This window comes from Patagioenas fasciata, chromosome 1 (genome assembly GCF_037038585.1).
Source record: "Patagioenas fasciata isolate bPatFas1 chromosome 1, bPatFas1.hap1, whole genome shotgun sequence".
Lineage (NCBI taxonomy): Eukaryota > Metazoa > Chordata > Aves > Columbiformes > Columbidae > Patagioenas > Patagioenas fasciata.
The window spans coordinates 176,305,378-176,577,228 of record NC_092520.1 but is presented as its reverse complement, the minus strand read 5'-3'; the positions used below and the strand labels follow the sequence as shown (position 1 = coordinate 176,577,228).

General features: G+C 51.3%; 21 protein-coding genes across 33 annotated transcripts; 11 read left to right on the top strand and 10 right to left on the bottom strand.

Moving 5' to 3' along the window:
* The first annotated feature begins 9,611 nt into the window (after window positions 1–9,611).
* On the top strand, window positions 9,612–13,164 carry LGALS1 (galectin 1). The gene is made up of 4 exons (XM_065851982.2): window positions 9,612–9,765; window positions 11,024–11,103; window positions 12,424–12,595; window positions 12,956–13,164. The coding sequence occupies exons 1-4, from the start codon at window positions 9,757–9,759 to the stop codon at window positions 13,097–13,099; spliced, it is 405 nt and encodes a 134-aa protein (XP_065708054.1). The 5' UTR covers window positions 9,612–9,756; the 3' UTR covers window positions 13,100–13,164.
* Window positions 13,165–15,620: 2,456 nt separating this feature from the next.
* On the bottom strand, window positions 15,621–16,924 carry LOC136113083 (urotensin-2 receptor-like). Its single transcript, XM_065858009.2, is given in 2 exon segments — window positions 15,621–16,777; window positions 16,780–16,924. Coding segments are annotated over 2 exon segments (1,236 nt in total). The 5' UTR covers window positions 16,859–16,924.
* Window positions 16,925–18,951: 2,027 nt separating this feature from the next.
* LOC136104869 (arf-GAP with dual PH domain-containing protein 1-like) lies at window positions 18,952–28,086 on the bottom strand. The gene is made up of 11 exons (XM_065844124.2): window positions 27,335–28,086; window positions 26,221–26,351; window positions 25,286–25,377; window positions 25,114–25,196; window positions 24,276–24,388; window positions 22,544–22,690; window positions 22,077–22,160; window positions 21,671–21,733; window positions 21,088–21,159; window positions 20,351–20,582; window positions 18,952–20,264 (listed from the first exon to the last, which is right to left on the bottom strand). The coding sequence occupies exons 1-11, from the start codon at window positions 27,426–27,428 to the stop codon at window positions 20,236–20,238; spliced, it is 1,140 nt and encodes a 379-aa protein (XP_065700196.1). The 5' UTR covers window positions 27,429–28,086; the 3' UTR covers window positions 18,952–20,235.
* Window positions 28,087–28,826: 740 nt separating this feature from the next.
* On the top strand, window positions 28,827–32,384 carry NOL12 (nucleolar protein 12). The gene is made up of 6 exons (XM_065829237.2): window positions 28,827–28,946; window positions 29,044–29,149; window positions 29,342–29,390; window positions 29,805–29,947; window positions 30,902–31,002; window positions 31,619–32,384. Exons 1-6 carry the CDS (start codon window positions 28,867–28,869, stop codon window positions 31,788–31,790), a joined length of 651 nt encoding a protein of 216 aa, XP_065685309.2. The 5' UTR covers window positions 28,827–28,866; the 3' UTR covers window positions 31,791–32,384.
* Window positions 32,385–36,228: 3,844 nt separating this feature from the next.
* On the top strand, window positions 36,229–59,892 carry TRIOBP (TRIO and F-actin binding protein). Of its 4 annotated transcripts, XM_065854696.2 has the most exons (20): window positions 36,229–36,317; window positions 37,383–37,676; window positions 38,959–39,092; window positions 40,616–41,000; window positions 41,814–41,946; window positions 42,314–43,294; window positions 43,555–43,650; window positions 49,227–49,283; window positions 49,639–49,707; window positions 50,171–50,260; window positions 51,118–51,227; window positions 51,678–52,236; window positions 52,884–52,994; window positions 55,023–55,170; window positions 55,580–55,691; window positions 56,171–56,330; window positions 56,866–56,979; window positions 57,281–57,367; window positions 58,252–58,415; window positions 59,098–59,892. In XM_065854696.2, the coding sequence occupies exons 3-19, from the start codon at window positions 39,059–39,061 to the stop codon at window positions 58,411–58,413; spliced, it is 3,408 nt and encodes a 1,135-aa protein (XP_065710768.2). In that variant the 5' UTR covers window positions 36,229–36,317; window positions 37,383–37,676; window positions 38,959–39,058; the 3' UTR covers window positions 58,414–58,415; window positions 59,098–59,892. The 4 variants fall into 4 exon arrangements, with proteins under 4 accessions (XP_065710768.2, XP_071658108.1, XP_065710786.1 ...); XM_071802007.1 differs by lacking the exons at window positions 58,252–58,415; window positions 59,098–59,892 and adding an exon at window positions 57,608–58,245; XM_065854714.2 differs by lacking the exons at window positions 36,229–36,317; window positions 37,383–37,676; window positions 38,959–39,092; ... (2 more) ...; window positions 42,314–43,294; window positions 43,555–43,650 and adding an exon at window positions 45,004–45,211.
* Window positions 59,893–65,966: 6,074 nt separating this feature from the next.
* On the top strand, window positions 65,967–66,931 carry H1-0 (H1.0 linker histone). The gene has a single exon (XM_065846324.2). It carries the CDS (start codon window positions 66,162–66,164, stop codon window positions 66,744–66,746), a length of 585 nt encoding a protein of 194 aa, XP_065702396.1. The 5' UTR covers window positions 65,967–66,161; the 3' UTR covers window positions 66,747–66,931.
* Window positions 66,932–68,918: 1,987 nt separating this feature from the next.
* Window positions 68,919–74,841, top strand: GCAT (glycine C-acetyltransferase). Its single transcript, XM_065842416.2, has 9 exons — window positions 68,919–69,157; window positions 69,236–69,366; window positions 69,961–70,062; window positions 70,592–70,738; window positions 71,047–71,201; window positions 72,946–73,028; window positions 73,388–73,559; window positions 73,957–74,078; window positions 74,482–74,841. The coding sequence occupies exons 1-9, from the start codon at window positions 68,956–68,958 to the stop codon at window positions 74,631–74,633; spliced, it is 1,266 nt and encodes a 421-aa protein (XP_065698488.1). The 5' UTR covers window positions 68,919–68,955; the 3' UTR covers window positions 74,634–74,841.
* Window positions 74,842–77,654: 2,813 nt separating this feature from the next.
* LOC136114725 (noggin-like) lies at window positions 77,655–79,109 on the bottom strand. Its single transcript, XM_065860220.2, has one exon. It carries the CDS (start codon window positions 78,897–78,899, stop codon window positions 78,135–78,137), a length of 765 nt encoding a protein of 254 aa, XP_065716292.1. The 5' UTR covers window positions 78,900–79,109; the 3' UTR covers window positions 77,655–78,134.
* On the top strand, window positions 78,416–84,022 carry GALR3 (galanin receptor 3). Of its 2 annotated transcripts, XM_071801968.1 has the most exons (4): window positions 78,421–80,208; window positions 80,765–80,842; window positions 81,529–81,900; window positions 82,306–84,022. In XM_071801968.1, the coding sequence occupies exons 3-4, from the start codon at window positions 81,551–81,553 to the stop codon at window positions 83,189–83,191; spliced, it is 1,236 nt and encodes a 411-aa protein (XP_071658069.1). In that variant the 5' UTR covers window positions 78,421–80,208; window positions 80,765–80,842; window positions 81,529–81,550; the 3' UTR covers window positions 83,192–84,022. The 2 variants fall into 2 exon arrangements, with proteins under 2 accessions (XP_065705191.1, XP_071658069.1); XM_065849119.2 differs by lacking the exon at window positions 80,765–80,842 and having other exon boundaries at window positions 78,416–80,208.
* Window positions 84,023–91,215: 7,193 nt separating this feature from the next.
* ANKRD54 (ankyrin repeat domain 54) lies at window positions 91,216–99,196 on the bottom strand. Its single transcript, XM_065829185.2, has 8 exons — window positions 98,937–99,196; window positions 98,533–98,580; window positions 96,048–96,146; window positions 95,517–95,588; window positions 95,073–95,120; window positions 94,825–94,949; window positions 93,702–93,809; window positions 91,216–92,992 (listed from the first exon to the last, which is right to left on the bottom strand). Exons 1-8 carry the CDS (start codon window positions 99,163–99,165, stop codon window positions 92,918–92,920), a joined length of 804 nt encoding a protein of 267 aa, XP_065685257.1. The 5' UTR covers window positions 99,166–99,196; the 3' UTR covers window positions 91,216–92,917.
* Window positions 99,197–99,493: 297 nt separating this feature from the next.
* EIF3L (eukaryotic translation initiation factor 3 subunit L) lies at window positions 99,494–110,294 on the top strand. Its single transcript, XM_065853587.2, has 13 exons — window positions 99,494–99,640; window positions 99,724–99,772; window positions 99,867–100,077; window positions 100,638–100,717; window positions 100,990–101,051; window positions 102,441–102,510; window positions 103,203–103,276; window positions 104,003–104,174; window positions 105,566–105,720; window positions 106,535–106,705; window positions 107,709–108,206; window positions 109,215–109,295; window positions 110,046–110,294. The coding sequence occupies exons 1-13, from the start codon at window positions 99,608–99,610 to the stop codon at window positions 110,082–110,084; spliced, it is 1,695 nt and encodes a 564-aa protein (XP_065709659.1). The 5' UTR covers window positions 99,494–99,607; the 3' UTR covers window positions 110,085–110,294.
* Window positions 110,295–113,767: 3,473 nt separating this feature from the next.
* MICALL1 (MICAL like 1) lies at window positions 113,768–135,286 on the top strand. Of its 2 annotated transcripts, XM_065851244.2 has the most exons (16): window positions 113,768–113,962; window positions 120,193–120,241; window positions 122,081–122,222; window positions 123,304–123,407; window positions 124,139–124,275; window positions 126,614–127,194; window positions 127,682–127,745; window positions 128,783–129,168; window positions 129,473–129,954; window positions 130,430–130,564; window positions 130,879–131,005; window positions 131,353–131,443; window positions 131,818–131,891; window positions 132,612–132,726; window positions 133,061–133,107; window positions 133,410–135,286. In XM_065851244.2, exons 1-16 carry the CDS (start codon window positions 113,817–113,819, stop codon window positions 133,529–133,531), a joined length of 2,802 nt encoding a protein of 933 aa, XP_065707316.1. In that variant the 5' UTR covers window positions 113,768–113,816; the 3' UTR covers window positions 133,532–135,286. The 2 variants fall into 2 exon arrangements, with proteins under 2 accessions (XP_065707316.1, XP_071658053.1); XM_071801952.1 differs by lacking the exons at window positions 113,768–113,962; window positions 120,193–120,241 and having other exon boundaries at window positions 122,138–122,222; window positions 123,308–123,407.
* Window positions 135,281–139,839, bottom strand: C1H22orf23 (chromosome 1 C22orf23 homolog). Its single transcript, XM_065842740.2, has 6 exons — window positions 139,666–139,839; window positions 139,286–139,348; window positions 138,490–138,675; window positions 137,885–138,025; window positions 136,575–136,675; window positions 135,281–136,276 (listed from the first exon to the last, which is right to left on the bottom strand). The coding sequence occupies exons 1-6, from the start codon at window positions 139,763–139,765 to the stop codon at window positions 136,172–136,174; spliced, it is 696 nt and encodes a 231-aa protein (XP_065698812.1). The 5' UTR covers window positions 139,766–139,839; the 3' UTR covers window positions 135,281–136,171.
* Window positions 139,840–139,864: 25 nt separating this feature from the next.
* On the top strand, window positions 139,865–143,995 carry POLR2F (RNA polymerase II, I and III subunit F). The gene is made up of 5 exons (XM_065842750.2): window positions 139,865–139,952; window positions 140,104–140,173; window positions 140,341–140,471; window positions 142,050–142,121; window positions 143,802–143,995. The coding sequence occupies exons 1-5, from the start codon at window positions 139,933–139,935 to the stop codon at window positions 143,890–143,892; spliced, it is 384 nt and encodes a 127-aa protein (XP_065698822.1). The 5' UTR covers window positions 139,865–139,932; the 3' UTR covers window positions 143,893–143,995.
* Window positions 143,996–147,095: 3,100 nt separating this feature from the next.
* On the bottom strand, window positions 147,096–156,854 carry SOX10 (SRY-box transcription factor 10). Its single transcript, XM_065829499.2, has 4 exons — window positions 156,666–156,854; window positions 155,042–155,500; window positions 149,954–150,219; window positions 147,096–149,552 (listed from the first exon to the last, which is right to left on the bottom strand). The coding sequence occupies exons 2-4, from the start codon at window positions 155,449–155,451 to the stop codon at window positions 148,846–148,848; spliced, it is 1,383 nt and encodes a 460-aa protein (XP_065685571.1). The 5' UTR covers window positions 155,452–155,500; window positions 156,666–156,854; the 3' UTR covers window positions 147,096–148,845.
* A 25,155-nt stretch (window positions 156,855–182,009) lies between these two features.
* On the top strand, window positions 182,010–193,752 carry PICK1 (protein interacting with PRKCA 1). 3 transcript variants are annotated; one of them, XM_065856219.2, is made up of 13 exons: window positions 182,010–182,108; window positions 183,090–183,181; window positions 183,945–184,056; window positions 185,403–185,531; window positions 185,655–185,721; window positions 187,025–187,114; window positions 187,496–187,549; window positions 187,650–187,712; window positions 188,050–188,183; window positions 188,714–188,806; window positions 189,797–189,847; window positions 191,317–191,461; window positions 191,721–193,752. In XM_065856219.2, exons 2-13 carry the CDS (start codon window positions 183,141–183,143, stop codon window positions 191,960–191,962), a joined length of 1,221 nt encoding a protein of 406 aa, XP_065712291.1. In that variant the 5' UTR covers window positions 182,010–182,108; window positions 183,090–183,140; the 3' UTR covers window positions 191,963–193,752. The 3 variants fall into 3 exon arrangements, with proteins under 3 accessions (XP_065712291.1, XP_071658027.1, XP_071658022.1); XM_071801921.1 differs by lacking the exon at window positions 182,010–182,108 and adding an exon at window positions 182,496–182,515; XM_071801926.1 differs by lacking the exon at window positions 189,797–189,847.
* A 2,213-nt stretch (window positions 193,753–195,965) lies between these two features.
* SLC16A8 (solute carrier family 16 member 8) lies at window positions 195,966–205,386 on the bottom strand. The gene is made up of 5 exons (XM_065853870.2): window positions 204,832–205,386; window positions 201,089–201,325; window positions 200,435–200,578; window positions 199,016–199,879; window positions 195,966–196,742 (listed from the first exon to the last, which is right to left on the bottom strand). The coding sequence occupies exons 2-5, from the start codon at window positions 201,315–201,317 to the stop codon at window positions 196,348–196,350; spliced, it is 1,632 nt and encodes a 543-aa protein (XP_065709942.1). The 5' UTR covers window positions 201,318–201,325; window positions 204,832–205,386; the 3' UTR covers window positions 195,966–196,347.
* Window positions 205,387–206,443: 1,057 nt separating this feature from the next.
* Window positions 206,444–218,594, bottom strand: BAIAP2L2 (BAR/IMD domain containing adaptor protein 2 like 2). Its single transcript, XM_065851686.2, has 14 exons — window positions 218,175–218,594; window positions 217,136–217,211; window positions 216,733–216,819; window positions 215,607–215,668; window positions 214,933–215,004; window positions 214,216–214,332; window positions 213,663–213,809; window positions 213,063–213,215; window positions 212,464–212,602; window positions 211,446–211,674; window positions 210,422–210,493; window positions 209,901–210,081; window positions 208,008–208,048; window positions 206,444–207,198 (listed from the first exon to the last, which is right to left on the bottom strand). The coding sequence occupies exons 1-14, from the start codon at window positions 218,475–218,477 to the stop codon at window positions 207,123–207,125; spliced, it is 1,755 nt and encodes a 584-aa protein (XP_065707758.2). The 5' UTR covers window positions 218,478–218,594; the 3' UTR covers window positions 206,444–207,122.
* A 1,023-nt stretch (window positions 218,595–219,617) lies between these two features.
* PLA2G6 (phospholipase A2 group VI) lies at window positions 219,618–236,393 on the bottom strand. 4 transcript variants are annotated; one of them, XM_065848067.2, is made up of 17 exons: window positions 236,109–236,379; window positions 235,749–235,992; window positions 235,006–235,221; window positions 234,024–234,204; window positions 232,304–232,491; window positions 230,952–231,048; window positions 229,835–230,017; window positions 229,517–229,625; window positions 228,774–228,926; window positions 227,036–227,126; window positions 225,843–226,006; window positions 225,172–225,322; window positions 224,852–224,988; window positions 224,079–224,233; window positions 223,193–223,360; window positions 221,978–222,051; window positions 219,618–220,892 (listed from the first exon to the last, which is right to left on the bottom strand). In XM_065848067.2, exons 2-17 carry the CDS (start codon window positions 235,955–235,957, stop codon window positions 220,751–220,753), a joined length of 2,418 nt encoding a protein of 805 aa, XP_065704139.1. In that variant the 5' UTR covers window positions 235,958–235,992; window positions 236,109–236,379; the 3' UTR covers window positions 219,618–220,750. The 4 variants fall into 4 exon arrangements, with proteins under 4 accessions (XP_065704139.1, XP_065704130.1, XP_065704147.1 ...); XM_065848058.2 differs by having other exon boundaries at window positions 235,749–236,377; XM_065848075.2 differs by lacking the exon at window positions 228,774–228,926 and having other exon boundaries at window positions 235,749–236,374.
* Window positions 236,394–236,618: 225 nt separating this feature from the next.
* Window positions 236,619–240,249, top strand: MAFF (MAF bZIP transcription factor F). Of its 2 annotated transcripts, none has more exons than XM_071801903.1 (3): window positions 236,619–236,891; window positions 238,062–238,118; window positions 238,201–240,249. In XM_071801903.1, exons 1-3 carry the CDS (start codon window positions 236,871–236,873, stop codon window positions 238,612–238,614), a joined length of 492 nt encoding a protein of 163 aa, XP_071658004.1. In that variant the 5' UTR covers window positions 236,619–236,870; the 3' UTR covers window positions 238,615–240,249. The 2 variants fall into 2 exon arrangements, with proteins under 2 accessions (XP_071658004.1, XP_065718902.1); XM_065862830.2 differs by having other exon boundaries at window positions 236,619–236,975.
* Window positions 240,250–241,169: 920 nt separating this feature from the next.
* On the bottom strand, window positions 241,170–271,462 carry TMEM184B (transmembrane protein 184B). Of its 2 annotated transcripts, XM_065841218.2 has the most exons (10): window positions 271,292–271,462; window positions 258,053–258,313; window positions 255,443–255,608; window positions 252,138–252,228; window positions 251,506–251,581; window positions 248,395–248,486; window positions 247,805–247,974; window positions 246,444–246,638; window positions 245,526–245,549; window positions 241,170–244,470 (listed from the first exon to the last, which is right to left on the bottom strand). In XM_065841218.2, the coding sequence occupies exons 2-10, from the start codon at window positions 258,251–258,253 to the stop codon at window positions 244,229–244,231; spliced, it is 1,257 nt and encodes a 418-aa protein (XP_065697290.1). In that variant the 5' UTR covers window positions 258,254–258,313; window positions 271,292–271,462; the 3' UTR covers window positions 241,170–244,228. The 2 variants fall into 2 exon arrangements, with proteins under 2 accessions (XP_065697290.1, XP_065697298.1); XM_065841226.2 differs by lacking the exon at window positions 245,526–245,549 and having other exon boundaries at window positions 271,292–271,460.
* Between the last annotated feature and the right edge of the window lie 389 nt (window positions 271,463–271,851).

Here is a 271,851-nt window from a genome sequence, read left to right as displayed (position 1 = left end):
AGTGTCTCCTGCTCTGCTCAATTCCAATCATGGGCACAGGTTCTCCTCAACTTGCTCAGCAGGTAAAACCTTCCCTGCCCACAAAGCTGAGCTCACACCCTGAGGGCAGCCGAATAAAGCACCATGTGAGGGAAGGCCCTGTTCTGCTCTCTGCTGTTTTTCCTTCCCTTTGCCCCAAATAAATAGGCCACCACGAAAACAGACAAACATCTTTGTTTCCAAAGTGGGAAGGGCTGTCAGAATGGCATGTCTCCTTGTGTCTCATCAGGGGTTAGATAAGTCCTTGAGGGCCATGGGGAGCCCTGCCATGCAACACAAGTCCTTGCTGACAGTGCTATTGTTTAGAAGGGGTGCATTTTGGGGGTACTGGTGCTTTTGCCTCCTGCTTCTCTCTCTCTCTCTCTCTCCAGGAAAGTCACAGCTGATGCCTGCTTGCCCAGGGAGACTTCCCTCCCCGACGGCTCTTATCCTGAACAGACACCAGCTTGGCACTCAGCACGGGGTGTGCAAGGAGGCCCCCGTTTCTGGACTTCTCCATGTGTCCCTGGGCTGGCAGGCACCTCACATGGTGACAAAACTGAGCTCAAAAGAAGTGGCCTTCTCTTGGGGCTGCCCAGCACTGAGCTCACGTCACTCTAACACAACATCTGCATCCAGCAGTGCCCCTTGGGTTGATCCTTCCGAGATCTTGTGGGCAACAGAGCTGGTGAAACAAGCCCAGGATGTTCACCCTGCCCAGGCTGGGGGATACCTCACCCAGATCTTGGCTTAAACCTGGGCCTTTCAAAGGGCCTGTCCCCCTCAGGGTGAGTTTACATGACAGCAGACCCTGTAAGAACATTGCTTTCCCTCTGACGTTACCTCATCACAGGCTTGACCACTGGGCTTCTCTCATCTCCCCATCTTCCTTTTGAATGGGAGGAGGTGCATTACTTTACAACTTCATCCTGCCTGACTAAATTTAGCCAGTGAAGAGGCCAGGAGAATCTCCTTGGTTTTCCCTGTTTGGTTTGGTGGGAATGGGAATGACACATCCTGACTGTCGCCTGCTTCTGGAACAAACGCCTGAGGGCCTGGAGGCCGGTACCTCTCAAATGTCCAGGGTTTTTGAAGCTAATCCACCCTGCACAAGAAAACTCTTAAGACTGCAGGACCTAAAGCCATTGACCTTCAGGGCAAGGGTGAACAGGTGTGAACAAGCCCTCCAGAGCCAAGGGCATAAGGGACACCACATGAACCATGTCAGTGTAACCTTTGAAACACTGTTACCAGCCCAGGGTCTGGGGCAGGAGGGGAAGCCAGGCAGGTTTAGTAAAGCTGTTGAGTAACCATGATCGGTATCTACAGCCAAGGGGAAGTGATAAATTCCTTTCTGTACAGGAGGGAGCTTTGTAGGGGTCTCAGTTCTGCTCCTTGATGCTTCTGTCTTGTCATGACAATGAGGACGTGCACAGCACCTTCCTCCATCCTTCTGCCCTTCCCTTCTGGACTGCCCTCCCTTGCAGCCATTTACTTTGCTTTTGCTAAGAGAGAAGCTAAATGCATTAATGCCTTTCCCAGCTCTGGTGGAGTCTCAGGGATCAGCACCTTGGGGTGTAAATGCTGAGCATCCCACTGGTGCAACAGCCCTTGGCCTCATGGTGTACCTGGTGAACCTGCTGAACAGACAGCACTGACCTGAACTCCCCTCAGACCTTTGGGGTATATAGGGTACACCCAAAAACTCTTGACTGGCTGATAGACTTTCCCTTAGCTTCAGTGCTGGGAGAAAAATGCAAGCTTCATGCTCATGAGAGTAGCACTTGCCACCAAACCACCAGCGCACAGATGCTGTAAGTGACTGTCCATCCCTCTTCCCCCAGGCTCCTACTGTGAAGAGGCAAGCAGCAGCACATGGGCCAGCAGTGCTTCATAAAACCCTCAAAGCTGTCCCACAGGAAAGTCCCCCACCCGTGTACCCGGCCAGGCAGTCAGTTGGCATGTCAAGATCTGTGCCCCCAGCGAAAGTCAGGAGTTTGTCAGTGCTTGGCCTCAGTGTCCATCATAATGAGAGCAAGTCTACAATCCCATAGGATAATGCCATGTTGTTTACTTGGGTGCTAAGTGCATCAGTACATTTTGCTCCTTTTTCCAAGCCACCCAGTTCCACTGAGATGAGATCTGGCTTTCTTCCAGAAAAATAAGAAGGTCCTTTCTTTGAGAAAGGATGAGGAGCACAACCCTGGAGCACAAGGCAGAAGAGAGGGAGAGAACATCTCTGCTGCTACTGCTGGGGGAGTAAGCTTGTGCTCCTGTATTACCACCCTGCCAGCAGCTGTTGTGAACCTGCCCCAGCTCCACATCTGAAGGAAGGAACCAAGGAGATCCCAAGTGTGGACCCTATCTTCTGCCATAAGGTATGGACAGTTGACACCTGGACTGCACTGAGCACCTGAGGCCGGCTCTTCCTGAGCACTGCAGGAGGGCAAAGACCAGCTTTGGCATTGGTGGGGTGCTTCAGTGACTGCTCTCTGCCCAGGGAGCAGAGCAAGCCAGAAAGAGGTGAGGAAGAGTGAGCTCTTGTGTAGGACATGATTATGGATGGGTGTGCTTGCTGGCAGGGGTAGAGATGGCTCTGCAAAGGGCTTCCTTGGGGAGATCTGCTTGCAAAAACTCCTGAAAGAGTGGCACAGCCTCACCAGAGCAGTGATGTGCATGTACTCACCAGCCCTGGAGTGTGCCTGGTTCCCCTTGCAAGGCAGTGGGAACCAACAGCGTTGCAAGGGATGACACATCCCAGTGCTTTCCACTGTCTCCAAACCACGATAGCATCAGAGAGGAGTGCCCTGCGCTTTCTATCCCCAAATAGTACGAGCCTCAGGGAAGGGAGGGTGCCAAGCCCGGCCAAAACACCCTCCCATTTCAGCAGCTGATCCTGGCAGATAACAGACAGCTTACTAGCGAGAGAGTAATTGTTCCAGCTGGCTGTAGGGTGGCAGACAGCAGCTATCTAACAGGGCTTGGTACTGCCTAACTGTTTGGGGCATCAACTGAGGGATGGCATGTGCAGCTGAAACCCACAAGAGAGTTTTAGGTGGTCCCCCATGCAGAAGTGCAGGGGAGACCCAGGCTGCAGTGGCTTTAGGGCCAGCAGGATGTGTCCCCATTGGGGAATGATGAGTTGTACTACCTGCAGGACCCCAAGTGAGGGCAGGACCCTGTCTGCCCAATGCAATCCTCTTTCCCCCAGCCTCTGCTGCTTGGTGAGGCCCCATTGCCCCTTGGAAAGGCTAAGTTGGCCATTTTCCTGCCTTGGCTTCAGCTCGGCTGTGCCGATGCCTTGTGATCCCATGTGCTTTGGAGGCTCTCCAAGCACGAGATGTGCCCCTAACACTGGCTTGTGAGCTGGCTGTAGATGAATGCATTTGGCAAAGCAGATGCAATGGTCTATGCATGGTACATCTCAGTGAGAAAAATCTTACGTGCTCCAGGCTCCCTGCCGGCCTCACCTCCCAAGCTGCTCTGATGCCGCTTCTGCTGTATGTGGAGACTAATATCACATCCCGCACCCTAAGTATCACTTTGTATGTACAAAAAAAAAGGGTCCTTTTCAAGCTTCTTCGTCATTCTTGCCAGCAAAGCCTATTCAAGGCAACCCTTTTCTTCAGGATGGTTATTCCAGACTGGTTTTTACATACATCACTCACTGAAAAAATGGCATGTGGCTTAGTTTCGGTCTCAAGGGTGTTGCAGGAGAACGTGCCTGTATTCCACGAACATACTTCTCCTAAGCACTGTTTCTTGGAACAGTTGAAAACAGCATCTGGGCTGCTGTAACATGTTCAAACACGGCATCCACTTACTGTCTGCATATTAAGTACAGCAAACAATCCTCTGCACAGCACATCTCAAAAGTCGCTTTAACAGACAACAACCCAAGACAGGGAATATGCCTCAGCAGCTCATTTCTAGGTTTGAAATAGGCTCAATAAATGGCAGGTTTCTAAGGTACTGCAAGGACACTAATGTGGGTATTACAGCAGAACAGAGCCGGTGGCCACAATCAGTCAATAGCCTGCAGCTCTCCTACTCCAGTATGTCAGTGTCGAAACATCTGACCCTCCCATGTGTAGCTGAATTTCCTTGCCCTTGAACTCCCCACACTAACCAGCAGCCCAGTAATATTTCTTAGCATCATATTTTAGCACAATATTCCCTTTCTCTCCTGCAGTGGTGGCACTGGGCTTATGTTGCAGGCCCTCTGGAAGTCATTAGCCAACGTCCAGACAAGTGGTGGCAATATATTCCCTTCTATTAGTCAGCATTTGCTGAGCTTGTAGCTCTGCTTTCAAAACATGTCATTTCTTAAAGGTTAGGTCTGAAGCCTTGCCTACAGTCCCTAAACAGCCTGAACAATGCATGCTGCACCCCAACTCATTTTCACTTCTACCCTTTCCTTTCTTTCTATTCCTTTAACTTCATTTATTGAAAGAAAATCAGAAATTCATGCCACTGGTCAGAAGTTGATTTCCTATTTTCTTTAAATAAGAAAAATGTTATCAGTTTCAAAATGCATGGCAGAGTTGTACAAGGTCCCTAATGGTACTTTTCTTACAGGAGAACTTAAGCCTTACCCCATTTACTTTCCAGCTCTCCTGGGTCTGCTGTCCTCCTCTGGATCAGCAGCCATTGCCAGACCTACCACAAGGCTTTTCCCAACCTGCATTTGCAGTTCTTGGAAATCCCCTGCATGCAGCAATCACCCAGTCTGGGCTGCATCATTGCGAGTGACCTCTCTGTGTCAAAACTCAGAATGTGCTTTCTTAAAGCGTCAAGTCACCCCTCCTTGATTTGTCTTTGCTGTGCTGTCTTGGGCCAAGTGCCCTTAAACTGAAATGCAAATTGCCTGAAGCCTTGCCAGCCAGTCTGGGATTAAATATCTGCTAAGTCTACCACTCCAGCCTCACAGTCAGGATCCTTCATGTCCAAGTTAATGGAAGGCTTGGAGCTCTTTTGCTGTGCTCTCAGTATTCCTAGCACTGCCCGGCAGAGTCCTCCTGCCTATCTCACACGCAGAGGAGTTCACCCAGATCAGTGGGTGTCTTCTTGCCGCTCTTGCATGTTAAAAGGACACTTGAATGGCTTGGGTCAACAATCTCCATGGGCCTACAGAGGCTGATCCACACTGCCTATGACCGTGACCCAGCACCCTGGTTTTGTGCCTGTCCCACAGCGACAGGGATGCCACCCCGGCTGGCAGACCAGGAGCAGTCCCTTTCCCGCTGTGCCCGCAGAGGCTTTGCACCCCAGAGGTGAGAGACAGCCCAACGTGAGCAGCTGGAGGTGCAAGGGAGGAGATGGGGAGCTCCCGGGATGCACTTCAAGGTGCGTCTAACACATCTCCATGTCATTCGCGTGAGCAAGACTCATTCCCACCTCCCCAAGCTGTAATTTTAGGCTTGCCCAACTAAATCACCTTGTCCAGGTACCCTTTGATAACATTTATAACATTATCTTCACCACTGGGGAACATATTTCCATACTGATTTAATGAAAGCACAGATTCTGGAGTCAGCAGGAGCTGGAGCCTCAGAGACGGCTCCTAACCCAGGAAATTGGATGTGGTTGGAAAAATTTCAGCAGGCAAAGCTTGGGAGATCCTGCTATGGCTCATTCCTGATGTGAGGCTCTGTGTCCACAAGATAATAAAACTGAGTTTAGCACACCTAATCCTGAATTTAAAATACCACAACCCACATAACACAAAGTGGCTGAACAGGTACAAAGACACTCTCCCAGTGGAAAGATGTTGCAAATCACTGAAGGAGTAATTGCAGCCAAAACAGGCTTTTGCCAGCTGGAGAGCAATGTATACAGGTGGATTTGGTCACGTAGTCCACGGGCTTTTCAGCCAGGTCCTTTCCCAATTCTCCAAGGTCACGACTCACGATGCCCTATCTATCCCTGCATCCCTGCATCCCTCACAAGCAGATTTGGAGGTAGATCTTCCCTCTTCTGCTTCAAACACTTGCCTGAATGGGCTATTTCTCTGGTGGCTGCCAAACCACCATGGTTAGAGCCACCCAACAGCTCAGCCCAGCAGTTCATCTCAGCCCCACAGCATGAAGGAGCTAGACTGCAGCCCTCAGCACACAGGACCAGCCCACGTACGCTGAGGCATACCAGTTCTTATCAGCTAGACGAGAAGGCAGGCTTTATATCAAAGCTATTCGCAATGATGAAACTCACGCTTAGCAATCATGTTTCCCTCTTCAACCTAAGCTGAATTACAGCTTGGAGGTTGGGAATGGTGGGGATGTCCACAAGGAAAGCTGGGAGCTCAAGAAACTGTGTCATCTCATCATGGAGAGATCAGCACGGGCTCTGGATGTCAAGGTGACTGCAGGAAGAAGGCTGAGGCCCTGGGAGAAGAGCTACAATGAAAATCATGGGCAGCCCTAGCAACAGATGGGGGTATCTGGTCCCTTCTACAGGAATGACAGTTTGCAGCCAGCATTGAGGGACGAGCTCAGGCCCCAAAGGCAACAGGAGTTCTTTGTGGACTGTCTGGGATTGCTCACTGAACAAAGGCAATTTGCACTTTCCAAGGAGGAGTGAGCAGACAAGGACACTGTGCAAGCAAAGGCTAGTGAGGGGGCAGTGAGTTGCTACCAGGAGCCAGGCTGTCTACAGTAGAGGTGCCCAGTGTAAGGACCTGAGCAGGACACCTCACCCCTAGCATGGGACATGCTTGGTGGAGACTTTGCTATGATTTCTGGCCTTGGACACAAGTGCCGGCTGTGAATTTGTTCTGCCCCTGTCATGGCAACTGGCTCTGCTGGCCCCATCCTGTCCAGGACACAGAATCCTAGTTTGGAGAATGCAGGTGTGGGTGCAAACACCGTCTGCCTCACCCTCACAACCAGGCATGAAGCACTGCTGAACTAATATCCCACAGACATTATTCCTTTCTCCACACTTTCAGCTCCCTCTGGCCAAGAGCTTGGTATAGCCAAGGACACTGTAGCAATGGTATCATGTCCACTCACTCTCTTTGGATTCGACAAAGATCTTTTGCTTCCAAAGGTATAGTTCAGATGAGTGTCTCTCTCTGAAATACAAAGTGAGGATTTGGAATGCGATGCAGGAGAGTTCCCCTGGTGAGGAAGAGTCTGGCTGGAAAGGTGGAAAAGTCCTATCCCACTGCTGAGTTCCCACACAGCAGGATAAGCTCATGCCCCCAAGCCCTGCTATGATCTGTCCTCATCTTCCTCATCTCTATCCTTTGCAAATTGGACAACCTGCAGGGCTGACAACCTGCTGGCGCATCCCCTAGCTGATAACAAATGAGGTGACAGGAGGTGAGGATTGCCAGCTTTAACCAGCCTGGCTCTGCCATCCTCAACCCACAGTGGGTTGCCCTTCCTACACCACATTGCCGCTGAAAATAACGGGCAAGCACCTCTGCACCTTCAGTGTGGTGGAGCAGGTGTCAGTGCGGCTGGAGGCACCATCCCCGTCTGGTGTGCCATCATGGTGAGCAGGGACCTTCCCTCCCCGGAATTCAGCCGTACCTTATGAGGATGCTGATCCTGGAGCTTTAGATTTTATCACATCATCATAGTGGCTCCAATCCAGAGGTAGGAAGGGAAACATAGCATTGTACTGATGGAGGCAGCCCATGGTCTGCAGACAATGTGAAACCCCATGGGCCCCTTGCCTGCAGTATTAGCCTGTTGTGCTAATGCCTGTTAATTCAAGGGTCCTTTAAACTAACAGAGACATCTGGACTTCCAACAGACAAGCGTGGGCTGCCTGAGTTAGACTCAAGTCTGAAAGCCAGATTTCCTTGATGTGAATAGCCCTTCCAGTGTCTCCTCTTGGATAGTATCCTCTCCCTCATTATCACCGGTTATCCATGAGCTGGTCTCTACTCTTCTCAGCAGTATTTGGAGGAAGGTCCCTGGACAGGTGTGACTCAAGGAGCTGGTGGCTGCTAAGACTGGGTTAAAGTGCCCAGCTGCCAGAAATGCTACAGGAAACACAGAACCTACCCCTGACTTTTTAAATGGCCGCCCCCACCTCCAGCTCTAAGCAAGCAAATACCTACACATTTCCTCTCCCCATTCACCATTTCTTGCAAGGGAACGGTCCCTCCTAGTCCGACCCCTGCAACCTACTAAACTATGGCTCCAGCAGCAGCTTATCTCCTTGGAGAGATGTCCAGAGTCCTTTGCAGGGGGTATCTTAAAATATCTTACAGTTGAAAGGAATTTATTTAATTGCACACACATCCCAAACAGAGGGAAGCTGGCACTAGTTACTTTTTCTCCTGCTGGTATGGAGTACTTCTCCTCGTCCCACACCATGTGGAAAGGATCAGGCTCAAGGGCAGGTCACCAGAAGGGAGAAGAGGGACCAGGCTTGTCAGAGCAGAGAAGCCCACTTTGGCCTTTGCTCCAGGTCTCTTGTGTCTTGGGGTGACTGGTGACCTGGCCAAAGGCTGGAGCCTTTCCAGGGGCCTCCCTGCTGCCTCTTCTGGCATGGATGGCACCAACCGAAAATAGCCACTGGGATTGTGCTTTATGGGGTTAAGAGGTATGGGGACTATCACATCCTCAGGAGTTGGGGAACTGATGTGCCTCATAGAAAGAGAAGAAGAAAGTGTTTCAGCAAGTTCCAGTTCTGGGCCTCTTAAGGAAATCACAGAGCGCCTTGTGATTTAGAGACAAATATGCAAGACAAGGAGAGCCTTAAGCCACAAGCTTGGCCCACTGCCTGCATTTTTTCCCTCCTCTTTCAATGTAATTACAGTTGAGCCATGTAATTGGGTAACTTTTTCCAAAGGACTCCTTTCACCCAGAGTGAATCATACGTGACACAAAAAGAACATGGAAGCGGGTAAAAGACATATAGATCCTATGGCTATTTGTGATAGACTGTTTTGCCCCTGTCCCCTTGTTCCTCAGCCCCCCAGGTGTGCCCAGGGTAGGTGCAAGAGCCAGGCACTGATCTTTTCTGTATAATTCCTTCCCACCCCTCCAAGACAGCTTCCTCCTGGCTTGTTGTGCCCTATAGCCAAAACTAACTGCATGGTTTTGAGAGTGTCTGGGGGTTCTGCAGAATAAGGACTATTTCCCCACTCCATTTCCTGTACCTACAAGAGAGGGTGGTAAGGTCTGGGGCAGCATTTGGAGTCAGCACATCTTGATAGTGCGACTGAGCGACTCTGGATCCAGCTTCAGTCCTCTGTTCCTGGAGTTTCACCTGGACCACATAATGTTTCTGAGGTACTGTGTGCACTCAGTGACATTTCTGCTGCTTCTGATTTAGCCAGAGCCGAAGAGCCCAGCCCTTCTCCTAGACCCTTCCCACCAAGTCTCAATCCATCTGACCATTTTCCATTTTCCGTGTGGGATAAAAGCCTTGGATAGTAAAACACTCATTGTAAAACTATTTTCCACTGGCTTCGTGGCCACACACAGCTGGATCTCCTCCTGGAGCGGGCAGCAGCCCGCTTGGAAGTGTTGGGCTTCACATCGTGGAGTGGAGCCTGGGTGAGGGTGGGAGGAGGCAGCTCTGCCTGACAGGCCCTCCCTCCTCCCAAAAACCGACCCCTCCCACCTTTTCCTGGGTCTGATTGGTGTGTGGGGTGCAGCAGGGCTGGGACAACTCAGCTCTCCATCTATTTAACAGCAAGGGTGGGGTCCCTGCAGCTACTTGCCTGAGTCTCTTGCACTTTGGTGGAGAGCAGCATCAGCACTGCACAGCAGCACCATGTCTTGCGTGAGTAGAGAAAGGGCTGGGGCAGCTGGTGCATGGTTGCAGGGATGGCTTTGCTGGTACTTCATGGAGTGGGACTGTGGGGAGTGTGTCAGCTTGGTGTGAGGGTGTTTGCACTGTTCTCCTCCATCTGCTCATCAGCCCCTGTGTCAGAAGGTCTGCTAGAGCTGGGTGCTTGCTGCTGGGGAGGAAGGATCCCTGCTGCAGACATTACACAGGGGTAGCTGCTGTTTCGTGTTCTGGCAGGAATGTTTTGTTTTCCCTGCAAAATCCCTTTGGGGAAGTACGTGGGGGGGTCGTTGTGGGGTTGGCTCCTGAGCTGGGGTAACCTGTTCTACAGCAGCTCTGCTCTGGGGAAGCATCTGCAGTGATAGTTTTTGCTCTGTGAGCATCTCTTCTGGGCAGCCTTGCTGCTTGCTTTCTGGCTGAAGTTTTCATGAGTCACTGAGTTGTTATCGCTCTCCTTTTTGTAAGGAAATATGCTATACAGAAGTGGCCTTCTGTGTCAAAGACGGCTGGGCAAAGGCTTGTGTCAGAAGTGATTGCATTTCTTTGATTAACTTATCTTTAATTAGATTGAGTGTGGTTAAACAGGGAGTGTTTCAAACGCGTGCTTATTTCTTAAGGTGGGATGGGAGAAAGATTTTCAGTATTATTTCTGTCTTGCCTCTGGTGTGATAGAAAATGGGTACATGTGGGTTTACTGGGGTATTTTAGGTCTCCTAGAGAGAAGGTGGAAGAAGGTGTGTGCATAGACAGGAGAATGTTCTTGCAAATGCTGAAGATACAAAAAAAAACCAAACCACCAAGCATCTGGGAGCTAGGAAGCAAAGTGTCTGAGCCCCTGGTCCTAGGCAAGGCTTGAAGTTCAAATCCAAGCCAGAAGAAAGCAATGGAGGCTCCATCCCTGCACAGCCACACTTGTGTGGGATGGTGTTGAGACCCACAAGGCACATGGGTGTGTTTGGGACAGGGTGGGTGTGATGGGAGCTTGCAGGTGCTTATGCTTCACTGCTGTGAAATACAGATATGTTGATGAGAGCAGCAGGAGAAAGGTTGGGAAATTGGGCACATGTCCCATGTGACTGGAATAATTTCTCTGGGATGTCCCTGGTACAGTGCCCTAGGGGAAGGGAGCTTCCCTGTCTCTCTAGAGGTCCAAAGCAATGCACTGCCTTGCAAGAAAGCCCAGAGAGCTGCCAAATTGGAGCAAGTGAGACAGCAGGTATTGAGCTAATGTCTCTACCTCTGTGTTCCCCAGGGACCAGTATGCACCAACTTGGGTCTCAAGCCTGGCCAGCGCCTCACTGTCAAGGGGAAAATTTCACCAAGTGCCAAGAGGTAAGTGATGCTGTGCTGCCCAAGTGTGTTAAAGGCACCACACTGAGTTGTCTTCTGCTGGTGGGAGACAGAAGGAATCCCTCCCTTGGGTGGGAGAGGAGCAGCTTTGGAAAGGGTTAACACCAGCAGTTCTTCCTAGTGAGTCATTTCCTAATGCACACTGCAGACACACACTACTGCCAAGGGGCTAAGTCGAAGCAGATGTGAAGCTCCAGCTGCATGCACTGGCAGTGACCACATCCCCTCTAGTGCAGGGTAAAGGAAATGGAAGCCATGTCTATACTGAGATTTGGGTTGAGACCATCCCCTGCCACATCCTCTCCTCTGCATGAAGATGGCCCAGGAGCAGGGACACAGTTACAGTGCCTTGCTTCACTGGGTGGGAGAAGAGCATAGTCCAAGCAGCTGGGAGGTCTTGGATGCTCTGAGCCACAGCTCCAGCTAATGGTGCAAATGGAAAGACTGCATATTGCAGGAGAGGGTCTCAGGCAGCTGAAGTTTGCTTTCACCCAGTGGAGATGCTAGTGGGGAAGGTGGTAAGTAGGCAGGTGGAAGTAAGTAGGAATGTGCTCCTAACTGCAGGGATCAGGGTGACTGGGGCAGTGGTCTCCAGCCCTTGTGCACATCAGTGGATGGTGGGGCCTCTCAGTGGGTAAGGTGGAGCCCATAGCTGCTGTACCAGCAATAGCTGTGTTCCAGGAAACATGTCCCAGCTCTTCCCAGTGCCTTTGAAGTTCCATAGCGTCAGAGTGAAGCCTCCTGGGCTTTCTCTTGCCAAATACTATGCCTCCTCTCTTCTCATCTGGGTAAGAGGCCTAGAGGCAAGGTGGACACTGGGCTAGGAAGCTGCTCGCTCCCACTGCCACTGTAGATGCTTTGGGATAGCTAATGACATGGTAATTATTTTGGCTGCCTGCAGGGCAGGGAGAAGGCAGTGGCCAGCAGGCGAAGTGCAACACCAGCCAACTGTTTGGGGCCGAAATGGAATTCGTGAAAAGCAGCTGATGCCTTGGGAGCTGGTTTGAGTGCAGGAGAACTCCTTGCTCAGGGCAAAGTGCTGAACCTTGCTCCTGTTAAACTCTGTGGAAACTTAAGTGGTGTCTCTCCTGGGGACGGTACTGTGGGGCCTACCACCCCAGATGAGGAGGGTACCTGTTGCTGACACAGCACTATCATTTTAGAGAAACTGTGCACTTTGGCAAAGGGTTTCTCTTTGGTTACCCTCATTTGAGCTTCATGCAACAGACTCAGATGTTCATGATAATGTGCAATGTGCTACTTTATTATTGGTTAAAACAGCATTGATGTCTTTCTCTGCAGCTTTGTGTTTAATCTTGGGAAGGATGCTTCCAGCATTGGGCTTCACTTCAACCCCCGTTTTGATGCTCATGGTGATGTGAACACCATTGTGTGTAACTCGAAGAAGGTGGAAGAGTGGGGTGCAGAGCACAGGGAGACTGTCTTCCCTTTCCAGAAGGGGGGCACAGCAGAGGTGAGGGGAAGGTGTCTGGCACATGGTGCCCAACTCCATGGGCTGTCTCAAGCTTGTCTGTACAGGAGGTGGCTGGTTTCTCCTGCCTGGTCGGTGCCACCATCCAGGGCTCTGAGCAGGGACAGGGGGTGGGGATCAAACATGCAAGCTCTGTCTAGCTCAAAGGGATGTTACTATTGAACTGAGCAGGGAATGCTCATCTCATGGGAGACCAGAATAACACTCCTGCTGTTGAAGAGCAGGTTATGCTGCTGAGTGTGTTCATCTTGCAAAGTGGAGGGTGGCACAGCAATGCTGTGGAGGGGAAAGGCTTGAGGGCACCTTGGCAGAAACTTTCTGACTTTTGCATTTGTCTTGCAGATCACTTTCAATGTCAACCAAAATGATCTGACAGTTCACATCCCAGGCCACCAGTTCACGTTCCCTAACCGGCTTGGGCTCTCTGTCTTTGACTACTTTGATACACAAGGGGACTTCACAGTCCAGTCTATCAGCTGGGAATAACTTCCTCTGACACCTCCATCTCAAAGATACAGAAAAAGCATTCAATAAATAAGAGTTTTGGTCTACTCAGTCTCAAACTAATCTGTTTCATACTGCGAGTTCACATGGGTTGGTCACCTTGCTGGTGGGGTAGGGGAGAGGAGGGTAGCCAACTTTGCTCTGGTACCATATGTGTGTGGGATTGTGCCAGCCTTGCCCCTTAAAGTCATGGATGGAGAGCAGGGTGAGTGTCAAAAGCCAGGGAAGGCAGAAGGCAAAAAGCCTGAGGAAGGTTTTAGGTGGAAATATCAGGGCTAGATGTGACTAAGGGGAAGAGTGGAAGGGTCCCTGAAGCAAAGTCACCCACCCTTGAGGTCTGGACTGACACCTTACCCTGCCTGAGTAAAATAGGTTGATGAAATCCATCTCTTCTTAAACTAAGCAGCCCTGGCTGGAGCCAGACTGCCTTAAGTTGTGGACCCAGGTAAACCTAGTGGGACATGGAGGGAGGAGAAAGTCCTCAATTGTGCTAATTTTGGCCTGCAACCCTCTGTAGAGTTTGGTCCTATTCTTGACACAGTTCTTCTATGTCTTCTTGAGACATCTTGCTGATGCATGTGACAGCAGTGGAAAAGGATGCTGTGCTGGGTGTGGCAGAGCATGCAGTGGGCTTCTCATCCAAATCATTTTTTCTAATAAGTGCAGAAGTACAAATACTGTTGGGCCATATCTCATGTGGCCAGTAACCTAGAGGGCTCTGTTCTTATTCTGACCTATGTGCTGTGCCTGCTCCATCCAGAGCTGGGAGAGGTAGCAATGCCCAGCTGGAGTGTGTCTGTTAGGCTTCTGTTGCCCCTTCACTCATGTGAGCCCAAAGGAGCCTTGTCCCTTTGCAGTCTGAACTGAGGCTGGCCTCTTAGGAGTCTGGAGATAATGAGGTGTGTTTGGTGTTGCAGCATGGTTCTCACTGGGCTATGGGTTGTTACCCGAAGCATTAGCCAGCAGCTGCCTCGAGAGCTGTCGCAGTCTGATGGTACTTGAGCAGCAATGACTACTGCTGTTGGGCAGGCTGTGCCTGGTGGACATGGGAAAGATGGAAGCTGCCCTTTCCACAGTGCACAACAGTTATCAGGTAGGCCTGGGATGGAAGGACACAATCTTCTGGTCCTTTCTCCCAGGCTTGGCCATGAGCAATTTGAAGGATAAGCAATTTGAAGGGCAAACAATTTGGTGTCCTACAAGGGCTCCCTCCAGGTCTGGCTGGGCCAATTCCTCCCACTAAGTGGTTGCAGAGCTCCTACGGCAGCAATACCACCTGTTCTTGCTCTATAATTCATGAGGTTCTGCCAGGTCCTGTGTCTCAGGTACCTAAGCAAAGGGAGGTTTGGCTGCCAGGAATTGGGGACTGAGGAGGAAGAGAAATGAGTTGGAGACAAGGGCTGTTGAGCCGGGAGGCAGGAACACTCAGGGTGTACAAGCAACCTGAAGCTCTGCAGCTGGATCTCTCTTGAAGCTCAGTGTTGCCCAAAGCCAGTCCACTCTGGATAATCACATCCCACTCTTTAAGGCTACATATTTAACAGTAAACACAACATCTAATGTTGCCACTCTGTGCATAGGCATGGCTGGGGAACAGCAAATCTTGGGGCCTCTTCACATGGGGTGATATGGATGAGGCCGTCCTTTCTGGGGATAAGAACAGAGTCTAGCTGTATTTAAGCCAGCCACACTAGGCTAGATGGTGTTGAGGCAGCAACCTGGCCCAGTTTATGCAGTAGCATTGACACAGTATGGCAGACTGGGGTGCATTTGGTAGGCCAGAGAGCTGTGAATTTCCTCAACCACAGCAGGGATGTGGTGCTGATGAGGATCCCCTTCCATGAGCTGTGACAGTGGACATGTAGTGGAGCTTTCTCCTTGCAGCTTCTTCTGCTGAGCTGATCTTGAAAGCTGAATAAATGTGCTGAACCCCCTGAGCTGTACTTCAGGGGAACCTCTCCTAACTGCACTTGGGAGACTTTTTTAGAAAGGCTCTTCAAAGATTTTTCTGTGGAGAGGGGGGGAAGAAAGCTGACTGTGAGCTTTACCACAACAGGATGGACCTTATTCTGGTCTCCTGCTAGTGTGGCTGCTTCTTAATGTGACTCACTGGTCCTGTGAAATCTGTGACTCACTGTTGTCCTGACTTTGTTACAGCTCAGCCCGTTGCTAGAGAGGAGATGAGGGGTGGTGAGGGTTCCCCAGCTGTATAATTTAGATTTATCAAGGCTAACTGCTCCCTTCCGCCCACTCTCCAGCCTTGCGCAAGGTAGAGACTGGCTTGCGAGGGCTGAAGGACCTGAGGATGGGGTCAAGATCACTGAGACATGTGTCCTCCCCCAGCCAAGGAGGGTTAGCGGCCTTGCAAAGGCGAAGTCATGAAGGGGGAGGCACCGTAACGACGATGGAAGACATTACACACTGGCATGGAAGGTGATGCACTTTTATTTCCCAACATGACCCCAGCCAAAGGCTGGAAGATGTCCCCAACCTGGGGTGCTGCTCACCCCAGGCTTTCCCCCAGAGACCCAGACAATCCCTTGAAAGCCAGGGGGATGCTGTGGCCTCCCACCAGAGCCCCCATGGCCTCCCGGGAGGGTGCTGCGGGCTGTGCTGTGCCCGTCCTGCTGCAGCCACGGCATCGGCTGTGGCTGCCAGCAAGGAGGGTGTAGAGGAAAGGGTTGATGCAGCTGTTGCTGTAGGCCAGGCAGGTGACACCGTAGTTGAGGTAGGCACGGGCAGTGGGGCCAATGCCCAGCCCCTCACCCTGGTACAGCCCAGCCAGCTGCCAGGCCCAGAAGGGGAGGAAGCAGACCCAGTAGGCAACCACGATGGCAGAGATCCTGGAGAAGAGCCGCCAGGCAGGGGCCCGTCCCACCACCGACATCCCTGGGCCCAAGACGGAGGACCGGTACACCCGGGCCAGGCGGGTGTAGACAATGCCCAGCACCACGCCGGGTGCCAGGATGCTGGTGGCAAAAAGCACCGTCAGGTAGAGCCGGAAGGCTGCTGGCGTCCAGGTGGGGATGCAGATGCGCTTGTGGGGGCCACCTGCCTCCTGCAGCTGGGTCATCACCATCATGGGGGCCGTAAGCAGGAGCGAGAGGAGCCAGAGGATGGCACTGGCCAGCTTGCGGTAAGTGTTGCCAGCCCGCCTGGCCCACAGTGGCCTGGCCACTGCCCAGTACCTCTCCAGGCTCATGGTGGTCAGGAGGAAGATGCTGGCGTGCATGGTGAGGAGGTCCAGGCTGAGCAAAAGCCTGCAGCCCACATCTCCGAAGAACCAGTCGTGGGCGAAGTAGGTGCAGACCACAAAAGGGATGGTGGAGAGGTACAGGAGGTCAGCCAGGGCCAGGTTGATCACATAGACACCCAAGGAGCCCGCTGAGCGGCCCGCCACCCTGCCAGAGGCCACCGCCACCGTGTAGATATTTCCTGCCATCCCAGTGAGGCAGATGACGAGCAGCACTGCACCCAGTGGCCCTGTGACCAGGCTGTCCCCTCCCAGGACACTACTGCCATCACCCCCACCACTGCTTTCCTCCAAGAAGCTGCCGTCCTCAGGATCCCCTCCAGGCCTTGTGCTGATGGGGGAAGGATTACAGGACATCTTTGGGTCAGGCAAGCGCGAGCAAGTCAGGCTGTCAGAGACCTGTTCCTTCCACTGCCTTTCCCCCTCACTGTATGGGACACGTCTATCCTTAACACGTGAGGGAAGAATGGCGAGAGTTCAGCAGACATATGGTACTCCAGAGAAATCTATTCCTCACCTCCAGCCACCCACTCCATCGTGCTGATCTCGTCCATCACAAGCTTCATCCAGTAGTTTTCCTTAACCACCAAAGAGATGAGAATGGGACACATCCCCCTCCTTCAAGACTGATCGGTGCAAAATAACCTCTGCCAGCCAGGAAGAAACGCCTCTGGTCTTCACCAGCTCCTCACTAATGCTTTTCCAGCATTAGCTGGGCCCATGCAAACCAGCAGACTGGTGGATTCTTCCTTCTCCCAGGTCTGTGTCCTCTCTGCTCAGATAGACTCTGAGGGGTGGGCTCTGGCCCCCTGAACCAGCCCCTGAAGAGTCACCTTGCCCACTGCAGAGAGGAATGTGTCTGACTCACAGCTTCACACACTGGTGCAAAGGCAGTTCCAGTTTAAACTCGGTTCTGAGGAGTATGCTGGCTCCCTCCTCTTTCTTACAGACGTGCTCCTTCCCTAGTGCCTTCCTCCACCTTCCTCCAGCTCCCTCTTCAATCTTGTTCTTCTTTCCCTCTCTTTTTCCCATTTCCCCTTGCACAGTATTCCTCATTTTAAAGGGGAGACAACTGCAAGACAAGACTCCCTACTGTGGCAGGGGAGGAAAGCATCACACTGTGGCTTTAGAAGCGAAACAAGGGCTGGCCCTGAAAATGCAATAGGCAGGGAGCTGCCACACCACTCTCCTTCGCACTTTGACAAGCTGGGAGGAAAGGGTCTGTCCCCCACTCCCTTGCGAGGATATCAGGAGCTCTTGAGGTGTAGAAAATGGATGCAGCCCCTAGTTTTGCAAGCAAACCCACCAGATGTTAGGACATCTCATATTTACTATGACGAGGCCATGTTCCACCCTTGTCCCTCAGTCAGCAGCAAGCTCCTAGAGACCCGAAGGGCTGGATATTTTAGACCCACTCTTTCCTCCCTCTCCCCAGAGGCCACCCTCCTTCTCTAAGCCTTTCCTTCTCTCTCTTCGCCAGGACCTCAGAGGAGGGAGCAAAGTGTGTTAGGTAGGCACCATTGCCTTCTAGCGGGGCATCACTGCATGACAACTATATGCCCTAAAACTTCTACACCCAGTGCTACCTGCCTCTTTGTTCATCCATATCTGAGCCTCATTTGTCTCAGGGAACAGACACCATGAGACAGAATTTGCAGAGCAAAGACAGCTGTACCATTATCAAGTGCACTTTGCTTTAGTTCTCAGGGGTTTTCAGGCCACAGGAGCCACGCTTTTTTGCATCTTTTGTGCATTAGCTTCATTATGGCTGAGTTAGACACCCCCATTCATCTCCAGCAGCAATAACTCAGCATCAAACAGGAGAAGGAAGCCTCTCACCGGTACTGCCCTCACTGCAGTAGGACCCAAGCACCTTCCTGAGCAATGTACTGCCTGCAACAGCTTCAGCATGACCATGCCACAGGAGTGGGTGTATGGCACGTAAGTCATCGATGTAGGGAACTTCAGAGGCCTCCCTCTTGGTTGCCTGTATCAGCACTTGGCATAGCTGGGTCATGCTCTCTTCTTCCCAGAGAACTCATTGTTTACATTGTTTAGATAGGGCTTGATTTTTTTTTCTAATGGACTGCCGCATTTTCACACTATCAGAACCGAAAGGCACTTTGTTTTGCAACACAAGCTTTGCAATGGCCTTCAGTTTTTAGGACAGTCATGCTCCAAACTGGGAGAGATCAGCAAACTGCAGTGAAAATATGCTTTTGAATGGAAAGCTCCATTGTGCCATGGCAGCAGGATGAAGGATGCTGCTTCTCATCCCAGAAGTTGATGCTCCAAACAGGTTGTGGTGGTCTCAGCACAGAGAGGGACCCCCAGACAAGCAGTGGGGGATGATGACTTTGCCCATCTGGCTCTGATGGGAAGATTCAAAGCCCACATGCCCTGGCAACCACAATGAATAGCTATGGCTCCTTGCTCTGTTTGTCTGTGCTTTTTTCCAAGAAACGACCTCATGCCTTAGCAGTTAGCAGCTTAGCTTACATAGGAAGTTAAAATAAATTACAAAGGGATTTTTTTAAATTCATTTCTTTAGGAGCTAATTAAAATACTAGTTACCTCATTAATTCCAGTTATCTCCCCCTTAACACACTAGGTGCCCACTCTCACATTGCCTGTGTAAAACTGCAGACACATCAGATTTTACAGTGTCACCAGCAGAAGTCAGCTGGTCCTTCCAGCATGTGAAATACAGCTCTCCCAGGAGACCTTTAAGACATGATCTTTAAGATATGAATCATGAGTTGATTCAGCAGTTAACTGTTACTAGAAGGACATGAACATACAGACTTCCTACTACTGCATAAAATCATATGTTTATGTAATATACAAGATATACATATGTAATGTGTAGGGCAGAATGACAGTGCCAGGCCTTTGACATAAAGAGAATAAAGGAGCAGAGCAAAGTTAGTGTTACTAACTTCAGACATCAACCCCTGCGCTCTAGTGAAGTCAACAGAGAGTCCAAAGTCTGCATCAGACATGCCACAGGCTGCTCTCTGCCAGACCCAACCTCTCTCTACTTGGTGTGATTAGAGACTCCAATTTGACAGCTGAACTTCAATGTCATGAATATCCCCTACAGTATCTTCCCTAGGGTAGTATCCCACTTCCCACCACTTTTTGTTACGTACACACACACATACATTACCCCCCCCCCACATTACCCACATACACACAAGTATACACACACATTGTTTTTGAGCAGATCTGTTAACATTCTCTGTAGCAATTGGAGTAAGGTCTCCACACAAACGTGGTCCAAAGAAGCTTTCAAGCCCACACACGGCAGGAGGAAATAGGCCTCACATTTGGCTGTTAGATTATATCTTTTAAGAGACCTTTCTCAACTACAGCTCTAACTGATCAAATATCTAAATGTTTCACATCTCTGTTGCCAGCAGAGAAGCTGTTTCTTGTCTCTCCTAGCCCAGCAGGCCCTGCAATGTGCTGCGGTGTAGCTCCAGGCAGGCAGCTGTTTTCTTCCATAAGGCAGGTGGCTGTCTGCAGCTTCATGCAGGAGCGATACTAGGTCCCATGTCCAACATAGCAAGTGCCAAGTTTTCAAGGTCCGATTGACAGGCAAGGCCTGCCAGCATCCAGTCAGATCACAGCAATTTAACAGTGACAGGTTGCACCGAGGTTTAAGACTCACAAAATCTTGCACTTGAAAGGAAGCAGCTTAATTTGGCCCCCAGAACAAAGTGGACCATCTATGGGGAAGGAAAGTGCTTTGAAGGGTGCTTCAAGAGCCTTGTGTTTCTTGGATGTCGATCTCTCCTCTCCTGACAGCCCATCCAATAAGGCCAAGTAGAGTCAAGTCATAGCAAGGTTCCCGCCTGGCTTCCTAGGATTTAAACTTGAAGTAGGCTTCAACTGTAGTGAAGGAAAAAGATGGTGCATTAGGACAATACCCTGATTGGAATGGCAGGAGGGGAAGGAAATTACATCCACCCACTCACTTGCATATTCCTGTGGTGTCATGGCCTGGTTGATGACACTAGTGAAGGCTGCAATCCAGTCTAGCTGGTCAGTCTCTGTCTCGCAGGTGAAGAGGTATTCCCGGTCAGGGGTGACAATGGTGAGGCCATAATGCCAAGAGAAGTTTCCCTGTGCCCCGGAAGGCAATCCCTTCTGGACGCTATAGCCATTCTCTTTGCTGCCCACAAACACTTCACCCTTAGCAAATGCATCCTGCATGTCAGGAGGGAAAGAAGGATTTACAGTATCCCAAGAGAACCAGGGAATAATAGTAGTACACCTAAGGGCAGGAGGAGAGTGGGTGAGGACCAGGGATGTAGCAGCAAAAAGATTTGAAGGTGGTCAGGGAATTCAGAAGAGCAGGGAAGCTATACTTCAAGGCAGTGTTGGAAAGGAAAATTTAAGAGTATGGACCTCAAGATGTCTGAGAGAGGAACTGCTGCTCCTGTCCCTCCATGTCACCCCCGATGTCACTCTCCTCTCCATCACCACCTTTACACCACTGCCCTCCCTGTTCCCATTGTCTGCAGGCAGTGAAACAAACACAGAAAGCATGGAATGAACTAAGTGGGATGGAAATGGGAACACCTAGAGTCCATCCAGAGCAGCTGGGGAACCTGCAAGCTGCCCTTAGTGCAGAGCAAAGACTCTGGTTGGACTTTGGCCCTGCCCTCAGCATTGCTGCCTGCCGCTACCAGAGGTCAGATCTTTCCCTTACCAAAGGATCCTTGAAGTACATGAGCCTGCGGTGATCCAGGGTGAACCAGCGCTTCTTAAAAGCCTCTCTCTGCTGTGAAGGGAAGAGGTGACATGTGTAAGGGGACAGTGCCCTCTGCTGCGAGCAGCGCAAATGGATACCCAAAATTCATCCCAACCACTTCGATCAAGCCCCTGCCTTAACAGCAACCTCCTCCTCACCCTTTCTGAGCTGAGAGTGGGGATCATTATCGGGTCTTTCAGTCCCAACTGCTGTCCACAACTCTTGGACTTCTGTGAAGGACCCCAGAGTTGAGACAGGAGAAATCTAGACACTAAATACCTGTAAGGTCACGCACACACAGACACATGCAGAGAGATCTGTTGTTCTGGGAGAAAGCAGGGACTCTGGCTTCATCTACTTTGACATGTGTCCTTCCCCTTCCTTTCATTCTCCCCTCCCTTGGTGCACACACACTGTTCCCATGGGTGTCTAAAGAGTCAGGGGGGAACAGGGAAACAGCAGGAAAAAAACATTGTAGTAGGGAAGGTCAGTGGCTCTCTGGTGGGTCCCCGTTAGATTTTCTTTTCCCACAGCAGCTCACCTTGGGGCCAGTTTTCTCCATGTATCCCTCCTTCAAGAAGTTTCTTGTCAGCCGATTTTTAATCTGACAAAAAGGCAAGAGTAACATCCACTTAGCCATGTTTCTTTGCTATTCACTTTTGCCCCCACCATTCCTTCTATTCCCCCCAGTTCAGTCACCCTTTAGATTCATGTTTGCAGAAGTGCCTAGCCAGGAGTCACTTCTGTCTCCAAAGTGCTCAGAAACAGCAGAAAGCTGTTGTTTTCTGGCCACCACAAGCTCTTTTAAATGCCCTTTCTCAACCCTCTATCTAAACACTGCAATTTCCACTTCTGTACCTGGGGTTCTAATAATAACTAATGGGCTCTTTTATCACATAACCAAGCACCAGTGGGAGACTCAGCAGTGTGCTCTAGTGCTGCCTTACCTCATTATCGCTGGCAATAGGAAATGCTACCTTCAGGTAATGGAACTGCACAGAGCGAATGGCATTGAACCAGTCTACCACCTCCTGAGAAAGGAAAAGACAGGACCGAAAGCTTAGCCAGAGCAACAATGAGCCATCTGAATTCACCCAGCTGCACCCAACCCTACATTAACTACAAACACAGACAGCTCTCCCTCCCCAGCACCTACAGCCTCTCCCTCACACACACAGGCAACACATCTGCACATCTCCTCCCACACAAACCGACTCAGCCAGTGCTCCTGCCCTGCTCCCTGCAGCAAAACTCTCTCACAGACACACAAACACAAAGCCAGAATCCCCACCCTGTCACCTACAGTAACTCCCACATGCACACCCCCTCCTACCCATGCTTCAGACTATTTAATACCAGAAGCTCCTCAAACCACCACAATGGCTTTGCAGTGTTTGATGCTAAAACCAGATACCTTTCCGCTTTCATGGTAGACAAATATATTCCGGGTCTTGTTGTCTTTGAGATAGGTGATCTGCAGGCCATTGGGGTTTCCAATCTTCACTGGCTGGAACGTAGCATTGATGACATCTATTTTAACATTGAGTTTGGGTTCTTTGGCCTGAAAACAGAATGCCATTGGTCATGCATGACCAGTCCTTGTGAGAAAGAGACCTGAGCTACCAACTTAGTGGGGTAAGGCAGGGTCAGAGTGTTTCAAAATGTAAAAACTGCCCCTTCCCAACAAAACTGTTGTAGCACACACTCCCTTCACTGTGTGGTGAGCTCAAGCCCAAACAGTGGCCAAGCCCTTCCAATTCAGATTTGAGCTATGGCTACTCTGGAACTGCCAGTGAAACACTGAGAGTGCATCTGACCTTACAGCTGAGCCAGTCTAAAGGCTATCTGACCTCAAAAGGAGAGAGCCCACCCCAAGAATCAGAGAATAGTCTGGGTTGGAAGGGATCTTCAACAGTCATCTAGTCCAACCCCCTTGCAATGAGCAGGGACATCTTCAACTAGATCAGGTTGCTCAGAGCCCCATCCAGCCTGGCCTTGAATGTCTCCTGGGATGGGGCATCTACCACCCCTCTGGGCAACGTGGAACAGTGTTTTACCACCTTCATTGGAAAAAATTCCTTCCTCATGTCCAGCCTGAATCTGCCCTCATTCAGTTTAAAATCATTATCCACTCTCCCGTCCCAACAGGTCCCGCTAAAAATTCTGTCCCTTTTTTCTCATAGGTCCCTTTTAAGTACTGAAAGGCCACAATAACGTCTCCTTGGAGACTTTTCTTCTCAGGCTGAACAACTCCAGTTCTCTCAGCCTGTCCTCACAGGAGAGATGTTCCAGCCCTCTGATAATTTTTGTGGCCTCCTCTGGACCCTCTCCAACAGGTCCATGTCTTTCCTGTACTGAGGGCTTCAGAGCTGGAGATAGTACTCCAGGTGGGGTCTCACCAGAGCAGAGCAGAGGGGCAGAATCACCTCCCTCAACCTGCTGGCCACACTCCTTTTGACACAGCCCAGGATATGGTTGGCTTTCTGGGATGCAAGCACACATTGCTGTCTCATACCCAATCTTTCATCCACCAGTATCCCCAAGTCCTTTTCCACATGGCTGCTCTCAATCCCTTCAGCCCCCAGCCTGTATCGATACCAGGGTTTGCACCAACCCAGGTGCAGGACCTTGCACCTGGCCTTGTTGAATCTCATCGAGGTTTGCACGGCCCACTTCTTGAGCTTGTCCAGGTCCCTCTGGATTGCATCTCCTGCTCCTTCCTACCCCAAGCCATTCCCTCTCTTGCGACAGTACATTAGCACTTGCCATATTCATTTCAGGGAGACGAATGAGCAGGAAAGCAGGCCTCCTCAAAACAAACCAAACTACAGGTTTTTGCCAACTTGGCTCACAGTGGGGTGAGGCTGATTCTAGGAATGGTGCAGATGGATGCAAATGGAAGGGGGTGAAGTGGAAGGTCAGCCCTTTCACCAGTGGTGTAAGGAAGTACAAAGAGAAGACGTGGAGAAATGTCACCCTGATAGTAGGAAGGGGAGCCCTCTCCTCAGGGACATGTTTCTTTTATCATCCCTGGCCTGCGATGCGCAAGGCAACCTCAGAAACATACGTAGGAGATAGGAATGTCTCCATGACCCACTGCCCTGGGTGGAGTATGCACTGAGGTGGGAGCTGACCACCATACTCACATCCTGCTTGGTGAAATACTTCAGACACCCCTCTCTCTCAGACAAGACGAACTTGCGGGGGAGGAACTGCCCATTGTCTCGACCTCGCTTCCAGAGGATGCCTTCCTTCACCCCTAGGAGCACAAACACCACTGTTAAGAGCATCCCACCACAGGCACAGTAGGCATCAGAGAGCTACATGTAGGCTGGGGTCCCAGCCACACTTCTGAAATAAAGCACATGATGGACTGTGCTGAGAACAAACACTTGAGAAGGAGAGGTCTCACCTCTGACAGCTGAAGACGGTGGTGTTCCTGGGTTTGCAGCCCAGATAAATGGTCACCACAAGACATTCCCAGATGTTTCCCAATTCCTAGTCTGACTCCCACTACTGCCTCTGCCAGTGTGAGACCCGTCTCTCCAGCAAACACCAGACTCCTGGCCCACATAAACCCTGGCATGGGACCAGAACTCTTTCCACTTGACACTGCAGACCCGTGGGCTACAGCACCTTGTGTCACAGGACTGACAGTGACATTTCAAACACAAGTGCCATCGTTAGAGGGGGTGGCATGCAGCAGGACAGAAATTCCTTACCACAGAGGTCTAGCTGCACCAAGACAGCAAATACCTTCAAAAAAATGCCAGCTGGTAATATCAAGCTTGGAAGCAACTGTGGCAGTGCCAGACTATGCTGCCCACAATTTTACCCCACCCAAAACAAAGCCCTGTAAGTAACAGCTGTGTTCTCAGGAGCACTTGTTGCAACACTGACACAATGAGCTTTCTCCTTGTGGTGCTCAAAAGCTTCCAGAAAAGGCAACAGGCGGGATATGTTGATGCTGTGCTCTGCTCTTACCATCAGAATATGGCAGCTGCTTTCCCGGCTCGGTGAACTCTTTGCGTTCATATTTGGCCCGTATCCACTGTTCTCTCAGCACTCTGGGGAGAGAGGTGACAGGCAGCTCAGAAATTAACTAGAGGAACCCAGAAGTGCCCTTCCCCCTTTTCTTCTGCATGCAGCAACTTACTGGCAGTCATTGTAGGTTGGCTGGTAATAGTAAATAGGGATGTGAGCTTCGTATGTGGCTTTAGTCACAGCATTCCCATGCTTGGCCAGAAACTGCAGAGTTAGAAAGAGAGTTAGTGCCTTCCGTTTGATGCAGACTCATGTTGGACATTTTCCTTCCCTGACCCACCATAGGGCTACATGCACTTTGAGATTCAATGGAGCATTCTCTTTCCCCTCCATTGCACCATCCCAGCAAAGTTTGGCTACAGAAAGGTGGGTCTCAACGGTCTTGTCTACTCTCAGAAGTTACAGTGATTGCAACTGAATCAACAGAATGTCACAAAAGTCACTTCTGTGGGGCTGGGTGCACACACATTCAGTGGATTTGCTGCCATGCCCCACGTGTTCAGGGAGACAAAGTTCAATAACAGCTCTGTAGTGCCATCTGGGAGGACATTCCAAACCTCTTGCTTGTGAGCAGAGAGATACAGATTATTTTCTTTGTATCGCCAGAAAATGTTTTCAGTCCCCTGAAGATTAATGGGCTGAGGGTAGTGTAACGGGGAGAAGTCAAGTTCCCATAAATGCCATTGTTCCCAAGAGATCGCATTTTATCTGGAAAATCTTCTCGGAGCATGGAATTGCCCAAGACTTTCCCCTCAGACAGTTGAAACCAAGAGAAGACATTGAGGCTGGATGCTGTGGGCAAGTGAAAAATTAATAATCTGGAGTGACAAAGACCCTGAGCCTTGGCAAGGTACATTGCAAGAACTCTACATTTGCCGTAAAGTAACAGGAGATGGAGAGACGCATAAGGCAAGCATGTCATCCTTCTCCCAGTGGGTTATGGGGAGTATCCCCACTTGAGAATCCAGAGCATGAGTAGCAAAGGGACAGTTAGTCTACGGTCTAGACCCAACCCACCTGACATACCATTGGGGACAAAGGTCTCACCTGCACCTGGGCATCATCCCAGTGGTCCATCTTCAGGGATTTGACTTTGCTGATGCTCGGGATGTTGCGGTGAATTCCTGAGCAGCTGAGGCATATAAAGACACCCAAAGTAGAGGATGCCCAGTCAGGATCTGAGGGTATAATAAAAGAGTATGACTAGAAGTGGTAAATTGCCCTGCGAGATATGCCTCAACTGAGAAAGTAGTCCTGAGAAACAGAGAGCTGGGTGACCACAGTTTCATGAGAGCTGATTAATTAACACCCAAAATACAGATGCCAGTCAGGAAAAAGCATAGCTATTAGTCCCTCATTCCCCCTGCTTCAACCACTTCATCTGAATTTCTATTGACCTGAACCTCAAAACACTCTAAAGTGCCCTGTAAACTTCCTTTGTGTAAAGGGTCACCCACGATAAAAATGAAACCATCCCTGGGAAAAGACTAAAGGAGCTGTTGAGTGCAAATTCCCAGCAGCATTTCACTCAGAAAGGGGAAAGCAGCCTTGAATCCAAAATTTTCTTCAGAGAATTTAAGAAGCTAAAATGGTACTAATTAGCCCAGTCTTAATTTAGCTTGGGTGGTACACTCTACGTGCCCATTTTGGGAGGATGACAATGAGCCTTTTGAGCAGCACTTGTAGGACCTCGAGCTGGGTACCCTTTCAAGAAGGCAAGCCCTTCAGTAAAAGAAACCTCTGAGGCGCCTGTGGCAGGTTGTCGGTTCTGAGCTGAGTCACGGTGGAGACAATGCCCTCCTGAATCATGCCTTCCTTCTGCAGCAGTTAGGATTTCACCAGGAGCTTTCCTGTCAGGTCCTGACTGGGCTTGACCTTGATTTGTATTAGAGATCTGACATGACCACCACCTACAGTGCTGCAGCTACACAGCTCTGTGCTCATCTGGCACTACCACGTCCCCGTCCTTCTTCCCACGAACGCTGTGGCAGCATGCCCTTCCTCCTCCCTCACCAACTCACCTCCATGGAGAGGAAGCAAATATCCAGACAGAGCAACTTCTCTCCTCCCTCTCTCCCCAAGGTTCGTGTGCAGTCAGATAACCAGATCGGTCCCAGCTCCCTGCTTCTGACTCTTCCTCCAGCAGCCTTTGGGGACTCACCTGGCTTCCCACAGTCTGCGCATGAAGAGTTTTCCGCTCTTCTCCACACCTCCCTCAGGGCCTTCATACTTCTCTCATGTCCTCCAGCCATCATGTCCAACGCTACTCCCCAGGGCAGGGCAGGGCCGGGAAGGTGGCTGCCTGCACCTTCCGCACCTGTGGGCCAACCCAACCCACTGGGTTGCCCAAGGAAGAAGGAACCACCAGAGAGCCAGCAGCTCTTGCAGACAGAGGAGAAAGGGGAAGGCAGGAGAAGCTGTGAGGTTAATGGAAGGAGCGTGGTGGCCTGACAGTGCACCTGAGCCGGCTGAGCGCAGGCAAGGACGAAGAGGCTGGAGGCTGAAGTGCAGCCAGGCTGTGAGTGAGGAGGAGGAGGAGGAGAAGACCTGCCCCATGGGCGTGGAGGGAAGTGCAGCAATTAACCACAGAACTGGTTTTTCCGCATTTCTGCTGGAGAAAGGACAGGCCAGGAAGAGTGCAAGCAGCAAGAGAGCTGATAAAGGCAAGGTGGCCCTGCACAGGCGGCCAACAGGCCATGTCAGGACTCGTCATGCTCTGTGCACTGGGGGGATGGCTTTGGCTGCCCCTGCAGCACTTTGGGAGCTTCCACCAAAGTCAGCTGGCCACCACACAAGCATTACACCTGTTTTTAGGGCAAGGACTGGAGGGTAAGAAAGGTTCAAGAGTTCAGCCAAAGTCACTCAAGCCAGCAGCTAAGAACATGGCAGCCCTGATGCCCCCACCAACTCATGCTGATACCTTTCTCCAACATCGCCTACAGAAACCACAGCTGTTGTTAGCCAGGTCCTGCATCTTGGTGGCTCAGTGTCAGAGCCAAGACCCATACCTGCACTTGCCTCCCCCAGCTGAGAGCGCCACAGGTGCCACTGACACCAAGCAATAACAGCTTGAAATAAACCCTTAGACCTTTACTGAAGAGATGCATATGCTAAATATTTGGAGGAACAACATTTATTGCAGAAATGCAGATGTAAAATACTCAGAGGTGTGGCAGAGTGGGTCTGTGTTGTGAGGGATTGGGTGCTGTGCTGGCTGCACAAGGCAGCGCCATAACAACGTTTTGACAGGAGGGAGCAGGAGCTCCCACCCGCGGCTGGATGACATGGCTGGCAGCAGACGCCTGCAAGGTCAAAACGGCAGCTTCTCTCTCCTGGCCCCAGCTTGGGGGAAAAAATGCACCTGGAGTGGGCGAGGGGGCACACGCAGGTCCCACACACCCATAGGACAGGAGGACCCATGCGGCTCCTTCAAACCGCAGCCAAGGCAGCAGCCCTGAGGTGCCCGACCTCCCGCTCACCTTACCGCCCACCCGGGGTCCTCCCGCACCCCGGGGCCGCCCAGCCCAACAGGGGCTCGGCAGACAAAGGCCGCCCGCCTGGGATATCATGAGGAACCCGGCGGCCCTGCACCCCACCAGGCGCGGCGGCATGAAATGGCGGGCGGGGCAAGGGCCGCCCCTCAGGCCGGGCGGCGGCGGAAGGGGCGGGCGGCAGCGGCAACGTGGGATCGCCATGGGCCGTAAGAAGAACAAGAAGGGTCCGGGCGGCCGTGAGGGGCGGGTGGTGGTGACTTTCGATGAGGAGAGGCGGAGGTGAGGCTGGCTGGGCCCCAGAGGCGGGGTAGGGGGGTCGCACCCCACGGTGAGGGGGTCGCTAAAAGGCAGGGGGGTTCTGTGTTGCTGGCGGCAGGGAGTACCTGACCGGCTTCCACAAGCGGAAGGTGGAGCGGAGGAAGGCGGCGCTGGAGGAGATCAAGCGGAAGCTGAAGGAGGAGCAGAGGAAGATGAAGGAGGAGGTAGTCCCACACACATCTCACCTCCAGCCCTCCTGGGAGAAGGGTTCCCCGCTCCCCGCCATGGCGGCTCGGGAGCGGGGCAGCCCGGGGGCAGGGGGGCTCTTCGGGCTCCTCCTGCCCCGCTTGCGGGGACACGGGTCTGTCCCGGCCAGAGCGACAGAGGCTCCCCAGTGACCCTTTTCCGTCCCTCAGCGGCACCAAGAGTACCTGAAGATGTTGAGCGAGAGGGAGGAGGCGCTCGGTACGTGCTGGCCGGGAGGCGGGTGTCCGTGTCTGATATCCTTGGCTGGGTGAGAGGAGCTGGAGCAAGGGTGCCCACACACGGTCCCATGTCAGCTCCTTGCTCCTCACATGTCCCTCTGGGAAGCTGGGCAGTGATCTGAGCAGTGACTCCCTCTGGCTTTGGTGGGATAAGGGTCAGGTGGCTTGTACTAAAAGGAGCAAGCACGAGGACATTTCCAAGGTGTCACCAGGTCCTCTCCCTGGGAGAAGGAGCTTGCCCTTCATGGTTGTAGTGGTGGTGTTCAAGCCCCTCCATCACCTAACCCTGCTTGCAGAGCCTGGGTCCACCCCTCAGTGTGGCACTGCAGGAACAAGCAAGCGTATCTTATGAAAAGAGGGGCACTTTGCAGTGCAGGATGTCTTGTGTCCCCAGATGAGGCTGACGAACTGGAGCACTTGGTGACATCGCGGACAGAGTCTGTGAACATCGACCACCCAAACCACGTTGTAACAGTGACCACCATCAGCGACCTGGACCTCTCAGGGGCACGCCAGCTGGGACTGACCACCCCTGTGGTAAAGCCTTTTGCTGCCTTTCTGCTGGGGCTGGATAGGTAGGGCTGGTGCTCCAAAATATGCCGAATGGCTTGCAGCTGACTGGAAGCAAGGACAAAGAGGGGAAACTCATAACTTTCACATTCTTCCACAAGTTATGTTGGGCCATACATGTCCTATGTAAACAGCTCACTCCAAACCGCCTTGAAATCCTTTGCCTAGTCCCAACTGACCTTGTGTAAGTGAAAGGTGCCACCAGGTTGGATGGCGAGAGTGTAGTATTTTAAAAGCTGATACAAAATAAGCGGCAAGATTTCAGACTTCACTGTTTGGGCTATCCTCAACTTCTTTCCTGTGTCCTGTCCAGGAAGAATTACTATCAGCATGAGGAGGGATTTCATTCTCCATGATGCTGTACTTGGACTGCAAATAAGGAAACCACTCAGCTCTGGTTGTAGTTGCTTTTATTCTCAAAATATATTGTAACTGAGCTCTCATGTTAGTTTCATAGGGGCTTTCAGGTACTATTCGACTTGATCCTTTTGGTCTTCATGACTTGTGGCTGGATTTGAGCTCTTCGGGGAATTGTCTGTGTTAACCTTTTAAATTCATAATGTTGTCTTCTAATCTGAAAATCATCTTAAAGAGATTTTGTAAGTAATTTAGGAAAGAAGCTGAAACCTTCAGCCCATACTTTCGACTTCAGCTGCATATCCATGATAATGCTGAAGTTTTTGGATCTTAGGGTGGATTACTATAGGATTTCTCACTGGTTTTCCCTTTCTGAGGGGTTGCAATAAGAAACCTTGAGATTTGGACAGCAAAGGATGTGGAGAATTAAAAAAATTCATCCATGACTAGATGGTTTACAAAACAGGATGAAATCAAGAAGGCAGCAGAAACAACAGAATTGCGAGTGTTCCTGTTTTAATGTGTCTATAGGGATTTTTTTCTCTTTTTTGCTTCTTTTTTAAGGGAAAAAGTGATGGATCAGAAGGCGAGCAAGAGGAAGAGGTGACAAACAAGCCCGTGAGAACGATGCCCAAAAAGGCCAGAAACCCCTTCCTGTCTGAAAAGTATGTGTAAATTCATTCAAGTCCTTGCTGCTGGGCTCTGCAAGCTGATCAGGAGGACCTTGCTTGTCATGGTCCCAGATGAGTGGTGTGGTTGCAGGGAAAGAACGTGGTGGCAGAAGCCAGCAGAGGGCACTGGCAGAGCACGCGCCTGGCATGGGCACTCGGTTCCCATCTGATTGATCCCTGGTGACAGCGGCAGGAGGAGGATGCAGTTGCAGGGCAGGCTTTGCCCTGAACTGTTTACCTAATCCTTCTCCAGATGCTGCTGGGAAGGGTGTGTTGCAGGGTGCAGAGTTTATCTCTGGGACTGAAGGTCTAAAGACCCTAAAGCTTTGGCATTCTCCACATTTTTTGGTATCCAGGATTTACAGCTGCTTTGGGGATTTGGAGAATGGCTTAACTCTCTGGTGGCTGAACATTTTGGTTACTGCGCATGTAGACTTGCAGGTTTCCTGCCCTCTCAGGATGATGCCCAGCACAGTGGGGTTCTCCTGGGGCTTTCCCTGGCTGGTGTCCACTACTGCTGGGCCATGCAACTCTCCTGTTATTGCTGTGGTGTTGCCTTGCTCCTGTACATTTTGTTCTCCAAACGTTTCTTTCTTCCTGCCCTGCACAGGATTTCTTCTCTTACTGCCACACTGCACATGCACAGCCGGAAAAAGACGAAAGGAAAGCGACCTCAACGTGGGCAAGGCCCACGCAAGAAAATGCAGAAATCCAGCACGGGGCGGACCACTAAGACTCAGCGACGGAGACTGACAGGCAAAATGGGCCGTGACCAAGATTAGCAGAGAAGGTAGAGCTCAGACTGGCGTCTGGGACAGCACTCCACATCTGGCCTGCTGCTCTTTGGAGCCCCTTCATTGTGGGCAAGGGCCTGGTTTACTTGGGTCTCTGACCAGCAGTGAACCCACTTCAGCCTTTTCTTGTGTCCTGAGCACTGGCCTGGGTGACTAGATGCTGTACCCATTTATTTCTGCAGTGATCTCCAGCTAAATGTCTCAGTGCCACAGAGTCTCTTAAAAACTCATGCTGGAAGTCAGCTTCTCTACTTGGTGTAACCCTTTTGTCCTTGGACCTTCCCTTGCAGAGCCAATACTTGGCTTTATCAAAGGAAGTGATCTGGCGCTTAGTACAACAGGCACATGGTCAGGACGATTTATGCAACTAGGAAGAACTCTGCTGCTCGTGCATCAGTGCTCTGGCATGTCTGCTGTGCAGTAAATCCTTTTTCCATTGAGATACGGTGTCATCTTGTCTCATGTGTTACCCTGCAGTCAGGCATGGCACCAGAGGGGAATTTTTTGTTTGGTACCAGTGCCAGGTGAAATTTGTTAACTTTGTGAATAAATCTTTATGAAGTAATTTTGCAAAGAGAGAAATATTTGTGACTTATTTGAAGCAAAACAGCAACTGTGCTAATGCTGGTACTCACTGGAAAGAGGGGACATGATTCCAGTTTTGTAAAGGATCTTGAAATCCATTGGTGCTCAGGAAAGGGAACAGCTAGGAGCTATTTCTGTGGTAATACCAGCCAGAGCAGGAACGAACAGTTCATTCCATTGTCTGCTGAATGTGCTGATCTTAATTGAGATAGCTTGGAGGAGCATGAAGTGCCCTAATGCCCTTGCTGCATGTGTGTGGCCCTCTCTGGAATGGGAGTGGCAGACGCTGCCCTTTACCTCAGGGCTGCTGCATTTGTCAGCAGTTAATTGCCTTTCTTCTCGAGTCCTTAGTTATGTGGTTTTTAGTAGCCATGCCTTCATCAGGAGGCAAAAAAAGAAAAAGGTTTGCATGGTTGAGAAATATTGGTGTCAAAACTGGGAGTGGATCCTCTTGAAGAGAGTGAGCTTAGGCAGCATGCTGGCCTCTGTCTCTGTAGGAGATGGTGGCCTCTGGCAGCCAGTCCCCCTCCCTTGGCATGTGTGTACTGGTGAGGAAATGACAAAGGAAGAAAAGGCCTGTGTGGCCAAAACCCACACCAGAAAATGGGCAGTGCAGCAGTGGATGAGTACATAGATTCCTCATGCCAGAAATGGAAGAGAGAAGAGTAAACCAGTGCCTGAGGCTTCATGGAGGAACATCAGAGCAGTGTGGATGGTCACCAGCTGCTAAAGCTAACGGCACCGGCCTGATGTATCCTGGAGTATGCACATGCAAACATACAAAAATTATTCAGTGAGTTGGGAATGGGGGGTCTGCTCTCAATACTGACAGCAGCTACATAGTTTCTGCTAGAGCGTGTTCCTTTGGAGGGAGCTGTGTGACACACATGGTGAGGGATGGGGTCTTACTGCACCTCCCTTTCTCTTCTGAAGAAGGTAAATGGAGGGCAGTGGATACTGTTACCCCATGTGCCACTGGCACCTTGTGTGCTTGGGCTCCAAGACCTGTCCTGGGCTGAGGCTCAGCACTCTCAGGCACTAATTCTGAATAACCCTTGTCACATGAAAGTGCAGCCTGTGTGTTTTCCTTGCCTCCAAAATGGCTGTGGTGATCTTCTCTTGTTCTACCTTAAAGGCCACTCCAGAAAGCTCATGGGCTTTACTGTGTGACCTTACCCACCTTCCTGTCTCACCTTTGGGTGTTTCAGAGCTGCCAAAACACAATCTGGGGGCAAGGCCAAAAGTCTGATGCATCTAAAGTGTCAGAGTGGTGCTACACGTGGAGCACAATGTCGCGGTTGAGATGGACAAACAACATAGACCAAGTTCTTCCGGGGTTAAAGTATTAGATGCCATTTATTGCCACAAATGCATTTTTATACAGTTTCATGTGTCCCTTCATTATTGGTTACAAGTTACAGCAGTAACATCTCATTGGCTATTTTTGCTGTCATCACTGTTACTCTTTTACTCCCTTCTCTCTCACGGGTACACCCTTAACATCTCCGGATACTCCTTTACTCACATCTTTCTCATGGGTAGGACTTAATATCTTCTAGGCTAATTTCTGTTCCCATGCCCCCCTGTCAGGGAATCCAAGGACCCACCATAGTCCCCCACAGCACAAAGAGTTTCTTGTCCTGGTTTGGGAGTTACATGCTCTAGAGCTGTCATGGGGTGGTTGGGTTTAAGAGGCTGTAGGATAAAAGAGAGGGCAGTTCTGTTTGGAGTGGTGCACCATACCAAGGGAACTGTGGCTCAGAGCTGGAGGCCAGCATGCAACACCCTCAGTCTGGGTTCTATAGCAGCTTTTCCTTCTCCCCGAGAGATAGTGCTTTGCAAAGTGACTGTGGGCAGAAGGTGACTTGCCCTTGCACCCACCCCAGGAGTTTGCAGCTGGAATAGCTGCTGTTAAGGAAATGTACGGTTCATGTGTTTGCGCACTCCACACTTCAGCAGATTTCACACTGTGGGGTAAATTGTCTTCTGCAGCCTGTAGACAGCTTGGTGTGGTAGTTGGGACAGTGCTGGATTACCTCTTTATAATCCTGCTGGGATATTCAGAGTCACTTCAGTAGCACTTCAACATCTGATATTTTGCTGCCAGGTGATTTAGAAGAATGTCTCTTTTGGTTTGTTTCCCTGGCCTTAATAACTTCTGAGTCTTTCTCAAGTGTCAGCTGAAATCTCCAATGGCCTCTTCCATGTTCTGAAGACTTCAGTTCCTGCTGGAAGTTGTGCCTTCACATTAAAAATAAAAAAAGACCATATGGAAAAACTGAGAACAGAACTGTTAAATCCTGTACAGTATTAACCATCAGGATTGTTCATTGTGCTATTGATTTCTCCACTTAATTGATTAAAGCTTTATTTGATAATGTAAATTACTGATTGTACCCCAGTCTGCTGCCTTTGTTACTCACAGGGTGTGTAGTCAGGTTACCCAAGGATATTTTGGATCAAGGATATGAGCTCCTGCACCCAAGTTAGTGCATTAAGCATTTGCTGGACACATCACAGTTCATACCAGACTCTGGCTTAAAATTCTTCTTGTTTGCTGCTTCCCCTTGTTTTCAAGATGGATTTGAGCATTTTTATTGTTTCCCCCGCTCCAGCTGCTCACAAACAAATTCCAACTGCTCAGGAGGAAGCCACTTCTGAATATAAGGTACCTGCAAAAATCAACATGCTAGGTTAGCTACCGTTCTGAAAAGGAAAAGCAGAGAGCAGCAGCCCCCCACGTGCTCCCCTTTCCATGGCCTACACACATACTTTTCACGCTTGGCTCTGCAGCTGGGGCACCTGTGTGTTGCTCATGCTTGCACCTGAGGGCTCATGCAGAGAGATGCAAGGCTTTGACGTGAGCTGCCACGCCGGGGTTTCCATGCATGATGGCTTCCGCTGGCTAGACTGTCATTCTGCACACATGCACGCACGAAAATATAATTGGGATTAGAGAGGATCAAAACCAGACCGGGAGCCAAAAAGGTCAGATGCTCGGGGGAAAACAGGAGCGCAGTGCAAAAGAGGCATAGCTGCATGAGTCAGGTGATAGTCAGGGCACTGTATTTATTGCTCTTAAGTAGCATATCAAGCTCAAGGCTGTACCCACTACAGTCACACTGCTGCTTCCAGCATTTTATTCTGGAAATGAACTGAGGAAAAACATTACTGGTAGAGCGACAAAAACTTTTGGGGAGTAATAGAGCTGAATAACTGGTTTTGTCTGGGAATGACAGGTTTGAAGAGTGATTGCAAAATGCCTTCAATGGATAAATAAAAAGTGAAAAGAAAAAGGAAGTTGAATTGAAGCAGGAGCAATGGAGGATGGATGTTTAGGATGCTTCTTTAGGAAAAACAAGGCTCAGTCAGGGCTTCTGCTTGGCAGGAAAAGCCCAGGTTAGACAAACCTCTCCAGTGAGTGCTGTAGGCAGGGATGACCTCCCGTTGGAGGTGTGCTGGGGACAGGATGATCTTTGGCTGTATCGGTGTTTGGCACGTGTTCGGGGTTCAGGTTAACTAACTCCTGGGGAGCACTGGGGCAGACCCTCGGCAAGCGGGTAGCTTGGTCCCGGGGGAGACGCAGCGAGGGGGAAGGGCAGGGGAGAAGCCGAGGTACGAGGGCGCAAGGCGGGGGGACGAGCCACAGCCCACTGTCCCCTCCCCAGGCCCATCCTCCCCCAGCCCCAGGGGCTGCCGAGCCCAGGTCGATCGTCCGCCCGCCGCCACCGACACGTGGGTACCCGCGCCCGTGGGCGCCATGGCCGCGCGCCTCCGCCAGCCACTCAGAGGACGATATGCAAATCACTTCTCGGTGGCAGCCAATGAGAGGAGGAGGGGCGGGGGCCCGCTCCCCGCGGTTCCCACGGCGATCTTCATTGAGGGGGGAGCTCGGCGGGCGGCACGATGCCGGGAACCATAGGGAGACAGGTACTGGGGGTACTGGGAGGCAATGGGAGCACTGGGCATGGCTGCCTGTCTGCTTGAATGCATGCCAGAAGCCCTGGGGATCACAGCATTATCCTGGCAGTGGGCCCTATGGGGTGCAATGATTTGCCCATCAGGTAGTGGGGTGCCATGGGCTCCATCTATGGGTGGCACTCAGTGGGCAGGGGTGGGCAGCAATATTGGTGTGTTCCATGCTGCATCCCCAGCAGGTGAGTGCTTAGGCTCTTGTCTGGCTTTTAGTGTGAATGAGTCAAGAAAACCTGCCCCAGTGGAAGGATGGAGGCTGCGAGGTTGGCACTGGTGCAACTTGCTGTATTGCACATGAGTGCACTGGAAACTTATAGCTTGATTTTGGCCCTGGTTGTTCTGGGGAGTAGCCATAGCCTTGATCAGCTGCCCTGACTCAAATATCCGTGTTTAGAGAAGCCACCGCACGATCACATCAGGGATGCTGCAGTCATCCCACACTGATTTCCTGTCCTCCTGTTGGTACCTCCTCCAGACAAACGAAGCAGAGCCCTCCCAGCACAGATCACATCCTCAAATCCAAGGAGTCTCTCCCAAACTCCACTGTACAGAGGTGGTGGTGGTGGACAGGATGCTTGTGAAAAGCCAGGCCAGAAGTGTAGAGCCCAGCTGCTGTGCTAGCAGTGCTTATTGCCCTTCACAGTTTTGCAATCAACTGTCCTACAGGTCTCAGAAATTTTAGTGAGATCAACAAGTTTAGGAAAATTCTCAGTGAGTTTCCAAAGTTACTAAGCTGCTCATTCCTTTATAAGCAACATAGTCAAGAAGAAAGGTTTCTTGATTCGTGCCTTTTAAGGGAGATTGAAGGAAGAAAACTTCCGTCAAACAAAATAGCAGGACATGAGCATCATTCACTCTGTTCACAGGGACTCCCAAGTTGGGGGGGGTGTCAGTAGTCATTTGAGCGTGCAGCGCGGTGCCCCCTTATAAAAGACATCCCTGACAGAGCATATCCTTTTATTATCTATAATTATATGGATCATACTGATGGCCTTGCACCTGGATGCTCTTTGATTCCAGTATTGCCAGCTGAGAGCAGCAAACTTCCATCTGGGAATAACATTCATGATGCCGTAGGAGCCTGAGGCTGTGGAACCTAAAGCTCTGATCTTCTGCTGCTGTTCCTTCCTCCTTTTTTTCCTGGCTGCCCCCTGCCAGCAGCCCATCTGCCAAAGATCTTCGTCTCTGCTATGGACAATGTCTGGTTCCGTAGATAATGTGCCCTGCATGAACTTTGAAGCCAACATATTTGCAAAGAGCCTGTGCCAGCACTGCTTTCGAGCTGCAGGGGCTCACCAGCAGCATGCTCTCCAGGTGAGCTTATCCATCCCGCCTGGAGGCTATGAATACTTCATTAAGGGCCCCTTTGTTCCAGGTGGGGACTCCATGTGCCTTTGTAGAGATGGAAATCACTAACACAAAGGCTCAGCCAGGTTTTCTAGATGTTTTTGGGGAAGATGTGGGGAGTGGTTCTTCCCAGGCAAGGGAATCCATCATTTAGCTGTGCCGAGACCCAAGCTGGGAGCCACCTTTGTGGGGAAGGGCTGGACACTGACTACAAGGGGCTCAATAGATCCTGGAAGAGAAAGGAGGGAAGGGGGCACTGACAGAGAAGGAATCCACACTGGATTAATATCTGCTTGATGCCTCCTGCCATTTACAGCCTGCCTCACCTAATATATGGTCCTGATGGATATCCCTGTGGACCCCAGCTGTCGGCTTAGAGCTGGGGCTGAGTCCTGTCCTAAATGCAGCAGGTTGTTTCCAGAGGGTAAGGCAGGAGGAGGATAAATCTCACAGGACTTTTGGCTCTGGATACCTCGATCTGACCCGTTCTTCAGTGCAGGGCTGGATGCACAAGGTGCTCGGCTGCCTCTGACCGGGCAACAGCCGGTTTCATGTTCACAGAGGGTTTCGTGTTGTTTGCCGTCCTCCAGGAGTGACTGGCCTTGGATGATGAAATAGTAATAAGCCTCCCTCTCTCTTTCTTGCCCTCTCCCTCTCTCCCCCTGGCCCTGGCCTACTAAGGTTACCTCAGCCCTTCACCCACGATCTGCTCAGAGCTGTCACCTCTGAGTGAATCCCGGTGTGCGCGAGATGCTGGAGGGAAGGCGGTGTGGACAGCCGGCTCCCCCGAGCCTCCCCCACCGCTGCTCTTAAGCGCCGCAGGTAACAGGGCTGTGGATAATGCTGAGACGCCTGCAAGCCTTGACAGAGAGAGGCAGGGGCTGTGGCTACAGCCTTCTCTGGAAAAATCTCCCTCCTTGTCTCCGTTTCCTCTCCCTGGGCTATCTGGGTCGTGAGGGAGAGCGGCTGCCAGCAGCATCAATGCCGACTTGGGGGGGCAGTTTCCCTGAGCCTTCATCCACACACACTGTCTCTGGGATGCCTGCAGCATTCAGCATCAAATAGGAGCATGCTGGGCCTCTCTGGTCTCCTGAAGTAGAACAAAAATCTCAGTGGTGGGTTGTGAGAGGCATCAAGAGCCCCAGAACCCAGGCTGCTCTCAGAGGAGGTAGAAGAAGCAGGTGTTTCCAAAGGGAGTCCTCATCCTCGATACGCTGATGGCACTATTGCATCCCCTTCTTCCTCGCAGGAGCATGCTGTGGAGGTCACAGGACGTGATGCTGGCAGCGATGCAGACCCAGATGGGCCCTGGGATGCCCTCCGTATTTTAGCCCCCCAGTGCGAGGTATATGTGTGCGTGGGCCCGGCGGAGGGGACAGAGCGGTGAGTACCAGCCGGGAGCCGTGCTGCTCCAACAGCCCCCTCGGTGGGAACAATGGAGGAGGGGGAGCGGGAAGCCAAGTGAGGGGAAATCAGATGTCTTCTCCCTGATGCTCACAGGCACACAAGTGCCTGGAAAAAAGGGCTGAGCAACCCTCACGCCATGCCCTCTGAGTTCCTCTTGGCTGTCCCAGGAGAGGTTGAGGGGCACCAAAAGAGTCTCTGTCCTCCACACTGCTTCTAGAGGAAGGCTGGTGGCCCCAGGATGGGCTCTGCCAGCCCCTGTGCCCATTCAGTGGAGAGAAAGCGAGCATGCATCGGGCTGCTGGCGTTGCTGCCTACCCCTGAGCTGTGGGGGCTGTGTTGACCACCAGCTGTCCTCTCTCACTGCCCCACAGCTGGCACGAGAGCAGGGGATATCCCCCGCTCAGCCCTGGAGCTGAGAGTGAGCACAGAGAAACTGGCACCGACCCCAGCACCCGTGCTGAAGCCAACTCCACACTCACCAGGGTGAGATGAGGATCTCTTGTGGTTTGAGTTATTTTGATCTCCTCAGCCCCCTTGGCCTTTCAATGCTGCTTCTGCTGGGCACATTCAGAAGGTCCTAAAGGCAACGGGGGATCAGCTGAGACCTGTAGTCCTCACAAAGGAGGCGCTCTCACTGAAGAGCACATGAGATTCACCCTTGGATTCCCCTGCGGGCTTTCCTATGTTGTTTCTTGCCATGCCCATTGATGTTGGGCTGGGGTCACCTTATGCCCACGCAGCTCCTCTCCCGGTCCCTTTTTACTTGCAGCTTTGGGCTGAAGGGGCTGTAACTCCTCATATATGCTCTTACCTCCTTCCAGCCCACAAAACCTACTGATCGCTGTTGCAGAGACTTGCCTTATCTTGTCTCCCAGGAGGGGGAAATGACACGATTGTGGGACAACACTTTGGAATCAGGCAAAAGGGACATGATGAGCTATGTGGGTTACAAGGAGCAGGTGCGGCCACGAGCCCCACAAGCAGACAGACTTGGGTGGGTTCAGCCTGTTCCCTCTGGATCCTGGGTGAGAACCAAGGCTCATGGCTTTGGGACAGAAATCTGCCCACTGAAAGCAGGTACATTTGGTTTGCTCCCGCGTGAGATCCTCGTTCTGGTTTGCTTTCCATCCAGGGGGCTCTGAAGTTCATGATGGATCTCTGTTTAGGTTTAGTATCTCTTTACTCAGTTCTGGTCCCAGGAGGCATTCAACACCTCCGTGGGCATGATGCTGAGACCCAGATTCTGTGAGATGGCATCTCTGTGTGTGCTGACCAGGAACTGTGGGTCTCCCGAGTGCTCTCTGTCTGCATGATTTGGTGTGCCCTCAGCTTGCAGTGTTGCGTCCCAGTGCTCCCACTCTGCTTGGAGGGAGTCTGGGTTTTATCTCTGCCCTCCTGGACCATTTCTAGCTCTCCTCCGAAGACCTGCTTTGCCGTGGACGTGGTGGCATCCCGCATTGCTCATGCCTCCCCCAGTAACGGCCTTCTCCCCGTCCCAGAGCGCCGTCCTGCCAGCCAGAAGCCCGAGGAGCGCTGGCCGAAGCACCGCATAGAAAGTGGCTATTTCTCCCTGGAGCGCCGGAAAACTGACCCTCTGTGGGCATCCACCCCGCCACGTGCTGCCACCGGCTCCTCGCCGGCCCGCAGTGACTCAGCGGGCAGTGGCAGGCACCTGGCTGGCTCCCGCGTTCGGGAGCCCCGTGGGCAGACCAGCAGTACGGGCACGGAGGGGCGGCTCGGGCTGGAGAAGCAGAAGTACACGGTGCTGGCAGACCTGCCCAAGCCCAAGTGCATTGGCCAGCAGGATGCTGTGGACCGCTGTGGCTCCCGCACACTCAGCCCCGGCCGGGTGGAGGTGGAGAGGATATTTGGCTGCGAGCGCAGGTGAGAAGCAATGGGTCTCTGCAGTGGTCAGAGGTGGGGGATCATCCCCCTGTGCTGTTAGGGGGCCTCCACCTCCAAATTGTTGTGCGTCAGGGAGAGAGCAGGGCTAGATGGCAAAGCTCAGCTTTCAGCTGTGCTTAAATTTCCCTTAAAGCAAGGGTTGGGTTTAGGCTCAGTGCTTCCCAGCCTGGAGAGCTCCCCCACCACAGCACACAGGTGGTGGAGGCCATTGTAAAGTTGGAGCAAAGATGCATGGCTAGAAGTGGAGGTAGTAGCCCACCCTAACTCATCTTTCCAGCCACTTCCTGGAAGTCACAGGATGTGCTGTGGAGTGGGGCAAGCCATGGAAAGGGGGAAGGACAGAGGTGGTCCCTGCTGCCAGAGTCAGTGCTCCCCAGGGATCCAGGATCTGCTGTACGAGCTGCTAAGGAAAAGATCAGGGATGCCAAGAAGCCCACAGTGCTGCTTGGGTCTTGGCTGGAGAAGCATGAGTGGCTCCAGTGTTGGTGGCACAGGGCAGAAGGGGACCTTAATGGGGACCAGGGAAGAATCCTGGTGCAGGTGGGTGGGATGTGAAGGAGCAGATGGAAGGAAGCTTAAGGAATAGTGTGAAGAAGACATGAGTGAAGCAGCAGAACACGAAAGCTGGGGAGGTTGAAGTGATAGGAACAGGGTAAGGGAGAGGCTATGGTGTGCATGGTGTCCAGAGCTGGTTGAGATCTGCAGGGCCAGGCTCAGAGGGAGCAGGGTCCATGGGGGCTCTGCCTGCGAGCTGAGCCAGGCAGCAGTTGGACAGACTGTGTGTGCCCACAGGAAATCGGAGACCCTGGAGGCCTTCCAAGCCCTGGAGGAAGGCCGCGTGGAGCGGCTCGATGGAAAGACCCCAGTGCCACCCAGCAAAGGCCGCCTAGCTCGGAGGCAGTCCAGCCCCAGCCTGCCCAGAGAGGTGAGCCTGCCTGCATGGCGGGACCACATCCCAACTCCCCAAGCTGGCTTGCTTTTCCCTACCACATTTTCCTCTATTTCTGCCATGTGCTTCTCTCTTCCCCTGCTCCCCCTTCCCGACATTCCCAGCCCTCCCTCTGTGATGCACCAGGACGCTCTGCTCTTAAATGGCAGCAGCCCCTTCATCCTTTGGGTGCAAGAGGCTTCTCTTCAGTACAGTTTCTGTGCACGGGGGTGCAATTGCTGTCTGGCAGATTATTTAGCCAAGCTGTCTCCCAGCCCTAATCCCATCTTGTTCCTGCTCGCTGGCAATTTTTTTTTTTTATTTTTTAAGAGGACTCCCTGCTCTCTTTCGCCCATATCCCTAGGGCCAGCGGGTCTCCTGGCACCTTGAGCAGCGCAGCAGAGGCCTCAAGGAGCCCCTGCGCTCCTCCAGCCCAACTCGGCACCCTGAGAGAGTCAGCAGGAACCAGAGGGACCCCCCGCGCCCCACCAGCTCCGGCTGGCTGCTGGAGAGAGGCAGCCGGAGCTCGCGCTCTCCAAGTCCAGCCCGCCAGTCAGAGAGGAGGGCAGGGGAGGCTGTGAGCCCTCCCTGGCGCTCAGAGAAAAGCTGGAGGAGCCAAGGGGAGCCCAGCCGCCCCCCAAACTTGGAGAAGAGCCGAGCTGTCTGGCAGGCCAGAGGTACGGAGCAAGCTCCGGAGAGGAAGAGCCGAGGGGACATCCTGCACTCCCCGGGTCTTGGGAAGGGCTCAGAGAACACCAGACTAAGCCAGGCAAGGTCACCGCCACGGTCCCTCAGTCCTGGGAGACATGCGGAGAGCACACAGAGAAGTCAAAAGATGTCCCCTTCCAGCCCAGTGCGGGGGACAGAGAGGCAACAGGTGAAGCCAGGGGAGCTGCTGCACCTCAGGGGGCCAAAGAAGCCATCCGAATGCAGCTGGCAGAGCCTCCGGGAGAAACTGCCGCCCTCCCACCCTGGGAAGGGTGGCGGCAGTGACTGGAAAGGCCGAGGCAAGCCCCTGAGCCCCACAAGCCCAACACGACCACTGGAGCAGGACTGGAGGTGCCGGGGGAATGCCCGCCAAGCACAGGTGTGGGACAAGGACTGCAAGCGCCAAGAGAAGCCTGTGTGCCATGTGGACTTGATGCGCCAGCTGGAAAGGGAGTGGAAAAGCCCCACTAAATGTCTGGATGTAGGACTATGGCCAGATGATAGCTGGAAAAGGCCTGAGAGTCCAGCACAGCAGCTGGAGGATGACTGGAAGGGTCCCGAGCACACTCGAGACACAAACAACCCAGAAAAGCCATTGGAAAGTGACTGGGGGAACAAGAGGCTTCTCATTTACCATGTGAGTAGGATAGGATATGGAATCGATGGGGATCCTACCATGCGTAAATGTGGCAAGCACAGAGCCGGGGGGTCCCCTGGGTTGCAATTCTGTTCACCCTGGCTCCGCCGGATGCCCTGCTTTTCCAGAGGATCCATGCTGCCTGCCTGGCACTGGGAGGAGGGAGAGATGCTTCCCTCCCCTGCCCTACGGTCAAATCTGGAAAACCATGGCAAGGACTAAATCCCTGTGGCTTCAGCTCCTGCTTTCTGTCTTTGCAGCCTCAGCTGGGTGGAAGTGCCTTCCCACCACAAAGCAGCACCAACTCCTCAGGAAGCCCAAAGCCACACTTCAATGCCAGTGAAAAGCACAACAAGGTAGGGGCTGGGCCCTGGGAATGGTGATGAAGGGCAGCTGCCCCTCTCTGGAGGTCACTACAGGCAGCACCTGCAGCTCCAGTGCCTCATCTGAGCAGGCTCAGGGTGATGCTGCCTTACCATGAATGACCTCCTGGGTACCACAGTCACTAACACCTCCCTTCCCTTTGTCCTTTGCCCATTTCTCAAGTGAAGAAACTGAGGCACAGAGCTTTTTTTTTTTTTTAAGCAAGAGAGGAATGAGCAGTAGACATGGGATTAAAATCTCAGTGTAGCTGCTTTCTTCCCTTTATTATTGCCTAGTGCTACAACGGCACCAAGGCCTTACAGGGATGAAGTGGGATTTAGTGGCATGAAAGAAGATAGGGCCAATTGTGTTGGCATTTCTGGGATACCAAAAATGGTGTGAGAGTAGCTTTGGAGGGCTGCAGAAAGTGTCCCAGGAGCCCGTGTAGCTGGCAGCAGTGCTCGAGTCCCTGCCTCTGTCCCCTGTCCATGCATCAGTCACCTTGGCTAGGTTGTCCCCTGCTAGGGCGTGCCTTTGAGCTTTACATAGAGACAAACTGCAGCTGGGCAAGAGGCTCTCAAAGGCCTCTGAAACTTGAAATAGGTGACAGATGTCCCTTCCCTCACTTCCCTGCCCCAGGCCAGCACGGAGCCCAAAGCCCTGAGCTCCCCCTGCACAACTGGGGCTGGTTCACCCCACCTTTTCTAGGTTTCTTGTAGCAAGAAGCATCACTTTGGTGTAATTGTGCAGCAGAGCCTGGCATTTTGTGATGTGCAACCCCCTGCCCCCTTTTCCTTTAGGGCCCTCTTTAGCAATTCTCCTTCCCAATGCTGGCTGGCTTTCTGGGGGCACCAGAGGCCCGCCCAAATCTGCTGCCACCTCTGCCAAGATTGCAAATCTTTGCTTTGGAGAGGGAGGATAAAACTGAGGCTCTTCAGGAATGAAAATGAGGACCCTGCAGTGTGCACCTACATGGTGGGACTGCTTAAAATCCCTGCTTGACCGAAAAAAAAATATTTTAAAAAAATCACTACCTGCAAGAAAACCCTGCCTAGATAAGGGCTGAGCTCCCAGCAGTCCCTTCCCGGGGCAGGAGGGGCTCAGCCCGTTCTTGCCCGGGCCAGCGGGCAGGCAGAGGGTCTCGGCTCAGCCGCAGCATCGTCCCCGGCCGGCCCCCCTTTCCGTGCGGCCCGGCGGCCTCGCCCGCCCCGGCGGCTCCATTGGCTGCGGGCGGCGGGGCGGCCGGGGCGGTGGCGGCTGGCTGCCATTGGCTTGCCCGGGCCCTCCCAGGAAGTTCGGGAGGAGGAAAGAAAAGTTTTTTGGGTTGGTTTTAGTTCTTTTTTTTTCTTTTTTTTTTTTTTTTTAATTTAAAAAAGAAAAGAGGAAAAAGGCGAGCGGGGAGCGCGGGGCGGGAGGCGGAGCGGGCATGGTGGGGCCGCGGAAGCCGCCCGGCCGCTGAAGCCGCCCCGCCGCCCTGGCTGCCAGCGCCCGGCCCCGCCCCGCCGCGACCCCGGCCCCGGCCCCGCCGCCGGCCGCGGTGTCCCCGCCATGACGGTGAGTCGGGACCGGACCGCGGGGTGCAGGGTTTGGGGTGGAGGCTCCTCTACCCGGCCGCTCTCCTCCCCCTCGGCCGGGCCTTGGGGGTGCCCGGCGGGACCCCGAGGGGCTGGGAAGGGGTGGAGGGTCCCCAGCTGTCAGCGGCCGCCTCCCCGGGGTCTCTCTGCTCCCTGCCCGCCCCGGGCACCGCTGCTCTCCAGGGGACTCTCGCCCCGCTTGGAACTCAGGGCTGTGGCTGAAGCTCGGTGCCTCCCTTCCCCATCACCACCGGGCTCCCCTCCTGGGCTCTTGGTGGTTGCTCGGTAGAGTTGCTTCGTTAGGGTCACTTTGTTAGTGGCAGGCACCACCCCACCTAGATAAATATCGGTAACGTAGCACGTAAGCCTGGACTGGGCTGAGGCCTGCCAAGCTCACCGCACTGATGGTCGCAGCTGGATCTGAAAACTGCACCCCCTGGGTGAAAGGAGCTCCTGCTCCCCATGGGAACCAGATGCGGTTTTGAGGCAGGGAGTGGTAGCACGTAAGCCTGGACTGGGCTGAGGCCTGCCAAGCTCACCGCACTGATGGTCGCAGCTGGATCTGAAAACTGCACCCCCTGGGTGAAAGGAGCTCCTGCTCCCCATGGGAACCAGATGCGGTTTTGAGGCAGGGAGTGTCCCACCCCTCAGGCGAGCCATCCTGGGTGCAGATGTCTTCCAGCCCTGAGAGGACACTTGTTGAGCAGAGCAGGGTAATGATGGTGACAGGCTGGGTTGTGCCCACCAGTGTTTCGCATGGGGGTGGTGGGAAAAGGAGAGCCTGTTGCCTTCTTGCTTTTGCAGCACGTGTAGATTTGGGAGCCGCTTGTGTGCTTCAGGCTGGGGGTGGTTTTGCTTCCACCAAAGTGAGCTGAGGCAGTTTTGCTTTGTGTTTTGGCCTGGGGCCTGTGCCTGTAGAGTGAGTTCCCCTTTTTGGAGGAGACAAGACATTGTGCTTTCCGGGAGGCTGAAATCCCCTTGCACCATCTCACAGAGGTGAAAGGAAGCAGCACTCTGGGATCTGCGCTTCTGAAGAGCGGGAGGCATGGGAATGGTGGAGGCTGGTGATGGAAGGAGCACACCTGACCATCCCATCCCGTCCCTCCCCTCAGACACTGAGCATTCTCAGCCTGCTGCAGCCTCTTCTCCACTCCTCCATCCCAGCGGCGCCTCTGTACCACCCAGGAGTCATTCCTTTGCTCCCACCCCATCTCCTTTCCTTCTTTGGTATTTACATTCTTCAGATATTTGCAGGCTCTTATCACCTCCCCTGTAGCCCTTCTTCTGCCAGAGCAGGCAGCTGCCTCTCCTTGACCTGCTGTTGTAAGCCAGTCCTTCCAGATGTCACCTATGTCCCTGGTTGCTTGGGACCCCCTCCAGTGCCTCTACCTGGCCAGCTGCAGGCTTGAGCATAATAACCCTGGGGGGTATGGATGCAGCCAGGCAAAATTGCTGCTGCCACCTCCTGAGCCAAAGCATCCGCATCCGCAGCCCCGTGAATTTTGCCGAGGGTGAATCCTGCCACATCCTTGCATCTCTGGCACCCGGATCTCTCCCCGCAGTTTGGGTTTCCTGGACATTTCCTCCTCCCACCACTGAGCCTTTTCCTCTGGATGGGGGAGTTTGATTTGAACTCCACTCACCTCTGCCAGTATCTCGAGCTTTTTGTGCTGAATGAGGAAGCTGGACTTCGTTCTGGGCAGGGGGAGAAAGATCACTTTAAGCACTTCATGCATCAGCTTCGTCCTATGGTACCAGCCCCGCTATGAGAAGAATGGTTCAAAGCCAATTCCAGAGCTGCAGCTCTGTGTTCTGGGGTGACAGGGAAAATGGGGCCAGCAGGGAAAACAGGAGTCCTGTGCAATTCACCTGTTTGGGAGAAGGCCTTTGGGGGGATTTTTTTGGCCCCAGTGCTACATTAGGGGCAGTGGTTCTGGCAGGACTTTGCACCGGTTTTCCCAAGAGCATACATCCTGGTAATGTTCATTATTTTGGCACCTAATGCTTTGGGCTTGTAAATCCTCAATAAGATGAGACCCAGCTGATCAGTACAACAGCCCCAGCCAGAAGTCCTGTCGCTCCCTCTCTCCCCATGTTGTTTTTCCACCTCTGTGGATTGTGCCCAGCTCTTTTCTGCGGCGCACACGTGTGTGTCCTGGGAGGGGGGGAGGCTGCGCCTTGACGTTTCGCCTCCTTTCCTTCCCTCCCGCCGCTCCCAGTTTGGAGCCGGAGCTGAAGTCACTGGATTGGAAGGGATAACGGGAAAAAGGGTGGAGCTGCTGCCAGGGAGAAGGAATTAACTTTCAGGGTGCTTTTTCAGGGCGGCAGCGAGGCCAGTGGGATGTCTGTGTCCATAGGGATGAGGATGCGTGTGTCCCCTTCCTCTCTTAGCCACTGGCAGTACCCATCATGTTGGCGAGAGGTGAGGTGTGGGAGCCCCCCGTGCCTTTTCACTCTGTTTACCCTGCCTGCCTCCTTTCCCGGGTGGCTTGTGGCCATGGTCCGGTGTTTCTGGCCAAGCCTGAAGCTGTAGCAGCTGGTGATCCTCCCCTTGGCGGGCTTCCCCGTGCCTGCTCAAACCAATAGCCGGAGCCCTGGGGTGGGCCGGCATGTACTCAGTGCTTGCCACCCCATAACCTCGGGTGTAACCCAAGAGCAGCAGCTTGGGGAGATGAAAGCAGGGGAAGACTTGGCCTGGCTGGGCTGCCAGAGAGCTGGGCTTGGGAGACAGCCACGGCCAGCTGCTGGGCTCAGTTAGGGGACGCAGAGTGGCTGTCGGCTTGCTGGGCCACCCCTTCTCTCCAGCTTGGTCTCTGGTGGTGGTTGTGGCACCTGGGGACTGCTGATGGCTTCCCCACAGCTGTCAGATTTGGTGCAGACTGGTAGAAGGTCCAGCTCTGTCACCATCACCTCTCCAGCACTGTCCCTACCTGGTTGAGCTGCAGGAGAAGGGGCAAATCAGCACACTCTGGTTTCCCAGTGAAAAGAGGCATTGGGCTGAATTATTTGGTGGTGCAACTTCTCCGGAGCCAGCAGGGTTGGGAGGCGGGACCAGCTCGAGCCTGTTTGGCTGAGGGCAAAGCCAGGGAGAGTGGTTCCCCTGAGTCAGCTCTCTGATGCTCCACCTTGGGAAGGAGATAAACTGGTTGGGATGCCGCACCAGTGGTGTGAGGTTAGGAGGAGGTGGGGGGCAGGAGGAAACTTGTTTCTAGCGCAGGGTGATCTGGGTGAAACTGTTCATCCTCATCTTTGGTTGTTGTGGCTGAGGCTGGGCAGAGGGCAGGCTCTGCAGTGTGGGGGAGCAGAAAGATCTGGGTAAGAGAGGAGCCCCCAGCATCTCAGTGACAACTGAGTCTTGGAGAGGGTCAAATCTCTGAGAGAATCAAGTGCTGGTTGTGACTCTGATTTCATTACCCTGGGGCGCATGGTTTAAAGGCAGTGTGTTTTCACAGCTGTTGAATTGCCTCCTGTAAGTTTGTAGTGAGGGCTGTTTCGCAGAAAGCTGCTCATGTCTTTAATAAATGATCTGTGGTGAAGTTACTGGAAGGACGTAGCTCTGGGCCATAGGTGGCCAGGATTTGGATGAGGCATCTCTGGTTCTTTGCAACTTTGCCTGTGTCTCTGAGGCAAGCCCCTTTGGCGGTGGTGGAGCACTCCCTTCTGCCTGCTCTCCTTGTCCCTGCCTCCCTCTCTCTGAATAAATACCTCCGAGGCACCTCGTGGAAACTTCCCTGCTGCATATTTTCCTTTAATTTTTTAAACCTCTTTCCTTATCTCCTACTTCCTCTTACAGGAACGACTGCCTGCTGCTGAGAGCTAAATCCAGTCCTCCTTCGCCCCAGGTCCTACATTCCCATGAGTTTCCCAAAAGCGATGCCAGGCTATTTCCACTGTCATTCTGCCACTGAGAACTTGCCATCCACCCGCTGGCATGAAAAGCCCTTTTGTGGGTCACTCCAAGACAGTAACCCTCTGTTTTGTCCTTTCCTCTCCAGCCAGATCTCCTCAATTTCAAGAAGGGATGGATGTCTATCCTGGACGAGCCAGGAGAGGTAAGCCTGAGCGGGGGGGTCTGCCTCTCCCCTAGCCCCTGCTGCTAGAGATCCCTGGGTGAGCAGCCATTTTCCTTCGCCTTTGCTCATTGCAGCCGCTCCCGCTGGGAAGGGCAGTGGGAAGCCTTTGGTGGAGATACCTCGTTCCGTGTCCTAGCACGGAGGTTCACCCAGCACCCCTCTCTCAACCCAGGGGCGCAAGGGGGAGTTGGAAGGGATGTGGAGGAGGGGAAAGAGAAGAACAAGAGGTCGCAGTGCAGAGCATCCCTCCCTGTTCCTACGCTTCCCCCGGTAACTGCCTCTCCATTTCCCTCCTGTCTTTTCCCTCCCCTCCCCCTGCCTGATCTGCCTACAGTGGAAGAAACATTGGTTTGTGCTGACTGACTCGAGCCTCAGGTATTACCGGGACTCCAATGCGGAGGAGGTAAGTATGGCTGACCTTTCTCCAGCCCTCCTTTCCTTCCTGGCCAGGGGGGAGAGGAGCGTAGCCCTGGCATGACAAGTATACTCCGGAGAGAAGCGGCAGCATCGTCTCCTCCTGAAGGGTGCTAGAAGTGGCGGGCTGCTCTTTGCTAAGGGGTGATGAGAAGGATGGGTGTCGGAAGGCAGGCTGGTGGGGTGGGGAATGCTGGAGGGCTGTCAGTGGCGGGAGGTGAGGAGAAGGGCTGGTCCTGTGTCTGGGTGTCTCTGACTCTCTTCATCCATGCTGCTGGCTGCCTCTTGGGTTAAAAGAGGCCCCGCTGTGCCAGGGAGCTGAGACTGGCTCCTGGAGAGCTGTGGGATGAAGGCAGAGGGGGCTTGGGTTTTGGTTAGGGTGCCAGCAGGTGACAGACCCTTTTTCAAAGCTGGGTTTGCACCTGTGTCCTAGTGGGTGGCTGTCCTTGCAGGCTGATGACCTTGATGGAGAAATCGACCTCCGCTCCTGCACAGACGTGACAGAGTTTGCGGTTCAGCGCAACTATGGCTTCCAGATACACGTGAGTGTCCAGCACTGTGTGGACACAGAGCAGTGGCACCAAGGGACACTGGGTGGGCATGTGTGCTCCCTCCCCATGCCAAGATGCCAAGAGGCAAGCCATACAAACCTTTGCCAGGATGGTGGCCCGGCAAGGCTGGTGGGTGACACGTGGGTGATAGTGCTCAGGGACACGAGTGCTGCTTGCCTGCAAAAGAAAGAGGAGGAGGAGGCGGCTTTGCAGGGCTGGCTGAAGGCCATACTGGAGGTGGCCCAGGAGCCAAGCTGAACGCCAGGAGTGTTTACTTGACCTGCTAGCCAAGGCAGCTTCTCCAGAGCTGCAGGGAGTGAGTGGTGAGTACTGCAGATCTTGGTGTAACCTGGCTGACCATGCTCTGAGTAACAACCTGTACCCTGGATCCGGACACAGTACAAGCCTGTGCTTGGCTACTTGGTGTAGCAGCAGGAGGTGACTGCTAAGGCAGCACAAAACCCGGGATATCTGTGGGTGCGCAGTGTTGGGCACTTCATGGTCTGGGTTTCCCTGTGTCTGTACCCCAGTGCTGGTGCCCAGCTCCCAGCACCTGAATGGCTGGATTGCACTGGCTCAACTTTGGCCAAATGTGCTGCCAAAGTTATTCTACTTTTGCCTTTGCTTTGGAGATGGTCTCATGGAGGATGTGTAATGGGCTTCCCCACACAGAGCATGTCTCCACTCCCACCTCTCCACCTGGCCCCTGAGTCTCTGAGCAGTGAGTGGCTCCTCTGACACCATCCACCACCCATGGGAGTGGATGCCCGGAGGTCTTGGGGAGTGAGTGGGAGCTGCCTGCACCTCCACTGGGCACTGACAGGGCCTCCGTCTCCTCTCTGTTGCAGACCAAGGATGCTGTCTTCACCCTGTCGGCAATGACCTCAGGCATCCGCCGCAACTGGATCGAGGCCCTGAGGAAGAATGTGCGCCCAGTCAGTGCTCCGGACGTCACCAAGTAAGAGCTGCCCCACACCGCTTCTCCTCTTCCCGCTCTTGCTGCCCCTCTCCCCTGGCAGGCAAAGGCTGGGAAGGCCCCTCTGGAAATGTTGCTGCTCCCAGATCAGCCCTTTCTTCCACTCCTCCTGAATGTGACCTGGAGACACCAGCTGGTGGTGTGGATTGAGAGTCTGATGATTACACTCTTGTATTTGCTTTTTGCCTCGCCACATCAGTTTAGCCCAGTTTCTCCACCAGCACGGCTGGAACTGGGAGCGAATCCTCCCTGCTCCATGGAGGAACCTATTTCTCTAAGGGGTGGGATGCTACAGGCCCAGCTCCGTGCTCAGGGTGGGGTTTTGTAAAGCTGGGCTGAACAAGAGCTAAGCCTTGAGCGGTTAGCAGTGCCTCCATCAGCATCCCTTCCCACATGGTGCCTCTCCTTTACCAGCCACCGCTCTGCTTTCAGGCTCTCTGACTGTGATAAGGAGAACTCCTTCCGTAACTGCGTCCCCCAGAAGAGCTCACTCCGGACGGAGGAGCAGCAGCGGCCAGGCTCGGACTCCGAGGGTAACTCGAAGAGTGGTCACTGGAAGGCGGATGGGCAGCGCCATGCCTTTGACTATGTGGAGCTGTCTCCCTTGCCACAAGACCCTGGGAATCAGGGGTCCCCACAGAGGACGAGAGGGAGCTTGAGGGTCTCTGACCGAGCTCCCAAGCATGAGGAGCTAGAGCGGGATCTGGCCATCCGTTCGGAGGAGAGGCGGAAATGGTTCGAGACCCCCGATGGCAAGGTCCCAAATAGCGATGGCCTGGCAGGGGACTCTTCCCGCAAGGCGTGGGAGCAGGACCTCCCCTCTCCCCCGCTTTCGGAGGAGCAGCAAATTCGGCTGAATGAGGAGATAGAGAAGAAGTGGCTGGAGCTGGAACGCCTGCCCTTGAAGGACTCGCGGCGGGTGCCCTTGACAACACTGCTGAACCAGAGCAAGGGGGGCCATGGAGACGCCAATGAGGCGCTGAAAAAGGAGGTAAGAGTGTCCGTCCTCTCTGAAACTTGGTTTCTGGTGGCCCCTTAGCATGGTCCCTGGCAGTAGGAGGCTCTGCAGAAGAGCCAGGCAGAGATGCAGGGAGATGCTCATTCTTTCTGGCTTCATTTGCTACCCCTTGAGTGCATGGGAGCTTTTGCAACTGAGAAATGTGAGGCCAGGGACCTGTTCATGCATGCCTGAAGATGTTCCCTGGGCCACATTTCAACATGGGATAAGTTAGTTGATGGCACTGCTTGTGCAGAGTCTGTGTTTCTCAGGAGTACTTCTGCAGCCTCTCTTCTCTGGCTGTTCCCAAGCCTGCAAATGCTTCCCTGCCAGCCTTTGAAAGGAGCCATGCGCTTGTCTGTCATCCCAGCTACACATGCAGCGGTGGTTTCCTCCAGCACAGATTCACTTCTGGAAGGTGGAATGTCTTCTCCTCTCCTTGCTAGCGCTTACCAGGCTGGGGCTGGCTTTGCCAGTTTGCTCCCCTGGCAGGGTGCCATTCCTGTGGGAAGCGGACGTCTCCGTTGCCTGTGCATCGTTCTCCCCATCCCTAAGCCCTGAGGGTTCAGATGCAGCATGTTGGTCGAGTCCTGGCACTTTTCCAGCCCTGCCTGAGTATCAATCTCCCCTCCCTGGTGCAGATCCAGTCACTGCGGGCGCAGCTGGAATCCTGCCGGGCCCGAAATGAGAGCCTGCGGGAGGCGGCAAAGTCCCAGGGAGACAGACCTGTGCCCCGGGGATACATCTCACAGGTGAGCGGGGCGCTGGACACGGGACCCTGGGGTTGCTCCCAGTTCCAAACTGAGAAATGCTGGGACTCAGCTCATTGCTGAGCAGGTATCGCTAATCATTGGGTTGCCATGGTGACCCTAACTGGTCTCACTTGTAATCAATGTTAATTACATAAAGGCTGGTGTGTGTTGCCTAGCCTTAAAGGGGGCAGAGTATAAACAGGGAGGAATAGGAGAGTTGGGGGGGAGGTGCAGCATCTGTGCCCCACTTTGTGTGTGGGCATGATGCTCGGCTGGGGTGGGGTGGGGTGGGGAGGTGAGTCATCCCTCTACTTGGGAGTGGGTCAGCAGCTTTCTGCCGAGCTATCTGCATGTTCCCTGGTGGTTTGCAGCTTCCTGCATACTGTTCTTGTTAACAGGGGCTCCTGAACCCCTCGTTAAAAGCAGTCTGTCAGGCCCTGAGGAACTCCTGTCCCTGACAGAGCTGGCCCAGCCCTGAAGGTCACTCTGACAGCACAGCCCTTTCGTTTGCCAGGACAGCATGTGAGAAAGTTCGCAAAGCAGAGTGTGCTCAGACTTCGGCTTCTCGCTTCTCTTTATTTTTTTCCACCCCCATGGACTCATCCAAAGCAAGTGGAGTTACGTCCCACAGGGATTTCCTGGGGGGAGGCTATTGTTCCACCATGCTGTGGGGATTTTGGGATGTGCCATATGTGTGGAAATATACTGTGGGTGGAAGGAAGGAAATTAGGGCTGGCAAAACCCACTGCAGCAGGCTGGCTTTACCTACCCCAGAGAAAGGAACCCCCAAGTCCTGTGGCACCCAGTCCATTGCTAGTCGCTCTGTCATCTTAATTTGACATTTACAGCTCAGAAGCCTCTTTATGGTCAAAAAAAGCAAAAGAGGTGGGAAAGAATGGCACCTTATCTTCCTAATAACTTGACTCAAAAGGCTAGAGTTTCACATCTGAGGACAAACTTGGCCTTTCCCCAAAGGGCTTGTTCTCTCAGTCTGGTCAGGTTCGCATCCAGCCTGTGGGCAGATCACCAAATGAATCCCTCACCTTTTCCTCTCCTTTGGTCAATCTGTGAAGCTTCCTGGCTTTCCCATGTCAGCAGGGAGGAGTAGCCAGCAAAGACTTGCATTCCTGCAGCGTGTTGCAGCATCTTTTGTATCAGCCCTTGTCTTAGTACTAGGGGAAGGAATGGGACAGCGAGGGGCTTTTGGGGGACGCAATGGCTTCTTGGCTCTTTGCTGACATCTTAGAGGCCTTGGCTTTTTAAAATAATACCCTGGCATGGTTTGGTAGTAACAAGTCCTTCTGGGGGGCTTGGGGTGGTGCTGCTAGGATCTGCAAGGAGGGCAGAGGCGTAGCTCCAAGGTGGGAAGCGCTTTCTTTGCTCTAACACCAGTTAACCACAGGGTTTGGTGTTGGAAGAACCATCCGCTTGGTCTCAGAGCTGTCAGAGAGGAGGGCAAGCTGTGTGAGCATGATCCCTAAGCGTTAGGCTTTGGGGAGGGCTCTTTAACTGCCTCTGTCAGGCCACAGTGCAGTGCAGGGTGTCACTTTTCAGGAGAAGAGGCTCAGTTTTCATTGATGCTGGGGGATGCTGCTTCATTTAAAAGGCAGATGCTGAGATGTGGCTCCTGATGTTGATCTCCTCAAGCCAGGCAGCCTGGTTGTGGAGGGTTCTGGGCTGCGGTGCTGTGCATGTTATTCTCAGCTCTCAGCCCCAGAGAAATGTTCCTGTCTTGCTGCTTCAGTTTTAAGAAGAGCAAGAGGAACATTTCTTGCTCCACAAAGCATGTGGGGCTTGCAAAGATGTGTGGCCTTGTCAAATGGTTGTGTTCTGTGATAAAAGTGCCACCTCACTTTCGCAGAATGGTCTGTTCCTTCTGAATTGGTCTTACTTCTCTCAAAACGGCCCTGGACTTGAGTGAGGTTTGTAAAATCAAACATCAGCCCAGTCAGGTGCCTGTCATGGCCTGAGCCCCTGCGTGCCTGTGAGCTTTAGAGTTCCTTACGCCTTGTTTCCCTGGCATGGCAGGAGGCCTGCGAGCGCAGCCTGGCCGAGATGGAGTCGTCCCACCAGCAGGTGATGGAGGAGCTCCAGAGGCACCACCAGCGGGAGCTGGAGCGACTGCGGCAGGAGAAGGAGCGGCTCCTGGCAGAGGAGGCTGCGGCGACGGCAGCAGGTAGGAGTGGACACCAAACCATGTCCGAGGGTCCCTCCCACTTCTCCCAAATGTCTTTGGCAAGAAACCAGTCATCCCAGTCATCTGGAGCCACACTGCTTGACCCTACTAGTGTAAGGCTGATGCTCAGCACCATCTTGTAGACAGGCAGGACTGGCAGAGGTGCTGGGAAGCTCCCACACTGCCCTGTATTAGTCCCTTTGGCAGTGCTTGGTGCATCGGGATGATCCTGGAGCGTGGAAAAGGTGGGAGATGCCCTGAGGGGAGAAGGGATGGAAGGGGAAACTGAAAAGATAGGTCTGGGAGCCTGCAGTGGCAAGAGCTTCGCTGGTTCCCTGGCTTGGTTTCCCTTAGATGTGCTGGAGTTGGCACAGCCTGATCCCCCATCTTTCGTTGTCCCCGTCCGCAGCCATCGAGGCACTGAAGAAGGCCCACCGGGAGGAGATGAATAAGGAGCTGGGCAGGACACGAAGCTTCCAGCAGTGTGGCTCAGTCTCAGATGCCCTCCAGAAGCAGCACCAGTAAGAAACCACCTCTCCCACTGTCCTTGCCCAATACTGCCATTCTGTGCCAGTGTCACCACACCCCATCAGTGGCAGTAGCCCCCAGCTGTCCCCTCTGCCATCTCCTCAGCTCCCTCCCCACTGGCAATGGATGCTCAGTGGTGGCTGCCAGGGATGCTGGAGCTGTAGAGCAAGGAGGTTTATTGCCTGCTTGGCTATTTTCCATGTAGCACCTCCATTTTCCCTATAGCTTCTTCGCTCTGTTTTCTTTATGGAAAGCTCCTCCATTTCTCCTGCATGACTTGAAGCTCCTAGAAGCACCATGCTCATGTGTGGGAGAGTGGGAATGGAAGCCTTGGTCTATAGGGGCTGTCATAATATTTTGTGGCAATGTCTGATGTGGGCAGAGGTTGCTGGTGGCAGGGGGGAGTGTGATGCTGGTGACCAGGGGCTGGCGAGGATTGCAGGGCAGCAATGAGCTGGTGCCTCTTTGACAGGTTGGATGTGGATTCCCTGAAGCGGGAGCTGCAGGTGCTTTCTGAACAGTACTCCCAAAAGTGCTTGGAAATTGGGGAGCTCACCAGGAAGGCAGAGGAGCGGGAGCAGACACTGCTGCGCTGTCAGCAGGAGGGGAAGGAGCTCCTCCGGAAAAACCAGGTAAGAGAGGGGCTTTGCCTGCCAGCAGAGACCGCGGAGCATGTTCTTCCTTTGCACAGCACAGCCGTTCTGTTAAAACTCACGTATTTGTTCATATTTCTTCCATTCTAAGATTTTATATAATCATTTTGGTTGGACGAACCCCTCTAGATCATCAAGTCCAACCGTTAACCTAACTCTAGCACTAAACTATGTCCCTGAGAACCTCATCTAGACATCTTTTAAACACCTCCAGGGATGGTGACTCAACCACTTCCCTGGGCAGCCTGTTCCAATGCCTGACAATGCCTTTCGTATCATCATCAAGAAAAACAAAATCAGAGTTAGAGACTGTAGATAGACTTGTCTTAACTATGGTGTTAAATACATCAGGTGTATTCTTCACTGTTGATTATAGATGCCGTCATCACATATGGGTAGGGGGTTACAAGGAGGTTTCTAAGCTGGGGCAGAGCTGGCATGAAGATGGAGAGGTCAGGACAGTGGAGGGGCCAGTACCCTGGCTACCCTGACATCTTTGTGTTTTTTCCCACAGGAGCTGCAGACCCGCCTCTCAGATGAGATTGAGAAGCTGCGAAGCTTTATTTCATCACGGAGCTCTGGGGACCACTCTCTGCACAGCAACGAGCGGAGCTCCTGTGAGCTGGAGGTACGGGGGTGCCCCCAGGCTGCCCCGCTGCCTCCATCCTCACCTTGTGCTAGGGGTCTCCTCCTCCTCACGGTGGTTTTGTCTTGGAGCGGGAGGGCGGGGGTGCCGGATGGAGCGGCAGGGCTGGCGCAGGAAGGAGGTACGCAAGCTTCCCCTCGGCCACTCTCTCAGGGCCCTGGTGACGCTTCCTGCCCTGGCCCTCCTGGCCCTTCCTTCCTTTTCCACCCCCGGAGCCCGCCAGCCTTTTTGAGGCAGTGGCTCTTGAGTCACCTCTGGTTCCTCTCCCCACTCCCTGGCCCAGGTGCTGCTGCGGGTGAAGGAGAATGAGCTCCAGTACCTAAAAAAAGAGGTGCAGTGCCTCCGGGAGGAGCTACAGATGATGCAAAAGGTGGGTGTTTTGGGAGCTACTAGGAAAGTGGCAGGAGAGGGGAGGGAGGGGAGCAGCAGAGCTGCATATCAGCAGTGTTAAGCTGGGTTTGATGGGATGCTCAGGCCAAACGCTCTTGTCACCTGTGCTCCTCATCCCTGTTCACTCCCGAGTGCATAGCAGCCACATGCTCCAAACAGCACAGGCTGGCAGCCTTGCACAAGGGAGATGTTATGGGGACTCTGCTGCTGTTTTCCCCAGATGTATGTACGTAAAAGTGTGGACAAGCCAGGAGACTTTCTTTCCCAGGTGGGAAGCCTGGGTGAAGTCTGACAGGCACTTTGCTGCCCCAACCACCTTCTCTGTCCCCTCCCTTGTGCCTTCGCTGGGTGGTAGGTGTCTCCTTGAGCACTGTTGCTGGGTGTGCTGCTCCCTCCACTGGCAGCAGCTCCTCGATTTGCAAAGATATCTGTCAAAAGGGAACCTGAAAGAGGCTTTGAGACTCCGTGATGCTGCATTTTTCTCATTTAAGCTTTTTGCCATGTACATGGCCAGGACCAGCCCTTTCAGCAGCCTGCATCTCTGTTGAGGTTACTTTTCCCGTATGGCTGACCCAAATGCGGACAAGCCATGGTTAAGCCTATATCACTTCCTTGATTTGATGCTGCAAGTTCCTTCAGCTGCGGGACCAGTGACTCTTCTTTCCTTCCCGCCCCGGAGTTTGGGAAATGCTATCTCTGGACTTTTCTTCTGGATGTGTTTCTGCATGTCCCGGATTGGGATGGCCTTCAGACCCAGGGTTGGCTCTCCCCTCCTCATGTGCTCAGCTCCTGCTGAGCTCTCCTTGCCACCCCCCTGCCTCACGTCAGGTTTAAAGCTTTCTGACCTCTCTCCCACCCCGGCAGGATAAGAGATTTGCCTCAGGGAAATACCAGGATGTCTACGCAGAGCTGAATCACATCAAGGTGCGCTCAGAGCGGGAGATCGAGCAGCTGAAGGAACACCTGCGCCTGGCCATGGCAGCTCTGCAGGAGAAGGAGTCGCTGTGCAACAGCGTTGGCAAGTAATGGTGAGCACCAGGAGGACTGTGACGGGGGGCTGAGACCAGCTGCCCTGCTTTCAAAGGGGGATGGAGGCTGCCGGTTCCTCCTGCTCCACTCAGCACTGAAACTTTATACATAAACTCTTTCTTCTCTGCTTCTTGCACCCTCTTGTCCTGCACCCCTGTTCTCCCTGATGTTCTCCCAAGGTCTCCAGCCCCCTTCTCATTGTGCTGCTCTTGATGCTTCTGCAACCAGCACCAGGTGTTGCTCAACCAGGCTGGATGCCACATGCTGACCTTCACCCCACATAGGTGGCAGTGTGGGGGCAGTTATTCACTACCTGTGTAGGTGATGTTTTTGCTGCCTTCACCTTTGAAGCGGGTTCCCTATCACAGCACAGAAATGTTAAGTCTGCGTCAAAGCAGCCCTGACGAGATCCAGCCTGCCTCCCATGCTTGTCTGCGGGTATCCCTGCCGTGGCTGGGGAGGGAAGCAGAGTGACAGGAACAAGGGTGTCCTGTTGGCCAGAGCACTTCTGCTTCTTGCTCAGATGCCATGGCCATCAGGGTTGGCGTCACCCTGCTCTGCCAGCACTTGCTGGTGGTTGCTGAGATGATGATGGTGGCCATCTCCACAGGAGCAGAAGAGATGGCATTTCTGCACTCGATGGATTCTTTCTAAACCATTTCTGGTCTTCTCTCTTTCTAGGTCTGCTCTCCGTTTGTTTATCTGTTCTTGTTTTATATCTGCTCCATTCCTCACTTGTGGGGAGGAGGAGGTTGAATCCCATCCGTTATCACCCTGGCGAGGAATCTTACACACCCCCAACCTCCTCACTCCCCTCCCAACGCTTATTTGATGAAGCCCTTTTACCTGTGTACCTGAGCACATTGTTTGGACTGGCTCCTTACATGCACCTTCTTCAGGATTTTATATGTGAAAAATATATTTTATAGAGGAATTTTCCCCCCCTGGGAAGAGGAGGAGGAAAACTTTTACTACATCACCAGCATTTTCTAACCTGAAAAAGAGAATCTGGTTTCCCCCCCCTCCCCAGTCCCCTTGCTCCTGGCCACACAGCCACCTTTGGCACATATTCCCTCTCTTCCAAATGTCGCTGTGGCCCCCCTGAGATGCACGGTGAGGATGATGCTCCCCTCGCCGTGCTGCCCCCAGGGACTCGTGGAGAAGACAAGCAAGCCATAGGAGGGAGACGCTGGGGCAGTCTGCCATGGATGTGGTTGCTGGGGACTTTTGAAAGAGGAGACCTTGTCAAAAGTCTGCATGAATGAGCTCTCCCCGTGACTGTCCTTTGGCTCCTTCAAGAACCCGAATTGGCAGGAGCCCAGAGCCACAAGCTCTCTCCTTTCTGAGGAAGAGGAGCTGTGAGGCTGCTAACTGCACCCACCAGAGCCAACCCCCCCTTGAGGTGGCAGCTGCTGTTGCTCTATTGCAACCTTCAACTTTTAACTTAATAAAATCTTCCCCTTTCGCTGAGAAAAACGTGTTTGTTCAGGGGAATGTGTCCCTAACCCAGGGTGGCGGTGGTGGGTGGTCATTTTTCCAGGCTTCTGGGTGATTTGGGGACATCCTGACCCATCACTTCTCTCCTGTTGGATTTGGGGAGCGAAAGCAGCAGGAACACCTCCAGCAAGAGGAACACTACAGTGCCATCATGCAGCTATCTCCTCCACCTTTGGGTTTGGGGGCAAAAATAATCTGCTTCACCCTACAGCTCCAAAAATCCCATGTGGATGCCCCATGGAGGAAGGGCTGAGCGTGGGCTGCACTGGTGAATGCACTAGGGAGGGGAGGCATGCAGATGGCAGTGCAACTTGCTGGCAGAGCAAACAGTATGTATAGAGCCTGGGGATCAGAGGGATTTAAAATGTTTTCTTCCTGTTTTGGGGTGAAGCACATTGTTTTTTTGGCAGGATGGAGGACCTCAGGGGTGACCACTCCTCATTCAGCCCCATCCCAATTTAAACATTAGCTATTGCTCTGCAAAGAGGCTGCTGGCAATTATGGAAGAGCCCTAATTTTGGGCTTGTGCTGAGGCTGGAGGCACCATCTGAAGAGGGGAGGGCGGAGGGTTCAAGGTGGACTTCAGATGGAGGTGATGGATGCATCAGCTGGGAGGCTGGAGCACTGCAAGACATGGGGATGGGAGCAGGGTGTAACAAAGCTAACGACACGGTGGCAGCCACGATGAGGAGAGTTAAGGCAGCACATCTTTGCTCAACGAGTGATAACCTCAGCGTGTGATAACCTCAGTGTGGTATCAACGGCCCCTGGGGCATGAGGGTGCAGGCAAATGCAGACCCGATCGTCATAAGGCACAGCTGTAGCGACTGCTTTTCCTAGGTAAAGCAAATTGCTTTGTAAGTCACAAATGCCAGTAAAACTGGCTTTCAGGCTTTCGTCATATGCCTGAGGCCCTTGGGCAACCTGACAGATGGTGCAAGAGGCTGGATGCTGAGCTCAGCACTGGCTCCCCATCACAGCTGTGCGGAGCTGGGGCTCAGCCTCCTGCCCCAGCCCAAAAACCTTCCCATACCTGCAGGGCACAAGGTCCAGGCTTTTCCCTCCCCCTCCCTGCAGGACGTGGCTGTGGTCATTGAGTTTAGGACGAGGCAAGTGTTTGGCATGTTGGGGACTGAGATGGGAAGGAAAGAGGGGACAGAGTAGCTCAGGGTGACTGTTTCCAGGCTGCAGGGCTTGGTCATAGAATCAGGGAATAGTTTGGGTTGGAAGGGACCTTCAAAGCTCATCTAGTCCAACCCCCTGCAATGAGCAGGGACATCTTCAACTAGATCAGGTTGCTCAAAGCCCTGTCCAGCCCAGCTGTGAATGTTTCCAAAGATGGGGCATCTACCACCTCTCTGGGCAACCTGGGCCAGTGCTTCACCACCCCCATTGTAAAAGATTTCTTCCTCATGTCTGCCCTGAATCTCCCCTCCTTTAGTTTAAAACCATGACCCCTTGTCCATACTGCAACAGGCCCTGCTAAAATGTCTGTCCCCATCTTTCTTATAGGCTCCTTTTAAGTACTGAAAGGCTGCAATAGGGTTTCTCTGGAGCCTTCTGATCTCCAGGCTGAACAACCCCAACCCCCTCAGCCTGGGTTCTGTATCTTGTGTTTGTTTGGGTTGGTTTGTTGGCATGGTGTGTTTTTGTTTTTTTTATTTTCCCCTTCCTGACTGGGGGCTGCCGACACCGATAAACACGTCACACGAGCACAGGCAAAATGTGTGGGTGCCTGACATATGGCCACGCCAACGCATCCACGGGGCTCTGTGGCTACAGATCAGCCACTGGCCGGGTAGGAGTGTCCCATCATCCCAGGGTGACAGGGGACTGCTGCCTCCCAAACCGGCGCAGTGCTAATCAGGCAGCCCCTGTCTTGCCTGTGGTGGGGTGATACGGCCACCCCATCGTCTCTGCATCACTATCTCCTGGGTGCAGGAGAGCTGGGTGGGGGGTGAGGCTGGGAGACAAGGTGACTGAAATGTCCATGGGTGACAGGAGTGATGGCCGGAGGGAGGCCAGGTCTCTGCTGCACCTTGCACCGAAAAGCATCCCAAAGTGACGCCTGTACCACGTCTCCTCACTCGCAGATGAGTTGTGGATGTGAGAAACAGCCTTGAGCATGGGGAGAAACTACAGCCATGCAGCATCCTGGGTGCATGCAAGCCAGCATCCCAGCTCACTGAAGGAGCCTGCCCTTAAAAAACAGCTTGTAAATTTTTTAAAACAGTGGTAATCAGTCCAGCAGCAGGAGGCAGTACTCCTTCGCCATTTATTGGCATCATTAAAGCCCACTCTGCCATTAGCAGTGGCCGGGCTTAGTGGCTTCATGTTGGGCTGACCCTACTGCATGGGGGTTCAGGGCTGACTCTGATGAGCGTGGCTGGAAAATCAGCTAATTTCTCTGTTTTGCCACTGACAAAGTACTGAAGCACTTGGATCTGAGTGCCGGCAAGGCCAAGTCTCACTTCTGCAGATTTTGAGACTCTTTGAAAATGAAACCCAGATAAAATAAAATATTGTCACTGGAATTAGTTGCCAGAAGTGCCCTGGTGTACTCGGGTGCCAATGACCAGCCATCCTGTCCCTAAGAGGCGGGGGCTGTTACCTGGCAGGTCCATAGCACATCCACAATGGACATGGTTTAACCTTTAAGATGAAATCCGCAGCTAGAAGTGCATAATTCTTCTCAAGGTCTGGTTGAACACAGCACAGAGAGGAATGGGAAGGTAAATGGGATTACCGAAAGGATTCCTCTGCCAGGCTCTGTCCTCTGGGGTTCACAGGAGAAGCAGTATTTCCCAATCTCTGCCACCTAATGCCAGAAATGGGAGGCACAGGAGGCTTGGAGCATTTGGGTAGCTCTCCTCGAGGAGAACAGGAGGTGTATGGGCTAACCCTCCCCACCCTGGTCATGGTGAAAGGTTCCTGTGGCCAAAAACACAGAAGAAAGCCCAAGCCCGGCACGGAGGACTGGGTGGCCCACGGAAATAATTCTTCCTTCTGGATGAGCCCACCCGTGCTGTCTGCAGTGGGGTGCTGGCAGTGCTGGACCCCACTGCCCACAGGCAGCGGGGCTTGCATTGCTCCGCAGCATCTGTATCCTGCCTCCAGCTCCAAAATCCTGACAGGGACTGGAAAACCCATCTTGATCCTGGCCAGTGCATGGTAAGGGTGCAATGATATAACAGTACAGGGTTCACAGGGTGCTTTTCTATATCAAGGCATTAGCTTGACTGGGATCCCCCGCATGTCCTAGGCCAGCAGCATCCTGATAAGCTGTGTTCACCTGTACACCTCCCCTCCACCAAGTCACTTGGGGCCACAGGGTCTTCCTCCCATTTTGACTGGCTAAAAATTAAGAAGCTAGTCCGGATGAAAATGTTGGAACCCCTATGTATTTGGGAGAGGGTGTTTGCCTGTTAGCAGCAGCACCCACCAGAGGAGGCTGAGCAGCCCTGGTCGGCTGCAGGAGCTGATATTAGACTCCTAATTTTCAGCTGACTAAAGTCAGGTAAGGCTCCTGCTCTCTCTCTCCCTCCCTGCCACCCTGGCCATTGTGCTGCTCTGATAATGGTTTTTAAGGCTGGAGGCTCTGTGCTCAGCCCGTGGCGCTGTGCCAGCCCCAGCGGCTTGGGGATGCTGCTTACACCCCGCTCCACATCCACCCTCATAGCCGGTGTACTGGTGAGCCACTTCTGACAGTTACAAACTTGGACACAAATAAAAGCAGATGGTGCCTTATCTGCCTTGCTCAGCTTGTCTACGTGCACGCAGCCAGCGACAGCGGTTTATTCCTGGCTAGGAAAAATGAGAGGTCCTTTGGCCTGCCAAAGCGTTGTACAGAGGCCACCAGCGGTCGCCACCTGCGGGCTCTGTATGGGATGGAAAGTGATGCATTCATTATGTCTTAAGCAAAAATACAACCTCTGGAGAGGTGTGAAGGTGGTTATTCCTCTCCGTAGTTAGGATCTCTTAGCTCTTAATGAACTCAAGTGATTTGCAGGTGCTGTGATCCCTTCCTGCTCCTCAAATGAAGCCGGACACATGAAAGAGTGGCACTGGGGAGGGAGGCACAAAGGGATGCCCACGGTGGGATGCACTTCTGCTGCCCTGGGGGGAAAGCACAAGGGGGGCCGAATGCCTCCCCACAGGGCAGAAAACTGCTGCACCCTTGTGTAGTGTGTATGTCTGTTGGGGAGGAGACAGCAAATGCTTCTATTTCTGCTTCTATTTCTATTTCTATATTTCTATTTCTATTATTTTCCCATTTCTTCTATTATTTCTATATTTATTTTTATTTATATCTCTACATCTATTTTTATATATACTTCTGTGTGTCCCTGCCTGGTGGTTTTCATGTCCCTGCACACCTCAAGCGCATGGAGGTTACAGGAAGGTGCCATCTGTGTATTTTAATGTGCTGCTGAAGCACCAGCGGGTTTGGAGGTGCCGGGGTTCACCTCCGAGCACCACACTGCATGTTGGCAGGCACCAGGTGGCTGAGCCCGCGTGTTTTTAAGAAATAAGCGGGAAAACATAATTTAAATCCTACGAGCAAGATGGTGATAGTGACTACGTTTAATCTCCCAGGAACAGCCAACCACTCATCCAGCTGGCAAAGGAGGGCTGGTTGTCACTGTTAGGTGTCCCTGCTCCATCCCCTCACAAAGAGTTGTATGTGTCCCCAAAAAGGGGACAGGCTGTTACTTGTGACCCCCTGCCACACACACGCAAGGACTGAACCCAGTGTCCCCAAAGACCCTGGTGTGGAGCAAAGGGCAGAGGGGGCAGAGGCATTCAGCTGTGGGGTGCTGCTGCTGAGCCTATTTTGATCCCAATGCTCCCACTTTCCTCTGTTGTTTTCCCCCCTGGTGTCTCCTCCAGTGTCCCTCCTTTTCCCCCAAAGTCCTCCTCAGTGTCCTTTCTTGTCCTCTGTTGTTTCTCCCTGTGTTGGTCCTTGTGTCCCCCAAAAATACCCTTCCCTGGCCCCTAATGTCTCTGCTAAGTGTCTGTCCACATGTCTTGATGTTGCTGAGTGTCCTGGCCATGTCCCTCCCTGTCCTTCCGGTGTTCCCAAGCACTCCCCAGTGTCCTCCCATGTACCCCTTCCAGCGCTCATCCTTGTCCTGACCCAGGTGCCCCTCTTTGTCTCCACTACGCCCACCAGTGCCTCTCCTACTCACCCAGTGTCCCCCCAAGTGCTCCTCCTTGTCTTGCTGTTGTCCCCCCAATGTCCTTCTTTGTCCCTATCCAGTGTCCCCCCAGATTCTCTTCCTTGTCCCCTGGTGTCCCCATACAGTGTGCTCCCAAGTGCTTGACCTTGTCCCTCAGTGTCCCTCCTTGTCCCCACTCAGTGTCCCCTGTGTCCCTCCTTGTCCCTCAGTGTCCCTTCTTGTCCCCATGCAGTGTCCCCCAAGTGCTCCTCCTTGTCCTGATGTTGTCACCCCAGTGTTCTTTGTCCCTACCCAGTGTCCCCCCAAATGCATTTCCTTGTCCCCTGGTGTCCCCATACAGTGTGCTCCCAAGTGCTTGACCTTGTCCCTCAGTGTCCCTCCTTGTCCCCACCCAGTGTCCCTTGTGTCCCTCCTTGTCTCTCAGTGTCCCTTCTTGTCCCCACACACAGTTTCCCCAAATCCTCTTCCTTGTCCTGCTGTTGTCACCCCAGTGTTCTTCCTTGTCCCTACCTAATGTCCTTCAAATGCTCTTGCTTGTACCCTAGTGTCCCCATGTAGTATCCCCCCAAGTGCTCGACCTTGTCCCTCAGTGTCCCTCCTCGTCCCCACCCAGTGTCCCCCTGTGTCCCTTTTTGTCCCTGAGTGCCCCTCCTCATTCCCACCCAGTGTTCCCCCACTGTCCCTCCAGTGTCCAGCTGTTGTTCCCCGCAGTGTCCCTCCTCGTCCCCTGACGTTCCTCCCTGTCCCAGCCCGGCGGGTCGGGCCGGGGCGTGGCGGGGGACACACGGGGACACCGGCGGCGGGCGGGCGAGTGGCGCGCGCGGGGCAGTCCTCCCCGCGGTCCGCGCCGTGCCTTTAAATGGTGTGTGCGGCGGGCGCGGCCGCAGAGGCGGCGGCAGCGGCAGCGGAGAAGCGGGACCGCAGCACCGGGACCGCAACACCGGGACCGCAGCGGTTGCACCCACCGCTCTTTTCCCCAGCCTCTCCCCGCCCAGAGGGGGTGGTCCCGGGCCAGGCTTCCCGCCGTGCGAGGATAACGGGGCATCGTAGGGTGAAGAAGTGCTGACCATGACGGAGAGCCCAATACCAGCCCCAGCTCCGGCTCCGGCCGCCAAACCCAAGCGGGCCAGGGTGGCACGGCGGCCGGTGGCTCACCCCACCTATTCGGACATGATTGCGGCAGCTATCCGGGCCGACAAGAGCCGCGGCGGCTCCTCCCGCCAGTCCATCCAGAAGTACGTGAAGAGCCACTACAAGGTGGGCCAGCATGCCGATGTCCAGATCAGGCTCGCCATCCGACGCCTGCTCGCTGCCGGCATCCTCAAGCAGACCAAAGGGGTTGGCGCTTCTGGCTCTTTCCGTCTGGCCAAGGCCATCAAGGCAAAGAAGTCCCCGGCCAGGAAGAAGAAGAAGGCAGCCAGGAGATCCACATCACCCCGAAGGGCAGCCAGGCCGAAGAAAGCCAAGTCACCGGCAAAGAAGCGCAGATCTACCACCAAGAAAGCCAGGAAGAAGTCGAGGACCAGTCCGAAGAAACCCAAGAAGCCAAAGACTGTTAAGGCCAAGTCGCTGAAGGCGTCCAAGCCCAAGAAGGCAAAGCGATCGAAACCCAAAGCCAAGTCCAGCGCCCGGAAATCACCCAAGAAGAAGTGACCAGTCTAGAGGCGTTTCGGTACTCTCCCCATTGGTTTCTGTATATAGCTTTTGCCTTTACTTTTACCCCTTTATATTACATTTTATAAAGAATTGATCTATTCCTGTCTGAAAATAGTTAAAACAAGGCAGTTAATGAAAGAAAAAAGGAACATCTTTGGTTTGGAGAGTTCCAGTTTTTAAGAGTTACTCGTCTGGGTTTTTTATTTCTTTGTCTCAGAAATTTCTTGTGTGTGTTGTTTTTATTAACGCTGGGCTGGTCGTTGTGTGTTGGGAGTGATGGTGTCTCTGTGTGCTTGTCAAGGCTGTACAAGATCTCAGTTCCTGACCCTGCCCCAGCTCCTGGGGGGTGTGTGTGCTCCCTGGCGCCGGGCAAAGCCTCTGCCTGTGTCGGAGGGGAAGCGGGAACATACAGCTGCGAGAACCACAGTCTTCTCGGGAGGAAAAGGGGCTCCCTCCTCCTCGCTCCCCACCACAGGGCTGAGACGAGGTGTGCTGGGCTGCTGGGTGTGAGGTCTGGTGCCCGAGATAACCACCCAGCCGGCTGGGCGATGGGGCTGCCTGCCTGGGTGGTGGCAGGGACTCCTGGGGCAGGGATGGGATAGAGGAGGTGGAGCAGGTTCAGGCTTTGACCACCTTTGCTGTCAAAGAGCTGGAGGTGTCCAGCAAATGGGAAGGGCTTGATCCCTGGGGGGATGAGCAGCATTGCTCCTTGGGGAGGAAGGGACCCAAGTGTGGCAGCGGGCTGCTCTGCAGGCAGGCCGAGGCGGGCAGGCAGGGCAGGAGAGGCAGGACTGCTGGGGACAGCCCTGTTGTCACCCCAGGGCTCTGGCTTTGTGCCCATCAGGGGCTGGCACAGCTCCAGGGCCTGCCTGGCCTCTGCGAGCACCGCTCCGGGCAGAGCTGGGCGGTACAGAGAGCTGGGGCTGGCAGGGAGCCTGCGGGCTGGCCCTACTGCTCAGCGGGGTCTGAGCCTTGGGCAGGAGGTATCTAATCCCCCCTAGCTGGACACATCTAAACTCCTGGGATGTCAGGATTCCCAACCACAGAATTCCCCAGTCATTTCTACTGGAAGATGGAGATGTCTGGTCCAACTGAGCTGTTTGTGTCTAAAACCAATGGGCTTGTGGGTCCTGAATTCCTTCAGTCAAAGGTGCTCAGATTATTTGGGCTCAGGTACCTGATCTCCTTCAGCTGATAAAGTCCTAAACCTCTCACACCAAAGGATTCTTGGTCACTTCAGCTAGATGCACCCAAATTCTGCAGACGCTTGTTTCATTACCCCCTGTGGTGCGCACCCATAAACCACCTAGATGTAAGGATCTAAGTCACCTGTGCTGAGGATCACAAATCTCTTAGGCGCCTAATGCTCCTGGGCTTGTTGATCCTTAAGGTCCATGATAGTCCATTGCTCAAAAATCCTTCAGGCCCTCACACATACAATCACAGAATAGTTTGGGTTGGAAGCGACCTTCAAAGACCATCTAGTCCAACCCCCTGCAATGAGCAGGGACATCTTCAACTAGATCAGGTTGCTCAGAGCCCCATCCAGCCCGGCTGTGAATGTTTCCAAAGATGGGGCATCTACCACCTCTCTGGGCAACCTGGGCCAGTGTTTCACCACCCCTATTGTAAAAGATTTCTTCCTCATGTCTGCCCTGAACCTCCCCTCCTTTAGTTTAAAACCATGACCCCTTGTCCTTATTGCAACAGGCCCTGCTAAAAACTCTGTCCCCATCTTTCTTATAGGCTCCTTTTAAGTACTGAAAGGCTGCAATAGGGTTTCTCTGGAGCCTTCTCATCTCCAGGCTGAACAACCCCCAACTCTCTCAGTCTGTTCCAGCCATCTGATCATCTTTGTGGCCTCCTCTGGACCCTCCCCAACAGGTCCATGTCTTGGTATGGGGTTCCTCCGAATCCCTCAGACTTCAGGGATCCCAAATCACCTGGTTTTGGGGTGCCTAAGCTCCTCGGGATAGAGATTCCCCCCGCCAAAACCCTGAGCACCTCCCGGAGAAGGTGCCTGTGACACTTCGGGCTGCGTGAACCCCGTGGGTCGCCGGAGCCATAGCAGCGCCCCGCCCCCTTTAGCCCCGCCGCGCTCCGCCGGCCTGGGGGCGGGGTCGCGGCGGCCAATGGCCATTGGCCGCCGCGACCCCGCCCCCAGGCCGGCGGAGCGCGGCGGGGCAGGGTGGTGGGATGTGACGGGATGTGGCGCGGTGCGGCTGTGCGGCTGCTGCGGGGCGGCGGGGCCGGGAGGTCCCGGGCCGCTTCAGGAGCGGCAGTGGCTGAATTCCGCCGGCGGCTGGAGAATGAGCTGGAGAACATCCGAGGCGCCGGTACTTGGAAGAGCGAGCGCATCATCGCCTCCCGCCAAGGCCCACATGTTCGCTTGACGAGCGGCGGGACGGGTACGTATGAGACGGCGGGGAGGGCTCTCGGTCTCTTTCCCTGGTGCGACAGCCGAGTATCCATCTCTTTTCCCGCAGGGATCCTCAACTTCTGTGCCAATAACTACCTGGGGCTCTCCAGCCACCCCGAGGTGATCCGTGCTGCCGTGGAGGCCCTGGAGAAGTTCGGTGCTGGGCTAAGCTCCGTCCGCTTCATCTGCGGTACCCAGGTACCAGGCACCGTGGCAGCATCCCCTGTTCCAGGATAGCCTTTCTCAGGGGTTCTGCTCAGACTTGCACGTGTGCACAATGCTAAGGTACATATGGCCAGGCAGGACGAAAGCCTGCTGGGTGCCTCCTGGCGAAACATCTGGAAAGATGCCAAATTAAACCATTACAACCCCTCAGAAAGCAAAGAAACAAAATGCCCCTCCTAATCAAGAAAATAAATGTCTTTTTCTCCCCCTTAAGGGTCAAAATTACAGCGAATCTGACTTGAAATGGCTCTGTCAAACCCGCCCTGATTTATCCCCGCTGGAGCCCTTTCAGAGCGCTGGCAGGTTAAGTGCAGAGACAACTCAGAGCTGCTCCCTGTGGGTGGGGAGCTTGGAGTCTCCCTGCTGGCTTTTGGTGTCCAAACCCATAACCACTATTGTAAGGCCAACACTTTCTGAATGCAACAAGCTTCTCACACACACACACACACCCCTCTTTTCTGGATAAACCTGGCTGTTTCCTCACCCTGCAGTCAGCGTCTAACAGCAGCAGGCAAGCAAGAACTTGTGCTGCCTCATCGGTGACCCTCGCTTCTCTCTTCTCTTCAGAGCATACACAAGGACCTGGAGGAGAAGATCGCACGTTTCCACCAGCGAGAAGATGCCATTCTCTATGCCTGCTGCTTTGATGCCAACGCTGGTATCTTTGAGGTTCGTAGGGCTTTTCCTATTTTGTGCATGGAGGAGGGAGGTGACAGCAATGTGCCTGCTATGTCTTCCAGTGGCTCTGATGTGAGCTCTGTGCCATAGGGAAGATGGCAGTGACTGGTGGTGGAGAACCCTGGCTTGGTGCCCTTGAACTAGGGGAGCTACACGAAGCTGTTAAATCAGCCCTGACCTCCTCCTTCCTGAGTCAGCTCCAGCTTTTAGAGAGGGCTTCCGTTTCCTGGGAAGTCTGTTCTCCCCCTGGAATTGTAGGTAGGGGAAAGGGGTGATCCCCCTGGCTTGCTAGGGAAGGGGATGGAGGTTTTATGCTCAGAAGCCACAAGGCAAGAGCCTGGCCTAAGGAAACTGGGGGATAAGGTGGCTGGGAAGGAAAGTGGAAAGTTTATTAGTGCTAGGAGAGGTGTGGCAGTGGCAATTGAGCACAGCCTTGTTCCCCTCATTAAGGAAGGCTGGAAGATTTTTGTGAGGCGGTGCCCCAGAGCAAAGGATGATCCTTTCTGTTTGGTGTGGACAGGCCCTACTGACCCCAGAGGATGCAGTGCTGTCAGATGAGCTGAACCATGCCTCCATCATCGACGGGATCCGCCTGTGCAAGGCTAACAAGTACCGCTACAAGCACATGGACATGGAGGACCTGGAGGCCAAGCTGCAGGATGCACAGGTATGGAGATCTGCCCCCACCCCAATTCAAGGCTGCTTGCTTGGCTGTGCTGCCAGCACAGTGACCAGCCCCGAAGGGCGGGCTCTGCTTTTTCCCGTATAATCAGCATCGCTTGTGCCAATTGGTACAGGTAGACCTGGATGGGCAAGCAGCTGATGGGGAAGCAGCTTCTTGCAATGTAAACCCCCCCACCTTAATTGGATATATCCACTCCATATAGGAGTTGGACTATGTCCCAGTCTCTTTCACCAGCTCTTCTCCTCAGAGTGACATCTTCACCCCTGGGGATGCCACTTTCCCTCCCACAGAAACATCGTCTGCGGCTGGTGGCCACCGACGGTGCCTTCTCCATGGATGGTGACATCGCACCCCTGAGGGAGATCTGTGAGCTGGCCCAGAAGTATGATGCCCTGGTCTTCATTGATGAATGCCATGCCACTGGCTTCCTGGGACCTAATGGCCGGTAAGGAGCTGTTTCTCCTGCTGTAACCGCAGCAAAGCCAAAGGTGGTGATGACTGATGTGTTTTTGTGTGGGGACTCCTGGAGCCACCATTTCTTGAAGGCTTTGCACCCCACCTTTGCCTCAGCCCTCCCCACCTGGTGATAGATCCCTTTCAGGTATCTGAGGGGATTGAAGTGCGATACTTTTGCAATGACCCTTCCCAACATGACAGCCGCTTCTCTGTGTGTAAGGGATGGTGCGACCATCTCATCTGCCTCTCCTGGCAAGCAGTTGGACTTCCTGATTTCCAAATTCTTCTCCTCTCTGGTATCATTTTCAAATGCCTGGGTCTTGGGGGTTTTGCGGAGTTAGTTTGCAGTTTGATTAATTGCTTCAGGACAGCTTCTTCTTCCATCCCTGAAGATCCTCCAGGTGACAAGCAGTGTGCTTGCTGCAGTTGTTTGCTGAAAGCAGATGCTTCATATGCTTGTGTTGTTCAGGCACGTGGGCACCAGGTGCTCCATTGTGTTGTCCTTCCTGCTCTCTATTGGAAGGTAGAGACCTGTGTCAGATAACACCTGTCAGAATGAGCAATGGGTCCCTTCTCAGATGGAAGGGTATTGCAGGAGATGACACGAGGAGAAAGCCATGTCTGAAAAAGCCAAAAGTTGCTCCCTCCCAGCTCTCTCCTCCCTAGGCAGATCTCATGTGGGAAGCTGGCAAGTCCACATCAAGCTGTGAAATGAGTGAGAAGTGGAAACTAAGCAAGAAAACGTGCCTTGTTTTCTCACCATGGCAAATGTTTCATCCTGGATCAAAATGATGGCACAAGCGACATCTTTTAAGAGAGGAGATGCCACTCCTGGTCGCACTTCATCACTAACAAGAGAGGTGGTCATGCTGGGCTTTAATGCATTCCAGACCCTGTAGTTGTACTTCCTCAAATTTAAGTCTTCCTAAGACAGAATTCATAGGATGGTCTGTTTGTCTTGTAATCTTCCTTCCTTGGGGCATGGTAGCCATCCTGTGGGTTGAGGTAGACCTTGTCGCTCTGTTCCCAGTGGGCTCTCTGGTCCCACCAGTTGCAAAAACAACAATTTGACTGCACTGAGCTGTCTAAGTGCACAACAGCTTGAGGAAGAGAAAACAGTTACCATGCGCTTCACGAGCTGTGCTTGTTTCAGTATGAAGCTGGTGCCATTGTCAACGACATTGTGTTCCAACAGAGCAAACTGCTGGGTGGCTGTGCCCCCTCTTGCCTTTTTGGGCTGGAGGACATGAAGCTGCAGAGCACATTTGCCACAGCTGGTTGATTCCACTAGTGTAAACCTTGAGACGGGTGCTTTAGGCCTGTGTGCATTTAGGGCAGCACGTCAGCGATGTGCACAGCCCACCTCAAGGTACACCAGCTACTCCAGCCAGGCAACCATTTTTCCCTGGTGTATGCTAATGGTGTGACATGTCAGAGGCATGTGCAAGACCCACAGTGACCGCTCATGCTCTGTTTGGTCGCTTTCCCATCTGGAAGTGATGAAGAACCCATGATCTTTCCTCAGGAGATCCCAACTTAGCCTTTCTGTAGCAGAAGGCAAGGCCAACAGTTGGGTTGAACTGGCACAGGGGAGGTTGTTCTTTCTTTACTAGAAGGTGGGACACTAGAGACATGGCTGGTAGCGCTTTGTTTCCCTTGAGGCATAGGGTGTAGAGCAGCTTCCCTGGTGTGTGCTGACACGGCCATTAATGTGATACTCCTTTTCCTAACAGGGGTACTGATGAGCTCTTGGGAGTGATGGACAAAGTCACCATCATCAACTCCACCCTGGGAAAAGCTCTTGGAGGAGCTGCAGGTGAAGGCATTTCCCTATTGAAGGACCTCCATACTCTAAAGAGCTCCACAGCATTGCTTTGATGTTTCCTTCCTCTGTCTAATGACAGAGCAAAAAATGCATGTTGTCCTTTTCTGCTGGTGGCATGAGACTCAGTTTGGGACCCTGCTGGAGGGCCAAGGGAGGTCCTGCCATATACTCCTTCTGCTGTCATCTTCCCTAAGCATTTGCCTTTGGGGTCAAGGTGGAAACTCTTGGTAAAAGGCATCAGCCGTGATTTTTAGGCCTGGTTTGTGCTGAAATTCCTGCTGTAGGTGACAGGTTGGGTTTATCAAGGGGCCTGGTGGTGCCTTGTCCATTTCTATGTCCTCCATCTGCAGGTGGGTACACAACTGGCCCCAAACCCCTCATCGAATTCCTCCGCCAGCGCTCCCGGCCATACCTCTTCTCCAACAGCCTGCCCCCTGCTGTGGTGGGCTGTGCATCCAAGGCCCTGGACCTCCTCATGGACAGCAATGCCATTGCACAGTCCATGGCTGCCAAGACCCAACGGTGAGGGGGCCAGATTGGGGTGGGAGCAGGGGCAGAGGTTTGTTAGGAGTGAGTTGTCCAGGTGTGTTTGTTTATTCACGCCCATGGTGACAGCCATGAAGGTGATTTGCAAGTCACGGCCAGGGGTTTGCTCAGGGAGAATCAGAGGATGTGCCTGCATGGGTCAGACAGATATGTGGGCGGATGTGTCACAGCTGGATGTTCTGTGCACTGGGATGCAGCATCTGCCCCTCAAGCAGCTGCAGTCACCCTGGCATTGCTTGGGAAATGGCAAAAGGTCGCTGCAAAAATAGAGATCCCTTCCCTGCACAGGAGATGCACAGGTTCCCAGGGGAGAGCAAGGCACCCAAGCACAGGGGTGAAGAGTTTTTATTCATCCTCTCCTTCTACTCGCCAGGTTCAGAAGCAAGATGATGGCAGCCGGCTTCACCATCTCAGGGAAAGACCACCCCATCTGCCCTGTCATGCTGGGGGACGCTCGGCTGGCCACAGTGATGGCTGAGGACATGCTGGACAGAGGTGAACCAGGGAGGGAGCTCTGAATGCAGACACATGACCTGAGGGAAGGGTCAGCCGGTGGTGGTGTCACCACCAGCCCTCCTCCAGAGGATGTTCCTGCATGAAGTCTGATATTCCTGAACCCTCCAGCTGCAGATATCCCCCCTGCCCCAGATGTTGCTGGCTTCGCCTCCTTTCTCTTTCTTGGGGGGAAAGGTTACATTAGCCTTGTTGTCCTGCAATGCTGGACTCCATCCCTATCACTGACCCTAACCCTCATTTCCATACTTGAGAGCAGATGCCACTTGAAAACCTTGAAGCCTGGAAATGTTTACTGAGAGGGGAAGGGGGATCCAAAAGCTCTTCTGTCACCCAGTACCATGTCAGCCTCCCTCCCAGCGAGCTCCCTGCATTTCCTTTCCAGGTATTTATGTCATTGGCTTCAGCTACCCCGTGGTCCCCAAGGGAAAGGCCCGCATCCGCGTCCAGATCTCGGCTGTGCACAGCGATGAGGACATCGACCGCTGCGTGGAAGCCTTCATTGAGGTGGGACGGAAACACGGAGCACTGCCTTGAGAGGCCAGCAAACACCTCTGTCGCCCTCCCTGCACATGACCAAGACAAGGGCCTGTGCCAGGGGAAAGGCTTGAAAGGCATGCTGCTGAAAACAGGAACGGTTCTCAGAGCATCACAGCCTGCAGGAGGCTGTGCCTGTTGCAGTGTGCTGGCAGCGGCACTGGCAACCAGCTCTTGTGTTATTAAAAGTGTTCTGCAGTGCAGCGAATATTTGTCTGGCTCTTGTTTTCTCATCCAGGGGCTGCAGCTCATCCACATCTTCCCTCACTGTGGCCAAACACTTTGCTGTGTCTTCCCTGAGGCCTCAGTCTGGGCATGAAGTGCTGCAGCTCCTGCTGTCTCCTGCCAATGGAAATTGGAGCATCTGTCTGAAGCATCTTTTTTATGAGGAGAAACTGAGAGAGGTGGGTCTGTTCAGCCTGTAGAAGGCTGAGAGGGGATCTTACCAATGCTTATAAATATCTCCAGGGTGGGTGTCAAGAGGATGGGACCAGACTCTTTTCAGTGGTGCCCAGCAACAGGATGAGGGGCAGTGGGCACAGAGAGAAGCATAGGATGTTTCATCTGAATATGAAGAAAAACTTCTTTACTTTGAGGGTGCCAGAGCACTGAAACAGGCTGCCCAGAGAGGTTGTGGAGTCTCCTTCTCTGGAGACATTCAAAACCCACCTGTACACATTCCTGTGTGATCTGATCTGGGTGAACCTGTTTTAGCAGGTGGGTTGGACTAGATGATCTCCAGAGGTCCCTTTCAACTCCAACCATTCTGTGATTCTGTGAAATGTAGCATTGCTGGTATGCCTGAGGTCACTTGCTTCCTCCATGCTCTCCTGTGGGTCCAGCAGCATCACCCCAGCAGATCTGCCCTATAGTTCCACACTGAGGTGGGGGGGGCGGTTTCCCAAGCCCTTGGCAACCCTGTGCCACCAGCAGCTGGTTTTGGAAAAAGGTCATGGGCCAGGTGAAGCTCTGGTGCTCCTTTTTCCACTTCTCACTCTCGGGTGTTGGGTGTGAGGCTTGCTTGATCCCCAGGGCTGGATCTAAGGCTTTGCCCATCGCTGTGGCCTGGGAGCTACATCTTGCCCCAGAGATGGAGCAGTGGGCAAGCCAAGGTGGCAGATGCCAGCACCTTGGCAAGAGGGTCTGCGTGTTTCTGGGGCTGCGGCTTGGGGCAGAGCAGTTGGCAGAAACCTGTAATTTTCCTCCATCGGCTGCAACTTTTGCACAGCAGAGAATGCGCAGCAGGCTGGGATATTTGGATTTGTTTTTCCAAGCTGTGCTGAGGCAGCAATTTAGCACTCACACAGGAACAAGCACGTCGTGGGCATCTCTCAGGATTGCTTTGTTTGCACTGGTTTTGTTCCAGATGAGAAATCATGTTTGTCTTGCTGTCTGCCTATGTGCCAAGCTGAGTACCAGCTGCCTGCAGCCCAGGACAGACTCCAGCCAAAATGAGGCTGTGATGTGCTTGGGTGCCAGAGCGGGATCACGTCAGTAAAAATCTGCTCTGAAAATGCTACCTGCCATTAGGCAGTCAGGGAGTGAGCTGTGGGGTGGTAACACATCTGACCTGAAACAGAGCAACTGCAGAAGAATACAGAAGTTAATTCAGGGTTGCAGGGCTTTACAGGATACAAAAGGCAGGGGAGAAATGCCTTTTCTATGGGGCTGCCACTGGACCTTGTCAGGGCATCTGTTAGTGTAATTGTGAGCTGATTATATTTAATTTTCTGTCTCCACAGGGCCCTGAGCTCAGCCTGCTGATAAAGTATGATATGGAGTTCCCTCTGTGTGGCACCAGGCCCTCAAGGTGCTGCAAGATCTCCCCCCTTATCAAAGGGCAATATTTTGGGCATGGGACATGTAATGGAGAAACAGTAAAGGGTTGTGCTTAGACCTCTTTTACAACCTGGAAGAGATGAAGCTTCAGCCAGATGGGCTCTGGTACAGGGGGGATGAGTCCTAGACTGAATCACTGCTGTTTTGAGTCCAATTCACATGCACCATTTCCTTGCACAACTCCATTGCACATCTGTACTGTGTTCCCCCGCTCCTCCCTCCTGCTGGTCCCCAGCCCAAGCCTCCCACTGTCCCCTGGGTTTCTGCAGGCAGCCCTGACAATGCCTCTGCTCCGCTCAGGGCAAGCAACACGAGCTGTTTAACGCTCTCCACTTTTCAGGTCCTCCCTCAAAGGGAGAGCAGTCATGCAGACGTCTTGCTGCTCAGCCGCAAGCAAGAGCAGCAGCCACCTCCCTCCCCTGCAACGCACAGGGTTGCAAGCACATGTGTGTTCCCTTCTTCTGCTCCTCTCCTCACCAGGCACCCTGACCACCCTGTCACCTCCATCTCACCCAGACGTCTCAGCAGCCAACCCTCTGCCCTCCTGCTGCCTCTCCGTCAACTTCAAGGCCAAGCTCTGAAGCAGACTGCAGTTTGCAGGGCAGCGTAGGGAGCACCAGAGCTTGGAGAACGCAGGTGGGTCAGGCAGTGTCACAGTGGAAATGAATAATGCAGTGCCCATTGACTGCAAGTGCTGTGTTAATATTGTGTTCCCACGCAAAGCCTCCAGCTCTTTATTTCTTCAAGACCTCCCACCCTAGGTCTGATATGCAGCTCTTTGCAGCTTTCAGGCCAGAAAACAGAAGGCTTTTTGCGAGGTGAGATGTAGAGACAGATGCTACTTTTCAAGGATGCAGTTCCCACCTTGGGCTCGCCAACCCATCCCAGACCCCATAAGCTGCTCTGCAAGGCCCCCTAGTCCTGACCCACCACCCTCTACCTCGTGTGGTGGATCAGGAGTCTCCCCATGTCTCTGCCATTGTACCTCGAAGTAGGGGACTGTCCTGTCCCAGCACATTTCCATACTTATCTCCCCAACAAGGGTGTTTTCAGCCGTGAGTCCCTGCTGCTCCCCCATTTCCCCCAGCAGGTTCTTTCACCTGCCTGGCCTAATAACCCTTACCAGGCTGCCCCCTCATAGCCCCAAACCTGTCCCCCTCCCAGTGACACCCTCCAGCCTCTCTCAACTCCATAGTTTCCATCCCGAGGTGCCACCCACCTCTCCATGCCCCTTCCACACCAGCGTCCCTCTTCCCTCACTCCCTACCCAGACAGGCAGGGATGCCCTGGCTGCGACCGAGCCCACCGGGGCTGATCCAAACATGGTCTGAACTTGCTGTAGAGTGATGTCATTTTCCCATTTGGTGTTTTTTGCTGGAGATAAACACAGTGCAAGGGTCCCTGCCGGCGCTAATGCCTCCCCTTGCTGGCAGGCGAAAAGCGAAGCAGTCGTGTCCCTCCCCAGGGACTTTGGCGAGAAACAGCAATGCCTGGGGCTGCTCCCTGCTTCCTTCTGGTGGTTTATTTCTCCAGCTTGGGGTCCTCCCAATCTCACCGGCCACAGGGGTGAGTCCAGGCAGCCGCTTGCCTCTTCAGGCCATTCAGCTGCAGGAACAATCACGGGGGGCGGGGGTCCCTCCGCAGTCCCCCCCCCCAGCCCCCTCAGCGGCAGGAGCACCTGCAGGCGGACACGACGGGGTAGGGGATCTGCCTCCAGGCGCAGTGTGGGGGCCCGGGGGTCTGGGGCGCCCAGCAGTGCCAGGCCAGCAGCTTGATGTGGGTGAGCTGCGCGGGGCGGCAGGTCATGCCGGGGAGCCAGGAGCAGCCGGGGGGACCCGTCTCGCAGGCGGTGTGCCGGACCCAGCGGGGCCAGAAGACGGGACCCAGGTCGACCCAGGCCGAGGTGAGGCGGCAGGCAGCGAGCTCCACCAGCCACTGCCGCAGCCGGCGGGCCAGGCTCTCCGGCAGTTCGGGGGGCAGACCCGGGGCGGGGGGCAGGAAGGCGGGCAGCTCCAGCCCCTCCGCCTCCCGCCACAGCTTGCGGCGGTAGCGCCCGGCGCTCTCCGCCAGGTCCCGGCTCAGGGACTCCAGGTTCTCCCCGGGGACGCTGCTGTTGCGGCTTCGGGGCTCTTCGGTTGCCATCCAGAAGGGGTCGAAGGCCGAGCCCAGCAGCCGGCGCAGCCGCCCGGGTCGCAGGTGCCGGGGCTTGGGCGAGTAGCGGTAGTCCTCGGGGGAGAGCGAGAGGCTGTATGGACGCACCGGGGCCGAGGGGCGGCCGCGCAGCAGGTGGGCGGCGGGGTCAGCGGTGCCGGGCGGCGGCGGCGGCTCCCGGAGTTCCTCCGGCGGCGGTGGCTGGCCCAGGGCGACCGGCGGCGGGAGCAGGCAGAAGATGAAGAGGAGGAGGCAAGCACGGCGGGGTCCCTCCATGGCGAGCGGCGCTGCGGTGGGCTGTGCTGGGCTCCGGGCTTATGCTCCACCGCATCCCCCGGGTGATCGCCTCGTCCCCAGGCACGGCCTTCCCCTTTTCCCTGGTTCCAGCGGCTGATAGCGAGCCGGTGGGGACACCCCGCTCCCTCCGACCGGAGTGGCAGGCGAGGGGGGAGGACGCACCGTCCCTCCCACCAGGCCAAGGGGTGACAGGGGCATCGGGGCTGCCATGGAGGGGAAGAGGCTGGCAGCTCCTCCTCTACATCCAGCCCCGTCGTTGGAAGAAGCATCCAGGACCTCCTCAGTGAAGCTGGTGAACTTTGGGTCTTGCCAGGAAAAGACCACCAAGCCATGCTCAGCCTCAGCGTTTCTGGAAGTCTGGAGGGCATGATGTCCCGTCACTGTGGTGGACATGGCAGCGGGACAGGAGGGCTGTGTGGGTCACTGTCACCTCTTGGTACATCAGCCAGCACACACATGTTGTCCTGGGCAGCTGTGACAGAGCTGAAGCTCTGCAGATGGCCTCCCTGGGTAGCTTGTCCTCCAGCCTCACTCTGCAGGACCCTGGCAATGCTAGTGGAGGGCAAACCTGGGCTGGATGGAAACTAAAGCCTGCTTTCCCCTCCTTCCCTGGGTTAGACACTGTAAGAGAGACTTGATCTGCTCTGTGCTGTGCTACTAGCAATTAATTAATAACAGCAAACAATAGCAATTAATTGCTTGTGCTCCAGAGGGCTGAGACCCGTATCCCAAGGATGGGGCAGTGGCCAGACTCACTGAGGTGGGATATTCATGTTCCCTGGAGGTGTTGGGCAACATGTCCTGAACACCCAGCTTCAAGGGGTGCCTGCAAGGCCTACTGGGATCCATGGGTCCCTGCCCTCCTCTGTCCTCCCTCTCCCACTGAGAAGACACAGGCTTTTCCTCCATCACTCCCTGTTTGCTGGAGCAGGGAGCAGCTGAGCCTGCAGGAAGGCTGGGCAGAGAGGAGTTAACTCCAAACCCAACCTCAGGGAGAGGGGAAAAAAACTAACAGAGATCAATGGATCAGCAGCAAGAGCAGAGGGAGGGAAAAGGGGGAGACAGAGAGAGAGGAGAGGAGCTCCAGAAGCAGAGAGACCAGTGTGGGAGCCAGGAGAAGACAGAGCAGAGCTGGTGACAGGCAGAGGGAGGCAGTGGAGCACCAGGCAGTGATGACGGCGCTGCCCAAACTCTTTGGTGGCCTGCATCCTCCTCTCCGCCGCTGCCTAGGCTGGACCAGAGGTCTCCCGCAAGCAACCGCTGAAGCTGCAGACCCTTCCCCACAGAGGTGAGTGCTGGGTTCCCAAAATGAGAGGTGACCTTGGACTCCCTGAGTAGGGACATGCTGGTGCCCAGAGATGCCCCACAGTCTATTGTGTGCATGTCCAAAGGGAGAACGGGGTCCTCTGCTCAATCAAGGAGATTCCATGGGGGGCTGGATGGAGGACCCAGATAGTTACCAGTAGGACAGAGGGGACCGCAGAGCCAGAGAGGCAGCGACAACGTTTTGGTGTGATACAGAGAAGCTACTGGGAAGGAGAAGTGGCATGAGCTGACAGATGGGGGAGCACGGGGAAAGAACCTTGCAGACCCATAAAAGAGTTAATTGCATGTCAACAGTTGCTAGATAACTGTGTCTTTCCCTCTTGGTTGCTGCTTAGTGAAGGACAATTTGTTCTAATGATAGCACAACACAGGGAACGCTTGTTAGGAGATAGACTGTTGGCACTCCCCAACTGAGCACGGTGTTACTTAGGGCTCAAAGAAGTTTTGCAGCAAATCACAACACCTTGAGCTGCAGTAATAATATGCTCCTTTGCAATGATCATTGTGTTGTGTTTCAGGTGGCTCTGAGGTTTTCCCCCCATCCTTGCCTCGCTACCACCATCCATCCTGTGACCACCTCTCAGCATCAGCAAAAGGTGCCCTTAGTTGCTTCTTCTCTGTGGGACGTTACTATACAGGCAGCAAGGAGCAGGCAGCTCCAGGGTGGAGGTGGTCCCAGCTGAAGGAGCTCCCTTGGGGTGGGAGTGTGGTGGGGTGCTGCCACTGCAAGGTATCATCCAGGCATCAGGTCTCTGCTGCCACAGGTGGCACAGCCCTGGGGTGAGGGTGCCAGGGCCACTCACAACCCATGGGATCCCCCTTCCCCATGGCCTCACATCTGAGCCCTGTTGAACACCAGCCAGGATTTAGACTTGCCAAAGCAAAGCAATCCCGAGAGGTTTAGCAGCTTTGGGATTGTAGGAGGAATGCAGGGGAGGCCAGGCTGCAGGCCAGGGGGCTCTTCAAGGGGCTGGAAGCACAGGAGGTGCCATGGTGGGGATGTGAATGAGGGCACGAGACAGGGGCTTTGGCTCCACTCGAGCCAGGCAGATGTGGGCTGACTGATCTCAACAGCATTCTTGCCAGTGACATCACGAGGATCTTGATGTCATCAATTAACCAGATGGCTGGGATTGGCATCTCTGGGAGAAATGTGGGCATCAGAGACCAGGATCAGGCACCTTAGGGCCAGAGCTCTGGTGGCCACTGTAGTCAACACCGACCAGCACGTGCTTGCCCACGGCCATGCATGGGTGTTGTGTCCTCCTTTCTCCCTGCGCAGGTGCCTGCATTCAGATAGTGAGATGCCAGGAGGCTGGAACACCTCCTCTGACAGCCTGGAGCTGCGAGCTGCAGGGATTATAGTGCCCATCATCTTCTCCCTCATCTTCCTCCTGGGCACTGTGGGGAACGGGCTGGTGCTGGCAGTGCTGCTGCGGAATGGCCAAGTCAAGTACACCACCACCAACCTCTTCATCCTTAACCTGGCCATGGCTGACCTGTGCTTCATCATCTGCTGTGTCCCCTTCCAGGCCACCATTTACACCCTGGATGGGTGGCTCTTCGGGGCCTTTGCCTGCAAGGCTGTGCATTTCCTGATCTACCTCACCATGTATGCCAGCAGCTTTACTCTGGCCGCCGTCTCTGTTGACAGGCAAGTGTCCCCTCCCCTTTGAGTCCCTCAGCTCAGGGACAATGCGTTTGCCACCCTTCAGCTAAAGGGTGGGAGAAAGTCCAGTCCTTACCCTGTTGAGCGGCCTGCGAGAAGCAGGTAGGGTCTCCCCAGAGGCAGGGCCAGCAAAGCCAGCCTCCCCATCTTGCTGTGCCTTCTCCCAGCACCAAGCCAAGCTTGGAGTGCAGGCATATACTGAGGCTTGGTGTCCACCGTGAAAAACCAAGAATGGCAAAGCCCCAGGACAGCAACGCACCAGAGGAGAAACACGGAGCCTTCCAAGAGGTGGAGAGATGGGTGGCTGCATGGGATGACAGCTCCACAGGGCAGAAGAGATGTCTCATCTCACCCACATTGTGTTCAGCCTCTCCTTCCCCTTCCCACCAGGTACCTGGCCATTCGCTATCCGCTGAAGTCCCGGGATCTCCGCACCTCCCGAAATGCAGGAGTGGCCATTGCAGCCATCTGGTTGCTGTCACTGCTCTTCGCAGGGCCTTACCTCAGTTACTACCAGATTGTCCATTACCACGGGGTGCCCATCTGCATCCCCATCTGGGAGGACCAACGCCGAAAGATTCTGGACATCCTCACATTTGTCTTTGGATACCTTCTGCCCGTGACCGTGGTGAGCCTGGCATACGCCAGGACCATCAAGTTCCTGTGGACCTCTGTAGACCCCATAGAAAGGATTTCAGAGTCCCGGAAGGCCAAGCGTAAGGTCACCAAGATGATTGTGGCTGTGGCCATCCTGTTCTGCCTCTGCTGGCTGCCTCACCACCTGGTCATCTTGTGCTTCTGGTTTGGCCACTTTCCTTTCAACCGAGCCACTTATGCCTGTCGCCTGGCTTCCCACTGCCTTTCGTACGCAAACTCGTGCCTCAATCCCATCGTCTACGCCCTCATCTCCAAGCATTTCCGCAAGCGTTTCAAGCAGGTCTTCACTTGCCTCTTCTTCCAGAACAAGACCAGGAAGAAGAAGAGAGTTGGAAAGAAAGTCCACATGGTCGACATGGGCAAAGGTTTCACCAACAGCACCAAAGGTTTCTATGGAGGCAACACCGAGGTGACCCAGGTCCCAGAGGAGAACACCAGGAAGAGGGACCCTGAAGGTGTCAGTCATATTACCAGAGCGTCAACTCATGTGCTGCAAGATGCCATGGTCTCTGTTCCAAAGGAGCTGCTGGAGGAGGAAGGTTTGGCAACAACTGGCCATCCTCTAGCTGTGACCTATCCAAGAGGAACTCAGGAGTCTCTGACTGTCCATTACAGATAAGCAAAGAAGCCTGTTTTCCAGCCTGTGAGTAACTACTCTGTTCCCAAGCGGGCAGAATAACATGGGGAAAAGGGGAATGGTTGCAGCAGAGCCACTGAAAGCTCCTGTGGCAACAGCTAACCCATTGTCCCCACTCACCTCTCCTCACTGGCCCACAGCATTCATCTAGGAAAGCCACAGTCCACCCATACAGTTGCAGAGCAGAGGGACATATTAATGTGACATCAAGTGACCTGGGTGACATTACTGCAACAGGTTTTGGGGCCTCCATTTCCCACCTTCCTACTTGCTAATTTTGTGAAGCACCTTGAAACTCCAAGAGGGAGGCAATCAAAATGAAGGCATCCTGGTAGGAAATCCAGGTTATTAAAGGCACATCAGAACACCTCCTCTTTGATCTTTGCTTGCTACTCAGAATTTTATCCCTTCCATGTGGGGCTGAAGGACCTGTTGCTCTCTGAGCAGTGACATTATTCATTGATATTAACCTCATGTGTGTGGTTTACTGACTTGGCCAGGTTTTTCCATGTGATGATGAGGATTGTGAGTGAATTAATGGCTGTCACCAAAGCAGAAGAAAGTGGTTAAGCTGCAAAATGAACTGTGGAGACAGGTGACAGTTGTGGTGAGGCAGAGAAAGAAACGGACCCGTATGCACGTAGTTCAATCCTATCTCCTCAGTGCCTATTTCTACCTGATGAAGAGGGTTTCTAAGGAGAATGTGAGGCTACCACTGCTCAGCAGGTTGGGACATCTTCCAAGATGGTCACTGCTATGGCATTGCTGTGGGACTCATGTCTGTCTGGGACCAAAACTTTCCCCTGCTCTGTCCCCTGAGCATCCATGGAGGAGCCCTTTTGCTGTAGTAGCAGCTCAATGACACTTCGCAGCACGGCCAAGCATCCCCCTGGCCTGACCATGGGAAGGATGTGAAGTGCCGTGGGGATAGCATGGTGGGACAAAAATCACATTCACCAGCATGTCCTTGGATTTTTCCCCTGCTTAACTTGAATAAAGCCCAGTGATTTCCTTTGCTTGCTGTGTTTGCTGTGTGCTGGATACAATCTCTCCTGAGTGCAGGGTTCTGCAGTGTGGGCGGTGGAGGCTTTTACAAGGCATCTGACCACAGTTTGGTGCTCCCAAGTCACTAGCAGAGTGTCATTTTTTTATTTTACTTTGCAGATGCTCCAGAAGTGTACAAAAGAAGCAAAGCTGAGGGTTTTAAGGTAGACCAGAACTGCTGGTGTTCAAGAGAAAGTCGTAGGAGAGGGAGAGATAGAAGCAGAGAGAGGGAAAAGGAGGGATGGGGTGGATGGGGGGGGCAATATAAATGATTAATGTATGGCGGGAGCCATCTGCGGAGGCAGAAAATGACAGTGAGAAGGCAGGGTGAAGTGAGGGGCTAGAAGCAGAGGGCAGAAGGGAGGATAAGGGGGCACAATGGAGGTGGGAAGCAGTGTGCTGGCAGACGATCCAAATTTTGGCAGGAGCCTTCTACCTGCCCCAGCAGTGTCAAGCTGCTGCGGGGCTGGGGTGAGCATCACTGGGCTGTGTTGGACCTCAGCCACAGGGCAGCTTTCTCCAGCATTTTTTATGCATCATCAGGGTGCCAGAGAATCTCCAAAAAACACCGTCCAAGCAAGGCCTTTGATCAATCTAGCACATACGCGAGGGAGGGAGCCGGTGGGATTTGCGCTGCTGCAATGCTGTGATTTGCCGCGGTGCCTGGCACAGCACGCGGCTGACTTCACACAGCTCTGCTTTTGTCACGTAGTCACAACATGAGGGGAGAGGGGAGCAGGACTGAGCGGGGTACTCGGCTTCTCCAGTGTGCCAAGTCCATGTGCCACAGGTAATCACAGCCACTGATCCTCTGATGGTGAGCCAGCTTTGCCTGGGGACACAAACTGATGCCACCTGGCATGTGAGTGCAAGCAGGACAGATTCTGCTTCCTTTGACAGCACAGGCGTAGCCTCTGAGCATCAGTCCTGTGGCTTGGGAGCTTTTGGTGATGCTGTACGACAAGCTCAGCAAGGAGCCCTAGGAAGGGGAAAAGTCAAGTCCCCTGTGAGACTAGGAGTAAGGAAAGGGACTGCTTTTGCTGGCCAGGTGAGCCCTGAGGAACAGAAAGGAATCAGCCCATGGAAGGACCTCCGTGCTGAGAGGTAAGGGAGAAATCTCCATTAACATCACACTTCCTAACCACATCCCAGGGGCTTCGCTTTCCTCTGGGAAAGGCCAGGAGCACCTTATCCCCACGGAGACAGTTTTCTGTTGACAGCAAAAGAGGTGAGCTTGCTCATTCAGACCCATTAAACTCAGCTCAAGCCCCACAGAGTTCCTCAACAGCTTTCTCCACAATCCTGCAGCCGGGACTGGGATGCCTTGGCTGCAAATCATCACACCTGACACCATCCCAGCTCAACACTTACAGTAAACTTTACATTATTGCAACAGCCCTCCTTTTCCTTAATTACATATGGCGTTTAATTAGTGCTGTGTGGCTCCTGAGAGTGTAACCCTTAATGTGAAGCTTATCTTCACCCATCATGCCCTAAGTGCAGGTGAAAGAGGAAAAGCTTGGCAGAAAGTGTTCAGCGAAGGCAGTGGCATTGTGGGACACTCCAGACTTCAATTATGAAGCCGGGAAAACAGTTACATATCATCATGGCAGCAGTAGGTTTTAGAGTGAACATGTTTGCCCGAAACAAAGCAAATCGTCATCTTTCCATAGCAGTTCACTTTCCACAGCCCCTCTGCCCACAGACAGCATGGAGATATCCCTCCTGGCAAAGCCCTACAGACTGACTTTGCAGGCAGAGAACAAGGACTGGGTGCTGTAACGATCCCAGTAACCTGGAAATCTGCAAGGACTGCACTGCTTACTTTCAGGCTAATGGAAACAGTGAGAGAGCTGGTGCTGGGGAGCTCCAGCTGGCTGAGAGGAGCCATTTACTGCCAACCTGCTGATTGTCCAGAGCCAATTACTGGTATGAGCCTGCAGCAAATGTGGCATTGTTGGAGGCTGTGCAGCCCCATCGGTGCTGTCCTGAGCCCCCCAGGGGCTGCAGAGGCCGCCAGTGTCGTCACTTGTCCCCATGCACAGTGGGACCTCAGCAAGGCAGCTGGAGGCTGTGTCCAAGGCAGAGGAGTTTTGGCCCCATTGTTGCCCTTCGACACTCAGTGCTGTAGGCATTGTACAGTGGGGATGGGGGACATCAGGCAGCAAGGGGCATGCAGAGCTGTGGTGTGCATGAGCAGAGCTATGAGTCCCCCCCCTTATTTCTCTTCTCTTTCCATCCCCTGCTTCTGCTTGTGTAAATCTTCTCTTATTGCTTTGTCCTGCCTGCTCTTAAAATTCCCAGGCAACATGGTATTTCTAACCCTCACTGAAGCTGTTGCACGCCTTGTGAGAGCTCAGCTCCAAGGACACCCCTTTCCCTGTGAGGTGGCCAGCCAAAGCACACTGCTGGGAACTATTTTTCTTTTTCTATTCAAGTGTTTGATGTTGCTCTCTGCACCTTGAGCCTCCCTCATCTCCTATTCGTTTTTCTGATTTCTCTGGTTCCCTTCTCTAGTGGCTGCTGCTCCTCCGCAGCCGATGCCTTTTGGCAACGTGTCCAGCGTCCTTTGCCTGCCTTCCCAGGGATGGCTAATCCTGAAGCCGCCCTTTGCATGTGATGCTGTGGCTCCTATGGCCACAAGCAGCCTCCATGTGATGATACAAATATTTGCATCGTTTCTGGGGGTGAGGCCCCACTTTGCAGCCCAAAGCGTCAGAGGGAGAAGGGAACGGCAATCGGGAGCACTGATGTGGCACAGCCAGACGCTGTCTGTTCTCGCCTGTGCGTGGCCAGGCTGTTGCTCATCCTGATCTTGCTCTTCTTAGTCCCAGCTTGCAGAGGGGGTGGATCAGGTCAGGACTGGGTGCTGCACTTTGAGGTGAAGACTAAATAAAACAGGACAGAGAAGACAGGCAGAAAACCTTGGGCAGAAGGTACATTTAGCACAGCAAGCACATTGCAAGCCCCAGCTCCCATCGCTGAGCTCTGCCTGTTGTTAAGCCCTGATTTTGGGGAGTATGTGAGCAGGAAGGGCAGATGCTGAGCCTGGTTTGGGAAGGATCTGAAGCCAAGATGGAATTAATATCTGCCCAGTAACAGCGTACACACTCCAACTGGTTTCACAGCTCAAAGGCGGGGTGAAGAAAAGGTGTCATGTCCTTGCTACAGAGCTGGGTTTAATTAAAGCTGAAGGAGCTTGATTGCTGCTTTCCACGCAGCCTCCCGTCCAGACTGATTAGCATTCTGCAGTCTCCGCTCCCAGCTTCTTGCCTTAATGACGCCTTGCTTATATTTTCTTTCCAACTTGTCATCACTCGAGCTGATGAGCTTGGCTTTCACCCTGCAGAGGCCGATTTGCCACAGCAGCTGAGTGCAGCCATGCTGGGACCTGGCATGGGGCAGAGGGAACAGGAGAGGCAAGGGCAGGTTGAGGCTTTGTGGCTGGTGGCCGGCACCAGCTCCCCTGCAAGCCAGGCATGGCTACTCTCTGCAGAGCGACTTAGTCCTGTCAGATATGTGCTGGTTCTGGTGGTCAAACATCTCCCCAGCATGTGTGCCACGAGCTTGATGCTGCTGGGAGGTGTCAAACCCAGGTACCAAGAAGCTCATTTGCAAATCTTCCCCCTCTACTCTGCCCTGGTGAGGCTGCATCTGGAGTACTGTGTCTAGTTCTGGGCTTCCTGGTTTAAGAAGGATAAGGAATTACTGGAAGGAGTCCAGCAAAGGGCTGCAAAGATAGTGAGGAGTATGGAGCATCTTATGAGGAAAGACTGAGAAAGTTGGGTCTGTTCAGCCTGGAGAAGGCTGAGCGGGGATTTTATCAATGCTTATAAATATCTCAAGAGTGGGTGTCAAGAAGATGGGATCAGACTCCTTTCAGTGGTGCCCAACGATAGGATGAGGGGCAACGGGCACAGACTGAAGCACAGGAGGTTCCATCTGAATAAAAGAGAAACTTCTTTACTTTGAGGGTGCCAGAGCACTGGAATGGGCTCCCCAGAGAGGTTGTGGAGTCTCCTTCTCTGGAGACATTCAAAACCCACCTGGACACATTCCTGTGCAATCTGCTCCGGGTGAACCTGCTTTAGCAGGTGGGTTGGACTAGATGATCTCCAGAGGTCCCTTCCAACCCAAATCATTCTGTGATTCTATGAAATTCGGCAGCCCTGGTGGGAGTTTCCCTGTCTGCAGACACGTGAGGCTGGGGGAGGCAGCAGGCCAGGTGAAGCTGATACAAGGACGGCCCCTAATTCTCCAACAGAGCAATGGGCTGAAGCACTGCCCTTGCACCTATGGGAACGGGACCTTGTACAGATATTCTGCAAACAGCCAGGACACCACTGCAAATGCATCTCTCAGCAAGAGAACCTTGCCAGTGAGAGGGGGAACGGTGTGATGTGGTGGTCAGGGCACATAGCACTATTAGCTATAAGGAGTTCTGCTTATTTACTTTTGGGTTTACCTGCTAGTTCCTGATCCACAGCCAGCCTTAGCAGATTGCCAGCTGATTATTTTAATTCTTCCAACAACCATGTGCTCTCTTCCCCCCTCAGAGCTTTCAAAAAAGCCCAGGGGGATACTATTTGCTGTATTACCTTTATAAGCTTCCTAACCAGAAATGCTGGCTCTTCCACTTAGTAATCCCAGAGGCCTGAGCTGCCCAGGGTGCTCTCCCACACTGGCCAGGCACAGTACATGAAGAAGGCATCTTTCTGCAAGTACCTTTCTGTGATGGAGTAGAAGAGATCTGTCTTGCTCATGGAATGAGCGGAGGAAGCAGATGAAAGGGTGGGAGGTTTGCCAGAGATGTTTCATGGGGCTTCTTGAGCAGCACAGATAATTACAATGATGGATTTGGAGTCTGCTAGAAAGGCAAAGGTGGAAGAAGTAATGGAGTTCAGATGTTAGCTTGATACCCTGGAGTTTAATTATTTCAGGTGCTGAAGAGTGGAACAGATTCTTGATGTTTGCACATACTGCAGTGTGCGCCTTGTGTTTGCTTGTGTGGCTGAGTGGCCACTTCAGAAAACAGCCTTTTGCTTAATAACATCCATGAGCTTTGCTGGGAGACTTTGTGCAGAGCTGTTGCTTCTGTTGGGGTCCTTGGTGAGACACAGACAGGTTTTCAGCCTTTGCTTGCTTGTATGAGCCAGATCCTCAATCCAGCTGGTTTTGGTTGCATCTTACAGCACAGCAGTGGCTGCAGAGCTGTAGAGTTTGCTGCTGGGTTTGGTGGCTGCAGATTTAGCAGCACTGTGCTCTAAATGAGGAGGAGAAATGGAGTGTGTCTGGAGGCCAGGCAGCAGGGAGGGGGAAGCAGCACCCTGGGGCAAGTCCTGGTTTCCAGAGCTCGCTGGCAGCCTGACATCACATCCCCAAGGAGTGGGAGGGATGCACCACCGCTCTGGAAGGAACCTAGAAGCTGTGTTTGATGGTGTAGCACAAGAAAAACAGGGAGGTTGGACTGAGTTTAATGGCAAAATAAATAGCAGAGGGAAATCTCTATTGTTGTTTTCATTCTTTGCCACTGCAGCAGACACCTCTGGGATACGCGGAAAGCTGCCACCAGCCTCACATCTACAGGTTGTGCAGGGAAGTCTGTGGCTCGGGATGCAAGGGCAGGGGGGAAAGCTGCTGGGAGACTCTAGGCCAAGAGCAGCAGAAAAAGCAAACAGTGCTAGTGAACAACTCTCAGCACAGTGTGAAGCCACAATCTACATCTCCCCTGGAACCTTTTCTTTGCTTCTTTCCCTCCTCAGCACCTAACTCTTTTTTGAGATAGAGCTGCTAAGCATAGCAGGGTAGACAAGGCTTTGGCATGACCAGCTGATGCAAAGAAACCTAAAACTTTTCTCAGTCCAGCGCCAAACACGACATGGCTTTCAGCAGTCCAGTGCTTCAGCCCCAAGGCAGGAAAGCAGACCTGACCATGGTGATTCCTTCCTCTCCGCTGAAAACCAGATCCCTTTTTCCCTTTATCTAGTGTTATTGCTAAAGCAGTTGTAAAAGTTCTTACAAGCCTGCTCGTTTTATTGGCCTCAGCTCATTGTACCAGAGTCCAGGGACTGCCAGTGCTGCCTCACCTCCCACTGAGGGAGCAGTGCTGCAGAAGAAGTGAGGCAAACACTGAGCTGCTGCAGCACCTCCACCTTTCCCCTCTGAGCGTGCAGTCAGGAGCAGTCATGAGAAACTCCAGCACCAGGCAAGACAAAGGCCTGAAGAGCTGTGGTTTTGAGGTAAGATTCCAAGCTGCCCCTGGTTTGTGGACAATGTCAGCAACTAAGGTAATTGCAGCAATAAAGAGCATTTCAGCCGCCTGCTCTTTGGGCACCTTAATGGTCTCCTCAGCTACAAAGTTGTTGAGTGGAGAAGCGCTGACAGCTGCGTGTATGTGGACTACAAGACTGGGCTGTGAGGACTGGAAGAAAAAAGACACGTGAAGACTGGACAGGAAGGATCACCTGCTTATCACACAGGCACCACCCTGGAAATTCTCTGCCCTGACTGAATGTCCCTTCCCAGCTCCTCATCCCCTTGCTGTCTCCCTGCAGCACAGACATTTTATCTGGCTCAGCAGCCAGCTCCATACTTCTGCAGGAGTGCAGACTGTGCAAGGCTGCTTTTCCTCTTTGCAAACATCCCACCTTCCAGCTTGAAGCAATCCCGCTGAGATTCTCTTTTCTTTATTTTTACAGTTTCACAGCAGCTAACTAGATTTGAAGTTTGGATTTCTTGGCTGTGGGAGTCAAGATCAGAAGATGAGTCAGCAACCATGTACTTCGACCTGCAAACAGACTGGTGTTTGAGTTCAAAAAACTTTGTGTTGTCAGTTTTAATTTCAGTACCAGGTATGAGAGTAGCAGTTACCAAGTCCAGTGTTGTGCCTGAGGCCTGGAACAGATGTAAAGAAAGGGAAGTGAGCCACTCTGGGAAAAAGAAAAAGAGAGAGAGAACTTGGCTGAGGAGTCTGAAAAGGCCAACATAATTTTATTGAAGTTCAAAATACAAAAAGGTCAGATTGTCTCCCACCCCCTCAGCATCCTTCCCATCCAGCATATCATAAAGAAGTATCAGAGTTCACAGTGACAGCCCCAGCCAAACCACAAGACTGTTAGTCCCAGTCATGGCCTCCAGCAGCCCATGGGTGAACCCCATCTAAAAGCCACATGTATTTCTGGTATCTCAGCTTTGAACACGGAGATCCATTTAGCCTCTTCCTGGGCAAGAGGCCAGATATTAGAGAACATGCTGACCTGAAGGGCTCTGAAGATTGCTCCAGACTGTGGTCATTGCATGGTTAAGCTGAATCCTAAAAACAAGCTCTTCCAAACCAGTGATTCCCAAATTGTGGGATGGGTCTTGCTGCCAGCCCACCATGTCATTTAGGTGGGAACTCGGATTGCTATTGGGCACGTTCTTGTCACTTTGCTGCTGTTGGTGCCCTACTGACAAGATTTCATGGATCCCTGCTCCAAAACAAAGCTGTCTAAATCTTCATTACTAACCACTGTGGGGCAGAAGCAAGAGAGCAGCAAGAGCAGTTAGTTCCCTGCATCCTTCACAGCTGCATCACTTCAGGCTCCCAGCAGAGGTCATAACTTGTTCCTCACACTGCACTTAAGGTCCTGGAGCAGCACCTCTGCATAACAAGGAAGAAAAACAGCATGGGTCAGCTCTGGGTTTGGCGCTGCTGAGGGAGCTGTAAATCCACCTCCATCCCAGCCCCAAAAAATATGTCTGAATATACACCTCCTGTCACAACTGGACCTCTTGCCCGAGATCGACAGAAATAGGAAACACAGAAGTCAGTTATGGTGGGGGATTTTGCAAGATGTAGATGTCTGTCTAAAACTGCGCCATCCCCCCAAACCCTAGCATTGCATCAGGGCAGCTCCGACCTGCTAGCTGTCTGCCTGGGTGTTTTTGCAAGTGTTTCACTCTAGTATTTAAGCGCTAACTCACAGCAGTGATTTAAAAAAAAAAAAAAAAAAAAAGAGGCCAGCGAAAGCTCTTAGTCCAGTGATTAAAAGCTTTGTATCCCGTTTGTAACCAGACAGATTCTCTGCCCTCTGACTGCAGGCTCTGGGGAAGGTGAGGATTAAGCCTTGGTGTGTGCTTCTCAAGGCAGGCTGTTTGCTCAGCTGCTAGCATGCAGAATTAAGTGCGTGTTCTTCTCACAGCACAAAGCCATCTGTTGTCCAAGGCATCCACTTTGTTCCCCACACGATTAAGTACTGCAGAGATGGCAAAAGGCGCCTGTTCCAAGCATCTGTGTGATGTTGGCCAGCTGCTGAGCACACCAGTCAGGGCTGATGACTGCACATGGCATCAGCCATCACTTACGTCAAACTGAAGCGCTTAGGAGAAGGCAGAATACCTCTGGATGGGGCAACCTAGTCAGCGTCAGCCCATCTGAGAATAGATTTTTTTTTTTTATAAAAGTCTCAGCTGCAGCACTCTGCCTGTTACACAAAGCCTTCTGCCTCTCCATGAGGCAGCTGTGGCAGCATCTGCGGGGGCAGTCTGAGCACCACTGGAGAGTGGATCTGGCAGGAACAGCCGCTGGCAGCGATGTCTATTCAGCGATCGGGGAAGCTTCAGCTTCCTCTTTTTCTCTCTAAGGCTTCTGCTGTTGCATCAGGAAGATGATTTGGAAGTCCATTATCTTTTCTCCATCTTCTGCATCTGCAGGCTGAGTGACGTGAAGCTGGCCAGGAGGTCTGTAACCTCGTCCACCTGACAGAATACAGTTGGCTGTTAGGCAGAGGAATGCAGTTGTGCAGCTGACCACCAACACAGAAGACAACCCCATGCAGCAGGAGCCACCCTTGCACCAGGACCACCAGTAACATCCACAATGAGCTTATACTGGAAAAGGATCCCTTTGGTCCCACAACTGCATAGGAGAGCTCCTGTCCTCATGATCAAACAAATCTGTGTCTAAGGCATCGGGAGCTTCTCTCCATTCCTCAGGAGGTCACTGCTTGACCACCTCATGCTATTTATCCAGTCCTTAACATAGAAGTATGTTACTACATTACCCAGAACTCAACAATGGTATCAGGGCTGTTTCCTTTAAACCTGTTTCTAAGGGCCAATCTTCTGTAGAAAAACGAACAAACAAATAAACAGCAACAAAAACCCAAACAGGCCCTGCGACCCTGTGTGGTTGAGCTGATCCTAGCCTTAAAATGCCTGTGCCCTCGGCCCAGCTGATCTTCAGCTACTCTGCTGAGCTGCTAGGCACAGTGATGCCTTCTCCTTTTTTAATTCCACCCCAAAGGAGTACTACGAGTCATCATGTAACTTGCCCATGTTACCCAATGTGAGCAAGAACACTTCCATAACCACATCTTCAATGTCACCTTGTTCATGCAGTTGCATTCTCCTAAACACAGAAATCACAACACAAGCAGGTGAGTCACATTAGCTCAACATTGCCTACCTGCTCCTTTGTGCTGGTCATCTGTAACCTGGAGCAGAGGTCATCCAGCTGTTCCTTTTGCTCGTGTCTCCCCAGACGCTCCAGGTATTCCCGCAACATCTGGATAATCTGAAAACAACAGGCATAAGACATAAACATCAGAGAACTGCACCAGGCTCAGATGTTTTTACAGTAAAAGTTTAATTACAGTTAAATTGCCAAGCACAGCTTTGACGCTGTGGTACACGGCAGAGTACATGAGCCATAAAGACGAACACATGCAAAGCAACCGGAGAGCACTGATGACAGCATCAAAGCCCAGCGAGTCACCAGAGGTGCTCATCAGCCGCAGATGGACTAGTTGCGATCCCTGTACCTGGTTTAAGAACAGAGAAGAGAGACAGGCCCAGCTGAAAAAGCAAAAACTCCCAGGTTTTGCCACACTAACAGTGGCTATTGCCTGGGAGGCACGCAGGTGAGTGCACCAACCTGCTGGCAGCACAGTGCAAATATACCCTTAGGAGATGATGTACTGAAGTGAGCTAGCTAACAGCTCAAGTAGCCACACTGTCATCTGAAAGCACCAAGCTTTTCTTTATGGCCAGCTAGTTTCCCTCACTGTGAGGAACAGGGACTTCACACACCAGCAGGATCTCCTTGTGCACCAAGGATGAAAATCCTCATGGCTCCTATACGGCTCCTGAAGTGAGGCCAACACCTCATGCACTTGTGATGCAGCCCCACAGATTGGAGCAGGGGAGACTGCACTAGTAATGCCAAGTCCCTGCTGGAACGCGTATGCCATGGCTACAGCCCCATGCCGTGGTCCCTCTCTTGCCACAAGACATTGGTCTTACGTGGTGGTAGAAGAAAAGAGAATGCTCTATACAGCCTGAGAATTAAGATATTCAATGCACCCTTGGCCTACCAGAGCCAAGAGAGGTCCTGCAAAAATTCAGAGTAGCAGTTGAGAAAAAGGAAGGTCTCTGAAAGTGGAAGAAAAAAGTCAAATGCTTCCCAGAGCAGCTAAGAGCCTACAGACAGGTATTTAAACCAGCTGCTAAATGATATTTGACCCTTAATGGGTGCAGGAGACTGCCAGGGGCTGCACCACTTCACCAGAACACGAGATAGTTTCTTCTACCTGCTTCACTTCAAGGCGTACAGCCTCCAGGCTGTGGGAAAGTCCTTCCTGCAGGATGTTTAGCTTTGATTTAGCGAGGTGCAGTGGGGTTCTGCCTGCTCGATCCAAGGCATCAACTCTGGCCCCTGCAAGATGCACGAGCAAGGACAGAAAGTGAAGTCTGTCTTCAAGACTTAGTGTCCCTTGGGAGTATCAACAGGGCAGGGCAGGAAAGGGATGGGCTGTAAATGTTATAGAGGAAATGTTACCTCCGCGCAGCAGCGTGGTGATGACAGGAACGTGGTTCGTGCAGGCAGCTGGGGAGGGAAAACACAGGACATACAACTCAGAGGTACTAGCAAACAACAAAGGAGTTTCTGCTCAAGCGTGGAGCTTGCTGTTTCCCAAAGGGCTCTTTGCCATCGGAAGGAACAGCCCAGCTGCTGAGGGTAATCTCATGCTCAAGCCTGAGTATTCCCTCTGGAACAGACCTTGCACTCCCTGGGGTTGGCAGAGGGAAGGAAATGGATTTTCTCAAATTCTGATCCTTAAGCCTTCAGCAGAAGTGAAGCTAATAAAACGCAAAGAGTCGCTCCAAGATACTTAGAGGTGGGGATGCACAGTGTGATGCACGGGAAAGAGGAAGGAAAAAACCAGCAAGGCAGCGTTCACCTCACGTCTCTGCATGCAAAGCTCATCTGTGTGGCACTTACCTAAGTGTAAAGGGGTGTTTCCCAGCCCATCTCTCTGGTTTGGGTCAGCCCCATGGTCCAGAAGCAGTTGCACTGGAAAAAAGAAATCGGAGCCATATCAGGCCTTTCCCTTTGTCCCACAGGTCAGGACCACACAGGCCACAGGTCCACATGAAGGCCACCAGGCTGCCTTAGGAATTCTTCTGTTCAGCTCATCAGCTTCTTCCCAGAAGCTGGGGACAGAGGTTTGCACAGTAATGCAAAAGGATATGGCACAAAGCCAGGCAGTGCCACGGTCCCTGGGCTCCCTGAGGGGCAGAACTGGGACTAAGAACATCCTTCTCCACCAGTACAGCCCACAAGCTGGGAGCTCCTGTTCCTCCTTCAGCAGGGGGACACAGCAGGCTCTGGAGGCAGAGTTAAGCTGGCAACTTTGCCACAAAGCACACAGAAAACAGCAATCTCTGTCACATGCTGAAGCAAAATAAAGCGCACCCTTCAAAATCTCTGCCACAGAGAAGTAGGATGACAGAACTCCCCCTCCCCACTCACCGATGTGATCGTTGCCATTGCAGGAGGCAAAGTGCAGGGCTGTCCGGCCTTTGTCATCCGCAGCACAGGGGTCAGTTCCATCCTCCAAGAGTTGCTGCACTGACAGAGACAAGGAGGAGAAGAAAACAGGTAAGCTGAAGGGCCACCTGGTCAGAAAGGGGTAATGCTACTCAGGCTTCTGCAGGTAGATACATGTTCTGCCAGCTGTCAAGTCAACTGGACTTGAACCAGCTCCAGTGAGCATCCTGGCTCAGCAGAACCAGCACAGGCAGTGTACCCTTCACCCTCTTACAGTCTTCACCAGCTTCCACGTACTGCCATAAAAGATAAGGCAACAGCTGTAATGACCATGGCTAAGGATCCATCTAGCCAAATATTCAAGCTCCTAGGACAATCGGCAGCAAATGCCTACAGAATCATAGAATACCAGGTTGGCAGGTACCACAAGGATCATCTGGTCCAATCTTTCTTGGCAAAAGCACGGTCTAGACAAGATGCCCCAGCACCATGACACCAATGCTGCAGGACTAACTGTCACAGACTTTGGTCAGCTGCATTTCAGGCACTTTCCAAGCCAGAATTAGCATCCTCTGCTTACTGGCCCTCCATGGGCTTTCTCCATGGATCTGCAGTGTCATTTTCTGCACCTGTGTATACTTTTCACATCAACATGGACCTGCAGTGAGAAGTTTCACAGTGTAACTCCACGGAGTGAGAAAAAACGCCTCTCCACACCCGTTTCAAATACGTCACTTCCTAGATTCACCCAAAACTCCCAGGTTTTGCCACGCTAACAGGGGCTACTGACTGGGAGGCACGCAGGTGAGTGCACCAACCTACTGGCAACACAGTGCAAATACACCCTTAGGAGATGATGTACTGAAGTAAGGTAGCAAACAGCCCAAGTAGCCACACTGTCATCTACTCACACTTGTTCTCCCTGCTTTTCAACCCAGCTACTTCTATGCCACTGCGGGTACTTCTTGTAACCTGAACTACTGCTTTTTCTCAGATAAGAAGGAAAAACCTGTTCACATAGAAAGACAGATAAACAAATATGACTCTCTAGTATTGGGTATACCAAAAGGAAATAGACCAGTAAGGGCTGAAAATATTAGGGACATAAAAGTAGCATCTACAGCAACATGTGTAAGGGCACCTGTAAGGGCTATTCGTCCTGTCATTTTGCGATTATCCTGATATAGTAATCAGCGTGTAAAATAAAGCTCATTCCGTAGCTGTTAAAAATACTGATGGATTCACTATATTTTGAGATCTTTGACAGCATATCCTGCAACAGTCAGGACTGACCAGTATTGCAGACAAGAAAGTAGATAGCTCAAAACGCTGAAAGTTATGGTTTGTCTCAGCTTCCAGAAATCGAATTACAGTCACATTTGAATTTCTTCCTGTACACCTACTGCTTTAAATGTGGTACAGTAATGAAAGGAACATCTGAAAAGACAGAAGTGGCATTAAGAGGAGATGTCTGGTACTCCAGAAGAAAGACAAGGAGACTGACAGTGCCACCAGTGAGAAGCATTAATGGGGAACGGTTTACCTTGTCCTTCCCTTAAACCTGTAGGAAATGACGTAACCTTTCCCACCCAGTGCCACCACAGGAAACAGCAAAGATTTTTTACTTGTTGATGAAAAATAAATACATCATCAGACACTTCCTCAAGTTGCAGAGTACACAAAACACAGCAGGATTGCAAACAGGGGAACCTGTGTATCAAACACAGATGGAAAACTGAGATCGATTGAAACCAAGACTTTCATAAAGCTTGATTCTTTCATTCTTCCTCTTGACTTGGTGACTGAGGCCAAGCTTTCTGTACTGACAGCTCACAGGTGAACTTTATCCATCAGTTCATGAAACAAGGTGTATTGTGGAGCTGAAGAGTGAAACATGACAGACAAACCCCTGTCATGATATCCTGGGAGTTTCTACAAGACAAACCAGTTTCCGATTCTGCTCACAGAATGGCCAGGTGAACAATTAGGTCAGCGCAGCTGCGGGGACAGTATAGTCTAAGGAGGAACAATGATAATATTTGCCAATATTGCTGCTGGACACTTCATATAAAACTCCACCTAATCAGTACAGAAAGCTAAAGGAAGTCATATGCCATGAGCCTTCTCTAAAGTCACTGTGAGAGGCAGAGTCCAGCAACAGCCCTGGTTCTGATCTGCTACATCACACTGTCTTATCACACAGGGCATGGCTGAGATAATAATAATTTTTCCACCTTACCAAGACACTGCTCTCTTGCTGCTTACAATTGGGCAAAAGAATATTAGAACCAGGCTCACTTTGCTCAGAAAATGAAACAAGGCTCCAGAAAAGCAGTTTCTAGATTTGCAGCATCTAAAGAACCACGTCCACAAACTGTCTGCACCTTCCTCCCCTCCTAATGTAAAGGTCCGCAACAAAACTGCCCTTCCGGGAAGAGGTCCCAAGTAGGTTTGGCAGAAATCCTACCTGTGTCCAAGTCGTTGCTATTAGCAGCTTCACGCAGCCTTTTCAGCGCTACGGAGAAAAGAAACAAATCACTGGAAAGCACAGAGGAGAAAGGAACCTTTCCCTACCAAAATATCCCATCCCAGCACTCACGCTGTGAGCTCAGGCCAAAGAACGGGAAGCAGGAGACCAAGGTGCAAGGTAAGAATCGCACTCCTTGTCTCCTCCTGAGGCCAGCCAGGGGCCCTCCCAGGCCGGCGGGCATCCTCTCCCGGCAGGAGCACGGGCGTCTTCCCCCGCCGCCCGCCGAGCACACCCGAACCCCTCCCAGAGGCTGCGCACACGGCGAACCCGAAGAATTAAGGCCCCCCAGACTCTGCACCCCGAAGAAAGAGCCGTCCCGGGCAGGGCCACCCCCTGCTCACCGTGGGTCTCCTTGCCCGTCGGTCCCAGCCGGCGGTGGAGGCGGGCGGCCCTGCGGAGGCGGCGGGCCGGGATCTTGCCTGCGGGCTCCTCCCGCTGCCACAGGACGTGCAGGTAGCCGAGGGGGGCGCCCGCCGCTGCCGCGCCTAGCGCCAGCCCAGCCCCCAGAGCCGGCTCTGGCTCCCGTTCCGGCGCCGCGTCGGGCGCTGCTGCGGCGCCGCCGCCCTCCATCCCCTCACGGGCCGGGCCGCCGTGCGGGAGAGAGGGGAGGGACAGGTCATCGCTATAGCAACGGGGCGGGACGTGTCCACCTGACTAATCGCAGGCCGCAGCCCGGTGGGTGCAGCCAATGGGGAGGCAGTGGGCGAGGTAGAAGGAAGGCGAGGAGAGGCGGGAGGCGGAGCCCGTGCCCAAAGAAGGGCTGACGGGCAGGCATATTCTCAAATCAGCGCGAGGGGCGGGCGATAGGGCGCAACAGGCCCATCGCAGCGCAGCAGGCTGAAGACAGACAGTTATTTTAGCCAGTGGAAGGGAGCGGTTCCACTCTGCCGCCGCAAACCTTTCTAGCCGGCCGGCCCCAGCTCCGCCCCTGGTCCTACCCCCTCTTCCTGCCCGCTGCACGCTGGGCCCGCGTTGCCGCCCGGGGCCCTTTCCCTGCCCCGCCGCCGCCGCCATGGCCTACCCGGGGGAGGATTACGACAACGAGGTGCGGGGCGGGGGTCCAGGGGCGGCGGGAGGGGACCCTGGGGGTAGTGTCCGGGCTGACCGGCTGCCGCTCTCTCTCCACAGGCCGCCTACGACCCCTATGCCTACTCCAACGACTATGACATGCACACGGGTGAGTGCGGCCTCTCGGGCGCCTGGCCGGCTCTGCAGGCCCGAGCCGGGCCGGGCCGTGCGGCAGGCTCCTCACTGCTTCTCTTTTCCCTCAGGAGACCCGAAGCAAGACCTGGCCTACGAGCGGCAGTACGAGCAGCAAACCTACCAGGTGATCCCCGAGGTCATCAAAAACTTCATTCAGTATTTCCACAAGACAGTGTCGGATCTCATTGACCAGAAGGTGTACGAGCTCCAGGCCAGCCGTGTTTCCAGTGATGTTATTGACCAAAAGGTGTACGAGATCCAGGACATATATGAGAACAGGTACAGAGCTGTCGTTCCCGCAAGGGGAAAGCATTGTTTAAGCTGTGATGAAAGAGCACCCTGCTCTTGAAAGGCTGGCTGCCTGTCTTGTTACAAACCTGGGCTTACTCTGAAATACAGCATGACATTTGATCACTGTGGGAAAAACAAACGTTTCCACACCATTACCCTGAGACAAGGCTAGGTGAGTTGTGACTGGCTTGAAAACGAATACCAGTCCTGTGCCTAGCAGGTATGAAGGTAGCAAAAAGTCACCTCAGTAGTGCTAGTTAACCAGTTTGCAGAAAGCTGTGAGGTGTAATTGTTGTGTCTGTTCCCTGCAGATGCTCCCACACCTGCATGTAGCTGCGTCTTGTTACCAGCATAAAAGTGATGTGCACAACTGTTCCATACTTCAGGGTTAAATTGAAGAGTTTAATTGCTTAGTTTGCTCTTGTCATTCTTTATTTCAACACTGGATTTCTTAAAAGGGCATGATGCAAAGCTTCTATATTGTGATCTCTAACTCCAGCTCTCATACTGAGAAACAGTTTGTAATACCACATGTGTCTATCTTTCAGCTGGACAAAGCTGACGGAAAGGTTTTTTAAGAATACCCCGTGGCCAGAGGCTGAGGCCATTGCCCCTCAGGTGGGAAACGGTAAGTCTTTTCCTTTCTTTTTGCTTGCTGGAGAAAGAAAGAACTAAATTACTTTTGGTACATGAATGCACAGGTGCACAGTGTTGCTGCTACTTGAGTTGTGTATTGTGGCAACACTTCAGTAGATGCCTGGCAAAAAGTCAGAACTGAAGAAAGTATCCTTTTGTGTCTACCTTTATTAATGTGGCAGGAGAAGCACCACCCATGTATCTGATAAATCTAGTTGCCTGGAGCTTATGGCTTGCTAACGTCCAGTTCTGTCCTCTTTGCAGATGCTGTTTTCCTCATCCTTTACAAGGAGCTCTATTACAGGCACATCTACGCCAAAGTCAGCGTGAGTGGTTGTCCTCTGTTTTCCTGTTGGTTGCATGCTGACTTCTCCCTGCTGTACAACTTGCCAAATTCTGTTGCTACCCCAATATCAATGGTTCTATAATTTTTGCAAGACAGGATTGGATAGGTTTATGAACTGTAAGTCAGGTTGCTTTTGGGAAGCATAAAATTCTTGCCTTTTGTTAGTTTAGTAAGGATTCGTTGATTGCTGAAAAGGAAGACTTGGTTGTCTTTCTGAGACTTGTTAGTTTGGTTGTAATGAGTGTGCATGTTTCCTTGGCAGGTATATCAATAAGACCTGGTCTGAGTTTTGAGGAGGTTGTTTTGTAAGAGTTTGTTACTGACACCAAATATTGTGGCTAGTCAGTTAGGAAAGAAGGGAGGATTTTTTTGGGAGGGAACTGAGTTTTCTTGGTAGAGCTATAATTGCAAGACCCATAGATCACTTGGGTTTTTTTTGTGGTCCTTTGTGGTTCTTTATTTGTTCTTCAGATTAGCAGGCGGGTGACAGGCGGTGTCACAAGAGGAGGGCACATTATTTGTGATTAAAAAAACACGTGGGCTTAGAGTGCCTTGAGAAGAGAGAGACATGGGCACTATAAGGGATACAGGAGAAGGAAGCAGAAGGAATAATGGTCAATAAAACTAAACAAACAAGCAAACAAAAATCCATAAAGCTCACTTTATTTTTTTCCTTAAACTAATTTGAAGTAAATGAAAAAATCATGGTAGTACTTGGCTGTTTAAGGAAAGAAGCTGAACAGACATGTGACGTGGGGTACATGTGTAACAACTGCAGTTTTGGTGTGGACCAGAGGGTGGAGAAATTGAGCCTTTAAGAAGGCTGCTCTATTAACCTGAATCAAGCTTTAACAGGAGAGACCGGTTTCTTGAGTGACGCTGTTAGTGGTTCTCAGGCTGCCCTCAGGTGCCTCCAGGTGAAACAAGGAAGATTATAGGAAGAGTGATTCCCTACTATATTTACTGGTCTTTAGAAGGCTTTAGAAATACTGTCTAGAAGCAGAATTGTCGATTTATTAAGGCCTCTCATGAAGGGAGAAGGAAGGAAAGATGTTGAAAGTAATAGGAAACTCTTAAATCTGGACAGAGGACAAGGAAGGTTAATGCATCCTATTCACAGAAGGTTTGAAAACTCAGTCATCCTGGGAGAAACTACCTGTATGTGAAAAGTCAGCCCTATTCTATGGGACAATAGTGTTCAGCTTTTCTGGGTGGTACTGGTAGGTGTCCTAGTTGACTATTGGCTCTAATGTTGCTGACATAGACCCTCTACTGCTGTGACTACTGACTGTCCTTTACACCCTGTTGCCCGTGAGCTCACTCCTGCTGTGCTTGAAACAAAATGGATTGTGCTGATGTCTCATTGCAGGGGGGGCCCACGCTGGAGCAGAGGTTCGAATCCTACTACAACTACTGCAATCTCTTCAACTACATTCTCAGTGAGTTGCTGCAATTCATTTCTGGTTTGTGTATTTTGTAGAGGGCAGTGCTGGAGAAAGAGTCAGAAGAACTGGAACGTGTTTGTTTATGGACTATATAGAGAGAAGTAGTCTGTGAGCTTTTTGTGTGTTTAAGTTTGTTGAATGAAGAGCACTTGGCATGCCTGCATTTAAAACCACAAAAAACCCAAGTACTTTTTGGTGCTTTCTGAAATACTCTAAAGAATAAACTTATATAGCTTTCTATCTTGCTGAGAATTGCTTCACTTATCTTTATTAAAAAGCGAAATGAAGCTGTAAGCTAGAGAAGACTTGCTACAGTGTTTTACAACTGCTTACTGTTGTTGACTCCCTTTGGAACAAACATTAGAGGTTGTGCCTCCCTGCCAGACTTCTTGCGGAGAATAGAGTGGTTGAGATAAAACCCTAGAATTTGTGCACGGCTCCTGAGAATTACTGCTGCTGAGCAGTCATGCTCCAGAGATTAACCTGATACAAGCTTATATGCTCTAAAAGTGGAGGCAGCTGAAGAGCTACATATCACCACCTTACTGGAAGCTTCACTCATCTGCTGCTGCATCTCCCATTTCCGCGAAATTCTTGTGTTCTTTAATTTGTCTGTTCCTCCAATTCTGTCACTGTTCTTGCTCAAGGTATTAAGCCTCTCATCTATTACTTATGTTCTTCTGCAGATGCTGATGGCCCTGCTCCTCTGGAATTGCCCAACCAGTGGCTCTGGGATATCATTGATGAATTCATATACCAGGTATATGACTATAAAACTGGGCCATTTGGAGACAGCCTTGTCTCTTTTAGCACCATCTTCCATCTCCTTCCTCTCTGTCATTCTCATAGATAGGATATCATTGCAGGTCAAAAAACTTTGGTGAGCACTTATTCCTGGGTCACCAGGCAGATGAAGTAGTTGTGAAGGTACAGGTTTTTAAGTTACAGGGAGCTCTTTGGGGAGTCCTTGGCTGCTATTGAAATTTCTCATTCAGTTGCTCTTCAGAGTTTGTTTTTTTTTAACTTGCCTGTGTTTCTGGGTCATTTGTGCAAAGCAGACTGACTGAAATTTGCTATCATCACAAAGACCTTATGAAGATACTTGTCCAAACTGTTTTTATTGTGTTCTATGGTTTTACTTCAGTTTTGTATTTCTTAGTCAATGGGGCCTTTATGCCTTCACGGAGACATTGCTGACCTGATGTGAAATCATCTATGGTCTAAGATCTTGAAGTTAGGAAGTATTCCCCCCTTATTGTTCTGAGTTCAGTAATACAGATTTCAAATGCTACTATTTTTTCTCTATAGATTCCTTTTTTTGCAACTTAAACGTGGTATAATTTGCAGTTTTGATTGTCAGGTGATCTTGAAGCTTTTCTTCGTGCAACTTGTAGCTTATTGTAATGCATTTGCGTGATCAACTTGTGAGCATAGTGCACTTAGCTGAACTGGCTTCTCATCACTGAATCGCTGCTTTTTCCTTTAGTTCCAGTCTTTCAGCCAGTACCGCTGCAAGACAGCCAAGAAGTCTGAAGAGGAAATTGATTTCCTTCGTTCCAACCCCAAGATCTGGAATGTCCACAGTGTCCTTAATGTGCTGCACTCTCTGGTGGACAAATCTAACATCAACCGACAGCTGGAGGTCTATACAAGTGGAGGTGAGCTGGCTGGGCGATGTCAAGCAAGAATGGTGTCTGTGCTGCCTTGCTCTGATTTGATGGGACTTGGTTGGCTTTGTGTGGGAGCTGGAGCAATCCTTTAATCAATGGATGGATTGACTGGGAAGAGGTTTTGTTTGCCTTACGTGAGAAATGCTGGTGATTACGCTTGAGGACTTTCTCCTTTTGCTTGTAAACATAGAGGTCACAGAATCACAGAATGTAAGGGATTGGAAGGGACCTCAAAAGATCATCTAGTCCAGTCCCCCTGCCAGAGCAGGAACACCTAGATGAGGCTACACAGGAATGTGTCCAGGCAGATCTTGAATGTCTTCAGAGTAGGAGACTCCACAACCTCCCTGGGCAGCCTGTTCCAGTGCTCTGTTACCCTCACCGAGAAGAAGTTTCTTCTCAAATTTAAGTGGAACCTGTTGTGTTCCAATTTGAGCCCATTACCCGTTGTCCTACCATTGGTTGTCACCAAGAAGAGCCTGGCTCCATCCTCGTGACACTCACCCTTTATATGTTTATAAACATTAATAAGGTCACCCCTCAGTCTCCTCTTCTCCAAGCTAAAGAGCCCCAGCTCCCTCAACCTTTCCTCAGAAGGGAGATAGATGCTCCACTCCCTTAATCATCTTTGTTGCCCTGCGCTGGACTCTCTCTAGCAGTTCCCTGTCCTTCTTGAACTAAGGGGCCCAGAACTGGACACAATATTCCAGGTGTGGTCTCACCAGGGCAGAGTAGAGGGGAAGGAGAACCTTGGCCTACAGACCACCCCCCTTCTAACACACCCAAGGATGCCATTGGCCTTCTTGGCCACAAGGGCCCAGTGGTGGCTCATGGTCATCCTGTTGTCCACCAGGACCCCCAGGTCCCTTTCCACTACACTGCTCTCTAACAGATCATTCCCCAGCTTATACTGGAACCTGGGGTTGTTCCTACCCAGATGCAAGACTTTACACTTTGCCTTGTTATATTTCATTAAATTTTTCGCTCCCCAACTCTCCAGCCTGCCCAGGTCTCGCTGGATGGCGGCACAGCCTTCTGGCGTGTCAGTCACTCCTCCCAGCTTGGTGTCATCAGCAAACTTGCTGATAGTACACTCTATTCCCTCGTCCAAGTTGTTGATGAATATATTGAAAAGTATAGGCCCCAGTACTGACCCCTGAGGCACTCCACTAGATAGAGGCCTCCAACTGGACTCTGCCCCATTGACCACGACTCTCTGGCTTCTTCCCTTCAGCCAGTTCACAGTCCACCTCACTACTTGATTGTCCAGACCACGCTCCCTCAGTTTAGCTGTAAGGATGCTGTGGGAGACTGTGTCTTGAAAGAAGAGCCTGCTCCCTTGGAAGAAAGCATCACAGTTCCTTTTTTTTTTTTCCTAGGTGACCCAGAAAGTGTGGCTGGTGAATACGGTCGCCACTCCCTCTACAAGATGCTGGGCTATTTTAGCCTGGTTGGGCTGCTGCGGCTGCACTCTCTGCTGGGGGATTACTACCAAGCGATCAAGGTTCTGGAGAACATCGAGCTCAACAAGAAGGTAATACTGCATGTTTAACCCTCCATTGCAGTTTTTCGAATGATTCTGTTCAGATATGCTGGTGAAAGATTGAGATCATGAATCTTCCAGCTGAGAAGCTGTTTGTAGCTGTTGTCAGGAGTTTATTTATAGGATTAGCTGGCAGAAGTGTCAAGTTCCACACTTGTGTGCGCTGAGCACAGCTGGAGCTTTGGCATTAAATCAAGCCATATGATAGTGACTGCTGTTGTAACACATATGCCTAGTTTTTTAAGGAGGTTTGTTTGCTGTGTTGTGCAAAGCAGTGTTATAGGGAATATTATTTGAACTTTAAGTGGTAGCACAGTGGTAGCTGGACACATTGTTCCCACCTTGGTCAATGGCTCATTCTTTTATTTTTGACTCTTGTTCTCACTGTGCTTATTCCCGCCTTGCATGTGTTTGCTCTAGAATTGGGTGCTACTCATGATAACAGTGGCTAACAAAAGTCCAGCCGCGACACAGGCTTGGCCCAGATCTGTCTGTGTGCTGTCTGGTACTGGGCATGGAGTGGAAAGGGGAAAGAGAACTGAGCAGAGCAACATTCGGCACAGCGCAAGGGTGTTCTGCTTGCAGGAAGCTGAAACTGGAAAACATAGGAAATGGGACGACCTAATAGACAGGGAGGAAGCTGCTGCAGGCATGGGTGGGAGGTGAGGTATCCTGAATTAACCCTCTCCTTTCTGTATCTGGAATGGAAGTGAAGGCAGAGGTGGCTGGATTCTGGGTAATGAGCTGTTTGGATGAAAGGTGGTTGTCTCCCCTCTAACATAGTGTGTTGATCCTTCCTTCAAAGAGCATGTACTCTCGAGTGCCTGAGTGCCAGGTGACCACGTATTACTATGTGGGCTTCGCATACCTTATGATGCGGCGTTACCAGGATGCCATCCGTGTCTTTGCCAACATCCTGCTCTACATTCAGAGGACCAAGAGCATGTTTCAGAGGACGACATACAAGTACGAGATGGTAAGATATAGCATAGGTCTAGGCTTCCCAAAAGAAAAGGCTACTGTGTTCTTCCCTGCCCCTTCTCTGTCACTTGATGACCTACATCTAACAGTCCAGCCTTATTTTCCGAGGTTATGCTGCTGGTGGTGACTGGGGGTCCTTTCACCTCCTTTGCCATGTGTGGCAATATTTTTTCTTAGGTGCATTAGTAGTTCCTTTGATTGTTCACCATGCAGTTGCCCTAACTCAGTCTGCACTCTCCCTACAGGCAGTGTTCTAAATGAATATCAGCTACTAATGATATTTTTGTTGATGCTTCTTTAAACTCAGTCCTGTTCCTAGTCCAGTCCTGCATTTCAGGCTGTTTACATTATTGGATATATTTCCATTATCAGATAATCATTCACAGACTGTTTTAATTCAGCATGGCCGAAACAAAGTTCCTATCTTTTTCCACCTAAGCTGTCTCTGATGCCTCTTTTGTCCCCTGCTGCTGCTGTCTCCTCTCCATCCTTATGATTCATTTCTGACTCTTTGCATAGCCAAATCCTGCCGTTCTTAATTCCATGACACTTCAGAAATTTGGTATGTCTGTTCTAGCCACGCAGCTGTCTCATCCCACACTTGGATAAACCTTCCTTCTCAGTCTTTTCTTCACTGGCCTCTGGTAACTGTCCCTTGTCAGGAGATGACTGTTGAACTCTCTGCCTTCCCTTCTCCTCTGCACTTTCTTGCACCAAAGCAGTCAAACCTGCTTCTGGCCATCCAGGTTCTCTATGGTTCTGGATACATTTACTCTGTACTTCCCTGTTGTCCATACCTCTTTTTCATTGTTGAGACCTTTGATATAGCGTTTATCTGCTGTGCCCAGAGGTGCTACTGCTTTATGCTTTCCCCCTTGATCAGCAGGACCATCAGTGCTCTGGGTAAAGAGTCTGTGAAAAACACAGCTCCTAGCTCCCTCCTGCAGCACAAAGCCCAAGCACATTGACAAGCTAACAGGTTCTCCTCTCTGTCTCAGATTAACAAGCAGAACGAGCAGATGCACGCACTCCTGGCCATCGCCCTCACCATGTACCCCATGCGCATAGATGAGAGCATCCACCTGCAGCTGCGAGAGAAATATGGGGATAAAATGCTGCGCATGCAGAAGGGTGATGCACAAGTCTATGAGGAGCTCTTCAGCTACGCTTGCCCCAAGTTCCTTTCCCCTGTGGTGCCCAATTACGACAACGTGCACCCCAACTACCATAAGGAGCCCTTCCTGCAGCAGCTCAAGGTCTTTGCCGATGAAGTTCAGCAGCAGGCCCAGCTCTCCACCATCCGTAGCTTCCTCAAGCTCTACACCACCATGCCTGTGGCTAAGCTGGCTGGCTTCTTAGACCTCACAGAGCAGGAGTTTCGTATCCAGCTGCTCGTCTTCAAGCACAAGATGAAGAACCTGGTGTGGACCAGTGGCATTTCTGCCCTGGATGGAGAGTTCCAGTCTGCCTCTGAGGTCGACTTCTATATTGACAAGGTTGGTATCTACCCCTAGCTGGCTAGGAAACTCCTTCACCCAGGAAATACTTCAAGTGGCAGCACCAGGTTTTGCTCCAGTCTGTGGGAAACATCCCTTCCTTCTTTGCTGTGTGAAGAGCTTGGCTGCTCACAGTGAAGTCATAGCCCCACGTAATAGACATGTCAGTGGATAAGCAGCAACAGGGTATTGCAGGCAGCTTTGGCAGTCGTTGCACCCAGAAGACAAAGGTCCTAAATGTCTTCCCTGGGACAATGGGAACTGTTTGTCAGTGTTCTTGGGAGGTGACAGTTGGGTGACAAATAGTGCTGTCAGTGTGTCAGGTGGGATTGTCAGCTTTGTAGATCTCCCCCACATCTCTCCTTCGCTTGATAAAGCAGGGATCTTGCTTGATCATGTTACAGGTCCATTTTTCACTGGAGCAGCATTTAGCTTGGTCTCCTCTAGAAGGAATCTAAACACAAGGTGTGATGCTGTCACCATCCTGCCCTTGAAGCTGCAGGCAGCAGGAAGCATAAAAAAGGCTTGTAGGACTTCATTTTCAAGTGTGATAGCAGTAACCGTTAGGTTTCTTGCTAGGAAGGAGAACAGATTTCCCCTCGTTCTTGGTCCTTAGAGCAGGCGTCTTCCTGCACGGTCTCATGCTGTGTCTCAGTCTCACTCTCCTGGCAGATGGCATGACTATTAGCTGCAGGTAGAGGGAACCAGAGCATGAGTTGGGCTTGAGACTGTCAGACTGCTACAAAAGAGAGACAAAAGCAGGCAGAGTGTGCAAGAATGGGGGAAGTGAATCACAGTGTGAATTTGGGACACATCCCACGCAAGGGTATTGGGAAGGGAACCCACAGAGAACTGGATGATTGCTTTAGGACTAGCACAGATCTGATATGTGTGATGCTGAACCAGGGCTGCAGGGGAGCCCCTTTGGTTGCTCCTCCTGTTTGGAGGTGCTTGCTGTCTCCATGCTAGCACAGTCTTTTTCCTGACTTCATGCTGTTCCCTCCCCAGGACATGATCCACATCGCAGACACAAAGGTTGCTCGACGCTATGGGGACTTCTTCATCCGCCAGATCCACAAGTTTGAGGAGGTGAGGCCTGGGAGGGAGAACTGTGTAGCTCTGTAGAGAAAGCGGGGCAAGCACTGGGCTGTGCAGGCCCTGGAGGGGGCAAGCTTGGTGACACAGCTGTGCAATGCCTTCTGGGGTGAGTCCCAGCTCTGTGAGGCACTGGGCAAAGGCAGATGGTTTAAGCAGCAGCGGCTGGTCTTTGAGGAATGATACGTTTTTGTGTGAGAAGTGCTCATTCAGTTGAGCCACAGTGGAAGAGGAGGGGTTTACGCTTTAAGGGTCCTGACGCCATTGTCCTTGGACAATTGTGGTGTTCCCTTCACTAACAAGCAAAATCCTATTTCTGCCCTCGTAACAATGGCCCTAAAAAGTGGCCACAAAGATTCCTGGAGCACAGATGACTTCACGGTTGTGCTCAGCCAAGGGGTGACATTCTGTCACTGCTCCACTCTCCTGACAGAGGCTATTGCACGCTGGAAACTTGGGCAGCAAAATCCCGAGATGTGGGGACTTGAGCAATACAGGATTGCGATAGCACTGCTAGAAGTTTGCACTCTCCTCCCCACATCTTCCTCTGCTGTCTTGGAGAGGAGGAGGGAGTTTCACTGGTTCCCCTTCTACTTCATGCACTGCCCACACTTGTGTGAGAGCTTTTTGTGTCTGTGAGTTGGAGAGGAAGAAGGAAAGGCATTGGATGAATGCTGTTGAGGGGAACAGTAGTGTATGTCAATCACCATGTATTTTTCTGATCTTTGCTTTCTCTAATTCCAGCTGAATCGGACCCTGAAGAAGATGGGCCAGAGACCTTAGAACTTCCATGGATGCAGTGATTGGCCTGAGCAGAGAAGTGGGTGGGAGAGATTGTTCTCTGTGGTGAGGGAGGGGAGTACAGGGTTCTGGCATTTCTGGAATCTCCTGTGGCTCCAAAGGTTTTTTGTACTTAAATAAGCACACTCATTTGGCTCGAACCATCCTATGAAGGACAAAACATCTAATAAATTAGTGGAATTTTCTTGCTGAGCGTTCAGTATCTGATGTACTCTTTTGTTTTTCCTCCATGGAAGAATATAATTGCATCTGGAGACATGGGCAGCTGCTTTTGGTTTGTGCTCTTTTTGATCTGTACTGTTGCAGGTAGCAGTGAGGAGCAGATCTCTTTCCATGCTCTGTAAAGGCACTGCACACAGTGAACAAGGAAGGCTGTGGAGCTGATTAACAGGGAGAAAATTAGCTGTTCCACAGTGTTTCCACAGGATATGGAAAGAGATGCAAGTGAATATTATTCCTTTTAGTTCTTGCCCCACGCATGGAATAAATCTGAGTTGTAGTTGCTTTCCTAGAAGGTTGCATTTTTGCCTTCTGAACCCCCTTTTTAAAAAAAAAAATAAATTAGTTGCTGTGAAGTGAAATGCTCAAAAGTGGATTGACAAGTTTTTAAAGGAAGGGGGAGGATTTTTTGTAAGCATTCAACCAATACATTAACTTTAGTCACCTGATGAGATGTCCTTGCTGCAGGTTGTGTTTTATTTCAGCACAAGTGATACGCAAGTCCTGACCCTTAATGTAATGGAGCTCAGTTTCTCTGGAAACTTCCCTGAGGGCATTTATTTAAACTCTTTAAATGCGATTTTTCCCAGCTCTCTAGCCACTTCAGATTCTTCAAGGCAAACTTACAGTGCCTTGAAAGAGCAAAATGAGTAGAAAACTAGCCCTATAAAGGGGAATCAAGAGCCTGAAAATATTGGGAAAGAGAATGCAAAGAATGAATCACATCTCATCTGCCCTCCACACCCTCTCTCCCCGCTCCTTTTGGTGCCTTTAAATAGTTTGAGTGATAGAAACAGATGCAAGAGAAAAACCTGTGTGTAACATGAAAGCTACACAAAGGGTGCTTCGTATATACCATCTGCCTTTCTGTACCCCTCCCTCCCGTTCCTTTCCACTGAGAGAGGGGTCCTGGCAGTCCAGCTTGGCTTCGGATGTGAATCTGTTTAGAAGTTGGGAATAATTAGCCTTTGTTGGATTAAACGCCGTGTTTGAATGAGAATCAAGTTTCTAGTGTCCTAGATGCTGTTCAGAAGTAAACTCTGTTTCCCATCCCCAAATCCTGTAACTTGGGCATGCCGGGTACAGGCAGAACGGAGTGAGGTTGAATGGGCAACTCCTGTTGGCCTTTCAGCCTCTGCTGTTCATGTTACGCATGCTAAGGACTTGCTGCCTCCAGTTCTGAAGGGTTTGATGCAGCTATATCATTAAGAAATCAAAGGACTGAGATGCCACTGCATTGCAGCAGCCCAGAGGAGCTGGGTATGATGCAGAGAGAATCTGTTCCCTTTTATTTTTAGGGCTGACACTTTTGCTGGTGTATATTTACCAACAGCAGCACAGTGAGTAGAGCTATCAGCAGCAACTCCTCCCATGTTCTTGTTATACAAAGCCTAAATCTTGCGCTAAGGTAGAAGTACACAACAGAGCCTCTGGCAGGGTAGTATCTCCATGAGCAGTTATAGTTCATAGCAAAAGAATCCAATGTGTTACTGGGATTTGGTCCATTTTTAATCAGTGATTGGCATGTTGGAATTACAGACTTTTCATGCGTATATGTATCATCTTAAACACTCCAGCAGTTACAGGCACTTCTTAGGTACGTGAATATGCTGCTGCTTGTGTTTGTGTCTGCCAGAGCAGCTTCCAAAGGATGCACAGAGACCATCCGCTGGTCTGCCTGGCTCCACGCCTGGTGTGAGGGACCACTGAAGGTTAACTCAGTGGGACTGGCACTTGGTGGAACAAAGCCAGGAAGTGCTTGCAGCTCTCTCATGGGGCAGAAAGATGGGCTCAGCGAGCTGTGGTGCCTGGCACTGCTTGAATCGAGGAGGAATTCAGGGCATTCAGCAGCATCAACAGAGCCCTGCTGCTGCTAGCAAGGCGTCTGCAGGGAGGTGGGGTGGATTTGCCAGAGCTCGAGCCTTGCCTGCTGCAGCAGGGTTTGGTTAGTGGAAGTGTTCTCAGGCAGTTCTGGTCAGAATGGTTTTATCACGGAGCCACAGCAGGAGGTTATGTCTCTGACCTGCAGTTGTGAAGGGGCTGAGTGTGATTACCGACCCTGGAACAGACAGTCAAGAAAACACCCCTGATCCCTTAGCATCATCCTTTATCATCCCTTAGGAGATACCTCAGGAAGATGCTGTCAGGAAGGTCTAGGGGATGCTGAGGAGCCAGCTGGGTCGTTACCAAACTGAGACAATACTTAATTTCCTTTTTCTCTACACAGTAGCTTTTCCAGTGATTTAGACCACAGCCTATTGCAGGCACTGGGGGGGCAGGCTGCACGAGCCATTAAAGGAGAATTTATTTTTTAGTCCTTACAGTTCTGGGGCCATGGAGTGATAGAATGAAACAGTTGAATAGAGGAAGGAGGGTGCTAAGCATGAGATCTGATGGGAGAAAAGAATATAAAAAAAAATGAGAGAGGGAATTCTTAACTGCTGCCAGTGCCAGTCCCAAATCAGTAAGTGTGATGGATCAGTCTTACAGAGAGGTAGCTATTGCCTCCCCTTCACCTACTTGGAAATGAAAAAAAAGTTTATTAAAAAAAAGTTATTTTTAATATTGTTCCCCCCCCGCCCCCCCGTCATGGTCAGACCATCACACTAAACATGAAAGCCAGTTCTCCTGACAATCCATCTCCTCCATGTCATAGGTTCCTGAGATTGTATCATGCTCTTCCTCCACTTCTTCCAGGGCTTCCTGTGAAGTGCTGCCTGTGACTCCAAGTGTCCTTATCTTCAAAGCCCTCCCTCGCCCCGCGCCTACCTCCTGAGCCACCTAGGTCCCGCACGAGCCTCAGTGCCTGGTGTTTCCATGTCCTCCGCTGCTGTGACCTGTGCCCCTCGGGCCTGCAGAGAGCTGCTGCTGCTGCCGAGAGCAGCCGCCACCTAAGCCTGAAGAGGATCCAGAGATGAGGTTGCCTGGGTTTTTGTCTTTCCTTTAGCTGAAGTTAAATGAGTTCAGCCCCAACTGTTTTCAGTTCCTGCTTGCTGTTGCCCCTCTTCTTCAAGGATGGAGTGGAAATACAGGCTGAAACTCCTGTTCATAGGTTTTCTCTGAGAATTCAGCCTTCCCTGAACTGCGGAGAACCATGGAGCTGGTGCGTCTCCCCAGCCTGCTGCCTTACCTGCAAGCAGACAGCCCCGGGGTCTGGCCCTGCTCCCTGGAGCATCCAGGTTCCCTTTTGAGGGGACTGCGGCATCCCATTCCCTCCCGTGTTTCCCACCTGTCCCTCCAGCTGCTCGGGGTCTGACCCTGCCAGCCCGGGGAGCGGCTGCGGCGCCCTCCCCTTGCAAGGGAGCGGGCAGGCGCCGGAGTAGAGGACGGGTCCCCGGCCTGTCCCCACGGGCCCCGGGGACCGCGCCCTTGGAGACCCCGCCCCCTGGAGACCCCGCCCCTCGCAGCCCCGCGGCCCCACCCCCAGAGGCCCCGCCCCTGGGCTCGCGGCGCCGGCGGGTGGCGGCGGCGGCAGCAGCTGGAGCGGCCGCCCCCATGTCGGGCCCGCGGGGCGCCCTGCAAGCCTGGTGCCGCCAGCAGTGCGAGGGGTACCGCGGCGTGGAGATCCGCGACCTCAGCGCCTCCTTCCGCGACGGCCTGGCCTTCTGCGCCATCCTCCACCGGCACCGGCCCGACCTCCTGTGAGTGCAGCGGCCGCGCAGGCCGCGCGGCACCGGCCTCGCCTCGCCCGCCGCGCCGGGCCGGGCGGGACTGCCGCGGGACCTGGCTCCGGCCCGCGGTCGCTGGGGGCAGGAAGAGGAGAAGGGAGGACCTGGAGGTTTGGGGCGCGAGGAGCACCGGGAGCCCCGTTTCTGGAGGGGCTGAGCTACCCGTCCCCCTTTGCCGCTGTCTGGGACGATACGGGGTGGGTGGGGGCTCGCAGAGAGATGGAGGAGATGGAGGCACCGTAGGAAATGGCTCTGGGCCGGCCAGCGGAGAGGTACAGGGTCTCCTTGTGTGTCGGTGTCGAGGTTTCGAGGGCAGAGAGCAGGGCAGTGGCTCCATCACCTCCCAAAGTAATTGGGTACCGGGATGAAGGATGCAGTGTTTCACTGAGTGACCTTCTTACCGGGGCTGGGAAACCCGTCAGGGTCAGCAAGTGTCATGGGAGTGAAGGCTGAAGAGAATGTGGAGGTGGGACAGGTCTGGCCTCAAGCCAATGTGCTGCTGTACACCTCCTGGGAGCAGTGGCGGCCAGGGAGGCGGCATGGTGCTGGCAGCTTCGCGTAGGGGTGTTCCGCCTCTGCCAGAGGTGGGCATTCCCCCTTCCCAAGGACCAGAGCTCTGCCCAGCGCAGGGATGTTCTCCTCCAAAACATGCAGAGCCGTGGACCAGGTTGCTTCTTGCATTTGCTTCCAGCTTGTTTTCTGTGGGTGCTGCAGTGAAAGCAGGAGGTAGAAAATAACAGCAGGGATCTGAGCCCTGCTGGCCTCCCCCATCGAGTGGCTTGGAGTTGAGTTTCCTCTGTTTCACCTCCCTTTCACAAGGTGGCTCTGGAGGGGAATATGGGTTTGAACAGGCAGTGAGTTTGGGATTGCTTGGGGGCACGGTGTCAAGCTGGAGAAACTGGCCGAGCTGCTGGAAGGAATCTGCCCCAACCTGCCACTGTAACCCTGCGTGCCCCAGCACTGCTGGGAATCCGCCTCCTGGCTGCTCTAATCTTTGGTGGCCCTTGCAATGCAGGTAGGCTTTGCCCCACCTTGCCATGCCTTCCTCACCTGTCAGCAAAGCCCAGCAGTGCATCTCCTGTCACATTCTGCTCCGGGCCTTGTGGTTCTTCCTCTGAGGTTGCCTGAATTGACCAAATCCTCTTTTAGGAACTGGTCTTGGGACAGCCTTTTGTCACAACAGGACAAAAAAAGCCATCTCTGGCAAACAGAGGGTTGATAGTGACATTGCTTTGGAGCTGCAGTGCCTGTGAAGAGAGCAAAACAGGTTCATGTTCTTAGAAGCAGAACAGGTAGGTTAGAAACCAAATTGCTGCCTGACGTGTATCAGATGGCTGCCACAAAACCCTCTAGTGTGGTGTATGGGAACCACTAAGAGCAAAGATGTATGGTGGCTTTACATTGCCCTGGATCTTGAGGGAGCTCAGTGGTCTTGTGCCCCAGCAGCTCCTGGGTGGTATGGCTCACTCTGACCAGCTAGGACAGAACCTCAGAAAATGCTCTGAGTTGCAAGGCTGCTGGAGAGGAAGAAACAAATTAAGGACAGGAACACTTCCAATTACTGTGTTTCTGATTTTTTTTTTTTTTTTCATGTGAGTGGCACAGTAACTGGGAACTGAAAAGCAGAGGTTCAGCAAAAGCTTACAATAAACACACTAAAACCATCTGATGCTTTCCCATTAACCATATTTACCATCCCATTAAGCAGCAGCCACTGCTCCTAAGTTGTCAGTGAGCTTAAATCTGTTCCTGGCAGATGTCCTAACTAAATGCTTCACAGGTCCTCTGCACGAGCTGTGTTGGAGAGACAAAGCTCAGGGCCTTACAAGGACATGGCATGTTGTAGAAGGATTTTCAGAAAGTGGTCAGGAGAGTAGCATAATTTCATCTGATTCCAGCTTCTTCAGCCTGTCCCGATTTGGAAGTGAGAAGATTGGATCAGACGCAGTAAATCTCCTGATGGTGGAGGAAAAGTAGTTGCCCTTCTTTTCTTCTAAAGTGCTTTTAGTCAGCCTAGTAATGGGACTTGGCAGGGATTTGCAAGTATGTTTGTGACCTCTCATGGTCCTCCTTTGTGCTGGGCTCTCCTGGCCTGTGTGAGACAGCCAGGCTGCTCCCCGAAGGCTGACGTTCCTCTGTATGCAGCTGCTTCCACGCGTCTGCTGGCTTCGCCTTGGGCTGCAGAGGGGAGGAATGAGCACATCCATACAAGAGCTGAGCTGGAACTCTCTCGTTTACCTGTGCCACACAGCTCTGCTGGCACGCTGATCCTGCGGGCCTTCTTCTCCAGCTGTGGAGGCTGTTGATCTGTCCCGCTTGTCTGACCCTACCTCGACACCCCCTGTTGCCCTGCTGTCCTGGTAGGCGACACACTGAGGAACAGGCTATTGTGAAAGGTAGGAGAGGCCATACGCATAAGTGAGGCTGAGGGCAGTTTGCCGCGTGACTTCTGTTTTGAACACAGTCCCCTTGGGATGAGGCAGGTGACATCAGAAGGGTGCTCCCCTGGAGAGCTTCACAGCAGCTTCTGCAGGGCTCTTGTAAACCCCAGAGGATTTTTTTTGAAAGAAACAGACAAAGCTGAAAGTGCTCAGTGTTTGCTGCAGGGCTGTCAGACTCATCTTCACCAGGGGCCACATCAGCCTCGCGGTTGCCTTCAAAGGGCAAAATGTAATTTTAGGACTGTATACTTATACAACCTATACCACCCGGTGAAAATGTTTGACACCCCTGGTTTAGTGAATCCACCCAAAGGTGTTTTCACAGATGGGTTGCACAGCTGTGGGACTTTTGTGTTTAACTGTGAACTTCAAAGTCCCTGGCTCTGACTCCACTGCTGCACACACCTCGCTTGGTTTCGCTGCCTCACTCTCCCGATCGGAGAAGTGGGAGGCCTGGATTTAGCCTCTGACTGCACTGCTGGCTGTGTGATCTTGGGGTGAGACATTTAATCTCTTCTTTTCCCTTGTCAGTTAATCTAGAAACATCCAGGCCAACTTGACAGTGGACTGTGGGAATTAATCAGTTTGTTTGCTCAGTTCTCTAGAAATCTAAAGCATGAAATTAGCATTTACAAGACATTTGCCACAGCTTAGTGAAGCAAAAAGCATTTTTCAGCGTCCCAAGCTGTGTAGCCTCCCTGGAGCTCAGGGGAGGTTCTTGGCATATGGGGATGAGAATAATAAGAGAGCATGGCACACGCCTTTCAAATGCCAAGAGAGAGACGAAGGCTTGAAGAAAACAGGAGATGAGAGCCGTGTGTTTGAATCTCTGTTTTGTGTCCCTGGAGCCATGGGTTCGGTTACAAGGCAGGATCACAAATCTCATTTGTTCCTTCTCATGTACTGCCTGCGCTTCCCTGACGAGACCTGAAAAGCTGAAGGGCTTATTATGCAGCACTGCCATTAAAGGGCTCATGATTTATATTTGAGGAATCCAGGAATTTGCTCTGGTTTTAGCTGTACAGCACACCCTTCCCCCTTCCCTGGGTCTGCTGTGCACCCTGGCAGCTGCCCTAAACCCTGGAGTGCTTAGTGGCTCTGTATGTATCTAATTAGGTAAGCTCTTGGGATGTTATTTGTGTGGAAATATTACTCCAGGATCTGCTACAATGCTGGGGTTTGCTGAGTCAAGACGGTTGTTCAGCTGGGATAGCCAGAATCTCGCCCATTCTTACATCCAATCCCTTAGCCTGGTGTGTTGTGAGTAGGGGAGCCTGAGCGTGGCTGGATGAAAGGCTGCTGAGATCAGGGCAAGGAAATAATGTGACATGTAGCTACATGTCACAGAACTGTGGGATGGCAAGTTCTGGTCTTTCAGCAGAGAAGACAGTTTGTGAAGAGGAAAGGGGTATTGTCTGGGGTGACTGTACCCCGTGCCTAAGAGGCCATGCTTCTTGCACATTGGTACAGGGAACGTTCCCGGAGCTGTGGGGATGCTGTGTGACAGGGTGGCATATGGGAGTGCTCATGTTGGGGGTGATGGAGACCATCGAGGTCCTGCTTGGCTTGTTTGGAGAGGGAGCTGAAAAATGCAATGAAAGGAACTGAGTAAACTGTGGTCCCTGAGGCCTCATACTGATGGATTCAGCATCTCCGGTAAAAGCTGAGATTCTGCAATCATGTCTTAGTGGAAAAAATTTTTTATTCCCTTGCTGCTTGGTAGCTCCCTGTGTACTTCTTGAGCTTCACGTCCTCTCTGCTGGCGTCTGCTTTCCCAGGCAGATTTGCCTTGGTTTACTAAAATGGCTTTGGTTTGCTGGGACAGAGTGGACTGGACATGATGTTTTGTCTGTCAAAAAAAACTATCCCAGCCCAGGCCACCAAGGAGTATTTGAGCTTCCAGCTGCACCACTCCCATATCCTGAAAGTGAGGGCATTCAAAATGAAGGTCATAAATGTTTAGAAGGCAGTTGATATATAACTTTGCTGTCATCGCTTCTCCTGTGTTCCCAAGCTGGTATTTTCTTTAAAAGGAAAAAAAAAAAAATACAGCAAGGTTAAAGGAGTTCTCTAAGAAAAAGAAAAAAAAAAAAAAAGACTTGGGGTAAAAACATCTCTCAGTGGAAACTAGTCATAAATACAAAAAAAGCACTGGTTTTCACATCAAAGTAAAGGCTGTGGCTGAAGCCTTTTCTCACCAGCATGTAGAGAGAGAAAAGTTGCTTTATTTTGAATAGGCTGAGTTCTGTGCGTGTATTTGCTTTCAGGAAGATGCTTAATACAGAGCTGGATGTCCGGCCCATCTTCTGCATCTCTGCCGCGTTCACTCCCACAGCAGTGAGTGGCTGCAGCTTCGTATGTCGGGAAGGAAACTGCCCCGGCAGCCTCTTGCTTTTGAACGGAGGAAGTGTAATTTTATGGTGATGCAGGCAGCTGGGAAAACCTTCCTGAGCCCATCGCAGACTTCCTCTGCCGCATCGGGAAACGTGAACAACAGGCTTGGAGAAGGGGCTGGTTGCCCCGCCGTGCGGCACTGGGGCGGGTTGTGTCAGTGTTACAGGAAAAGGCAATAAAACCCAAGAGGGGATGGAGGAAGGGAGGCTCCCACAATCCCTCTCTGCAGCTGAGCATTCACCATCTCACCCCGATTCCTGCACATCACCTTTGGGGTGAGGGGGACATGCCCCCTCCTGATCTAAATTGTCTCTCTGGGTCACTCTCCAAAGCTTTGGCACCTCTCTCTGGGCCATTGGGGTGGCTTCGCCTGACCCTAAACCTCTGGGCTGTGTCCTCCTCCATGAATCCAGCTCACAGGCACACCGAGCTGCTGCGTGAGGGTTTTTTTTGTGACACAGCTGAGATGCTTGGCAGGAAGGGGCTGTAATCAGTTTAGCGTGGTGCTGTTTTTACACATTATACCCACACACACATGCAAAAAGGCGTAACTAGCTGCTTCCTGTATTTCCCCCCCTCTATTGAAAACTTGAGGACCACTTTAACCCTCTGCTCCACTGATGAAGGCAGCGATCAGTCCCTGTGGCTGGGCTGGTTAGATCCCCAAAGGGATCCTGGGGGACAAGTGAAATGACACAATATGTTTGGGTTGGGAACTGCTGGGTTTCCTCTCTCTGCCCTGCCCACCTTGCATTCAGCAACCTACCTCACCATAAAGGATGTTTTGCTGTGCAGTGTGAGTGTTGGGGGTAAGCAAGGACAGAAGTGCAGTTTGAGACCTTCTCTGTCACTCCAAATCCTGGGGTGACCTCATATCCCTTGAGGTGGTGCAAGGGAGTTTGTCTAAGGACTCTCGTTGGAGAGAGAGATTTAACGCAAGCAGCTCTTTCTCTTGAGGTGGACGATCTGCTCTTGTGCTGGTGGCCTTGGAGGGGCAAGTTTGGGGTGATGTGAGCCCTTTGGTGCAGTGGTGTGTGGTGTTAGTCAGAATGTGGTTCTGGTATTTCTGCAGCCTTTAACTTTGAGGGCAGAACAAGCAGGTAATGTGAGACAAGAATGTAACTTTAATTTCCTGGCCACCACCCATTTGGGACTTGCTTTCTTTTTTTAATTACAATTTCCCTTGGTATTTTTTGTCCCTTTACAATGTGAATTCTGGTTTACCAAGGTTCTGTTTCTCTAGGGTCTCCTATGTTGAGTTATTGTAATGTCCCAGGAAGGTTGGCTGTCCTGAGAACTTGCATGTGGTGGCGTTCAGGCGCTCTTCCTCTGCATCTCATCTTGCTCTTTTGTCCTTTCTCATTTCAGAGACTTTGATTCCCTCTCCAAGGATGATGTCTATGAGAATAACCGCTTGGTAAGTCCCCATTATGCTGTACACAAAAGGAAAAAGGGTCATTAGAGTGACTCAATGGAGATCATGTAGTGTGGGAGGACTTTGTGATGGTGGTGAGGGGGTAAGAAAAATCTGCATTTGTAAGTAGCAGGCAGGAGCTTATCTGGAAACATAAGGGAATCTGAAACATCAGCTTTCAGCCTGGACTGAAGAGAAGATTAGATGGTTATTGTGATAGTTGCCAAGACAATGTCTCAGGTGAAAATTAAAATGGTGCAACATCTTATTGACCTCAGGTGTTCTAGACTGGCAGGCAATGGAAGCAGGAAGCTAGTTTTACTCCAGGTATAAGCAGAGAGGAAGGTCATGTTGAACCTTAGCTGGTCCACAACGTTCCCCTCCTGCTTGGGACAGCTGGAGCCAACAGCAGAAGCAGGCAGTGAAGAACGGGAAGATGGCCAACACCAGCAGTAGGACAGAGCAGAAATAACCTTGTTATATTCCTGAGAGAAAGACCAATTGCTGCAGGCTCCTATTAGTACATGAAGAGACATGGGCCATCACCTTCCCAAGACGAGTTGGGCTAGGTCATTTAGGTTTTCGGGGTTAGGACACTGCAGTGGGATCCTGCCCACATCCTTTCCTAGACCAGCTGGCTTCCTTCAACCATTAGCAGCTATCTTTTCCCATTTGGGATCCATGCAGCATGTTTCTTTCCTGTACTGGGGTCTCTTATTGCTCCCTGCTGCTTGTAGTCTTGTGATGAGCAGAGCTCAGTCCAGAGAACTGGCTTAAAGCCAGGCTGAGCAAAGCTGGGTATTCACAGTGGGCATTTTACACTGTCAGTTAGTGCCAATATCCATTTTAATTTATTTCTCCACTCCTTTTCTTTAGATCCCACACCCTGCACAGCATCTTGTGCCTCAGAGACCAGTCAGTCACCTTCAGTCTTTACACACATGCTGCACATGGCACCTCACCTTTTCGTGCCCACACCTCTCCCATCCCTCCTGACTCACTGTCTTTCCCTGCCGTGGTTTTGCATCCGTTCTCCCTCAGAGATCACTGCGGGTGTGCTGCCCTTGGCACAAGAGCGGCATGGCCTGTGTGTAGCCAGTAATCCACACACACCACTGAGCAGGAACCTCTCAAACAGCCATTTTCTTCCTTCATTCTTTCTTTACAAGTAGTCATGTATGCAGTTGTAGGAACTACGTGCTTCTTGTCACAATGTCCTTGTCATTTCTGCTTGCTAAGACACAGAAAAGTGGCTTGTGCATGGCAGGCTCATTGCTGTTGAGCAGGGATGGCTCTGTTAACAGTGGGAGGGGACAAGGTGGCATCTCAGAGCACAAAGGGATGGGTAGAGTCAGTGTTTCTGTGGGATGAGCATTTGGGGTGGCCAGGACCACTGCTCAGTAAAGCTGGTGTTTGGCTGCGTCACTGGAATTATTTGCTAACCCTTGGCTCTCCCTGGTGCCAGCTCTCTGCCAGGCTCTTGCGTGAAGGCCCTGGTGTTGTGCCCTGTTTCACAGGTTGAAAAAACATTGTTTTTTTTCCAGTGAAAACTGGGCCTTCCTGAGAGTTACCCTTCCTGTCCCAGTGCAGCAGCCAAATGCCAAGACCCCTGGGTGGGAGTTGCAGGGGCACAAGCAGCTGAAATGACTTTAAGGAGGTGGCAGCTGCAGCTTCTGATGCCACCTTTCTCATCAAGTAGCATGTCTGGGAGCCTCTGTCCGTCAGGGCTACCACAGGCTTAATACTTAATCTTACCCAGGGCTATTCCAACTTTATTTCTCTGCTATTTTTCAGAGAGCATCAGTTTTGTCTCATTAATGCCTCTCTCTACTGTTCTTGCAGGCCTTCGAATTGGCAGAGAGGGAGCTGGGCATCCCAGCTCTGCTAGATCCCAATGACATGGTCTCCATGAAAGTCCCTGACTGCCTCAGCATCATGACTTATGTGTCTCAGTATTACAACCATTTCAACAACCCCGGCCAAGGTAAGTGTCCTCCCATCCGTCTGGCTTCCAGTTTGCCCCCACTTGAGTACAGGAAACCCAGAGGTACCTCATCCTGTGGCAAATGGGAGCCGTGTGTGTTAGTGGGGAAGGGGAGAGGCGTAGTTAGTACCTGCCTCTCCTGGATCTTATTGGTGCCAGTGAGGAAGGCCTGGGGCAGGTTGTGGAGCAGGGTGAGATTTCACAAGAGGTGGGAAGTGATTTAACAGCTCGGGTTTTGGAAAGAGGAACGCCTTGTTTCTCCTCCCTCCATGCTGCATTCCTGCAGTGTGGGTTGGGCCACCCTGGTGCTCATCAAACCCCTTGTGATCTGCTTTAACCCACTAACAAGGGAGAGAGCTAGATAGGCAGCCCGCCTGCCGCATCTAATTTTTATCACATTGGTAAGTGTAAAGTGACTGGAGGAGGGAGGAAGGGCGGTCAGGGTGGAGTCTCTCAAATCAGCTCATCTGTCCTTGCAACTGCAACCTGAGCTGAGTGCTGTTCTGAGACAGCTCTTCCAGGGCATCCCTCCTGGGTGGAGACTATTCCCTTCTCTAGCCACAACATCAGATAAATCTCTTCTGTGTGCATATACTTCTTTAGGGATGGTGGCCTCCCAGCCAAGGACTTCTGGTGATCAGAGAGTGAGTGCCAGCCCTGATGGGCAGGAGATGCTTCGCAGACCTGCTGGCAGCCCAGAAGCCCTGGTGCCCAGCGGGTCACAACAATAGGTCAGCAGCTGCCTGGGGTGCTCTGGGCTCTAAGCATTGCTGAGGGAGTTGGTTACGAGGAAGTCGAGCAGGATTTGATGACTAAATCAAATCAGAGTGAGAGCTGGTGTCCCTGGGCCCCCAAAGGGGATCCACAGCAGGGCTAAGCTCTCTGGCAGCCTCTCTGACCCATTAGTAGATTGTGTTTGTCTCTTCCCCCAGAAATAGTCACTGAAGTGTCAGGAGCAGCAAGTCCCATTCTGTGTCACAAGGCTGGATGATTTTATTTTTTTCCCTTCCCCTCCCCCAACATGGGGGACGTGAGTCACCACTCCTCTCTGTGCCTGATCCTCCTTGCCTTCTGCCTCCAGTCAGAGTCCCTCCGCCTATGAAGCGCCCAGCTGCTGCCTCCTCTCCTCCTCTGCTGTCCCACAAGAAACCCGTGGCTGAGGTTGAGAGTCCCCCGGCACCGCAGGTATCTAATTTCGTGATTCAAAGCTAGCCAGAGGCAGTGGTCCTCCCTGTGCTGCAGACAAGGAGATGGGAGAGAGCCCATCACAGTGGCATGGATCCGTGCAGAGAGCTAGCTGTGTGTTTTGGCGTAGGAGCAGTGTTTGGGATTTTGGTGCCTTGGAGGACCCAGCTGTGAGAGTGTTTTCTCTCCAAGAGTCTGCAGACTGAACTTTGTCCATGGTGGGCAAGAGGCTTGGGGGGAAATGGTACCAGATGGTTCCTTGAGCCATCCAGGGCACAAACACCCTCCCTCCTATGGTAGGATAACCCTGTAGGAGCAGGAATGTAGGGTTAGAAGAGCAGAAAATATGCCTTTTTCTTTCTTGGCCCTTTATTTCAGGATTTAGCAGATGTCTGGGATGGCGCATGACCCAAAGAGAAGAGGTTCCCCTTGCAGGTCCCTGTTGCTGTGGGGTTTAGAGGAGTCCCTTCCACAGAACTTCAGCCCTGCCCCTAGATAGGGGAAAGGCACCTTTTGTAATGGCCCCTTCTAATTTGGAAAGAGGCAGCCTGCCTGTGCCTGGATTTGGGGACAGCTGTTCTTTGCATTGTTAGACCCTGAGGTCAGCCCCTGAGCTGTGCCGTAAGTGCTCAGCGATGGATCTTGCATGGAGAGCAGCTGCTTTAGAGGAGCTGTGGGCTGGGGAGCAGCTCATGGCCCTCACCCCAAGGTCCCCGTGCTTTGTATCTCAGGACGATGCCCCCCAAGACCCGGTGGAGCGGTCCCAGCGCACCACGCTCAGCAGTACCTGTGTGGCCTGCCAGCAGCACGTCCATCTGGTCCAGCGCTACCTGGCTGAGGGCAAGCTCTACCACCGCCAGTGCTTCAGGTATGTGCTGTCCAGGCCTGGTGGCATTGCTGCTCTCCCCCAGCAAGCTGGAGGTCTGCAGCCAGCTGCATCCATCTGTCCGTGTCCTTGGGCAATGTGGAGCATCAACAACAGTGCCCAAAATGATACTGAATAGAGTGTGTTTGCCTGTCAGGCTCCTGTCCCAGGGTCTGACTAGCCCCTTGTGTCCAGCTCCGTGCTACTTGCCTCCCCCACTCCCTGCCTCCCCTGCTCTCTTCTGCTTTTCCAGTTCACTGACTTGGGATCCCACCCCCTTGTTCTTCTCCCAGCCCCATAAACCAGGATGCTCTGCCTTTTTACCATCTGCCTACTCAGAACCCCCAACGCCACTTTCCAATGAAGTCTAAGCTAGGACATCATCCCACAGACCTCCTTCCACCCACACTCCACATCCTCAACTGGATATACAGGCTCCCATGCTGCTTGGGGTGGTGCTGAGCTCCCAGGGGAGCATGTGCAGAGCTGCAGGCTGTTACCAAACAGAGGAATGAGGGATTAGACATCAGCAGCTCTGTGGTTACTCCCTGGGTACAAGTCCTTACCTGCAGCACCTGTGAAGTCATTTCACTTTGCTTTCTCTGCTCTGATGATGAAGAGATGAGATCTCTCCTGCAGGCCACAGGACAGGAGCTGGCAATTGGGCAGCTGGCATCTGAGGACGGAAATGTTGAGCCACTGGGAAGATATGGGAGGCCTCGCTCACCTGTGTAAACAATTCCTGCCTAAGCCACCTGAGGATGTGTCATAGAAACAGCGTTGCAGGAAGGGAGTCGTGCTGGGAGCTGAGCTGGGGCCCATCAAGCTTCCCATCTGCAGCTGCGGCAAAAGCAGGAGCTTTGTGGGGTACAGGTGCAGCATTGCTCATGGGATAGGAATGTTTGCCTGGCACAGCTCATGGCCCTTCAGGCTGGGCTGCAAAATCCCTGTAATTTTGTCCTGAGTGTTTTGCCCCCTTATGCTTTTCTTGTATTTTCCCGCTGCCCCCTGCTAATTTGTTAGTGCAGTTTGTTCTGTGGCAGCATTTTCTGTGAGCTGACAGAGGTGAAACCGAAAGTCTTTCTCCCCTAGTCTGAACTTGCCACCTCTTCATTTCATCATAATTTCATCATACCCCTTGTCTCTAGAGCCCCTGTGTCCTCATGCTTCTGCTCTACATTTCTGAGGAAATCCCTGCCAACTGAACACCTAGAGCAGAATTCCTCACCAAAATCATCTGCTCGCAGTGTAGGGCAGCCAGCTGCTGTGAGTGCCAGGTATTCAGACAAGAAGAAACAAGCTTGGGTTTCATGGGAGTGCTTGATCAGCCCCTTGCCCTTGGCTCTCTCTCACATATGCTGTCCTCCTCCCTTCCCAGGTGGAAAAGGGCTGACTTGTTGCCAGAGCCGTGTGTTGTACTTACACCTGGAGGGCTTCATTAGGGAGGATTCCAAGGTTCAGTTCAGAAAGAGTGGATGATCCAAGGAGGTGTGGCAGACAGTGAAGGAAGGGGAAGCTTTTAGCCCAGTTTCAACAGGCGAGGCAGAGTGAGTTAAAGAACGTCCCTACTGTGTCATACTGTGCCAAATGCCCCAGCCCTGGTGGGGGCCATGGCCAGCACTAGCGAGGGGAGCGTGAGACTGGGCTGGGCATGTTTGTTGCTGCTCCTGAGGATTCTACAAGCCCCCAGCATAGAGGTTTCCTGAGTCAGAAGTGGCATAATTTCAATTAATACTCAGTGAGTGGGGGTTTTTTGTTTTATTTTCTTTTTCTCATACAAATGTGTCTGACGGTTCTTTAACCCACCTGGACCCTTGGCCCCTGCAAGGCAGCCCATAGCCACTCTGTGCCCATTCTGAACCAGTTGCTTCCTGATTCCAGTTGCTATTGATACTCCCTGTTTTGTGTCTCTGGTCAATCCTACTCCCACTCCCATGGCCACCTGTGATCTTGTGGCTATCTCCTGTCCCTTACAAGCTGCATCTTTTCCAGGAAAACTGTAGTTTTCTACTTTTCCAGGTCTGGAAACCATGCTGTATCCTAATACCAACTGTTGCCCTTCCACATCTATTAAATCCTTTCTGAGTTGAAGGAGGAACCCAAACATGAGCAATATTTGCCTTGTTAACTCCCCATGGCTTCACACAGTGGTGTGGTGGCATTTTGACATTTCTCTGTTCCTCTCCTTTCCTGAATGACTTCCCCACAACAGCACTACGATTTAGTAGTGGGATGGGAACTAACTCCATGGCCCTGCAATGATCTCCCAGGTGTGCTGTCTTTCTTGAGGATGGCAGGATGGCATCCCTCATCTCACAGGGCTCTCTTTTCTTGTTGGCAGGTGTAAGGAGTGCTCCAGCACGCTGCTCCCGGGGTCATACAAGCCTGGGTCGGAGGCAGGGACTTTTGTCTGCATGCAGCATCGTGGTAAATTGGCCGTGAGTGGAAAAGCAGAGAGGAGGCCCAGTCCAGACCGATGGTCACCAGAGCTCAGACCTGAAGCTGGGGCTGTCAGCGTGGGTGAGGATGCCCTCCCTGCAGGAGCGGAGGTGGGGAAGGATGATGGTGACTCCCTGGAGAGCATGGCAGAGACCCATATGCCTGCAAAGGGGCCAGCCAGCCCAGCGGAGAAGGACAGCGTGCCTAGCAAAGCAGAGACAGCAATGCCCCTTGCCCATGCAGACAGTGGGGCACCTGTCTCCCAAACTCCCCCAAGACCTCCCCTTCCCAGCAAGCCCACGGTGCTCACCCAGGACAAAGCCAGCTCACTGGACGGACGGCTCAGAGACACGCGGCCCACCCCTGCCCCAAGAAGGGCCACCGATGCGTCAGCCCTGTCCCCTCCAACCTCTCACCCTGTCCCCCGGCCCAGGTCCACTCTCCAGGGCGAGGGCAGCGAGTGTGTCCCTGGCATGATGAACGGTAAGAGAGTGCAGTGGTGGCAAGTTTAGCCTCTGCCTCTGCAATAGCCGAAGTGATCAACTGCGGGTCAGATTAGTTTTGCTCTTTCTCTGCAGCCTGATGCCTTTTTGCCTCTGAATAAATCTCAGGCTTGGACACCAACCCTTTGATTGGCAGCCATCCCCTTAGCGGGGAGAGCAGCGCCAGCTCCCTTGTATGTCTCTGGAGCTCTTGGGGGTGCTGCCAGCATGGAGGGAAGGTGGCAGTGCTAGAGCAGTTCACGGGAGTGGGGACAGCGGGGCAGGTCGGTCTTCCAGGTGCAGATCCAGGGGTGAGGAGGGGAGAAAAAGGCAAGGGGGATGTTTGGGGTTGACCAACTGTGGGAAAAACACCATGAGGTCTTAAGGAGCCTCTTACTGGGAGATGTCTAAAAGGTGTTTTGTTTTGATTTAACCTCTTTCTTCATGTCCTTTTGGTATTGTGACAGTCTGACCCTGTGTCTTTCTAGGTAGGGTACCTGAAGCCAGCCCCCCTGTCCCAAAACCCCGAGGGAGACCCTGCTCCTCTGATCGGTATGTCCTTCTGTTTGCAGGTCACCTGCAAACCCCATAGTGAGGTGGGGCTGTGGGGATGGCTCAGCTGCGGTCTCCTATCCCATCTCTATCAGCCCCTCCTCTTGGGAAGATGTAGGCTGTGATCAGGTCCCTCCCCTTAGAGTTGACAGTCCAGTGCAGTCAGGCTCACAGTGTTTGTTCGTATTTCCCAGGGTCTTTGTCTCTTAGGGTTTGTGAAGAGTTTGGGGGCTTCAGAAAGGTGTTTCTGTGGCACATGCAGGCTGCCAAGTGACTTCTGAAATGACCCTAGTTGTGGGTGCTGAGAAAGGGACACTTTTCTGCCTTGTGGAGGGTTTGTTGCAGGAAAGGTCCGGTGCAGTGACACTGGGAGCTCCTGGCTGCAACCTTTACATATCCTGAGCTCTCACCCAGGAACCCGCTGGCTCTGCTTCGTTCTTGCTCTTGGGACAGAGATTGCACAACAGCATTTGCAACAGCCAGGGAGCGGGTTCGTGCAGCAAGTGATGGCCGCTGTCCTGACGAGCAGTGATTCCCTGGGCCATGGTGCAGGCTTGCCATGGGACACTCGGACAATAAGGTGACAGGCAGCCTTCTGAAGGATAGGAAAGGAGCGTGACCACAGAAGAGGACAGGCATCTGGTCTCCACTGCCCCTTTGCACACAGCCTGCGGAGCAGAGCTGGGGGTAGGAACGGTGGTGAGGAGGGCAGAACAGCTGTGCCCATAAAGCTCAGCCTTTACCACTGCTTAGTAGGTGAGGGCTGTAATATTCAGAAACCAAAATGCTGGACGCAGCTGGGGAGTCAGGCAGGTCGTGCTTCGCTCAGGCTGAAGGTTTGCCTGTAGAGAATGAGAGATATTTTGTTTCTGGGGAAGACTAGAGCCACCCTTGGATGAGAAAGCTGCTTCTGCATGGAAGACATCCTGCTCCATCCATCCTTTCCCTTGAGGGCTAGGTTCCCATCCTGTGCCTCACCCTCCAGGCTTGTCTCTGCTCCCTGCCACCTCTCTCTCTCTCTTTCTCTCTTCTCCCAGTGCTGGAGCTGCTGCAAGAGCCAAGGACCCACCATGGATTGCCCTAGTTCAAACAGAGCCCAAGAAGAAGCCAGCTCCCCCTCCTCCCCCAGGCAGCGGCCATGAGCCTCTGAGCAGAACTTCAGAGGAGGAGAATGGGGAGGAGGCGGGGAAAGCCAGGAGCGAGGAAAATAAGTCTGATGCCACAGAGCCCAAGTCGTACAACCCCTTTGAGGAGGAGGACGATGAGGAAGAGGAGAGCGCTGCTGCCCAAAAAAGCACACCTGAGCAGGAGCAGAGCGAGACTGCTGTCAAGCCTCTCCATCCCTGGTATGGCATCACTCCCAACAGCAGCCCAAAGGCGAAGAAGCGGCCAGCTCCACGAGCCCCTAGTGCTTCCCCACTAGGTGAGCTTTCCCCCTGCCCCCCATTATGCCTCCCTTGCAACCCCTGTGCAGCGCCCTGGAGGCTCCCCCTTCCCTGGCAGGCCAGGCCTTTACATGGGGACTTGTGTTAGCCATGTCCTCTCTGCCCACTAGAGAACAGCATTTGCAGGCAAGACCTTTTCTCTGGAGGGCCCCATCTGTCCTCTCTGAAGAGAGACAGACACTGGTTCCCTTTGCACTCGTGACCACCCCCAGTATGTACCACTCTCCCCTTCCCTCCTGGGTCCCTGTCACTTCCTCCCTGAGCTCTCCCTTTGCTTTGCAGCCCACCACCCCATCTCCAGGCTGTCACACTCTGAGCCATCATCCTCCACCCCATCGCCAGCCCTCAGCCTTGAGAGCATCAACTCTGAGAGTTCAGCCAAGGTTCTTGGTGACGCCGATGAGGCCTCAGTGCCCAAAAGCTCCTCTGAGCCCACTGTCCACACGCCGACAGCCACCAAGACCTCTAGCACTGACACACCACTGACCAGCACCTCCTCCAGCGAAAGCCCTGCTGCTCCAGCCAGCCTCTCCACCACCTCCTCCTTCTCCTCCTCCTCCAGTGAGCTGGCCAGCGTCAGTGGGGAGGTGCAGCACAGCACCCCACAGGCCAGTAGGAGCGTCTCCACTGGCAGCTTAAAGACCAGCCCAAACCGGCTGCCCCCCAAGCCTCCTGCTGGGGCTAGCCCTACACCCATCCTCTTGGCTTCAGATGGGGGTGCTGGGAGACCTAAGACCCCCTCCTCGCCTAAACCACAGCTGAAGGTGAGATGGTGACCTTCCTGCCATCTGGATCAGGGAGCTTTTCTTTCCTGTCCATCCCTTGGTCACTGTGGGGATCACAAGTCCAGGCTTTCCCCTTAGGTTGGTTTGGTGTGTGACCCCCGAAAGCAAACCTCAGGCATGTGCTCATTACGTGGTGGTTCTGCTCATACCCTGCATGCCCCAGGTGCTAGCAGAGAGGCAGGGTGTTGTGTGCTCGAAGCAAACAGGAAGGGAACTGTGAAGGAAAGTAGTTCAGCATGCTTGTTAGAGGCTGGGGAACTGGTGCCAAAGAGGAGCATGGCTACTTTTTGCCCCATGGCTGCTGGTGGAGATGGATGCTGTGTTCCTCCTCTGGGAGGGTGTGAGGCAAGACAAACCCTAGGGCTGCCCTGTCTGCTCAGTCCCAGCTGTCGGGATGCTACATCCCTTCCCTTTCCCAGACTCTCACATGTCTCCTCTTGTCCCCCAACTCCAGTCTTCCTGCAAAGAGAACCCCTTCAACCGGAAGCCATCGCCTGCTGCCTCCCCATCTGCAAAGAAACCTCCCAAGGGTTCCAAGCCAGTGCGTCCTCCTGCACCGGGTCATGGCTTCCCGCTGATCAAACGCAAGGTAAAAGGGCCCCTGGGATCATTTTGGGCAGAAGTCAGCTCTGTCCTCTCCCCCAGGGCCATAGGTGTACACATATGCCCTGCTGATGCATGTTTGGGCAGGCATTGCAGCAATTGGCTGTGGTTGGGGAGGATGGTGTCCAGGCTAGACCCCACGGATGGCAGCACCATGGTCTCCCTTTGCTCCAGAGTGGGGATTTCAAATCCACCCTTAGGTGTTGTTCCCCTGCCCCCATTAGTGTTGACCACCCTTAGGGTTATCCCTGGAAACTGGAGGTCGGTGGCAATGGAAGTATCTGTCATGTGGTTTGGCAGGTGCAGACAGATCAGTACATCCCTGAGGAAGACATCTATGGGGAGATGGATGCCATTGAGCACCAACTGGACGAGCTGGAGCACCGTGGGGTGGCCTTGGAGGAAAAACTTCGCAGTGCTGAGAATGGTATGTGGGCTGGGCTCTCTGTTGGTGTGGGGCAGGATGGACCCGAGAGCTGCCTTGTGTCCAGCCAGGGAGATTGCAGTGGCGACTTCCTCCCTGCTGATGCTGGGCTTGGAAGAGCACAAGGGGCTGTGCTGGGCTCCAAGAATGGTTGCAGCCATATCCTGGACATGGAGATGTGGAAAGAGGTGGGAGAAGAGAGAAAGTCTCTTTGGGGCTGAGGAACAGGCTGAGGTCAGGTTGGCTCTAGCCCAGCATCCCTCTCCTGGCTTGGCAGGGCCCATCCTGCCACAGGCTGTTGGGATCCTACAGGGCTGGGGATGGCTCAGAATTGTCCCTTTTCTTGGCAGACAGCCCTGAGGACAGCCTGCTGGTGGACTGGTTCAAACTGATCCATGAAAAGCACATGCTGGTGCGCCATGAATCAGAGCTCATCTACATGTAAGTGTGTGCTGGTGTGTGGGGAGACACTAACGTTCTTGTGGGGAGCCCTGGCTCAACCCTCCCAAAGTTGTGCTTCCAGGGGAGAGCCTGACACAACCTCCTTGCCTGGAAAAGGGAGGGAAGCAGGGCAAGCAGACAAATGTATCCAAACACACTCAGAACTGACCCGCTGCAAGTCACCAGAGCCCCTTCAGGACAGCCTTGAACAGCCAGGCTGGTCCCTGCTGGTGCTTGGCTCCCTGACCCTTTGGCTATACAGGATAAGACCAACATCTCAGTGGTTCTTTCCAAGCTCACCCTTTGCTTTGAGGTGATATTCTGCCTCTCTGGAGCTTTGCAGTGGTTCCTGGCAGTATCCCTTTCCCTTGCAGCTTCAAGCAGCAGAACCTGGAGCAGCGGCAGTCAGATGTGGAGTATGAACTGCGTTGCCTCCTCAACAAGCCAGGTAAAGCATTGCTCTGAGTGCCGTTACCTCAATTTTTTAACCTGGGCATCATCTCTCCTCTGTCTAGGTGGGTCTCAAGTGAAGAGACAGATTTCTCCAGATCTGGAGAAGGCTCCAGGGGGACCTGATTGTGGCCTTTCAGTACTTAAAAGGGGCCTATAAGAAAGATGGGGACAGACTTTTTAGCAGGGCCTATTATGACAGGACAAGGCATCATGGTTTTAAACTAAAGGAGGGGAGGTTCAGGCTAGACGTGAGGAAGACATTTTTTCTAATGAGGGTGGTGAAACACTGGCACAAGTTGCCCAGAGAGGTGGTAGATGCCCCATCCCTGGAGACATTCAAGGCTGGGCTGGACAGGGCTCTGAGCAACGTGATCTAGTTGAAGATGTCCCTGCTCATTGCAGGGAGTTGGACTAGATGACCCTTCAGAGTTCCTTCCAACCCAAACTGTTCTTTGATTCTGTGATCTTTAGGGATGCCAGCACAATCAGCTGGCTTTAGAGCCATCACATTGCACGCCCCAGCCTTGTGCAGGGACGTGCTCCTTTTGTCCCCATGGGATGTCACCTACAGGACTCTCCCTCCAGAGCACCACTAGCCCACCTGGTCCAGCAGCATGGGGATCATGCTAGAGGGCATCTCTGCCCCAAAGCTTTGAATTTCAGAGCTCTTTCAGCCATTTAATTGCCTGTCCTTCCTTGGGGTCTGGCTGGGTAGAAAAGGACTGGACTGACGAGGACCGAGGGAGGGAGAAGGTGTTGATGCAGGAACTGGTGACCATCATTGAGCAGAGAAATGCCATTGTGAACTGCCTGGACGAGGACCGGCAGAGGTGAGTGAGGAGTGAGGTGGGCTGGGGGAAAGGGGAGAAGTGTATCCTGTCTGACTCAGCCCCATATGAGCAGTTTGTGGGGGTGTCCCAAGGTGTCCCTGTTGCTGACGTCTTTCCCAGGCTTCCTGATCCTTGTCTCTTTGAATGCCTTGTGTGGGAAAGACAAGGCAGTACATGCAGCATGTGGGATTTATCCTGCTGGTAGCAAATGCTCACAAGACAGTGATGGATCTGTCTCTCCACGGCTTATAAGTAGGAGGTTCTCTAGCCTTAAACAATACAACAACTGTTTTCAGGGCTGAATTGCTGAGCTCTTTCCCATTCTTTCTTTCAGAGAAGAGGAGGAGGACAAAATGTTGGAAGCAATGATTAAAAGGAAAGGTAAGAAACAGTCAGGAAGATTTTTGGAGTGATTTTTTCACTGCTAACTCCAGCAAGGGGCAGTATGAGCCATTCATGAAATTGTGTGCAGAAGGAGAGAGTGGATCTATTCTATGTAGATTCTGGAATCTTTCCTGTAAGGCTGTTAAAGTTTGGGGCACAGTTGTGCTGTGCATCTCTACTACCACAGAAAGAATTGTGCATACACTAGAGGGCTTTGATTCATGGCTCTCACCATTGTCAGGCTTGCATGTGTACAACCATCAGCGTCCCGCAGTAACCACCCCGCTTTGCACCCCCAGAATTTCACAGGGAGATGGAGACTGAGAACAAGAAGAAAGGCAAATTCAAGCCCATGAAGGTGCTTAAGTTGCTGGGCAACAAGCATGACTCCAAGAGCAAGTCACCCAAGGAGAAAAGCTAGAGCAGCAGAACATCAGCAGTGGAAGGGATGTGCTACCTGACTGCCCTGGCCTCTCCACAGCTGGCTGGGACACCTGCCAGGAATGGGGGCTTGTCTCCCTCTGCTCCCGTCGCCTCTCCCCCTCTCTGCTCCCTCCCCAGGCACAGGAGCTGCCACCCTGGGGAGACACCAGCCGTCTACCCGGCATGGGCGAGTCTGACCAAAGCGCTCCCCTGCCGGAGGCTGCGGAGGAGCCTGCAGTCCCCTCTGGGCAGCCTTGCTAACGGGGCAGGGAGAAGATGGATTCGCTTTTTGGATACATTACCCCATTGAGTGTTCTTGCTGTTAACTGAGAAGCAAGCCAAGGAGTTTGGTGTTTGTGGGAAAATTTGCACTAACTGCTCCCCCGTCCCTTCTCCTGATCTAACTGTGACAGTTCCATGTGCCTCTGACCTCTGCCAGGAGGGGACTGGGCCTGCCTGTCCCTCCCTGCCCACCCCGCTCTTGTCCCCTTCCTGTCGCCTTTTTAACTTCAGGAGAAAACTCTGGCATTAGAATCAGGATTCTTTGGGTTTTGCTGGCCTAACCTAAAAATGTTAAGAAAATACTCCGCATCATGAGGCTCTAGAGCCATAGCCAAAAAAATAACTGGTGCCCTATTTATTTTGAGCTGTCGTCTCCCTCAAGGGCCAGTGCTGGCTGGACTCTGTTACAGGGCTGAGGGGACCCAAGTGGACAGCACACAGCTGCTAGGACGCAGCTCACACACCCCACTCAGGACATCTTACCCCCCACTGCTGCTAAACACCCCTGACTCTGCTGCCTTCGGAGGGAGGAACATTCCTTTTCCAGGCAAGGGCAGAAAAGCTCAAGACTGACTCGGTGCCAGAGAGAGGCACAAGGCTTGTGCCCCTGCTCACCAGTGCCACCTGTGAGCAGCTGGGGAGAGAGGCACGGTCACAACTGACTCATACCCAGCTTCATCTGTGTATACTTTTAAGTGTGCAGGGTTTGGCTGGTTATTTTTTACACCTCCTTTACTAGATGAATTCAAACCCACCCTAAAACTTTTTAAAACCTTTATTTTATTTGTCATGTCTGTGTGTGTGTGTGTGTGCATTTGAGGAGGGAGTGGGGGGACTGTGTTAGTCCAACCATCCCTTCTTCCTTCCATTTTTGTTTCCTGCCTTCTCCTCTGAGGCGAGGAGTTATTTATTGAATTGTTGGATCAGTCTGAATTAGAGTTTCATGGGTGTTTGGTTGGTCAGCTGTTCATCATGCCTTCTCATTAGCAAATTAGACATAACCAGCCTGAAGCAATCTGCTGCATTTCCCTTCTCAAAACCCAACAGGCTTTAGCCAAAATGCTCTCAGAGCAGTGCCTTGCAAGGTGGCTGGTGTAGCCTTCTGGAAAGGGATCCTCATTTCCCAAAACCTGAGGGACCCGAACCACTCCTCAATCCCAGTGTGGCCCCTGGGAGATGGCAAGCACAGCCCCATGCTGGTGACACCATCGCACTCTTGCCATACCCCAGCAGGTTGAGGAAGAGCAGTGGGAGGGGAGATCCCAAAGCACAACTCTTCTCCAAGGAGAAGCAAACCCGCTTTAGAGCCTGCTGTCACATCACTGTTGCCAAAGGCCATTGGGATCGCTGTAGCCTGACACCCTTTGGCCCGTGCCCAGTGAGAACTCTGATTTGTAAATTATACTGTACTAACTCCGTGACTTCCATTCACCAAAAAAGAAATAAAAGAAACATTGGATCTAAAAACTGACTGCAGCTCAGGTTTCTAATTCTTTTCTGTATCTACACTGTCCCAGGGAAAGGGCACGCTGCCTGGCTTTGGGGAGTAGCTGACGGAGTGGCTGAGTATTGTTAAGTAGATAATGGAATCTTGAGGAAACTGGGAGGTGGACTTTATGCAGGAGCAGCGGGGCAGGCTTCAGCCTGCTGGAGGACAGAGGGTATGTATGAGGTGAGCAAACAGCCATTTCCAGGCTCTGTGGGAGACCAATGGCTGTTCTGCAGACCATGTTTTCAGGAACCAAAAAAAACACAGCTAGCCTGCAGCAAAGAGCAGCGTGCACTGGGCTGAAATCCCCTCTGCCGCCTCAGCGCAGCTGCTGCTGAGAAGTTTGCTGATGAAGACAATCACGCTGACCTGCAGCAATGCTGGAGACTTGTGTTTGCGCAAGGCTGCACGTCTCTGCCATCTGCCAGCACAGCCATTCCCAGAGCCCTGGGGACAGAAGTGGGTCATAGATGGGGGCAGCAATACGTGTCGTCATTATACTGTCATGAGAAACTTCCACCACTGGGTGGATGGACAGGAGTGACGTTTTTATTGGTAGGTTGCTGTAATCTGAGGCCTTTCATTGGCAAAAGGAGGCTCTGCTTTGTTGTGTTTTGGTAGCTGCTGCTGTGTGTTTTCATCTTTTTAATACCAGTGAGCAAGAAGGGATCCAGTGTGTGGATAGGATTTTACAACAGCTTGCTTCTGTTACCAGTTACGCACAAACTGCTCCTGCCTTCTGGCTTTAGGCAACAGGTGGTGCTGCCCCCTCTTCAGGCACTGGCACACACCAGCTCTTGAAAATCTGATGCCAAGAGTCTGGAAAGAAGAGGTGAAAACAAATTGTGCTTGTGTTCTTCCCTTGGCCTAGTCATGGGGATCAGATTTGTTCCCACCAGGGAAGTCTTTTGTCATGATCTCTCTCATTTCCTCACTTCTCGTCTTGTCAATGATCTCCATCTCACGCATTTTCTGCAAAGTACAAAGGCAAAGGACTGAGCAGGGAGAATGTTGGCAGCTTTTTTTTCCCCTTTCTTTTGCCAACCCCAAGAGCAAATGTTCTATTTCCCTGATTAAGTTACGTGCAGACACGGAAAAAAAGGCTGAAAACCTCTATCCCCCATCCCGCAAATTCATGTCTGTCCTATGCCATGAAGTTCTCTTCCCCTTCCCTGCTCATGTAGTGGAGGGAGACTCTGCTTTAAGGTTTCTGATGCTAGGGATTCCCTCCATGTGCTGCATGGCTGATATCACCAGGAACCTCACATACCTGTGAGATTTCAGTGAGGATAATACTTTGATACTTCTTGCCCTGTCCTAGAGCTTCCATCTCTGCCAGGAACTCCTTCCTCTCTTGAACTTCATTCAACACTGATGGATGAGAGAAAACACTGTGGAAACAGGATTCAGCAAAAAGGCAAGAAAACGTATTTCTATCTAGATCTGAACCCCCAATTTCCTCTGTGTGAACAAGGGTCCTGCCAGGGGAAGAGTGATGTCTGCTCTAACACTCACCTTGCCCATGTCACCAAAATACCTCTGTAGTCCCTTACACAATGCAAAATGTCCCCACTGCTCATCTTTTTACTGCTCCCTATCTTGCAGGAACAATAACTTTCTAGTTTTATTTGTACAGACAATTCTCTGTTGCTTGTGGGCAATTCAACTGGTCTGTGGATGGAGACAGAACCTGCTTAAAGCTGTTGACATGCAGCACCCAGTGACCACAACTGTCTGTGCTCCCAGGGCCAGCACAGGCACAGAGCGTTAGCTGCTGCTTTGCAGCACAGACCCACAGGCAGCTCCAATGGCTGCACAATCCTGGATCAAATCTTGCCACACCACGAAGTACACGAGTATTTCAGATGTGTCAAGGACAACACTCAGCTTGCAACAAGTTTTACTGGAAACAAAGCATGCATGAAGCCAGCCCTCTGGCTTCCCTGCAGCAGGGACCAAAGCTCCCCTTCTGTACACGTTACTCGAGCCTTGTCCCATCTTTGTGCTGCCCTGGTTAGTGAAGAGCTGCCTGGAGTTTACATACACGTTGAAGATTCAAGCACAGAGAGACATCAGGCAGCGTTTTGCCATGCCAGAATACTCTGCAGGCCAAAGTCCATCACCGCTTAAAATTCTGCTTGACGTTTAAGCTTTGCTACTGTTTAACTGTTCTGATCTTGGAGCGAAAGAAAACAGAGCCCAAAGCATGGTCAGGCTGGCAAGTGTCCTGGTCTATGTTGAGTTATGCAGGCTGGGAAAAGGACCCGCAGTACCTGGGCTTCCTGCCTGCATCACCCTGCACGTCTCCCGGGTGTTCCCCTGCCAGCAGAGCTCATTTTGTGTGGGCAGCCCAGGGAGCTTCAATCTGCCAGCAAACCTCTGCAGTAAAAGCTCTGTGAGGACAGCTGGATCACACACAGCACCACAGCAGCAAGTCCTTTATCTTGGAAACTGGGCTTGGTGCCTCTTTCTGCTATGGGTTTCATGTTACTGGCAGCACAGGCTGTCACCCCAGCCCTGGGAGGGCACCGGCTTCCCAGGCTGCCCACCCCGCTTCCTCCAGGGTACATAAACACCTACGTTCTTCAAACCGGTCAGGCTCAGGTATCTCCTCCTCCTTCATCTGAACCGGTGTCTGCTTCACCTTGTGCTTCACAACATCCTTATCCTTCCCTGTCGCTAAGATGTTTTGGAGCCTCTGCTTCTCTTTTTCCAAGTCTCCTGTGAATGCCAAGGGGAAAAAAAATATGTTATCAGGCTGTCTCCTCAGCGAGGAGCCTGGCCACGCAGCTTCCATGCTAGTGATGCCAGAAGTAGCATTATGTTAACAACAGCCCATCCCTGGACTGAACTGCGCAAGCACCGCAAAGGTGTACCTGTGGTGAAGAGCCAACCAAACTGGCATTGGAGGTTTGAGTCACATTTATAAGCCAAAAAAATACACAGTGCTCCCTTTCTACTCAAGGACTGTCACCCTCCTAGCCAGTAGGCAGAAGTCAGTGGGCACTTATAGTAGATGTTCCCTCAGTGATCTATTTTTAAAGCATTTTTGAAGACAAAGCTTAAGGACAAAGAGCAATTAACATACCCCTGCCACTGCTGAGATTGCAGGCAGGGGATGGACATAAGGGGAAGAGAAGGACCAGGTGGTATCATCTATTTACTGGCAATGTTTGTTGACTTACGGGTTGCCTGTGGCCTGAATTTCTCTCGGATGTAGGCATCTCCTGCCTGGCAGACCTTGGCAGGTCGGAGATGCGGTTTAACGGAAAGCCTGCTCAGCTGAGAAACTGCTGGGGAGAAAGCAGGCGCTGGAGGTGCTGGCTCTTTGCTGGATGTGGGGTGGCACTGGAGGGGCAGGGCGTCTCCTCCTGGAGAACAAACAAAAAATATTGGTAAGTCAGACAGGAAGGAGCAGAAGATCTGCCTATTGATCCACTGTAGCACCACAAGTGACAACGGGCACAGACTAAAATATGGGAGGTTCCATCTGAATATGAGGAGAAAGTTATTTACCTTGAGGGAACCAGAGCACTGGAACAGGCTGCCCAGAGAGGTTGTGAAGTCTCCTTCTCTGGAGACATTTAAGACCTGCCTGGACACATTCCTGTGTGATCTGGTCCAGGTGAACCTGCTTTAGAGGGTGGGTTGGACTAGATGATCTCCAGAGGTCCATTTCAACTCCAACCATTCTGTGATTCTATGAAGGGAAGGGTGCCACAGGTGTCTCACCCTGGTTGTCAGTACGTGCTGACATGAGACAGGCTGTTGTTCAAGTCACACCATTATGTCATGTTTGGGATGACACCTGTGGACACCTCACCCAATATGTCCCAGTGTGTCAGCAGCAGCTGTGCTGCTGTTTCACAGCACTGGCCCACCCCAGCAGGCTGTGGGCCAATGCCCCCTCTCACGGTGAGCGGCAAAGCTCTTGAGCACAGCCCAGCAGCCGGGCAGGAGAGCGGCAGCGCCGTCACTCACGTTTCACACAGTCCATCAGGTATCGCCTCTGGAAGCCCGTCAGCTTCGACTCCTCCATCACCGCTGAAAAAAACACGACGTGTGGGTGAAGCCGGCGGCCCGAGGGGGCTCCACACGCCACCCCTCCGGCAGCGGGACGGGCTGGGGAACCCGCCCGAGACCGATCCCTCCTCACACCCCAGATCAAAGGGGAAGATGCAGCTTCACAAGACTCAAGCCGAGGCGCGGGCAACAGCGCCGGTCCCTGCGGGGGGAGCCGCGGCTGAACGCTTCGCTTCACGGGAGGGGCAGGACGGGCCAGATCCCGGCGCTCCAGCAGTGCGGGGGCTACGGGAAGGCCGAGGAGCCGGGCCCGATCCCCGGGTCCACTCCGCCGTTACCTCTCAGCAGCTCCCGGGTCCCCGGGCTGAACCGGGCTCCCCCTGCCATGGCTGCTGGGTTGCCGCCAGGCCCGGCCGCCGCGGGTGCTGACGCCTCCATAGCGACGGGCGGCGCCGCGGGAGCGAACGGAGGCGGCGGGGGTGGCAGGGAGTGAGGCGGCCCGTCGCCACGGCAACGACGCCGCACGGGCACTTCCGCTAGCGTCACGTCGAGCACTCGGAAGTGGCTCTTACTTCCGCCGGGCAGGAAGGCGGTGAGGGAGCAACATGTCTGACAACGAGGACAAGTGAGAGCGGGGTCGGCCGGGGGTGGGAGGGGAACGGAACTCAGGCGAGGCGGCGGCGTCGCTGCACCGCGCTCCGCGTCGGGTCGTGGCGGGGGAGCCCGTGATGGAGGCGGCGGGGCCTGCTTGCTCAACGTGCGTGTCTCTCCCGCAGCTTTGACGGGGACGATTTCGACGATGTGGAGGAGGATGAGGGGCTGGAGGATCTGGAGAACGCGGAGGAGGTGCGTACTCTGCGCGCCGCCCTGCCAGCCGGCCCGGGCAGGCTCTGCCGGTACCGCGGGCCTGAGTCGCGGCCTGGCTCGGTGGTCGCTGGGGCTGAGGAGGCCTCGGGGGGGCCTGGGTGGTGGGCTCGGCTGAGCTGCAGCGCTTGGCTGGTTGGTTTCCCCAGGAGGGACAGGAGAACGTGGAAATCCTCCCCTCGGGAGAGCGGCAGCAGGCGAACCAGAAGCGAATCACCACCCCCTACATGACCAAGTATGAGCGAGCCAGAGTCCTGGGCACTCGTGCCCTCCAGATCGCGTGAGTATTTCACTCTGTATCTCAAGTCTTGCCACAGCTTCTCCCTTCTCAATGAAAGCTTATTTCCTTCTCGCTTAAAAACTCCTGAATCTCATATGATCCCTTATGTGACTGCCAAGCTTGCGGGTCACCATCTTGGTCAACACTGAAGCACAAGACTGGGAAGCCTTTAGTTGCATGTGAAGTCTGTGTATTTCTCCTTGGCTGAAACTGGTACTTGTGCCTAGAGAGGACGCCATTCAGTAGCTGCAATGAACTTTCCAAGTCACAGACAAAATGAATAGGGAAGGTGACAAGCTGATCCTGGTTTCTGTATTTCATAAGGCAGACCATGTGGGCAGGAGAGCTCAGAACTGGCTTGCAAAAGCCAATGTTGAAGGGAAGAATGCTCCAAAACGTCTTCAGTTGATACTGTAGGAGTTGGGAGTGGAGTAAACAGCCTGAAATCTGTTCTAAGTGCAGTTGCTGTAAGGTTTTTAAAAAGTATTTGAAATAGTAAGGCCTCATTTATAATAAGTAATAACATTTAAGTTCTTTTTTTGAGTGCTGTTAAGGCTGACTGCTCTCAACTTCATTTACTTGTCTAGCCTTGTTTTAATAACACGTATCAAAAAGTTTTGCGCTTTTTGAAAAAACTACCTTATGAGTGAGATTGTTAGGCCATGGCAAGGTTTGTCTGAAAGCCTGTCTCTGAGTTTCTTATTTGTTATATCCACCTTGAAAATTATGCTTTTCACCTACATTGTTAGAAACTCATAGGTGGTGATCAGATCCTTCCTTAATCATCACTTTTCCCAGCTGTTCTTTGCAGAGTCTTCACTCTGTGAAACTCTTTTGTGCATGTTCTTTCAACTGGTGGAAGGCCAAAAGTAATGGAGGAGATGAGATGGGTCCATGCTGGGCCTTTAATCCAGAACTCTGGCGCCTGGTTCTGCTTCACCTACATGTTCTGCCTTCAGTGCTGAGCCTTGGCCAGCAGCAGCCCCCAGTGGCCTTATCCACACATAACGTGAACTGTCTTTGCTGCTGCTGTCTGATGGATGGATGTTGTCACCCATGTTTGCTCTGCTGTTATAACACCCTGCAAAATGCTTAGATTTCTCGTCCTACAGGCGGAGTGCGTGGTAAATCCAGCCCCTCGCTTCCCTCCAAACAAAGCCTGGAAAGTGTGAGCAAACCAGAATGTGAGAGGTGTGCTGGAGTTGTAGGAGGCATGCTCCTTGTACAGTGTTTCCACCCTCTTAGGTGGATTAATTTTAGAACCACTCTTATCCTCACATTTAAGTACAGCAGAGGGTGACTAGAAAGGTGTGGATCTGACCAGCCCTTGAGCACCAGCTGCTCAGCAGAGGCTGAGGGTTGGGACAAGAAGAGCATTCAAGTAAAAGCTCAGTCCATAATCATGTGGGGGAATTTCCTTCCTGAAGCGCATAAGAGAGCAAATCAGACTTGCCAAGGTCGTGTCCCACCTTCCCTCTTTGCTGACCACTGTCCAGGTGATAGACATAAGCATGTGCTCAGGTGTCCCTCTTCCCTCTCGGTGCCTTTGCTCAAGTGGTTGTTGATGTTCTGTCCCAGGATGTGTGCCCCTGTGATGGTGGAGCTGGAAGGAGAGACAGACCCCTTGCTGATTGCCATGAAAGAGCTCAAGTAAGTCCCAGATTTTGGCATCTTGATTTCCATATAGCCAGCAGTCTTCTCCTTGTCCCAGCACTTGGCAACTTATTCCAAGAGAACCTCGTCTTCACCTGTTAACAGTGAGCACTACAATTACCTTCCCCTTTTTCATCTCTGGACTTCTCCACAGCTGCTCTCGTCCATCCTAGTTGCTTGTGCAAAGTACTGATGATTAGGGGTGCTCTGACTTCTTTTACTTCAGGGTCCAAGTGTTCTTTATATTGAGAACCCAAGGTCCTCATCTTTCTGTAACTGATTTAATTCCCTGAATGGAACTGATTTGAAGCAGCTGTCTGAACAGACCTGTGTTCAAGTGAAGTGTGGGCAAAACATAAAATAAGGGTCAGGCTGGTGGTGTGGAGACCCTGTTAAGGATGTTCTTATCCCACACGTGTCTTATTTTGCTTGCAGGGGGGTACATTCCCTGTATACAGAAAGATAAATAAATCCTTTCAACTGTAGCAGAGGCAGCTTTCAGATGACCACTTACAGTCCCACCTTCCCACAGCCGAGCTCCCTGCTGGCCCACAGTTTGCTAGTGTGGTTGGTGACCTGGATCACAGGCAGGTATTTCTCCAAATGGAGAAGTTGGACTCCATTACTGATTAAGTCCCATTTCCTGAATGGAGTTGTCTCTCTGCTCCCTCAGTTTCTCTGTGCACTGCGGTTGCTCTTGTAGATTTTGTATCTATTACAACTCACTTTATCAAAAGCTCCCCAGGTCATGTTCTTGTCATATCTCCAAGCTCAGACCGAGTTGCTTCTGGTTACTGAGCATAAGCTCTAGAAAGTAAGTCAGGGTGTGACAAAGTAAAGTGGCATCCTGTTCTGTGCCAAAACTCAGTTATAATTCTTGGCACGAGGGAGCTACTTTGGTACTGGAAAAACAACAGCCCTGCACGTGATCATTAAAGTTGTATTGCTTTTCAAGTCTGATACAGTGGAAACCTGATGCCCTGGGTAGATGCCAGGCTGTCTGCTTACATTCTGCTGACTTAAATCTACTTCCATTAAGTTAAATTGTGTTCAGCATTTTCTTGCTTTCTCATTGGAAGCAGTGTTAGCAGATGCTGTGCTGCACCCCAGCCGTACCAGGTTCTGGTCCCTGAATAGTCCCTATTTCATGTGTTCTTCTTAAAATGCAACTGATGCTTTCAAGGTGCAAAATACTCTGTAAATATTGGTTTGTTGTGAAGGTTCTCAGAATTCTGCTACTTTTGAGGCATCTTGTGGAGAAAAATTTCCCACAAATAGAAAGTGGATTTGTTTCTGAAGTCCCTTGATTTTTTTTTTAAATTTAATTTTATTTTTTGTTGTTGTTTTTTTTTTTTTTCTCCCCATGTATCTGTGTTAGATGCTTGGTGGTGTCTCATAGTGGGTTGAGATCACAGGGCTTGATTCTGCAGTGGCACCATAGGGCTGACCTGTGGGTCTTCAGTTGTTTCAAGTCTAAGGGTGCTCAGTGCTTTGCACCTACGAAAGAGAGAAGGTTGTTGGGGCTTCCGTCTACTGTGGAACACCAAATCACTGGTGCCACACAGATCTCTCAGTTAAACGTGATGAGCTTACTGAAGCCACTAAGCACCTCAATTCTGCTGAAATGGTAGAGTGAAGGCTCTGGCATTTCTGTTCACCTCTCTGTCCTCCCTTCAGAGCACGCAAGATCCCCATAATCATCCGTCGTTACCTACCAGATGGAAGCTATGAAGACTGGGGTGTGGATGAGTTAATTATCACAGACTGATCAGCCTTCAGCCATTGGTTTGGTTCTTTCCTTCTCCAGAGATGTTTCTATTTTTGTTTATATCTGTGTAAATAAATTATAAACCTCCCCATTTTAAGTTAAATGTGTTTGTTGTTTTTTTTTTTTCTCTCACCTTCTCTTTCATCTCAGTCCTACATGCCCAAGAGAAGACTTTCTTACTTCTCTTTACCAGCTTGGTCATTATTCTTTCTGTGTCATTGGTTGTATTAGTAAGGCTAGGGAGCCAAGTGCTGTGCTTTTTTTGCAACTTATTTTTTCACCGGTGAAGGCCCTACCTTTTAGCTTTGCTAAAACCTGAAGTAACTACTTCCTTCTCCAGCACTGCTCCTCCCTGGTTATAGGGCTGATAGCCAATTAACTCCTGCTGTATGAAAGTGCTCCTGCAGGTATTTTGGCTTCAGACTCCAGCCCTCCACCTGTGTTCCTTTTTAAAACGGGAGTGCTGAGACACCCTCCCTTGCTTCCCCCCAGACAGTTGGACCTTTGTGCCCTGAGCAGGTTGCTGTGGAAACCCCCAATTTCCTCTCTGGCTGGGGCTGGCTCTGAGGCTTCTCAGGAGTATCGTAGAGCAGCTCTCATCAAATCACCTATTGTTTCTCTGCTCCTGCTGCTTATCAGAAGTGGGGATCCCCTTTCAGTGGTGCTGCCCCAGCTGGAAGCGCAGTTGCCACTCGCGGTCCCACCAGCTCAGCGGTTGTAGGTTGTTGCTGTGTGTCCTCCTTGTATGGCTGTTCTCTGACATGTGGTGGAACTGGTGGTCCTGGGGGTGTGGGTGCTCTCCAGCCATCTCAGTTTTACATATACTGCTGGTTCTTTTGGTGGCATGACAGTAGTTAAATCCTGGAGTTCTTTTAAGCTGTAGAGTGATGAGAGATCAGGCATTTGTCCCTTTCAGGTACCTGCACTCTCACCTCTGATGTGCATAGAGGTTAAATGCTCAAGTCAAGAGCTGGGTGGATGCATTGCAATCTGCAAGGGCTTCCAGCTGGACACTGCCTACTATTCGTTTCTGATCTGTGTGCTCCAAGGTTCTGGCTCTGGATGAGGAAGATCTGAGCTCTTGGGCAGAACACACTGAGTCTTTCTCAATTATCTTATTAAAAAGTGCTCTTGGAATTTTTGTTCTCTTTTTTTTTAAAGAGAAGGGGGAAGGCACACCTCACCTGCAGTTTCTACTTTACATTATTTTTTCTCTTTACACTGGTCCAGGAAGAATATTTCCAACTAGTTTGTGTTGAAGCCCATGCCTATGCACTGTGCATTCTCTATGCTGTATGTGTGGTCAGTGCCTGCACGAGAGCATCCATGTCCCAAAGGGAGTTTATATGCACCTGTCTGGGAACTCAGCTCATATAACCAGCTGCGTATGTCATTCTCTCTCCCTGTAAAAGCATCAGTCCAAAATTTCTTTTCTGGTGTGCACAGGAGGGACTGGTTTTGCAGGTGAGAATGCAAGAGCCAAATAGGTGCCTGGGCAGAATGACAGGTCAAAGGGAATGTAGAGATGCTTGCAGGTGTGGGAAGGGAGTCGACTGTGAGGAACACAAATACTTCCTGGTCCGGACCATCCTTACCCAGAAAAGGTTAATTTCTGGTACTGTGGCCTTCAGCCTTCTCCCCCCACCCTCCATGGAATCCTTTAATCACGTTGGTGTGGTGAAATTTCAGCCCTGAAATGATGCCTTTGTGCAATCGTTTTGGCGTCCGCCATGGAGCGTGGGGGTCGTTTTCTTGTCCTTTTTTTTTTTTTTTTTAAATGACTTCTTTGTTCCCTACCCGCCTCCCCTCCCCGGCCTTGCATCTGTATCAGATACGATTAAAGGGATAGGGAAGGATGTCGGGCCAGCTCCTGCTAGGCTGCAGGAGGAGTGGTTAACCCCTCTGTTACCAGCAACATTCTCAGTCCTGTCTTAGTTGTGAGGACCCTCCTAGATAAGAGGAGTCAACCCTTCAACTAGGGAATGGTTGGGGCAGAGCCCATTCGCTTTCTTAGTTTGCTTTTTGGAGAGCTGGAGAAGGGTACTCATGTGTGGTTAAGAACTTTCTTTTCCCCCTCTTCTGTTTGTCCACATGGTGTCCCTTCTTGCTTCCGCTCCTGTGATTAGCTCTCCTACCCCTAACTCCACCATGGCTTCCCTTCTTCCCCACACATGCTCAGCAGTGCAGTCCTTCCCTTCTGGACTCTTCCCACAGCCTGTAGCTTTCTCCTCCTCTCTGGTGAGTGTCCACAGTCCTGTTTTGCGTGGAGCTCTTCAGCTGGCATCACTACTTTTAAATCCATTAAGCCACTCTCCTGCTAATGCTTATGGCCCTATACAGGACTTCATCCAAACAGTGCTGTGAGCTTTAAAAAGCTTTGAACGTGTTCCACAGTTCCTAGACATCCTGCTTACTCACCCATAGATCATTTAGGGAACAACAGTTCACTGGATCGATCACGTTGTCTGCACTGAAACCTTTAGAATCGATTTGTAATTGTGGAGTCTCTGTGTTAATTGGGATCCTACCTTGCTACTGTTGGCCTTGAGAGGTGTTTTTAAGCAAATTTTATATCTGCTGCACATTTCCTTTCCAAACAGCTTCAGGTAGTCTCCCAGGTCCTGACTACACTCAGGATGTTCTCTTTAACAAGTAAGAAGGTGCGTACACCTATTCTTGAGTATACTCCCTGTGTGTGTTTGTATTTAGTCTATTGTTTGTGGAAGGCAAGAGAGGGAGTGAGTTTCCACAGGGAAACTAATGGTTGCTTCCAAAAATACACAAGTTTGTGTATGTGGGGAAGTTTTATTTTTGAAGGAACATCATCTGCTACCTGGTGATGAGAAACCCTGTGCTTCTATTCGAGAGAGCATTAACAATCACACTAAGAAATTATTGGGTGAAACACATGCAAACCAGCACTGCTTTTAATTGTATGTACTGAATCTGAAGAACAGAAATCCATGTTACCACATTTCTCACTGAAGAAATGACTGGAGTTGGGGTGTGAACAGAAGATGAGTTTCATCTCTGTGAAGGAGGACTGGTAAGCCAGAGTTCTGCCTGTGTCCTCTTCATGACCGGCAGAAAAAGGCCATGCACGAGGTCCGTGTGGTGGTGGTGGTGTGACCCATTATACACTTACTGAGGGAAAAAATGGAGACTTTCAGGAAATAAGTCAAAAAGCCCTGGGCACAGGAAAATGAAACTTTTAAGTTTATTGTTCCATATGTTTAATGCAGAGTTAATGGCGCTAGGACAGCATAAAGACTGGGGAAAGGGAGGTGGGGGAGGAAGGTGCTACTTGCATAAATAAGGGGACAGGGCTGGAAGAGGTTACATGTGTACAGGGAGCAAACATTCTACGTGATCTTTTCAGACACAACAAGGAGAAGTCATCCATAGCTAAGGAAGGTAGGAAGGGCATCTGACAGTCATATCAGCAGAGGGAAACAGTGGCACCGATCACAGTCCACATTTGGTCAAAGTATTTTATCTTTCTAGACTGGAATATCCATTGAAAGGTCCCACAATATGTCCCTGTGATCAAGTGCCAGGAATCATCTTTTCCTGCAGCAACTTCCGTGCCAGTTCACTCCCTGGCATGACAAACCACCTGGAGGTGACAAAGGAGAAGTAAGCAGACTGTCCTCAGGTGTTGAGCTGAAAAAAGGAAGTTGATCTGACTGTGAGGGCTGGTTGTTTCCAGTTTGAAACCCAAAGGAGAAAAATTATTTTGCATTTAAATAGGCTTATTTTCTTTACCCTCATCCAAGTCTGGGGTGCATATCTACCTTGCTTAGAGCCACAGGAGCATCTTTCTATCTTCAGCATAGGTAGGAGGGGGTTGTTGACTGACTGGAAGACATAATGAAAAAATGAGTGGGGATGCACACCCCATCAGCCTGAGTTTGGAACGGAGGTTCAAAGAGAGTGTTGGAATCAACTTGGGGTGTTGGCAAGTGCACAATACCTTTCTTGGTGCCTCTTCATTTCAGGCAGGTGCAGTCAGATGTGGAAGAGCAAGGACCAAGTTTGCTCAGAATTTGTTTGGGATACTGAAGAGATTAGGAAGGACTGAGATGCCAGACATAAATGAAATACATAGAGTAATTGTAAGAAAGGAGGATTCACCCACAGCACCTTAGTCATTCACTGGTCCTTCCCCACTTCTCCTGCACCTCCATACATGAACACACATGCACACATAGGCTGTGATGTGAGTAACACTAAGCCCGACAACGCAGTTCCTGAGTCCTGCACGTTGTTCAGACAAGCCTTAAAAATCTCCATGCAGGAAAGGGTGTTGGATTAAGCAGAGGCAGGATGGAGGGACAAAAGCTAGGATATAGCTGTGGAAATCAGCAGGGAAGCAAGCGTAGGTTGGTCTTCCAACAGAGTTCAAGATTCGTGCATGTGTGAATCTTAGGCAGGACTGCTGCATGACGCCAATCGCAAGGGAGCCGGCCCTGCCGTCCTCCCTACTGCTCCTCCCATAACATGTTCACCAAGGCTGAGCAACCACCCCTCACTCACTGCAGGTGACAGAGTGTCGGCCATTGTGGCCTGTTGGAAAGACGTGCTGACTCCCTGGAGCAGTTTGGGGAGGGGAAGGAAAGGACAGTCGCTCTCATCATACAGTCCGGGGTGCACACAGCAAAACCCACCGTGGACCAGTCACTCCATGTCTAGAATCCTCCTCATCTGGAAGGCCAATAAAGTGTTGCAAGCCAGTCACGTGGCCTGCATGAAATTGGTAAAGGGCGAAAGGACGAAAAACCTTCCCTAGGCGGGTGAGCCAGCAATAGCCAGGGTCAAGAAAGGCACTTCCATATACTCAGTGAGTTCTGGTGACCGGATGGCACTGAGTGACCTCGGAGTTTGGAGGCTCTTCTGCCTGTGCTGATTCTTCGGAGCCTTTCCGTCGCTGCTTCGGTCACTGTTCCCGGTTCCCTAGGGTCTGGAGAGCGTTGTATACACAGGCTGTTCCCAGTGTGTGGGGCTGTGAGACTGTGGCACGGAGGGTGCAGGGTCAGAGATGGCAGTGTAAAGGGGACGTTGGGAAGGTCCCATGTAGGAGAAGGCAGAGTAGAGGCCAGAGGCTTGGCTGGAATGGCTGTAGTAGGGCCCTGAGGGCTGGTGGTCCGGGTAGTCAAACTGGGGCCTGGAGATGGAGGGGAAGGCTGACCCATAGTGGGGCAGGCTCAGGGATGTGTAAGCGATCTGGGAGGTGGAGGGCTGGTCGGTGTAATGACCTCCAGGGGCAGACCCCTCCGTTTTCACCTGGGCCTTGGAGTCCACCACCGATGAGGTGGCAGTGGACAAGGAGACTCCATGCTGCTTGGAGATCCAGGCAGAGTGTCCACTGGCTGCAGCCAGGGCGCTCCCAAGGCCATAGCCAGCGGCCGCGTAGCCCCCAACATGGCCCGGGTGGCCGGCGTGTCCATTGGGTGGCAGGTATTGGTCGAATTCATTGACATCAAAGGTCTCCATGTTGGACATCACTTCATGGCTGATCTCCCCGATGTCTACATTGCCGAAGTCAATGTGTGGCTTTCCCCCTTCCCCCAGGGAGCGCCCTTCTCGTTTGGAGTCAGCTTTGCCTGCCTGCAGCTCAGTCTTAGGAGTGGTGGGAGGTGTGGGGGGCCCATGGCTCTGACCTGCAGCATGAAAGACAATTTGAGGAGGAAAGAGAGAGAAGAGGTGAGTTACCACTTTATGCCTGGGCTTTATACACAGCCTAGCTCTGCTTCTCCCAGTATGCAAGCAACTGGCTGGCTGGAGACTTCATTGCTGGGGGAAGAAGTAGCCACCCAAACCTAGACCTTTTTATATTGTCTTGTGGAAACAGAGGGAGGGTGCAACAATACCTTGCCTGATCAGAGGGATGTGAGTGCCCATGAGTGGGCACATCGCTGTACTGCTGACCCCAGCAGAGTTTGTTGGGTCTCAAGCAAGGTGTGAGCCACATCACTAAGGCTTTCACTGTGATGACTTGTCTTTTTTGAGCCTCTGAGTTGGCTGTAACCTGTCAGTAGATTCACAGAGACATGTGACTCACCTGAGGAGTGTTCTGGGTGCCCATCGGACATGGGTGACCCTTCGCCGGGATGCCTGTGATCCAGGTGGGCGTTCTTGTAGTGGGCCTGGATGGCAGCAGCCCCACCAGCCTCCCCTTCCACCTGGCCTTCGCCCTCGCCCTGTGTGGCCTTGCCATTTTTCCGCCGGCGTGGCTGGTACTTGTAATCAGGATGGTCCTTCTTGTGCTGCATCCTCAGCCGCTCTGCCTCTTCAATAAAGGGCCGCTTGTCACTTTCATTCAGCAGCCTGCAGAGGCCAAGGCGGTAGACAAGAGAAGAGGGGAAGGAGAGAGGCAGGTACATCAGAAAAAAACCCACTTATACACAGCATTGTGGGATGTGGTATGTAAATACAGATGTCAGGGTACTGCCCCATTGAGGGTATTTCCAGAACAGGGAGAGCTTGAAAGTGTTTCAGTGGAGACAGCAATGTTTTCCTCTTCCTCATTAAGCCCTGACACCGGTTGTTGCCAGTGCTGGGTCTCCCTTCCCCACCTGTGTGATGTGTTGGACCTCAATAAGTTCATTACCCTCTCTTACATTTTAGTTTCAGCCCTAACAGCAAAGCACAGCCTTTCATAGCTGTGTAAAATAAGGCTGGGCAAGCTGCGTTCAAAGAGTTTGAGCAAATTAAGGGCACTGAGCACAAATGGCAATGTGTTCGCTCCACAATACCCATGTTGCTGCATGGAGCTTGCTGGGCCTTTAAGCATCTTGCAATGTCCTAGAAGGGAATTAAAGACAATTTTTAAGGTGGGGAAACTGTATTCAGCTGTTCCTGGAGCTCCTGCTCACTTTAGACATGGATAATGCAAAAGGCTGAAGCACAAAGGACCAGCCCTTCTTGAACTTAACTGAGCAGTTGTAAAAAATTTAGCTTCTATGTTGCTAGCCTTGTAGAAATAGATGAGCTTTGGTCTCTGGATGAAAGGCACTGCAGAAATATAAGCTCCTTCTCTGTATTCTTGCCAGATCACGGGCTGCTCTAGTTAAGATAGTCTCTCCAAGGAAGTGGTGAAATGTGCAGGCAGGATGGCTCAGAGCACTTGAAGATGAGGTCAACCTCATCTCGGTTATTTTATGATTTTCCCCCTCAAATATTCTTGTGACTCAAGGTCATCCCGCTTCCAACCAGAAACCGCTGCTCTCAGAAGGCACCAGTCTTCCCATGACTTGCAGCTCTAGCAGCCATTAGAAATGGCAGGGCTCCCAAACAGCAAAAAATATTCCATTTATGAGCTGTCTGTGCCTTTTTTCCCTACCAACAAAAGAATTACCCAGGGATGGGGCTGTGCCAGCACCTTGGTACCCCTGAAGCCTGTAGCACTAAAATGTGCCCAGTTCTGTTAAACCGTAGGCACTGAGGAAGATAGGCCTGAAAAACTGAAGAGAAGGAGGAGGAGCTCAAGGAGCACACAGATTAATCTGGTAGGTGATCCAAGGGGTTGCCAGCAAGAAATGGGTAGGTTTCTAAGCACCCCATTTCTCCCTGCCCCTTGTGCGTCCCCACAGCCGACAGCCAGAAATTGTGTGGCATAGTCTGGAGCCCCTTACGATGCTGACCAGGGTTCACTCCAGGCAGCCTGAGCAGGTCATGGCTGCACACCACATTCCTCCGCTGCCTTAATCCTGGAGATTAAAGCAACTGAGCCACCATGAATCCAACACCAGCTTTCCTGTCTCCCTCCCGCCACCGCACACCACACTCACACGTCCCAGAGGGCTCTAATCCCTCAGCCTGCGCTGCTCCAGGCGGCCCTCCAAGGTGTCTAAAGGGACAACCTGGCCAACCCCCATAGGCATCATGGACTGGGAGGCAAACTTGGCCTTGGTAAAAACTTCATCCTTGCAGAATGCCCCATCTCCACAGGAGATGGAGGACAGAGGCAAACCCTGCAGCCTTGCAACACTTCACTACAAGGCAACCAGGCTCCAGCATCCCAGTGTTCCTAGCCCAGAATGGTGCCAAAGCTAATAAGATACTGTGGTTGGGAATGAAAAGTCACTTTCTACGTGGGCATCTTGTGGAGCGAGAGGGCTGTAGGCTGCACAGGCAGCTTTGATCTGCAGGGCACACTGCAGGTTGAGCTCAGAGCAGAGCCTGCCATGAATACTGAAGCCTAACCGCCCAGATGTGTCCCATGGATGGCATGAAGCAGAGATGCTGGAGGCTATGCAGGAGTGAGATCCCTGCCCTCTGAGCTATGCCCTGGTGCCTCACCTCCTCTTCCCTTGAGAGCAGCCCATGGGCAGTGCCACCAGCAGGACAGTGGCAAGTCCGCTGCCCACGTCTTTGCCTTCTCCTTTCCAAGGCTCCCTGCTCCCTCCTCCCTCCCGCTGGGATCAGAGCTCAAATCGGCTTTAACAAAGTGAAACTGGTGCGAGCAGGCAAAGGCCAGGAGATTTGGGGGGATTTGGATTTCACTTGCTTCCTGCCCTCCCCCTTCTGCCCCCCACACGCCCCAGTCCATAATGCAAAGGAATCTTGCACGAGCAGAGAAGTTATGGATCACGGAGCAAAGCCCTTCATGGGGTTTAACCAAGCCCTCGCCACCCACCCTGTCACCAAATGCTCACCCCTGAGCTGAGGGGAGAGGGGCAAGTGTCCAGCACCCCGCTCTGGGAGGACAAAGAAGGGCTAAGATCTTTCCACTTGCTTCTTGCAGCCTCCCAGGATTGCCCCGTGCTGCGTGCCGGGCCACCAGCTCACCGGCCAGAGGTGACTAGCAATGTAGGTGACTAGCAATGTAGGCTGTGGGCTTTGGGTGACCACCTTGTAAGGGTGAGGATACGTGAACAGCAGGGGCCCTTTGCAGGGACCCTCATCAGATGTTTGAGACTAAGCCATCCAAAGCTCAACCCAGCTGCTTGCAGTCATACCAACATGTAGGAGCTATACCTTGGGAACAGCGTAGATGAGGGCAGCGGGAACCTCCATGGAGGAAGACCCAACCATACTGTGGCTGCAAGGTGAGGCTTGGGTCTACTATCCTGGTAACCTCTCGGCCAGCTCCCCTGATATTGCCCCCCAGCCTCACAGGAAGGCACATGCACGTGATCCTACCCAGGCCAGACACCGACTTCATCTGTAACCCAGCGTGCTCTGCTGTACAGTCCCTGTAGGGGCTGACACAACACGGAGAGCTGCAGCCTGCGCTGGGGATACTCAGAGAGGAGACATGTTCAAACAAAGCAAACCCAGCAGCATGCAACAACCCCAAGGCCTGATCCCACAAGTGTCTCTGCCTGACCCCTGCGCCCTGGCTACATGGTGCCCTAAGAAACACTCAGAGACCCTGATCATCATCCAGTGGCAGCGTCCCCCTGCGCTGAGTCCCATGTGGCCAGCAGTGGGATTGGTGCCCTGGGAGCAGGGAGGCATTTGGGTGCATGAGCATGGCCATGGGCTGAGGGTTGCATCTCCCTGAACGCAATACCTATGGAGACTTTCACTGCTCTGCTATATTTTCAAGGGAAATGCTGTGTCTGGAGAAAGGCTGTTGCTTTAAAATCTGGCAATATTTTGCAATAAAGGAATAATACATTTTGGGAACAAAAAAGGTGGGTTCCCCACACACACAGCCCCCTTCTAGCACAGCTTCACAGTAGAGAGGCTGGCGGCAGAGCCTCAGGCGGGAGCAAGTGCCGTGATAAAGGGAGGGGAAGGCAGTGGGGAACAAAGCGGGAAAGAGCATCAGATGAGACATCTGCAATCACGCCCTGTGTTCGACTTCCCAAAGAAACCCCTTTGCTGGGGTTACACTAGACACTGACGGGTTGGGGTAAACAGGCTGATGTAGCAGAAGGAGAAGTTAATGCCCAAGGGAATTCCTTCTGAGCAAGGAGCTTTGAAGCCAGGAAGAGACCTGGTGGACAGGGTGTGTTTTGCTTCTGCTTGGAAAAATATCTCTTGGCCCACTCAAGGCTGAGGGCTTCCTCCACGGAATACCATCAGGGCAGGAGAGGGAATGAGAGGGCCTGTTTGCATGAGTCTTAGTTTGCGTTGGCTGGTGTAATTGCAGGGGGAAAACGGTGCTGGGGACTTGTGGCAGAAAGCGTTTATAACAGGTTGATGGGGTTATCAGCAGGGACCGTCAGATGGGAAAGAAGTGGCATGGCCAGCCTCACACACTTGGCTTGGGCAGGGCAGCTCCATGCACAACCACAGGCCAGCTGCGACTGATCAGAGCAGCCTCTCGATCTGCCGGAGGAAAGAGGAGCAAGGTCGGGAGTGCACATAAAGGACCCAGGGATCTGCACAAAGCTGAAATGAAAACAGGCACAACAAACTGCTGGTGCCAGAGGGACAAGCGTATGTGTGCCGGCGAGAAGGGAGGGTGTCTCTCTGGGTACAAAGGGAGATGGGGGCGGTTTGAGCCAGCATGTTGCAAGAGAGCCTGCTAAGGTGGGGACTGTTGCAGGTCTCTTCCCTTCTGCTAAGCCTCAGTCCCCCTTTCTAGCAGGGTCTCTCCTTGTCCATCTCACTGCACCTGCTTGGCCTGCCAAAACCAGCCCTGTTCTGGGAAGGATGGTGTGGGTCTCCAGCCAACTGGCTCCCTTCCTCTGATCTTCCTCCTCGGCTGTAACTTGTTTTCCCGCTTGCTCTACAGCGCTGCACGGAAAGTAACCCGTGCTGGCGCTGGGACCTGAGTTCAAACAGGCTTGGGGCAACCACCAGTGAGTTTAGTGAATTAAGTTGGATGGGGCTCAGGCCAGTTCCTGCTAGTGCACAACTTGGCCCGACAGAGAGGGTGAGCCAAGAAAACAAAATGTCCCCTGGCAATCAGGCAGGAGAGGACAAGGATGAGAGCACCTTGGTCAGGAACGACAGGGAAGCTAGTGAGAAACACTAACTGCTGCCCAGGACAGAGGTGAGCTCTGCCTTCACTACATCCAGCCAGCATTCTTGCCCCAGTCACCCCTTCTGCAAGGGGGCTCCCCATGGGGAACAAAGTCCCCCTCAAGGTCCATCCCGCTAGGTCTTCATCTTTCTGCGTGACCACACAGTCCTCTCCAGGACACCTCCAGAACCGAGCCCTCGCGCTCCCCCTCCTCCCGCGTGCTCTTACCTCCAGAGCTTCCCCAAGGTCTTACTGAGCTCGGCGTTATGAAGGTGTGGGTACTGGTCAGCCAGTTTCCTCCGGGCAGCCTGTGCCCAGACCATGAAGGCGTTCATGGGCCGCTTGACGTGGGGTTTGCTCTTGTTACTTCCATTGACCCGAACGGGCATGGGTACCAGGGTCCAGTCATACCCGCTCAGCACCTGGCTGACCGCCTCGCGGATGCACACCGGGAACTTGTCGTCATCTGCCTCCGAGTCTTGCTGTTCCTTCTTGACCTTCCCCATCTCCCCGTTCCCGGAGCCACTAAGGTGTGGGGAGTTGTCCGATGCCATGGAGGGTCCTGGTGAGAGGCAGTGGTGGTCTTCAGAGCCCACTGGGCTCATCTCCACTTCTGAAAGGTCTTGGTCATCGGCCATCGTTGCTTGCGAGCCCTTTCTCTCTTCCTTCTTGGTGTCCTTCTTCTCACTGGAGAAGTAAGGGAGGAAGACAAAAACAAAGGAAAGAAAGGAACGGGGGGAAAAAGAGAAAAGGAGAAGCAACCACCAAATCTGGAAGGGACTCCAAGCTCTCCAAAGATCTGACCATGAGAAAGGTCATGCTCAATAAAAGCACAAGGAAAGCAATTGCTGTGCACACCGCAAAACCCATGATCGAGGGGGGTGGGGATGGGTCGAGGCCCCTGATTAATTGGGATATCACTCCCTATATTTGCAATTGTCTGGAGATGATATGTACAGAGGGGCCTGCAGATAGGGGGGTGAGGAGCGTTGGGGACCTGAAAGGAGAGAGACGCGGACTATCCTGCCCAGGCGCAGCTTCCCATGGGGAGCAGGATCTGCGTGATGGCCACAAAACTTGTGTGGGGAAGTGCCTTTCTCTTTTGAAGATGTGGTAAAATGCCAGCACGGCACCCAGGGAAAGGCAAGGAAGGGGGACTGCTGGCGCTGTAATGATAAACCAGAAGGGACTCATCTCCCAGCTGCCGGGGAAGCTGAGCGGGCAGCACTGCCAGACAGGGAACCAGCCCAGACCCCAAATCTGCACTTGGAGACCCTGATCCCCACTGCAGGAAAGTGCTTCTGTGGGGACACCCCATCTATCACCCTCCTCTTGCAGCTCATAAGCCGAATACTTAAAATACATCTACATTGCATCCCTCCTGTCTGCGTATGTACGCATACACATATACATATTCACACTCACATATATATATATACAGATATATATACAGATACGAACACACACCAAGTTTAACTTTGAGACAAGCCAAGGCTTTCATTTGCCTGCCCCACACACTCCTCCTCTCTCCTGTCTGCAGTCACCTCTAAAAGTCCCTGCCACCGTGCAGCGGTTCCCCCTTGGAGAAAGAAACACTTGAAAAATAAAGGCCTTTCTATCATCCCCATCCAGAAATTTAAAAAAGAAAGACAGAAATTAGAAAAAAAAAAAGAAGAGATAGAAAAGCATGCCTCTGGCTTAGCTGAAAAAGAGGCAACACAAAGCAAGGGCTGCTATCCCTCCAGTTTCAGAGGGTGATATGGACCCTTGCTGGGGAAATCGAAAAAAGTAAGAGAAATAGGGAGGAAAAAAGCACGAGAGAATGTGAGCAAGCTCAGGTAGGAAAACTTACGTTACTGGCCAGCGTACCGGGCAGGTCCTGCAAGGGTTGTGATTTGTATCCCAATAGTTCCCCTCTTCTCACTCCCGGCCCCAGTGGCGTCGGGGCGTGTGGTGCAGGGAGGCGCTCAGGCGAGTGCCATTCCTAGAGGGAGACTTGGTTTTTACTAATACCCCGGCTGGATGCCTCTAGCTGGCTTTGCTGCTTAGCACCGGGGGAGGGAAGAGTGGAAGGTGGAGCCAAGCGATCCTCAGAGCCAGAACACGGTCGGTTGGGGATGGCAGGGAGGGGTCGCCAGCAGCCCCCCACCCCACCTCGGCCACCAGCACGTTCCCCACTTTCCCCTGATGCCAGCTTCTCGGCGTTGGGCTGCCCTCAACAGTGTGGCCACCCAAAAGGTGGTGCTGGAGGATTCAGCCCCAGGGGGAGTTTGGGGTGGCTGGGTGCTGGAAGGGGTCTGAGGTGGTTTGGGGTGATGAGTGTGCACTCCAGGGCTGGGATCCCCTTACTCTTCCCCAGCCAGCACAATGCGCACTGAGTCCCTTGTCTTCATCACAGAGTGTGATAGGAACCCTAAGCTGGCCTGGGACCCCGTGGTCAGGGTCCTGCCAAAAGGGTACCCTCATTCAGACCTGAGTATGTGGGGTGGGTAAGGGGATGCAGGAGGTCAGAGGTGCCCTGAGGATGGAGAACGCCAGGTCCAGGGATATACCATGCTGGTGGAGAGTGGATACCAGTTTGAACCTTCTTAGGACTTTTGCACCCAAGGGACAGGCTTGTCACAACACGTTCGTCTCTGAGGGATCTTGCCAAAGCAAGCAGGCTCTGCTTCCTCCAACGTGTTGAATTGCTCCTGAAGACGAATGTGGGGTCTTTCAAGAGGGAAGGGAGGTCTCCTGATGAGAATGGCTCTCTCACACACACTCATTCTTGCTGCTCATGTACTGGGACACATAGAGGATTTCAGCACTTAATGGGTTAGGATGTTCTCCATCACATCTTACATTTTCTAGCTTGCTTGCCTTCCCAGATGCCTCTGGTGGTTGGCTTCTTCAGTTTCCTTTGTCACCGGGATTGGTGACAAAGGAAACACCAACACCAACCCTGTAACCGTGAGAGCAAACCTGTGGGGCTGGCCACTGCCCTTGCAGACCTGACTGACAGCACAGGGTCATTTCCCTGCATGTCTGCCATTGTCTGGAGTAAATTAAGCTCTGAAACCAGAGGGAGGCTGCAGGGAAGACCTCACTAAAGCCCAGTGAGAAATCTTTACTGAACAGAGCTGAGAGAAGAGTGTTTGACCCACCACTCCCAACTGGGGCAAGAAAGGGATCAAACCCAGAAGGGATTTCAGTAGCCCATGGGGTTCTGGACCAGTGTTTGTCCCACCACTCACCATCTTCATCAGGGGCTGCTGCCACCTGCCAGACAGGAGACAGGTCCCATTTGCACCTCATTGGAAGAGCTGTGGGCACCTCAGCTGTAGGCAGGGACACATCTTCAAAGGACCATGTACCTGCCACACAGCTTTTGCAATCTGCAGTCTCAGTGTCTCCTCATATTTAAATGAAAGGGAAGATTTTTTTTCCCTTCATTCTGCCTTTATCTAGTTCTTGCTTTTGGTCCTGCCTCCTCTTTCTGAAATCTCTCTATAGCACCTTTTGCCCTCTTTCCAGCTCCCCCTCGCAGCACTGACTGCAGATGCAAGCTCGTATATTTTTTTCCAACTCTCTTCTGTCCATGTGTCATTTCTTCTCTTGTCCTACAAAGAAGTTAGAGGCAGGAGAGTGAGCTGTGGAAAATACACCTCCACTGCAGCAGGGCTGAGGGTGATGCCTTCTCTTCAGTTGTGGTTAGAAGACAGGCTGAGGGGAGGGAGAAGACACTGTCCCTGTTTCAGGAATCACTGGGGTGGCATGTCTCTTCCTTCAGTGCCTCCTGGAAGCTCTTTTTAGAAACAAGGACCCTTCAAGAGCTACCACTGGCCACAACAGCTAACTTTGCAGAAGTGGTTTTTTTAACTGCACGTCTTTCTAATGACTGGTTCCTGGGGAAATGCTCATATAACAGGTTTTGACGCCTTCTTTGCAGCGTATATTTCTATGACTGAGGTGCTCCAGGTCCATAAAAAGGGACCTTTTCCGGATGAAGGATCTACCAGTGAAGTTGGTTCATGAGCTGGAGACCTCACTAAGCCACAAATTTCTTGCGACATGTCAGTGAAATGCTTTCTTTGGGCCTCTGTCCCCAATATGCAAAGGTGGAAGGATGCCACTCCTCCACCATTAAGGCATGTTAGGAGGGCAATGGGTAAAACTGGGTGGGAAGCAGAGATGTGTCACAACACTGGGTGCATCTGCACCGCTCCCAAGGGCAATGGGAAACAGCTGGGCGCTTGGCAAGCAAGGTGCATCGTCGCAAGTGCTCAGTAGCATTTCAACAAGGGGACCACGTTGGTGAGACACCTCCACCACCAAGGTGGGACCACTGAGGTTGCTGGGGAGGAATTTTGCTAGATGACACCCATCCCCTGCACCCATGGCAATGGAGGAGTAAGAGGGGAGAGCACGTCTGCAGCCAAGGAGCAGCAGGATCCCCAGTGTGAAAGCCAGGGCCAGCTTTTGTCCCCTGCCCAGCTCGGGGGCACAGCACTGGTATTGTCCCAGGACTGCCTGGGAAAATGGGAGGGGTTCCCTGTGAAATCTTTCCATACAGTGAAACAGCGTCAGAGCTGGGGAGCGAGGGGGGGGATGACACAGACATTCAAAAAAATACACACACACACCCCTCCCAGCCAAACAATACCCGCAGTGTGCTGAGGGAAAGGGAGACCCATGAATTGGGAGTTTGATAAGGATTTTCTCCGCGCGCACCCGCTCTCTCAACGGCCCCTTCAGTTTTCCCAACACACCCCCCCACCTCCTTCCCTTGCCGGCTTTCTTGTTTGGGCCTTAAACAGTGCTCTGTCTTTGTTCGGGATACAGGTGAACGACAATCATGTGATTAACACACACTCACACACACACGCGCACGCACATAAAAAGCTTTTTAAGAGCGTCCAGCTTGCTCCAGACCCGAAGACGGGAGAGGAGACCCAGGCTAGGACGAGTTGAGACGGCGGCAGTGGCTAGGATGGGGACAGCCACTGGAACGGACGAGCGGGCACCAGCAGCTCTCTGCAAAATCCCCTTCCTGTGGAGGTGGGCACATGGAGCTATGAGGGGCAGGAGGGGTGGCGGGGGGCAAGGTTTGGGATTTGGGGGTGGGAGGGTGTCTTGCCCCTGCTGCCTTCTTGCCTGCGCTGGGTGTGACCATCCCAACATTGTGCCAAGGAGAGGGATGCAGAAGTCTCCCCTTCTCTCCCTGCTTTTTTCCTGTGCCAAAGCCAAGCCCTCGACCCTCCCCAGCTCCCACATGGGATTTGCATCTCTGTCGGCATGAGGCTTGCTGGTCCCACCATGCCCAGAAGGGAGGGGAGAGAGAAAGAGAAAGGGATAGGAGCAGGCATCCCGGATGATCTTGGGAAGGTTGCAGTTGGCAAGGATACTTGACCCATGCTAGAAGTCCTGCCCAGAAATAGTATATTAAACATCCTCAGTGAGGACTGCATGTCCCCTTTGGTGTGGAGATGCCACAGGGCCCTATCACACCTCATCACCATAACTATAAAATAGCTGGGAAGATGGTTACTCAGTCCAGGGAGGAAGTGGATGATAGTGAGGGGATGGCCAGGTGACCATCTGAACTATTCACAGAGGAAGTCATGAAAGAATTGGGAAAAATAGCGAGGTTTCAAATGGTCACTCTTTCTATTTGAAGATCATATGAGTGCAATTCTCCAAGGAAAAGTGGGGAGGAGCAAATGGGGAGACCACCATAATGTTTGGAAAATCTATGTGTGTGCATCTGGTCTCGCTTGAGAGACATCATGGGACATGATTGATCGCAGCTGAGAGAGATCAGGACCAGGCCATAACCTTTGCCGGAGCACCCAAATCCAGCCCTGTCCCACACTTCCTTGTGCTGTTCTCTCCAAATTCCGCCCCAGTCCAATGATACAACCACCCTCCCAGGCTCCCAGCATGCAGGTCATTTTCAAGGCCTTTCTAGGAACAGGAGAAGCAGAGAGGGTCCAAAGACCATGTTTGTGTCGCCGTCCACGATTCTGTGGTGGCCACGATCTCCAAAGAGCCTTACAATTTGCCTCGTGCCATAGGCATCCTACCACCAGGGAGCTGGGCACAGGAGTCACTGCTGGGCTCTGGTGTTCAACACGCCTTGCCATTTTTGGCTGAAGCTCCCAGTATTGGTCCTAAACCTTCCCAGATGCCTCTTTGCTTTCAGGCATGGGCCAAACATTAGGAGTCTGGGTGGACTGGCTGCCTGTAAGACAGCCCGAGGAGGAAGAAAGTGATGTGGGTCCCTCAAGAAAAGCAAATTGCTGCCTGCAACCCCGTGTGGGTTGTGGCAGCACCTCACCGTGTCCGTGTGGTTACAGGACAGTTGGCTGCAGGGGGTGTGCAGTAATTTTGTCATGGGGTATGCGGGGAAGCAAAAGGCACGCCATGCCTGGAGTTGTTTACTGCGTGACTGGGCTGTTTGTCTCTCTGTCAGACACAGTGTCCTGCGAAAGAAGTGTCGTGGTGCTTTCTCTCCTCTGGGGTTATCATTCCCCATGGGTGACACAGGCTGGGTGATGCCAATCGGTGTGTGGCCCTGCCCTCCAATCACCCTGAGATGGGAGGCCTGAGGAAGCTCTTTGGGGACCCCGGCTGGGGCTGGGATGTGGTTCCAAAGTCCCACCTGGCCCCAGAGCAGGAGAAACCCCATTCCCCCTCCAAGGCACAGTGAGGGCTGCCGCAGGTGCAGGAATCTGTGCTGCTGGTGTGCTGTCTTGATGTGGCTGAGCAGGAGACTGCTCAGCGTTTTTTTTTTTTTTTGCTCTAAAGCAGTGGATTACAGTGCCAGCTGCTTCAGGTGGGAAGTGTAGGGAAAAATCTTGTGGAAAGGAGAGGAGAGAATCACCTCTGAGCATCACAAAGACTCTCGACATCTCCCGTCCTCTCATCTCAGCCAACTCAATGTTTCCTGGACATGAGAAGGACTTGCAGGGACACTTTTCCTGAATTAACTTGGGTCTGAGAAGATCAAAGAGGAATGGGGCAGGCATGTCTGTCTGCTACCTGCTTTGATGGGTGGCATGGAGCCTCCCTTGCTGTTAACCCCCTCGTCTCCTGCCAGAGAAGCCAGGTGCATTTCCAAAAAGCGAACCCCAAAAAGAAAGCACTTAAGGGGTAGGGAGCTGGGAGAGAAGGGTTTTACCTTTACTCAGATGGAGTCGGGCATATTCAGTGCAATGTAATGGAGGGAGCTGGGTGCTCTCAGTCTGCTTGACATTGGAGAGATGCCCGGAGAGGAGAGCAAGGGAATTGTACAAGATTGGGCAGAACAACCAGAGAAGGGGACCCTCCCAAGGGGACCTGTGGTTATAGCAGTGCTGGGTGACCCCGGTGGGCTCATTCAGTGGTGGCTGGGTTGGCTTGGGGGTGATCTTCACCTCTGCCAGTCCTTTGGCAGCAGGGAGGCTCCTGGGGAGCCGGGGGAAGGGTTAAGTCAGGAAGGCTTCAGCCTGCTGCCTTGGCCCCTGTAATTCCTCCAGAGAGTAGGACTGGGAGAACAAGGAGCCCTTTCTGTTCACAGGAATTAATAGCAAAGAGTCATCTGGGGTGTCATTCAAGCCCTGATCAGCTCCCAGAGGAATGTGAAGGAGAGCAAGCGAGGGAGCACGGCCTGAGGCCGAGGCACCAAAGCCAGGGCAGGAGCAGTTCAGCTGGTAACCAGCGTTACTGGCTGGCATTCAGGCAGCGGCACCATCTTCCCCTTCAGCCCAGCCCCCATGTCCTCTCTGCCTGGTGCAGGGGCTCACCCTGACACCCATACTCAAAGGGCTCCCATGAGCTCCTAAACTCATTCCTGGTTACTGATCATTTTGTCCTGGGGTGAAGATGTCCCAGCCTGTCAACACCACAGCCACTGAGCTGAACCTGGGAGGGATGGGCCAGGCAACCAGGCGCCAGCACAGCCCCACTGCCCTCACGGTGGACATGACCTCCAGCAGACACCCCTTCCTTCTCCAGGGCTCTAACATCACCCCCAGCCTGTGATGGCAGTGGAGTTTGTCCTCCCAAGCAAGCTTGCCCATGGAAAGGTTCTCCAGGGAGCTCTCAAGCACAACTGGGGACATGGGATGGTAGCTCAGGTGACAAAAAAGTCTTTGCCACTGCATCTTCTTGCCCAGACTGACTTTGGTCACTGCAATTTCGAGAGAAAAAAGTCAGGCCAGCGAGTTAGCCTGCTAGCATTCCATGGCCTTGCTTCATGGTCACACAGGGAGGTCTGAAAGTGCTGCCCCGTGACACTACAGCATTGCCTGTAATGGCAACCAGGTCTGGTGGACAAAGAGAGATTTTGACCACATCTCCACTAGCCTGAGAAGGGGACTTCGGAGTGGCCTGTCCTGCTCTGTGACTGAAGCACCTTCTATCTGTCTGGCTTCATTGTTCGTGGCTCAACATGACCACAGCTTGTAGCAAAAGGTGACCCAAAGCACTGTTGTCAGCCCTGCCATATGGACTATGAGGTCTTCAGAACAACTCTCTGGATCAGCCCTAGGTGCGTACATGGCTGCAGCACTGACTATGAGCTGAGCTCACCAGCCTGGCAGTGAGTGCATGTTGGGCAGACAGTGACCTGCCTGAAATGTGAACAGAGCTGGTCTGGAGCATACAAATTGCTTCTGTTGGCAAAAACACATCTCACCAAAGCATTCCCTCCTCCCCATGGACACCAGGTTGGTGCAAAACCAGGCTTGAGCACTATCTCTGTACCTCAGCATCCTCTGAGAGATGCACGGTGCCACCAGCATGGACTCCTCCGCCCCCTCCCCACTCCCTGTACCACCACAATGAGCGCGCCTTGTCGTAGAGGGTTAATAAATGATGCAAGAAAGGAGCCTTTTAATGCATGGTGACCTTTGACCTTTCATAAATCACAGTGTAGGGCTGTGAGTGTGCGGGGGGCGCAAGGCAGTGGGGGGAGAGGAATGGGAGGGGGTCCATGCAGCTGCGCCACCGAGTTGACATTGTTCCCACCATCACTAAAGTGCAACAAATCCCTCTATTGTGTTCCTGGTTTATCTGGTTCCTCTTGTTTATTAGCAGAGGTTGTTTGGCGCTGGCTCCAGCCCTGGGCGGGTGGAAAGAGTGTTGGCACGCACCAGAGGAGGAGAGGGAGGGAGTGGGGGGGACCGGGACGGGAGGACGAGAGCAGTTCATCAATGGCTGTATTGTCCCATCTTTTTTGTTGCTCCTGTAATGATATGTTCGAAAAAAGGGGATTAAAAAAAAAAAAAAAAGGCAGGGGGAGACAAGAGAGGGAGAGAAAGACAAACGGCACAGAAGGACTTGGTAAGAATGGCCGGTCTGGGCCCGCAGCGGATGCTGTCGCAGCTGGGGAGGATGGGTCGGGACGGAGCCGCGACGGGGCTGCTCTGTGCCTTTATGCTGCTTATTCAGGTCCGGAGTCGTGAGCCCCAGTGGCTCGGTCAGGCTGGGCCCACCTGTGCCAACTCTATTAATGACCAGTGGGGACCATGCGCCGATGGTGGAGAGGATGGGATGGCAGGAGTGAAGGGCTTGGGCTGGTGGGGAAGGGAGAGGAGGGCAATTCTTCACATCCGTCAAGTCTGAACCTGCCTTTGTACAGAAGAGGCAGTTGGGGGGCACAGCATCTTCTCAAAGCACTGGTGGTGGACCAGATGATCCTTGTGGTCCCTTCCGACCCGGTATGCTATGCTTCTATGATTCATCCCTCTTGGTCATTTTTCCCCAACCTACTCCCTCATTATGAGAAGCAACAGGGTCCTTTCCTAAATTAGCAGAGATTTTCTTGTGCCCAGACCTTGATTACACCAGCATTTTTCCCCGTGGAGCTGCTGACTGCCCATGGAGATCTCCTCTGGTTTTCATAGGGATCAGCAGGACAGTGCTGGGAGATGATGGCACTTTGGTTGCCGCTTTGCCCAAAGCTAGGTGATGATGTGAATAAAATGCCAGGGCCACAGAGACTTTGTTCATCATTTCTCTGCCTTAGCTACCCATGGAGCTAGGCTGAAGCAAGCATCCTAAGAGGTGCACGTGCCACCATAAATAGCCTTGTTGAGATCAAAGTGAGATTTATTGAGAGAAGAGTGAAATTCTGTATGGGATGTTCAAGGGCATTTTCTAGTTCATCTCAGCCCACCACATAGCTGTTCTTTTCCCAACCACACCAGCTGTTTCTGCCGTAGCATCTCCATTACCTCAGAGGTGTCGCATAGGGGTACGTTGATCTGGACATGCACAGGTGCTCTGCTGTGATTTTTTTTTTCCAAATGGTATAATTCAGAGATTAAAACATTCTGCTGAACTTGAAATAGCAGGCTTTATTTTGTGGTTATTAGGCTCTTGTGCCTGACCTCTCATCTTTCAACCTGGGTCAAGTTTTAAATGCAAAATGCTGGTTTGAAATGAAATGTCAGAAATTCCCTTTGAAAATGTCCATTCACAACATTTTGGCATTTAGAAAACAGAATAATTCAGGAAGATTGTCTTGAAATGAAATGTTTTTGATATTTGAAAAATCCCCCTCCCACACTCACTTTCCAGACAGAAGTTCTTGTTGAATTAGGTCTGGATCTGCAACTGGTTTCCTTCCCATTTCTTGGCAAATTATTTACCAATAAATGCTTCTCTAGTACCAGTCTTTCGAACTCCCAGATGATGCCACATCCTTGCCATCCCTGAGAGGTCTCAGGGTCTCTGCAAAGCACCGGAGTGTGTAGGAGAAGTGGAGAGGAGGGGATGGGACACACTCTCCGCTATTGCAGGCATGCACGGCGATGCACGCGGCGGGACCCTTTTTCACCTGAGTGGAAAATTTAGTGTGTCAAAGCTGAGAAATATTGCTGACTTGATTAAAGCTAACAATTTTCGATACCCTCTTGTCCCACGTAAACATAAAATGAGTCAACCATCCCAGTGGCCACAAAGAGGTGAGCCAGGTAGTGACAACAGGATTATACAGATGTCAGCAGCTTCCCAACCCCACTTTCAAGAGTGGTTCAGCTCCCCAGCTCCTCCTCTGCCCATCACACTCCTTCTCCAATACAAGCCAGATCAGCGTCTCCACGACGGAAAATTCTCAAACCTAATTCTGGCTTTCCCCAGTCAGATAATGCTACATATCTAGCAGGTACCTCCATACCCAGTGTCATCCTAAGCATATTCACGTAAGCTCTGAAACGAAGGAATGAATAATTCCTGTCAGCAGTTGGTATAACTACTCATTCAGATAAATCATCCGTGTCCACCTGTTCTTCTCTTCCTCCAGTCCAGTGACTTCATAGGACTTCTGGATTACAAACCTGAAGAGTTATAGGGTTTTCCTTGGAAAAATCTGGTCGCAAAATGAGTTTAACAGCAACCTGGAAACAGAGTAGAGCTTGCCTGTGCCAAGTGGAACCACTAGCAACATCAACCCTACACCTGAGCTGGACAGTCACAGGAATATATCAAAGCCAAATCCCCTTCTGAGACTATCATGTCTCTCTTCTTTCTTGTGGGCAGTCTAAGCTTTGCCTAACCTAAGTCTGCCTACCAGTCTCATCAGCCCTCGCAGCAGGTGGCACTGGTGGCTTTGAAGGAGATGCTCTTCTCTGCCCAGAGTAGGTCATGTCACATCACAGAAAGGACAGAGTGCTGGGACCTGGATTTATAACACACAAGTGCACCCCTGCGTGTCCTCAAAGCAAAGAGTAGCCTGAGCTGCTGTCCCTGAGAGCAGCATCTGGATCTCACCACAGATGTTGCCAAGAGCATGCGGTGGGTTGTAATGAGGACCAGCCAGGTTGCCTCAAAGCTGTGCATGCACAGCACTGTATTTTGCAGCAGGGAGCACCTCTCCTTCCACATCAGCAGCTAATGGAAGAGAAAATAAATTATCATCATGCACATGAAGAGGACATCTCATCCCAGACAGCATGGGAGACGCTCCTTGGACATTGAGGTCTCAGCTGTGCTCTTGGGGGCCTGACTTTGCTGCTTTCAGTGGCATCCCCTGGGACAGGGACAGGACTCTGGTACTCACCATGAACTTGACAATCTGAGCAGTTGTCAAGAATCTTACCATTTGGTTTTGCTTTCCAGATCCCAGGGAAGCTCAAGGAATCACTTGTCTGCCAGCAGTGGACTGGGAGTTCTTAAATGAGTACTAGCATTAAGCTGGAGATTCATAACAAGCCTGGATCAAGTTCCTAATCAAGAGGTGCATTTGGGACATTTTAAACCCAAATGCCACCTCTTGGGAACAGCACAGGCCCTGCATCTCTGCAGAGAGTCACACACTTTGCTCGGGAGCAGGAGAGGAAGCACAGCCCTTCGCCCCCCGGGACACGCGACACGGTGACTGGAGGAGCATGGCACTGCTGGCAGAGCGTCCCAACCCAGATGGCCCAGCTGAACCTGCCGGGCAGCAGAACTCCCTGGCACCGCCGGCTGCACCAGCACCTGCTCCTGTGCTGCCCGAAGCACAGCTGTCTCCTGTCCCCTCTTCTCCTTACTCCCCCAGGAGATTGCACAGCATCCGTGGTCCCCTGGCCACCAATATGGCCCTTCCGTCAGGGGTCCCCTCACCCACTGGTCAGGTCTGTTTGAATCGAGGCATGAGAATTTCTCCCTCATTCGCATGATCATCTTGCCTCTCCCCCTTGCCCCCCCAGCCATCAAAATCCTCCTTCCTTGCCTGCCTCTTTCTCCTTCCCGCCGCCTCCCCCTTCTCTCCCTGGAACTTCCCTGCAGCTGCAGAGCTGGCCAGACAATCGGGTGTTTTAGAGAAATACATTTTTGGGCTAATTTGCCATGCATAAGTGTTTCTCTTACCCTTTAAAGGCAGGGAACAAAGAGCACATTCTCTGGGAGCTCTGCCCTGTTGTGAGCAGCCCTGCAGCTGTACAGCGCTGTGCTACCCTCCGCGCTCCTGCTCCACTCTCTGCTAGCTGCACAAGGAGACAGGGCTCTGCTTCTCCCTGAGACAACGCCATCTCCTACCCATCACTACACATTTCTTCCTGTTTTGTTTTGTTTTGTTTTTAAAGTAGAGCCAGAACAGTGGTGATGTAAGGGATTTGGCGGCACTGTCACCCAGACTGACTTGCCAGATCATCCAGGTACAGTCTTTTGTATTGAGACATCATTTGTTTGGAAAGTCTGAATTTTCCTTAATTTGGGGCTTAATCCTGTGTCCAGGTTAAGTATTCTATTCCCTCAATAAGTAACGCTGTGGCAATGCATTACACACACCCACATTAGACTGCATGAAATTTTGTGACACGAAGGAACCCTAGTCATTAAAAAAGAAGTTGCCTGTGGGGTTTTCAGGTCCCATTTCCTCACTTCAAGCACTGGTAGTCATCCCTGGTTGGGGAATTTCTCAAACAGGAGGATTTTCCTTTGTAAGGATAGGATGTTGAGTGATGAACAGATTTGACCTGGTGGACCAGATCAGGAATGAGATACAGATACTCTGGCATGAACAACTCATGAATGTGCAAGGTGTGGGAGAAGATGGCCTGGAGCAGCTGGACGCTGAGGACTTAAAGTTTTTTGTCAGCTTTTTGGGGAACTCATTTCAGCACTTGCTGAATAATCTTTTTCCTACTCATGGAAAGCTGGTCCAGCAAATGGGGGCAACAGGTTCTGGTGTAAGCGAAACAAGGCTTTTAAATAAGCCACAATGAAGTCATTCACCCCATTTCAGCAGGCACGTCCCGCCAAACTTCCCATCAGCCCAATCCCATCCACTGTAAATATTCTTAACTCAGTCCAAATCAGCCAAATTTTCAGCTCTGAATTCAACACAGTCTAAAGAAGCTAGCCCAATCAAGTCTAGCCTATCCAGAGCATGCCGATCACAACCTACCATCTCAAACGTGCATTCAGATTGCACTCAGTCCATGTAAGTGTAGCTCAGTTGGACTGAGGCTAGTGTAACTCAGCCCAACCCAGCCATATGAGGACATTCTGAGCCATTTCAAGCCACGCTCCAGATGGGGACTAGTATAGTCTAGCCTGTCAACTTACACTCTAACCCAGTAACATGGTGAACCAGGATGTGCCAGCTGCAAGGCAACAGAAGCTCAGTTTTTACACACTTGAAATGCGTTTTCAGGTTTGAAAATGTCTTACCCAGAGTACAGAGATCAGCATGGCTTTCAGAGTTTCAGCTTGTGGGACCTTGTCTCAGATAGGTTAACAGCATCGGTCCATCTGAAACGCCCTTCACATCATACTGATACAAATACACTTGTTCTTCAGTTCCCTCCAACACATTGCACCCTATCATTTTGCACCCAGAAGATCCTCTTGGCCCAAATCCAGATGGATCTCTTGCAAATACAGAGAAAGATAGGGACTTTGTTTTAAAATTTTTATATCTAAGAAGAGATGGGAAAATGGAGAAGGAGAAGAAGGAGGAGAGGAGAGGAGAGGAGAGGAGAGGAGAGGAGAGGAGAGGAGAGGAGAGGAGAGGAGAGGAGAGGAGAGGAGAGGAGAGGAGAGGAGAGGAGAGGAGAGGAGAGGAGAGGAGAGGAGAGGAGAGGAGAGGAGAGGAGAGGAGAGGAGAGGAGAGAGAAGAGAAGAGAAGAGAAGAGAAGAGAAGAGAAGAGAAGAGAAGAGAAGAGAAGAGAAGAGAAGAGAAGAGAAGAGAAGAGAAGAGAAGAGAAGAGAAGAGAAGAGAAGAGAAGAGAAGAGAAGAGAAGAGAAGAGAAGAGAAGAGAAGAGGAAGAACTGCAGTCAGCAGAAATGTATTTGGAGGAGCAGATAAAGCAGGAAAAGTAGAAGGTCTCACAGACTGGAGAGCAAAATCCTAAGCCTCTCAGCTAGGAAAGGCCAGCTTGGAAGAAACAATAGTTGGAGGAATGTACAGCAGAAGATGGTGTAATTGGCAGCAGCACCCAAGTGCTAGGACTGTGGGGCAGGTTGATCCTCACCTGGCACAGCCCACGAAACCCCTCAGTTCCTTCCTGACTTTTTGAGTTCTTTGCACTTAGCAAGGTTGGTAGCCATATGTATGTAATAACTTGGCTACAGTAGGAGGTCATTAGTGGAGATGAGGCTTAAAGATGTGTATTTATTGACAATGTGGTGGCACTTGTCCACACAGAGCACCACCTGCTCTTAGCTCAGCTGTGGTCTTACTGCTCTGAGACTCATGCTTTGCTATGCTACTGTGAATGAGTTGTATGAGGGAGCAGTGGAGAAATTCAAGATTCTTAGTTTCCAAACTGCGTTTTAAACCCCAGAATTCACTCTTCTGACCTTACAAGTGACTCCAGTAAGCGCCAGTCAAGTATTAAAACCATAATGCCAAGAAAAAGTCAATTTCTCCTGGACTCAGAGCTGCAATAGTGAAAATCTCATTGAGCAATGGATTTAATAATATTTAGCATCCCCTCTGGGTAAATGTTCTTCGATTGCTCTAGGAGACTGGACTGAAACATTTCCCTGGCAGGGCTGTAGGGGACATCATACAGCACAGGTGGTCTGAGTGGCACAGGTAGGTTGGACGCCAAGACCAAGTGCCAACACAAACACTCTGAAGCCCAGGATGAGGTTAGCAGGAGCAAAAATCAGCTCCAGCTTTTGTGGTTACCGTCTCGGTAAGATAGAAAGAGAGATAGAAAGGAGACAAAAGGGAGTGAGAAGGTTACGGAGTGGGGGAGGGCTGGGAGCCTGCAGACTTCTGTTGCCACATGATTTTCCTGATGTTTTCAAAGCGCTCCTCTAACACACGCGCATGAGCCCCATGTGATAGCTTATTTACGAAAGCACAGGCGTAATGTTGGGTACATCTCGCATCCGCTCGGCAGCCCACCTGACTGCCAGCTCTGCGTGCACCCACTGTGTCCTCCCCATCTGCGCCATCGAGCCAAGGGGGATGGGTGACCCATGATGGGTGGACATTGCTCCAGTCCCGGCAGGGTGGGGAAGCAAAGAGAAGGACTGTCTTTCCATTTCCAAACTGCTCTTTACTTTTCTTTGCCTGGCACTACATGAGGAGACTCCAGAGGCAGGGTGCTGTCCCTTCTGTAAGAGAAAAAGCTTTTATTTCCAATCTGGCTTTCTCACTTCTTTTAATTTGCAGAGCACCTGGAAGCAAGCTCAGATACAACTGATTTGGCGTATGCCAATATCCCATATTTGATCTTCAAATAGAGGCAGATTCTCTTTCCTTGGATAGAAATTTTCATCACAGAAGTTCCATTTCACCCAAAGATCCACTCAACAAAAGAGGAAGCCTCCTTAGAAAGGGCAGGCAGGAGGCTAAGGGAGAGAGTTCACAATGAAATAAAGCTGATTGTTTCTTTGGGGACGGAGGATTTGGCCTACCTTCAATTCATTTGCATACAGAACCCCTAGCTCCACTAAAATTGTCCATCTCAGCCAAAAGCAGGTCTAACACATGAGCAAGAGAGATGCAGTCTGTGAAAATGGAGTTTCTGAAGGCCAGCAGTAGGAACTGAGTTCACAGAGGCTGTTATGGGACAAGATTATGCTGCAATAAAGCATATATTTCAGGAATGGCAGCTTGCTTTCCTTTCTCTCCCCGTAGTCCTAGGTGCTAGAAAAAATGTCAGTGGAAAAGAGTCATCACCTCATATGCTGCAAAAAAAAAACCAACAGTGACCTTTGCCAAAACAGAAGCTCCTATGAAGAAAGGATATCTGACATTTTAAATCTTTGATATGGTCAAACCACACAATGTCATCCCTACCTCCTCTTCCAGACAATCAGTCCTTGCTTTTAATGACCCAAGAGCCAAGGGCGCTACCTCACCACACAGATCACGCCTCCCATGGCCATGCCTCTTTCCTGCACCTCAGTAAGTTGCTTCTAGGAAGGGTTAATTCAGCCAGGGCCTTTTACTCCAAGTTGTTTTCCAAGTAGCTGAGAGAATAGGTCTCTTGTTACAAACATGGCTTCTGGGCATTTGGTGATGCTTTCCCTTTTCTCTCTCTCTGTACCACAAAAGAATCTTTTGTTCTTGTTCCTCTGTCTCATTTACTCTCCCCCAGCCTGCTCTCTCCTCTTCCCTCAGTTGGCTGCCAAGTGACTAAGGAATGGCAAAAAATGACCATAACGCGGTCATGGCAAACATTTCTTCAGCTATTATCTGATAGAGACCTTGAGCATCTATGTGAAAGGTCCTCTGCCTTCCCTCAGGCTTCTCCTAGAGATGGGGAAAAATGAGTCAGACACAACATGGCAGGATATAAGTTGAATCAGCCCAACATGCTAATGGAAATGTCTTGCGAATGGAGTCATGGTGCCTGTCTCGGGAAAATCAAATGATAGGGACCCAGAACTGGCAGGAGTCCAGTGGCAGATTCAACGGGTCTAGATTTTTATAGGAACTCTGCATTTATTAAAAAGCACACAGTAGGCACAAAAAGTCATTTTCTTGCCTCCACATTTACTGGTTCAGCTGTTTGTAAGCTGGAGCTGACACTCTTTGTCAGATGGGTTGTAATGTTGTATAGTTTCTCCACACCATTCATGTAGATCATCTTGTGCATGATCACCCACCACAGCAAAGCTGTGGCAAATCCCCATGGACATCACGTCTTCCCACACCCCACTGAAATTACACCTCAGGCATTCCCACATACATTCTTCTAGCACGTACGGCTTCACTGAGTCATTTTACACGTACATACATAGATACCTAAAAGTTCACATGACGGTAAAGTCACCGCAACTTCCTTGATGACCTTTCTGCAACAGAAAAAATTCCCCAGACAAATTCCCACCTCCCTACCTTTTAGAGCATATGGGTATATCCTTCACTGATACTGCCTTCTGAAAAAAAAAAACAAACTAAAATTCTTCAGTCTCACCTGAAGCAAATCTTGTTGTTTCTGCCTTCTCAGCTTCTTCTTCACTGACCCTCTTCACTCCTCTGACTACCCTTTGTCCCGAGTCCATCTCCGTCCATGTTGTGCTTTAGGTGAACACAGCATTTGATGCCTGGGTCCATCTGCCAAGCTTTTTGCACTCTTCTCCCATTCCGTGCCTTAGCTATTTTGGAAGGCCCTTCTAAAAAATCATTAAATTTCAGCTTTAGTGACTTCCCGCACACACGCATGCAAAGCTGTGGATATAAGGCGTTATCTTGAGAATTTTTATTCCTGTAGAGAAGGGGAATGGACTATACAGATAAAAGGGCCATTATATTCCCACATTAGAAGGACTTCTTGTCTGGTGGATTTTAACCAAGCTGGTTAAAACGTCATGAAAACAGTGCACTGACAAACTCCTTATATTCGTGTGACTGTGCCCACAATAAAGATTTGTGCTAAGTCAACCATACCTGTTACAAAACTGCATGCAGAGCAGCTTTCATTGTAAAGCATCGAACCCACCTAATATGTAATAATTAATGAATATATAATAATCCACATCCTTCCTCCTGGCTTGATAACATCTAAATGAATCCCAGCACAGACACAGAGATCCTTATTGCAATCCCAGCTGTGCCCCACTGCTCTCACAGCAGCTGTGTTGTACAGGGAGAGTACAGTCAGCCTCAGTAGATAAACATGGATAATGCCCACCACAAGGGACAACCAAAGCACCTTGAGATGAAGAAGTTTAACCTGGTTCACTCAGAAGCACATTAATTCAAATGTTGTGCATCTAATGCTACAAACATAAACCTGCACACCAAGAAGTGCCCCTGATGAAGCAACACATTGCTGGATCCCTCAGTCAGCAATGGTTCCAGTTCCCCTTCACAGGGTGGGATCCCACAGTCATGCAGTGGAGACTACTGTAGTCAAAGACATTACAGTGCCCAGACAGCCCCGTCAGGGTCATCTTTGCACCCTGTGGAGACCAAGAGGTCAGCTGTTGAAGTCCCTTTGGGAAAAAGAACCTACCACCATCACTCTCACAGATGAGAAGCCCAAGGATGGATTATGCATTCTTACTTAGATAATTTTGGATGAATCAAGAAAAGGGAGGAGGGATAGCTGGATGGCTAAATAAAGCCAATGAGATCACATGTTCTGCCTTTTTATCTGCTTTTCTCTTTCTGCTTTTGGACAACAAAGCTTCCTTTGATACAGAAGAAGAGGGGGGTAGAGAGGATGGGGAGAGGGGGTGACAGAATCACCCCAGTGGCCCCTGGTCACTTATCCATGCTCCTTAATGTGATGTTCCCACTGACAGAGACAGAAAAAAAACAGTGATCTCATGATTCCAGAGACGATGCATGCAAACAACCCTGGGAGTTAAGGGGTGAAGGGGACAGGAAAGAGAGGTAAAGGGTGAGTGAGCAAAGGGGAGAAAGGGAGAGGAAAAGGTAGGAGTGATGGGGAGAGGAGACATGGGAAGCAGAAGCATGGAGAACAACTGTGTATGGAGTTAGAAACTGAAGGTCAGAATCCAAAAAAGGATGTGTAAAGTGATTGTAGGGAAAAGGAGAAGAAATAGCAGTCTTGAGACCATGGGTAACAGGACTGGCGGAAGAGAGTTAGGTGTGACATTGTATGGTAGGACTGAGGGCAGAGTCAGGGATAAGAGTGGACTGAGTTCTCAACGATGTGAGAGAGGGAGATTGGGCTCTGAGGCAGTGTGTGGGGATTTGATAGGAGCAGGGTTTGATATATGTGGGAAGGAGGGTGAAGTACCTGTGGGGTTGGGAACAGAAGGGGTAAGACTTATTGAAACTTGTTACTTCTGCATTCTGCTTACACAAAATCAGGTCACCAAATCTGCCAAGAGGATAATCCTGGTCTCCCACAGCCCCAGAGCCAACAGATGCCAGGAATGTGATGGGGGAGAGAGATTTATTACCTGAGGCATTCAGCCATGTCCAAGGGAGACAGTGGTGAGGCATTGGGGTTGGAGACAAGCAGCCTGGTTTCTGCTTTGTTTGGGTTGCTCTCTCTGTAGGAGACCTTCGCACCTGCCCAGAGGAGCACTGCATGGTGCCAGCAGCCACTTCCTTCAGCCTTCTTCCTTTCCTTCCCTCCTGCCCTTTCTTTTCACCTTCCTTTCTTCCCTCCTTCCTTTCTTCTCTCTCTCCATCTTTCCTTGCTGCCTCCCACAGGGAGACTCAGTGCAGTTGGCAGGAGATGTCCTACCTTCTCCATCCCCTTGTGGGACCTGCCACCCCAGCAGCCCTTGTTCCTAACCAGTGAAGCAGACAGGGGCAGTTGGAGGCTTTTGAGCCCACAGGAGTCCTGATGGAGCTGGGATGAAGAGGAAGATGAAGGACTGGGGAAACAATGAAAAGAAAAAGTGTCTCCCATCATGAGCTCACATCTCAATGTCCCATAGCTCTCCCCAACACTGGTCTGTCCCGGGGGCTCATCATGTTTCCCCCTCCTCTGTCTGCTCCGTGGCAGCTAATCCGTGACCCACTGACAGTCTCTGTCCATCACTCGTCTCTGCACACAATGGGGTAATTAAACCCTGACCCTCCACTTCTTTTATCCATTTCCTCTGCGCAGTCACTCCCTGAAATGGCAGAGGGGAGGGTCTGCTGTGGAGGCTCCTGCCCCAGCCTCCAGCTGTAATGAAGATGTAAAGCACAGGAAGGACTCACTGAGAAAAGAAAGATGCTGAGGGGGCAGCCAAAGAGGTATTGAGTGGTACAAGGCTTCCCACATGCTTGTGCTGCACTTTGCTGACCTACATCCTTCACGGACATTTGTAAAACTTCAACTCTTCATCATCACACCACAGATTGTTCAGCATCATCCCCTGTCCATGCATATGTACAGTAAACCCACTGCTCCCTAGGGCAGTGCCAGGTGTGGGTGCCCAGCTCAGGGTCTTCAATACCTCCAGCCCTGGGCTTGCTGCCCCACAATACCACCCAGCTTTGTTGATGTGCCCCAAGCCAAAGCTTTTGCACTCCCTGGTGCAAACCCATCGCCTCCACTCGGGCTAAGCCCAGTTCCTCAGGCCTGACCCATCAAAATTTCCTCATTAAACACCTGCAGAAGGGCAGAGGGAGCTCTGGATGTCAGGGCGCATCCCACGGAGTTCGGCTGGCCAGGACGAGGTGACGTTACTCTTGCCTGCATGGCAGGACAAGGCAGGATGCACTCAGTGGTAGACAGGAGTCACAAAATGCCAGGAAGTAATTATTTTAATTTTCCTTTTTCTTTTTTTTTTTTTTCTGGCATTCCACAAAATTTATTGCACAGATTGATAAACAGCCAGAAATGATGCTGAGCAACACAGACTCTGCTTCCTCCTCCCTACCCCGAGTGGGGAAGCTGCCTCCCTCCCACGCATGAGCAAGAAGGGCTGGGGCCGGCTGAGGAAGGGCATGACGGGTAAAGCAGTGCCCCCGAACAATTAAGCACTGTCCCAGGCACTGCACACCCCTGTCCGGGAACAAAAGAGTCACACACAAGAGACCTGACTGCTAAGCCTCCATCCGCTTTCATCACTGACCCCCAGGGCAGCCAGGGCACAAGGTCAGCCCACTTAAACTCCAAACTCGGCCAGAAATAGAGCTGGGAAGTGGGCAAGGGTGGCCAAGTGCAGGGGTCCCCAACCATTTGAGGGGTTCTTTGACTGAGCCATTTCATTTCATCAAAGACACATTTTTTTCTGAGAGGAAAATGGAGAGCAGCGGGTGTGAAGAGAGTAAGGGGGAGGTGGGATGTTCACCATGAATTATGACCACTCTCAACAAGAGTCTTTTACATCGCAGAGGTGAAGAGAGGATGGGGTAATTGGGCATGTTAGACCCATGCATAATGAGGGCAAGTCTCTGTCTGTCTCCCACCTTCCACTCCGCCAGCGCTCATGAGACATGGTCCCCCATATACCCCACTGCTATCCCACTGTGGGGCTCCACACCCTAAGGGCTCAACTCAAGGTTCCCAAGCTTTGACTGACAGTGCCTCACAAGACTGGCAGTCCTGGGCCGTGCAGTAGCGTGTGGTCACGCCTCTGGTGTGGAAAGGCCGGAAGGCCTTATAAATTAAAAACCATCACCCAAGTCAGGGTCCGTGCTTTCCACCTGCAGGTGGTCTCAGAAAACCCACCAGGTTTTAAGTCACTGTTTTTTCAAGTTGTAAATATACTGCCTTTGCATGTAAACAGGTAACAGCTGGACGCATAGGGGGGTCAGCACTGAGGATGTATAATAGTGATAGGCAGGGACAGATGCTCCTGAGACCTATCTCCTTGACTAGGAGAAAATCTGTGGGGACAAATTCAAGGGAGAATGAAACCTGTTTGGTGCACGTGGAAATACAATGCATCTACCACAGAGCGTTGTCCATTTCATCAGGCTTCTTCCCTCTGTGTAAGCTTCTGATAATCTTAAATGCAGGAAATTTCAGAAGAAGGACAATTAAAACACCGAGTGGGGGGAGAGGGCGAACACGGATGGACAGAATCAATGCACAAAAATACTGCTTTTCATCCCAAAAATGTGACATTTCACCATCCAAACTAAGTCAGCCTGAACTCCAAAGGACAGCAATGTTGTGTTCCGCTGAAACTCCATGGAACAAGCACTCAGAGCTTGGCGCCCCCATGGGAGAGGACCTCCAGCTTGGCAGAATGAACTGAAGGTAAATCTCATTCTGGGAGGAGTTTTAATACAGCAGCAGTAAGATGTACAGTTTGGGAAATAAGCAGTCAGGTTATTTGTAGCTAAGTTTACAACGTTTCTCACCCTTTCCTCTCTGAGTTGGTAGCCCCAGGACACATGTGCTAACAGCAGACACCCACCCCAGCATGTGATAAACCACCCCTGAGTATGACTGTCCCCTAAGCCACCTGAGTGGGGCCACCACCTCCACCTCTGTCTTCCACATGCCCCACGGAGAGGCCCCTGCAGGGATCTGGAGCACCCAGCAGAAGTGGAGCAGGGGCAGGGCAGGCAGGCTGTGGAGCAGTGGGCAGGGAATACAATTCCCACACTTTACCCACCAGAAGTTCTCCCCAAAAAACAGACAACAAGGCTTGAGGGACAGCAACTGAGGAGGGTGTTAGCTCAGCATTAGTTGTGTTGATGCTGAAAACGGTAGCAGAAAAGCAGCCAGAAACATGAGATTCAGTACAGAGAAATGCATCTGAGTGCCAAGAAGCTAAACTAGTCATGCAACGTGTGATCTGTTTGCAGACTCCTTATTACACGTGATGAAAGACAAGCAGAGGCAGTTTGACTCTCGGAGCCTGGGCTGACTTTTCATGGGTTTTCTATTTAAGGGTGGAAAAATGCCTGTATGTGCAAACTAAGCCCTCTTCATCCAAGCTGTATCGGTAGACATTAAGCAGTGAGCCCACTTTTCAGGATAAAACTGCATTTCAAATATTTGAAGCAATTATTCAGACCCATTCTTGAGTACAAACAGCTTCCTGGGGTATTTTTTACAGGCCATCAAGCCTTATTTTTTTATTTTACATTACCATTTTCAGCAGAAGTTCATTACTTTTCCTTTGAGAGAAGGTGATCAGCTGGATTTCTAATATTCAGACAGACATGGCTTTAGGGCACGTGCAGATTCATTCTGCATCTCACACAGAGAGAATCCCATTGATCTTGGGCATGTTGGACCGACCGTACACAAAAGGCAGGGTCAGTCAGCACACGTGTGCGAAGGCTGATGCTTGAGGGCCAGGTGGAAGGACACAGACAATGCGCACATGTCAGCTGAGCAGCACAAAAGCAAGGCACATCAGACCTACAGGTTTTGGTCTTGTCAGTGTCAGCAGGTGGGGTTTTTTTTGTTTGTTGGTTTGGTTTTGTTTGGGGTTTTGTTTGTTTGTTTCTTTGGTTTTTTTACCCCAGGCCAGTTCTGCCTCCTGACTTACTTTCTAGTGGCAGGAGCTGCCAGGAAAGGAGACATTCACCAGGTATTTTTTCCCCTTGCACCTCTAGGAGCAGAAGTGGACTCAGGAGAAGTGGGGTCCTGGGACCAGTCTGTTGCCCGGCCACACACAAAGCTCTGGGCAACCCCCTTGAGCACAAGTGAATGATTTATGTTATGCAGGTAGTTTTCCTACCCTTTTCCCTGGGAAATAAGACCTACATCAAAAATAAGCCCTAGCGTGATTTTTCAGGATTTTTGAGGATGCTGAAAATATAAGATCTACTCCAAAAATAAGCCCGAGTTACAGTTCATTTTAAAAGTCAATTTAAATAGTGTCCAGGCAGCTATACATGTAAAAAAGTAAAATTAATTGGCAATGGAATGCAGCAGGACAGATAGACCCTTCACCAAGAAAAGCAGGCACCCCCAAAAGAATTGCACTCAAAAGACCCCATGAGACCCAAAACAATGAGGGCTAGCAAGTGTTGGGCTCTCACACGCAGATGGGGTAGTCCTGCTGGCGTGACATGACTGTATGTTGAATAAATGTTGATTTTTGTTCATGAATATTGGTAAATGTAGATTGTTGTACATGGAAAAAGGAAATAGAGTGACAAGAAATTCGTGATGGAGTTCAGGGTTTGGAGAGTTATTATGGTGTTCCAGAATATGACATGACTACATTTGAATAACTGTTGATTTTTTTTAAAATTTTTTTTTCCCCAAGAATAAATGTAGATTGTTGTTCATGAAAAAATAAGAAGTCCCCTCAAAATAAGCCCTAACGCATCTTTTGGAGCAAAAAAATGAGACCCTGTCTTATTTTCGAGGAGACAGGGTAGGTCTCCCCCCCACCCCGCCCTTGCAGTAGAGTAGGAGAATTATCCCACCTTTGCGAGCCCCGAATCCAGGCGTCCCTCCTGCAGCAGAAGCTCTCGGCAGTGCCCACACGGTGGAGCTCCCCGCTCAGAAATGAAGCCCGGCCGGCCCGGTGGTCACCTCCTCCCGGGGGGACCCTGAGGGGCAGGAGGCAGCAAAGGGACAGCGTAGCACACCCAGAGCCCTGAGCTGCTGCACGGAGCTGCCCTGGACAGGCAGCAGCCCCGACTTGAGCCTCTGCCCACGATCTGCTGTGTGACATTTGCTTCATCAGCCCTTGTCTGTGTGAGCTGTCAGCTTTGGGGGGTTGTGCGGGGTTTCCCCTGTGCCCAGCAGTGCCCGGTGGGCCAGGGGCTGGAGTTCAGCAGAGGATGCAATGTAACCATATCACAAATATGTCACCCCCCAGCTGTCAACAGCAAGGTTGTATGCTCTGAGGAGGACAGGGGGACAGGTTAAAAAAAAATATATATATATATAAAAAAATGAAAGCGCATTTCAAAATATTTCAGAAGAAGAAAGTTATGGACAGTTGTTTTGATTCAAGAATTTGAAAGAGGATTACACAGGAAAATGTTTTCAAACATTGCAGGGTCTTTCTCAGGATCACAGCATTGTAGAATCTGTCCAGTTACATTTTCACCGTCTCTAGGGGTGCGTATTCCACCACCTCTGGGCTGCTGCAACACTGCTTACCCACCCTTATTGTATTTTTTTTTCCTTTTATCTAGCCAGAATTTCCATGACGCAACTTGCAACACTCGCTTCTTGCCTTTTGCTGTGCAAAAAGCCTTGAGAAGAGACTGGCTCTGTGTCCTGTGCATCATCCTCAGCCACGGCAAAGCACAGTTTTGCTGCTGAGCCCCAGCAAACTCCTCACATGTAGAGATCAGGCCCTGGCTCATCAATTCCAGTGCCTCACTGATGGAAAACTCCCATCAGCATCCAGGGTCAGGGTGTCAGACTCTGCTCTCCACGGAGATCCCACTTGAAGGACTGCATTTCTCATTCAGCTTCCCTTCATAAATAAACCACCTCTTAGACCCAGGACTTCAAAGTGATTATTAACAACATGCTCTTGCCCTTGTACTCCAGCATTGTGGGTGGGTTCAGTTGGCATTTTGATGTACGCAGTCAAGAGCTTTGTGGGGCTGCACACTGCAAACACTAAACACCCTCTCAGCCAGCAAGAGAAGTCATTGTCATCGGCCAGTCCTTGTTGCTGGTCACAGTGGAGTTTTCAGTTCAAAAACTGCCTCTTTTGAAAAATCTGGGTCAATAAGTCAGGTTTGGCAGCCTGATAATTGCTCAGAAGCCAGCAGTGCTAGAAGAGATGACATGTAATGCAACAGGCAACTGCATTCCTATGGGAAATGAAAGCATTCTCCCAGTGATGGTGCTGTCTTGATGGAGGCAGAAAATGCATTTGCACACCTGATCACTACCCTGCCACACACATCGCTGAGGACAGAACAGCACAGAAACTTGGTGATCCTGCTGTACACATGGTGGTTTTGCACACAGCTGTGCTGACAGGCTTTCAAAACATTACTTCCACAGGTCACTGCTGCCTTGCCAGCAGCACAAGAAATTGTGCCAGCCAATTTCAAAGCCTTTTGTGTCCCTGCTGTTATCTGAATCATCAGTTCAGGACATGTCCACATTCACAAACGTCTTTCTGAAACGCTCCCTTCTGTGGGAGGCCAGTGCTGGGTGTGTTTGTGTAGGGGTGTCACCTTCCACAGGTAACAGTGCGACGAGTGCAAGAAGTGTTGTTCCCTCGAGGTGGGCACACTTCAGGTGGCCCTCCTGATGACCAAACAGCTGATAGCTCACCGTGATCCACAAACAGCAGCAGGACAAGCCACAGTGCTGCTGTCCCATGCTGCGCTGTGAAACCCTTAAACCCATCCAGCTCAGCAGTTCCCAGAGAAATGTCTTTGAGGGTGCCAGAGCACTGGAACAGGCTGCCCAGGGAGGTTGTGGAGTCTCCTTCTCTGGAGACATTCAAAGCCTGCCTGGACACCTTCCTGTGTGATCTGCTCTTGGTGGGTTGGACTACATCGGGGGTGTCAAACTCATTTTCAGCGGGGGCCCCATCACGGTGGGGTGGCAACCGTGAGGCTGATGGGGCCCCCGCTGAAAATGAGTTTGACACCCCTGGACTACATGATCTCCAGAGGTCCCTTCCATCTCCAACCATTCTGTGATCCTGTGACTCCTCTGCTGCCACCTTAGAGACTCACTGCCCCCAAAGGCTCTGCCTCCCGCTGCTCCTCCAGGACTGGGGTACCTCAGGAACCCCAAGTGGAGCGGGACGGAGAGGGGAACACCCGGGAGACACCGGAGGGGGCTGGCTGCGCTGAGGTGAGCCCCTCCAGGTCGGGGGAGCCCAAGCGCAGAACCAGGACCCCGACGCCACCACCAGCGCTTCGCCGCTCCCAAGATGGCGGCAGGAGCGAGCCGGCCCCGCCCCCCTCCGGCGCCCGTTCCCATGGCAACGCGGCACGACGCGAGCGGAGGGGGCGGGGTCCCGCGGCTGCTTCCGGGCTGGCCCCGGCGGTGACGTGTCGCGGGCTGACAGCACCGGGCGGCAGGTGGCGGCGGGGGTGCGCGCCGGGCAGCCACTTCCGGTGAGCCACGGGACACCCCCTCTCCCCCGCCCCTCAGGGCCGCGACCGGCGACCGTGTCTGTGGGGGAGGGGCTGTGGGTCCTGCTCCGCCTCCCCCTCCCGGGCTCTGTCAGGGCGATCCCCCCGAAACGGCCGGGCCAGTGCCCGCTGCCCCTCTGTACCCTCGGGGCTGAGGCCTCGGGCCGCCGGGAGACCCCGTTGTCAGGGCCTTGTGCCGCCGCGCGGTGCGGGCCCAGCCCGGTGGGCGGGCGGGGGGGCGGCGGGCACGTTGGAAGCACGCAGCGGCAAAGGGCTGTGCCTGAGGTGCGAGGCCAGGTGTCAGTGGAGCCCTCGGCAGCCGGTGGGGTTGGACATGGCGGTCACTGCCTCGGGTGGCCACTGCCTCGGGTGGCCACTGCCACCGCGAGGTGAGCCGGTGTCACCCCACTTCTGGTGCTGCCAAAAAAACACATCTGCTAAATAGAAAATCAAACAGGAGGATTTGTCTGTGGGGAAATAATGATGCTTTTTGTGAAAATCAGTTGCGAAAAGCTTTGCATAGCCTCCCAAGATAGGAGATGAGCATCAAAAAGTGACATGACTTGCTCTGAAGTCAAGAACAAACCAGAGGTGTTTAGCAGAAGTAGGAGATAAACTAAATATCTGTAGCAACCAGGATGCTGGGCAGGTAGCATGTGTGGAGAAGCAGCTTCCAAAACAGACCATGTTTTGTTCTGTGCTTTGGAGATACTGCACGTGGGTGGGTTTCGAAGCATGCATCGTTGAAACTTGAGAACTTTCTCCTGTTTCATTCTGAGCAGAGAATCAGAGACACTTGACATGTTTTGTGTCTTTGACAGAAGAACAGAAACCACGATGTGAAGTTCAAAAAAAAAAAAAAAGAGGTGGGGATTGACAAGGGTGACAGGTTGGTTCTCTGCTGATTCTCTGCTGTTTTCTTTTGAGATCACTGGTTTATTGGGGTTTATTCTTTCTTCCCAGGGAGTTTGGAATAAGCAGTTTCAGGTGAACAGGCTCCACTTAACTAAAACAATGTTTGCAGATTTGGACTATGATATTGAAGAAGATAAGCTGTGAGTATTTCACTTTTCCTGTTTTTTGCTAACAATAGAAATAGTTTTTGCAGCCAAGACCTAATGGGAGCGGATAAGTTTACCTGCTCCTGACACTGTGTGCTTAAAGGTCAGACTTACTGTTCAGTTCTGATTTCTTGCTCCCTCTGGGGATTGGGGATGAGGCATTGCCGTGCTGGTGAGCAGAGGAGAGCACTTTCTGTTGCTCTGCAGTGGCTACTCTGCATTTCTGACTGCAAAGTAGTGCAGACACATCTTCTGTAAATTAGTGACCTTAGCTAGAGAAAAAAATATTTACAATGGAGGAAAGATAATAAGAGGCAGGAATAAGTGGAGAGAAACTCTGGACTCCTTAGGTCTGTAAGGAGAAGAACACTGGCATTTCCTGAGCAAGTAAAAGGTCTGATGAAATTCGCAATGAATTTGACATGGAGCACTTGTATCTCATTTATACTGGGCAAGTTTCCTCTCACTCTAGCACTAAGAGCAGCTGAAACACTCTCTAAAACAAGATAGAGTTTCCTCAGTGCCTAGCAATGGATGAGGGTATCTCTCCCACCTCTAATCCTTGCATGCAAGTCTCAAAAAATAGCCCAGAAGGTCCTTGTGCTGGCCAGTGCTGATGGACTCTATGGTGGAGATACTGAATTCAAATGTGTGACACCTGTTATGTTTTCAGTGTGTGTTGGCTCAGACACCAGAGCCATTTCAGACACGTGCAGCTCTGCCTACTGTGTTAGCCATTCACCTGCTCTCATTCTAGGGGCATCCCCACTGTACCTGGGACGGTGACCCTGAAGAAGGACTCTCAGAACCTGATTGGGATCAGCATTGGGGGAGGAGCACAGTACTGCCCCTGTCTCTACATTGTCCAGGTGGGCACTTGGGGAAGAAGAATAGGTTGCCTTTGTAAAACAGTGTTGACCTGGGAGATGGGAAGTGTGGAGAGCCCTGTGTTGTTTGTCTCAACGTGGGAGACATCATCTTACTTCCCACTGAATGAGGGCTATGAAGATGATCAGGTGCCTAGAGCACCTTTCTTATGAAAAGAGATTGAGAGAGCTGCGTCTGTTCAGCCTGGAGAAGAGAAGTCTGAGAGGGGTTCTCATCAATATTTATAAATATCTCAAGGGTGAGTGTCAAGAGGATGGGACCAGACTCTTCTCAGTGGTGCCAAACGATAGGATGAGGGGCAGTGGGCACAGACTGAAACACAGGAGATTCCATCTGAATATGAGGAAAAACTTTACTCTGAGGGTGCCAGAACACTGGAACAGGCTGCCCAGAGAGGTTGTGAAGTCTTCTCTGGAGACATTCAAAACCTGCCTGGACACATTCCTGTGCAATCTACTCTAGGTGAACCTGCGTTTTCTCTCGGATGTAGGCATCCCCTGCCTGGCAGACCTTGGCAGGTCGGAGATGCGGTTTAACGGAAAGCCTGCTCAGCTGAGAAACTGCTGGGGAGAAAGCAGGCGCTGGAGGTGCTGGCTCTTTGCTGGATGTGGGGTGGCACCGGAGGGGCAGGGCGTCTCCTCCTGGAGAACAAACAAAAAATATTGGTAAGTCAGACAGGAAGGAGCAGAAGATCTGCCTATTGATCCACTGTAGCACCACAAGTGACAATGGGCACAGACTGAAATATGGGAGGTTCCATCTGAATATGAGGAGAAAGTTATTTACCTTGAGGGAACCAGAGCACTGGAACAGGCTGCCCAGAGAGGTTGTGAAGTCTCCTTCTCTGGAGACATTTAAGACCTGCCTGGACACATTCCTGTGTGATCTGCTCCAGGTGAACCTGCTTTAGAGGGTGGTTTGGACTAGACGATCTCCAGAGGTCCCTTTCAACTCCAACCATTCTGTGATTCTGTGAGGTTTCCTTACCCTAGTACCTAATAGGTGTGGAAGAATTAAGACCTCTGAAATTATACTTCTCTTTGGAGAGCATATTAGAATTGACGGGGGGAACAGTGTGACATTCTCAACATCAATAAATCCTGTGCTTGAGGAGCTACATCTTGGAGGCAAGGACTTCCTGAGAAAACAAGATGATCTGTCTGCCTCTTAGTTAGGAAAGGGGAAAAATCGTGGCTTCACCATGAGCAAAATACAACTGAGTTAAGTAGAAAGAATGTAATGGTCCCTTTTTTATTGTTTAGCCCTGCATTCGCCTTTCTCTTCCTCTTGATTCAAGAGTATCTGTGCTCTTTCTCTTCTCCGCTAGGTATTTGATAACACCCCAGCAGCCTTGGATGGCACTGTAGCAGCTGGTGATGAGATCACGGGAGTGAACGGCAAGTCTGTCAAAGGGAAGACCAAAGTGGAGGTGGCCAAGATGATACAGATGGTAAAGGTGAGAGGTAGGAGGGGGACACTGGAGCTTCTGGGTCGTAGTTTGCAGTTCATTGTCCACTGGTAAAGGAAGACACTGCTACTTGCTTCCAGCACAGCAGTTTTGGATTTGGTCTTTCTCCAGGGCGAAGTGACGATACACTACAACAAGCTTCAGGCTGACCCAAAGCAGGGCAAGTCTTTGGATATCGGTAAGACTGGTTTCTTTCTCCCTAGACTGTTAAAGTGACGCAGGGTGGGAGGGTGTGAAAGATTGCTCCCAGCTAAAACCAAAGTAAAATTCTGGTTCCATTCTTCCTCTTAAATCAGTCATTTTCAAATGAATACTGTCAAAGAGAATTGCAGGTTTAAAAGAATCCTTCCCTGACTTCTCAAAGCAGTCTTGAAAGTTAAATTGAGGCTTGACTTGTTGCAGGAGGCTTGTTTTTCCTTGCTGTGTTTAGCATGGATGATGAAACTCAACTAGATAATAATTTAATTTATTTATTTTTAATACTTGCTAGTTATGCTGACCTATTAAGATTTTCAGCTGTACACAGAAATCTGTCTGTTGAAAAACACTGGTTGCAGTTTCTCAGCTTGGAGAACAGTGATGAAATATCTGTCTACACTGAGTTTTGTACAACCATGAATTTTATAGTAGATAGGGGAGGCTTTATTTCTAAAACAAAGTGTGTTTATTGAACTATGCCTACACAGCAGTCTCCTTGATACAGTCTATGTTTCTCACTTTACTAAAAAATCTGTTCTTTTTGCTTTCATTTATTTTTGTGGTGATTAAGTTGCTAATGAATTGATAGGGGTTCAGGATAATGGGGAGGAACGAGATGGATTCCTGGGGAAACTGAAGTGTGGTGGGAATGTGGTTTTCTTTCCAGAGATGCTGAACACTATGGCTTCAGCTGAGTTCTTGAGAGCTTCAGGCACTTGGCACCCCTGCAAGTTTGCCTCTAAATAAATATAGCTGAGTCATCTGATTCCAAAGAGGACATAATTATCTCTGGTAATTTGCAGGGTATGATCACCAAAGACAGAAAGGAATTCCATCAAGGGGTGACAAAAGGGTTTAATTAAGATCCAAAAGATAAAAGTAAGCAAAGGGATAACTTTGAGCATTAAATCATATTTGTCTTGCTTTCAGGCTTGTCTCTTGATTCAGCTGAAGTAATACAGCAAGTAGCATAAGGAAAGTTTAGTTCCAAATATCGTGATAGGTAGCTTATAGTGAAGTTATTTGTTAGAATAGTCTTCCAAAAGAAGTGCTGAAGCTCTATTGGGTGAAGTTACAGGATGTGAGAATGGAACAGACAGACAAGATAGAGGATGTGCTATGCACGGCTTGACTGAACATGTAGTTTCTATGGTTTTCTTCTTCTGTTTGCTGCCTCAAGCGTGAGTTAAGTTCAGTGAGAAACCAGTGATGTACACTAGTGAGCTTTTCATGCCCACAGAAATTACCCTGATCCTGGTTTGCAACTCTCTTTTGACCTTTAGTATTGAAGAAGGTAAAGCATCGGCTGGTAGAGAACATGAGCTCAGGGACAGCGGATGCTCTGGGGTTAAGCCGGGCCATACTTTGCAATGGTAAGTATTGTTCAGGCGGACATTTTCTTAAGGCAACACTTACCCTCTTGTGCTTACCAGCTTTTGAAAGTTACTTTCGTGTTCCACGTTATTCCTTCATAATTCTTTCCTTCTGCTGTGCCTCACTAGCCATTTAAATGTTAGCTAAATTCAAATTAATTTAAAGTGGGCAGTGAGTGCTGATAGGTGATGACACCACTCTGTAACAGTGATTGGCAGTTATTTTAAAAGCTTCTTGTGTTGGATCAGGGGACGGGCTTTAGAGATGAGGGAAATTTGAATGAAAAATATTAAACTGGTGTTTTTCCAGTCTGCCAAGTGTTAACCATGTCCTGGATTTGACTGATTTAATTCTGTATTCTGATTCTTGTTTCCATTTAGATGGACTAGTGAAGAGATTAGAGGAGCTGGAGAGGACTGCAGAGCTATACAAAGGTAAACTGTGTCATCCATCAGACACCAGGTGGGAGAGAAAGATGCCTGTGTTATGTTACAGAGAAACGACTAAAATGCTTTTTTCTGGTTTCCACCACAGGCTTGACAGAGCACACGAAGAGTCTTCTCAGAGCTTTTTTTGAGCTGTCCCAGACACATAGAGGTAAAGAATCTTGAGTGAAGGGAGCAGAAATCTTTGACCTCCCATTTCAGGAGTTCTAGTCAGTACTTTGAGGAGTGATTCCCTCACCCTAGAGAAAACTAGGTGTTGCAGAAATGAGCTGGGAAGGGCTGTTTTCCTGCCAATAGCAGTTATGGTACTAACACACCAGCCATCAGACATTGAAGATATGCCCTGCCAACTTCTGGTCTTTAGGGAATATGTAGAATCATTCCTCAGCTACCTGCAAGGTTATGTGAAGGAGTGGTAATAACTGGAGGCAAGGTTTTTCTCCAGGGCCAACTTCTTTCATCTGTTTGTATTTGTTACCCTCATCCAGCATTTGGAGACGTTTTCTCTGTCATTGGTGTACGGGAGCCACAACCAGCTGCCAGCGAAGCCTTTATAAAATTTGCTGATGCCCATCGCAACATTGAGAAGTTTGGGATTCACCTTCTGAAAACCATTAAGCCGGTAAAGAATTAACCATAGGAGTAAAGGTTCTGGAGAAGAAGGGAATCTAGAAAGACAGAAGCCTGTCTTTGAAGGTGTGGTCTTAAAGATAATTCATTGCGGGAAGAACTGTCTTTGGTTTCCTTCAGGGAGTGAGAGTCTCCTGGGGATCTGCCCACTTAGTTTAACAAAGAGAGTATTAAATTTTGATTTGAGCACCACTTTCAGTGCCACGTTGGATGTACAGCATTGGGTAGTGGGCCATTGAATCAGGGAAAGTGGTTTCCAGGATTAATTCAAAATGAAAATGAAAAAAGGTTGTGTGAAAGAAGACAAATTCAGACCAGAAGTGAGGTGTGGATTCCTAGCACTGGAGCCACTCTAACCATGGCAATTCTGAGTCTAGATCAAACATTTTCTTTCAGATACACTAGTTAGAAAGTGTTCACTCGAGGCAGCCTCATGGCCTGTACTGGTTAGAAGGTTGCACTTGATGAATTGTAGTCCTGGTTTTTGGTCTGACATTCAGCAACAGGATGTTTGCCTTGCAGATGCTCACTGACTTGAACACATATCTGAATAAAGCCATTCCTGACACAAGGCTGACTATCAAAAAATACCTGGATGTCAAGTTTGAATATTTGGTGAGTCGCTGGTTTGGTTTTTGTTTTGTTTTATTTTTAGTGCTGGTTGAAGTTATGTTCCATAGAAGCTTAGCCTAAGGGTCACATATAGCCTATACAGCCACATGTCCATCCTTCCACAGTCCATGTGAGAATGCATTATTTTTTCCAATTCTTTGTTGCCAGATCACTCAGATTCAGACACCAAATAGTTCTCAGTGGTAAGAGAGATCTCCCAGAACCTGGATGACTTATTTTCTACAACACCAAATTAATTTTCTTATTTATTTGTAAAGGATTCGTATGCAACTTGTGTTCTTGAACTCCCCTAAATAGCTCACCAGCCTCAGAGTCCATATTTTCAGGTAGTTTTGCATAGTCTTTTTTTAGCTAGATTAAACCACTGTCAAATCATGTTTGTTTCCGTTTAGGCTATGCTTCTTTTTTCACCCTTCTCCATTCCATTTACCGCTTGTTTTCTATGCCCCAAAAATAGTGCATCTGTTTGGTAGCTGTAGGAATCTATTTGCTTTTATCAGCTGAGAAAATTATTTGGAGCTGCAGCCCTAAGGCAAGTGAATATGCCACCATCTCTTCCCACATCAATCCTTCCCAGAATTAATCTCTTTTTTTTTTTTAAATCTATTTATTCCCTCCATATACTTTTCTGGTACTGTGTTTTCCTGAACAGTAGATGAATGCAGGATTTTTCTTTTACTAGGTTATACTTATCTAAAGTATTTGCTCCTGCAGTATAAATAGTAAGCACATTGTCTCTTCCTCACTCTTTTCTCTTCCTGTCTTTCTCTAAATACATTTTCTTTCCACCTGGGATGTTTAATATACTCTCATCCCAGTGTGCTTTCCTCAGTGGCCCTTGCTGTAGCATTGAAGGAAGGCTTGAAATTATACAACCCAGTGGCTGTGGGTGATGGTGAAATTGCTTCTAATTCTTAACATTTCTTTCTTGTTTTGCTTTTTTTTTTTTAAATTATTTTAAATTCTGTGAAGTCTTACTGCCTGAAAGTCAAAGAGATGGATGATGAAGAGTACAGCTGCATTGTGAGTACCAGTACTGTGGCAATAACTGCATACTCCGTTTTTGCAGCATCCCTATGCACACTGCCGTGTAATTACAAAAGCATTTCTGTGCCTGTGTGCACCCAAGCTAGTGAACGCACGCTAAGAATTATGCAAATTTGTGCTTAATATATTAGAAATTGGAGACCCATAAATGCTTCCTGAGAAACTCCGCCAGTAACTGTTGTGAAGCACTGGTGCTGTGGCATAGGAAAAGGACCAGACTTCTCTGCAGCTTATTTGCTCGGTGGTTGCTTGTCTCAGCGTTTAAGTAATATTAGTTTGTGGAAGGAGGATTAAGGTGTTATCTTCACAGATTCCATTTGTGTGTAGTGCACAGCTTATCATTAATTCTGGACTTGTTTCTGAGAAATGGAGGCTTAGCTTCTCTAGCAAAATGCATCTGAAAACTGTGTATGTAGCTGGAGAAAATTGATTAAAGGATCTCTCTTAACAGTAGGGTGTTTTTTTAATAAAAATAAGTAATATAAAATCAGAATACTTCTGAAAAAAAATGGCAACTTTCTCTAGTAACAGTTTGCTATCTGTTTTAGAGTTTTATAATTGTAATCTTTAGCTGCTCTGTTTAAGATAAGTTAATGGTGTCCCCTACATGCTGAATTTCCCTGCATAAAAGTAAAATCTTGTTTTATCCTAGGTATTGATCTCAGAGCAGGGATTTGAATTTTTGGAATGCCTAGTTCTTAGCTCCAGGAAGGAATAAAACTTTCCTAATGCAACACTTAATTATATCTTTCCTGCTAAATGGAATCCCAGTCTTGCATAATAACATTTTGGGGTTTTGGCGCATGCAGTGTGCATTACCAAGCCATAGTCAGTAGCACAGATTTTTATATATGTTATGGTTACAGGTGCAAGGGAGGAATGCTGTTTTCCTGACAGACCTACCCCCTTTCTCTCAAAACTGTTTTGTGGACAATGTATAGGTCCATCCCTACTGGTTTCCAGCTTTGTGTCTGGATGGTTGTAGATACCACCAGGTTCCCTTTGTAGTTGTGTAATATGTCGTGCAATCAATATAGGGTGAAACTTGCAGAGGAGCGCAGACTTTTTTGTGTGATTAGTATAAATTAATATATCCCTTAGACCCTAGGCTTGTTTGTTCATAATATCTGTCTTAACAGTCCAGATTAGATGCCATTCCACTTCCCCATGCTAGGCTGAAAGGTGCCTGTCCTATTGTCTTTGCTTAGTGTAGTGATGCTTTTCTTCATGGTGGTTGGTGTGTCTTTGGCCTTCAAAATGGCCCATTGCCTGCCAGTTGCTGACATGGCTCAGCCTTCCTCACGTTTCCTACTTCCTAATTGCAGTTCCAGTGAGCCTGAAAAGGCTGTAATAACCCAAGGTCATTGTGAGTCAACATCAGGAGGAGAACTCTGTATAGAAGCACTGTTGAGGGGGTCTCTAAAATGGCACCGTGTTTTTGGCAGGCTCTGAATGAACCCCTCTACCGGGTCAGCACTGGGAACTATGAATACCGCCTTATCCTGCGTTGCCGTCAGGAGGCTCGCACACGCTTCGCCAAGATGAGGAAGGACGTGCTAGAAAAGATAGAGCTCCTGGACCAGAAACACGGTGAGTACCACTGTTGTGTCCAGCACCCAAAAGGCTCAGGCAGACACAGCTTTGGCCTTTACGCTCCTTCATCTCAGTTCAGAAGTCTTTACTGAAGAACCCTTCTGTGGCTGTGCCCGAAACATCCGCCCTCGGGCCAAAAGACTTTAATGCGTAGGAGATTGTATCTAATGCTAGCGAGGGAGGCTTGATCACAGCCTTCACACTGTTTGGGAAGGGGGTTTTCACCTAATTTGTTCTCAACGTGTCTCCGCTACAGTGCAGGACATCGTGTTCCAGCTCCAGCGTTTTGTCTCCACAATGTCCAAGTACTACGACGACTGCTACGCCGTGCTTCGAGATGCAGACGTCTTTCCCATTGAGGTGGACCTTGCCCGCACTACTCTCAACTATGGGCAGGACACATACATGGACGGGGCAGAAGAAGAAGAAGGAGGAAGCGAGAGAGAGGGTAGCGGGAAGGAGGACACAAATGGTGAAAAGCTCATTGATGATGCCTGACTGTGTTGGCATGGCCAGAGGAAAGACTTTGCAGACTGTTATAAAAACATGTATTTCACATGGCAATTCATCCTCCGTGATTTCTGTGTACGTGCAGCCTGGGATTCCTCCTCTGCTTTGGGTGGGGGTAGCTGGTTGGATTGGGACCAACCTCTGCTTTCCTCTCTCTTCCCTTGCTTGTTTGCCTGGATATTACTTGTTCCCCCAGAGACTTCTGCTGTCCAACTCGGGTACGGAGGTGTGAGGACGATCCACTACCATACCACCACGTGACTCTGTGTGCAGACAGGACACTGCTGAGCATGTGGGATGCACCACTCTCCTCTGGCACATGGAAGCCAGTCAAACATCTGGAGATGATTACAAATTGCAAGAACAGCCCCCTTCTGTCCTCTCCTTGTGCTATGGGAAAGTGCTAGCACCAGCATTGTTTTTTTTACCCCACTGCTCGCAGTTTTCAAACTTCCCATTCTCTGGCCTAATTGAAGCTTCCTTGTCTCTCCCATGGGCTGCAGGACTGATTTTTGTAGGAGGATCACTCCCACCACTGCCACATCTTTGCATCACATTTTAAGAAATAGGAGCAAGTCCGAACTGGTGCCTAGAACTAGTGGTGGTACATGTGATCTGATCACCACCCCCACCCAAGGGGCTGCTGGAGGCTCTCAAAGCAGGGGCTGGTATCATAGAATACCAGTCTGGAAGGGACCACAAGGATCATCTGGTCCAACCTTTTCCAACCAGTCCATGCTGGGCTGCTGCAACCTTGCTGCAAAAGTTTAGAAGTCTCGTCCCTGACCACCATCTTCTTCATAATCCCTGAGCTCCTGCCCAGCTGGCAGCACATGCACACTTCATAGCTATACCCCAGGGGTGTTCCAGCTCCAGCTGGAACAGGGCTTGAATCTTGCAGGATGTGGCTCTGCCTCTCTCTGGGGGAGAGGAGGGACCTGGCTCAGGAAGAAGCCCTCCTGCTCGGCAGAGATGTTGAGGTGAAGGTGCTTGTCTGAGGCAGAGAGGTTCCTGGGAATAATGACAAAGCTGCAGGCATTTCTTTTTTGTCTTTCACTTCTGTTGTGGCTCTTTGCGATGGACAATAATGAAATGTGCTTCTTGAGGAAGTGCAGCCAGTCCTGCACACTTTTCTTATGCAGGTGCCAGGAGGAGCCACCTGAGAACCGCAAAGGAGATATCCCATCCTTAAACTAGACGAGAGAGGCAGGAAGCTTTATGGAGAGAGGAAGACATGGCCTGTAGGCAGAGGCTTTGAGGTTTTTTAGTGCAAAGCGTGAACAGCCCACCCACTCCTGCTCTCCTCACGTCTCTGCACAACCATTTGTGCTGCCTCTGGGCCAGCCAGAAGCAGCAGCAAACATCCCATTCCCCAGCACAAGGGAAGGGGGAAGGGAAAACCAAGGTCAGTGAGGCTGCTTCCCTCCTCCTTCCTTTTCTCCCTCCCTCCCTTCTTGTGGGCTGATGCCAGATTCAGGTGGCACTTTCCCTTTTAGTGGGCAGCACAACTGCCAGGAGTGGTGTGCTTCTCAGAGGACAGGATTTTGACTTCTCTGTCATTACATTCTAGTGGTAGTGAGAGAAGTTATTTAAAGGGCATTAATTTATGATTGAGATGTTTGTTTTGGTTTTTTTTTCTCTTTGATTTGTTTTTTTGGAGCTTAGTCATCTCTGTGGGTGCCTGGAAGAAAGCCATTCGTGGTCAGGCTGCTCTGGAAGCTTTAAATGGACTCTGATGTACTGATTGTGGTCTCTAATAAAGAAAAATGTGACATTTCGTTTCCTGTCTGTCATGGGTTTTCTTTAGAAATTTGTTTACTCATGCTCCATGGTTTTAATCTTAAAAAATGGTGATGGGAAGATGGGTGTCATGTGCTGGCCATTTTTATTCTTGCTTGTACTGGTGGGTAATCTCTGTGCCAAGCTGATGTGGTCACTGCAGCACAGGTTATAAATGCTGAAGCAAGACCAGTCCTCCATGGAATACCACATTCCCTGCATCTTGGCTTCCCAGGTAAACACCAGCCTTGTAAAGCCACCAGCTGCCTCAGTCCTGTGCAGTGGCATCCCTGCACCCCGCCAGGGCCAGCTTCTCCACACAGCTCAGCTGTTGCATCACAAGCTTGAGCTGATGCTTCAGTCCCTGATCCTCTTTCAGAGCTGCTTGCCGTGCCAAAATACGGAGCAGTTTAGAGGAACAGAAAAAAAAAAAGCTTCAGCAGAGCCTGCCTCACAGCCAACAACATGAAGTGGAAGGCAGTGTGGCCAGGTTTTTGGCAACCTGGCTGGTGGAAGGGAAGAGAGAGGGGTGGGTGTCTCACCGCACCGTCTGTAGTGAGATCTTGTGCCCTAAGGGCTTTTACATGCTTTTGTGAAAAGATTTAAGAGCAGGAGGCTTAGAGGGAAATGTTGATTGGTGACAAGGAAACAGAGGGGACCTTGTTCTAGTGACCTGCCTGGTGCTGACAAGGGCAGTTGTTTTCACACTGTGGACCTTGGACCTCTGCGAAGTTGTGGGTGACTTCTTGGGGAAGATATTGGTGGATGAGGACAAGCTGGCCTGCAGGGACAGGGGCTGGGGTTTGCTGTGGAAGAAGCTATGGAGCAACTTGGTTGAGCAGAGCAGAAACTGTGATCTTTGTGGGAGGGGAGAACAAGTCTGCGGAGCAGTGAATGAATGCCTGTGGGGCTCCATCACCCTTGCTGCTGCTTCTCATTCTACCAGAGCTTTGTGTCTGGGGTTTGTCATGCTGCTTAGCCTGATTTGGGGTGTTTCTAAGGGGATTTGAATAGGAAAAAGCTCAAAGTCACCACTGTGGCTGGCTCACAACGGTGGTGTTAGTCATGGTGGGGCATGCTCCATGGGCTTTAACTTCTTCCCACCCTCATTTTCCAGTTCCTATGTCTTTTCTTAAACTGACACTCTTCAGCACCTTTGTTTTGCTTGTCGTTTACTGCTCTTTGCTCAGGAGCATCTAAAATGAAACACTTTCCTTTGTGTCCCTGTACCCTCCTTGGATTTAAATGGCTTTACTAATCCTGCAGGCTTTGCCCACTACCCTTTAATTTTCAGTCAGTCTGGTCTGCAATGAAACACCCATTTTGAAGGTCCCATGAGCTGCGTTCCCTGCAGCCCTCTGCTTTGTTTTTGATCCCTCGCTCTAGTCACAGGTGCCCCCAGGGTCTCCGAGGTGAAGTAGTTCAGGAAAGAGGAAGGAAGGGCTTTGGCCATGGGTGTTTATAAAAGATCCAGTCCTAAAGCAGATTAAGAGTGGTTTAAGCATGCCAGGGAAGGTTGTCGTCTCTGAAACGAGAAATCCACCACTGCAGAGGGGGTGAGGGGGTCATGCCTGCCTTGCAACGTGCTCCAACACGCTCATTAGTGGCACCCAGGAGCTTCGGCTTAGTTCTTCTGCCTTACCTTTGATTCCTTTACGTAAGGGGGTTTTCTCTGTTTAAAAGGAAAATACACACACGCCTGGTGCCATTTGTGCTGAGTAGATAATCAGTTGGGACACACTTATTTACCTGTGCTGAAAGTCCACCCCCACAGGGGCTGAATTGTTCCCTTCACAGGTCAACAGGACTCACTTCAGCCCAGATAAAGCCAGCGCGCTGCTATTCCTGGCAGTGAGGCTCTGTCTTGTGGCTGCTCGCCTAATGGCATTAGGCTTGCTTAGATTTCTTTCTTTTGCACCCTGGCAGCAGCCTCTAACCCAGCGCTTCCCTACTGCAAAAAACAGCATCATGTGCCACAGCCCCAAATTTACCCCCCACAAAGGATATTCCAGACAGAGGTGGTCAGAGCCAGTGTCCCACCAGTTTGGCAGTGTCCAAAGGAGGTGTTTCAGGAGACACAGTGTCTGCCCCCATGCTGGCTGATAGCTGTGGATTACAGCACCTCGCAAGCTTGCTGCCAGCTCGCCTGGCGCTATCCCGACCATGGAAGTGGGGCGGAGGAAACACTGACACCAGACCAAAGCATACCAGATCTGATTACAAAGAGTCTCTAATTGTTTGTGTTCTGTATTGTGACAACGCAGAAGGAAAAGGGAAGTCCTTGGCAGTCTCTTCAAAAGACTTTCTCCAGGGCTGGTTTGGAAGTGAGGAAAGAAGATTTTTTTTTTCTTTTTGGTGTTTGGGCTGCTCTGAGCCTGTGTTGTACCAGCATGGGTGCAGGATGCAAGTAGATGTATCACTGGGTAGGTATGTGGATGTATGTACATAATGACCAGCTATTCTTATACCTCTCCCTCTTACTTCTTACGTCTGCTTGTGTGTCAACTTTCTCCACCCCACATCCCACCTACCCTCCCATGCTGAGGTGCATGCAAACAAGGCCAGTTTTATACGTGCCCGTTCCTCTGCCCTGGCTAAAAACTGTCCCTCTCCACCGTCTGGTCAGCATTGCAGCCATCTCGTGCCAACACCTCCCCGTCCCCCGCGGGACACCCGCCTCCCTCCCCGCTCTGCTCATCTGCCACATGGTTGGCCTCCTCGCTGGCTGCCACCATGGTGTTGTCAGTGCTGTGGGCCAGCTGGTGGTTGTCACTGCTGTGCTCCTCAGCTTCCTGCACGTCAGACTCTGCTTCCTCGGTGTCACTCCCGCCGCCCACGGAGGGGTTCTTCTCTGGGGGAGGCTCCTTCTTCTTCCCGCGGTTCAGGCAGCAGTAGGTGGCCATGGCCAGGAAAAGAGCGGAGAGCACCACCTCTGAGCCTGCCAGGTAGAAGATCACCTCATAGTTCTTGAGAGCATCAACCAGGCGGCCTGATGGTTGGAGAAGAGATGAGACAGTTAGCCTCAGCCTACGTACTCCTGCATGCACAGGTGGGCAGCACCTGCTTTCGGCTGAGGACCCATTTCTCAAGGGACTATGTAAATATCTAAAAATGACCCTGGGCAAGAACCAAACTGTGCCACCAGGAGAAGTACTGTAAGAGCGTGAGTTTGGTGTTTTTTCTTGTTTGGATGAGGTTAAATAATTGTGACATACTGATGTCATGCTCCTGCGTCATGGCAGGCCACCTTCTTCTTGTCAAGGTAAGACTAGCCTCTGAGGGCCTGGCTTGACTAGTCTCAGAAAAGAAATGAAATTTGAGAAGCTGTTACTATTTCTTAGGCTATCATGTCAGGAAAATATTCAGAGAAGAAACATCTATTTGGCAGAGAAATTCCTTTGGCTGGCCCACACCTGATTATTTCTCTGCCAAGGACATGTTCTCAATGCATCCTCTGAATGCACCAGGGCTGGCCATGGAGGTAGAGCTCGCAGTCCTTGGTGCTGGAGAGCATGAGCAGCCACCCTGCTGCAGTCAGGGTGGAACCTACTGAGCAAGGACAGAGCATGCTGACCAGAGGCTTTATCCCAGTCTCCCGTGCTCCTGACTGTGCGTTTGGACTCTGATCCCTGCTGCACTACGGGGCATGGAGGTGCCTCCCAGAGCAGTCATGGGAGGCACACAGCAAATTCCTCAGTGGGTGAATGAGTCCCTGTTCACTCCAGCCAGCCAGCGAGCAAGGAACCTGCGTGTACTGCATGTGTGTGTGCAGCTTATCCTGTGCCAAATGCCCTCAGCCCCACAGCGCGGGAAGCAGCTCAGGAGGATTACACCAAACAAAGCCACTTTGTTCAGCCCCCTTCTTCCAGCCGAGCACTGCTCCCCCGACTCCGAGCCATGGGGTTTGCCAGCACACTCAAGCTTCCTGTACCATGGGGGTCCTGCAGCAGCAAGTCCCCATGGGGGGAAGGTGGGAACCGCACTTGGCTCCCCTCAACATCATTCTTTGATGACCCTGAACCGCCTGTGTCCCGTTGGGCGTGCACATGGTGCCAAGGCACAGCAGGAGAGCTAAGGGATGTCCCCCATCACCATCCACTGGTTAAATCCCCCTCTCCCACCATGATCTCCCACCATGTCCGAGACATATATTTCTTGGTGCTCCCTGGTCTGGGACTGCCAACTGCCCCACAGGTTGTAAGATGGGACATGAATTATTGTTAGCATCAAGAGGCTCTTCTCTTGGCCACCAACTTTTACGTTGAGAGCTGGGTGGAGTTGCTGATGGCAGGTTTTGCTCTAAACTGGTGGTATGTGCTGGGGAAAAGATCATTCGCACTGAGGTGTTCACTGATGGGCTTTAGCCCACGTGTTGCAGCTGAAGGAAGGGAGCACAGGAAGCGACAGGATGGATTTGCCCATGGTCTGTCCCTGACCCTTCCTCGCAAATCACACATGCAGGGAAATGCACTTCATTTGGAAATGATCCTTTGACATGATTTGGCTTTCTCAGATACTTAACAGTAACCTACACCAACCTCTTGGGTGAATGGTCTCTCCCCATTCAACTGCCTGTTTATGGGCTGTTCGTGGGGTGTGGACCTTACCAGGGACTGTGGCCTAGTCTAGACTAGTTGAGAAGCTGTGAGTGTCTCAATCCTCTTAAAAATGAAGTAACAGCAAATGTGTCAGGTCGCTCTAAAAACTGTTTTGAGTTGATTGACACAAAAACGCCTTGGAACTGTGGTCAACACAAATTGAGACCATTATTCACAGCACCAATCAAAAGGCGATGGACACCAAGGAGCACTTGAAAGATCCTCACCTTGTTCTACCAAAGGCTCCCAAAGGTTTGCCTGCAGCATGTGCCTGACCCTTCCTATAACGTGATTTTATGCAACATTTGCAGTGAAGGCAGAGGTCTGAATCCCAGCATGGAAGAGAGGGAAGGGTCCCTGATTGGGACTGAGGGACATTGGAAGTCATGCCATGCCACTCTGGATAGCCCTATGGCTGCCATCACTTGGGTGTTCTGAGCAAAGCAGAGAGAAAAATACCACTTTCTATCTTCTGCCCCTGTTCAGATTCAGTGTTGTGCATGGAGTGAGGCTGGGGGCTTTCACTTCAGATCTCAGCTTCCATGGGAAATTTGAAGTTGAGAAATAGGGTCTTCCTTGAAGTACTGTGCCCATGCCCAATACCTGCAATACTGTGGAATGGAAGCCAAAAAACATCACCTGTGTTTTGCAACAAGACACCTACCTGCAGAGGGTGGACCGATGAGCACAGCAAAAGCCTCAATAAGTAGGACCAGCCCAATAGCACTGGAGAACTTCTGGGAGCCAACAATGGCCATCAGCACCTCAAACTGCAGTGCCCCCACCATGCCATAAGAGATGCCAAAAAAGACGCAGAAGATGACCAGCCCCGTGTAGTTGCTAGCCCTGGCGCTGCAGATGTCTGTCAAGCCGTTGAAGAGCATGGAGAAGCTGAACAGGTACGCCACATGAGGACGGACCCACTTCAACCCTGCCACCATGCCACAGGCTGGGCGAGCAAAGATGTCTATGAAACCGATGATGGAGAGCAAGAATGCAGCCTCTGTGTCTGGTACACCTGTGTCCTTGGCATAGTTGACCAGCAATATGGGGGGCACAAAGAGACCCAAGACCAGGATGAACTTTGAAATAGTGTAAATTATAAACCCTCGATTGGAAAAGATACTAAAATCCAGAAGCTTCTTTCCTTTCCTGGGCTTCTTCTTGGCTTTCTTGGCTTTCTTGGTTCCATCAGTGGTGCTGATTCCTTCCTCTGACTTCCCTCCTATGGGCAGCATCTCCTTGGCTTCATATTTGTCCTGAGTCTTCTCCATCTTCCGCTTCATGCCCATGTCCAGGGGTCTCATGACTGCCCCACAAGTGCAGCAGTTGAGCAGAAGGCCCCCCATGATAAGGAACCCTCCTCGCCAACCAAACTTCTCCAGCAGCACTTGCCCCAGTGGAGAAAGAGAGGAAAGGAAGACAGGGCTCCCAGCAGCAGCCAGTCCATTGGCAAGAGGCCGACGCTTGTCAAAGTATGTGCCCAGCATGATCAGTGAGGGCTGGAAGTTCAACGCCATACCCAGACCTACATGAGGGTAAGAGCAAGAGTGCAAGAACATGAGACATGGTTCGCAACAAGCTGAAAACTCCCCTCAGACTACCCTAGTCCTGAAGTCCCAAGATGGGATTCTTGTGTTCCTCACAAACCTCTGCTCCTTCATGTTGGTGGGTTGCTCCCAGTAAAGATAGGCTATAGCAGCCTATCTGCCTGACATGTACTTGAATCACGTAACTGTGGCCATGTTTAGACAGGACCTGTGGCTTAAACATGAACTTTGCCTCTCTCTCTCATACCATTATGTACTGATGCCATCCCACTTGCCATGATCACTGAGCATCACTTATGTTCTTTCTGTCCCTCTCCCCTCAACCAAAGGCCCTGCCTGTTTACATTACATCCAACTGATGCATCTCCCACAGGTGCAATGTCCAGTACTAGATGCCTCCTGTGAGCAGGTGTGAATAGATGAGGGGGACCTGATGCTAGACATGGCAATACTAAAGGGAGATACAACATGATCTTGTCTTTTCCCCTCGTAAGTCTGTCCCCCTTTCACCCCTTAACTCCTGGGTCTCTCACCTGTTAGCACACCAGCTGTAAGATAAAGCTCAATGATGTTGGTGGTAAAAGATGCCAGGATCATCCCAGCAGAAGCTAGGAGCCCACCGATGAGCATCACGGGCCGGCAGCCAAACTGGTTCACCATGATGCTGCATATTGGTCCTGGGAGGAAGCAGAGGAGACAGAGTAGGAGACCAGGAGGAGACAAGACACTGGGAAGGGGTAGCCAGCCCAAGCAGGGCACTCGGGGAAGATGAAACACTAATGATGGAGGTCACTTCTTGGCTGCTGACACATACATCTGTTGGGCCTGGCCAAGGGCAAGGGGCTGTGGTGTGGAGACCTCTGCTTTGCCATGCCTTCAGCTCCCTGTTCCCTGGGAACAAGACAGTTTGGTGCCATAGGGGCAGTACTTCAGCAATAGAGCAAACTTCATGTCAACTGTCTGAGAGGCAGGTGGGGTGACCCCTGAGGTCTCCTGGCACAGAGGAAACAGGGACATGAAATGCAGCACACTTCTAGAACAGAAGCGGTGGGACAATTGCATTCTGCATGTTGGTTCATGACCAGGCCAGGGAACACGAGGAGAGCCCATGAGCACATGGTCTGCAAGCAGGGCCGTGAAAGGCACTAGCTGGGGAGGGGTGCGGGGGAAGTGTGTCCAAGCATCACCTGTCCCGTAGAGCATGGCCAGCATGATGGAGGAGATCCAGGCTGTGTCACTGTAGCCCACATGGAAATCTTTCATGAGCTCCTTGAAGTAGACACTGACGGCTTTCGGGAAGGCATAGGAGAAGCCAGTGATCACAAAGCAGCCGAGGAGCACAATCCAGCCCCAGCCACCATCTGGGGGCTTCACAGGAGCTGGGAGCTGCCCTTCCTCTGGATCAGCTCTCCCCATCGTCTAGCCTGGAAGCGGAAAGGCAGACCAGGAGGAGGCAGGACAACAGAGAGAGAGAAAGAGATATTTTCAGGCATGCAAGAAGAGTACAGGAGGCAAACATTTACTACAAGGTGTGTCTCCATGCCCACCATCTCCAAGACCCAAGAGCTTCACTGGGGGACCACATCATCTCTCTGCACCTTCATCCTGCCAGGCAAGGCAGGATTGCTTCAGGGTGTGATGTCAAGCCACAGCTGGGCAGAGGTGGGGAGGTCCCTCTGGGCAGCCCACAGCTCTGTAACCCCTGATCAGAAGCCATCAAGCAGGGCCACAGCTCCCAGCTGAGACTGGAGAGCTGCACCTGACGTGGTGGGGCATCAGGATCTGCAGCATCCAACTTGCTCTGCATCCGGCTTTGCCTAAAGGCTGGTGCAAGGTGAAAGCCAGCAAGGTGAACCCTGCCACGCTCTCAAGATCTTCCTCTGAGCCTCTCCCCTCCCGGTTTGCTCCAGCTGTTAGCCTCCCAGAACCTGCCCTGCTACAGATGCCTCCAGCAGTGGAGCACCGGAGGTCCATTAACCCTGTTGTGCCCCCTCCCTCACCCTCCCTTCCCCATCGCGGGGGGCCAGATTTGAGAAATGGGTGAAGGGCAAGAGCACAGACAAGCCTGGTGGCGGTGGTTATTTGCATGCCAGAGAGATTAGGGCTCTGTACCTACACCGAGGGGCCGGAACTAAGCCTGAGGGGGGGGAAGAGGGAATTAGGGGGGATGTCTTGTGAGTCGCTCTCAGGGCTGTTAAGCTGCCCAGGAATTTTGCTCCAGTTGGCTGCTGTGGGTCTGTTTTTCTCATTTCTCCCTTAGGCACCAGGTCTTTGCCATACCCCTTCCAGAACATTTGGCCTCAGTTTCTTGATCAGACAGGCTTGTTTTCACACCTATATGCAAAAAAAACCCACAATACTGGCCTTTGATTACAGATGCTCTTAAGTAGGTGGGCTTTCTCCATTGCCTGAGCTGGACTTTGCCGGGTCCAGTTTGCACTATCACTGTCCTGTTGGCAGTATGACCCCAGTGTGGGTTCTCTCCCTTGGCTGAAGGAGCTATGAGATGTCAGCAATGTCCCCATCCCTTGGCACTGGCAGTCATGGGAAATTCCAGCACTCATACGCTGACTGGACACTGCTGAGGGGACAAGGACACTCCACACGGCTAGAACCTGGGAGCTTTGAGTCGGGGTGTGTTTCTCAAGGTGGTCCCTCTTCTTTGTGTCTTCCGAGCAATGAGGACAAGTTGCCTTGATTCCCACAGCACTGCTCTTGCTCAGCAAGTTAAACAAGTGCAAATCCTTTAGGCAAAAGCACAGATGTCACAGCCTGGGGCAGAGTTCAGGCAAAGGGTCCTTGCTTGGCAAGAGGTGGCCCTACTGTGCAACAGCCCTGAATCTTGCAGAAGAGGAGGGTGACTGGTCTTTCTGAGGCTGGAGGAGGCTCAGTGTGCAGAGCCAAGGCTGGAAAAAGGGCTGGGCAGAGTTCTGAGAGGGGTCTGAAACCACACTTCAGGGGATGCTGGAGGAGGGACTTGCAAGACAAGACAGCTAGGCCACTTCTGGAGCCCTCCGCAAGGGATGTGGCACCTGCACCCACAGCACATCGATATGAGGAGGCACAAAACGGTCTTGTCTGGTTGGTTTTAGACTGCTGCCTGAGCCATGTTTGACCTGTGGAGGGATGGGTGGGATTGGTGTCACCAGCCAGTCACAGTGGTCTCTCTCTTTCCCCTCCGAGGGGGTCCCTTGCTCCTGAAAACATGTGAGGGTTTGTTCATGGCAGCACACAGGCATCTGCCACCGCCACGGGTCTCCGCAGCAGAGATCCCCAAACTTCAGAACGCGTTAGCCGTGAAAAAAGGGAGCAGGATCTGCGTCTGAGCGTGGATTGGGGTGGCTCCTCTTCTGGATGACCACATCCTAGCACTCTCTGGCTGAACTATGGGCTGGTGCAGGCTACTCCAGTCTCTCCTTATCAGCCCAGGTCTCAGGGACTGTGGCCAAGGGGCAGAGGCATGAAATGAGAACAGGTGCTATAAAGACACTTTCAAGGCAAAGAATCATTGCAAGAATGAAAAAATAATAATATACGCTACAGACACCCATATCTTCCCTCTCTCTCCCCTTTTTGGTGTTATGTGCATCACTGGCACCGGACAGCCAGACTGAGCAGTCTCACTCAGCTTCTACTATTGCCCACCTGCTGCTCCTCTCCTTTTCCACCTGACTGACAAGCCAGGTACAGCTGTACAAAAAGTGACCTGCTGCAAAAACGCAACAATTTCTCCATCAGTGCTGGTTCTCTATCTCTGCACCATCTGCAAATTGCTACCTCAAATAGGAGCAACTGAAACCAAACACACTCTGAGCCTTTTTACACAATCCCTCTCCCTGTCTCACTCTTCTTGTTCTCATCTTGCTCCACAAATCAAATGAATCAGTGAAACCATTGCAATTAATGTAGTTTTTTTTCTCCAGCTACCTAGCAGGAAAATATTTGTCCACCTGTGGCATGCTCTTCAGACACTTCTGTAGTATCATCTATCGATGATGAATCTGATGTCTGATTTTGAACAGCACATTAGACAAATCTCCATCAGTTCTGTTGGAGTCTGGAGCTGGATGGGTACCTCTGCAGGAGCTACATGCTTGGTGCTACAGAGCTCTGCAGCAAGGCAGGAAGTGGCTTTCACCTGCCTGCAGCTAGATGTTGGCTGAAAAAGATGAGGTGCACCAGAGGAGCTCACCTGTGAAGACGTCTCCAAGGGCAATGTGCTATAGCGCAGCTCTGCTGGAGATTTATCCCAGCTCTGAGCCAGATGTTTCAGAGCTGCCTTGTTCCTAACACTGTGGCATGTATGCTAGCTCTTCTGCTCGTGGCTGCACACGGTAGTCACAATTTCTACCCTGCACCTGCCATTGCATACTTTACAGCTTGCTGTTATTTTCTCTTCACTTAAGGAGCTTTATTCACAGGTAAAAATACCACATGTAAGTTCTCACACACCTAAAAGCTCATCAGCATGGGCACCTGCCCTTCCTTGTGCATCCCACGCAGGTGGCCCAGAGCAGGCACTGTCACAGAGCACGCTGCAGGTGGGTGCCAGAAGACTTGCACCAACACCAGAAGTCACAAGCCTGGGCTGGGAGGGTGAAAGCCACAGCAGGTTCAGCCACAGCTGCCAGTCCCTGGACGCACACAAAGAACAGAGCAGCCGGTGCTGGACGATGCCCAGCAAAGCCCTGCTGTGCCAGGCAAGCTGCGTCCAGGAGGGTCCACACAAATGCTGGCATGGCTCCTGGTGCCTCCACACAGTACAGATGGGGTGGGAGGGTCTGTTTATTAAATGCAAGGGCCAGAATTTGTGCCAGCAGCCTCTCCAACCCACAGACAACACCCTGGGAAAGCATTCATTAAACAAGTGGGACGAGCTGTCCCCTCAGCAGCCGGTGCCAGGATAGAAGCATCCCTCCACGCCACTGACCTGTGTAATGAAGAGACAACCTCCTGGGCACAGGCTGAGCCTCCGAGGGCTGAGCGTTCTCTTCTCCCTGCGGCTGGTGCTTCCCGGCTCTGGATGAGGGCACCCGGTTAGATGGTCCTGCCGGCTCTTTGCTCCATGCTGGGCACACTGTCAGCCGGGCACAGGGCGATGCCTGCAGGAATCCAGCACCCGTCAAGCAGTTTCTTGTGCCCTGCTCCTTCCTTGAGGCAACTATGTCCTCTTTAGACAGCTAATCCCCCTCTCAGCCTGCTTTCCTCCAGCTCCAGTGCTGCCCAGCAAAGCTGCCTGTGGCTGATCCGGGGGGACACTCTGCGTGGGGGACCTCCTTGCCTCCTGCGGGTGCAGGTAGTGCCCCACGATGCTCCCAGTGTGGACGTGGGTCAGCAGCCACTAATGGTTTCAGGTGGCCAGAGACCAGCGGATGCTGAGCGGGCAGAAAGCACTTCTCCACTTTTAAGAGGCTTTTCCAGCCAATGGGGAGGAGGTGGCTGCCTGCCGCAGCCCGAATCCCCCGAATCCCCCGGTAATCCTGCTGCCTTGCCTTTCCCCCAGTAGAGTGGGGCAGGCTGGAGGGAGCAGACGGAGAGGGGCTGAAGCAGGAGGAAGCAGGGAGAGAGTGGAGAGCACTGGTGATGGATCCAGCCAGGAGGGAGGGCAGTGGAGCATGAGAGCATGAGCTAATGTTTCATCAAGGGGCACAATGGGGGAAGGAGCCCCCCATGGCTTCCTCAGCCACCAGCCAGAAGGATGGAGAAGAGCTGGTCTGGCTTTGCAGGGCATGTGCTCAGTAGAGAAGGAAGACAAGGTGGAGCGACCAAGGAATTGACACCATCCATGGCTCAAAGTGCCAGAGCCTGCCTGCTCCTGGCAGCTCACAAACCTCCCAGAACAAAGCACCTCAGCAGGCGCCACCCAAAAGAGGGTCTGGTGGGCACTGGGGACAAGCCAGTCTCTGGCCACACATGGGGGAACCTGATTTACTTCCAGGGAGGCGGATCCAGGCTCAGTCCGGGCGGCGTTTTGGGGAGGGAATGGCCCAAGCTGTAAACCCTCAAAGCCCCTCAGCCTCGTGGCAGCGGGATGGGGGCGGGCTGCAGGGGCTTTGCAACACTCGCAGCCGGGGTTTAATTTCTATTAATAAGGCTAATCGGCTAAAGCCCCGGCCATCGCTCACGCTCCCTCCCTCGCCGCATCTCCCCTGAGGGCTCCCCCATCACATGTAGGGCATCCCTGGCAGCAGGGCCAGGCTGGTGAGGCTCCCCACAGGTCCTGGGGCAGCAGCCCCGGGATGCCCCTGGGGCACACCGCCCGTCGGGGCACGGAGATGGCTGCCCAGCCTTGTCCTGCCGCGCCAAGCCTGCCCACACATGGCAGCCGGGCAGTGGGGGCTTGCTGCCCTCCAGCGGCAGGACAGCCGGGGCCACGGGGTTGGCCAGCAGGGGTCACACAGCCCTCCCACTGCCCACCATGGCCCCCTGGGCTGGCAGCTGCGCCATCCAGAGCCACAGAACTGTGGTGTTCAACGCCCCACCATGGCCCCAGTGCTGGTGGGGACCCCACGTCTTTCTCCCCGACTGAGCCACTACAGAAGCAGTGTTCTCCGTTTTATTTATAAAAACCCAAACGTTTTCCACAGAACAATTGTCAAAGGAGCTGGGCAGCAGCACAGGGCACCGTCACCTGCCCCTGCCATGTCCCAGGGCTGCCTGGCAAGGGAAGGAGCCACACTGGGGGTGAGAAGGGGCAGATGCTGCTACAAATGGAGATGGTTGCCCAAGGGGCCAAGAACAGAGTGCTGCACACTGCAGACCCTGTCAGCCAGACCATGTTATGGAAAGCCTTCTTGTCACCTCCTCCCTTTGGGGTTCATTTTTCTGGTAACAAAGGGACTGTTTGGCCCGTGTTATTCCCTGCCCACAGCAGGGCTAACAAAGCTTTGCCTTCGTCACCCTGCTCACACTGCTCCATGCCATAGATGATCTTACCTACCTATCCCCCTGTCCCCCAAGACAAGCAGCATCCCCTATTTCAGGCCACCAATAACACCAGACTTCTCCCATAGTAACATCACTCTGGGAGGGGGGCACAAGGGACAGTCTAAAAGGAGCAGCAGAGATCTGCTGCGGGCTAAAGTGTGCCAGATGGCCAGGTGAGACAGGTTCCGATGTCCAAGAGGTAAGAAGGGAGAAAAGAGAGGTTATTCCATGAGCAGTAGCACTAGGTTGCCTCCTCCTTCCCTGCTGAAATTCTCTGCCATCCGCAGCTCCGCTTCATCGGATGATGGGCGCTGAGCGGTCATTGGTGACTGTGGGACGTAGCTTGACTGTGGCAAAGGGGTTGGTACCTCTGGGAGGGGAAAGGAAACAGGCAACCATCAGGAAACCTGCAAAAACCATGCAGGGGTCCCACCAACCAAGCAAAGTCTATGTAGTACTGCTGGGCAGCCACGTCCATGCCAATGTAATATGATAAAGCTGGCTGCTAAGTATATGTTCTCCCTCCTTAACACACCCTCCTGCACATTCCTATGTGGTTCCCCTTGGGCTCTCCTTAGGGGCTTTCTCACCCTCTTCCATAGGATGAAGAAGGGACACTAGCATAGGGCTGTTCCTTGCAGTGGCACTCTACACTTGTGGCCCCTGACCCCACAAGCAAGGAGTCATGGAGCAGAAAGAGGATACAGCATCGTGCCAGAAACATGGAAACACCAACCCAGCTGCAGGGGGAAGGAAAGCAGGGGTTTCTGGCAAGTCTCATCTCCACAGACCTGACTCATCAAAGCTAAAAGCCATGCCCCTTACACCTCAGCCCTCTCCAAGCAGACAGAGCTGCACAAGTCATGTAGCTCCACACTCAAGCTGAGCTGCACTTGTGGCTCTTCCAGAATGGATGGGAAGGTGCACACAGGTCAGGCTATGTGCTCAGGGTGCTCAGGTCTGACCTTGTATTACCAGAGGTAGGAGAGAACATTCCCAGTCAGCAGACATCAGATTGGCCCACCTCTGCCTCCTCTCCTGGAAGGTGGGTTGTGCATTGCGTTCCTCCAGATACTTACCCGTTCCTCCCACATTTGATAATCCAAAAGATTAAATAATAATAGCATTGTAATAATGCCCCTCTGTTGATTCCAGAGCAGAGCTCCATGCCTCACTCACCGTGGGAAGAGTTCAGGAGGCTGGTCAAATACTCCTGATTTCTGCAGTGAAAAGAAAGGCAGCAGTGAGTGATCTGGGGTGGGGAATGGAGAGACAAAAGCGGGGCAGAATACACTGCACACACAAATGAAGATGTCATGAAACATCTAAGTGACTTAGGAGCCCAAGTCTTATTTAAAAGGCTCTGACTCCTTATTCTTTCAAGATTTGCAAAAGCCCACGAAGTTACTGCTACAGATAACACCCTGATTTCTGTGGTGGGGGGTTTTCTTTATGTCACAGGTTCGCTATTCCCCTAGGACACCTCCCTTTGTCTTGGGGAAGAAAGGAGATGCCTCAGATCCCCAAAGTGTCACGTCTGAAGAGCACAGCAAACAGTGACAGTCTGAACTACGTTTCACGGTGCCAGCACAGCCAGAGATGCCCCCCTCATGTTGCCCACATATCCTGACAAAGAGTTTATCGTCAGTGCCCTCACATGCTCCCTGCATCCACAGGGAATTCAAGAGCTGTAGCTACCTACCCTACACCACATACTGCTTAAATGTGGAGGAGCCTGATGGAGAAAGATAGACCTGGGCCCTGTGGCCCTTATTCTTGGCCAGTGGATAGCGAAGGGTCAGTGACAACTGGCCTGCTAAAGTATGCCAGTTTCTGTAGCTGGTGGCAGACAAGAAAGCCACATGTGGCTATCTGTGTTCCAGTTGTGAAGTCAAACACACATCCATCTGCTCCTGGCTCAACTGGAGACTGTTTTTGGCATAAGTTTAGAGCAAGGCTGAGTCTTTCCAAACTTCTAATGTGGCTCAATTGCTCTGCCATGGTACTCCAAATGCTCCACATACTTCATTGCTCAATCCCAGGTTTAGCCCTACACACTAGCCCTAGGCCTGGATGGAAACAAGTGACCCCGAGGTGGGGATAGGCTGCAGAGCCTGTTCCCCTCTGTGTTGTGCAGCCAGAGGCTCCCTGAAACCACAGAGCAGGACATGAAGAGAGAAGAGTAATTAAGTGTTGTATTTTTCAGTCCTTTGAGCCATCCAGTTGCTTCCAACCTCGCACTGGTCTGGAACCAGTGACCAGAGATGGTGTCCCAGCCTCCTACGAGACTGAGCAAGTAACGTCCCACAGGCAAACGCTGTTCATGCTCCCAAGTCCTCACCTTTAACTGCCCTCAACTCTAACTTTGTCCTCACCAGTCAATTCCCCACAGCTGGAAGCAGTGGTAAGTGGTGGGTTTGCTTCTCAGTATGCCATCCATAAGCCGTGGGTTAGACACAACTTGTTCTAAGGCTCTCCAAAATGGCTGTGCCCTCAGCCTGTGCTTTTCCCCTACCCCAGCTGTGGCTTTAACCCAACCCTTGCTTGAATTTAGAAGGGGAGCCTTATGAAACTCCTCTCCGTTCTCTGAAGTGAGAAGAAGGATGGCATCTCTGTTAGCTGGTCACCCACTCCCAGCTCAGCCTGATCACTCCATGGTCCTACTATTAGCAGAAAGAGGTGCTGCGCTGGAGCCACCAGAAATCAGGCTGGGAGGTCATGGAGAAAAGGACTGAACTGAAGGGTCCCTGGTGAGCAAAAAGAAAGAGAAATGAGAAGGACAGGGGCAGGAAAGTGGTCCCTTGAGGGAGCAAAGCCAGCCACCAAGGATCTGCACACACAAGGCTGACTGGCAGGGGCCACGAGGACATGGTGGCATGCAAACAGACTGGGTGAGAAAGGTCAGTGCTAACAAGACTCCTTAGCTGAGGAAAGAAGGAGGTCACACTCCAATATCTGGAAGGTGTTTTCCTTTCTCAACAGGCCGATGTGGAAAATGAATGTGTTGTAGGATGCAAGTCAGACATGGCCCACTCCACACACACTCCACACACACACACCTCCTGCACTTACCTTGGAGCCAGAACTGACTGGGGTGGCCACCCCACTCTGATGACTGCTGGCACCCACCGACAAGGGAGGTGGGTTTGGCAAGCTGGGCTGAGCAGCGGCAGGCCAGTAATTGCTAGAGGAAGGAGTGTTGGGACGGTCCAGGATGTCGTCCATACTGTGACTGCTTCGCAGTGGGAAGGGCCTAAGCAAGAGAAGACAGTGGGTTCAGAGTCAAAGAACAAGGAACAGGGAGCAGCACAGGTGCTGGCCACAACACATATCTGTGGGATGTCTCTGGACAAAATGCACGTGGCTTGGACTGGCCCAGCCACAAGCACCTTTGAGAAGATGTTGCATGTGTTAAGGGAGCCACCTAGGGTAAGCCTGTGAGATCCCAGAGCACAGCAAGGCTCTCAGCAGATGCTTCAGTGTGGGACCACTGCAGGTATCCATGGGGCACACCCCAAACAGATACCCCACTGGTGTTAGTGACCTACCAGGAGCCACTCCAGCTCCTGCCTGCCTGGTTGCTCTCCTGTTACCTGGTAGCTGACCCCTCCATCTCCCCTGCATCATCCAGAGGCTTGACATAAGCTTCAGGGAACCAGCCGCATCTAGGGCACAAGAACAAAGATGAATGAGGTCCAGGCATCCATGGTTTGTGGTTCTTCAGATCCAGCTGCCCAGTACTGCTGATCTTCTATGCCCATCTCACACATCAACGAAGCTGCTGCTGCTGCTAACATATGTGACAGGGGTCCTGGATATCTTTCACCCCCCGGTGGGACATGGGATTATTGTGAGACAGTCCTTGAGCTTGGAGCAGGACTTGCTCATCTTGGCCGTGCAAAGTGCCTACTACCAGGAGCAATGCTGGTGCAATCCAGAAAGAGATGCTCATAAGGAAGCCAAGGCCAGCACACAAGGAAGCTGTGGAAATCCCTTCTCCTCAGAGCAAAGCAGCTCCACCCCAGAAGGCCCCCCAAAGACAGGCACCGCTCCTGCTCATCTCACATCTGAGTGTGAATGTCCCTGCAGTGCAGCATTCAGGGATTCCACATGTAACAGGGGTGGGTTTTGCACAGATGCTGGCTGGCGGTGCCATGAAGAGTAATTCAGTAAGCACCAGGTGCAGCAGTTTCCGTGCCCTGTCTGCGCTGGAGGCTGACGCGGCCGTTGTGGTGTGAGCTGAGAAACGCCAGACCTCTCAGGTAACTCCAGCAGTTCACAGCTCTGAGCCGGGTCCCATGACAGGAGTCACTCAGTCACGCAAGTTGGGAGGGGGGTCACTGTGTCCCTGGCTCTCCCAGACAAAGCCCCTGGAGCCCTCTCAGGCAGATCATCCATGCTAACCCTGCCCCACCACATCTCCTCAGCTTGGAGAGCCCCTGTGCCCGGCGCAGCTCATGACTGAGGACATAGTGATGTCCCAGCCAGATAGTGGGTGAGACAAAATGCCCAAGCCACCCCAGGAGAGGAAGGGGGAGATGATTTTGGGCTTAAGCCTCTCAGCTCCAGACCCAACAAGTCCACATCAGGCCAATTGACAGCAGCGAAGTCACGTACGTGGACGAGCCCTCCAGCTTGCCGTACAGCCACCCGTTCTGCGCCTCTGGCATCAGCACCGTGATGACGTCCCCGGGTTCGAACCGCAGCAGGGTTCGGTTGACACCCGTCGTGTGCGGCACGATAGCATGTACCCTCACCGTGCCGCTCCTCCTCCTGCCGTCGCTGCCGCCGCTGCCGGCCTCGCCGAAGGAACCCGAACGGGAGGTACGGCCGGTAGGGAGCAAGCCTGCAGGGGAGGCATTGGAGGGGTCTGACTGGAGTCTGGCACCCTCCTGCAAGATCCACGCTGCCTTGAAGGGAGCATTGCTTCCCTGGTCAAGTAATTATGCTAGAGGAAGAGCACACGGCCTTTCTCTGCAGGGAGTGAGCATGGCATAGCAAGTGGAAAGCACAGTAGAAGGTTCATCTTGCAGGAGAAAATAAAGTCAAACTGAAGCCACTTGCTTTGCACTGCGTCCTCTTTGGCCAAATGTCTAGAGCATAGGCACTGCATGGCCTAACCGATGCCCTGGCTGATGGCCCTCTTCCCAGCCTTGCCAGAGCAACCGAGTATTTGGGTCATTTTTCCCTTCCCCTGCCCTTTTAAATGTTTTTAAAATGCTTTAAGCTGAAATTTTTCTAGAAGGAAAAGGAGGTGAGATGACGCAAGTGGGTGGGTTCTGTAGGGCAGGTGCTTTTCCCTTTTTTTAAAATGGGAACTCCAGTAAGATCCAGCCCTCATGGTTCAAGGAGCCTTGAAACTTGCACATCTGTGGGTTCCTCACCTCACAGAGCCATCCAGGAAGCCTGGCCTTGTCCTGGATGGACCCTGCTCTGAAGGTTGAGCTCATCCTCTGCTTCATTCAGCCTTGCCCTCCCCAGCTCCCATATTCACTGTCCTCTCACCACACTCAGGAATGTGGCTGAAGATCAGTGGCCTGATAGAGTGGTGGTCCCTTCCCAAACCCAACCCTGCTCCCAGAGGGGCCCAACCCCTGTGCTTCCCCCCATGATTGCTCCTGGGCATGGATCATACTTGCTGATGGTGTCCTCCGCAGTGGCCGCCTGGGAGACTCTGGCTGGGGAGACAGTCTCATTTCTGGAGGTTCTGGAGAGAAGACACTGGATCTACTCCCAGTCATGGGAGAAGCAAAGTCGCCAAGGGGTCGCTGGGGCTGTTGGAAGGAAAGGAGGTTTAATGTATATCCACGGGGGCTGCCTTAAGCAGGAGATGCTCTGAGAGATACCCAGTCCCCCTCAGAAAGTCAAACCTAGCACGTTCCCCATTGCGGACCAAACACATGCTTCCATCTTGGCCAGGAAAGGCCACAGAAGCTGGACAAGGCAGCAAATACCATGGTTGGCCAAGGACTGGCATTGCTGTGCAGCCTGAAAGGGGCAACTTCAGCCTTGCCACCATAGAATCACAGAACAGTTTGGGTTGGAAGGGACCTTTAAATGTCATATAGTCCAATCCCCTGCAATAAGCAGGGACATCTTCAACTAGATCAGGTTGCTCAGAACCCATCCAGCCTGGCCTTGAATGTCTCCAGGGATGGAGCATCTACCACCTCTCTGGGCAACTTGTGCCAGTGTTTCACCGAACAAGGTAGAGGCCATCCATGGGTTCCTCACCATCTCAAGGTGGGTGGGAGTGAGCCGGCCTGATGGATACCCCTGGCTGTGGGAGGCTGAAAGAAGACCATGCGAGTGGCTGTTGGAAGGGTTGCGGCTGGCCTCCAGCTGCTCCTTCCACTGCGGTACCTTGGTCTGGATCATGCCTCGAGCCTGGGATGAGAGAGAAGACGAGGGTGTGATGGACAAGGCAAAACAGCTACAGAAGGAGCTGAGGCTGCCATGTGCATCAGATTAGGGACCAGGTCCTCCCACGATTAGGTTAGTGGGAATGGCCAAACAGAGCCCCACAGGAGTGAATTTCTAGGATGGCACCCTCCAGCAGAGACCCTGTGGTCCCAAAGACCCTGCTGTAAATACCTACATCACCCTTCCCTCTCCCATCGCTCACATACCCCACTAACCCTGTGTCAGCACCATCCTTAGCCCCAGTCATGCTCTCCCAGCCCTGCAGAGTCAGCCTGAACCCCACAGCAAGAAAGAGAGTCTCCTGCCCAGTCCCTGTGCAGACATTGCCTTCACCCAAGGGGTGGCTCAGTCCTGGATCCCTCCTGTCTGCCTGCTCCCCAAGCTCGGCTCCCCAGCACACTAGGGCCGTACCCTGCTGTAAAACTGGAGGAGGGTGTTGTAGAGCATCTGGTGCTTTTCAGCCAGGAAGCGGTAGCGGCGTTTCTCCTCCAGCTCAGCCTCCCTCTGGCTCTCAGAGACGAACGCCTGCATCTCTGAGCGCAGTCGCATCACATTCTCCTGGGCCACAGGGGAAAGCGGAAGGAAGGGATCAGTGTAAATCCAGCAGAGCGGGCTCACACAGGGCAAGGGAAGAGTCAAAATAGGTCGTTGTGTCTACCAGCCTCCCAGTCCATTCGCAGTGCTGGAGCAGCACAGAGGAGACGGAGCAGAGTGCCAGGGATTAAGTCCTTATACATGGGGTTTTGATAAATGAGGAAAGGGTTTGGCAGGAGTGTGTACCACAGATCAGCAGCACCCTGTAGAAGAGGAGTTTCCTCCTTTCCAGATGAGCCTGCTGCCTTTTGAATGCTGGGGTCCACCCCTTGGCTTTTAAGGAAGGATGGGGTTGTTCAGAAACCAGTCCTGTCTCCAGAAAAATCATCCAGTTAATTTTCCCACTCCCCTTCCTGCAATCGCTGCTCACCTTCATCTCCCGGACATTTTTATCACGGGCCCTCTCCATTCTCCACAGCTCTGCCATGCACTTGTCCAGGTTGGTGGCTCTGCGCTGGTACTCCAGCTCATACTGCTTCTGGCTCTCCTGCCAGGGACAAACCAGGCTGGGTGAGGAACCAGAAGCCCAGCCACATTGTGATGCAGCTCTGATAAGTGGTTCAGAATCTGAGTCCCCCTGCAATCAGGCTTCACCTGCCCCTCTTATAAAAAGTCGTTTTTTACTTTTATCTTCATTTGGAAAGGCCCCAGAATGCTCATGAGCCTCAGGATCTCAGGAGCAAGAACTGGTGCACAGCTCCCCTGCACTGGGAGCAAGCGCCCAGGCTTCTGTCTCCCTCCACGACACTAGCCACCGGCATGGCCAGCTGGGCCACAATGGCACGGGACCCACACCTGTGTGGAGGCTGTGGGCTGGGGAAGTTGAGAACTCTGCTTTTGGGATGCCAAGTCTCTCAACCCTATTGAAGCATTCAGGAAGTCCCACTGCGCAGAAGAGAACAGTCGCCTGCCCTCTTTAGTGCTCCATTGTCAGTCAAGCTAAGGGGGATTTGGTCCATGATGGGAGAAGAAGATAAATCCTCCTAATTCCTGCTGTGGGAAGTCAAGGAAACATCTCAAGTGCTCAAGCAAAAGCCCTTGGGTGGAGTAGGGAGGGTTGAGGAGAAGAACGGAATTCATCACTCACACTGATGAACTGCACGTCCAGTTTGGTGTTCTTCTCCATGTGCTGCAGCAGGTCCACATGGAAGGTCTGAGCCTGGAAGAGGCGAAGGAGGCATCACCCTCATCCTTTCACCATATGGGGTGTTACATGCACTGCAGTGAGGAGTGGCTCACAAAACCCGCAGACCTAGTGACTCTTTTGCCACCTGGGCCCCACACAGAATCCACAAATGGGCACACTGGGTCTCCCATGGAGCAGCCCTGGAGCTTGAGGGTGGGCACTCAGCACCCAACCCACCATTAACCCCCAAGTCTGGGCACAAATAGCAGCATCTGGTAGGGCTGGCATCCCCTCCACTCCTGTCCCACTACTGCCACCCAGGGAACAAGAGGACAGCCTCCCCACATCTTCAGAGCCAGGCATGGCTCAGTCTGCTGCACACCTGCCACCATGTTTGCAGAGGGGTGGTGACAGTGCACCAACAGCACCAAATGCTGCACAATGGCCAGGCTGTGGTCACGCCAGCTCGGTAACACGCCTCTGTCACATGCAGCAGGGACAGCAGGGAGGCTGGCACCTGCCAGCAGGCGTGTCAGAGGGCGGGAGATTGGGAAAACCAGGCAAATGCCGACATGCTGCGGTTAAAGAAGTCATTTTTTCCCCCACCTGCACCAGCCCCCAGGAAAACCACTCACCACAACTTCCAAATCAGAGCTCAGGAGTCTCTGCGTGTTGGACATCTGCAGCAGAATTTCACCTTTAAGGAAACAGATAGGAGAGGGTGGAAAAATCCCGCAGCCATTTCCTTGTGCACACAAGGAGGCAGAGCGACAGCATGCGACTTGGGCTGGTGATATATGGGTGTGAAAGTCCAACAGATACTGCGACACGCTGCTCTGCACCCTGGGGGAGGCTGGTAGCCTTCCTCCCCAGGGCTCAGCTCCACTGCCACCCCTCAGGCACTGCAGAGCTGCCAGACCAGCACCAGGCTCGGCCATGGGCTCTGGGTGCTGGGTTTCCACTCTGCCACAGCCCCTATGAGCCCCATTTCCACCCCCAGTGGCACCACAGCTACATTGCATGGTTCTGGTTGTGCTACGGGAAAGTAGCTACCGCACCGACTGCCGACACTGCATGCGGTCCCACTTTACCGGTATTGGTAGTATGAAATGGTGAAGGGAAGAGATTTGATGACAGGGAGTAGAAGAATGAGTTGGGTGGTGCAGATGACAGTAGGAGTCTGCAGAAGGGACACGTCTGCTGGAAGTTTTTTACTAAAATGTAAAGTATCAGAGCAGTTCCCTGAACATATTTTCAACAGCCAAAATTTGGCTTCAAGAGTTATTTGGATTGCTGAGTGTAAGCCCCCAAGCTCCAAGCTGCCATTTCAGGTGGCTGCAGGCTCAGGAAAACAACACTCTACCAGCAGCTGTTAGACCATGCTCTCCAGCTTTTCCCTTACACCTGCAAGGAGGAGACAAAGGGTTACTCTAAGATGAAAACCTCAACTCTCAGGGCAGAATGCCTCAGCAAGGACTGGCATCCATGAGAAGTCCATTGCTGGAGGCCCATCCCAGGAGCTGGGCTCAGCCGTTGATCTCAGAGAGATAAAGGGGAGTATGCTGGGGCCTTGGAAGATATTCAAGGACACACAATAAATTTGACTCTCACTGCCTGCACGTGGCCTGGCGATGTGAGACACCATTTAGAGGATCTGTCTTCTTTCCCCCAATAACTGGAAAGGGACCAGCTAAGGGGAAAGGCCAAAAAAATGCAGCTGTCTCGTCAGAGGACAGAGGATGGTGAGTGGGAGAGCCTTACCCAGCACATGTGAGGTGGAGCTCTGCAGTGCTTGCTCCCCAATCTTCTCGATGGCCTTAAAATACACTTCAGCTGCTTTGGATAATGCTGTGATGAGAGAAGAGAGGAGGTGAGGATCTGGCCTGCCTTCCCACCATCACCAGCCCCAGAAAGCGGCACACAGGACAGCCACCCCTGGTAGCTCGCCTATAGGCAAGGGCACCCTTGTTTCTCCCCATCCATGCCTAATAACAGCAGTGGGTCCTGGAGCAGGAGAAAAGTGAATAAGAGCAACTAAGGACATGCCACGGGGGGACCAGAAGCCTTGCTCTGAGTGACAGCAGCATCTCCTGAGGCACAGTGGACACCCAGGATGGAGAGAGCAGCACAATCTGGAGCCTGGGCCATGCAGGATCTCACTCACCATGGAAGGCACGCACATAGTTGTTCCCCAGGTACACCAGGTTCTCCAGTGCCGGGTTGAACTGTTCCAGGATACTCTGTGCCCAGGTAGAAGCATGTTAATGCCAGTCTTCTCCACACCCCAGAGACCTCAGCAGGTCAATGCCCTCCTACTGCAGTTTGGATGGGTGCAGCTGGGACCCAGAGAGCTCTCCCAGCCGCGACGCTGGATGGCTGTGGTGATATACAACCATGCACAGTCAGCTCCCTGCTTCAGAGGTAGCTGAGACCTTCAGCTGCCAGTCAGCCAAGGGAGGAGCAATGCCACAGGGCAAGGTATCTTGCTGGAGAGCCAAGTAGTCGCCTGAAGATGGCTTTACCCAAGGCCCCATACACGCTGCAGACAGGACAGTAACTACAAGGGGATCTGAGCAGCATTTCCCTCATCTGTGAGCCTGTTGGGGTGAGGACCACCGTTTATCACCTAGGCACGAACATGACTTTTTCCTGGCCAGGATTTGATGCGCTGCCAGAGTCAGCAGCAGCTTGGTAAAGAGAAGGGTTTGTCTGCTTCAGACCAGCCTCACTCTTACCTGCTGCATTTATCAAAGGTGTTCACGTCTACACCATAGCAGACCAGAGGCTGGAATAAGCCATTCCCCCTTCTCCCAGCCTTCAACACCTTGGTGCAGCACCAATGTGCATAGGGAAGCATTTGTGAGATCAGAAGACTCTTTCCAGCAAGGGGGAAAACAGCCAACTGAACTCCTCCTTCCTAAAGGCAACCAGGACACCTCACCCTTCATGCTTCATGTCCAAACCACCCTGGTTGCCTGATTCTTTCCCAAATCTGCCTTAAGACCCACGCCACCCTTCCCTACTGCTGTCTGCTCTGAAACACAGCCCAGAGCCCACAGGAGCTGCTGCAGTTCAGCCCAGGGACAGATCCAGTCCTCAGCTGTCCATCCTTCCAAGGAATCTTTGGCAGAAAACAGCTCTTCTCGTCCCACCCGCATGTCTCCTCCAGGCAGACAGGAGCAGCCTTTGGTGCCAGCACTCACCTTATAGATAGCAATGGTGGATCTGTAGGACAGGTCCATCTCTGGAGCCTTTTCCTTCTCCCAGAGAAACAAGGAGCAAAGGAGAGCACACGATGCTATACCGGTCCAGAGGACTCTGCTTCTGCAGAGCTGAATGGATGGAAAGAGCCCGTCACTGTCAAGGTAGGACAGCAGGAAGACACAGACGTGGTACAAAGGGAACGGAGCACTGCTGGAGTTTAATAATTCACCAGCTGGAACTTGATCTCTGGAAGCAACTGGACTCTGTGAAGAGACGAATCCTGCAACAGCCAGCAAGGGCATGTGACCGCCTCTTTGAATTATTGATTGTCAGCTCAGTACCCATCTCCCCCTGCCCTGACACCTGCGGAGCCAGCCACCTGCCAGAGGAACTGCCTGATGGCTCACTGCCACCACTCGCAGGTGGCTCGCTCAGCCTCGCCGTGCTGGCCAAGCATCTTCAGGTCACTCACACAGAGGCACTGTCAGCCGGGAGATCCCTGTCAGCTTGCAATTGCAGGCAGCAAATAGCAAGGGGGGGCAAAAATATGTAAAGAAAGTTTAAAAAGGGTTTCACCTCTTCCCTGACTGCTATTCCCCCACCTCAAGCCTCAGCTCGCTGGCTCGGAGCCTCCCTCCCACCCCCAGCCTCAGTGAGACTCCCCGCTGACAGGTGTGAGCTTGTGCCCAAGCGCTCCTGCTCTCCCAGCCTGTGTGCAGGGGCCCAAGCACATCACCCGGGAGGCCCTGCAGATAGCGCAGGCTTATGATGGGGGAGAGCGCAAGGCAGAGACAAAAAGCAGAAAGGAGCTCATGTTTTCTCCATCCCAAGGTGTGGGGTTTTGTTTTTCCACAGGTAGGTAAACCCCTTCGCTAAGCAGGAAAAAGAAAACCTTTATCCCACATTAAAAGCCCCTTAATTCCACAATCTCATTTGTGAAACTGAAGATCAGAAGGCAGATAATCAGTTTTTAGCCCTGTTTGTGACTCAGCACCCACACTCCGGCCAGTGGTGTTCCTCAGGATCAGTGAGTACCTGGTTCAGGAGGTTTGCAGCAGTTACCTTGTCCAGGAACCACCTGGCGATACCAAAATTAAAGCCCCACCTCCAGTCATTTGCATCCCATGGGATTTCAGTGTTCCTCTTTTTAGGCCCAGCCACAGCTCCAAGAGGATTCTCGTACGGGAGCTCGTCCAAAGCCTCTCCCCTGGCTGCAAGGCTGTGCTTCGTGGGACATCCACCACTCGCACCATACACGTGTCCCAGGGCTGGCTGCAAGGACAGGCCATTCACCTCTTCAGCCCACACAAAGGGTATAATCCTGCATCTCAAGAAGCCAAATGCCTGATTTTCTACCTGTAAGAAATTAAGAGGCTACAAGAACCCCTCTGGGACCATTCAGGATGGAGAGAGAGACAAGACAACCATGGACTGCACAACAGTGGAACCAAAGCAAATCCTCTCTTTATTTCAGGTCATGTTAGTTTTGCATAGAAGCACTGTTCACAACAGCAGTCCCTCCAGTCACAAGCAAATTATTAAGAATCCAGTTTTTTAGGTTACTCCTCAAAATGCCTCCAAATAGGTACATAAATTATTTATAAATAAACAAAATTTACTGCAGAAACACTGACTAGTCTAGCAGTCACAATGGGATTTCCAGCAGCAAAAAAAAGTGAACCCAAGTTGTCACAAGGTCAGCTTCTTTGGTGGGAACTGATCTTAGAGAATTTCAATTCCCTGTCAAGAATAAAGTAAAACAATTTGTCCACCAAGCCAAGGCAATTGCCCCTCATCTTGGGCTTGCTGAGACTAAAAATCAGACTTCTGTATCTCAGCCCTTGAGCAAAGACTAGTTCAGCAAGCCAGGTGGCACGAAACAGTCTCTGGGGTAGTCGCTCCCACCCTGGGCATAGTCAGCACCTGTGGTTCCAACCCATCTTGGAAGGGAAAGCAAAAGGTGCTACAGAAAACAACTGGCTCAGAAAAGGTTCCACCTTCTCCCAAGACCAGCCTCAACATTATGCAGCATATCTACTGCACAAAGCTACAGCATTTCTGCCCTACTTCAAACCAGGCGTGTTGAGGGAAGAAGAGTCTCTTTTCCTCACACTACGTACTCCAAAACACCTTGGCCCCAGCGGGCCAAGTAATCCCTGCAGCTTTATCTGGTCTTGGCCCATTCTGTGATGTCAGAAGGTGCATGGTGCTGTGTCAGTGGAGGTGCTGCACAGGCAGGAGACAGACTCCAGCTCAAGACAGGGAGGTGGGGGCTCTGCCTTCTGGGAAGGACTGTGCAGTCAGAGAGCAAGGCAGCAAAACTGGGCAGAGCAGCAGAGATGGAGCTACAGTAGGAAGGTAGTTGTCAGCATTTCACAGCTGTCTGGGAATACGTGCATGTGCCCAGGAATACATGTGTATGTGCACTGTTGTCTACTAAATATCACTAATTCATCAGTATTATTAGTAGTAGTCCCTCCCCCACCTCAACATCTTGGTTCAAGGGCAAATCAGAGTCATTTCAGTGTCTGCTGCTCCTTGACATGCAGATGCAGAATGGGAACCTCCAGGTCAGTCATCGGCAGAGATGTTGCACCAGCTGCTGAAACTGCTCCCGCTGCTGGTAGATGTAAAGCTGGGTGTCCCAGAGAGCATTGACCAGCACCGTGTCGTTCACCTCATCCAACATCACCTCCGTGTGCAGCTGAGGGCTCAGCCTGCAGACGGCAAGACAACATCATCAGCTAACCACAGATGTTGCAGAATAAGTTCAATCAAACTAACTCTTAAATTCTATTCTGTTCTTTCAGCTGTATTCCTTTGTTTGAATAACCTATTTTAGCATGAGTAGCCAAACAGCACAAGCAGCCAGGCTCACTGGAATTCCAGGCTGCATATTGTGGAACCTATTTCTTGGTGATGGGGGGGCCTTGAAGACAAGTACCAGGAGACAGAGAGGAAATACTTTCAGCAGGGGCTGCAAACCATCAAGATAAGAACAGTAAAAAAGCTGCCTGGAGGACAGAGAAAGCGAATCCAATACGAAATAAAGAAGACCCCAGAATCAGAATTAATATTGGACCAAAAGGCACACGGACAGCACATGAAGGACCTGTGAAGAGTGGGTGTGTAGATTGTGAGGGTTTAAAAGCCCAAGCCTCTTTTGTCTTAGGGTCCTTTGCCTTGAGAGGCACCCAGTCTGGACTGTTTCTTTGCTGTACTTTTCAATTTATTTTTTATTTTATATTTTAAATTATTTTTTTTAAGCACAGATGTCTGAGACTATGCTACAGGAAACCTAGGGTCAAGAACATTTAACGCAGATGTGAACACGAGGAGACAACGAGCCTGCCAAGCAAAAGACTTGTGTGAAGTGGCTCCCACTGTCCCGGACGCTCGCTTCTCTCTATCCAGACGGCTGGCAGAGCAGGGACCTTCTGTCTCCTTCAAGGTTCAACCAGACTCAAGGCTGAGCCACAGTTCAGCACCTGCACCAGTCCGAAAACAGGCTGTGTGTGGTGGAACAGGGTGGGCTGCACATCCCTCAAGGACCATGTTAGACACTATCTCCCAAGCCCCCACTTATCAACCCCAGACACAGCGTGCTTGGTGCATCAGCTCACACTGTATACCCTGGCATCCTCCGTGTGTCACTGAGGCACAAGGAGAGGGGGCAGGGGGACAGCTCTGGGCAGGAATGCCGCTGGAGGGGACACGGTTTGGGATGACGCATGCCGCAAACAGGTCTGAAGCGAGAGAGCTAAAAATAGGTCTGTGCAGAGAGCGGAAAGGAAGCTCCTACCGGAAATATGGGACATCCGTCATCTCGCACCAGGCCCTGGCACGATCCACAGCTGGGCCATCTGCGTCAGTGCACTGCAGGAGAAACAGCCCATGGTTAAATCCAGACTGTCACACCGTTCTCCCTGTGCCCATCACACCACTTTCCTCGTGCCCATCACACCGCCCTCCCCGTGCCCACAAGAGGCTCCCCTGGCACCAAGTCCAACTTGCAGTAGACACAGAGGGATAGGGAAAACCAGGAGCAAGTGTTATACTGGATGGCAACGTTCACCACCAAGAGTGGGGTGTCTTTTTCTTTGTCAGTAGAGCCTGTGATCACTGCAGACTTCTGGGCTATCCCTGAAGTAAGACAGAGGAAGCACAGGGACCCCTCTGGGTATTTTTCTGACTTTGGGAAGCTAAAAGAAGATAAAGTGACAGAATTAAGATTACAGTCTGAACCTCAGTTCTGATCTTTCTGGCTTTCATTCATTTGGAGTGTTTTCACATACAACATTTAACAAGCTTCCTTCTGAAGCATGCAGGAATGTATCTTTATAACACGCTCCTAACCACAGCTCTGAACTACTGCTTTTTATTAGTGATCCTCGCACTTCTCCAGTATTTACTAATTTCCCCAGTGGGGATAACAAAACTTTTCTAAAGAAAACTGCTGTTTCCCAAGGCATGATTTTTTTTTTGGTCTAGATTGCTCTGATGATAATCACACACAGAATCACAACTGGGTTGGAAAAGACCTCAGAGATCATCAAGTCCAATCCTTGGTCCAACTTCAGTCCATTTACTAGATCATGGCACTAAGTGCCATGTCCAATCTCAGTTTAAAAACCTCAAGGGACGGTGAGTCCACCACCTCCCTGGGCAGGCCATTCCAACGCCTGACCACTCTCTCCAACACTCCCTGGAAAGATACTGAGTTTCACAAACTCACACCTAAGGGTCACTGACCACCATCCTCTCCTCAGTTCCTTTCAGCTGCAAGAACCTCCCTTGGCACTCAAAACCCCAAACAGGCAGACATGGCTTCAGACCTGCTGTGCTCCCGCAACTCTTAGGTTACCCACTACGTCCATTCTTTGAACTGGCCATGGTCGGAGCAGTTCCAAGAAAATACAATTTTCTTCCAGAAGGAAGAAGCTGAAGACTGGAAACCTTCACTCTCCCGCTGCAAGCAGCCCCAAGTATTTTCCCCACCCCCTCTCCCGGTACTCACGCAATCCACCACCATCTTGCCGAGCTCCCTGGCCCCAAAGACAGTCTTCGCCAGCTCCCAAGGGTTGGAGGGGCGGAAAACATCCACAGAGCTCACTGGGACCTGCGGAGGCTTTCCTGTCCCCAGAGAGACCACCAACCCCAATTTTCGTACTTTCTGCTTCTGGCCCTGTGAAAAAACAGAAGATTTGCCTGCAAGGACCAACAGTTAAGGTGGAGCATGCCTTTAAGAGCAGCCTTGGGGAAGCTCTGAAAGCCAAGGCAAAAGGCCTTTTCCCTCTCCCATCCTTCCCGCCTGGTGACACAGGTATAATCCACATGAGTTCAACAGTTGCACTGTTCTGTTCCTTACAACCCTGGTTGCACCCAAACCCAGGGGATCACCTCGAAGATGAGTCCTGGGACCAGACAACTATAAAACAGTCCAACTTATTCTGGCAACACACCTCCCATTTCAGCTACAGGGAGAAGCAGCTGCCAGCAGTCAGTCATCTTTCTGAGGAATGTGCCACCCCACACCATTCACTCTTCAGCCTTGCAGAGTGCCCCTGCTGTTGTCTTCTCCATCTCCTTTTGGGCAGAAGATGGCCCTGCAAAGCTGCATCAAGGGCCACACACAACCATTAGAACCACCAGCTGAATCATCCTTGTTCCAAATAGCAAGGACAGGCTGATGGGGCAGCCTCACATCCCTGTCAGAAGAGGTATGTCACCTCAAACACCATTCCCAACACATTCCTCTCCATATGCCCCCTTCTAGGCTGCTGCGCTGCTAATTTGCTTATCCACTAGAGAGGGGTCCACTCCCAAACCCTCCTCCCCTCCAAGGGAGGCTCAGTGGACCAAATAAAGCCCCAGTTATCAGTCAGGACCAGGATTTCCCTCACCTTCTTGATCAGCGTCTTGTTGTACTCGTGAATCTCTGCCATGGCATCAAGGGTCGGGTTGTTGGCCAGCAGCCCCCCATCCAGAAAGCGGCCTATCGGCCGGAAATACGTGGGAGCCGCACCACTGCAGCGGGCAGCACGCCACACGAGCTGGTCTGGAGGGAGAGAAAACATACAGCCTCTTGCAGCAACTTCCCCGTGTGCAAGAAGGCTTTGCCAACACAAAGCAGGAGGGCTTACACTCCCAGAAGAACCTGCCCTAGAGAGTTGTGCCTTTCTCCTAATAGTAGGGTCTCTGCTTGGATGCATGGATTATTTTGGGGAGCTTTAGAAGATGTTCTTAGCACTTGCTATGTATCCTGGGTCAAATTCACCCTCTACCAGCTACATTGCTGCTATTTTGGCAGTGAAATAGTTACATTTGCTGGACAAAGAAAGAAGCAAGCCGGAGGTGGCTGTTGGCTTCAGTTCCACAGCTTTTCCATGTGAATCTGCTCCTGAGAGCCCTCACTGTAGGCAGGACTCCTCTAGCTCACCCCTTCCCCATGGACCTCACTAGCCAGCCCTTGTTCCTGGTACAAGAGAAGCCAAGGGAGATGGAGAGAGGAGAGAAGGGAAGGGAACCATCGCTAGGATCAAACTACAAGTCAAAATCAGGGGTGAGACACTACTGGGACACTCCAAATTTCAGAGCAATGGGAACAGGAACAGGAAGACTCTTGTCTCTGATGGACAACTCCCTCCCCTGCCAACTGCTGTGTGCCAGCATTTACCTTCTGGCTGAGTGAGTGGTTTGAAAGTTGCGCTTGTCTTGTATTCAGTGGAGGTTTTTGTCTCTGGTACAGGGTAATTTCGGAAAAGGTGGAGTTCAGCTGGCTGCCGGTCACACAGCGTCCCTGTCACCATAACCCTGGGGGACAGGACATGACAGAATAAGAGTAAAATGGAAAAAAAAAATGTACTTATGGCTTCAACAGTCTACACATCACATTCCTCCAGATCTGCTCTAAGGAGAGGCTGAGCATCTCTGCTGTGAGAGGTCTAGAGTACACTCAGGACAGTATCAACCAGCACAGCCCCAGGCAGGACTTACTTGGGTTTTCGGACATCTGTCATTTTGGTGTTTTCCCCAAACTCCTTCTTCAAGAACTCGTCCAGGGGCTCCGACTCATAGGGCCGAGACCCCCGGAACACCATGTCCTTCATGCGGAAGTACAGGCAGCGCATGTAGTCCATGGACTTCCCTGAGACAGGCAACAGCATCGGCAGGAGCAGGGGGCAGGAGGAAGGGCAGGTAGAACAAAGAGCACATCAGAGCTGGGACTTCCCAGAACCAGCAGGAGATGGGAGGCATGACTCCCAGTCTCATCCCCTTCCCAAGCTGCCTGCCATCTGCTCAGAACTCAGCAGCATGACTGGGAAGGATTAAAAAAGAAGAGTAAGCCTGGACCATCATTTCCCACTACCAGAAAGTGTCCATCACCTTGTTGTAAAACCCCCGTGGAGACAGTAGGAAAAACAGAACATTGCACTCTGCCACCACACACTTGCCAAACCCCAGAAAGCTGCTCAAGGCCAGCTGATGCGAGAAGTGAGGGCAAATCCAGGTCTATGCTTTCCTTCACTAACAAACATTCCTTCCTCCCATTGGCAGGGACAACAAATCTCAGTTGGGATTCAGAGAGGCAGCTCCTGCCCCACATCCACTCCCCACAGAGGAGCCCACACAAGCAACAAGGGGCCCATAATTTGCACTATTCTCACCATGTACAATAGCCAAGGCCAAGATCCCGCCAGTGCTGGTTCCCGCGATCCAGTCAAAAATCTCACGAATGGGACGGCCTGCAGCCTTCTCTATAGCCAGGAGGAGCTGGATGAGCACCAGGCCACGGATGCCCCCTCCATCCAGGCACAGGAGGCGGTCCTGACTGGAAAGAGACAGACAGGGATGACTGGGAGCTGTGGAACAGCTTACAAACCACAGCACAGCGTGGGAACATGGCCCTGGGCATGGGAAACTAGGCCAGTAACAAGAACATTGCTGTGGGCAGTGTAATCAGTGAGCAAAAATATCCAGTGGTGCTTCCCCAGATGCAAAAAAGACTGGACACGGCTAGATAAGTCTTGTTAGAGATGGTGCAACACCACTTGCTCTTTTAGCCGTCTCTAACCTCTACAACAGAGAGGCACGGGGTCATAGAATAGTTTGGGTCGGTAGGGTCCTTCAAAGCTCATCTAGTCCAACCCCCTGCAATGAGCAGGGACATCTTCAACTAGATGAGGTTGTTCAGAGCCCCGTCCAGCCTGGTCTTCAATGTCTCCAGGGATGGGGCATCTATCACCTCCCTGGGCAACTTGTGCCAGTGTTTTACCACCCTCATTGTAAAAAAATTTTTCCTCATGTCCAGCCTGAATCTCCCCTCCTTTAGTTTAAAACCACGACCCCTTGTCCTATTGTCCCTGCTAAAAAGAACATTCACAAGATGAAAACACATCTAAGTCCCTTACTACACAGTAATGGGTAGTGTCATAAATGAAAAGCAGACAGTCCCAAGTTCCTGCTCACAGCACTTCAGTGCCAGCCCTCCCTCCGGTCCATGCAGGATGAGGTGCAGGCTCTGCCCAGGCAGCGCAGAGTCTGGCCAAGGGGCTGGGTGAGGGTCCGGGCAGCACATGGAGGTGGGGAAATCACAAAGCCAAAACAGCGTTTGGTGCCCAGTGGCAAAGTGGAGGGACAGAGCAGGGGTTTCACCTGCTGAGCTTGGGCTCCACTGCAGCTCCGGGGCTGCAGGCAGGAACAGGCACAAGGTTCTGCCAAAACCAGCAACGTTAACAGACACTAAATAATGTCAACTCTGAGGATGCCACATTCACAGGTGTAGGTGGGGAGAATTCACACACACGGCTTTCACCTTCAAGATGCACAGGAGCCTGGACAGAAGCTGTTCATCACTTACATTCTTTTGCCCTCATTGGGTGAGTCCACAACATCTGGTGCCTTCAGAAACTGTCCAAGTGTTGTGGAAACATACAGAAGGTCCTTGTACCCTGAAAGGCCATAAACATGCAAAAGGAAAACCATTAGAGACCCCTTTGCCACCTGAACCCTCTGACACACATCTCAGAGACAGAAGTCAGCCAAATTATACTTAATCAATTATTCTTTCTACTTTCTCTCTGCCCCCAGAAGCCTGATCAGGGTACCCAAACCTCCCACCCCAGTGGTAAATCATTTTTACCATAAGCACATAGAGATCACACAACTCCCTAGTAGAATACAACTCCCTGCAGGAAACACAAGCCATCCTACCCATAGCCACCAGGTAACCCCCCCCGACAGATTAAACTCCACACCAAGGAGGTGAAACCCCAACATCCTTTAGAGCAGATGCACTGGCAAAGATGAAGGATTTGTAGAAGCAGATGATGAGCACAGCAGGTGAGAGTGAAGGCAGCGCCTAGAAGCATGCCCACTACACAGTTTACTGCAAGCCATAAGATAAAACCTAAATCTACTCCTGTGAGGAAACCTTGGCAGGAGAGCTGTGGGGGACAGGGAGGCTTGTCATTACCCCTCAGCCGACATACACCCAGGCCACCCTGAGTGCGAGGCACCAATCCAGCCTACGTGAGAAGCCAGTCTGTGAAACCAAAAAAAGAAAGAACAGGAGAAGAGAAGTTAAATGTTCCTGCCAGCACCCAGGCCAGAAAGTGGCTGTGGATGACAATGAATGTGGTGAGGAGTTTCTTCAAGGGCCAGAATCCATGACAAAAAGGGGACTTGCTCTGTCACTGCATCAGAGCTGAAACTGGGGGCATCACCTTCACAAGGCCATGGTGAGAAGAAAGTCCTGGTGTCACCAGCCTGTGAGACTTGTGGTGACACAGACACACTCCAGGGCCTGGGGGGTTGTCCTCTAGCCTTTGGAAAGAAAACCACCAACCTGAGAGGGGAAGTGGATCACAAGTGGCTTTTATCGGACTACACAGCCCTCTCGCAAGGGTCAGAGCCTCTCTCCAAGCCAACTCACCCACTGCCCACTACCAGAACCCCTGATGCTGCCTCTGCCCAAGCTCCAGAGGTCCCTGAAGGAAGAAAGCCCAGCACCTAAAACAGACCACGTGCTTATTCACACAGCCTGGGCAGTACAGAGCACAAGCTACAACACAATCATATGTCATAAAATACGCTTTTCCTATGCATAACATAAACCCTGTGACCAGGGTCGCTTATCCTGGGGCCTCATCCCTTCCCTCTCACAGCTGCTGGCCTCCAGGATCTGAACAAGTGACATTTCTAATTTCCCTGTGCCCAGCATGATACTGGGAGGTCTTCAGGGCAGACCAGCAAGTACTTCCCTTTCTGTACATGTTCCAGTAGATAGAGTGCATACAGGCAACTAAGTGCTACACCTCTTCCACTGGGGCAAGAAAATCAGTCCTCCCTTTCCTCTCTACAGAGCTGCATTGTGTCAGGTCTAAAAAACAGAAGTTTAAAGTACGAGAGTTTAGAGTACACACACAGGAAAAACAGAGAAAAGAGACAGGATCCTGCAACACCTGAATGAGGACAGTCATCAGAAACGAAGAGCCAGGAGACAGTTCCCAGAGCACAGCCCATCTGAAGAAGAGATCTGAGGTAGCACTGTGAAGCAAGAAGGAAGCAGAGCAAGGGAGGTCCAGGGGAGGCTTTACCTAAGCTGTTGAAGCTGCTCCGCGAGGAAGGTTGGCCTTCCAGGAAGAAGGAGGAGGCAGATGGTGCCAGGCTTGGGGAGTCAGGATGGGGTGGGTGGCAGCGTTCGGTCCCTACAGTTTGCAGCAGGTCTAAGAGCACTTTCCGGTTCGCACCTTAGGTGACGAAGGGGGAGTCACAGATCAGAAAGGGAATCAGTGCACGCACACACCCGGTGGGGGTCTGTCAAATTCATAGCAGCTCTGATCCTCTCAAAACCTCTGGGATCACCCAGGGAAGGGGGAACCATGTCCCAAGTACCTCTCCCTGAACACCAGGCAGCAGGACTTGTGCACAGCAGGGCTACCCAAGGCTGTGCAGATTTAAGGGTGTGTGCCACACACTTCTTGCCACTGAAAAACTGCCCATGCCTGCTTACGCCTGGGCAGTTCAGCAGCACTGTGACATCCTGTTGTGAGCCTCCAGTGCCTGACACCGCGCCTTGAAAGAGGGGGAGTGCATGCCAGCTTTTCCTCTTGGATCTCTGTCTCACAAAAGAGAAATTCATCAAGGGCTATTAACAAAAAGCCTATGCCACTAGCTCAGGTAGTGCCTACCCTGTGAGCGACTAGAAGCTGGGAAAGCATGTTGGAGAAGCATCACTCATGCTCAGTGTGTTTTTAACTCTCCCCAAAACACTGGTTTAGCCACCAAGGGGAGATGGGATGCTAGTTCACCCCATAAGGCTGCTGACATGCTCCCTCACCTTTGCTGCTCCTGGCTGCCAACAGCCCCGGCGTCTCCCCGAAATCATTGGGGATCTCGACATCTCCTCCAAACACAACGATGGCTTTGATCATATCCAGGTGGTCATGCTAGGGACAAGAGGAAGTTCAGTCAAGACCCAGGCTCCCTTTGGCTACATCATCTCTCATTACCTCCTTCCCCTTTTCAGTAGCCAAAGCACTCACAAGGGATCACCCCATGAAAGACAACAGCCAGGATTTCAGAGGAGCCTGTCCCTGTCTCAGCCCTTCAAGAAGAGTCCTTCTCTGCTTCCCAGCAGCCTCTGTAGAAAACTCACCTTCATGGCCAGGTGCAGCGGCGTGTTGCCATCCTGACCCCTGGCATTGGTGTTGGCGCCGTGCGTCAGCAGTACCATGGCACAGTCAAAGCGTCCCCTACTGACTGCGATGTGCAGAGCCATGTCCGCCGTCCGGCTGGCCACATTCACCTCGGAGCCGTACTCAAGCAGCAGCCGTGTCATCTGTGCCCAAGCGTGCACATGCCAGGTCAAGAAGAGAGAAAGCGATTGTGACAACAACTGTCTGGGCAGTCAAACGACCCAGGCCTCACGGCAAGCAAAGCAGGGAAAGAGGCAGGACCCTTAGCCTGGACACAGCTGGCTGGCAGATGTTCCAAGCACTGGAAACAGAGTTTTTTCTGTCTTTTACCACAGAACTAGTTGGTGGTTTCACAATCTGGCTAGATCTCCTGGGTGTTTTGGGACTTATATGCAAGCATAGCAACTGGCTGAGAGCAATGAAGAAAAAAGTTCCTACTTGGGCCAGAATCTTTGCAGACTGGAGGGAAAAAAGTTTGCTTTTTGATCTTCCCTTTATAAGCCAAGCAGATTTATGTCTGCTCTGAAACTCCACATTTCTGAGAGAGATGTGATACTGCAGGAGGGAAAACAGTCCTGCCATAGGAATGTCCTCTGCTTGCAACAAGCACCATTCAGGTGCTTCAGCATGGCTTATCACACCACTGATCACCCATCTCTTAACAGAACATGGACCACAACCCACATGCTACCACTCTGTGCCCACCTCACACTCTCCCTGTGGTTTTCAAGGCATCGACCTGCTTTCTTCCATGAAACGGTCACCAATGAGAAGAGAGCTCCCCCCAGGGGTCACAGTGATACTGCTGCCATTTCCCCAATGAAAAGGAAAAAGGGACAAGCTGGCAGTTTCACAGCCAGAGGTGACACTGCAGATGAGCCCACCAGCTTGTTTCACTGCAAGGCTCCACTGCGCCATCACCTGTGACAATGCAAATCAAACACCGAGCTGCAGGCTGGGCTCTGACCCTGCCAGGGCTCTGCACATGCACTCAGGAGAGGGAGAGGTCAGCAGCAGAGGAATTAAACAAGTGTCGGATGGCAGCACGGGCCATCGTCACAGATGGGCTTAATTTACCTCTGCCTTCTTCGCCCAGTGCAGCGGGATGGCTTCATAGCGCGGGTCCTTGGAGCGAACCTGGCCAGCATCTGCCTCCAGGATGGCCTGGGCACACCTGGCAAAGACAACGAGGGGAAGGGATGGGTGGCTGACATCTTGACTTGAGACCTCCACTCATAACAGCACCTGCCTCTCCTGCCCAGAGCCTGTCAGGAAGCCCCTCAGCAGCAGCAGACTCTCTGCCGTGCCTGCAGGTTCCTCCGCTGCTGTTTTGTTTTGCTGGTTTTAGAAAGGAAAGGCACAACAGGAAGCAAACAAGCAGCACAGTGTTCAGAGGAAGCAGGAGAATCCCTCCCTAATGTCAAGACATAAAGCAACATCTGGGTATTTCTCCAGAACAGGAATATGGCATTTCTGGAAACTCTCAAGACACAAGGGGAAATTCTCCTCTTCTCCCTCTCTCTCCGTGGAAACATGGGGATAAAACTGAAATAATTAAATACTTGCTGAAATTAAGAATCTGTGTGCTTCCCTATGAGTTAGAAATCACACCTATTGTGAATAGAGCAGTGTCCAGTCCCTAGAAGGTGTGGGTAGGTAGACTTCGGAAACAAGCATATGCTTTCCACTCTGAAACACCACCAAATAAACCATATACAAAAGATCAATCAGCGCTGCAATCTAAGGGACTTAAACACATCTTTGACTTGTCAAAAGCACTTTTCAAAATGCTGGAAAATCAGCTAGCAGCAGCTAGTGCTGACTTCAGAACCCTATTTGTAGAGCTCAGACACTCTACGAAAATTAAGTATTATAAAGCATATACAAAAAGCACCAGATTTCTCCATGGAAAACAATACAGGGAGTCAACATCATGCCTCTTTTGATTCAGTTCCAGAGTGTGTTATTAACAGTCAAAAGTACCTTCGGCCCACAGGAGACAGAAATAACGATGCTTTGAAATGAAAGCTTATTAGGATCAGAGCACTCAAAGACAGAGGTAGACCGATTAGCAACACTATTTAAGCATCAGTAAATCATCTCCTTACAGCTCATTCTGAGAAAAAAAAAATATTTCACAAACCTTAAAAAAAAAAAAAAAAAATCTAATCTGCGTCTTTCTCCTGATGTCTGATACTAAATATTATATAAATTCAGGGAAAAACTTTTTTTTCTGATTTTTTTTTTTTTCCCACACCAGCACTTCTCTGCTCTTTTGCAAACTCGGTGATGCAGCAGAGGACAGCATAGGACACCTTCCTACTGAGCACAGCCCTGAAAGGGGTCCAGTTTTGGACAACCCTGAGCAAGCAGCCAGGTCCCCAGACTGGCAGAAGAGCCATGTTCCGGCAGCCCCAGTAGTTCCTTACCCCTTCTGGGAGAACTTCAGTGCTGTGTGGATGGGGTAGCCCAGCGTCCCCACAATGCAGCAGCTGGCACGGCATTTCAGCAGCGAGCGCACCATGTCCTCTTTGCCCAGCTGACAGGCGAGATGCAAAGCTGTCAGCCCTTCATGGCTCAGGTGGTCCAAGCCAGTAGTTGGGGTTCTGCCCAGGAGCTGAGAAGAAGAGACAATAGATAAATAGACAGACACAGAAAAGCACCGTCCCTCTTCCTGAGCTCCAAGGACAGACTCTGGAGCACTTGGTTCCTCACAACACTGCAGCCTGTCTTCTCCACACCTGCTTCCAACACAGTAGCTATGTAAGCATTCCTTGTTTTCTCTCCCTAAAGGGCTGATCGCTGCTTTCTGCACCCCTTCCTCTGACCCAGGTGCTTCCACAACACCTCTCAGCCACAAAGGGCTCCGAACACGTTGAACAACACAGCCCAGGGTCTCCCACTGTGTGATCCAGGCCCAACCCAACCTAACAAGTGCAGTGAAAACAGTAACCACTGGTACTCTACTGCTGTGGCCCCATCAGTTACCGTGGCCAGTCAGCTCAACTTCCCTTGCAACTCCACCATTGCTGTCAGAAACAAACAGGATTCTGTTTAAAATATACACGTGGACGTATGTTTGAATGAATTTTCTTATTCTCCCCTGAAATTTTAGAACTGTTATCTGTTGACTGGTTTGTTACACAAAAATATCCTACTGCTGTACTGGGAAAACCCTGCAAGCCCTGGTGCACACAAGAGAAGTAGGAATTTAGTTTCTTTTCTCTGGTTTAGTAGGGAATCAAGAGAGAAAAGAAACAAACAGACAGATCAGACCTGGGAGCATTTCTGTAACAAGAAGCCAAGTTACTGCCATCAGAAAAATAAAGGAAGAGGATATCTTTAATACAAAGGCCCTATCTGCCCTGCTCCATAGCATAGCAAGGCCAAATCACCATCCCTCCCACATCACAAATTAGGAAACCCCAGCAGAGTCTGGCAGGCAGAGCCATCTCAACAGGTATTGGGCAAATGTCAGGAGTGCAGCCGTAGGGCAGAGATGATCTTGCACTGGCACCGGCTGCTGGGGAATCAATAGACCCAAGGAACCCAGGCGGAATGGCCACCCACACCCTTAAAAACCCCGTCACTCTGCCCCACGCTTCTCAGCAATCGAGAATGCCCCTGGTTTCAGACTGTCTCTGCCTTGAGGCTCTGACCCCTGTCCCCTGTGCAAGGCTACTCAGTTCAAACAACAGGTTCTGCAGCTCAGGAAAGCTCAGGGCAGCTCAGATCTGTCCTTTGGCCTACAGGCAACACACGCTCCCCCGCAGCAGCCCAAACGCATGCTCCCCCATGGGAACGCTCTGCCCAGAACCAGAGGAGACGGAGAGGAGAGAGCCAAGGGCTTGTGGAAAGGCAGGATAAGGCCTGATGCAAATGTCAATCAATGAAGGACACTTTCTGAGGAAATTTGCTTAATATCCCTGTTCCACTGCAGGGTGGAATATGTAGCCTGCTTATGGGAAACAGCACCAGTAAAGGGGGAAGAAAGAGGCTGAAACCAGCCTCAAGCACTGACTCGATGCTGCAGCAGAGGGAACTGACTTTCTCCTCCCCTGCCTGCAGCTGTTTTCCTGTCTCCCTCCTTACAGCACAGAGAGGACCTATTCCAGTCCTGCTCCCCCCCAGCTTTGAAATCGCTCCCACCTCAATGATCTGGGGGTTATTCCCTCGCACAGCATAGTGGAAAACCGTCTCCCCGTTCCTGTCAGTGATGTCCAGCCGCGCATGGCACTCCAGCAGCTCCAGCAGGCACTCCATGTCTCCCTTGCGGCAGGCCAGGTGCAGTGGGGTGCAGCCATCCTCACTGTCCGTGCTGTTCACGCAGCTGCAAGAGAGGAGCCAGCGTGAGGCCAAGGAAGGGCTGTGACGACAAGGACGCGCAGCTGCCCTGGAAGCTAACAGGAAGGTACCTCCTGTGTCTGTGACAGGCCCAGCTGGTGCAAACCAGGAGGTTCATGAAAGCCCAGCCTCTTGCCAGGAAAGGGCCACCAAGCTGCTTGGCCATGGACCCTCTCCATGACATGCTGCTCCTTCCTCTGCCCCCCATCTGGGAGAAGCTCCCCCTGCCCAAAGAAAGGCAGGAGACAGGATACAGTCTGGATACAGCAACCTGGTGGAGGTACTGCCATCAGTCCCCCAGTCCCCTAACTCCTCACTAGTCTCCCCTATCCTCAACGAGTTTGTCCATGGAAAGAGAGCGACAGCTTGTGGCTCAAAGCAGTTTCCAGACAGACAGTCCTACCGTACCTCCTCTCTTGTGGTTTACAAAGTCAGGCACAACCCCATCCAAAAAGCAGCTCCAGAAGGGTTCTAAGAATCTAACTAGTGCCTCTGGCAAAACATTTTAGCTCAAACACCACAGCTCCAGGCTCTAACATCCAGAGCAGCAGGCTTAAAGCCAACCAATAAGCTTACAGAGCAACCATTGGACCCTCTTTGCTACCACATCTGTCATTTAGGCAAGACACACCAAGGCCACCACTTTTAAACTCAACCTCTGCAGTAATCGCAGGTGTTAAGCTCCCCCAAGAAGCAGCCCCTGCTGTTCCCCCAAAATCTAGCCTACCCTGCCCTCTCGAGCTCACCCCCAGCACAAAGCCCACTCGAGATCCCTTCCACCCCTTGCCTCAGAACATGGTTGTGCCGGAAGCTCTCCCGATGGCCAATCTCCACTGCGACGTGTGCCGAGGACCAGCTGGGGTGGTTGCGGAAGCAGTCGCTGAGCTGCTGGAGATCCTCCAGCAACAAGGGCTGGCGTGAGCTCTCGTAGAAAGGGCGCAGTTGCCCAGCATACTGCTCAAAACGTGCCAGGGCATCTGTTTCATTGTCGAGCTGGAAGAGCCTGGAAGAAAGGCAAATGCAGTGTTGGTCCTGCCCAAAGAAACAACCTCCATCCCATGATCTGACAGAAACAGCTCTTCTCCAAAGAGTTGTACTGGGGACTTTCCTATTCCTCCACATCTGGTATCATAGTTGTTCCAAGTGAAGAAGGGAGCCTATATTGTCAGCCAAGAGCATCTCCTGTTCCTGAGGAACATTAACTTCTGGGCTGAAGCATCCCCTGCTCCAGATGCTAGAGCAGCAACGGGTACAAGCAGAAGTGCACGTATCTGCAGCTGTTCTGACCCAAGTACCTATTTCACAGTTGGCTGTTTTCACAGTGTTTGGACTCTGTCCTGTCCCATTCCCACAAGCTGTTTTGATGACAAAACTCCTCCACCAGCACACACAAGGGCCTCCCATTCCTCGTGAGCCCAGCTGCTGACTGAACACATCACCCCACACCCACATCTGTGAAGTCCTGAGACCAGAGATTTCGGGTCTTCAGCGTCACGCTTGAGCAGTGGTTGTTAAAGGTCTGTCACTTACCGGAAAGCCACCTGTGGGCTCTGGGGATTGAGCAGCAGGCAGTCCCAGGAGCGGGCGAGGCTGTTCCTGTACAGGACCACCCTCCCTTCCTCCCTCAGGCAGGTGTGAGCGGCGTACTCGGCAGTCGACACCTCCTTCACCCGGTAGGGGTTGGTGAAGATCTGGGTGACGCTGCTGATGGTGTCCACCAGCCGCCCGAAGAACTGCATCGTTCTGAAGCCTTAGGCGGCTTCTCCCGCTCGTCCTGAGGGAAAACTGGTCACAAGCCCGGCCCTGAACTCAGTGACACGGGGCCAAGAAGGGAGACCGGAGAGCCGCTGGGGCGGAACACTGCCCAGGAGGAACGCCCGGCATTGGCACCTTCGTTTTCTCTCGTGGTTCTCCCGTGAAAAGCACCCGGTTCCCCTCAGCGCCTCACTGACAACACCGGCCTCCGACCTCCCTTCCCCGCTTCGGCGGGAAATACTCCCCTCCACGGCCGGCGCCAGGGAGGCGGAGCGGGCCCGGCGGAGCGGGGCTGGGGCTGGGGCTGAGCCGGGGGCGGACCCGGGGCCGGGCAGGGAGGGGAGGGGAGGGGAGGGCAGGGCAGGGTAGGGTCCGGGTGCGGCACCGTCCGCAAAGCACGACGGGCGCCCAGCGTCCTCCGCGCGCAGCCCCCAGCCCGCTTTGCCGGCCGCCCGCCAATCGCCGCACCGCCCCCCGGGACGGGCCAATCAGTGGCGCCGCACCCGGAGAGGAGTGATTGGGACGGGGTAGCGCGGCGAGCACCGCTGCGTCACGCCCACCGCCATGGTGGAGGAGGGCGGAAAGGCGGGGAAGCGCCATCTTTGTGAGGGGCGGTGGGGACGGCTCTTCTTAAAGCGGCAGGGGACCATTCCGCTGGGGTTGGGTGGGGCCGTTCTGTCCCTTGCAGGGCCGTTCACCGGGCGTGCGTCATCCCTAAAACTGGGGAAAAAGCAGCAGTGTTGGAGAGCGACTGCATTCATCGCCCGGTGCGTTTGACACGCAGGCAGCAGGCGAGGAGCGGGGGTCACCCGGGCGCTTTAAGAGCAGGGACCGCCCCGCGCGGCGGTGGCCGCGAGGGGCGGGGCGAAGGCGACGTCACCGCATGACTGTGTTTTTATGAATGAAAAGAATCCGCGGGTGAGTAATCGTGAGGAGCGGGGCTGGAGGCGCCGCCCGACGGCCCGACCCGACAGCGGCCCCGCTGGTCCAGCGCAGCCTCCGGTAAGCACCAGCCGGGCTGGGGCGGCGGAGCGAGACCCTGCCGGGGCGCCCCTTCCCTCCCCGGCTTCTCCCCGCCGCGGGTCGGCTGGAAGAGGGGGGCGGCGGGGTCCGGCACCGGCTGGAGGCCGATCTGGGGAGCGGGGCCGGGGGGAGGGTGTCCCCACTCGGGGCAGTCCGCGTTTCCCTCCCGAGTCCTGGCCACCGCCCAGAGCGAGCCGCCACTGCCGCTCCCCCGGCTCCGGCTCTCGGCCCGGATTGCATCAGCTTCCAGCAGCCCCGGCTCCACCTTCCCCGCCGCCCCCTCCAGCCCCTCACCTCCCCGCGGGGCGCTCCCGGCCCCTCTCGTCCCTGTGGGGCTCTGCTAACGGGGAGGGGGCTCCCCGATGTGAGATGCTGCTCGGCTGCAGCCCGGGCTCCCAGCCCTCTTCCCTAACCCAGGGACGGGGAGGGACCGGCCACCGGCGAGGGGACAGGCGCCCCTTCAGTGACTTTTCCCCCTGGCCTGCTGAATCACGGGGAGGTCACTTCTCGCTCGCCCACGCTGCGTGGCCGCGGCCCCGACTCTTCGCTCCAGAGCCTGCGGACACCCGACCCTTGCACCGGGAGCCGCGGTGCCCTCGCCCGCCGGGCAGGGGGGCGGCTGCGGTGGCACCTCCACGCGGGTCCCGGCTGGGTGGCTTCGCCGCCGTTTCGCCCCGTGGGACTGCTGCTGCTTTTACTTTCCTTTCGGCCTCGGGCGGATCTCGCCTGGGTTTCCTTCCTGAGGGGAAGCATCGGCCTCCCGGCAGCCGGGCTGGGGTGTTTCAGGACTACTGGGCAACGCAGCATCCCGACCACTTCGGGGCGGGATGGGGGAGGAATGGGAGCTCCAGCCTTTCGTCGTTATTATTATTTCTTGCAGTCATTATTACTATTATTATTGTTATTATTAATACTTACTTTTTTTAAAAGGAGTAGAGATGAGTCACAGTGCTGGCAGGGGAGGAACATGAGCTCTGGGCAGGGGGCCAGCAGGGCCAGTGTCCTCTGTGCCGAGGCAAGAGGCATGGGCTGGTGGTGACCAGCTTTTCTCTTGCTGTTTGGCAGGGCCAGCGTGAGGAGGCAAGGATGGCTGCAGACGGGCTCTCCAGCAAGGCCCTGAAGGTGAGCACCAGCGGGACCAGGGGGCTGAGTGGGCCGGGGGCTGGTTTTGGGGTTCTCAGGCAACCACCCCTCTCTCCGGCAGGTGAAGCGGGAGCTGGGGGAGAACACACCGCTGCTATCGGATGAGGAGTTGATGGGGCTGTCGGTGCGAGAGCTCAACCACCACCTGCGGGGCCTTTCCAAGGAGGAGGTGGCAAGGCTGAAGCAGCGCCGGCGGACGCTGAAGAACCGGGGTTACGCTGCCAGCTGCCGGGTGAAGCGTGTCTGCCAGAAGGAAGAGCTGCAGAAGCAGAAGATGGAGCTGGAGTGGGAGGTGGACAAGCTGGCGCGGGAGAATGCAGCCATGCGCCTAGAGCTCGACACCCTCCGTGGCAAGTACGAGGCCCTGCAGGGCTTCGCCCGCACCGTGGCTGCCCATGGGCCCTCTGCCAAGGTGGCCACCGCCAGCGTCATCACCATCGTCAAGTCCGGCACCAACCAGGCCGCCTACTCCTAGTGCTGGCCTCCATCCCCCGGATGGGCACAGTCCTTCCCGGGGTGCTTTCCCCCACAAATTGCCTCCCATCTCCTCCCTGACCTCCTCCCTCCTGGGACCTGTACCCAAAATCCCCCTTCTCCCATCCCTTGACCTCCAGCTCCCCTGTGTCGGGAGCTGCCGCAGCGTGGGTGCTGAGGCAGAGGACAGGACCCTATTGGTGGCCCCCAAAGTCCCCCAGCACCATCCCCTGCTGCAGCCCCCCTGGCCAGGCACCCCTCGCCCTGGGGGTGCAGGCAGGAGAGGGCAAGCCTGCACAGGCAGCACTGGGGAAGCGTCCCATGGCTCCAAGCTGGCAAGAAAACACCAGACGCCTCTGGTTTTGCGGAGGGCACAGGAGAGCTGAGCACAGGCCAGGCACTCCCAGGAGCATGTGCCAGGAAGGGAAAGGAGGGGAGAGAGTTTTCACAGCGAGGGGCAGAAGGGATATGATGGAGAGGAATTTCAGCATTGGCCCCACAACTTGGGCCACGGCTGGAGCAGGGGAGGAGGTGGCAGCATGGCAGGAGTCTCCAGGGATGGAGATGGCAAGGGGAGGTGGCAGGTCAGAGAGGGAGAGAAAGTCACTGCAGGTTGGTAGCTGGTAAAGGTGAGTGGGATGGGGAAGTGCCATGACAGCCTGAGGCGCTGGGGGAGCCCAGAGGTGACAGTGATGGAGTAAGGTTCCTTGGGCAGGGGAGAGCTGGGGGACGTGAGCTGGTTAGCCCAGGCTGGCGCACTCAAAGGGGAGAAGCATTGATGCTGGTTTATCTCTCTCCATCACGCACATCCTTCACGCTTCTTCCTGCCCATGGGACACTCAGCCCACCCGGGTGTCTCCAAAATGCAGCAGCACCGGCAGGAAGGAAGCGGAGGCAGCTGGAGCAGAGATAAACACTGTTTTGCTCAGCGCAGGCCAGCTTGTACAGCCCCACCAAGCGCTCCCTGGCGCCCCACCACCTACAGAGCCAATGAAAACGTGCTCCTGGCCCCCAAGAGCCAGAGCTGCAGAGGCAGAGAGGTGGAGCTGCAGGAGGTAGGAATCGAGGGCAGAGAGCATCCCTGCTCCTGGGAGCCGCCTGGCAGGCAGGTAGGCACCTCCCTTTGGTTTTCTTCCAGCTTGGACACCCGTGTGGGACAACCGGCTCTTCGGCAGGCTGAAATGCTGAAGAAGAGCTGTGTTTGCTACATACAGACAGAACAGGGGAGGTAACAGGAGGCAGAACCTTCTTGGCTTCTGCTGACGTAGATGATCCCCCTCTTCCTGCCCCACGCCAGCCGCCCTCGGCTGCAGCCTCCATCCCTCTCTGAAGAGAGGTGCCCACCACTTGTGGAAGGGGCACTGTGATTAGCATCCCCCCACCCCAACTCCTCGTGGGTTTATTTATTGCACGAACATAAGTTATTTTCACGTCCTCTTTGCCATTCCGCCTCTCGGCACAGCCAGGATGTTGGTACAGAGCCGTACTTTATATTTTATATATGCAAATCACATTTTATCTTATATAGAGCAAAAAAAAAAAACTTATTTATTTTCTGATTTACAGTATGTGTCCTACCTGACTCCTCTGTATTTTGTAGACTTTACAAATAAAGGAAGTTCTCTTTTTTTCCACAGTGAGAGTGCATTTGGTCATTCCTCAACTTCAGAACTTGCTGTGTCTCAGCGAGACTGGGTTTTCTACCTCCCTCTAGCTTTGTTGCAGGACATGTTCAAAAACAGGGGATGAGGGACAGCTCATAACTTTTTAGGACAAACACTGATTTCTAGTTTGTGGAAGAGCTCAGTAAGCAAACTTAATGCTGAACATCACACCCAAAGTGCTTTTGGGAGCAGCTCAGCTGTGCTGAATCAGCTTTTCCTAGGAAAGGTAATACATTTCAGTAGAAAAATTCCCTCCAGGCTGCCCTTGGACCTGGTGCGGAAGGAGAGGCAGGTGCAACCAGGGCAGCTCTACCCAAAAACTCCCCTGCTGAGTGACCTCACCAGTGGGAGGAAAGCAGGGAGCTCATACCTGTGGGTGGCAGAAGGGGAAGGAAGTGGGGCAGGTGCCAAACCTGGAGGTGAAGCCAGACCTCCTCCCCATGGGGAAAACCACTACTGCTTGGAACTGAGGTGTGAGCAGGTCCCAGTCTCCTGGCAGCTTGCAGCACTCACAGCATGGTTCTGGGCGTTACATTCATGTTTTGTGGAAAAGCCCAGAGCCGCTGTTTCAGGGGCCCATGTCAGGGAAAGCAGTTCCCTTTCTCCCTGGATGTTTGGCACTGAGCACCCAAGATCAGGACTCCTCTCTGCTCCAGGTTTTTGTCAAATGGGTTTCATTCCTGCCCTGGGCCATCACTGGTGTCTCAGCCCCAGGATGTTGTGGTGCTGCTTCTCCATCAGCTCCTGCTCACACAGATGGCATAGCGCTCTGCTCCCAAGACAAAGACTAGGACAAGGCAGCCCAACCCACTAATCCTCAGGCCCAGAAACAAGCAAAAACACAAAATTGTTTCAGAGAAGTCACCCAAACAATACACAGAGGCAGCTTAAGTACAATCTATATTATCTCTATATTTTTGTCATATTTGCTTATTTCTGCAGAGTATAACATCACAAAGACCAAAATAGAGAGCGGCTTGTCGCTGAGCTCACATCAGTTAAACACAATAGGTACAAAACTAGGTGACTCTGTCTTATTTATCATACATTTTTTTCAGTTGTTTATATACAAAGAACTACTCTATATGGAAAAATAATAAACAAATCCCATGGGTATGTTACATGGTAAGCAAGAAGGAAGGAAGCAGAGGGGAAACAGGTGAGAAAGAGCAGCTCCAAGGGCCTAATTCTTGAACCAACATGTTTGCTGGGGCCCTGGGCTACTGTGGGCAGTCCTGTAAGACCACAGGTGCCTTGGCCTCCTTGGTCTCAAGTTCTGGATCTTTTAAGATTTGTTCCTCCAGGCCAGAGCAACTTCAAGTCCTTGCTCTGGCACTTGCCCAGAGATGATTTTGTGTGGCGGTAAAAAAAAAAAAAATATATATATAAAATTATAATGCATGGTAGTTGGCTGTTGTTTGGGCGCTAGTTCTTCATCAGGTTTCTCCAAAGGCAGCTAGTGCAAAAGGGCTGTACTTTAAACCACTATGTACAGGAAGCTTTGAGAATACCCAGATCCTCTGCACAGCGTATATATGTAGCATACATTTAAAAATAATTTTTAAAAATGCTTCCCCAAGCCTAGATCATCTTCAAGCTAGCAGGGCAAGCCCAGATCTCAGCCACCCAATGCAACAAAGGTTGGGGACAGTCACCAATTCAGTGACATTGGGATATCATCAAGGCCTGCAAATGCAGGGAAAGGGGAGGAAGGGATCACGTCCCAGGTCTCACTTTCCTAGGAGAGAGGGCAAGTTTAACATAAATACCTCACCCTAAAGAACTATTAATCAAAGCCATGGAAGATAGAAGGAAAGCCCATTCAATCTTCAGCCCTGCTTTCCAGGTGGTTTACTGCATGAAGAAATGGAGTTTTACACCAAGCCCACACAAAGCCTGGCAGATAGTGTTTGCATGTCCACTTAAACAGCGAGTTTTAGGAAAAAGCAGTAATTGTGTGGCATCACAGGATGTGTGCAAATGGAGAAATCCAGCAGCAGAGAAGCTGCTGGAACCACTGGTCCTGCTTCCAGCTCCCTCAGAGTCAGCACTGCTGCTCCCACCTGCTTCACCGTCCCCTCAGACACACGAGTACAGAAGGAGACACGGTCCTTATGCCCTTCCCCATCTTACCCTCACAGCAGGGAGCAAACCTCCCTCTCTTCAAGCCCTTCTCCCCACGCTTCTGACCACAGGCTTCTGGCAGCAGTGCTGAGGAAACGAGGAGCTCTTCGCTCACAGTTGCTTCAGAGAAAGTGAATGTGCAAGTACACAGATGAGGAGACAAGAGGAAAGGTAAATGCCAGGCAGTGAACCAGACTCCAGTTCTCCCAGCAGAGCAACAAGGGGCAATTTGGAAGCGTGCAGGGCTGCTGATGGCAGAGTAGGTATCAAGCAGGAGAAGCAGAGAGACTATGGCAAAGCAGAATGCAGCAGCTCGCCCCAACCTCTCCATTTTGCTTCCTGCTTGGGGGTGGGGGCATCTGAGCTATGGCCCTTGAGGGTGCTTCCCCCTCCTCCACTAGACATTTTAAAGCAAAGGGCTTTTCCTGGTCCCTGGATAGATCTACGTAAGGATCATTTTTATTTTGGCTCTAGTAAATACCTATGGGCCAATCCAAAACCCAAGAAAAGCAAAACGAAGCTTCTTTTCCCACTCCCATGGATGCTGTCTCCACCCTTGATAGCATCAAGAGTTGCTGCAGGGCCTGTGAAATGTGCAGCAGCAAATGCCACCTGGGAAACTAAGAGAGACAATTTTAAGCGGCCAGGTCATGTCAGTTTTCAACTCTGCTCCAGTTTGGCCCAGAACAGCTATGAAGATAAAAAGTAAGTGTGCAACATCCCTTCTCGAATACTCCAGCCCAAGGACAACACTTGAGCAGCTCACCATGAAAGTCACTGATGACAAGCACAGGTAGAGCAACCTGTGAGAGACCAGGACCTTCTCTGGCAGCTACCTGGTGCGATCCACACCTTTAAGAGGGGCAGGTATGTTGATGGGGGACACAAAACAAGAAGAAAAAAACCCCAACATTTTAGCATTTACATATCTTCCTTTCATAAAGAGGAATTAAAGGGCCAGAGCTCTACAAACTTCCACCACCTATAATAGTCAGTCCTCAGTTTTGTTAGCAGGAGACAGCTGCTCCAGGGAAGCTTCTTGCCACAGGAACGCAGGGAAGACGGGAAGCTTGGACACCTGGTGATTAGAAAACCCTGCCCTTGTGAGACAGTAATTCCATCCCTGCTGAGGTTCAACAAGCTCCAGCTTTCATGGGGAGCCCCCCCCGCCTCCCATGCAGGGAGCGAAGGAAGAGGAAGGAAGTCCTGTCCTTTTCCCCTTTGCTCACTCAAGTACAGGACTGCACAACCAGGTTCTTAGGAGTGTGGGGGCAGAGGTTCCTTACTATGTATTCAAGGTAATGGCTACACACACACCAGTCTCTGATCTGGTCCTCAGGAACACGTATTGCGGCACCCTAATCCCATTTCCTGAGGATCACAGTGATGCTAGTACCAGGGAGCTGGGGGAGAAAACTGTGCCCACATCAACCACTCAGGGAGAATACAAAGCAGTTGGGTTGTCCAGTTTTTAAAAAATATCAAAACAATTTTTGGCCACAACTCTGGGCTCTGGTCAGTTATGCTCCACACCAAGTAGGGCAGGTGTGGGGGCCAGAGCTCCAGACCCTGGAGCTTTGCTTCAGTTAATTCCAGTCGATCGCTGCTGTAAGGAACAGGCTCGAGAATGGAGTCCTGGCCATTCCCCAAGTCCGCACCGCTCATCGTGTCCATACCCACAAAAGCTAATGGGAAGTGCCCACTTCTGCAATCTGCACTCTCTAGGAAGTGATATGACTGGCGTACTTCTGCTTCAATAAATTAAAAAAAAATTTAAAAAAACAACAAAAGAAGGAAAATGACAGCCTGTGCTGGCAGCTTCCCTTCCTAGAATTCATCATCAGAGCTCAGCAAGAGGGTCTTCTCGTTGTCACGGGCACCAGAGCAGCTGTGGGAGCGCGAGATGACATGACTACCATTGCGCCAGGGTGGACCATGCTCCAGTGTGGACTGCTGTGTGTACTGCTGGTAGGCCGGGGAGAAGTTGTGGATCGCATCTTGGACTATGTCATGAGGGTTCATGGTCTCCTTGAGGCTGCTGGAGATGCTCTTCATGGGAGCACAGCGACCTGTTGGGGTAAGACAAAGAGGGACAAGTGAAGAATACGGCTGCCTTCCCCCACACCCCTTAATGTGTAGGTAAGGAGAACAGGGAACATGCACTCCTAGGCCCTGCAGAAGTTACTTTACAGACTTCCTTAAGCAGCTGCTGAGGAAATGCCACACAAATGGTGTCAAGTTTTATCAGTATTGCTCCTAGAGTTCAGCCACTGCTAACCAAGGGGATCCACCACAGCACCAAATGGGGGACATGCCATGAGAATGGGACATGCCCACAGCCACCATCTCCACTAAACACTACTGGTGCTGGCTTGGGCATGCAACAAAGACATTCAGCTGGGAAGGTGCTCCTGTAAAGGGTTTCAGAAGACAAAAACGAAGGAAATTCTAAAAATATAGAAGTGGCATTTGCCATTCCCACTCATGGGAAATTACATTGATAGGCAGTATCAAAGTCCCCACAGGAAAGAGACCATAAAAGCTGAAAGCAGCACAAAGGAGGAAAAAAAGGGGAATAGGCAGTACCAGAGGCAGAAGCACCCACGGCTGAAGAATGCCACAGTGATACCCTGAAGGCAGCAACAGTTGGAGATCATCCCACCCAAGTGCTGAGCACAGAGGAAGGCTGTGAGTCCTTCTAGGGGCTGCCATTTCTCATGGCTTCTAAATCCTATTTCCAGAACAGTCTTTTGGGACTGCTTGGTCCTGGGGATGAGCTCCCAAAATGACCAAGGCATGCTGATCATCTGTGGTCACTATGGAAGTGAAGAGAGGCTGGGCTGAGAGAGCAAACCAGCTCCTTTGAGAGCCTGTGCGACTCTTTGGAGAGAGATTCACACAGTCCTGATCGAAACACTCCAAAGCAGGTGTTAAGCCACTGCCCCTGGGGCTGGTTTGCAATTTATGATCCAGACACCACTAAAGCAGCTGTGTGAGGCAGTCAGGTTACAGAACTACAAGGAAGGGGGAACAAGGGACAGAGCAGGCAGGCTGGGAATTGGGACAGAACAGCATCCCAGTTAAAAACCAAGGGAGACAAACACAAAGAGCATGCTGTACCTACCATATGGCCCGTATGATGGAACAGCTGCACCAGGGACCATTGGCCAAAGCAAGGGAGAGGTAAAAGAGAATGGATAGAGAGACAGAGAAAGAGAGAAAGAGAGTGGAAATAACAAGAACTGAACAAGATCCACCACCAAAACATCCCCCACTGTACTGGCCAGCAGTTCACCGTTTCATCACCCACAGATCTCATCTCCCTCAGCTGTGATCATGATCCTTCCAAAATCTCTGGGACTGGCTAGGATGGAGGGATCACCTACGTGAACACTGCCTAAGGGCTGCTCTCTTCCCACACCTCAGCACAGACTCCCCACAGCAGGAAATATGCCTTTGATTTGGAGAACACCGAATGTACTTGCACAGACTGGGCACAAGAAACCTCTTTTCCCAGAGATAACATCCACCTCCCTCTTCCCCAGAATAAGATTTCTAGCAGTCTGACCCTCACAAATTCATTACAGGAAGATCCTCCTCCTCCAAGCCAAACATATTGCCAAAGCACAGCTTCATCTTCCTGAGCCAGATTCAAAACAGAGCCTGTTTCAGGCCCTGTCCCTCCTGCTTTCAGTCTGTTGCACAATCTGGAGCAATGGGAGTTCCCCTTCAGGGAGACGGGAAGAAGGACAAACCCACTCTACCAAAAGGATGCAACTTCTTGCAGCCTTCAGGTCTGCAACAAGCTCTCGTGGGTGGCATACTGGGGAACTGAAAAGGGAACAATGCAATTCAGGCAAGGTTTCTGCACTGCAGAGCCGTTGCACAATTAATCTATTCAGACACTACGAAGGAGGGGATGTGATGTTTTTCCAAGCAGTCAGGTTTGGAATCATATCAGTGTGCTGGCTGCTAGAGGGACCAGCCTCCACCCAGTCTCATCACCAAACAGACACACCGTATCCGCTGGCATGTTTCCTACCTTGGGCATCAAGTCTCTTGTCCAGGTACACCTTGTACGTGAAGGCGTGGCGCAGGGCGATAGCTGCAAAGAACATCTCCACACAAATGATGAAGTCCTGATACCCAGCAGCTACGGTGCCTTCCCCCACAGACACATTGGCAGAGTGTATTTTGGGGATGGCACCACACTTTTCCAAGATGGCCAACAGCATCCCTAAACAAAGCAACAAGCTCCTGTAAATGTGCAGAAAACATGATCGCATACTAACTGTAAGGAATAGAAATAGCTGCCTGTGCTGTATGTCCTAGATGCAAATTCATTTAGGACAGGAGCTACAAACAGAACAGGCTAGATACGCTCACCAGTACAACAGAGAAAGGAAGAATAAATGAGACAAATATGTTTACGCAAAGAATGTTCAAACACTGACCCTCTTCTATTGTGGAATTAGTTGCTGCAGGACTTAATCGAGTCCAAAACGATAAGAAGCAGCCAAATATTTCTGTGACGACTTCTGTGATCTCAGCATTTCCAATAGCCAGCACAAAAATTGAGGTAACAGAGCTTTTCATTTAAACATACAGTGGTTTTGACACACCATTGCAAGAAAGATACTTCTCCCTGTCCATAGTCAGGTGGCTGAAGAATTACAAACAAGGCAGAAAGTGTGTGACCAGATGGCTCAAGATGAGAAACTTAATAGTTTGTCTGTAAATAGGGTGGTTAGGCCATACTCTAAAAGCCTAAATTCCACCTAAGTTTGAAGTGTAATCAGGTAAACTTACGTAGCGCACTGAGCAGGGAAATGCTCAGAGCCAATCAGTAAGAAGCACTAAGCTTAGGTAGAATTTTGTCTTTCTGAATGTGCTTCTGCATCACGTGTATGTATTCTGAATGTCCTTCTACTCCGTGGTGGTTCTGTGGCAGCACACGCTGCATTCAGCCAGCTTGCTGCTTCATATAAGTCACAGACACACCATTAAAATTTTATTTATAGAGCACTAAAAGTGCTAAAAATTTTTAGATGTGCCACTTTAATAAAAAAAATGGCAGCATGTAGATAAAGCGTTGGCAGCTTGTACGTTATGAGTGTTCCAGGAATGAAAAGGACTCTTCATCCAGCTGATTTTGCTAGGCAGATATGTGTGTGCACATACACATGCACTGGGATAGTGAGGATTCAGGAGCATTGAAACAAAGGATGAAAATGAGAAAAAACTGATTTCCCAGAGAAAAGCAATGAAAGACTATAAAACAAATACAATAATAGCACAGAAACACATTCTAGCTATTAATCCGCATCTGCTCTATCAACTCTAGTGTCTGAGCATCTGCAGAGAGCCCTTTGTGCCTATCAAGGGAAGGGAAAAGCAGCTCACCTTGCCAGAAGGACAGGAAGATGACAGACTTCACCATGAAGAACTTGAGGACTGGGCTATAGGGGCTGAGCAGCTCACGTGTGGCGAAGTAGAAAAGGAAAAGGGCATACAGTGCCAGGCTGACAGAGATGTTGTAGATGATTGTCACATAGAGGTAGCCGCTGGTTACACTGAAAAGAGAAGATACATGATACATGGTCATGTGGAGATGAAGTACTCAGGGACATGGTTTAGTGACACTGTTAGGTTAATGGCTGGACTCAATGAACTTAAAAGGTCTCCTTCAACCAAAATGATTCTATGATTCTAGGACTGCCTGAAATTTTAGCATGATCTTTTCCTCTTACCACTGTCACTGGGGAGTTCTAAGACTCCATTTCCTTTCTGCCTTTCTGTCCCATTCTCTCCCCCAAAACCGAGGCGGAAAAACCCTGAAACCAAGAGGCTTATCCCTGCCCTCTTTTCTCACATGCATATTCAGCCTGTGTTGTCCCCCTGTCTTTTCCTGTGGTCTATCAGACACACGGACCATAAGCACAGCTGGGCAGGAAGGGGCCGCTGAGGTACACTTCCCAGACAAACAAACTTACTCAAAGTCACCATCCTGGTACTTGCCGAAGGCTTGAAGGATGACTGTGCTGATGGCCATGAGGGGCTTCACCACACAGAACTGCAGGGTAGCCTACAGGAATGAGTAAGAAGGAATGAGAAGTCAGGAGGTCCAAGAGGACGAGTTCCCAAACAATCACCATGACAGTGCCTCCACTGGGACAAGACAGCAATGCAATACAATCCAGCCCCAACAAGGAGTCTGACCCTGCCACTTGCTAATCAATTGTGCTTGAGGACTGCATCCCCTAACAGGAGATAAAGGAGATTCAGAAGCAGCATGTGTGCTATCTACTTTTCCAGGATGGGAAGAAAAATCTCTCTGCAGGTTCTCCTAGAAACTACTTAGCTGCTCTCTTCCATAGGCTGTGCTGCAGCACATTTATGCATGGTAATGGCCTGAGAATAAAAATCCCACACCATGCTATGGTACAGACACCTCAAATTCAACAAAAGGACAAAGGGGAAGGGTAGAGCTGGGCAAAATGGTCCCTTAGACGGGAGGGGAACCCAGGTTTCTGAGGAGGAACTTTGACAACTGCCATTATGTTAAGGCATTTCGTATGCACACCAATGCGTGTCGCTAAACAGAAATTAAGAGCTATTCAGTTGTCACTCACATGACCTTCACTGAGCCTTCCCAAAGGCTCCATAGCTCTTGGGATCAGCTCCATCCATTCTGCTGGTATAAATGATTGCTCCTGTTGGGACTCCTCTCAGCGCCACCCCATGTTTCATCTTTCTGGAGATGTTGAACCCCAAAGGCCTAGGACAGTGGATGGCTGCAACCCTAAAAACATCACCCATGCCTCCCTGAAGAAGGCTGGAGGAGCCTGGGCAGGTGTTGACCTGCGCACACGTGGGGAGGGCTGTGTATGGAAAGAAGGCAAAACCAAACAGGAGTAATTGCTTTGGATACAATGCAATTTGTTAGTGGTCATAAGACTTCAAGGAGATTAAAAACCCCAGCACATGTCAGATACTGAGTCACTGTAAATATGTGAACTAGAAAAGGTCAAGCTAATTCATAAACAACTCTGCTCTCTGAGCTTCCTCTCCTTCCAATCTGGGGTTGTTTTAACCGTTTCCCTGCAATCCAAACCACCATGTCCTATTTTTAGTTGCTTCCCTAGAAGATGCTACAGCATACGGGAAGCACATGGATGGTGTGTGACCCATCTGTAAGGGTCACCAGACAAAGGCCCAGCAAAGAATCTTGTCCAAGGCATCTTTAAGGAAACAAGCTGTCCAGATTTTAAGCCACAGCCATTAGTGCAGGCAGACAACCCACAGCAGGCACCTGCCTGAGGACACCTTGGGGTGGGGGTGAAGATGGAAAGAAGGAATGGTTATAACATGCAGATTCCTTCAGGATGAAAAGGGCTGGAAAGAGCAGAAAATGGGTAGGCGGTGGTGGGAAATAACAGGAGTGCTGGAGATGCTGAGAACAGGGATAAAATGGGTAAAGTGCTCCTTCCAGCACATTCCTCTTTCTGATCATCACGATGTTGGATACCACACAGATCAGCGTGGAGATGTGTTCCATTGCCCTTCTGCAGCAACCTTCCCAGGAATTTGCCTTGAAAGGCCTTAGTACAAGTACCAGAAGGTGCGTCTTAGTGTCAAAGATTTCTCACCAAGGCAACATTTAAGTTCCAGCCAAGAAGGATGGAAGTACTTAAACATCCCTTTGCAAGTGACACCTCCCTCACAGTCTCCACAGTAGACTTAACAGTTTGCAAAGGGCAAACTAGAATTGCTGCCAGATAGCAGCAATGGGAAAGTCAAATATTCACCTAAGACAGAGTTACCAAATAAGGTGAGGATTTTCAGAAGCCAGCAGAACCACCACTCCCCCAAAAAAGTGTTTCTCATCTTCATTGTTGTGAAGAAGCTTTCCAAACACAGCCAGGTGCAACCCATGTGGAGACAATTGCCAGAGCCAGTGGGACACAAGAAACAAGAGATCTAAGGGAAATTATTTCTCCAACACTCACTCACCACAATGGGTATGTATCTGCTTATGACATATTTAAAAGGCAAAAGTTAGCATTAGGAGCCAAAAGAATAGGTAATGCATCGAATCAAACAAAAGGTATACTTATGAAGCCCAAGAGAAACAGGCGAAGCAGCATACTAGGAGTAGATTAAAAAATAAAGTAGTGGGCAGGAAAACAGGAAAGCCATGAGGACAGAATATGTTACAGAGACAAACAGAACAGAGAAAAGAAAGATGTGGTCCTTTGAAAATGGCAAATTTTGCTGCAGAGATTAACACTGGATATTACTATGAGGCTGCATTGTACCTATGATGTTCCTGCATATTGCTAAAACATAGAACATGATGTGGAGGAGAAGCCAGGGCAGATATCTAGACCCAGTGACTGGAATGACAATGACCTGAGCCCTTTCAAAGAACGAGATCTGCTTCGTGCTTTCTCCAGAGAAACCTCATGTGTTCCTTGCAGCAAGTGAGCAAAGCCTTGAAACTCACCCGCTGTTTCTGGGCAGCCAGAGGTGACTGACCTGGGATGAGCAGACGAGGGCTGTATCGAGGTTTAGATCTCCTCCATTCCCTCCCCCTCAGTATATCCAACTCAGCACAGACAGACACACATGGTGAGCAATCCTCAGTTCCTCCTACAAAGCGTTGTGTCACGCTTAACCTCCACCCCCCTCCTCAAATCCAAACCACAACAGCAGCACTGGGAATTCAGGAGGCTGTTACACAACTGCGGGGTGTCTGCAACACAGCACAGCCATCAATTTCTTAAAGTTGGGACCTCTGCAACCCAGAAAGGGAAGAGGAAATCAGGATTTCTTCCCAGAGTTAACATCAGATCCAGGAGATAAATGGGGTCTTTTGCTAAAGCCTTCCTGATGCAGGGTTCAGTAGAAAATGTTAAGATCATGCAAAACAAATAAACAACCCCCAAAACACCTGCTCTTCTCAGCAGGCTGCAGGCCTCTCAAAATAACATTATAAACCCCCTCAAAGGAGTGCTCATCTCAGAAGTTCAGCAGCAAGAGCCATTGCCAACCCACACACTTCATTCACTTCTGGAGGATGGTACAGTTCCTCCAGCCCATACCTGTTTGCAGAACCTTAGGAATCCAATCGAATAGGTCTTTCCCCACAGGCAGCAAGTCCCGTATACACAGCTGGACCTGAAAGAGCCAACACAAGATGACAGAGTCCAGAAGCAAGATTTGGGCTAGAGTGCAAGATTCCTACCCTCTTTGTCTACCCCTTTGTAGCAAAGTTGCAGGACTGGTGCTTTCTCCAACCATGATTACAGTTAAAGCCATATTCTCTTTCAGAGATGTTTAAAACAACATCATGTCTTCACACTCCACTATTTTTTGATTTTTTTTTTTAATTTTTTTTTTTTTTTTTAATTGAGTAGCATGGGGAGAAACACAGATCCTGGAGGAAGTACAAACAACTAACTGAGGACAGAAAAGATTTAAAGGCAGAGAAGACAATAAGCAACAAAGGAGTAGTCAGGTGTCCAGAAAAGCTGTGAATCAGTCCACTTGCTTAAGAGGATGTGATCAGCCTGATCTGTCTCAGAGCAGGGTACTGGTAAATCAGCCCCATCCACGCTGCCCAGTCCTAGCAGACATTTGCCACCTGACACAGTTTTTCAGGGCAAGGACAGACACATGCTAGATGGGCACAGAAGGATGAGAGCATCATGCTGTAAGCAGAATTAGTACTCACTCAATTGGTTTCCCTCTGATCTCAGACATGATGGAGCTCTCCCCTCCCAAGTACTCATAGCAGAGGCTGAGGAAGTTGTATATTACAAATGCTGCAAAGACATTAATCAGTAAAATGACAACCAACTTCAAAACAGGTGCAAGGACCAAGAGTACAGGCAACAGATCAAACATTACCAGGGACTGCTTATGCAGCATTTTTCCCTTCAAAGTACTCCGGATTATTTTCACTGCATTTATCATCCTACTTCAGCATTCACAAGACTATCTGAACTGGACTTTGGCCAAGGTCCCAGGCAAGTTCCACAACTCATGCCAAAAGAGTCACAGGACCATTTAAAAACTGTGGTCAGTCTCTGTTTTACTTGGCAGCTGTAAGATGGCATTCTTTACAGGGTTCCTGTGCATTATTCCAGGACATTACACTAGTACTAGATCATTTGGAAAAGTTCTCTCTGATTCATCAACTGTATCTTATCTCCTGTATTTAATCTTTTAGGTGATGAACACAGTTTCTCTCTCTGAGGTAACAGGAATGTAGACATAACAGTTGGAGAAACAGGGTTTTGACCAATCAGTGAAACTCTGTTTTCATGTCTGGTGGTGACTTCTGAAAAACAGGGTTTGTGCTCCATTTCCCCAGAAGGCTGGAAGGTCTTGCCTTCTCCTTGGGCCACTTCTCTTCTGCCTTCCCCAGCAACCTGGTGCAAATGAGGAAGAGCCTTCTCAGACTGATCACTAATACTCTGCCCCATTTCAAGTGGCTTCAGGGCTCAGCTTTGCTGATACATATAAACCAAGGTGAAGACACTGTCAGGAGCACTCATAATTACAGACACATTTACTTTTCATGGGACCCAAAGCCATGCAACTGTGCACAGAATAAGTTTATACATGCCCAGTTTAACACACTCTTGACCTGTTAAAACCACTGCTGGACCCTCATACAGTTATGAGACTTTTAGGACAAAGGTTATATTCCTAAATTGGGTACATACAGCCTTGGAGCAAAATGACAGACCAGGTGATCCCTTCATTCAATGCTATTGTCTACGACAGTCTGTATCCAGACATTCCCTGGAATGCCAACACCAAATCCTGGTTTTGGCCCCCAGCATTGACATAATACAAAGAGAAAATAACTTGAGATGGAAACAGAAGTCTTAAGGAATTTAAAATATGAACAAAAGCCTAATAATTTACAGTCCTGAGATGCTGACATCACCAAGCAACCAGTATTAGACCTGAGGTCAGTTTTCCCAGGTGGATGAACTTCCAAAGTCAGAGACAGACATCAACTCTCATTCTTCTACAAGCATCCAAACTATGCCCTGGAAAATAGGAACTCAATGCTGCCCAAAACACTCATAGTCTCAAAACATATTTATGGCAAGAATGCTACAGCACATAAAAGCCAGTGGAATACCTGCTCCTATGTATGTCACTGGGCTATTGTTCCTCCATTTGTAATCCTTGTTATTGAACAAAGTTAGGTATGGTCATATAGCAATGATTTTGCGAAAGCCTTAATTAGGAGAGAAAACACCAACCATGGAAAGCTTATTTAAATAACTGCGGTAACCCCTTTTGCCTGCAATTTTCCTGCAAGTTAGCTGACAGGTCTCAGCACCCAGAGGAAGAAAAGCTGAGCTTTTCCTATTGTCCTCCAGTGACCCCTGCCCTCTGATGTGGTCATTACAATACCAGCTGCCCATTCCACAAGCTCTAGGGAAGAGATGACATCAGAGGAAACAAACAAAACAAAAAAAAAGTGGGGGGGAAGGTGGAAATACCTGCCACTCCATCCCCAAAATAAATTAGTCCTAACTATCTAAGCTCACCACACCAGCAAAAGAACTCTTCTCCCATTCCTGATCCACATTCATCAGAAGGTGCTTATGACATCAACATAACAAAAAAAAGCTACTTATGTCCATGTTACTGACACGGAGGTTTGTACAGAAGCCGAGTCACATGAAAGAGCAACGCTCCTCCTAATGCACACTACGAAATGCAGCCCATAAATGGCCCAAGAAAGCTTCCAAAATGTATTAGTAGGGCCGGGTCTTGCCATTCGCTAACAGAGCTCCTCCCCAATTTGCACCCTTCCCAAAAAAGAAAGGATGGGGTGGGTGGCAAGGGAGGGAAGAGAACAAAAAGGCTGTTTCGAAGTGATCTCCAAAAAAAGCGAGAGAGAGAACACACTGATTGAAGGTGCTTTCACCTCCACCTGCAGTCTTCTCACACAGTCCAACGTGCTGGGGTGAACCTCAGAGCAGGTGCTGAATTCTGAGCAGATGTTTGCAGACTCCCTGAGCAAGCGAGGCAGAGGGATGCTGGCTGTTGCTAGGAGAGGAGCTTTGCAGAGCAGCAGCCTTCCTGCTAGACCTACACACACACGCAGGGCAGCAGGGAAGGGAAAAAAAATACAGGCCCAAACAAAGATGCCTTCTGAATCACGTGCACACGTTTGCCATCTGCTGCTGCATCTCAGAGCATTGTGGTAGATGTGAAGGAGGGTCTGCTGGTCCCTTCGGCTGACTCACTTGTTCACATGGCCAGGGGCATCTCTCTGCAATGCAGATCTTACCAAAACAACTACAACAACTGAATAACAATTTAATGAGGGTATAGTAATAAACTGTCCTCAAAAATCCACTGCTAGAGCACAGTTTCTCCTGCTGGGTGGGTAAAAGCTTCTTTCAGGATGAGATCAGGAGGGAGGTTCAGATAGCATTTATTGGAGAATAACTGTTTCCCTCGCATACAATGCTAGTGGTACTATCTGCAGCAGAGCAGATAACCAAACCCAAAGCAATCAGTAACTCACCCTGAACACAGCACCTTCCCTCCTTCAGGACTCCAAAGCACTTCACACCTCCCCAGCCCCAGCATATCATGGCTGTGCTACCCTGTGCGAGCTCACAAGTGGCCACAGGATGGGACCAGAAGAACATATTGCTAACAAACTGCACCAGGAAAAGAGGACAAAGTAAGTGTCTGGCTGCTGAATAAGTGCTGTTAGAAGAGCCAGGAGCTGACCAATACCTCACTTTGTAACACCCAGGTAGAATCAGATTTTTGGCTTTCCATCTTCCTGAAGCAAAGAACCCAAGAAAATAATAAACTTTGTCTCTACAGAACACTGGAGAGAAGGCTCACCACATCTTGTCATGCTCAGAAGCCAGCAAGGGAGAAGGTTTCAGTAGGTGACAGTGATACTTTCTCCATGTGCCCAACCAGAAGCAAAAGTTCTTAGTGCGGAGACCTCCCACCTCCCCCATATTCTGTCTGACCCGTTCTTACCTTCATAGCAGTCCCGCACCGTGCCAAAGTAAACATAGTACTGATCATTGGTGAAGAACAGGAGACTGAGCCATGAGTCAAAGGCGTAAATGGGCACAATGAAGAGGATCCGAACGATGTAGCGCTGTTCATTCGGGCAGCTATAGCAGCGAAGGTGCATGTAGATCTGAGAGGACAGAGAGGGGAGACCAGCATCAGTGGTACATGGAGCAGAGAGGAGAAAGTAGAATTTGAGAGTCAATTGGGCCAGGAAAAACAACCTCAGTAAATCACCTCTTGATGGCCTCCAGCAGCCCCAAGGCGATGAACGTCAAAAAAAAAAAAAAAAAATTAAAAAGTCACTGCTATTATACGGCATTGACACGGCATCTCTTAGTTTGCAAAGAGAGGGAAGGAGGAGGAAAAGAAAGTGGAGGCATTTTTGATCCAGTTTCTTATAGGGAATTAATTTACTGTTATTGTCATCACCTTGCCCATATTCCTTAGCTCATGTTTTTTGTCCAATTATTCCTGCTACCCTGTTTTAAGTACTGAAGATTCACAACACTGCCAGCCTGATTTTATCCAAAGAGGGAAGGTACACACACATCAGCGCATGCTCATTATAAACACACTCACTCTCTCAGCAGTTTTGGATGCTTTCGAGACTTTCACCTGAAACAACCTAGGAGAGCCCTTCACAGCACTGCCACGAGCTGAAAAGCCACAGCACATCTGCTCAAAAAAGTGCCATTCTGCACATCAGTGACAGCAGAGCCACAAAGTGTCAGCAATCAAGGGAGCAGTGAACTCGTGCAGCGTGCTGAAAGGAAACACGGCCACACCGCACGTTTTGTCTGCCTGCCTGCACGCACGCCAGTCCAAGTCACTGGCTGGGGGAGCGCAACATCCCCATCACTCACGGTTTGTTAGCCATTATTAAATCCCACACCTAAGATGATTTTTCACAGAATACCCACCTCCTGGAAAAGGTACTGACCACAAGTATACCCTGAAGATGAGCAGCACTCCTATAATGGCCTAATAACACGGCCAGAGCTTCAGTACAAGCTGCAGGTATGCTCTGTTGTCCACACAGTCAGCAGAGGGCATATTCTCCAGAGGCAAAGCCTCTGTACAACAACCCTCATCAAGCTGCCACCCAACTGCTAGAATTAATAACCGTTGGTTTATTACATATGTGCCTCACAACTGACCAGTTTTGCTGTCTGAAGAGGCACAAGCACTTGTCTGAAGCTCAGTCCTGCATTTGGAGATGCTGTGAGGATTCTCCAGGGTGTAACAAAGCAAACGTCAATGATCTTGCCTTTCTCTTGTAAAGCAGAGGGGGTTGTCTCTTCTCCCCACTGTCTGTTGCATATCTCTCCCTGCCAAAATTGACTGAAGGGCTCAAAACACTTCTGTTTCCTCCCCCTAACCCACTAAGATCTCATAAAAGCCTCATTTCCTGAGGAGAGCAGGTTGAAAATAAACTAACAAACCTTAGGGTTATTTTTTCCTTGTGACAATCCCAGTGACACACCTCACCCAGCACAGGAACAGCTGACACCGGAGTTCAGATGACTCCAAGCTTTGCCCTTGGGATGTCACAAGAGCCCTGCGATCCATGCACCTACGAGAGGACAGGAACTGCTGCCTTGTAACTGGACAACAGCACATTTCAATCAACAGTGTTCCTCCAGCACTGATCTCTGTTGGTCCATTGGAGAAGGGCATTAATGCCTAACTGTGCAATGCTATACTGCAGAGGAAAGATTTCTTCCTACCCTCAGCAGGCAATCAATTTGACAGGAGGATCCATGGCACTTGTAATTGTTACCCAAGCTGGTGAAACTGCAGGTGTTACTCTTATTCATCAGTGACTAATCCATTTTTGAACTTCTATAGCCCTTGTACTCCATCAATAGGCTGTAGTTTTCTAGATCCTAGTCATCACTCTGGAATCTACAGAGCAACAGGTACAAAACACAGGTTGATAAATAACAGGGTTTGCATTTCCCCACTGTGTTTTTCAGTTCACATGACAACCTCATGAAAGAGAGCTACAGAACAGGATGCAGTCTTTGACTTGCTCTGGCTCCCAGGACACCTGCCCCAGCAAGAGGGGAGGGGAGAAAAATTAAAATAAAACATTTCCTGCTACTCCTTTCCGCAGCAGGGCTCAGCCTGTGGAATCCACTGGCACAGGAGATCAAAGAAGGTATGTCAAACAGCAGACAACCACAACTGTTTAGCTAACAGCTGACACAATAACAAAATGGCTGGATTCAGCTACAAGACCTGGGAAAGGACAGCTTGAGATAACACAACTTTCTGCAAACACACAAGAGATGGCCAAATGTTTTATACCTGCTAGTTTTAAAGAGTTTGCTCCCTCTCCAGTCACACTATAGAAACGGCCTGAACCTGGGCAGAAAAACGCCTTCATATAAAAGCTGCCACCTTGATCAGCACAGATAATATATTAGACTCCAAAGAAGAAGCCCTGGTACCACTCCAGAGTCTGCAAACCCTCATCACACCGCTGCATCTGGCAGAGATATACCAGAGTATCATAAGTTTTCCTTCATGTGGGGAAAAGGATGAGAAGCATGAGTGACCAGGTTTTACCTGATGGCAGGTGATGAGCAAAGCTGTCCATACAAAGAAACCTGAGATGGCCTGAGCAGCAGTGGTCATGAGGAATATTGGCTGCTCCACAGCCGTGGGGCTGCCATCCTCTGGCATCCAGGAGAAGTTGGGAGCCACAGCTGGGGTGGTAGCAGTTGACCCCAGTCTGGGGGCTGCCGTGATGTCACTCATCACTATCATGGTGCCTTTTGGTGTGAGGTTCCAGTTGGGATTCCTAGAGAGCCGTCCACGAGCCAAGACCTGTCAAGGAAGAGACCCAAAAAGCAATTGAAGCCAGCTGAAAGGACACGGGAACATAACAGCAACAGTACTTTGCATCTCTCACATGCCTTTCACCAGGCTGCTCACATGCTTTACGAACAGGACCTGGGTAAGTTTGCCACTGCCACCCCTCGTGATACAACAAATCATGCGGTACTCGGGGATCAAAACACAGCTTTCCCGAGATCACAAAATACTGCCACTGTCACCACCCTTCTGCAAGAAAAGCATTTAAGAACGAGTACCGCATTCACCTGAGATCAGAAGAAAGTGCCTAAATCATCTGTACTGGCAGATGAGAGGCACATATAAGTTAATAACTCTGCTTTCCACAAAAGCACTGGCTGTTCTGCTGCATCCCAGTCTTACAGTTAGTCAGTCAGAGTCTTAGGTTTATGGTTTTGTCTGGAAGGCAGTAGAACAAGCAGCGCAGGCAACAAGAACACATGCCACAAAGCGTCACTGTGCAACAAGGGAGAAAAAAGAGCATCCTTATTCCTCCAGTGAGCAACTCCCATCTCTCCTAGTGCCATTTCGAAAACCACACTCAGCCAAAAGTACTGTCATCGGAAGGAGATGTGCTGAAAGCTCTGCTCGCTAGAAAGAGGAGCCCGAAAGTGATGCTTTTACCAAACATTGTATGGTGTGGTACACTTAGCCAGCCTGTCATTAATTCTAATAACTTCGCATTGTTTTCTACATGATGCGAATTTAACCTGATTGGCTTTTAAAAGCCAGCTGACCCATGAAAACACATCCAGAACATAAGGATATGCAAGATTTCAAAGCAGCATGACCCTTGACCATTTCCTGGATTAAAAGCTATTCTCTTTCAATAGAACAAATTCTTGAAGGTCTAAGATCTAAAGCAGCTATTATTTTCAATTCGGTTGTAAGCAGGCTCTAACGTGACCTCTGGATTGGAGGAAGATAATCCACTTAAACCAAGATCACAAGCGGGCAGCCATTGGTTCTGCCCACTGCTTCTGATGCAGTGGTTGTAAAGACATGGCTATCAAGGAGAACAGCATAATATTGCCTCCTTCTGATAACCTCCTAATAGTTTTGGGGTTATCCTTTCTGTAAAAGCACAAGATGTAGCTCTTATGCAGGCCTTTAAGATCAGTAGATGGAAAGGGCTTTAGGAAGGTCAATGATCCATCGCCACAGTTTACAGCTGCAACAGGGAGCAACACATCTGTCATTTACTGACAGGTCACAGCAGAACACAAAAAAGAACATACATCTGCAGATCCATCATCCCAGTCTTGCTCCACCTGAAGCCACAGCACAAATCAGGAAACCTGCACACAGTAAAAGCAGAGAGCCCAGAGCAAACCATTTCCATGTACACATTGAGGTGTGCAAACAGCCCCTCCAGCACTTGCTTTTCCAAACCACACACCTATACCAAGAGTGCACTGCACTCTGATGCTACTTATGCCACATTTCACCTCATTTCTGCTTTCTTCTATTCAGAAAGTGAACAAATACAAACCCTGGGAAATGTCCAGATTTGTTTAAGCAGATTCATCTTACTATAGAGGGAGCTGTGCAACAGTTACGGTTTTATTTACAAAATAATCAAACTTGGTTTTTCTTCATTCTTTCCAGTTGTTCTTTTTCCAAAATATCCCTGTTCTAAGCTACAGCTTTCCATAACCGAAGGGCAATTCCTTTCCAGTCCTCATCAGTACAAGAAATGTAACTAAGTTCGTAGTTTCAAAGCATACACACATACACATTATTTACACTGTATCTAAAAATCTGGAGAGATGAAGGCTGGATGGAGATGCTACAAGGTAGCAAGGTTTTTATTGCTTTGAGAAGAAGGAGTTTCTACTGACATGACTTGTGAAGCAACCAAACACTCACAGCGTGACAGTGCTTCCACTGAGCTCACAAAGGGCACATCTAAAATGAAATCAGAGCAGATGCACCTGTGCTTAACGTAGCTCTAAATAAAGTCCAGCCAGCTGCGATCCTGCACATCCCAGTGCACTTTGGGAGCTATGCAGGAGAGGAAGCTGCTGAGCACTTCCTAAAGTTGACAGGGGAGAGGATCTCTGCTACAAACCACCAGCGGGGTGGTCCAGGGACAGGACCTGGAGCTCCACACTACAGATAATCAAACAGCACCAACAGCACCAGTAACATTGGTGGAACTGAAGATCTGAAAGGGAATTCCTTTGCTCCTCTGCATGTCGAAACAGCAAAAAGTGATGAACAAGCATTTTGATGAGAGAAGGATTAAGTATTCAGAAGCAAGGCCACTTACAAGTTGTATATTTAACCTTAACACTGCCCCCTTGTGACTATACATAAACTGTCATTAACGACACAATTATGCATCATTCTTCACCTAATCCCTTCTAATTCACAGAGTCATGGAAACTAATTACTCTTTACAGCACTGTGTTGTGAAAGAAAATACACAAATTTTCTTAACCGGGGCCCCACTTCTACCCCAAACCCCAATCCACCTCACCCATGAACACTCCCTGTTCCTCTGGGTTGCCCCTGAGGACAACTTTTTAATTGCCTTATATTTTTTATAGGTTGCAAGTATCAGCTTGCAGTTCATTCTCCTTGCTAGTGGTACACAAAGGAACACCGCACTCCCAAATCTGCAAAATTAACATATACCTTTCAAGTTATCCCTGCTAATCTCCTAAACTCCCATACACCATTGCTAGAGCAACACACAGAGCAGTGCACAAAACTGTTAGGAAAGACTACTGTATACAAGAAGCTGAAGCTGCAAGGGCAATTCTGTACTACATTTAAGAAACAGATGATAGTACAGATGATTGGAGGGTTAACCAGGTGGGCAGATTTTGGCTCATTCACTACCACCAGCTCAGAGTCCGCTAGCTCCTCTTCTGCCGTGTTAAAAAGAGGATCATGAAGGTGGCAATTCTCTTAATAGGCCTTGCTTCTGAGAAGCCTCTTCCCCATCATTCAACAGGACACAAGCCCAGCACATCATCAGAACAGGCTCCCAGCAAACACACTGCCTTGACAAGCTACAGATCGAGCATCCTGGTGTGAGCACCCTCCCTCTTACCTGACACGGTCAATGTGTTTTGATAGTTGTTTCCTGGACACTCACCTCCATCACAGCCCATGTCAGTGACACGACACATACCTTCCTGCTTCTTCCCACACCTGGGGAAAAAGGCCCTTTCCAAGAGCCACAAAGCTATTTCATATTCACCTTGATTTTCTCCATTTTCCCACTTTGCTACTCCAGCTGTGCACCAACCTGACCATGGTCAGGCTCCTGGCTGTGGTCTCATTTCTGTGTACGCTTCCCAGTTGGCTGGATTTCTCTGTTGTTCTTTGCGCATTTTAAGTTCCCTGGGACAATCACCTTTTTGTCCTCTGTCCATACAGTTCCCAGCACTGTGAGGTACCAAACCATCAGGAAAGAACTTGACATCACCATATGGCAAATTAGGGGTATTTAGAATTGTGAATTACCATTGCAATGCAAACCAAACTAATCTAATGCATAATAAAATTTGAAGAGGTCCTTATTCTTCTGCCATATCCTGTTTACTCTGCCATGTCTTTCATCTCCACCTCATTGCTTCCATTTCAAGGGAGAGTAAAGCTACGTGCACACTTATCCTCCCTCTCTGGAGGGCTCTCCTAAGTATATCAAAGGAAAACATTTCAACACTTCTAAATTTCACTCATGAAGCCTTCCTCATCTCTAGCTGACTACCTTGCTCCCCCCGGAGGTAACTTGGAATATAGCATGTCCCAAACAGCACCAGGAGAACAGATAGCCAGGAAAAGGACCAAACTTTGGGAGCTAGAAACACGCATACAGGAAAGCACATGATTAGACATCAGACGTGGGTCTATGTGGACTTCAGGACAGCCACAGGAACCTCGGATCAGTTGGATCAGATTCCTGTGCTACATAAGCTTTGGGCAGTGCTTAGGTCTGTACCCAACAACCCCAAATGTGGAAGGCAGAGATGACATCCTCCATTGCCAACGAGCTGTTAGGTGTTCCTGTCTAGATGCCATTACAAGTTAGAGCAAGCCAGGACCTTGTACTGCTATGGCATTAGCTTAAACACCAACCCAGCACCAGCTTAAACTTACCTAACAGATCTGAAAGCACTTTAGGAGAATTAGGGTCTGCTCGCAATGCAAGGAGGAGCAAAGAGTGTGCTGTTTATATCAAGATAACTATCCTGATAAAAACCTAGAGATGCAAACCACTGTTACCGAGATTCTTGATAGGGAAGGGACTCCAACCTGCATGGGAACCAGTTCTGTCAGAGACACCACACTGGCGAAAAGCTAGCAGGAATGTGTCCACAGGGCCTGGATCCCCAGAAAAATGCCAATGCAGTAATTCCTGATCAGGAGTAGATTGCTGTTCCTGTACCTTTTGGAAACAGAGACCTTCTGTCTCTAACATTAACACAGCAGCTTCTTCCACCAAAAATAAACTCGGAACAGTAAACAGAAGGGATGTGGCACAAATGAAACAAAACAAAACAAAACAAAAAACCAACCAAACAAAAAAAAACAACAACACACCACTTCATTTTTGGCTTGTGTAAAGGCATGGAAAATGTTACCAGTAAGAAGGAGCTATTTCTACATAAGAATAAACAAACATAAATACATAAAACCCATTTCTGATGCAACAGAAGTGGTGTAAGACAAGGGAAAAAAAGCTTGGTTCTTCAGTTCCTAGGAGTACTTCTGAACATGTACTTGATAAGAGCCTAGAAAAGGAAGGGTTGTCTGCTGTGGGCCAGACCTGCTCTGTTGTGCTGCTGGTGACAGCAGCCCCGCTTTGCCCCAGCGTCAGGGGGAGAACCCCAAATGACATGACTCTGAAGCTGTTCACTGCCAGCTGCAAATGCAATCTGTGTTTTTAAAATAGAACATCTCCTCTGAGGCTAAAAGTATTTCATTTCTAAACTGCTGAGAGAGCAAAGAATGATACACAAAGCTATCCCGTGAAAGAGTCTTAGCAGCTAAGCCTCCTTCTGCTGTACAAGATACAATCCAACAAAACAGGCATGACCTGGCTGCAAGGTTCTACTGGAAAGCGATGAGGCAAGAAATTGCTCCTCCTTAAAACCTGCTCCACACTTACTGTAGTATCAAATATCCACCATGCTGTACTTTGGTTTTGTTAAGATACCACAAAACCATTTTCCACTCCCCTCTTAACTTCTTATTCCTCCAAGAGCTTCTCCATTAAATTATCGCAAAAACACCAATGCAGAAGTGCTATGTGGTAGGTGATTAAAAATCTGAATTTTCTGTGACTACTAAGACACAAGCCAGAGCTTTATGTCAGTGAAAGCAAGACCTTCACGGTTTTCAGAATGTCCCCTAGACTTAAAAGGAGTACAAGAACACATGACAAAATGGTTCAAGGTTTATTTTAGACTATTTTAGTTACAAGAATGCCTAGAATTGCCAACTGGGATCAGCTCTTTCCATTGTGCTAGGTATATATTGCCAATTCATAATTGATTTAAGGTCTTTTCAATCCCCAAAGGCATGGCATCACCAGCTGATCTGGCAAAAAGTAGGAAAAGGAGAAAGAAGAGAGTCAGGACAAACTAACATAACACCACACAGTAAGAAATCCACTGGTGCAGTTCAAACCAGTTAGAGCGAAAATAGAAAATCAAGTGCTTTTAAATTTATTACTTCTTAAATTGCTTTTGCTCTCTGGGGTGTTATCTAGTTTACTTAGTAATGTGAGACATGAAAGGGTCCCAATAGTGCATTTTTAACCTCTCCACTAGCATTCTGGAAACAATCCGTGAGTTAAGTATGTGACCTGGCATGCAATTTTTAATAGTGCAACTCATTTACATTTTACTATTTGTGCTGGGCAAAGCTTGCTTAATCTCAAGTCAGTGAAAGCCACCCCACAGCAAGCACTTCACACACACACACCGCCATACGTAACTCCTAACACATGTGAGCAATACTGTGCTTGGTCAGAAGACAAGCGTTCGACAAGATTTACAAAAACACGCAGCGATTGTGTCTACAGTCCCTGCGCTCGGTATCAGCTTAACGCACGACTTCTCTCTCTGCACAACAAATTCAGATCCAAATGCAGTTCTTCGCAACGCTATTTCTCCAGAGGTGTAAGCTGTCTGAATACTGAAGAGGTTTTGCCCTGTCACAATTTTCAAACCAGCTGTCAGTACAGCCCATGAAACAAGATAGAAGTGTCACTGGGATGTAAAACCAGTAGTGCCAGCAGGAGCGGAGCAGGAAGACCATCAGCCTCAGAAGCAAAAGGTGGAGGAGTCAGGCACGCAGGACCAAACCGCAGAGCAAGTTACACACCCACTAAGCCACATTCAAGAGATGATCCGATACCTACATACACATAAGGACATACCATACACATAAACAATTTAACCTTCAACACGGTCATGCAGCTTCTTTTCTTGTTTTAAGGAAATTGAACTCTGAGAATACCAGACAAACCATCTCCACTTGCAGCTCGCACAGCCCCCACCTATTTTGCCAATCCATATATAGCCATTTGGAGAGAGAGAGCAGTTTCCCCTCCCCATGCACCCATTTAAAAACTCAGAACCAACAATAAAACCCTTTTACCCTGAGCTGTGCACTCTTCTTTCCAGAGTTTTTTTCTGCTCTATTAATTTCTGTTGTCTCTCTGTACACACAGGGCCCTCCTCCCCCCATCCTCCTCCTCCTCCTCCTCTCTCTCTTTTTTTTTTTTTAGTGTGGACTGACCCACATTGCAATAGGTCAACATTCAACATCCAGTCCCTTTTTTGGAAGGAGACAGGAAAAAGAGAGTAAAAGGGAGGGCAAGGAGGACAAGGGATGTTCCCCAACCTTCCAACCTCTCCTTCGAGAGCAGGATCGAGCACAGAGGTTCCTTTTAACTCTAATTATTCTGCATCCCTTTCCCGTGTGCCCAGCAGCCCCACTCCACACAAACCAGTCCAGCCCTCTCCTCCCAAGGAAGAAACACAGCAAGACTACGAAGATGTTCTGCAACTGGCAAAAGGGAAAGAGACAACAAGAAAAAGGATGTGTTGTAAACATTTTGTGTCCGGCATGACACAGGAAGTTTGCATTTATTTTTCCAAATTCTCAAGAACAATGTCTAATCAGAATTTATTCCACCACAACGTGCATTCATCCTTCCCACCTCCAACTGCCAAGACAGAGGAGACAACAGTTTTAAATTGTCACAGGGTTCACAGTTACTCTAAGAAGAAACAGACATCAAACTCCACAGCAGGATCAAAAGCTACTGAACTTGTAGCGGTCACACATCACAGGAGTTCTTCTGATATTGGAGCATACTTTTCCACACAGAATATAACATACAGATCCATACTTAAATTTATCAAGTAAATGTGCTGGAAGAATTCAGACATCACAAGCCTAGGAAACAGTACAGCGATGCACATGAGGGAGATGGCACATCTGACTTCCCCAGTGATCATTCTCCAATGCAAATATATAGCAGTGATGAGCACTGCAGAAGTAAAAACAGTAATTCCAAACAAAGCATCCTCAAAAAAAAGCCACTCATTATGAAGCCATTTTGTCGATGCTAAAATAACATCTGATCTGCTTATTTTTATTTGTAAGTTGTTGTGCTTTTTTTTTCTCCGAACATAAGACATATATCCTCTCTCTCTCTCTCTATATATATATATGTATATATCCCAAAATCACCAACTCCTAATTTCATTACTCCTGTTCAACATTTCCCCCTCCACACTTCTCTCCTGCTCTGTATTCTGTCAAGAAAAATAAAAATCCTACAAATGCAGACTTCTAAAAACAGAATTAGGAGCTTTGTATTCCTGCACTCCTGGGAGAGTTCCTCCCCACACAAAAATGTCAAGCCCTACACACATCAGCATTACAGCTTCCTGAGAAGTTACCTCTGGAAGAGGCAGAGAGCAAGGCCGGGGAGGAAGCTGTTCTCACCCTTGCTAAAGCACAGCAAGTAGAGACAGCATCAATGGGAAAAACCTTGCCCAGCATCCTGTTCTGCAGGCTACTTACGCCACAAGAGCAGCTAAAAGCTGTTCAACCATTCCTGGCTCAGCAATGAAGATGACCACAGAGGTTTGCAGAGAAGTTGTCAAGACTGTTAGAAGCTGATGCACAACAGCAGTTACTAAAACGCAGTTTGAGGTGATCCTGAAATCCCCTTGTCTAACCCAGAGGCCGCAACGCATCTTCTCCATACAGAAATAAGTGCACACTAAGCGTCCACCTGGGAGGGTGTGTGCTTAAAAAAAGAAGACAGAACTTCAACCCATTTTTTCCGACACCATAACATTAAGTTACCTCGTTGAATGAAGTTGCCTAAATGGGAATTTATATGAATAAGTTCTACCTTAAAACTCTGCTGTAAAATCAGTGCCATCACAAAGCCATTGGGACAGGGGAAAGTAAGTCTGAAAGTCAGGAGAGTTTGGAGGAAGAGAGAGGTCGCTCCTGGCTCCCGTGGGACAATTAGCTGCAAACAGCTTCGCCTAACTCTAACCAGCCTTTCCTACCAAAACTGGTAAGAAGCAAACTAGATGTGGTTAGGCATCAAGAGAAATTCACTCTCTTCTAATCTGCCTCCTGAGGTGACTGGCTTGTCCAGGTAACCTGGACAGGGGCACAGCAACTTCCACTTCTGCTGCATTCCTGGGCTGTATCTGTGCTGAAGATGACCAGGCGACTGCCGGCTCCCAAGTGATCAGCTCAGCAGCCTCCAATAGCATCAATGTCACGTCCCACAGCCTGGGGAGGGAACGATGGGCCCGCAAGGTCAGCTTTCAAGGTATTATTTAATCTCATCTCCTCCATAAAGCCTCACTGCTGCACTAGATAGCACATTGCAGTCATTTTCTTTGCTGGGCCAGAGAGACTTTTTTTTTGCCTTTTTGCTACCGAGTTGATCAGGGAGCACATGTAAAACACATCCAGGCAGAGAAGAACGCTTTTGGGTTCAACAGAAAATTTGAGGCCATGGCATTGCCTCTCTATGCTCTTGGTCACCCTCAATTATACAACATCCTCAAACAGCTGATCCTTTCAGTATCACCAGACTCTCAGGCACTGTGACTGTAAGATAATAATAGCAGTATTCACATCCTTTCAATGCAAAGACAGAATTGAGGGTGAGGAGACAAACTTCCAGGTGCTCTATGGGTTAAAAGACATTCAGTGCTGCAGGTAGAGCATGTAAATTATTTCCCTCTTCAGGTTTCCTGTAAATTATGTCCCTCAGGGGCTATAAAGACCTGCTTATACCCAGATAAAGCACAATTCTTGGGCAGCTTGCCTATACACTGCATTTTCCCTGGACACAGCTTGCTCTGTTGCATTCCCAGCCATGTTAGTTACACCATCACAAACAAAAACCCCACAGAGGTTGAGCAGTTCTTTAAAGACCAGAGAGAACCTGGCTACAAGCAAGTACTCCAGTCCCCTGCCTCTTCCTAGAGGAGGAAGACCCTGAGGCGAGACTCCTGGAGGGTGGCTGCAGCTCATTACTTCAGCTGGCAGAATTTCATCTCCAAAACCTTCCTTGGGGATTGCTGCTCTGAAAACATGTCCAGTTGCTCTCTCCCAGAGTAGTCCATAAGGGGACAGAGGGAGGGAGGGAGGGAGGGAGGAAAGAAGGAAGGAAGGACAAACAAAAAAAACCACCACACAACAAAAAAACACTCTTTTAAATGGGTGTTTGCAGTCTGAGCACTATCATATTTTACAGTTATTTTAGCTAAGTGTTTTAATCCATCTTATCACCATTTCAAACCGCTTTCAGAGTCCCCAGCGTTCTTGTAGGGTGTAACATCTTGGCAGGAAACCACTCTTCCACCACAAGAAAGCAAACCCCAAAGAGTTTGGGAAGAACCAAGAACAACACACACACCGCTTCGAGGGAACAGATGGGCAAGCCCGCACACAAAACCCAAACGTGACGCTGCTCTCTACAACACCTCAATTTTCCAGGGCCTCGGCAAGTGCAATCAATCACAAGCTCTACAACAGAGAAAAGCTTCTGCCTCCAGCTCTGCCTGTTCAATAACACACAGCAGCTTTGTTTCGCAGATCGCCAGCAGCAGTTGTGTGCTAGGAAAGCTCCACTGTTCAAAGGTTAAGTGCATTTTCTCTCTGAGGCCGTACTATTCTCTTGATTCTGCAGACAGCCCAACCAGCACATTCACCACCGCTTTATAACCTTGGTTTCCTCAATTTTAGCCTGAAAACCCTGTGAAAGCTAGTCACAGCAGTGGCCCTTCAGAATCAACAAGTCTGATTTGCAACTTCGTGTGTCACCTCCACACTCAATACTTTGAACAATGCAGCACAGGGCTCTTGAAGCAGCTAGGACTAAATAACAAACATCTCATGAAGAATTCACAGCTCTCACCAGCCACTGCTGCAAGAGCTCAAAGACATCCTCTGAGCTGCTGGAAAATGAAACAGGCACTTCTGCTAGAAGGAGCAGGCAAGAGCTCATCTCCACCACTGCAAACATAAGCCAATTAAATACAGACCCAAAACAGGAGGGGAGGAGGGATGAAGGGTAATTTCCAGCTCATGGAAATTAAAAGGTTGTTGCCTTAAGTCAAAACATGATTATGAGGTGTTCAAGTTAACTCAACAGTAGAACAGGACAAAGAAAGGGACTGACTTTTTTTTTTGGTGGGGTGGGAAGGTGTTTTAAAAGTTATATTAATTAAGAGTTGGGGAAAAAAAAAAAAGAAAACATCCTTCCTCTATCCATGAGAATAAAGAACTCTAATCCTACAACTGCACACCATGAAAGCTCATCTCCCAGCCTGCTACCAGCTAACATGCAAACAAGCTGACAGAGAACAAGGCAGATTTCTAGCTGGATTCTGTCAAATCGTTAGAAACCAGCCAGCTCAGAATGCTTTTGTTAGCCAAACGAGCTAGTCACACTGCACTTTATTTTCTGATCAGCTTATGCATGTCTAAGAACCTTCCCCTTCTAACCACCATGTGTCCCAAGAAGACAGACAAATAAAAGTACAAAAGCTGCCTGAGTGATTAGGAGGCGTTCTTCCCCTTGCCCCCCATTTCCAAAACACAAGCTATTCAGCACTCTGAACAGATTGTAGAGACCTGAGCAGAATACAAAGAAAAACATCTTTCCACACCACGGAACTGGTGAGAAATGCTGACTTCAGTAGCGATGCTTTCCCCATCATTTTACAAGCAAGACCAAATCACTTCTGCTCCAGATGCAGAGGCAGCCACCTGCTGCATACACGCCACTTCAGGTTTACAGCACAATAGTGATGGTATATTAAGGACTTAAAAACTGCTTCACTGACCAGAGCAGATTCAAAGCCCATTTCCTTGGGGACAATGGTGAAAAAAAGCCTGAAGTAGGCCTTCGTGGAATACCTTCACCTTAAGAAAAGCTCTCCCTAAACACCTGCTGTTTAGTACTTAGCCAACATTCTAGAAGTGGGAGAGTTTATTTTTTTCCAAAAGTACCACACAAACACAAACCTTTACTATTAAAAACCTCAATAACATGAACACTTCTAGACAAATCTCTGGTCCCTTTTAGGCAAGCTGCTAAGCTCTTAGACTCAAGGGTAACTTCCAGCAAAAAAAGTTCAATGGAACAGTTAACTATGGTGTTAAAAAAGCCAAGCCTTTGTTAGTGGAATGTATGTTTTATTACATTTTCATTGATTGTTGTCTTTTTACTGCAGGATAGGAAATAGACATTTCTATTCATCCTATTAGCCTTTGCTCTGTTATTGATCAATGCCTTCTATTTTTCTCTTCAAAAGAGGTAAACAGTCTTCTCTCAGGGGAAGCCTGCCTATGTCTTCAATAATTACTCCTGTTCAAGCTCCTTATGTGGCAAGAACAGTTTCAAACTTTCTCTAAGCAGGAACTATCTTCAGTATTTCCTCTAGACTTCCCACTCCTTCACCTCCTCCCAGTCTTGACAGCTTCGTGATGTTCCAGGCAGCTTTCGTTGAGCTGTCCCTGAAACCACTCCAGTCCCTTTCCTGAATCACAGTTCATCAGAACCCAGTCACACAGGCGTTCTTCCAAAGCTCTCCTTCCACTACACACTGCACTTACCAATACTGAACTAGCCCTCACAGAGCAACTGAGATTTCAAGCCACCGTGAGAATCCAAAGACGACCGATCATAACTGGTATGTGACACAGGAGCACACAGGCACAGTCACAGCCTCCTCACACATCAACACACACATGGTGTCCGTCAGTCTATCCAGCCCTAACCACACCAGGCACAGCAAGCACAAGCCTGGTGCCCACCACTCTGCTGGGGTCTGCTGTGCGCCCAGCCCGCCCGGGGACAAACACACCCCCGCAGAAAATGCCACCCACCCGATGCCACCGAGCAGCACGGCAGCACCTGGGGCTGCGGGGGCTGCCCTGGGGCAACGGGTGTGCGCGCATGGGGAGGCAGGGGGGCTGCAGCGGGGAGAGACTGGGGATCACCCTGTGTGGGCTGCACCGGGGGGTGGTTGTGGGAGCCGCACTGCGAGCTTGTGGGGAGGAGGGTGGGGGTGTATGGAGGGCAAGTGGGGGATGTGCATGGTGGGGGCAGCTGGGGAGGCCGCGCCGAGAGGATGGGGGGGGCCCAAGGGGGAACGTGCGCGGGCGGATGGGAGGGAGGGCTGGGGGCCGCACCGAGGAGTCGTGCAGCCCACGCCGGGGAACTGGAGGAGGAGGAACTGGGGGGGTGCGGTGGTCGTGGCCGCAGCGGGCGATGCGGGAGTAAAGGCGAATTTGCAGGGACCTCGTCAGCATACCACAGACACCGCCCCCCAGCACGGCCCCTCAGGCCCGTCCCGTCCCGTCCCGTCCCGCACCCCCGCAGCCGCCCCAGCGCCCCATCTCCGCGGCCACCCTGCCCTCGCCACGTCTTACCTCCCGGCGGGCAGGCGGGCGGGCGGGGCTCCGCTCAGCTGGGCTCGGCCCAGCCCGTTGGGGTGAGGAGGGGTCGGGTCGGGTCGGGCCCTGCCCCGCTGCCCCGCGGGCGGGCGGGCGCCGGCACCGGCGCGGGGTCGCTGCGGGCCTCAGGAGCCCATGGCGACACCGGGCCCACCCGGCCCCTCCGCGCCTGCGCACGGCACGACACGCCCCGCCCACTCCGCACGCCGGGGCGGGGCGGCGCGGCGGGAGAACAGGGTGACGTAACCGTCCGGCCCTTAAAGGGGCCGCGCCGCCGCCAAGGGAGCGGGTGCCTCGGGGACAGGGACCCGGGGCCCTGCCGCTACTCTGGGGTGGTGCAGCCCGCGGGAGGACTGAGCTGCTGCCCCAACCCTGGCCGTCCTTCCCCGAGCTGGGGTTTTCAGCGCTCCAGCAACTCCACCCCTCACCCGGGCCAGTTAAGGTCGGGAAGATCCCCCCAGGCAGGTTTCCACCTCTACCTTCAGAGCCGTTTTCCCAGAAGCTCCGAGGGTAAAAACATAGGTATCAGTGTTAGA

Excerpts from the sequence above, each read along its gene's own strand:
- LGALS1 (XM_065851982.2), top strand. Across the intron at positions 11,104-12,423 it reads ATTTCACCAAGTGCCAAGAG|CTTTGTGTTTAATCTTGGGA; the intron begins GTAAGTGATGCT and ends CTTTCTCTGCAG. Across the intron at positions 12,596-12,955 it reads AGAAGGGGGGCACAGCAGAG|ATCACTTTCAATGTCAACCA; the intron begins GTGAGGGGAAGG and ends TTTGTCTTGCAG.
- LOC136104869 (XM_065844124.2), bottom strand. The coding sequence starts at position 27,428 with ATGATGGCTGGAGGACATGAGAGAAGTATGAAGGCCCTGAGGGAGGTG. Across the intron at positions 24,389-25,113 it reads GCAGCTGCCATATTCTGATG|GGGTGAAGGAAGGCATCCTC; the intron begins GTAAGAGCAGAG and ends TTGTGCTCCTAG. Across the intron at positions 22,161-22,543 it reads TCTACCATGAAAGCGGAAAG|GAGGTGGTAGACTGGTTCAA; the intron begins GTATCTGGTTTT and ends TTCCTTTCTCAG.
- NOL12 (XM_065829237.2), top strand. The coding sequence starts at position 28,867 with ATGGGCCGTAAGAAGAACAAGAAGGGTCCGGGCGGCCGTGAGGGGCGG. Across the intron at positions 29,948-30,901 it reads TGGGACTGACCACCCCTGTG|GGAAAAAGTGATGGATCAGA; the intron begins GTAAAGCCTTTT and ends TTCTTTTTTAAG. Across the intron at positions 31,003-31,618 it reads AACCCCTTCCTGTCTGAAAA|GATTTCTTCTCTTACTGCCA; the intron begins GTATGTGTAAAT and ends TGCCCTGCACAG.
- TRIOBP (XM_065854696.2), top strand. The coding sequence starts at position 39,059 with ATGTGTGCGTGGGCCCGGCGGAGGGGACAGAGCG. Across the intron at positions 43,651-49,226 it reads CCAGTGAAAAGCACAACAAG|CCAGATCTCCTCAATTTCAA; the intron begins GTAGGGGCTGGG and ends TTTCCTCTCCAG. Across the intron at positions 57,368-58,251 it reads AGCTACAGATGATGCAAAAG|GATAAGAGATTTGCCTCAGG; the intron begins GTGGGTGTTTTG and ends CCACCCCGGCAG.
- H1-0 (XM_065846324.2), top strand. The coding sequence starts at position 66,162 with ATGACGGAGAGCCCAATACCAGCCCCAGCTCCGGCTCCGGCCGCCAAA.
- GCAT (XM_065842416.2), top strand. The coding sequence starts at position 68,956 with ATGTGGCGCGGTGCGGCTGTGCGGCTGCTGCGGGGCGGCGGGGCCGGG. Across the intron at positions 69,158-69,235 it reads CTTGACGAGCGGCGGGACGG|GGATCCTCAACTTCTGTGCC; the intron begins GTACGTATGAGA and ends CTTTTCCCGCAG. Across the intron at positions 70,063-70,591 it reads CCAACGCTGGTATCTTTGAG|GCCCTACTGACCCCAGAGGA; the intron begins GTTCGTAGGGCT and ends TGGTGTGGACAG.
- LOC136114725 (XM_065860220.2), bottom strand. The coding sequence starts at position 78,899 with ATGGAGGGACCCCGCCGTGCTTGCCTCCTCCTCTTCATCTTCTGCCTG.
- GALR3 (XM_065849119.2), top strand. The coding sequence starts at position 80,093 with ATGACGGCGCTGCCCAAACTCTTTGGTGGCCTGCATCCTCCTCTCCGC. Across the intron at positions 80,209-81,528 it reads GCAGACCCTTCCCCACAGAG|GTGCCTGCATTCAGATAGTG; the intron begins GTGAGTGCTGGG and ends CTCCCTGCGCAG. Across the intron at positions 81,901-82,305 it reads GCCGCCGTCTCTGTTGACAG|GTACCTGGCCATTCGCTATC; the intron begins GCAAGTGTCCCC and ends CCTTCCCACCAG.
- ANKRD54 (XM_065829185.2), bottom strand. The coding sequence starts at position 99,165 with ATGGAGGGCGGCGGCGCCGCAGCAGCGCCCGACGCGGCGCCGGAACGG. Across the intron at positions 95,589-96,047 it reads CAATGGCAACGATCACATCG|TGCAACTGCTTCTGGACCAT; the intron begins GTGAGTGGGGAG and ends TCTTTTTTCCAG. Across the intron at positions 93,810-94,824 it reads TACGCCTTGAAGTGAAGCAG|ATTATCCAGATGTTGCGGGA; the intron begins GTAGAAGAAACT and ends TGTTGTTTTCAG.
- EIF3L (XM_065853587.2), top strand. The coding sequence starts at position 99,608 with ATGGCCTACCCGGGGGAGGATTACGACAACGAG. Across the intron at positions 100,718-100,989 it reads TGCCCCTCAGGTGGGAAACG|ATGCTGTTTTCCTCATCCTT; the intron begins GTAAGTCTTTTC and ends TCCTCTTTGCAG. Across the intron at positions 108,207-109,214 it reads TCGACTTCTATATTGACAAG|GACATGATCCACATCGCAGA; the intron begins GTTGGTATCTAC and ends TTCCCTCCCCAG.
- MICALL1 (XM_065851244.2), top strand. The coding sequence starts at position 113,817 with ATGTCGGGCCCGCGGGGCGCCCTGCAAGCCTGGTGCCGCCAGCAGTGC. Across the intron at positions 120,242-122,080 it reads TCTATGAGAATAACCGCTTG|GCCTTCGAATTGGCAGAGAG; the intron begins GTAAGTCCCCAT and ends CTGTTCTTGCAG. Across the intron at positions 127,746-128,782 it reads AGACCCTGCTCCTCTGATCG|TGCTGGAGCTGCTGCAAGAG; the intron begins GTATGTCCTTCT and ends CTCTTCTCCCAG.
- C1H22orf23 (XM_065842740.2), bottom strand. The coding sequence starts at position 139,765 with ATGGAGGCGTCAGCACCCGCGGCGGCCGGGCCTGGCGGCAACCCAGCA. Across the intron at positions 139,349-139,665 it reads GACCCGGGAGCTGCTGAGAG|CGGTGATGGAGGAGTCGAAG; the intron begins GTAACGGCGGAG and ends TGTTTTTTTCAG. Across the intron at positions 136,676-137,884 it reads GCCTGACCGGTTTGAAGAAC|TGTTGAATGAAGTTCAAGAG; the intron begins GTAGGTGTTTAT and ends CTCATCCATCAG.
- POLR2F (XM_065842750.2), top strand. The coding sequence starts at position 139,933 with ATGTCTGACAACGAGGACAA. Across the intron at positions 139,953-140,103 it reads ATGTCTGACAACGAGGACAA|CTTTGACGGGGACGATTTCG; the intron begins GTGAGAGCGGGG and ends TCTCTCCCGCAG. Across the intron at positions 140,472-142,049 it reads ACTCGTGCCCTCCAGATCGC|GATGTGTGCCCCTGTGATGG; the intron begins GTGAGTATTTCA and ends GTTCTGTCCCAG.
- SOX10 (XM_065829499.2), bottom strand. The coding sequence starts at position 155,451 with ATGGCCGATGACCAAGACCTTTCAGAAGTGGAGATGAGCCCAGTGGGC. Across the intron at positions 150,220-155,041 it reads ACCTTGGGGAAGCTCTGGAG|GCTGCTGAATGAAAGTGACA; the intron begins GTAAGAGCACGC and ends TGGCCTCTGCAG. Across the intron at positions 149,553-149,953 it reads GCACCCAGAACACTCCTCAG|GTCAGAGCCATGGGCCCCCC; the intron begins GTGAGTCACATG and ends TTCATGCTGCAG.
- PICK1 (XM_065856219.2), top strand. The coding sequence starts at position 183,141 with ATGTTTGCAGATTTGGACTATGATATTGAAGAAGATAAGCT. Across the intron at positions 183,182-183,944 it reads GATATTGAAGAAGATAAGCT|GGGCATCCCCACTGTACCTG; the intron begins GTGAGTATTTCA and ends CTCTCATTCTAG. Across the intron at positions 185,722-187,024 it reads GGGCAAGTCTTTGGATATCG|TATTGAAGAAGGTAAAGCAT; the intron begins GTAAGACTGGTT and ends TTTGACCTTTAG.
- SLC16A8 (XM_065853870.2), bottom strand. The coding sequence starts at position 201,317 with ATGGGGAGAGCTGATCCAGAGGAAGGGCAGCTCCCAGCTCCTGTGAAG. Across the intron at positions 200,579-201,088 it reads GGCCATGCTCTACGGGACAG|GACCAATATGCAGCATCATG; the intron begins GTGATGCTTGGA and ends GCTTCCTCCCAG. Across the intron at positions 196,743-199,015 it reads CATCGGTCCACCCTCTGCAG|GCCGCCTGGTTGATGCTCTC; the intron begins GTAGGTGTCTTG and ends TCCAACCATCAG.
- BAIAP2L2 (XM_065851686.2), bottom strand. The coding sequence starts at position 218,477 with ATGCCCTTGCTGGCTGTTGCAGGATTCGTCTCTTCACAGAGTCCAGTT. Across the intron at positions 217,212-218,174 it reads CCACCATTGCTATCTATAAG|AGTATCCTGGAACAGTTCAA; the intron begins GTGAGTGCTGGC and ends ACCTGGGCACAG. Across the intron at positions 211,675-212,463 it reads GCGGAGGACACCATCAGCAA|GCTTGCTCCCTACCGGCCGT; the intron begins GTATGATCCATG and ends CCTCCCCTGCAG.
- PLA2G6 (XM_065848067.2), bottom strand. The coding sequence starts at position 235,957 with ATGCAGTTCTTCGGGCGGCTGGTGGACACCATCAGCAGCGTCACCCAG. Across the intron at positions 234,205-235,005 it reads CGGCACAACCATGTTCTGAG|CTGCGTGAACAGCACGGACA; the intron begins GCAAGGGGTGGA and ends CCTCTCTTGCAG. Across the intron at positions 225,323-225,842 it reads GGCCTTGGCTATTGTACATG|GGAAGTCCATGGACTACATG; the intron begins GTGAGAATAGTG and ends TGCCTGTCTCAG.
- MAFF (XM_065862830.2), top strand. The coding sequence starts at position 236,871 with ATGAATGAAAAGAATCCGCGGGTGAGTAATCGTGAGGAGCGGGGCTGG. Across the intron at positions 236,976-238,061 it reads CTGGTCCAGCGCAGCCTCCG|GGCCAGCGTGAGGAGGCAAG; the intron begins GTAAGCACCAGC and ends GCTGTTTGGCAG. Across the intron at positions 238,119-238,200 it reads TCTCCAGCAAGGCCCTGAAG|GTGAAGCGGGAGCTGGGGGA; the intron begins GTGAGCACCAGC and ends TCTCTCCGGCAG.
- TMEM184B (XM_065841218.2), bottom strand. The coding sequence starts at position 258,253 with ATGATAGTGATGAGTGACATCACGGCAGCCCCCAGACTGGGGTCAACT. Across the intron at positions 247,975-248,394 it reads TACCAGGATGGTGACTTTGA|TGTAACCAGCGGCTACCTCT; the intron begins GTAAGTTTGTTT and ends TTCTCTTTTCAG. Across the intron at positions 246,639-247,804 it reads CTTCCTGTCCTTCTGGCAAG|GGATGCTGTTGGCCATCTTG; the intron begins GTGAGCTGCTTT and ends TGCTTTGTTTAG.